Below are 240,428 nucleotides of genomic sequence, written 5' to 3'. Positions count from 1 at the left end.
AATCAGCAAATATTTAAGTATTAAAGTACTGGTTTATAAAGAAACAGAATTATACAAGAACCCTGTATTCATAGTTTTTAATCAATTTATAAAATTCAAATTTAGTATTTGGCATGTTAAAAAATTAAACTCCTTACACTCTTTGAATATGAAACTATTATATCCAAATACTGAAATCACTGTTTTTAGTACTTGGGTCCTAAATCTAGTAAATGGTAAATTATGTATTAATCAGCCTCTATAAATGCCAATGCCACAGCATCTGTCATAAGCCGTGGAGTACTTGCAGCATAGCTACAAAACAGAGAAATCAGTATGAAGAAATACAAAATAGCCACAACCCATTCTATTGCAGTAACTGCTATGATGCTGATTAAAACACAATTTCAGGATACCCAACCTATTAAACACTTTAATATTTACATGTTGCTCCTGGTAAAACATTCTTTTTCATCGTACAGTCCTTAAAAAGTCTGTTTTCCCTAGTTAGGAAGAAAAGTCCATGTGTCTGACCCAATAAACAGCCATGCCTTATAATGTTTGCTTCAATGGAACATTCAGTTAGTTTTTTGTTCTGAGCACGTTGCTCCTGTCTCCTTTGGAGCTGTAGCTGACATTTGTGTGTGTGAAGGTTCCCAGCCCACTTGCTCTGGGGCTCTTTCATTTCAGGTGTGGCTGTGTCACGCAAGCTCTCCACAAGAGCTTCCCAGAGAGCATTACTGTCACATAGCTACTTGTTAGAGAAAGCAGAGGCTTGAAATCATCATTTGGCTTACTCACTGCAGATTATTCTACTCCACAAAATGTGTTTAGACAGCACAGAGGCCTTGTAGGAAGGTCACTTGCAGTGCAAGCTGCCCACGCATTTTGAAAGATGCAGTGGTAATTAAAACTCACAAGAGACCAGCAGAAGTTTTGCCCAGGGTTGCCAGTGCAAGATATCACATGTTCTTCTGTGAAAACTCTGAGAAGCTATTTTTGGTATAATATCCAAGGCCTTTCTGCCTCTAAGAAAAAAAAAAAAAAAAAAAGAAAAGCAGCTGTAATGCCAGCCATGTACTTTCTTGGTGTGTAATTCATACAGCTGCTATGAAATCAACCAAGCTGTTTAAGCTGATGCCAAAAAACCTGTTAGGATGTAGAAATCACATCAGAAATACAAATCTGTTTTCAAGGTAAGTAAAAGAGGCCTTGGGGTTTGAACAGAAATGCAATTTTAGAAAACTTTGAGATGTACTGTAAGGATTAAGCCTATTTCTCAGGAGATTCTTCCCTCTTTCAGAATGACTCCATAAACAGAATATCAGGTGGAAATAATATAAGGAAGGAAAAAAAAAGTGATTTTTTAGATGACAGAACCATCTCAAAAAAAATTAGGAAGATACTCTGCATCATATATTATCTACTCATTGTAAATTATCCAAGGACATAGAAACATTGATTTTCCCCCCAAATGTTCCACTTTTCTACAGGTGCAGTTGCAGAAGCCTAAGTGCAGCTGTACTCAATGCAAGCGGTAACAGAAATTGAAAAGCGAAAATCTTGGTGTAACTTATGTTACACACACTGCAGATGTAGCTGGACACTTCGAACTGCTTCACTCACTGCCTACAGCAAAGCTGCCTCAGAGTCTTTGTGGTCCTGGTTGTTCTTATGCAGGCATACACAACATCCTAGCACATTCTAGAAGAGCAAAACCAGGGATTATTGAGGGAAAAATGTGTAAAAGTGCTGAAATGAAAATGTATGGACCTTTTAAAAACTCTCTTTACATTTCTGCTTGCTCTCTGCCTCTCGCCAATCTGTTTCACCCATGAAAAAAAGGATACCATGAAGTTAAAAACATATAGACTGTTTTTAAATATTGCATATTTTTATTTCCAAACACAGTGCTCTATAAAGGAAAAATATACAGGAAGAAAAGCAAAGCCGATTATCCTGACCATTCCCAGGCTCTGCATTGTCCCAGCCATTCCCTGGTTCCGAACTGCCCCAGCCATTCCCTGGCTGCGGGTTATCCCAGCCATTCCCTGGTTCCGGACCGTCCCAGCCGTTCCCTGGCTGTAGGTTATCCCAGCCATTCCCTGGCTGTGGGTTATCCCAGCCGTTCCCGTGTCCGGACCGTCCCAGCCGTTCCCTGGCTGTGGGTTATCCCAGCCATTCCCTGGCTGTGGGTTATCCCAGCCATTCCCGTGTCCGGACCGTCCCAGCCATTCCCTGGCTGTGGGTTATCCCAGCCATTCCCTGGCTGTGGGTTATCCCAGCCATTCCCTGGCTGTGGGTTATCCCAGCCATTCCCGTGTCCGGACCGTCCCAGCCATTCCCTGGCTGTGGGTTATCCCAGCCATTCCCTGGCTGTGGGTTATCCCAGCCATTCCCGTGTCCGGACCGTCCCAGCCATTCCCTGGCTGTCCTGAGGCGCGGTGACAGAGGCCCTGCCCCGGGGCTCCCTCTGGCGGCCGAACCGCCCCGTAGCGCCCTGAGCACGGGCTCGTGCGGAACATCCGACACGGATCCCACCGGGACACCCACACGAGAGCAGCTCGCTGAGAAAGCGTCGGGAAAACACACGCAGTGCTCACACGGTGGGGTCCACGTTATGACTTCTGTTCGTTGTTTCTTTTGACGTAGAGCTCCTTTTACAGGAAGCAAGAATAGCACCTAGTGAACAATTTAAAGTCATCTGAAATGCACATTGAAAGCGTCTGGATCTCTTGGAGAGCAGGATTTATGCTCAGAACCTCAGTCAGAGAAATGCCATGCTTGGGGTAACAATACAGATACCTGCTGAGCTCAGCCTACAATGATGCACAGCACGGGATGGACGCACAGAGCTCCCACACTCCACTTTCCAGTCCTGAGTGGAGAGACTGTTCTATGTCCTCTGTTCGGAAATCTGAATATGCTACTCTATAATTCCCCAGAAAACAGCATTCCCGATTATGCATAAATTAGTCTGGAAATAAAAACTCATATTATTTAGGCCAATTTTTAATTCCCTAAATATACTGCTGAAAGGAGAGAAAGGGAGCATAGCTTTACTTGTTCTGATATACCAAAATAGTATTTTTATTATTAAGCAACTTAAGTCTTTCTAGGATTTCTTTAATTCCAAAATATCCAAGGCTTTGTGTTAAACTAATGAAAAGTTTACTGCCCTCCACAACACCTTATCCTACTCCACTCACACTCCTCAAATGACAGATGAATTCCAAATATACTGACAAATAATTTCCTGGTCTCTCTTCAATCCATTCTCTTCCTCTCCTTTAGCTATTTTTACTCCCTTATTCTCCATTCAGTTGTTCCCCAGTCACAATATCAACTGATTTATCTTCAAACTGAAATAAAGCCCAGAACTTCAGCAAACTTATCTACTCCCATCTGGCCTTCATCTCTAAATTAATGACATGCTCTATTTTCCTATCTTGCTATTTCCTCCTGTGCTTTCTTTGCCCCGTCCCCTTTTCTTGTGCTCACTTGAATTCACTCTGTAAAGCATCTGTAGTGCCTTGGCAGCCACACAATAGGAACAGCAGCACAGCCACGTCCTCTGGAACTGCCAGTCTGACACAGAACTTTCCTTGAAATCTCGTCCCACATAGCCTCAAAATAATACAAACCCTATGAGCAATCTCATTCTGATTGGGATGTACTCTGTACATGTCCCACTGTCCATACTACAAGTTTGATCTCTGAAGTCTTTCACAGCATATCCAGTTGTCATGGCAGAATCAAGAGAACTAAACCTGTTTTTAACTGCCTTATGAGGTCTCACTGTTGCTTATGTTCTCGGTAATTGCTCCACCCAGAAACTGATAGGCTTCATTCTAGGCCTACACAGCACCCTTGGGGATAAGAATAAAATAAGAATAATTTTTTTTTTCTCTTTAAAATCTTTCTCTTCCTATTTTCCATAAGCTAAAATCTTTTTCTCTACAACCCGAATTACTGCAGCAGCCTTTTTTCAGGCTCTGACAGGGATAGAAAATACAATTTTGAGGTACTCAGACCCACAAAAATAAGCTTTCTACATGATAGCTTTGAATGTTTTAGCTTTCCATCCCAATTTCCTGACCCTGCACAGACCAGGAAGCTGGAATAACTGACCTCCCAAAGGTCTTTCCAATACATCTCTCTTTTGCACCAACAGATTCATTCTCCTGCAACTTCCAGAGTATCCTTCCAATCCCTTACCCCTCATCTGGCATGGAGAGGTTACCCTTAACTCCAGTTACTCAATAATGGCAACTTCTGTTATTCACTCTTTGAAGTTTCAATTCAATATATAAACACTATTTCCCATATTTTCCTGAGAGCTGGGGAGAGCTTCCTAGCAAGTGTGCAAAAGTTACCTCTTTCTCTTCCTGTGTTTCTAACAGTTCTTTGCTGCAAAGTCTACAAAAAATACTGGGAAAAAATCTCGTTCCTTGTGCTCATGTCTTTTGTCAAAGACATAAAGTACAAGGAATTTTTGTTTGGTGATGAGTCCAGCATAAGGGGATCCCAGCCTGTGGGTGAAGTTTCTAGATACTAAATAATACAAATCATAGCACAAAGCAAAGGTTTCGTATTTCCAATATTAATCCTGGAAGTAGTGTGCAACACCCAGCCATGGGTTACAATGGAATTACCTGGATCACTGTGTTTATTATAAAACAAAAGCTTACAGGATAAATACAGCCTTCCTAAGATCTGGCTTTTACTGCAGCCATTCAGTTTGATTCATTTATTTTCTCAAAAAAGGACAATCCTTATTTACTTGTTGTCTTAAGTAAAGCAGACAGATTGATGATTATGTTAAACCAATGAGATGAATCAAAGCCAACAGGCTGCTCAGCAAAGCTAACCATTTCAATTTGAGTTTTTGGGGTTTTAAATTTTTACTGTTTCAAATCTGTGTGAAACTTGAGAAAGTCTGGCAATATTTTCAAGCTCCAGAAAGGAAATGATGTACAGCAGCAATGGGACAGGAAGTTGTTCCAGGAAGTCATAGTTACCTCGGCACAGATTGAGGACGTTCCAGAACTCTGGCACCAAACATTACAGCAATCTGAACTGGGAAAAATGAAACCAAATCCAAGAGACAACAGATTTGTGAAAACCTGAAATTTCTTTCCAATAATCTCAAGTTAGGCAGGTACATCTTTAAAAAAGCCCCAAAACCAACAACAAACCAAAAACAATCCGACAAAAAGTCAGCTTATTTTTACTATGTTTTTCTAGAGAAAATGTTATTTAACATGAATGTTCAGATACATTTTTGGATCAACTTTTCCACATACATAGAGATTTTTACGTAAAGATGGTGCTATTTACTTAGAGGGAGGTTAGTAAAACAACTGAAAAAAGTGCTCCAGTCTTACGCTTTGGGGAAAATAATGATGGCTCTGACATCACAAGGCCCTGCAGTTTTGCTTCTTATCTTACATAGGTACAGTTAAACCAATATGAAATTGAAGGCAGTTCCTTTCTATAGGGATGTGGCATTTTTTTGAGTCTTTCTTCAGATCACTTATCTACTTTATCAAATTTCTGTAATAAAATTACTGATTCACTATAAAAGAGAATCCTGAATTTAGGATTTGCTACACTTTTAATGAACAATCAGTGGTACATTTTGAAGCTGCATGTTCTTTCCTAATGAAATGAATGCAGCCATCCAGATTTGTACAGGATTTTTTTTCCCTTATTTTTTATGGAAGTTGAAACTCTACTGACTATAGGCCTATTTTGATGAAGCAGTTTTCCTTCCAAAGTATTCTGCAAGATTAATTACAGAAATCAAGCTTATGTAAATACCTTTGAAAGAGCTTTAAAAATAACACTATTTTTAAGATTTTTTTTCTTCTTTTTTTTCCCCCCAAATATTTCTGAGGTAACTATATGGGAGGAGGCTATCACCTTAACTTCCTTCATGTCTTTGGGTAGGTGGCCCAATATTCTTCAGCTTTCTTTTCCATGCTGTATCACACTGCAAAATCAGTTTACTGTCAGTTCTCCTTTGCCTTTTTGCATTCCAAGCATCTCAGTTCTATATGGTTGGTAATTTCCCTCAAATTCCTTATGCAAGTACAAAATGATCTACACAGTCAACTAAAAATGGTCAGGCTGATCTAATTTCAGCTGATACGAAAGAATGCTCCAAATCTTCTTATCCTGGGAATGATGAAGATAAACAATATTTTCACAGTGCATCTATTTAATGTTGAATGATCAAGCAGGCTACCATACAAATATTTATTTTTCTTTATTAGAAATGATTTATTTCTAGAAAGATAGATTTGATAAATAATGTGATTGGTTTTGCTATTATAAAATATATTTAGTTGTTTGTTTTTTTTTTAATTTATGTGTGTGAAGCTATCAATGAACTAACTGTGGCAATCTATTGAATTGTAACTTTTTAAAAACATTTTCATTTTGAGAGTGCTGGACAATATTTGATGACTTGCACTAATTTTTCACTTGTCCAGAAATACAAGTAGACCTCTCTCCTCTCACTTGACACTAACATCCATTAATTTGTCATCACTGCAAATCAAATACAAAACCTTGCTCTATAATCTTGGCTTCATGAAATTATGAAAAGAAACAATGATACATTTTTTCACTCCCCCAAAAGAACAAAAAACATCTCAAAACCAACATGGATGTTTATACCTGTATGGTAGCTCTCATAACACTTAACATGAAAACATTTTAGTGGCAGAAGTCTACCAGATATTTAGCAGCAAATAAATCAGTACAAATAACCAGAATATTATTCCAAAATATATACAGTAGTTTCACGAATACAAGCCGCACGGAGTATAAGCTGCACTTCCGGTGCCTCGACAATGTTGCTGTCTTTGTCAATAGATAAGCCGCACCCCGAATATTAGCCGCACTTTCGTTCGTCGCGAGAATCCGTGCGCAGCTTTCACAAATTGGCCAATTAGTAACAGGATCGCGGCATAGCGGGCTTTACTGGCTCGGGGCGGGGCCAGGCAGGCTCGGCCCGCTCATGGTTGCCGACAGGGGTGGATGGCCCGGCTCAGCGCTACGGCTTGGCTGGGCCGGCCAGGCGGTGCTGCTACCGCCGCCGCCGCCAGGCTCCCTGCTCCCGTCTGCACTGCCGCTGCCGCGTTTGCTCGCCCTGCGGGCGGTGCTGCTGCCGCCGCCGCCGCCAGGCTCCCTGGCTCCCCGCTCCCGTCTGCACCGCCGCTGCCGCGTTTGCTCGCCCTGGCCGGCACTGCTGGCCGCCGCACTGCCGGGCTCCCCCACGCTGCTAGCCCCGGTTCTCCTGGGCTCCCGTGCACTGCCAGCCCTGCTTCTACGGGGCTTTTCCCTGCCGCCGGGCAGCCCCGCGCCGCCGGGCTTCCTGCTTCTACTATCCTATCCTATGCAGTTTGGCTCCCGTGCACTGCCAGCCCCGCTTCTGCCGGGCTCCCCCGCCCTGCTGGCCCGGGCTCTGCCGCCCCCCCCTGCCCCGCCCTGCTGGCCCAGGCTCAGCCGCCCGCCCCCCGCACTGCTGGCCCCGCCTCTGCCAGGCTTTCCCACCTCTGCCGGGGCTGGCCGGGCTCCAGCTTGGCTTGGGGCTGCCGCGGGCTCTCACTTCCGTGTTGGCAGCTTTTAGAATATTGTTCATGTATTAGCCGCCCCGGAATATTGGCCGCACTTCTGGGTTTCCACCAAAATTTTTATCAAATTGTTGCGGCTTGTATTCGTGAAATTACTGTATATATATATATATATATACATATATATATATATATATATTTGTGGAGAATTAATAGAAAAATAATAGTGTGTGAATACTTAAGAGCAGCAAAGCTCTTAACAGGAGGTGAGGAGGTGTAAAGACATCTGATTGTGTGGAACAGCAAGAACTATGGGCAGAAATAACATCAGTATGACAATACAACTCACAAACATAGTAATTTATACTTGTAATACTTCTATTTACGTTAGCATTTTTTAAAAAAACACTTTTATTTTATATTACAGTTTTAATAAAAAATAGAAGGGAAACCCCCGAATTTTAGAGATACTTTTAGAAGGAGGAAGAAATGACTATATTTTAGAAAAGAATGGCAATTGTGGCTTTCAATACTTCCTATAGGGTAGGAAACCTCCGAACCACCAATATGACTTTTCAAGAAAAAACAGGCAGATCTTATTTATAACCTACTGAATTATTTGTAACCTACTAAAACCACAGAATAACAGTAGAAAACTGCTTGCTAACAAAAATTTAATTATCTAAATCATTGCACCCACATAACATAAAACAGATGTTTCATTGTGACATCATATTAATATCAAATGCTGCAGGAAAACCTTACATTGCAAGCAATGAGTAAAAACCAAAAAGCTAGAATTCTTCTCACCAGCATATATTCACATCTCTAATCTATTTTTACAAGGTAAATAAAAATAAGAAGTCAATTAAAAAAGGATAGTAGACTACTTCTTTGAAAGCTCAAATTTATAAATATGATGAACAATTTTGCCATTAATTAAAATATGGTACAACTTTTTTCTTCAACTAATGGAGCAATTAGGAACATCTGCAAAACCCCAGTATATTTAAAGAGTCTCTGAGACTGAGCCAAGTTCAACAGGCAGTCCATTTTCTGTTGGTTCAGTACATATTCATTCCCCTTCTAGTCAAAACAAGCAGTAATAACTGGAATTAAAGATCGGTTTTGTCAGGGACTGCGAGTGCTGATCGAAACTTTTTCCACAGTTTGTGCATATATCCAGTCCCTTGAGCTCAGAACGTGCAGCCTTTCCATCCAAAGAACACTAACAGGGCTCACTTGCAGCCCTCCCCAACAGCCTAAGGTGGTGGTATTATTTCTATCAAGTTCACTTGAAACTGATCACTTGCAAAAGTTATAACAGGGAATCAGACACACCAACATAACAAACACAAACGTAAACATAGAAGTGCAGGCCACATGAAGTCAGCAGGACTAAAAATCTCTCAGTTGTGCTGCAGGAAGTGTTAGATTTTAATAAGCAAAGCATAGACAATGTGTTGATCTTATCTGAGACTCTGAGTGAAGATACACTCAAGGTTATTCTAGAAAAGAGATAAATAGTTGTACCCTCCCCCTACCACCATACCTCTTTCCCAAGATTCACATAATTCTTGGGAAAGCAGATCTCTTCCGCCTCAGTGTAAATAGTAACAGAATCACAGAATCACCAAGGCTGGATGAGACCTTCAAGATCATCCAGTCCAACATCAACCCAGCACCACCATAATCATCCCTAAATCGTTCTCCAAGTGTAACATCCAGACACCTCTGGAACACTTCCAGAGACAGTGACTCCAGCACCTCCCTGGAGAACTTACTCAAGTAAGATGATGATTAGATAAGATGATGATTCAATAAAATGATGTCTACAAAAGCTGTTGATGAGAAAAACAAAACTTCATGTGACAATTACACTTTTCAAGTTCATAATAAAACCAGGATAATTATGAAGTCACATCTGTAAATAGTTTTTTTTAATGTCTGTACAGAATCAGAATACAAAAGATCTCACCAATCCAACATGGTTTCGTTCTATCAGGTCTCGGGCTACAAAAAAGACTGCAGGTGCAATTATGAACTTCTCCATTTCCAGACTAGGCCATAGCTCACCTCACCTATCCTCAGCAGTTACTGAATTAAGGTGTCTTTGGCTTAGTATTTTCAGAAGACTATTTCCTCTGTGAACCATGATCAACCGTATCTTGTGACATGACCACCCCTTAAGTTAATTCATCACTGGGAACTAAAATGGTAAGAAGATTCAGAGCAATAACTACCTGGGACACATAGTTCCATGGAACTTTGGAAAATGCATAATTTTTTCAGATCTTCTCAGTGGCCAGGCTATCTCTGAGGTTAATTTAATGGTGTCCCCACTGCCTTTCTTTTCCTGGATGTCTGCTCCTGAAGTAATCTGAGATTTGTATAGTACCAATCACCTGTTGCATTAGCAGTTGATTGTGTCAAATTAGATTGGGAATCCAAATCTGGGCAGCTCACAACATGGCCATCGAAACAAATGTGCTGGCACAGACCATTATGAGTTACTAGCCATAAGAATGTTGTTTCCTGGCCTATACTTGTTGCTAAAATCTCTGTCATTGTCTTATAATGAAACTATCAATATTGCTAGGCTTTATCATATATTTAGGTTTACTGTCACATCTTTTAGTTTTTTCCATTATTCATACATTAATTTATACTAACTAATTCATAGGGAAAAGTATGTTAGCTAAAGCAATCCCATCTTCCATGGAATTTATTGCAGATCAGTATTGCTAGATTATTCCACTATATGCCACCCAACATTTGTAGTAATTATTATCCTCTTGGTATGCTATAATTTCTCTAGGTCTTAAATGATGCGAAATTTTCCATCACCTGAAAATTACCTACAACGTGAAAGAAAAAAACAGAAAAAAGGTAGAAGAAATTAATATCAAGTACATGAGATAAATATATTACAAGATTCAGGGTTTGGGTTATGCAAATATTACTACAGTCCCAAAAGAAAGTTTTCCTAAAAGATCAGACCACAGTTACATTACCTGTGGCTTCAAGGGACAATAAACATCCTATAATGCACCTGTAACAAGTGTAAAATGTTTTAACAGCCCCTGCATGCAAATTGTTCATAGAAATAAACACATACTTGAAGATACCTCAACGGGCAAGACTAATAAGATTCTGGTTTTGTTTTTCACTTATTCATAGAATCACAATGTATCAGGTGTCAAATTATGTGGTTAAGTAGAAATACCCATCCAACTGCTCAGGCATTCAAATGTGGCAGCTTAGAAGTTAAACTGGGATCTTAACATTGTGTAAAAATCAAAACTAGTAGGACAATTCAAAGCTCAGCACTTAAGACTGTCTGAAAACTCTGGCAAAAGCTCTCCAGAAATACATGTTCAACTCACATTTTCAGAGACAGAAAAAGAAAAGAAAATCTGCATTACAAAACATGCAACTGAGACAAAAAAATTAATGTGAACAGTAAACGAGATAGCTAAGAAATGACGGAGTATAAGTGGTCCTAACAACCAGCAATTTTCCCTGAGTTCTCTTAAAACATTACATGTACTTGAACAGAGTGTCAGCTTTTAATATTGACTTTCTTTTTGTTGCTGTCACAGCTGGGCCGACATGAGAGGAAAGTCATCATCATTCACACAAGTTGCTTGTAAAGATCATGCTCCAAGCCACAAGTAAAATTCACTTGCTGTTGTAGACAAGTTCCAGTGTAGACATATTCCAGTGTTGCTAATATTAATCTGGTTTGTTTCCTTCCATTTTACTGAGAAAAGTCAGGACTCTACAATGTCATATCTATAGGTGGGTTCCTGACATGAGTGATTAAACTGACAAATGAGAATATTAGTGAGGTGAACCTCTATAAACACACCCACACACACATATATATTAAAAAGACATACTCCATAGATGTCTGTTTTTCTACTGGTATGCCAAAAACGAAAATTAAAAGCAAGCCTTGAGTTACCTGTCAATACTTCCATATACTGACCGAAAAACTCATTACTTTTACAAATCTTAGCTCTGATAACATTGGTTTACATCTCTCAACATCAAATTTAACTTCAGATCTCTTCAGTATTTCAGTGCTAAAATGTAGGTTTTAAAGTTGAGCATTAAGTATTTGTAACTCCCAGTGAGTTGCATTCAGTTTAATCACAAATTTTCAAATTACAGCTCAGATTCCAGACAATCTGATAAGGCAGGCCTACACCAAGCATGTCCATATTTTTCAAGTTCTTCTTTTATCCTGTTGATATCTCATATAAAGCAACAGCAAATAAGTTTGAATAAATGCTTAACGTCTTTATCTGGTATCAAATATGGCCAAGTAAAATTGATCATTTTGATGTTATTGTAGCTAATATATCATTATATGGGGTAATCATAATGGCTAAACCATATATCTGACTGTATGCGTGTAAAATAGCTTTGATTAACACTCAGAGACACCCTCAGTACTCTAAAACAACCTTATTGTGTGAATAAAAGGAAAACGTCCTACTCAGTTACATAAGTTAATTTTATTTTACAATACACAATCTCTAGTCCTTTGCAGTGAAGCAGTTGCATCTTTGAAGGCAAAAAAGCCCGTATTCATCCACATTGCATTGTAGAATTTAATATATGAAAAAAAAATTATACCACTGAAACATTTGATACAGTGGAATTAACATTTCCGCGATATAGACTATGTTGTTAAAATAACACCATTTCATACATGAGTGGTAATGAGGATTCAATGCAAAAGGGATTATAAAGCCCTTGTCATTCTGTTTCATAGATGATGTTACTACCTGGGAAGGCTTTAGAATTTGAATGTTTGCAGCCCAGAACAGGAATAATAGGACAGTGAATGCTGTGCTGTACTTCTTATAGCTCTTTTTATCTCTAGCAGTGTAGAGAGAAGCAGCACACAAGGCTACTTCCATTCTTATTTGTGGAAAACATGAGGTGAGGATAAGGTCAAAACAAAACTGATACAGAAATAGAGAAAGAAAAGACATCTCTAACGTGTTCCTCAGCTGGCATACCCTTCAACATGTGAGTCCCCAAGAATACAGTACATATGAGAAAAATCCCATTGTGAAAGGAGAAAAGAAACATGGTTAATAGGCTTTCTCCTGGTCTTTTCATGTTACTGTTGAAAGTGACATTTCCTTAAAAAAACCCCAACCAAACAAACCCATTTCTCAGCATGAAAATGCCAAGTGTAACTTAAAAAGAAAATAGCTACCTGCCCCCAAAACCACTTACCAAAACCCATTAATAACTGGGCTTTTAAACTTTTGAACTTGCATACCTAACAATGTTCTAGAGATTAAATCTGTAAGTCTACACAGAAAAGTAACTATACACAATTTTAGAAGTCTGATTCTGAAAAAAAGCAGAGCTATGCTGCACCACAGATTACATTTGGATCTGTTATAAAATACATTAACCAGTACTTTTCAGCCTGGGATATACAGTACAATAAAACTAAGTGTATACAGACAGCAGATACTGAAAGTCTGCACTGCTGTAAGCAAGACAAACTTTTCACAGTAAGTATTCTATATACTTTCTGTTTATTTCTTTGTGTGTATAAGTGAATTTATCTATAATGTGAGCTTAAATATATACGAGTATCCAAGAACATATTTATTCCCAACACTAGAGTGGGAATATGTGTGTTTACACTCTTGAAAAAGATTATCTTTACAGAATCTAACAAACTTTAAAATGGAATATAAGTCAATACTCTGCCTAATTAAATACCCTTGTCCATTACAATAGGTGTTTTAATGTGGGTATAAAAAATTACTTTCTTGCAGTACTGTAATACAATTCCAAATTATCGTTGTATAAATTCCAAGGCATTTTAATAGGAATTAAAAAAACCTACAGAAATACATAATTTCATAACATTGCCTCCTCTTAATTGCTGTACCGGGAAGAACACTGCCACAGAACTTGTGCCAGAATGGAAAGATCAGGCCAACATGCAGAGGCACAAGAAAAGTAAAATATTCAAGTAATTTTATTGAACACCACTGGGATTTTTTGAAACATTATTCTTTGATTTACAGTGGAATAAACTGTCAATAGCACCACCATTTAAAAACTTCTTTAAGTACAAATACCCAGGACAAACTGCAGTTACCTTGGTAATTTGTTAGCATGTGGTTATTTCAAATAAAAAAATTGCATAGATTTCATACTACTATACTATTTGCATAGATTAAAAGATGAAGAATGGAAAGTGTTATGAGTGCATCCTGGTTACCATGGACACATTCCATTCTCGATGTTATTTGGAGGTGCAAGTGGTAAAGGAATTCACTACCACACTGCTTATTCCATTACCATTTTCTTCATTAAAAAAGAGAGAAGAGGAAAGGACCCAAAAGAGCAAACCCAAATCTAAACAGCAGCAACCAAACAAGGCTTCAGGTAAAAAGTCATTGCAATTTTTAAAACAAATAGAACAAAATATTTAAGTGAAAATTAGAAAAAAATAAACTATTTAGGAAGTATCTATTGTCAAAATGAATCTGAACTGTAGATTACCAGAAGCATAGAACTCTTTACATTGTATGAGAAAATAATATTTGAAATTTGTCATATGGTGAGCTAGCTTTTAAGGATGTGGATCTCACTCTCCCTTTAATCTCATTTGGAAGCTATAGAAGTAAAGACAAGTCTCACACGTCAGACTCATACTGTATAATAAGAAACCTCTGGGGGAAGCTGAGACAGACGGTGTGAATTGTGAAACCCTGTACAAAGGCAAATATGAGCAACTTTCTCCTTCCCCAGTACATTTTTAGGATTTCAAACCTCTTCAGATTCACCTTTTTGCTTTGCCTAAAACTAGTAACTGGAATAAAATTTCTCAGATTACAGGCTATATGGAGGTTAATTTTTTGCTTAAATTATTCTCCTTTAAATAGTTAAACATTCATTGGAGAAGGAAGGTGATACAGAATCTAGAAAATAACATTGTTGAGATTCAGGAGATCTAGATTCAACCATTTTCCTCTGTCCCAGGTGAATGGCCTAAATTCCCAGTCTTTGTTTTTAGCCTTGAATTTGTTACTACAGTGCAGGATCTCATTCCACTGTGCAGTGAAGGAGCCATTGTGTCTTCTACAGAGAAAATATCATATTCTCTGTTAGTCTTAGAGCCTTTATCTCTACTAAATCCCTTTCCCCTGACTATTTTATCCTGTATTATGTTACTTCTCCATAGTTTTTTTTTTTTTTTAAAAAAACAACCTGTGCTTTTGGTTGGGTTTTGTGGATTGGAGAAGACCATAAAAATTTGACTTCAAAATCAGATTATTCAAATGCTTCTGTCATTCATTTTATAATTTTATCTTATTTTCTCTTGCACAGTGTTGCTGCATTTTGACTACAATTTCAAATGAATCTATTGGTTTTAAAACAACTTGCTTCCATGTATTGCCCATTTCACCCTCACTTATTTCTTTAGAAACTAAAAGTGGAATAAATTACTGAAATATCTTAAGGACATAACTATAAATTAGATATTACTAAAATTTTTACTTGTGAAAAGGCACTCTCTCATCATAGTTTTTTCTACTCTTACTCTAACATCTAGTTGATACCATAGGAGAGGGGTTTTTTACTTTATAGTAAAGTTTTTCACACAGTTGCATTTACATCCACACTACAGCTTTGACTGCATAAGAAATAAAGGAAAATTTGTGTTGGATAACAGAAATCTTTAGCCTTAGACAAAGCTATGCTCATTCTGCAAGTGAATGAAACTCAGGCTTCTAGTTCACAATTATAAGCAGCACTGAGCATAAGCCGCACTTCCGGGTGCCTGCAACTTTTCATTCTTTGTCCATACATAAGCCGCACCTGATTATAAGCTGCACATTACAATACAGAGTGTGATAAAAGGTATCTGTTCTATCACCATCTGTTGAGGGTGGGGGCAGTGATCCTTATCTCAATGGCAGATATTCTGCTAATGGGCCATCCATTGAAACCAGGCAGGGCATTGTTCTTTATCTTTTCACAACCCATCCTTCCTCCAGAGAGTCATTTTCTGCTGATGGCTATTGAGTCCCACTGTGTGACTGATAAAATTACTGCATCCCATTGGGAGTTGCTCCAGCCAGGGGGAAGAGCCCAACATTTCTTACCAAGATAAAAACAGAGGTTTTGGGACACTAAGGGAGCCCCTTTCTCCACTGGACTCCAGAGGAAAACCGTATTTCTCCACATCACCACTGGACCTCTGGAGGGAAACTGCACCTTGTACAGGAGCACTGCTCCAACTGAGCCACATCTGTCACTGCAGGAGGATGCAGCCACCATTTAATGGGACTGCTACCAACACCCTGCCTGACGGGGTGTCAGGCTGTACTCTGACTTTGTCAGGGTTTGCAGTTTGTTTCTTTGTAGTACTGTATTTCTATTTTAATTTCCCTAGAAAAGAGCTGTTATTCCTAATTCCCATATTTTTGCCTGAAAACCCCTTGATTTCAAAATTATAATAATTTGGAGGGAGGGGGTTTACATTCTCCATCTCAAAGAGAAGCTCCTGCCTTTCTCAGCAGACACCTGTCCTCCCAACTAAAACAGCAACTTTTTGTTCTTTGTCCATATATAAGCCGCACCAGATTATAAGCGGCACTTTGGGTTCGGACCAAAATTTTAGTAAAAATGGTGCAGCTTATAATCGTGAAATTACACCTTAAAATTTTACTTGATTTTCACCCAAGAAGAGGAAACCATGTCTTGTGTCTAAATTATGGAAGCAGCTAGCACTGACAATGGACAGGTATTTGCAAAGGAACTAAAATAAAATGTTTCATAACTTTACAAAGAGCTGGAGTGAGGCTATCCTTAGGCATGGACACTGACCCAGCTCAAGCCAATGCTATTTTGATTCCGGTGGGATAAGCTGCTGTGGAACGATAACACACATGGGCAATTGTTTCATGAGAGGCTACAATGGTATATTGTGATTAACTTAAAAGCAAGAATGCAGATCTTGTGGAACTGAAGATCTGTTACGTCTCCATTTTTCTTCCTGCCTACAAAACCAGTTAGACTCTTGGTAAAGAAAATACATGACTGGCGAAAGCAGATTATTTTGAGAGTCCTGATTTGGTTAATATGCAAGAATGTGAACACTAGCAAATGCAGCCTGGAAGAAGGGACTACACTGTTTTCAGGACTGGTGCTGGTATGTAGCTCAAAATTACTGGCAGGGTTTGACCTGAAAAAGAAAGTAAAATGGACTATCAAGACATTGCAGTTAATGAAGTCCTAATTTATCTGGGGTTCTCAGAAGTCTTTGAAGGACAACTTTTTAGGAGTAAACACAAAAAATTAAACACATCTGAGTGCAATAGTGCAAGAGGCCACCAAACTGAAATTAAACTAAAGCCATGCACTGGTGGCATTCCACATTTCAGGGATGAACAATATGAAATCAAACAGGTACCAGTTGCTTCCTGTCTGTGAAATTGTATGGCTTTTTGTTCTTTTGGCAATTTATTGACTTTCTTCTCAAATTTAAGGTATGGCTTGCCAGGTCCCTGCTTCATTTCACAACTGATATGAAACCTCAACATCTGCATTTGCTATTGTATAGGAAGTTACACAAATTAGTATTTTGTCTACACTGACAGGATTACATCTCTAGAAAATAATAGTTTCCTTCTGATGCGCACCCATGAGAAGAAAAAGTAGGTTTATTTGGCATTTACTAGACATAGTCCAGTCCATTTTTCAGTCCTTCTAAGAGATGTTTACTTCATATATGCCAAAGAATCTAAATTGTAAAACCTTATATCCAGATATGCTAAAGTACAGTAATTTCATGGCTATAAGGCGCATTGGATTATAAGGCACGCCTCCGGGTGTCGGCAAATTTCCGAACTTTTGCCCATATATAAGGCGCACCAGACTGTAAGGTGCACTTTTTTTTTGCAGTGAGGATCCGCTGCTGGCTCCCCCCTTGCAATTGTTGGCTGCGGCTCCGCCTCGACCCAATAGCCGCGGTGCCACAGCATTGCGGCCCCGCCCCCACCTGGTTGCCGCAGCACCGCAACCCCGCCTTCACCCGGTTGCCGCGGTACTGCGGCCCCGCCCCCACCCACTTGCAGCAGCCCTGCCAGCACCTCCCACAGTTCGCGGCTCACACTTCTGCATTAGCAAATTTCCAAACTTTATCCATATATAAGGCACACCGGACTATAAGGCGCACTTCCGGGCTCAGGCCAAAATTTTAGTCAAAAGGGCGCGCCTTATAGTCATGAAATTACTGTAACTGTTCTACAAGAAAATCCCATACACATCATTAAGCTGAAATTCTGGACAACAGTGTGTACTTAAAAGTTTGTACAGATTCTTCCAGGACCACATTAGTCATCATGGAAACCCACATACTTCCCTTCCCTATGTCTGCCTTGGTTTTGGAGAAAAAGAAGTTTTACTATTAATAGCCAGGAAAGCTAAAACAATTTTGTTAGCAAAAAAATATATATATAACAGTGACTGTAGCAGAGTTCAGAGGTAAAGACAATGACACATGGAAAGAAGATAACTTCTGGTGTCAAGGCAAATTGTTCTGTGCTGTGCTTTTAACGAATATTTCAAGTACATGAGGAGAAAAGTAATGTCTCAATTCCAAAATTTCACATGTAACAACTATGAAGCTGATAATTTTTCCCTCATTTCACTCACACTTGGAAACACCAACCCACTTAAACCAAGGGATTAGCTTTGCGTGTGTGTGTGCATGACTACCAAAGGCTCCCACTTAAAGCATCTGAAAAGCATTTTATTAAAATACAGGAGGAAGATAGAATAAAAAGCTTGGAAATAATAATTGTCTTTTCCTTTGGGGAATGCAGTAGTTATATTTGAGCACAAAATCTGCTGTCTTGCCACGGTCTCTTCCATTTCTCTCAGTTACATACCTGCTTTATTCCTGTTTTAGTATTTCTCCACCTTGGTTTTCCCAGAGTTTGTGGGTGGGAGAGAGAATAAATAAAAAGTGAAGAAAGTAAGAAAATAAAAAATGTAGGTAAAGCTGTTTATTACAGCTGCCTACAGCACAGGTGCTTTGGAAGCTAAGGTCTACCTTTGTACAGATGTGCACACAGATCAGAGAAACAATGCAAGAGCGAGAGACAAAGCAGAAGGGAGGGGATGTGCTGAAGGGAAAGCAAAACTATCAGAGGGAATAAAATATTACTCTAGAGGATCAGAGTCTTCAATTATGAGCATGATACTTGCCATTTATTAATGTGATTGAACAGGCAGACCTAGATCAGACTGCCACAAAGAGATTTTTCCACTTCTTAACAGAACAAAGCATGCAAACTAAGTGCAAAACATAACATTCCTTTCTAGATGGATAAGACACTGACAGGCTTAATTTAAAACCATTTCTTTTAGTTTTGTCCTCCTTAATTCAGTTTCAAGGTCTCCCTATTAAAATTTCAGGTCTAGTCAATGCTTTGAATTTTTTTTTTTTTTTGCGTTTGAGTTTGTTTCCTCTTTATTAGAGTAAAAACTCCAAACAACAGAACAAAGCAGTCAGACTTTTGCTATATGTATAAAGTGTCCTGAAGTAGAGCAGTGTTACAGTGCAAAGTAATTTTTAGTGAATCTGCATCTCTTTTAGCAGGGTCTGTACATATAACTGGCAGTCCTTTTCATTATAGATGAAGTCTTAGTTGAATCATCCCACTATTCCCTTCTTGGATACTTCTTATCTTCCCGATTTGCTATATCTGCCACAAGTTTACTCTAATATCTGCTGAAAACTATTTTCCTATATTCTTATGTGGGCAGTTCACTTTCCGCACTGACATCTCCTAGTCCAAATTATGAGGAACATCTATTGCAGTGGTCCCTAAAATCTCATCAATTTTTTTAAGAATAAACTAACACTATCAGTGTGTTTTTCAAAAAGTTCCCTGGCTATTTACAGCTTTAATTCCACCTCACATCAGAAGACAGGAACACTAAAGAATATATCACATGATGCAGGCATTCCGATTTACTCGACTCCTACGCATATCTCGAGTTTTTATAAAAAGCTGTGTTAACAAGTGTGCCCTCTCTCTCTATGAGTTATCAGCCCAGTACTACAGGTAGCATGTGCTACCTGCTGGTTGATTTTTTTCCCTATTTCTTCAAACACTAGGATTTTTTCAGTCCAGTTTTAATTATTCATTTTACATGAAACTTAACATGTTTCCTTTAGGTTCCGGTCTCATTGTAAACTGCATAGGAAGAAACAACTGCACAACTCAGCTGTAGCACCAACTTAGCAAAAGCTGAAATCTCTCATTTGTCATGATAATATGATGTTCACATGTACTAAAACATACATTGCATTTTCTGTCACAAGTATCTGCTTGCTCTTTTTGATGCTTTCCAATACACAGCTTCTCTTGCCTGCAATCCCCATCTGCTGTCATTCCTTTCACTCTATTGTTCACTATCATCCTATTATGTTATTTAGAACTCTGGCTTCAGACACTCTCCCAGGCTTCTGCTCCTAGAGTATTATTTTGAGTTTTTCAACAAATTATTTCTATCATTTTACTGCACACTAGTCTTCATTCTTCTAGTTCCCACCCTTCTTCAGATTATTTGTGTAATTCAGGTCTCAGCCAACAAATGACATTTACACTGGTTGTAATTTTAATCTCATTTTGTGAAGTCCATCCAAAAGCTGCAAGCACTTTTACTTTGGTTTTATTTAGGCTTATTTCAGTTTAACACAAACTGATTTAGTTTATACCTAATCAAAATCAAGCAAATCTTTAGAATAAAAATCCATAGAGCAGTTTAGACCAGCAACTTAATTTAAAGAGTATCTTTAGGTAAGACCTTTCATAGCCTATCTCACTTTGAGATAAAAATTCTGGGCCTTTTCTAGCTTTGCCTTCTACACCTCTTGCCTTCTTCTTTCCCTTCAATACTTTGCTGAGTGCATTTAATTACTTTTGATAAATGAAAAAGTGTATAAACATATGGTATGCCTAGTCAAGTAAATATATCTGACAGTTCTTTATCACGAATGCTACTGTGCATATGGAAAACAAAATAATGTAAACTGCTCCTGGTTAACAAAGTGAAAGAAAAAAGAAGTAATTATTTTTCTAACTTGAAGCAGAAAAAAGGAAAACAAGAGAACAGGAAAGAACACAAACTTACCTCTGGTAAACGAAAGTAGAATTACTCCTGAGGTTTCCCGAGAGAGAACAAGGTTGATAGGGATTTACTACCTAAATAATGTAAGTGAAAAATATCACTAAATCTTTCTTTGTTTCTAAATAACAAGCACTGTCAATAAGGAACATGTGAACATGACTTTGTTACAGAAAGAAATGTTTATATTATTAAGCAGAAAGTAGTTGTGATTGCTTACCTTGAGAAACTATAACACCTTCATGACCTCAAAATCATCCTTGTCAGGTAGGACTAGATCAAGTATGCTACTTTTAAAGAAAGCCACAAATATTAAAACTATGCATAAAATTTAAAATGGGAGCTTCAACATCGCAATTCTGTGAGATCCTGCTGTCTGTATATTAAAGACTAGTTGTAAGTAGACAAAGCCCAGCTGAGACAAAAGTGAAAAATACATCTCTACACTACCAGTGATATAGTAAAACCAGATTAATAGCGAATTAACTAAGACTACTTTATCATGTTTAACATACCTTAATTGAAACTGATATGAGAATATTCCAATGCATCTTTAAATAACAGCTCAACCACTACTGGAAAAGAATTTTATAAGCCCACATGACAGCACTATCATAGGCTCACTAAGAACTCAACTTCACAAGTAATAATCAGTCCATACCAGTTATATACCTAATGTCAAATCAATAAATTAATGTTTCACAGGGTTAAGCATTTGGTAATGTTTGTGGGGAAAACACTCCAAAACAATCACCTCCAAAAAAGAGAATTGATTCTCCTGGGAAGGTAAAAGCCCACCACTTACACTGTTGTATGTAATGCTTTCTGTAGAGAAATCTTGCTCCACTAACAACGAAAGCCCTGAAATTCCAGCATCGCCAGTGCAACACATCAAAAACTTCATTTTGGTTGTTAAAAGCCCAAATTTTCCTATGTCAGTTTTTGTGCTGTATTACATCTTCAATATTGAAGCATGACCAAAACCTTATGGAGCAGACCTAGCAACTGCATACACCCAGAGGTGGCACATCATGGAAGAAGAGAGAGGTACCATCAGGCATCCAAACCATAACACATCACAACACTGCTACACCAACTTATTTTGGCTTTGGACAGAAACACCTGAAAACAAGATTCATGTTTTTCCAGTGCAGCATTATTTCCCCAGAGAAACCATCTCCATTTTCTCCAAGCAGCTCTACTGTTTACTTTGATGTCTGAATTAGAGACAGCAAAAAGCAAAGATGATTTTCCTATGTATTTTAGGCTTAACAAACATTCTCCTGATAATAACTGCTTAATACTGTGTGATACCATTACCATGAAAATATTTGATTATTTTGGAAATACACCTTTTCAGCTTAGCAGAGCATTTCCTGAGATGGGATAAAATGGCTGCCCTCTCCTGGTCTCAACAAACTATACTCGAAATATTTCTACTTTATGACAACAACAAGAAGTTCCTACTTTATGCAGTTGAAGTCCTCTGTACAAATAGCTCATAATAAAAATATAACTTCTTAAACTCCCTCTTGAGAAATTTCTGTGCTCATTTGTTTGCTAAGGACACCACATCTCTGTTTGAAAAGTCAAAGAGATGAGTAGAATCCGCCTAGGTAGTAACTGGTATGGCATCCCTCAGGTTTAAAATGTAAATAAAATAGTAGAATTTTAAAAAAGGTTCATCTCCCACAGATCTTTACTTAAAATAAGACTTATCTTTCCAAAAATTGTTTTGTCTAATATGAAATTAATTTCAGCTCAATTACTACTAGAACATCTGTTAATTTCTACCCCCCCAATCCATCTGGCTTAAGCACTTCAAATGGCATCTGCTGTCAATCAAATAGGTTACATATCAAATGTCATCATAAAGACTTAAAAACAAGCCCAAGATATAACAGTTAACTGTGTAGTACCTTTTTCATAAATGGTGGAGCTATCCTTGCAGGTTTAATAAATCATGAAGGTTCTCACAACTGAAAATCAGCCAGCTCACCATGATAAGGATCATTTATTAATGCCTCCTAAAATGGAAATTTTATTGAAAATGATAAGTTGTTTGGGTGTTTTGTTTAATTTTTGTTTGGGTTATGTTGCTGGTGGTGTGGTGGTGGTTTTTTGTTTGTTTGGGTTTTGTAGTGCACGACTTACAGAGATCAGTTACACAATTGGGTCGTTTATTGAAAAAGGATTTAAAAAAAAAATGGTTGTTAAAGATTTAAGTGCTGTAGGTTCAGAATTTTTGCTTACAATTAAAAAAGCTAGAAAAAAACCTGTATTTTAAAAATTGAAATACCTAATTATAGGGTCTTTTAAACAAATACTGTAGTACTCAGTATCCATAATAATGTGCTGTGCTCAGAATGTATTGATTTAATCAGAAACTGATTGAAGACATAGAGGCAAACACTAAACAATAGGAGCAATGAGGGGTAAAGAACAAGAACATTAATCAGAACTGTTTGCCCAGTTACTTACACTGTTTGCTCATCTCCATGTCCTGTGTATATCTTTTAGAAAACCCAATTGCTGTCTCTGGCCAAACACACAATTCTGCAGTAGCATATTTGAGGCAGTTCAGTTATCCTGGTTGTTACATGAGCAGGTCATGTGTGGAATATTGCACAGAACCACGGCAGCCTTGTGGATGCACCACGCTGGTCTTTTGTGAGTAAGTAGCTGAACATTTCACTAACATGACAAAATCTTCTGATTAGTGTAGCATTCATTAAATGGTGACAGATGCTAGTATTAATTACATGTTGAGCAGATCATTTTCCCATTACATTTCTTTTGTTACCAGCCTCATCATTCCAGTTATCAGCCTGCCCTCTAAGCAGATTAAGCACCAGACTTTTTTTTTGAGGGTGGGGGATGTGTGTCTATATTCCTTGTTTGACCAAAAATGAGTGACTGATCTTTCCTACACTACCCCACCATCTGGGTTCCTCTCTTGCACTTTTCAAAACCTGTACTTATCATCTGTTAGACAATTTATAAGAAACGCTATTTTGTAAGGTTATTTGTGTGGCTCTCTCAAGCCATCTTACATTTAATGTTGGAAGCCATAGGATTAATCACTTGCCTTGTACAAACAGATAACCTCTATTGTTTTTTGTGATAAATCTTGCCAAATTATAACTGGCATATCAAATGTTAATTTGGCATTTCAAGATTGAAAAACATGTATAGTGAAAGGTATATGCAAAACAAGTTGTCATCCCTCATGTCAGCCTCTAACAAAAAGATTCCCATTCTATGTAATAGTACATGCACTCAAACAAAATGAAAACTATTCACCATTCCCATGAATACTAGCAGGATTCCTAGAATACATTTTATGGCTAAGAATAATTTCTTTATTTATTATGTTTATTCTGACATGTACACCAACTTCTCCTTTATAAAAACTCAGAGCAGTCCCGGAGAGGAAAAAAGAAAACAAATTAAAAAAAAAAAATTTAAAAGTACAAATGGCAGTCATTCATTTGGAAATAACTTCTGCCATAAACCAAAAGGTTATAAATTGAAAGCTGACAGAGGAGAAAGATATTGGAATAATAACTAATTGAAGGATGATCCAGAGTCATTAATGTGATTTTGGCTGAGAAAGTTAAATACAATCCTAAAATTCAAATCACCCAGGGTTTTCCAGAAGACATGGGGAAGTAACAATGCTATTGCACATGGTACTTGTTAGGCTTATTATTATTAAGAATGAAAGTATTAATGGGAATAAGTGCAATGAAAAGATGACAGCGACCAAGAATCAGAGAGCACTTGTTTCACAAGTGGAGACTGAAAAAACAAAACAAACCCTATCCAGAGTGTGTATTTATTAAATACATACAATATATCATACATATATATATATATATATATATATATATATATATATATATACACACAGTATTGTCACCTACACACAATATATCCAAACAAAATAAATGTAAATTAATCTGCACAACTGCACTTCTAACCATCAGAGAAGTGATAATCTGGAGCAGTTGTTCTGTGTGAAGCAGCAGAGTAAAAAAATATTTGCTACCTTTGAAACACATCAAATCCTATTTATGCTATGAAGATCTACTATATAGCTGGATGAAACAGCAGGCACTGGGACTGGATGACCTGAAGTTGTCTTTTTCAGTCTTATACTTCTGCAGTGGAACTGGCAAATGCTCACACAGGGGAAATACGTGGAATAGTTTCTGTGCATTTGTAAAATTATGATTGCTGACTTAAAAAAGCTACTTGAAAAAAAATATTTTCACTGATGGCTCAGAATATCTCTCATTCCACACAACCCAGCTGGATGAACTGTATTCTGTGAATGCTCATTTATGCAACTAAGTTTCTTGCTCTAACACATTCTTAAGATCTTCTGTATTTGTCCAGGATTTCTGTGATAGTTTGACTTTACAGTCAGCTGATACCTGGAAATCCTGGCCATGACCACAGCCTTGGAGCTTTACAAGACATGCCCAGTAAATTGATAACTGAATGAGCTGAATTTACTGTTCATGTAAAGCCCAAGTAGACCATTCAAAGAAGGGCAACACTGGACAGAATTATGGGAGCTTTCATACAAATCCAGCCACAAACTCCCCTTTCTGCTTTTAAAGAAAAACAACAGACAGTTCTGAAACCACTCACTTCCAAGAATGGGGCTATTCAAAGTAGCAGGTTTCAGCATTCATGTAACCCTGTGCCAGGTTGGAGGCTTAGACTGTGAGGCCTTTCAGGCAAAGACTGTTATTTATTAGGAGACTGCAAAACAGCACACTGGGAACGCGAACCAACAACGAGGCCTCCTCCATGCTAACCCGGAATGCCTAAATATATGTTACATGAGACACAACTTGGAACATCAGTGATGCACATACTTTCAACTGCTATTTTTGACACAGGTCTCTTCTCAGAAGATTCCATAGCCTGTAGAAAGGTTAACTAGCATCCAGAAGTTTTGCATGTATAGAAATTAAAACTGGAGACACTACTTAATGTGAAGGTGTTTTGAGGAGTAAGGAAGTAAAATTTGAGTGAATTGGGAAGTTTTGCTGGAATCAGATACATTAGCTTCAGAAAATACACTGATATATTCAAATACATCCATTCACTGCACAATACTCAATCTTATTGCCATAAAATCAAAGCTGATTTTTCCAAATAGTACAAACTGGTTATTTTTCAATGACGCCAACTTCCTGGCTTTGTACAATGAACAGTTCCAGAACAATTTGAACTTATACTGACAGTTATGAAGCTTTTTTTGCATGGTTAATGTTAACTGACTTTTGGTTCATTTTCAGGATATATTTGGGCAGCTGAAAACAAACCCAAGAATAGATACCTGAAGTGTGTGGCAGGAAACAGAAATGAGAACCAAAAACCTGAAGACAGTAATAATAATAAGAACCATCTTATTTTTATTATCTGAGTGCAAAAATGAATAGCAAAGACCCCACAACACTCAGTCACATTCCACAGACAAGCAGAGCACTGGTAGGATTCCTTTGGGGTCAGTGAGACAGGCCCACTACAAGACTTCATCTACTCAAAAGCACATATTTCCCAGTTATTGTGCAGCAGTTCTTCCCTGAAAGAACTTATGTTCATGATTTTGGTTTACTTTATGAAAATAAACTGAAAATTCCTCCTGGTTTAAAAACACGTTGTGTTTCTTTTTGGTTCTGGTGAGACATTTAAAAAACTTTTTCAGAAAAGTTTCTGAAACTTTACATCTTCTAAATCAGTATGTCTAGCTTGAGACAAGCATTTGTGTTTGCCTCTGTAATAAAGTAAGTAAACTAAGTAAAATATGGGTCAAAATGAAACAAAGATTATAGTATATTTGCATTTTTATTTCATAATGTGGTAAACCCATAATCAGATTTGTTAAATTTCTTTTGTTTACTGTCCAACATTTCTCATTGATGATTCTACTAGATTACTCTGAAAAACACTCATATTGCACGTTTTGCAGGATATTTTAAAACAAAGCTCAAAAAGCTCTTCCAGGATATTTAGCATTGCTTATTTCCCTGTTTGAAAAACCAGTTGTCTGCAGTGGTGAAAGGCAGGACACATAACACCTCCAGGTACAATGTGAAAAATATATACAGCCTCCCGATTCCCAGATGTTAATTTTATATTTTTGGAGTGAAATATTAGGTTATTGCTTACCCCTCTGTCTTAAGTCTGATTATCCCAAAAGTGCAGCTAAACGTATCTCTCTTTAAGGATTTGTTGTTTATTTGTGTTAAATGTCACACCATATTTATTTGTGAGGCATTTCTGAGAGTAGACTTATGTCTGTTTTAAGGGTACAAAATCCTCATGTGTATATACTACTTCGCAAGGCTACTAACTCACCATTGGAAACATTTATATTTTCTCCTTTCCTCTGGTTCCTCACCCAGAGCCCCATCCCACGGGCTCGGGGAATTCCAGGTAGAAGGAATCTCCCACATACTGAAGCTCCTCGTTTAGATGCACTTTCGGGCATGCCTGGAAATACCCTTTTGGTAGCCAGCCCTCAGGCGGCCAGGCGTTCCCGGCCCTCAGGAGGCCAGGCCAGAGGCCTTACTGGTGGCGCCTGCCGGGTCGCTTCCTCGCGGCGTTAACGGGGCCCCTCGTCCTGGCCCGGCACGGAGGGGTTCCTTCTCCAAAGACAAGCCCTCGCTAAAGCCGCTGCCGCCTCAGGCTGCCGGTCTGCCTTCCTTCCTGCCCGGGCGGCGGAGAGAGCGGCGGGCCCGCGCGGCTCCGCCGCCGCCATTTTGGGACGCTGGCGGGCGGTCTCTATGGCAACCAGGAAGGGGCGGACATCGCGCGGGGTCACCGCTAGCCCGGCCCCCTTCTTAAAGGAGCAGCCGCGGCGGCCCCGCGGTGCCGGGCAGGGTCTGACCCCCGCTACCGGTGCCACCAGCGACCCGCACCCCGGCCACCCCCCGGCCGTCCCGAGTGGGGGACATTCCCGCGGACCCGAGGTGACGACCCCGGCGGAGGGATACCGACCGCCGCCAGCGGCTCCGCCGAGCGCAGCGAGCGGGCCGTGCTGCGGGCCGCGGCGGGGGCTGCGCGGGGGGCGGCAGCCGGGGCAGGGGCCGCCCGCCGGCCCGGGGCGCGCGCGGGCCCCGGCGGGGCCCCGGCGCCAGGAGAAAGTAGTCCCGCGGCCTCCCCCTCGCGCCGCTGGAAAGGGTTCGGCGGCGGAGGCGGCGGACGAGGCGTCGCTCGGTGCTGCGGCTTCAGCTGATAATTGAAGGGAAGCGAGGCGGCTGCTGCCGGGAGGAGGGAGGCACGGAGCGTCTGCGGAGGCCGCACCGGGACAAACTAGGTACCCGGGGCCCCTCCGCTCGGTCGGGGGGCGCCGGGGGGGCGGGCGCGGGGCGGCGGGGCGCTCGCTGGGCCCCTCGGCTACTCCGGGCCAGGCCTGTTGTGTCATCCTGGCATTAGCCGAGCTGCCCTTCCTGGCGGCCCGGGGCAGGGGGAGGGGAGCGGCGCCATCCCGGAGCATTGTTGCAGATGGGGGTGGGGGGGCGAAGGGGAGCCGGGAACGACACGGCGCCTCGCTGGTGAGTGTGTGGGGCGGCCCGGAGGGGTGGAATGGGCCCCTCGCCGTGGAGGGAAGGGGTGGAAATGGAGCTGACAAAATGGCCAGGCGCTCCCTCGAGCCCGCTTCAGGGACATCCCTCGCCGCCCCCACCCCGGGCAGGGGTGCCGGGCACCACCTCGGCTCTCCCGGGCCGCCCGGCGGGGAGGGGGGCGGCAGCGCGGCCGCCCCTCCGCGGGCCCTGTGTGGTTGCTGATACAAAAGGGCAGTGTCAGTGTTGACACTGCCGTGCCGATTTCGATGCCCTTCCCCGTCTTCCCTCCCCCATTCCGCTTGGCCCCCTTTTCCTGAGTGGTCTTTTCTTTCCCACCCCCCCTTTTATTTTTTTTTTTTCCCTCTAAAGAAGCTTGGAAATATCTTAAAGGGAAAAATAGAATTTCCTCTTTCTTTCCCTCCTGCCCAGCTCGGTAAAAATGCTAAACAATCGGCCGACGTCCATATTTCACCAGCTTTTTTGGGGGGAGGAAGAAGGTGGGCAGAAAACGGAGGCGCCCATGGGGTCGGAGTCACAAAGCCGGCTACCCACGAAAGGGATTATTTTCGCAGCTAAATGTTTTCGTGCTGATGTTTTTCTTGTTTTCAGTCAAGAAGCAAGTTGCCTGGTCCTTGCGTTTGCTTGCATAATGCGTCGTACTTGGAGGCTGATCAAACGCTGGGTTCTGCCTTTCCTGCCTGGCTCTTCCTCCTTCCCTTTTCCCGGGGGGCTGGGTAGTGGGACAAGTTTGGGGGGGGCTGGTGGCACTGGGGCTCCCGCCTGCTGCTCCCGTGATCCGGGGAGGGGAAGGAACCGAGGCCGGGGCTCTCGCCAGACCTGCAGGCCCGTCTTCCTGTGTCCAACTTTTTTATTGTTCCCCCTTCCCCCTTCCGAGTGCACGGGCTCTCCGGCAGGCGGGGGTTTGCACGGCTCGGGAGTCCCAAAGTCTAGACGAGGAACCGGAAAATAATAGGGGAAAGAATGGAAAGTTATGTCAAGGGCTTTGGGGGAAAAACATCGACGTATCGAACAAAGGTCCTGCCTGTGTTGGAGAGAGAGGCCTGCATGTGAGGCCTGATTGTGTCGCATTTACACACGGGGAAGAAATGAGTGCTTGGTACTGGCCTAAATTTATTCTGTAAGTCTGGCGTGGAACTTAGGAACGCTTTCAGAAAGTGTGTAGTTTGTTTTGGGAGTGTTTTTATTATGTATAGCAATTCAGTAATAATTTTTATTTTAAATATTTTTTTTTCACTAAAAAGACTGTTCAGGTTGTTTTTTGTTTTTCTTCCTGCCTTGTTCAGCAGAAATAACATTGATTCAGAGCTTCTAACACTGTATTGCAAAACTTTACTCAAACAGAGTAACTTCCACAGTTTGTGTTGTATGTAATACGGATTTTGAGCTTCCTGGTGCTTTAAAGGCTGCCATAAAAAGGACCTGAGTAGTTACCAGCTGATAAATTTGAAGTACATGCATCATAATGAGAAAGAGGAATTCTGAGCACTTAAACTATTTTTTCAAGATTTTCTTGTGGGAGCTGACTCTGTGGATATACTTTTGTAAAACTTTAAAGCTAGAAAGCATTGCTGTGATTATTTCTGTTTATCTCTGGTGTTGTCTCTTTTCAGTTTTAGCTTTTCCACTTGCAAAACTAGAGTTCTAATTGGATGTGGTAGGGGTGGGGTTTTTTTGTTGTTTTTTTGGTTTTTTTTCCTTAGTATTTGATTTTTGAGGTTTCTGAGATTTGTTAAGATTTTCATTAAGCTCTAAGTTTTTAAACAAGTTTTATTTTATGAATGTAAAAGTGTATGTAGTGGACATGAAAGCACTGGAATAATAACTATAGCTTTCTATTGTTTGGTAGCCTACTTAATAAATATCAATAGGCGTTAAATGCATTTATGAAAATATTAGTATTTCAGTTTTTGCAGCTGATGTTTTAACAAATTTGTTGTATTTGAACTAAGAAGTTTAAAAACAGTGGTCTGGTGAATAAATTCTGTAAATAATGCTTAAAGATTTTGGCAATATACATTTTTTAACTTGTAGTAGTTTCTGTATTTGTAAAATGCAGCTGAATGTGAGTAGCTCACTTCTTTTGATCTTAAATGCAAAGGTATTTTTAATTTTTGGTTGGTCTATCATATTATTGTGTTAGAAATATAGATAATCAGATTTTTTTCCCTCATTCTTAGGGTCCTTCTAAGAAAAATGAGTAGTAAACTTGAATTAACAATCTTTAAGTCTTCAGTCTCCAGATGGTTTCATAGGTAGGAACCTAAACATGTCTTAGCTGTTAGTAGAAAGATTGTAGGTCATCTACAGTGTGACATTACTGCTTATTAATATAGCAGATCTACTTCAGTAGGAGTGCCAACCTGTTGAGTAAGAGCTTATGAAAATGGAGTCTTTTGATGTCTTGCAAAGTTTTTCAGGTCAAAGTGACCATTAGGGGAAATATTTTTCATCTTCCCAGTAAATGAATAATCAAAGCTGTCATTCCTAATCAGGAATCATGTTCAAGTTGTTTCTTTTTTCTTTTTTTTTTGTTTTGGCTTTTTTTTTCTTTTGTTTTTGTTTTCCTTTGTATATTGTACTTCAACTGCTTTCAACAAACCCAGAGTGTAAATATTACAGGAAAAAAAACTAATGGAAATTTGTTCTTCTGAAATCATTCCTAAATTTGAGGCCTAAAGCTATAGATGACTACAACACTATTCCTTCTGCAGCAGTGTAGTAAAAATAAAATGCATTTCTCTTCAATGCCATCAGTGGACACATGATCAATTTCCATGTGGATCCTTACATCACTGATAAGTACAGTTACTTACTCTGCAGCAGTCCAGAAACATAACCTGACTAAATTCCTTTTGTTTCCAAAAGATGAAACTGAAGCAGAAGTAGAAAAGTTAGTAAGTAAAACTACATGTTTGTACCTAATTCGCAGCTAAATGACTCTCACAGCTATCTCTGTTAATCTTGTATTTACAGGCCATGCTGTATTTTCTAACAAACTAATTGGTAAGCATCATGTAGAACACTTTTGATCATGGACCTGTCTTTTGTCACACTGAGGCTAAATTATTGTGACAAAGTATAATCAAACACCGAAGTTGTACAACCTGGTGAACTATGGCATTGGCAAAAACTTAAACCAGAATGTTTCTGGGATCTCCCATTGGCCAACTGGATGATCAGTGTCCTGTTCATCACCTGTCAAATTAGTAACTAAAATTAGCTCCCTAAAAGTTGACTCTATTATGCTCTTTTCATCGAGGTGTCACTGCCTCATTCAGTACTGACTCTGAAGGTAGTAGTGCCTTGGATTTTATTTTTTTTTAATAGAGTAACATATTAGCTTTGGATGAGTATGCTTAGTTTTCTGAAGAAGTAATGTTTTAAATGTGCTCTGAATATTTTATCACTACATAGTGTCACAACAGATTTTTGTCAGTATATGAAGCAACCTCTTGCTGAGAGTTTCCACAGCTCAGTTTCAACTTGGGACATGATGTTGGTAACTGCAAAACAAAGTCATATTAATGTTTTTCCTACTGATAATTTTTTTCAATTTATATGAATAAAGTGTCTCTTAAGCAGCAAAACTACTTTCAGAGCTATTAGTGGTGAGCAATAATGAAAAAAAGGATTGTATTTAGCCACTTTTCTCAGGATTGCTTTTTAAAACAAAACAGTTCTGAATTCATGCTTTAAAACTATCTTCTGTAAATAAAGAAACTTTAGCTACTTATCAAATGTACAATGTCTGTGGAGGACAGGCCTAAGTCAACTGGCTTCTCCTGCCTGCTTTTGGATACCAGAAATGGTTGCTTTAGTACGAAGTTCAGTTTGAGGAGCAATTGTTCTCCTAATCCTACCATCAAGTTGGTAGAGTCCAACTGTGCAAATATGCAGTCATATTTCCCTTCAATTCTGTCTAGCAGCCAGGGTTCAAGCAGACAGAACCAATCTATTTGCTCTCCTTGTGTATGATGAGGTTTGTCTTGCAAGGTACTGACTGTTCCCAGTCTAACTTGACTCATGAAGGTACTTGGTACAAATGTGGCAGCAAACTGCCCTGAGAGCAGTAGGTGGTCAACTCTGAAAGGAAGAATGGAACTATTATTTTCATATAGGATAAACTGAAAACTTAGATGTATTATCAAAAAAGTTAATCATGATAGTTTAATACTGGACTTGAATATTGAAGATGCATGAGAAATGCTAGCAGTGGTGTTCAAGCCTCAGTTGCTCCAGAAAAAGCCTCTCTGTTAGGATTCATGCAGTAAGCCTTTGGAAGGGACCTCAGGAGGTTACTTGGTCCTCCTCACATTTGACGACTTCTGCCCTGGAATAATTTTTCATTGATAAAAAGAGCTCCCATTTTCTTGAGTGATAAGAAAGAAGAAAAAAACCCCAAACCTTAGGAACATACAAAGATGTATGGAGAAGAAACTGAAATGATTCTGTCAGTTTGTAGTAATGCTGTGTTGGCTCATGGACTGGGAGCAAAATCTCATTTTCTCAAGTGTTTTCTGAATGATTTGCTTTGATAGTGTCCACAAAAAACTGCACATGCTGAACTGCAAAGATCTCATCTTCATAAAAGGTATGAAAGGGTCTGAGTCATCTTCTGGAATGTGAACCTTGAGTTGTAGGGAGCAATTTGGTGTTTCAAAATGGAAGCTGAGGTCCCTAGTAGTTTTTGAATAAGATTGCTTTTTTTTTAAGATCTGAAAGGCAAAATATATTTCACATGTATTCTGCTTTCAGAGCAACTTGTTGCTGACAACTTGTGTTGCATTGCATGAAGTCCAAATAACTAAACTTAGTGTAAAGAAGGGCAAATAGTTGCTAGATGTCTGTAAAGCCGGTACTAAGAATACAGACGTGTTCTTTATTTTCTAATATGTGTATGTTTTTTGGGGACAGAAGTGATAAACTTTCAGGAGGCTGTCAAGCCTGAGATGGGCATTAGACTTAATACTAGCAGTATGCACGCACCTCCTTTTTGTGGCTGGCTGTTTGAAGCATTGTTAATACCAATTTTTATTAATGCAGAGCAGTAACTAATTTTTACCTGTATTTTCAGATGTAACTTTTAATAGTAAAACTATTAGGAAAAACAGGTCTGTGACAAACTCATGCCCCAAGGTCACTGGGTGTAGATTTAGCTATGTTTGCTTTTAGAAAGCATGTATGCTGTTTTGTTCTCCCTCATTTTTCTCTATATCTGTCTTCTGTCTTACTTGCCTTACTTTGAGCTTATGATAGTTTGTCTTACTAGCTCTGGGTAGGAGAAATGATCTTCCTCTACACGTGCTATGTGCTTGAAGTCTGCTCTTTACCTCTGCTCTAGCCCAAGGCTGCTTAGATGTAAAAGTACAGGTAAATAAGTGTGGAAATAAAAAATTCACTCTTGTATAGTATCTTCTGAGTTGAAAACCTTGAGTTTTTTAGGATAAGTAGCAACATAAATGAGTTGAGGCACCAAAAAAGGAAAGATGGAAACGAGGCATAGTAACACTAGTCAGGGTGGACTCTGATATCCCCCATGGTTGCCCTCCTCCCCCTTTCCTTCAGCCCTAAAGAGAAGGAAAAATACACACCTGCATCCCACCCACTCATCAAGGGACTTGAATTACATGTCCTTGATACTGGTATAATGATTAGTTGCTTACCTTAACTCATGCAGTTAGTGAGGAGAAGCTCTCTTTGCATTATATGTGCCTTTGTGGAATATGTGGTAGATGTTTTTTTGGACAAGGTAATAGTGTAAGATGTGGTTAATGTCAGGGCTAGAGGATGGCATCTTATCCAAGTTAATAATGTTCTGTGTCTTCTAATGTCAAATCCCTTATGTAATTAGCTTATTCAGTGTAGGGAGTGTCCTGTCCTGGAAGGTGTGGGCAGTGTAACTGAATCTTCTGATCACAGGTGAGATGTGGCTGTGCATTTAAAGAGAACAAATGAAGAAAGTAACTGAGGGCGCATATTAATAGGCTGTATGCTGAATTTAAACTTGAAACTCTGCCTTCCTTAGTGAGTGTTTTCTTCCTCTTTGAGTATACACTTTATTTATAATCAACTTACTGACTGCAAACTGTAATATGTTTCTTAAAACTTCACTTGTCTTGAGCTTTGCAGTTGTTTCAGGTGTGATGGCTTGATGAGCTTGCCCATTGTACAAGGGTGAGGGGAAGGTAGGAAGTAGCTCGGCTGAGCAAGGACAGAAGCTGTGTCAATAAGCCCAAGTGAACAGCACCTGAGAAGCAGATACATAGCTATGTAGGTACATATGAGATATTTAAGTTAAACAGCTGGAGAAAACACAATTTCAACTGAATCTCATACAATGAAGGGAGTGGAAGCTGCATAACTTCAGCAAACTTTAAGCCACAATTCCAAGTGTTACAGCTTGTGCTTTAAAGATCTTCTGCAGTCTTTTCCACAGTGCTTTTCAAGTTTATGCAATGACAGTGGATGCTGCTGTATCTTACTCTGGTAGTACTCTGCCTGTTGTATTTAGCAGATAATACTCTACAATAAAAGACTGGTAATAAAAATTAAGACTCACATTATACCATAAGATAGTGGATTAGAGAAGTTAGAAGTTAGTTTCACTCCCTTACTCAGTTACAAGAAACTTCGCAGAAGGACAGATACATTCCTTTGCCAAAAGTAAGATAGGAAATACGCATTTTTCAGATTTCCTCTGTAGCAACTCTTAAGTTGATATAGTTCTGTTGTATATTTGTAGACTTGCAAATGAACATAGCCTTGCTGGATACCTGACAACCCCTCAGAACTTTCACCAGCACCTTGCAACTAGAATTGGAAGAAGCATGTCAAGGGAAATGCCATTGCACACCTCAGTCTGCACATTTAAATCTCTTGGAGTGGGTGAAAACTGAGCTCTCTTCATATTAGCTGTGAAGAGGAAAGATGAATTCAGTGAAATTTACATTGTTAAGGAATGGTACCACTTTAATGCCTTCTGTTAATGTTCACATATTTGAGCACTATGACTTAGAATAGTTTAGAGGTTCTTGACATACTGTCCAAATCAAACTAGAGTTGAAACAGAACGGGCACTGAAAATTCCAACTTTGTTGTGCTTTTTGGAGAAAAACTCAAGTAAGCTAGAATGTGACAACTTTATATTTAAAAACTTGAGGTAAATAGAAATGCAGTGATGAGTTAGTTTTAGGGAATACACTTAAACTAAATGTAAAGTTGCCTGAGACTCCACTGAAGTGACAGGCAAAGTAATCTCATCTGTCACTTTCAAAATAGAATGCAGTGACCATATTGTTGCTGTGCTTCATGGCTTCCAGAGGTTGCCTGGAGTAAAGTATATTCCCTTTGTGCTTTTCCTCCGTCACAGACTTAGCCAAAATCTGTTAAAACTATTATTTAAATAAAGTAGTTTTAAATTTAATTAATGTAAATTAATTCTTATTAAATAACAAGCCAATGGATAAACAATTGTAACATCATAAGAAGTTTTTAAAAACTTCTTAATTTGTGTATTTTATTCAGATGAAATCTTAGGTTTATATCAGATCAAGATTCCACACTTGAATGCTAGCTGTGATTCTTGCTGGTAGTACCTGTAATGTTACTAGGAATGCTGTCAACTCCCTCAACCTGTTCTCAGCAATCTGCCTGTGCTAAACTAGTGTTGCCTCTGTTTGTGGCATCTGTTGCAGTTTCACATCTACCTTGCAATTACTGGAAACCTGTTAGGACTCAACTGTACTACTATTTTAATTAATTTTAATTGAATTAATTTTAATCCTATTTTAGTGGTGTTGGAGCATCTTAAAAACTTTTATCAGAAGTAAGCCATGTGGATCACTCTGCATCACCAAATTATACAGTGTATTTTAAATTAAAAACTGTTCACCTTCAGCTAAGAAATGGTTTCTTTGTTAGACTCACAGATTTGCAATACTGTTTTCCTTCACCAAAATGACGTCAAGCTGTTTGGAAAGTAAGCTCAGCAAGATGGCAAATCAAAACCAGATAGCAGGTGATAGTGCTGATTGATATAACAGCAGAGTTCAAGTAGTATTTTGACTTTCTTCTGTAATCCCTTCTGAAACATCAGTTGAGTTGAATGTTAGCAACTCAATTATAAAATTTCTCTGTTGCACTTTCATGGGACTCCTATGTTTTTGTCTGCTAGTTCTACATGGAGCTCTTTCCACAAATGGAATAACTGGTTTGGTTTTTGGAATATATTAACTTTGGCAAGTTTCCTCCCCCCGCCCTCTCCTCCCCCACAGCCCCCCCCACCATGTGGCAGATATCAAACGTGAACATATGGGCACAGAGTGACACAGCAATAGAAGGATCAAGCTGGATAAACAACCTCTGCACAGACTAACCCTATCCAAAAGTGTGGTATATGGTTTGTGGTTTTTTATTTTTAAATCCTAGAACTTGCTGCTTACTGCAATAACTTGCTTTATGGAGGGCTGTCTTCTGCCTCTCCTCCTCTTTCCCAGGAGAAGACATGAGGACAAGTTTTCTCTCTTCAGTTGTAACAGCTTCAGTGGTAGGTACCATGGGACAAGAATGACAGGAAAAAGCTTCACGAATTGTAGATTATAGAGGTGTTGGCTTCTTTGCAGTGTCTTCTCTGACTTACGCCTTTTGAGAGAGAATGGCTGTTAGGATAGCAAGAATGGTGTGGTAGTTACTTCCTTAGCCAAAAGACCCAAAGGAGGAGGACTAGCTTTTTCTAGAAGACTTCAAAGAGATTTTTGTACCTGAGCAACATGAGCATCTCCTCTCTCTGGTGGGCATAGTAGGACAACAGAATGTGTTAGTTGTCTGGAAAGGACAATGAAGACTCTGGGAGTAGGTTTAGTAAGAAATCTCACTTGACTTTCTAATTCTTTTGTCTTCCTGGGATATTCTTTCAGCATGTCATGTCTCAAAATTTAGGATCATCTAATTTCCAGCCTGAAAGTTTCTCTTAACTGTTTGCCTGCTAACTGTATCAATACTATCCTCTCTTTATTTTCTTCTGTTGATGTTTTACTCTTAGTCCTTACTGAAAGTATTTATGACCTTGTTGCCAGGCTAAATAATACAGGTTTTATTAGTTAACTAATTTAAGATCACCCTTCTAGTTTTCAGCTGGGATTCATGTCTCTTGACAAAAGGCCCACTGTGATGGGATTGCGTATTCGAGATAAACGCTGTTTATACAAAAGCATTGAGAATTCTCAGTTACTCTGTAGTGGTGTATACACCTAAGCATTGGTTCCTCTTTGACACCTCCTCTCCCATTACCCTTCTGCATCACTCTGTGAGGAATTGGAACATGCAGGCACTACTGCTTAGGTCAATTGCCAGGGTTTGGCTTACACTAATGCTTTTTGGGTTCACTACTGAAGTACAGCACCTCCATATTGAGTGGTAATATTGTACTTCACAGCATTGCAAGTGTCTCTTTAAAACAATTTACTATTCTGTATTTGATATATCCTTACTACTTTGGGAGAGGGACAGAGGAGAGGAAAGGGACTTGAAAGTTTTGATAATTTTGGAAAAAGGGGAGTTTTGAGGGAGCAGCTCTATGTATGGATAACCATATCACCTGTGTAATTACTTGGAAATTAGCAAGGGTGTAATAATAATAAAGCTTTCATCTTAGTTCATAGTTTTCTTCTACAGGTAATAGTTTTCCATCGTTGCACTTTCTGTTAAATTATGCAATGATGCAATCTGTTTGGATGCACTTAACAGCAATTTAAATAATCTTGGGTTTAACGAAACAGAAATAAAATAATGAATGACCTCTCTTCTGTGAGCCAGGAGATAGTAACAAGTGTCCAAAGTTCTGCTGTCAAAAACCAAAATCATCTGCTTCTGGAGTCTGTTGATGTCCTGTCATTACTGAAGTATGATTTAGAGATTTAATACTATTACAAGTTAAATATTATTGCCTGCCTTCAAGTGTTAAAAATGTTTAACATTTTCAACAGCTCCCCACAGCTTACAGAGATACTGTTTTTCATTTGCTTTTTAAAGCCTTGGGCCTTTGACTGTGCGTTCAGATGAGTTGTGAACATTTTAAGTCCAGTTATGTCTGAAAGGTGGAATATTCTTACTTCAGTGTGTTTACTGGAACACAGCTTTGAAGTCCACCAGGTGGAAGCTGTAGTCCTATCAAAGAGTACTTTTTTGCTGAACTTTGAAATTTTGCTTCAATGACAATGTTTAGCTACATAAGTTGGTAGAGTATACAAATATAACGTCATGGCACTACTGACATAGGGAGGGAAGGTAGGCTGTCTTGTGAAAAGTACTTGCAAAAATAGACTTTGTTTCTCAGGAAAGGTGAAGGCCTATTCCTGGAAATACAGTCAGCACTAAGGGAATCTCTTTAAACAGTAATTTGTTTTTTAAAGCAAAGAGATGATTCTTCCTTACTGTACTTTTTGTACTGCTTTAGGTTGGAGGACTTTAAATGCCTGAATTTTGTGTAAAATACCTCGTTGCCAACTAAAGGCCAACTTAAGGAGGAGAAAAAGTGAAGTGCTAAAGTTTGTAGAAGTGTTCAGTTTTTAACTGTGTTGTCATAAATATTACAGCTACACCAGGAAAGATAGTTGCTCCTGTGGGAATCTGTGTGCTGCTGTCCCTTAAGGGAAGGCATTCTAAAGATGTTAACCTGCCATACCTAAGCTTTGAACAACTGAGTCAAGGAATTCAAGAACCCAGAGTTTTGTGCCTGTGGATTCAGGAATGCTGCTCAGAGGTCAGAGTGTGACAAGTAGAGATGCAAGCTCTTGTATTTCCTCAAATTTTAATCTAAATGTAAGACCTGTTGGAGTTGGGGCTTGTGAGCCCTTATCCTTGCTTTGTGTATATGCTCTGCCTGGTTAAAAAGCCTACTTCATAAAGGTTTGGGCTTTCTGTTGACAACATCAGATGCAGGATGTGACTACTACAAGCCCAGACCTGTGGCAGCAAGAAGCAGCAGCTCAACCTGTGGCAGAATTAGTGATTTAAATGTCTAAGTTTAGCTTAGATGCATCCAAAAGCAAGGTAGTTTGTTACTACTCAATAGTGTTCCAGCTTATGACAACAAACTAGAATTGCATTTACTCTTGGGATGTGTTTGCTCTACTGTTGAGAAGGTTGGTGGCCCGGCTTTGAAGTAGGAATAATTTGAAAATACAAATCTGTGACAGACTATCATTTAAATAGTTTTGTTCTTTGTACTTGAATAGACTGGAACAGTGTTTGTGGTGGGAGAGTGGAGGAGAAGCTGATACAATTTCAAGTTGCTTCATCAGAATTTGAAATTTGACTTGTGACAGTTGGTGATAGATCAAAGTGTCAGGTTCTAAATTGTCTATGTCAACTTGTACAGGTGCAGTCTGTTTTTGACCAACTCCCTAAGTTTCATGTGCTGAATTTTAACATGAAAATGGTCTGCACTGGCATAATAGTGAAGCTAATGATTGTACTCTATCCTCATACCCTCTGATGTGTGTGGAACTTTGGATAAATAAATAAATAGTTGGAAAATACCTTCAGTGTAGTACACAAGACTTCCATGTATGTTTGGATTAGAGTTTTTTATCTAGGTGACCATACTCACTAGGATGTCTCATAAGAAATGTAGTTGGGATTTTTACCTTCCATGAGTACTTGGTATGCTTTGGGAGATACAGTAGAGCTCAGCTGAACAACTGCATAATGCAGACTCATGGCTCTGATGCCCTAAAGTCTGGCCCGTTTGTTTCTCTCCTTAGTCTGTGCTGTAACTTCAGTAATGAGTTAAATATTGTATGAAGAGTATAAGGAAGTGTAATCACCACTAAGCTTAGAATTAAGGGAGTTACAAAAAAACCCCAAAAAACAAATAGGTGTTTGGCTCAGAATGTCTGTCATACTTGAATATGTACAGAATGTTTATGCTGTCAATTTAAAAAGTATCCATTATAAAACACAGGCTATGATGCCACATTGGAAATGTTTTTCTTGAAAATGAAAAAGTACTTCTGAAACTCTCAGGTTCTTATCATGCAACTGTTTTATATAATAGATACTACCTTCTTAGTAATATGCTAGTGGCATTTTATGCCATTGATATAAGAAAAAACAACTCTAGACTTCTGTTTTGAAAATTCAATGTCAGATGCTTTATCTCCTCTACTTTCTAACAAAATAGACATTTAATAGGAAATAGTTTCAATTAGTTTTTCATAGATAGCTGCATGTTTGCAGAGCAGTATTTTCATCAGCTTTCAGTTCTGGGGAAGAAGTTTGGGTTGGACAGATCAGGTTGTTTTCAAATAGCAGTACATGATGTCTGTGTCCCAAAACTGGTCTGTCAAGGGAGCCTTTAAATTCCAAGTAAACATACAGGTAAATTTTGAAAAGCATAAAAAAAAATTCCAAAGTCAGTGGAATTAATTTGGCATCTTTGGTAACTAGTGGGGCTTGAGTACTAGCACCTCATCCCAGTAGCTGATGGGAGAAAAAGTGTATTTCTAAGACTTGACATGGGAAATGGAGGCGTAAAGATACTGGGATTACTAGACTGTTTTGTTTGCTCGTTAGTCATATGTGGGATGGGGATGTACATGCTTCCAGCTGAGTGTCTTTGTTTTGCAAAAGAGAAGAGTAAGAGGCTGCAACCTTTACAAAATACATACATTTTACATTTGATATGTAGGATACTGTGCAGAAGAGAGGGAAGAAACTGGGCTCACTTCTGGGCCTTTTCTGGTATTTTCTGCCTTTCTTTACAAGCCTGTCTACTTCATATTATTTCTTTTCCTGACGCCACTCCATTCTCAGTAGTTTTTTTTACTGAAGTGTTCTAAAGGGTTATTTTATCTTGCATCATGGTGAGGCTGCCCTCTCTAGTTAAATACCTTTTTGTTTGTCTTCCTTACTAGTGCATTTTATTAAATGGCTTATAAGAGGATGAGAGTAAAGAGGATGATGTGGAGTAGTTCTGGAGTGTCTTATGGGTATTCTTTAGAGAGAAAAACCCCAAACCATGAAAACAAACCAGGAAGACAAGAAATCTTGCATGGGAATTGAGAGAACTTTGCTTCCAGTTCAGTGTCATATTAACAGTATAGGGTTATTTTCATGTTTGCGTGTATTTTAGGAGTGTAGCACGATGGATGCATTGCTTTGCTTCAAGGTATTATATAATTGATGTATACATAAAACACTTAAAAGAAACACCCTCTTTTTCCTCTCTTCCTCACCGTGTTCTTTTTCAGCCCTAGACAAGGCCAAAAGTAATGTATTGTTTTGGGGGTAGTAGGTTGTAGGTTTGCTCATAAAGCATAGTTAATCATTAGTGTTGGATGAAAGGTCACCAGTATAGGAGACAACTCTTTAAACATTCTGATTGGATCACAGAGCAAATTGTAAGACCAAAGGCTTATCAAACCAGCTATTGTAATATCTCCTCCTTAAGTAATCATTTTGATTAAGCTATAGAAAACTTACAGCTCTGCTTGTTCTTTTGTGAGTGTCTCATGGTGGTGAAGAGATTGTGTTCTTCTGATATGTGTTCTGTATTCATCAGAGAGCAGCAGTTTAGCTGGAAGATGACAAAAAGCCTTGAACAGACTTAGGCAGTACCTGTTGAAACATTTTGTTGGCAGAAAGTAAGGAGCCTTTCTTCCAGCTCTGAAGTGATTGACTATTGACAAGAAATTCAGACTTTGACAACCCTGGCCTTGCTAGGACCCTAGGAAAAACACCTCGTTAGTGTTAACTTGTTAGTTTTGTGAGCTGTAACATATGGGCATAGTTACAGTTGTTCTTGTTCAGGGAAAGTGTGTGGGTAGCCTGGGAAAGATGAGGTAAAAATCAATGGTGAGGTAAAGCAGAAAAATGTCCTAGTGGCACTTGCACATAAGGGAAGGAGGAGAGGAATTTGTAGCAGACTTTTTTTTGTATGTATTCGGTGATGTTTAAGCTTATCTAGCTTGAAACTAAGACTAAATCTGGTATCCTGGTAAAGAGCACTTCAAGGAGCTCTAATATTTAGTTTTGCTCAAGTTCAGCATCATGTACAATGCCTTGTTCCTTCAACATTCCCATGTTTTATTTATGGAGCACTAAGAATGTGTAAAAGTAGAGTAGACACTTGTCAAAAAAGTGTGCCATAAAGTTGTTTAATTCCTTCATAAAGCTCTGACTTCTGACAACTTCTTCCATGACTGTAAAAGTTTGAACCTTCCTTAATTGCAGTTGTGGGAACTAATATTGTATTTTGTTCAGTGTATTTAACATGAAAGAATAGCTCTGAGCACTGTAAAGCCATGATTTTACAATTCATAGGATCAGTTTAAAGTCAGCTTAATCCTTAGTGTTTAACAGGTGTTTCTTGGGTTGTAACTTTGTTTTGCTCAGCTTTACACAGAAATTCTTCTGTTTATACAGATATTTGGTAGGCAATTTGGTTCATGATTTCATACAAGGTAAATGTCTTTAATTGTGCCTGTGTCAGTAACTTGGTATGTGTATTGGAGCTTGCTCCTAATTACATCACTCTAAGATATAGTGTCCATAGAAAAATTTATACATTTACAAGAGAATGTGTCTGTGGAATATAACTGCAAGATGCTGCTGGGTTGAGCATTTCCCAGTTTAGAAAACTTCCCTGTGTTTTAATCCCTTATTTGTTGTTAATGTTCTTGTGATAGCAGAAGATCCATATGTAGATCCAGTGCTGAGGAAGCCGGAAACTTAACCTGTTTTAATTGGATTTCTTCCTCAATGACTGCAATTAAACCATTTCCCAGATTGTGTCATGTGGCGTAGGACTCTTGCTATGCATTGGGCCTATGACCTTTTCTGTGTAGCATTTGGATGAAGTCTCTGTTCAGAACAGCAGAGCCTGCTTGAGCTAGTGTGGGGAAGGAAGCTCAACAGGCTTTAGTCTGAATCAGTGATTAAAAAAACAACACAAAAACTCCTGAATTCTTCCTGATTTGTCCCAAACTTGTCTGAATTACATTTTGAAGTTGCAAAAATCTGAGGACCCATTCTAGGGTGAGTAGAAAAAAGATGTGTACCTTTTATCTGGCCTTGGAAGCATGTTATTTTTTTGAAGTTTGTTTTTATCTTTGTAGTTTTTCTCTTTAAGACATGCTGCTATTACCAAATAAATACTGGTTTAGAGTTGAAGCTATTATCAAAATGAAGACCCCATCTTCTGCTTCTTTACCTTGTTTTTATAATACCCTTAGTAGTCTTGAGTTCACCTGTGGCACTTTTCTAATCTACATTTACAAGTCAACTGGGTTTTGTTTCTTTTTCCAGCAGTAACTTCTATAACATGTAGTCTCTGAATTTCTTCAGTCTAGTGGTTGATTAAAGTTCTTTGCTTTCTGGTTTTTTTTTTTGTTTGTTTTTGCGTGTACCCTTTTAGTTGTGTAGGAGATTGCATAGATAGTCTTGCATTAATTTAGACTTTGGGTGACCACATTTTACTAGCCACTGAGCTCAATAGGTATCCCAGTAATTTAAGACAACTTGGCAAAAGTTGATTAGGAATTTGGCAGCGCTCAGAAAACCTTCCATACTGGAACCTGGGGCATGTATTGTCTAACAGGCTTTGCAGGTAGGATGTGGCTGTGTACCACATCACTCTTTGTCTTGTGCTGTTGCACTTGGTTTTGCTTAAGGGCTGTATGTGCCAGATGCAGGTGAATGGCAGACTGCAAATAAGGCACCATCTGGTGCAACTCAAAGGCAGCTGGGCATTGGCCAGGGCAGATGTAGAGTGGGTGATGATTTTGAATATCTCTTGGTTCACTTGCATGAAAGTACTGAAATGAGCTACTAAATTGAGATTTGTACAAATCACTCAGCTGTTTTTTTCTTTCTGGTAATAAATGCCTCCTTTTCCAACTTTGCCACACCTGTTTTACTTGGTCTTAGTTTGACCATCTGCTTTTAGCTTGCCTTCTTTTCTGCCAGTGTTATTGATATGTACTTCATGAAGGATTCTGTGCCTCACAGAAGATAAAGCTCCTCATTCAAATGAATTCCTATCTTCTGAGTAGAGTCTTCTCCTTCATTCTTGCCAGACAATGTGGTTTTGTGTTTGTTTTGGGTTTTAAATTTTATTATACTGTTAGTGAAAGCTTAAACCACTGTTCAGATAGTGGCTTTTGGCCCCTACTAAACAAGGGTTTCTAGAGAATCTGAAAATGAAGATCAGGTAAGATTTTACTTCTATTGCATATGGTGGTTTTTTTTAGTTAAAAGTCTGCAAGAAATAATTCTTCACATCAGTTCACTTTATGTACAAACAGCATGGTTTTGGTCAGAATTTGGCTGTTGGAGAATGCATTCTTTTCTGTTAGAGAGAGCTGCTTTTGTTGGATTTTTTAAAAAGGAAAATAACTTACTTTCATTGTTATTACAAGTTGAAACTATACTTCTATTAACATGTGGTATCAGAATTACATCCTGAGGCTCTCCTGGTGTAGGTTTTGTCAGTAAGTAACAGTAGTTTTGAATGTCCTGTACAGGTGAAGTCAGGCTCTTGGTGTAGGACTGATTTGGCAGAAGAATTATTCTCTGTGACAGAAGTGTACAGAAGATGAAACTTTGAGTGCATTTTATTTCTCACTTTTCCTTTGTTTCTCATTGCTGTGCTAAAAGAGAAACAGATCTGTCAACAAAGATATGAAACCTGGTTCAGTATTTTGCAGCAAACATTTCCTATGTTTGTGTTTGCCTGTTCTCTGTGTGGTCTAAGAAATCTTGTGTTACTGACATGGCTTAAATACCTCTGGGCTGCTTCTTAAGCTGAGCTGTCACTGGCTGGCTTGCAGCTATCCAGATCAGACTCTTCCTTGATACAGATTGACTCAGGAGTTCTTTTGGTTCTTGTGATTTTGATAATCTTTTTATCTGTAGTAAAAAACTTAACTGCTGCAGAGTTGACCTGAGAACTTAACGTCTAGCTGGTTAAGAAGTCACAATAATATAGATCACTGAATTTAGACTGAGAAACTACAGGTGCTGTAAATGTGAAAATATTTTCTTGAAGCTTTGAGTCCTGGCTGTCTGCCGCAGTGACAGCAGTCCCTTCCTTTTGTTAATAATTTCAAGTTAAACCATGTACTAGAGGAAGACTTGTCACTGAACTGGTTTGGACATGTTGCAAACAGTGACATGGAGAGGTATCAAATTTGGTGTATTTGTATTTCAGTATTTGAATTTTTTCTTACAATGGCAAATTCTTTGAATGAAGTAGTGAGTAAATGTTCTAGGAGATTATTTTTATAGTTAACTCTTTATTACTCCTGCACTCAAAAACAAGAGGAATAGTTGCTGTTGACAGCACTTTCAGTACATAATGTAAAACTACAGAGAAAAAAAAAAGCTTTCTGTTTTTCCTAGTTTCTCCTTTGGATGAGGCTCAAAGATCTGACTGACGTGTGTATTGTTTTGGGAACCCAAGTATGATGCAAAGAGTGACACAAATTGTCATATTTCAGTCCTTGCTGAGCATAAGAGATAGAAAGCAGGGATGTGGCAGAGCTGTAGAGGGATGTCCTCAAGAGACCATTGTATTTGCTTCATGCAGCTTCCTTAAATTTTCTCCTCAGACTGCATTTGTTTTTCCAGAGGAAAAAAGGACTTTAGGAGTGAATCTTTTAATCTTGTGATGTTATGTAGCCCTCTCAACCACCTTGCAAGATTTCAGTTAAGATTTAGACCTGGTTTTGATTTCTCAGTGTACAAATGCAGTGGGTTTTTTTCCTTCAGTTAATGAAATGAAGCTCTGGATTCTTGTGTACCATGAACTGGGAACATCAGTTGTACAGTCAGACCTTATACACCTCCACTTGCCCTTGTATCCTGTACAAGTTTTATTTTTTGTTTGTTTAAGCTATACAGATGAGTGGGAATGTTTTGCTGTCTTAACTTCTGCAAGTGCTTAATTAAGTCTTTTTAGCTAACTTGTGACCCTCCCCTCCATCTATAGGTTTCTTTTGGTTCTTCATCTGACAAGTTAGTTGTATTGTTGTCTGCCAGTGGTACCCGTACTTCTTGGTAATTTTGAGTATTTGTATTGCCCCATTTGTATTAGTATTGCCCCATTTGCTATTCCAATTTGACTTTTCCACAACCCAGGAGGACTTATTTAAGTTCAGGCTGTGGCATAAAGGCCAATCTGTTGTTTTATTTCTAAAGGAATGGTGATTGTCAGTTCTGTCATTTTATAGAACAAATTTTTGTTTCTTCCAGGTCCCTGAAGAAGTCTTTAGTTTTCTTTTCCTGTACCAGGTTCAATGAAAGGTCTCTGCGGTCTGACTTCAAATTCAATTGACTTGCTTGAAGCAGGGGAGACTATTCAGCTTCTGCAACTCAGTCACTGTCATAGAACTGTTCTTATCAGCACTGAAACATGTGATATGTGTATTTACATTTTTTTCTTAAACAATACTTGACTTCTTGTATCTTCCAGTCCTCTCAGGAGGACAGCAGCCAGAAGTCAGTAGGTAAATGTGCTAATTTGCTTGCTTGGGGTCATGGCATGGATGACCTTTTGGATCACATAATCCTGACAGTCTGGGCATTCCTCTAGGGAGTAGTGCTGTTTATCTTTTCAGAGGTGTTTTCAGTGTTCTTACCACCTGTGGGAACTTCTAAATCTTCTGGTTGCAGAAAATGAGTATTTAAACTTCCAGTTAACAGTAGGAGATCACAAATGTAGACTTTTTGCTCTTCTCCCTTCCTCTGTCGCATGAAGACTTTCTCTTCTCAGTTGTCTCTGTCATTAGACAGTATATACATAAATGCAGTCTGGAAACTTACCTAGTGGTTGCATCCTTTCAGGCACTTAGCCGCTCATTTTGCTTTTCTGCCAAGGCAGCCTTCAGCACTGCCACGGTCTTGGCTGGAAGGGCAGGCAAGGGCTGAGCTCTTGGAAGCCTAGGAAAGGGAAAGCTGACCTCCTAATGTAGCAAGGCCCAAAGTTTGCCTTAATTTTCTGATGGCTCTTTGTTGTAAAGACAGAGGAACAGGGAATAACTTCTGTTCCTTGACTGATTTATTTTACTTTTTTTTCTTTATTGTTGAAATCATTCCAGTGATTCCAGAGAAGCTAAATTAAAAAACTCTTCCACTGTAAATGAATGTAGGAAGAATTATTTTACTGAGGTTTTTCTCTTTTTTGTTGGCCACTTGGAAAATTATTCTCTGGCTAAGAGTTTATATGTTGTCTAAAGTTACTCAGTGTAAAAATGGGCATATGAGCTAGTCCTAATCTATAATCTCTTCGGAGACTGGACTCCTTTGAAGTTTGTTTTTTACATGCCTGTTTTTGTTAGTTCTTCCTTTTAGCCCAGGTTGCTGGATTGTGCTTTTGAGGAGCTAAAGGGGAGGGAGGTTGTTCTGAGCTCTGTGTGAATGCAGTGAGGAGCTGGGCCATAGTTAGTTCTTTTCTCAGAGCAGTTGTCCTTGGAAGGGATGGAAGTGTGTCATTGGGTATGTGTACAGGTTAGATCTGAGCTCTCAGGTTACTTGAACTGACATCTATGGCATGAATTTTTAAAGTTTCTGATATTCTGGTAGTGTCATCTTTGCATGCTTTTATATATGGTGAGGTTTTGATACCTTAATTTGTGTTTTTTGGTTTCTTTTTGTTTCCCTTTCCCCTCTATGCAGGGTAGCTCCTGTGATTCACCTCTTGCTCAGGACTCAGTGTATTTTGTCAATATAGTTTAGCAATTGTCATTTCTCAGAATGAGAGCTGTGTAGTGTAATTTGAGGTCCTGCTTTCAGCAGATGGTTGGACCATGTCAATCATCTCAAGAGATTCTTTCCAGCCAAGGTTTTTTTCAATAATTCTGATTTAACTCTTGTACTTAGTTGAACTCTGCATCAAAAAGACATCTGGTCTGAAGACGAGTTCGCCTCTGAGTGCTGTTAAACTCTGCTTGTCTTCCCATTGATGCTTTATTAATGTCTTCAAAGAGAAGTGACAAAAATGATACAGCTGTAGAAATTCTGTGCCAGAGTTGTAGAAATCTATTTACTTACAACTGTACGTTCTTGTTTCCAGAAGAAACTTCCTTGGTACCTGCTTGTCTGTCTTCTTGGCAGTGAGGTAATGTTACATTATTAGAAGGCTGTAGAAGTAGTTTATCCTGGAGATTTTCATGTGTGTACTGAATTTGCTGTAGTTTGGGTGTGTGTGCATGCAGTTGTGTGTGTAGTTCTCTAGTTCTTCTCTAGCTTTGGAGAAGGAAAATACTGAAAGAATACAGTCCAGCCTAATACATGATTCAGTATGATTGTGTGGTTTTTGTATCACAGGAAGTTATTCTGATAAAAGTCGCCATGTGAGTTCTACATCATTAGATGCAGTGTAGCATGGAAACCTCTGCACCCTGGCATCTTTGAATCATGAAGACAACTTATGACTCTTCATGTGGGGATAAGGTGGAAATGGGAACAGATGAGGAAATTAAGTGTTAGCTTGGTCTTCTTATGTTGAAAGAAGAAAAGTTTGTAATTTTCTTGAGGCTCAGTGGTTCCATGCAGATGAATAACTCAGGATTTGCATGAATGCAGATAAAATGCATACACCTTACTGTGCCTTACAGCACCTTGCAGCTCATGGGAGAATGTATTTTCCCCTTGTTCGTGTATAGAAATTTACTGTTAGGGAGAAAGGAGGGATGATGAGAATTCAGGACATGTGGCAGAATTTTTCTAGGAAATTTTCAGTGTGTTATTGTATCCACTCCCTAAAATTCTTCCATGAGCCACATCTATAAGCAGAAGGGACAAGAGGCTGCTAAACAGAAAATACAAACTTCTACCTTCATGGAGCTTTAAAATCTGTTTAAGGTGAGGACCTCAGTGGGAAAAGAATGAGTGGATAACTCTTGAATTTGTAGAGTTTCAGGAGGGAGAATATTGTGTCAAAATCAGCTGCAAAAGACTTAAGTTTAAAGCAACTCCCTGGACTAAAAAGTCGTCTTAATTTAAGTCAGCTGTTGAAGTAGAAGTAATAATTGAGTACTTGCAAGTACTTGCTTGTAAGGCAAGTAAAGAGGTGTGTATGTCTGCAGGTAAATGAGAACCTTGTGAACAGTGAGCAAAAATGAGGTGCAGCTGAGATTAGTTGAAAATGATGTAAATCTGAAACAATTCAGCAGTTACTAAACTGTAGGCAGTAATTTCTTCAGTTTAGTCACAATTAAAGTCTGAGCTTTTAAATGTTGTATGTTTATATATTTAGAGTGTCTCTATCTTAAAATGACAAGATTTATCACAGAAACAGCTGATCGAGTAAATTAATGTTGTCTTCATTGAAGTAAAGGAATACAAATCCGAAGTCTTAGGCTTAATATTTCCTGATATGTATGCTGAACTCTGGGTTCTGGCTGGCAAGATGTGCAACTTGCTGGAAGAAAATGTTCTGAACTTGCAAGGTGTGTATATAATAAACATCCTCCTGTCTTGTCCTTCTTTCCCCACCCCCCCCTTTTTCTCATGCTGACTTCAGGGCAGTAAGTTTGTAGAGTTTTGAGGAGCTGAATTGCTACAACAGCATTAAATAAGGCACCAGGTTTTTTGGGCTAAACTGTGAGAGAGGAAGGGTGCTGACCAGTGTACTTAGCTCAACCCCAAGCAGGTAACAGGTATTATAATGGAGCGTTATAGGCAAAAGTGCTAAACATATCCTGAAATATTCAGGGGAGTGCAAGAGTCTGGGGGAAAAAAACCAAACCTCTTGCATTACCAAGATTCTTGCAAAGAACTTAAAACCCAAAACAACAGAACAAATCCAAACAGAGCAAGGACCCCAAATACATTTCAGACCTCATGCAAGTAGATTAAGAAGGCCCTTGTGGAAGAATTCAGCCTTGTTACCCTGTTAGTCACCCTAGAGTATGTTGGAGTTCTTCAGTTTACTCATTGTTTTTTCTCTCAGTAGCTTATGTCAGGGTAGCTACATTAGTTCCTCCTGTCCTACACGGAATGATTTGGATGCTAAGCAAAGGCTGATACAGGCTTGCTATGTTGTTCTTTGTTTTCCCAGTTTACTTCAGAAACAGGGAGGCATGTTAGTTATTTACTGTTGGCTTTTCCACAACATGAAAGGTAAAGGCTTCACTGCAAGCTAACAGGTAGTTTTTTGTCTTGTGTTGCTGTAGAACCTCTCCAAGCAATATGCTGACCATACATTAGCTGTAGTGTTTGCTATGGGTATGTTAGGTCTACAGAAATTAATTCTAATTGCTTTCCTGTACTATAACAAAGATGATTCTTAATCAAACATTGTTTGCATTGTCTATTGTGGAAGCATGGAGGTCTGATGGATGGTTATAGCTTTTTGTTATTGTGGATGTGAGGAAGAAGCAGTGTAGTTGAGGAAGTTGTCTTAAAATCTGGCAGGATTGCACCGGCACGTTCAACTGGTCACTGTTGAGTTGCACTTTTTCTTTGGAATGTAGGTGTCTGATGATGGGAAAGAAACTGGATGCCTGGAGTGAGCTAAGATCGAGGGACGAGTCTGAATGAGAACAGTTGAGATTTAGGAACCTCTGGGCTCTTGCTGTTTTAGGATGTGGAAGGCACAGTTGTGAATATATCTCTTTGTTCCTGGACTAACTGGGCACATGGTACTGTGTGGCTGACTTAAGTTGGCTTTTCAATGTTAAAGGTCACAGCTGAATCATGAAGCTGCATTAAATTTAAAAGCAAACTGGAAGTCATATGGCAACAAGTACACAATAAGAATTGCAGTTAAGTCAAGAGGTATCAATATAGAAAATAATTCTGGACATCATCTTGTCTTGACAGATGCCTTACAGAATAAAACAGTTGTCATTTCATTCTTCTACGCAGCTGAAAATACCGTGTGTATGACAACACGTTGTGCTACATAACTTCTGAGCACAGACTGCTTAAAGTGTCTGGCTGACCCTGTGTCATGGCTTAATCCCAGCCAGCTATCAAGCATCAGGCAACTGCTCGCTCACTCCCCCACCAGTGAGATTGGAAAGGGAATTGGAAGGGTAAAAACCAGAAAACTTGTACGTTAAGATAAAGACAATCTAATAGGAAAACCAAAAGCTAATAGTAAAACAAAAAGCCATGCATACAAGCAAAGTAAAGAATTAACTACTTCCCCGTGGTTGGGCATGTGTTCAGCCTTCTCCAGGAGAGACAAACACCATCATTCTGTCTTCCCCTTCCTCCTTCTTCTTCCCACTTTATCTACTGAGCATGAAGTCATGTGGTCTGGAATATCTCTTTGGTCAGTTTGGGTCACCTGTCCTTGCTGGGTCTTCTCCCAGCCTCCCAGGCACCTCAAACCTCCTCACCAGCATGACTAACCGTACAAAAAGCAGAGAAGGCCTTGGCTCTAAGCACTTTTCATCAATAACAAAAACATCTGTATTACCGACACTGTGCTCTATTATCAAAGTTATGTTCAGCAGAAATCCAAAACACAACCCTGTACCAGCCACTTTGAGTAAATTCAAGTCTGTCAGAGACAAAACCAGCACACCCAGTGTTAAACTAAAGTTTCTGTAGGGAGGGTCAGGATTGCCTGTGTGATGTTTTCTTCAGCTGGCTCTGGTGGTGGTGTGTGGAGCCCATGCTCTGGCCCTAGGTGGGAAAGTGCATGGCTAAAGTGTGTAGCAGAGGTCTAAGTGAGCATGCTCCTTGCAGGATGAAACCTGCTGGAAGGCAGTTCCACATACTACAACCATTTTGTAGTATGACTGAAAGTTTGGCATTAGTATGGTTTCAGTGCCAGCTGACCTTTGTGCAAGGAGGGGACACAACTCCTTCCTTTTAGAAAATGCACAAAATATGCTTCATTTCTGATACTAGAGATTTTTTTTTTTTCATTTGGTGTTTGAATACAAGGAAATAAAAAGAGAATGCACAGCAGCGTTTGACAGTGACTGACTTCAGCTGGACCCCTGGATAGTGCTGGGCCCTTGCTCGGCTTTCAGTCTGGTTAATGCTAGGCTTTGTTTCTTGCATTGCTATTCTGAAGAGAATGCTACTACTTAAGATCTCCTCAACTTGGCTGATCTGGCTACACCAGCATGCTGGCATGATTTCCAGCAGTTGCAAGCTTTTTCTGTTTCATTTTAAATCTTTTTGTATTCTAAAGTATGAGAAGTTGTGGATTGACGGTGTTGCATCTTACTGAAAAGCTTTAAAACTTTGTTAGTGAGAATACTGGATTGAGGAGTTTGAACAAGAAGAAACAATTGTGAGGAGGGAAGGTTCACCTTTTGTGTAGTAGTGTTTAGAACTTTCTCAACTTAGTCATCAGGACCTCTATCTAAGAGGTTCATCAAACAACTGTACTTTGTGGAATTGTGTATTTGTGCTTTACTTAGATTCTTTCAAGTTTCTAAGCATAAGGTAAAAAAAAACCAAACAACCAGAACAAATGAAGGTAAAAGTGATTTGTTAATTAAATCTACTTTCTGTGTTTGCTGCCATGTTGGAGGTCTTAGTAGAAAGAACACGAAAAACTTTCAAAAGATGCTTTTGACTCCCGTGATTTGGGAATTAGCATGGAGAGCAATTCTTCTGCCTAACTTGTATTCTTACTCAATTCCTGGAAATATTTAGAGTATTTCTGGCATGCTAAGTGTGACCCTTCAATATTAGGTTGTATTATTATAGTGTAACAAGACTGGATCTGAGATAGCAGAAATCTGATCAATAATTTCCTGTGCTGTGCAGGTATATGGATGATATACATGTTCCTTTTAACATCATGTGTGAGGTAAAGATTTGTATAATACGGGCTTATCTGCCTGGTTTCTTATGCCCTACAGTAAAACTGCATCATTTAGGATTCTTTCACTGTCCCCCCCTTCCCCTCCTGTCACCTTTGTTCACTTCTGTAGGCCCTTTTGAGAAGAATAGACAATTATGTTCAGCTATTCACTGTTTTTACTGACAATGCCAGATCTTGAAAATTATTTTGTTGGAGACATTTGAATTTGAACCTGAAGCTGCAATGTTTTAAATTTTTTTGTGACAGACTTCTTGCTTACAGTGCTCTGGATATAATAGGTACCAAATCAGCATATAGACTGAGTTCTTAAACTTGGGTTATTTCCTTCTTACATCTTCTTTTTTTTTCACCTGAAAATACCTTTTTTTTAACCAGATTTCACAAAATTAGAAACAGTAAAACTGGATTTGCTGGTTGTGGTCCTGTTGCTATGCTCTACATGGAAATACCAATTTAGCACAGGATACAGAAGTCACCTCTCTTCACTGAGGAATTAACCAAGGCTTGTTCTTGAAATGTCTCTGCTTCTGAGGACTGTGGCTGGGGGTTATGGTAGTCTTCTATAAATAACTACCAAAATAATATCTGTAGACCTCTATCAGTCACAAAGCAATACCAAAAGTAGTACTACAAAGCCATCATAGATTATTTTTTAAAAATAATTGTGTGCACTCATTAATCCTTCTGTCTCAAACACATTTTCCCTTTAATTTAGCTCTCATGAGCAGAACTTCCTTATTATAAAGCTGACTCTTTTTTCCTGAATGACTGTATATCTTGCTTTATGCAAATGAAAGTTGCATAAATCAGACTAGAGAAAGCTCTTTGGAAAGCACTGTAGTTATTTTGTGAGTACTGCTGCTTATTCCTGAAATGGGCTTTGTAATCTCCTACAATTAAAGTTTAAATACTTGAATACTGTTGCTATCAAGCACTGAGCTTTTCCTTAACATGGGTAAACACAGATTCTCCTAAATTGCATTTGTCCTGTCTCCTTATAATTAGAGAAACCTGCTAGAAAAGAAGTGTGTCATCACAAAATCATAGAAGAGTTTGTAGTTTGGGTTGGAAGGAATCTTTAAAGGTCACTTAGTTCAGTATATCATCTGCATGCTATATATACCAAAACCTGATTGCTCTGTATTAAGGTTCTGAATGTTCTTGAGAAGAACCTTGTCCTTGTGTCTTTTAACTAAAAATTGTTGGAAAGTTTTTGTCTTTGGTTTTTACTTAAACAATAGCATTTTGGGTTTGCCTCTGAGAGGCATGACGGTGAGTCCTCATGCCACATATCTTATGGCTCTTCCTCTCTTGTCTTTCAGTGAATGATAGTGTCTAGAAAGGGTATGTCCCTTCAGGAGAGAGGTGCCAATGTCCAACCGGCCTAATAGCAATCCAGGGGGGTCACTGCGACGTTCACAGAGGAGCACTGCCGGGGCCCAGCCACAAGACAACGCAGTAGGAGGAAGGTATGACTGCTCTCTGAGTGTTCAAATGTGTAACAGTGTCATGGATGTGATTTGGAGAATCATTTTTTTCATCCTGCAATCCAAACGTTGAAACTTGCATAAAATCTTTTTGCCCCTGAAATGCTACCTGTACTGTTACTGCATGGGGTAAACCCATGGATAACTCACTACCATACAAGTTCAGCTAGAATAGCATTAGTAAAGCTATAGGGGGAAAAAGCTGTTTTCCATAAATTATAGGTAGTAACAATTCTTTCCTTCTCTTTTTCCCTTAAAAATATGGGAGGGGGATAGCAGGGTGAGTCTGTTACTGGGAATCTGGGAAAATGTATTCCTCTTGGAGAAGATTTAATAACTGGTACTCTGTTAGCTTTGTGCTGCATATAAATCCTGTGCAGCTGTTGAATAATTCAAGCAAAAAAAGGTTTGTCATCATTTAATATGCCTGATACAGTATAGTGAGCAAGTGGACCAGACTGAGTTTTCTCTGTGATTGCCTCTGCAGTGCAGAACAAAGAAGATCCATTCAACTTTTCCATTGATGACTATATAGTTACTGCCATGAATGAAGCCTGTAGGGGATATAAGTATTTCTTTAACTTTGTTTAAAAGATCAGTTTAATGAAGAAAGGTTATAGCATGATGGTAGGCAAATCTGTCTATAATCTACTCCCTCAGATACATTACTGGTGCAGTTGTTGAATATATTATGTGTATCTTGGGCTTGATTATTTTGGGATGAGTATTAAAATATTACAGGTCAGTGGCACAGAAGTTTTTTGCTATGAAGGAACTGGGCTATGAAGTTTAATGAAGATGAGGTGTACTAGTGTAAGTAGTAGTAGACTTACTAGTGTAAAGTCTAACTGAGAACAAGTTGAACAACTTAGAATGGATGAAGAAGACCAACTTCTAAGGAGCTTTGGGAAGAAGTAATTCAATCTGAAGAATGCAGCTTCACTTTCTCTAAACTAGTCTACTGTACCAAGTGGAAGAGCCAATGACAACCACGAGGTTTCTCCCCTCAAATAATGTGGCATAAGGAAGGGGAAGTTGCTCCTTATGTAGCTTGTTATTTTGTAAACTAGAATTGGTTTTGGAGAATAGCTTTTAACTGAGGCACAGTGAACCCTTCATTCCCTTGTGCCCATTCTGTTTTGTCTCTGCATCTCAGTGGATGTTTAAATTAGGTATTGCCCTACCAACTCTTTCCTTTTATGCTGAACCTAGGGCAAATAAAACTCTTCTAGAATAAAGAATTTGGGGCAAGTTCTTTGGAGATGAGATGGGGGATTATTCAGATATCTACTGTTCAGATTTTACAGCAAAATGCCAGGGAGAAGCTCCACAGTGAGTGAGTCAGCCAAACTGAAGAATTTTAAGGGTAGTACTGTTTCCTTTTAAGAAAGTAACTCATCCGTTGTTTTGGTGTATTGTGATCTGTTACGCTATCATACAATGATTGAAGATTCACTTGTCTGAAATGACTGGACTTCTCCCACCCCTCACCAGATCTGTGCCAGAATTCCATGAACAAGAGTGTATTGCACTCTTGAACTGTGTTAGATGTTTATCAGAGCCAGAGCTCCTTGCTAAAGTCAAGAGGATGGAATAAGCTTACAGTCCTATTTGAATCTGGGTTTCTTTGGAGTAGGACATCCCCTGCCTTTGCATTTCTGAGCAAGCATTTTTGAGCTAGCAAAGCCTATAAAAAGACCTGGTTAAAGCATGCTGGTTAATATAAAATTTAGAATTCATTCATCTTCTTTTACTGTCATCAGCATCTCCTTTTTAGTAGAGTGCTGGGTAAAAATGGCTATTCTATCTGACCAATGAGACAGATCTGGCAGGTCCTTAAAAAACTTGTAGATGACATGGAAAGTCAGGCTCTCAGGTTTTTAGCTAGTGCCTGTCTTTGGACACAAAGCTCACAGGACTCGCCCTTCCATGTATCTAGCATGCAGTGGTATAATATGTTTCAGTTCTGCTGCTGGGCAGAATACAGGAGAGTCTGGAGTTCACAGCTTGGTGTGTCTTGTTATGCCTTGCTGTACTCCAGTGATAAACACTACTTTAACTGCTATATTTGAAAAAAAACAGCAAAACCCCAAACAAACTCTGAGCAAAAAAACATGCACCTTTCCTTATGTTAAGGTTTTTTTTGCGATGTCTGAGACAATTTGTTTTTAGTCTTTCTTGCATTTGTCATCAGTAAAATGAAGCTCCTGAGTTTCAGCTGTAAAATCACTTAAAATAGAATAAACAAACTGTGGGAAGACTAGTTTCAATAATATGCTTATATTGTGCTAATAACTGTACTTGGGATGTATCTATGTTAGTATTTCAGTTGGAGCTGGGATTGTTCTTTTGAAGCCAATCAGTCATCCTCACCTGCTGTGCTTTGGCTAATGTGCAGTGGTCTTGGGAGCACTTGAATGGGAATGTTTTTGAATGAAACTGAAAAAGTTGTGCTCTATGAGAGCAGTTTGTGTATGCTGGTCACTTGTGGTTGTAATCTGGAATGCTTCGAATTAGAAATCATTCATATGCAGAGATGATGGACACTGATCCTTAATGGCAGCTGTCTTGCTTTATAGATTTTCTTCTGTTGGTCCTTACTACTTACTGATGTTGTATAGACAGTGTGAGATTTTAGTCAGCCACTTTATTACATCCACATATTTCTTACCCTTCCCCAATAAGCAACAAACCAATACACAAAGATTAGAAACTCCCAACACCTCCCCCTTCCCAATAAAAAAAGAGGGAGTTAGACAGTAATGTGACTCTGTAGAGGGTTGTTGCTTCATGCCTAAAATTAGCCACAAAGTTTGTAAGCAGACTTAAGGGCCACACCTTTTGAAGTGTTGGAGGTTACTTCACTTTGGTCATAGATATGCAATCATAACCCTTCGAGCAAGGACAGGTTTCGATACTGTCTGAACTTGTGTACTTGATCGCATTTCTGCTTTGTATAAATAGCTTTCTCAGTGCTGGAAATGCAACAGCTTTTTTCTTAAAGCTTTTTTGTGGCTGAGGTGCATGCATTTTCAAAATACAAATTACGTGACGAAAGCTTGGAGAGGTTATGCAGTTTGTCACTCATAATTTCAGACTTGGATTTGAAGGCCAGTAATCCAAGGTAAGTGTGTTGTATGGCCAGATGGCCTTGTAATAGCCTTAGAGTTGCCTCGATATCTTTTATTCTCTGGCTGGGTGAGTGAATGCGAGGGACTTTAGTTGATAAAGTGTTTAGAGAGGAGAATGATAGAGCTGCCAAGTTGAAGTGCTAATGTATGTCTCCTATACTCTTTGACACTTCTTCAGCTTAAAGGTCTTTCGTTAAAACACTGCCAGTTTAACTTGCTGAGCTGCTACTGTTCGCTTGTATGAAGACCTTGGAAATTCCAAACTTCTCTCTGGTCTGTTCTAAATGCAGAATCTCCCTCCTGTTGAGTATTGACAGACTGGCTTAACCGGGAAGCAGCAATGCAAACCCATTTTCCTCTAGACTGGGCTTGTTTGATGTCTCCATAACATCAGTACTTGAGTCACAGTGAGCAGGGGATGCCTGATAGGAGCTTTGAGAGTTTAATTTTGAGGTGCATTGTTTAAAGGCACAAACAATGATACCAGGCTCAAGGAAGTGTAGAAAGACAGATGCTGGTTTTTTGCAGTTTGTGCTGCACCAGTGGTGTGGGCTTTTCTCTAAAAGAAAAAAGGGGTCTGTATTTAAAAAGGGGTATATGAACTGGTGGTGGTGTGTCATTCCCTCCCCATGTATGCATGTAAGCAGATTGGTCTTGATGGACTTGGACTAATGTGATTCTTCACTTTCTGTTGTCAGTAGTGATGCTATAATATGGATGAATTTCAGCTCTTGTGGGTACTACTGTTTTAACGGTTTTATGCCATTTTGAAAAGTATTTAACCTTTGCCTCTGAATTTAAAATTGCTGTTACAATGGCACCTTTTTAATGGTACAGCATGAACCCTGTCTGAAGTGTCTCTTGGAGCACTCTCCACTGACGGGTGACTCTTTCCAGATGTTTAAGGCAGCAATAATGATGCTAAAGTTTTCCTTTGCAGCAGTAAACTGAAGCAGATGTGTTAATGAAGCTTTCTTTTGGTAGGGGTAGGAGGAGGGGGTGGAAGGTACTTACTGTCATTTTCTTAACTGTATTAATACACATTGTTACCATGTGTGTAGAAGAATTGTGCCCCCGCTGGCTTAGTTCCCAGTGATGCCATAGGATTTACTTTGAATGAGGGCAGTTTGGAAGTGGTATTATGAGGCATACAATAAGATCTTTTCTGGACATGGAGCAGTGGATTGTTCCTTTTAGCTGTGAGCAGTGTTGCACTGTGTTGGTATACAGTAATGGACGTGGGCCCATGTACTGGAACTTTTTTTAACTGGTGCTGAAAAATTACTATTTTTTTATTAATGGCATTAAATGACAGTGGTGTTTATCTTTTTGCATGCTGTTAGTCTTAAGACATTTTTAGGAGTTGTATTTAAGTAGCATATCCCTTCAACATAAATGACTGCTATGCTGTTGTTCTATATGAAAGTAGGGTACTTTATAAGCAAATTTTAATGTTTTGGAATAAAATATGTACATGTTCTCGTGTATTTGGAATTGAAGGCTAAATGATAAATGAGATCCTTGTTGGCCGTAGGACTTTGATATAAGCTGAAAGAGTACATTTGTCAGTTATCTCTTTTGTTCTAAACAGGATTTGTTTTCTGACCAACCTTGGTGTTTTGTTAGCTGGTAAGAACTTACCTGAGACCTGTAAAAAACTAAATATGATATTTGACTTGGTGAGGAAGGGATTTGGAGTATTTATGAGGAGAGAAAATAGGTGTTTTTCGAGGCTTTTTTCATCTGTGCTATCCCTTTTTTCTTAATCTAATTTTTGACAGAAATAAAAGGGTAGTTTTTGCAGACTTTGGAAGCATTTAATAGTGCACAGCTGCTGAGGAACATGACTTAGATTAAACGCTTTGTTTATTAACTAACTTCAAAAGGTATGTTTTGGGGTTTTTTTTAATATACACAGAGTAACTCTCTGAGAACAGGTTCTAGTTGGTTCTTTATTATGGTTTTGCTTAGGGCTGGCGTTTTCCACCATATTGTTTATATAACACAGCAAGCTAAATGGTGGTTAGCTTGTCAACTTCTGTATGTGTGTTACTCTAAACTTGAGTGTCTGCCTGTGAATTAAAGTGTGTATCAGCAGACAGTTTTGCCCAGTTGAATGAAGCCTTGGAGTTGTTTGTGAAACTGTCCTTAAGTTTGGGGAAGGAAGGAAAGCAAAATACCTCTACAAAACACAACTTTGGAGGTGCAGCAGGAGCTCAGTCTTTCTGGAGCTGCCCCTGAGAGTGGAAATGGATGAATGCAAGCTCATAAATACTTAGCTCATCATTTTTTTGTCATTAATGGGGAACTTAGTCTCTCAAAACACTTGTTGCTGGAATGAGGATTCTTAATGAATGATACTGTCATGGTAAAGACTGAAGACCTTGTAATGGTAAGTTACAAGTGAAAAGCTTTCGATTATAGACAAAAGTACACGTAGCTTGCAACCTTAAAATCAACCTTCCAACTGTGCCTGTATCCTCCATAGCACTTCATTGCTCTGCAAGCATTGGTCATTCTGAGCTTTACAGACTATTCTAACTACCTTTCTTTGTATGTGAGTTAACTTTTTTAAGCAGACCTTAAGTAAACTCACAACTTAAATATAAATTGGGACAGTGATACTTGTTGGTATATGGTTAAAGTTTTTACCTTAATCCTCTAATCAAATTCTCAGTGTTCTTGTTCTTGTATAAACCTGAAAGGAGAGTTCATGTCACGTTCCTGTTGACTGACATGCTATGGCATGCACAGTTCCTATTGTATTGTGGATCTTCTCTTTGCTATATAAACTCAAAATGGGAAGTGAGAGCACAGTAGGTGTTTTAAAATAATTTTTTTTTAAAAATTCTCCTCAGTTGTGACTCCCCACTTGTGATGTTTCTAGAGTAATCTTTCTGCTCAGAAGGCTGTTTTGTACTGATAGGTTGATGGGTAAAGAAAGCAAATGCTAATACTCTGCATGTATACATGATCCCTAGGATATGGCTGTAGCTTTAACAGTCCATACAAATTGGACGTTGGTATGAAAGTGTATTTGTGAAGCTTGTAAGAATGAGGTTTAAATGTGAAAGGGAAGGAGTCGGAAGCAAGTGGAAACTCTGCAGTGCATGTTTTGCATCTATTGTTTTAGTAGTATTTTAGTTGAAAAGTCCTTCAGTTATTGTGTTTTGTGAATATCTAAAGCAAAACAAAAATCTTTACCGGGAAGCAACCTTTTAAAATATACTTCAGAATAAATGAACCCTGATCAGTTTAGCTTACATAAGACTTGTGATTTCTGCCAAGTATAAATTATGTAAGAATATCTGTTATTCCCATAATAAAAATATTTTTTGGGGAAAATTAAATTTCACGCCTTAACCTTTTGTTGGAAAAAGTAAAATCCAGGCACTCAAGATTAGGTGGAACATTCCCAAGTTTACCTTGATGGAGTTTGCTATTGTGATCTTAAGATCTGACTGTTTTATTTCACTTGCTTTTGATAGTAAACAATGTTTCTTACAGTATGATAAATAAAAATTAATTACTGGAGTTTGGCGAAGATGCTGTTAATTTAATGTTTTCAGACTGACACGCTCTTAGATGGGGCACAGAAGGTGTTGAATAAGTACTGTCTATGTGCATTCATATGAGTAACTGCCTAAATGAGAATAATTTAGAAGAAAGCAGAAAGAGGAAAGTTATCAAGAAAAAAATCATGTTACTGAAGCTTTACTGTTTTGACTCTAAGCAAATTAGCATTTGGTTATCATCTAGATGGTTAGACTTGGTACTTGTTTTCTACTGAGATTCAAGTATGTGTTGAAATCCTGAAGAGGATGGGGAAGCTTTCTAGTCTAATATACTTAGCTCTGCCTTTACTACTAGACTTGTGGCATTTCATTAGAAGAAGCTATTTTAAAGCTTATAGAACTCTTACCACTTCCACTTAGTCTGTTGGCCCAAACTTTGTAATGTTTGGGGTCATGGGTTGAAGCAGGATGCTTAAATGGAAAGTCTACATTTCTCCCCAGCCTCCATGGATGTTTGCAGAGCTCAACTCAAAAGCTATCTAGGCCTGGGTTAACAGCATATGATCATGTAATCAGCAGTTCTTCAGCTTTGAAACATTGCTTCTTTCAGCATTAATACTAGACTAGTTTGAGGTTTTTCAGAGGTAGCAGATGTGCAGCGGAGTTTTCCTGGTACCGGCTGAGTCCAAAGTGTGTTTTATCCAGGCAAGTGAGATGTCTCTTGCCTTAGCAATTATTTATACTGTCCTGTTTTAAATGCTGATGAGCACTCTCTTCTGAGTCTTGCAAATGGTAATTCTGAGTGGGTTTCAAAGTAAATGTGGAATATATGAAGATGTCACTTAAGTCTTAAATTTTATCCATGGTGTATAGTGTTAGCTTTGTCCTTCAGTTAGAGCTCATACAATAAACCATGTTTTTATGCAGCTGAAAGCTGTTTATAAGACCTCTTACAGCTTATCTATGTGAAACTCATTCCTGTCTCTGACATCACAAGTTTCCTGTCTCATTTGACTGCCTCTATTGGTGGTGTATATTTCTTCATTTCTCTTACTTCTGCTGTTACCAAACAGCTCTCAATCCTTTGAACTGGTAGATCTTGCAGCCAGAAAATAACTGGTATGGTTGATTTTCCTACCAAGTGGAACTGGCTGCATTCCCATTCTGAGCACTTGAGGTTTTTATAAACTGAAGAGCAAAGATGTAAATAATCATAACTGTATGAAGTCCTAATGCCTGAAATCTGGAGGTAGATGAATATATATCTATTTTTGAGGAGAGATCTTTGACAGATGCTCTAGTCTGGTGTTTTACTGTGCTAGCTTAATGCTTAAGTGAATAATTCAGTAATCTTGCACACCAGAAAGATCTGAACTTATCTGCAAAACTCAGATGTAAGGAGATGTTTTATTCATTTAAAATGACTAAATAATTGTGTGCTTTGCAAAACAGTTACACTGATAGTGATTTGTAACTGCATCATGCTGATTTAATATTAGGAGCTGATATGGAAAAACTTGTAGCTTTAAATTAATATGTGTAAATGCTCCAAAAATAAAAATATTCCTTCAGGTCTGTATCTGTATCTTGGAATCCTGATAGCTTTCTGTTTTGACTTTCTGCTGACAGGTCACATTTAGGGCAGGCAAAACATAAGGCACATAGCCCTCCTGAGAGTAGAAAATCTATTTCAAAGACACCCAAAGTGCAGTCTAATACTACTTCTGAGCAGTCCAAGGGACACTTTTCTAAAAGGTAATTGTGCTTCATATTCATATGTTAACCATTGTTATCTGCACTTCAAAAATTCCTATAATTATTGAGTTATACGGAGTTCTAATAAAATGTATGACTAATGGATATTTAACTAATCTAGGTATTGCATTCACTGGATATATTTCAGTGTTTCCAGTTCTGTTTGTTTTTTCTTTTTCTAATTCACCAACTAAGAGCATTCCATCAGTGAGGGGGAGGAAATGATTTCTGCATAACTAGTCCTGGAATACTTGCAAGGTCTTTCTCTCCTTCATCTGCTTCATGTTGGGGGAAGATTGCCCAAGGAGTTTAGAGCAATGTCCAGTATGAATTGAAATGTGCAATAATCCAAAATAGGCATGTGCTCAGGGTAATAATCTTGGTATTACTTCTCTGCTCTTTGTATGCTTCTGCTGTATACACACTTGGAACAGTTTTCTGTCACATAGAAGAGAATTTTGCCATTTTTGTATGTGATTCACTACATCAGTTTAAAGACTGATGAGAAACTATCCTTTCTTTAAGGACCTTTCTTGAACAAGAATCCAGTTATGACTAGTTATGCATTACTGAACACTCCTTACTCTCTTGTGGAACTTATATTCTCAAACACTCAGTTAATAGCTTCATGGCTTGATTTTTTTGTTTGTTTGTTTTTAATCAGTTTGACTTTGATATAAAAGTAAAATCCATTCAAGTTAAACTTACTTTTTAAAGAAGTGGTGTATTGTGCTTTTATTTTGCAATCTGCTTAGGTTTTATGCTAGCAAATACGTGCAATATGACTGTTCTTATACAAGCATGTGGGAGTCTTTGCTTCAATGTAAACTTAAGTGTTTCTTACATGCAATATCTTTTATTATTAAAGAACTATGACATTTATCATGCAAAATTCTTACAACTGTGAGGCTTCTTGAGTTCAACTCTAATGCTATTCCTGCTTACTTCTACAGAGGCTGTAGTTCATCTGCTGTTTTAATACCACAACAAGAAGATCCAGAGGGAGTCAATACTTCAGAAAAGCAAAACACGGGGCAAGTGCCTAAGAAAGACAATTCTCGAGGAGTTAAACGCAGTGCTAGTCCAGATTACAGGAGGACCAATTCTCCTAGCTCTGCTAAAAAACCCAAAGCACTTCAACACACTGAAACTTCCTCAGAAACTAACAAGCCACATACTAAATCTAAGAGAAGACACTCAGACCAAGAGCAGCCTAAGTCTACACAATTGCCATCAACAAGCAAGGCTCACACCAGAAAGGGTGGAGCTGCTGGTAGCTCCAGAAGTCAGAAAAGGAAAAGGACAGAGAATCTGTCTTGTATAACAAGTGGGTCATCAGTTGAATCAACTGGCACTGAAGAAAAGTCAGCAAAAGTCTCCAAGCTGGCTTCAAAATCGGTGACCTCAGCCAAAGCTGGGTGTAGCACCATCACCGATTCTTCTTCTTCAGCTTCCACCTCCTCCTCCTCTTCTGCTGTTGCCTCTGCTTCTTCTACTGTTCCTCAGGGTGCCAGAGTGAAACAGGGAAAGGACCAGAGTAAGGCTAGACGTTCCCGTTCTGCATCCAGCCCCAGTCCAAGAAGGAGTAGCAGGGACAAAGAACCAAGTAAAACAGGTGGCTCTTCAAAGTTTGACTGGGCTGCTCGATTCAGCCCAAAAGTCAGTCTCCCTAAAACAAAACTGTCTCTACCAGGCTCTTCCAAGTCGGAGACATCAAAACCTGGACCTTCAGGACTACAGGCTAAGCTAGCAAGTAAGTTATTCTTTTCTGGAAGAATAAACACATATGTTTTAAAAGCGAGTCTTCTAAACAAATACTTCTGTTTTTTCAAGCTGCTTGTGATCTTTCTAGAAAAATTAACTTTTAGTATGTTCTGCTGAGTTAGGTATAGCTGTGTCTGGAACTATTTACAGCTAAACCAGATGATTTAAGTTCAGTCAGTGTTCTGTAAATTTCAGTTGCTTCTGTGTCTAACAAATTGATTTTAAAAATAAAATACATGTAAAATAATTAGATGCTGTGATGAGGGCATGTAAGTTATAAAACACTCTTGATTATATTCCTTTTGTCAGATTTTTATTCCCCCTCATTTTCTTAAGTCTTCTGTTCTGAAGTGGGAATGATAAATGTTGGAAAACGAATAGACTATATGTAGTTTTCTTCTTTCAAACGTACTTTTCTGATTCTTCCTTGTGAGAATCTGATGTTTAAGAACTGTAGTCTTGTAAACCTGGTGTACATAGTGCTGGGGTTATTAGTCACTTTATCTTCTAAGTCGTTCTAGGTATGGCTTCTTTCTGGTGCTGAGTTTGAATAGCAGCTATTGTTCCTGAACATGGTCACTGAGAAATGTAGGCTGTTTCCAAGCAGAGCACCTGCTTGCTAGTATGTAGATAGACTTGTAGCCTGTTGTCTTGAACAATTCTTTAAAATGTGTTTTGCTGCCTTTGTGTACTGAATGATTTATTTACTGCATGTATTATCTATAACTTGATGTAAAAAAACTTGCTTACTCTGTTGTTCCTTTACTTAGGCATGATCACAAGTAGCTTGCTATGGACACATCCATAGCATATATTAATCCTGGAAATAGTTGAAATAATCAAAAAGAACTGGGTATCTTTTTGTATAATCAACATGGGTCAATTAAGTTTAACGGGTATCTTTTGGCTAATGTGCATGACTGGAGTATTGATTCTGGAATTAACCTAATCTAACAGAAGAATGGCATTTGGAAAGGAGAAAGGAGTTATTTGCTTTACAGCAAAGTTGGTTTTTTTCCTACCTGCTCTGTGAATCAAGGCTACCAGGTGACAAATTCCAGAATACAAACTCTGAATTTGCATGGGGTCGAAGGAGAGGGAAGTGAGTAAAAGTCAGGGAACAATGGGAATGACCAGCATAATCTAAGCTAAGTCAGGCTATAGGCAATGAAGAAAGGCAGCAGGAAAGAGAGAATTTACCTCCAACAAATGAACAAGAAGATGAAGGCAGAGAGTAATTCGTGTGATAAGTTAAACTTCTTGAAGGATTGAGAAGGGAAGGGGAAAGGTGGAATAGCACAATGTAAAGGGCTGTGTGTTTGTGTTGTATACCTTGGAAAACAGCATTGAGAATGTGAGCCTAAACTGTTACTGCAAAGACTGAACTGAGAAAGGTGTCATAGAAGAGCTAAAGGTGTTTTGTTAGAAGATAAGATGCTCAAACATATGTGACAAAACCAAGTTGGTAGGAACTGTAGGTGTGTGTATAAAATGTCACTGCTAAGAGGCCCAAAACACGGTGAGAGATGTTTCTACGCGTGATAGGCAAGTTATATTCTATAGATGACATTTCAATTTGAGGGAGGGGAAAAGTTCTAACAGGAGTTACTAGGAAGTCTAAAATGTCTAATACCTCTTTACTGTACAAAAGATTACAGCAAAACTTATTCCAGTAAACATCATTGATCACCAAATACCACTATAAGAGCCCAACCTAGAACAGAAGTCTTATATGGTACTTTCAAACAGAGTCAGCCTTTCTAATAGTGCTTTCAGACAACAGATTGAGGTGATCTTGGAATCAATAATATCTACTGTTAGCTTAGTCTTTTAAAAAAAGAGTTTGCGTGACATACTTTCAAACTGTTCGGAGAAGTAAGTATTTTAACAAAACATGCATTTTGCATAATGCTGAGAAATGTCATGAAAATATGAAGAAAATAAACCACCAGGGTAGATTTTTGAGAAAGAATGGTTAAGTTCAAATTTATTTTTTGTAGCAGACCAGTAGTGTTAGAGGATAAGGGAGCAGAATAAAGTGATGTCTCACACAAGCATTAACACCCTGGGGCCTTCTAAAGCAGGAAGGCAGAGTGATCTGGATGTAATTGAGGTTTACACCCTTCTACCTGGAAACAAGTACTTAGGAATCATAGTAATTCTATGTAGAAACTAAAATCTTAAACTAGGTAGGCTTTTATAGGAGTGTATATGATAAACACATTTGGAGCAGTCTGAAATAGGGCTTATAGAATTACTGGGAGATAAACAAAAAAGCGAACATAACTGCAAAAACTTCAGGAAAATGATAGGTGGAAGTGGTTCTAGGAAAACAAGTGGGAGGAGAGGGGGGATTATGCAGGCTAACATAAAATAATAGAATGGTTTGGTTAAAAGGGAGCTTAAAAATCATCTCATTCCATACCCTCTGCCACAGGTAGGACCACCTTTCACACACCAAGTTCTCAAAACCCCATCTGGTCAGTCATGTCTATATAAATGCAGTGCTCTTCCCTTCTGGACATGATGCAGTCCAAAGGATTACAAGAATCATTGTTAGGGGTTGTGATCTTTTAATGAAAACTAAGAGCAGCTGATCTGACTTGCTCTACTGAAGAGAAGAATGAGGAGAAACATGGCTGCCATCTTTGCAGAAGTTTTTCACATGCTGGAGGAGAATGAGGAGAATACCCGGAGGTTTCTTATCCAGTCCTTCTCTGTAGATAAATAGGTCTTAAAGTCAGCCCAGGTGACTTTCAGAATGTTAAGCTCTACACAGCAGTCTCTGTAACAGAGCAGTGACATCACTGAATAGCAAGCAGCTAAAGAATATGCTAGAATAACAAAAACAGGCTAGACTGAAGTTCTTCACATCTACTTGATTAGTTGACTGTTTCTTCACAGGGGAAAGGGGGAAGAGAAGAAGAAAACAGGTTTCTCATTTTGTTATTGTGACTTGAGTATTTTCACATCCCTTTCAGGCTGTATCTGTTGTAGGGGCTTTTTAAATGTTGAAAATCAGGTCATGTTACTGATTATATAACAATGTAAAATCAAGCTTATGTTTCCATTATTGGGGAAATCTTTGCTGTCCTTTGTGTATTATCTTGTGGCCCTTAAGTAGGAAGAAACTGGCATCAGTGGCTGGGACAGTGCTAAGAGTGGGGGTGACTTAGGATAGCTGTCCTTGCCTGAGAAGTCTTTACTTGGAGATTTAGGGGTTTGGGGAGGTTATTGGTATATGCACTAAAAAGCCATGTGGACGTAAAGATGGAGTCTGAATGGTATATAACTCCTGGCTTTGAGGGATTTGGCAGAGGAGGGAGAAAAGAGTCAGAAAGTAGCTCTGAATTAGTTTATTTGGGATTGTAGGTACAGTACTGGCTTGGGTGATGGTAGTTAGAGACTTGGGATTGAGGCAGTTAGTTGGCTAGCTTGCAGATATTTTGTTTAGTTGTGGTGACAGGCTGTGTGGGGCTTTAATATGAGCTGGGGATGTCTGGGTTGATGCACTGAGGGAGGGTAATAGTGAAATATTAGAATGACGTGAGGCTGTCTTGCCTTCCCTTCCTACAGCTCTTTTTACCCTATCTCTCTAATTAGTGAGAAGAGCAGCTGCATTTCCTTCAGAAGGCGTTGCCTTTCTGAACTGCAGATGAAGGGGTTTCTAGGTTATGAACTGTGAAAGTTTGTTTAACTTTGTTTTGACTTGGGTAGTACATGGAGACTTAATAAGTGATTGCAGTACAGCTGCATTCAAAACTTTTTTTTGCACCACAAAATCTTCCTTAAATGCTGACAAATAAACACACTTAAATGTGAAGTTAAGATTCCTTAGTTTGATTCGTTAGGCTGTACTATTTCAGGTTTAGCCTGTTTGAATGTGTTTTCCTTCTGACTCATAAACATGAGTGCTTGGCATGCAAAATAGGATGATGTCAGGGCATAAGCAATATATGTCTGCCATAAGAAAGAAAGCCTGTGCTTCTGCTTTAATTCCGAAATTTACTTCTGAAGTTTTTGCAGGTGCAAATAAGATGCTTAAACCTGATTTTCTTTGAGGGGTTTGGATTAGAGATCATTAGGTAAACTTGACACCCACAAGTCTGTGGCCCTGATGGATGCACCTACAAGTGTTGAGGGAGCTGGCAGATGTTATTGCTAAGCCACTCTCCATCTTTGAATGGTCATGAAGAACAGCAGAGATGCCTGAGGAAAGCCAGTGTCACTTCAGAAAAGGGCAGGAAAGAGAACCTAGGGAACTGTAGACTGGTCAGTCTCCGTCCATCCCTGGAAAGATGATGGAAGAGCTTATCCTGAATTGTTATCTCTAAGCATGTGAAGGAGGTTATCAGTAATAATCAGCATGGATTCACTGTGGGGAAATAAGGCTTGTCTAGGCTGATAGTCTGCTGTGATGGAATGGCTGACTGAGTAGATGAGGGGAGAGCAGTGGATGTTGTCTGTCTTGACTTCAACAAGGCTTTTGTCTCCTGTAGCATCCTCATAGCTCAGGAAGTGTGGGTGAGGTGAATGTCAATGGACTGAGTTGAGAACTGACCGAATGGCAGAGTTCAGAGGTTGTTAGCAGCAGCACAGTGTCCAGTTTGGAGGCCTGTAGCTGACTGAGTTCCCCAGCAGTCAGTATTGGGCTCAGTCCTGTTCTACTGGTTCATCAATGACCTGGATTAGAGGGCAGAGTGCACCCTCAGCAAGTCTGATGATACAAAAGTGAGAGCTGTGGCTGATAGAGCAGAGGCTGTGTTGCCGTCCGGTTAAACCTGGAGAAGCTGTGGAGTTGGATGGAAAGGAACCTAATGAAGTTCAAAGGCAAGTGCAGGGTCCTGCACCTGGAGAGGAATAATTTCACACACTACTGCAGGTTAGGAGCTGATCTGCTGGAAAGCAGCTCTGTGGAGAAGGACCTGGGGGTCCTGGTGGAGAACAGATGGCACATGAGCCAGCAGTGAGCCCTTGTGGCTGAGTATGCCAGCAAAATCCTGGGGTGCATTAGAAAGAGCACTGCTAACAGATCAATGGAGTTGATCCTGCTCCTCTGCTCTTATGAGACCCTACCTGGAGTGCTGTGTCCAATTCTGGTCTCCCCAGTTCAAGGAAGACCAGAAACTACTGAAGAGGTCCAGTGGAGAGCTATGAAGGTAACGAGGGGACTGGAGCATCTCTCATGAGGAAAGCCTGAGACATCTGTGCCTGTTTAGCCTGGAGAAAAGACTTAGAGGTGGTTGTCAAGAGACTTGGGCCAGACTCTTTCAGTGGTGACAAGCAGCAGAGGACACAAACTGAATACAGGAAGTTCCAGTGAATAAGAAAAACCTCTTTGAAGGTGACAGAGCAGTAGAACAGGCTGTCCAGAGAGACGGTGGAGTCTGCTTTTCTGGAGATACTCAAAACGTACCTGGACGTGTCCAATGAACCTGCTGTAGCAGTGGGATTGGATGACCTCTGAAGGTCGTTTCAACCCCAACCTTACTTTGAGTCTCTGACAATTTCTTTATGTATTAGAAATAGTGCTGAATAAACAACTTCTGGAGATGAATATCAGACCAATTCCTCTGAGACCCCTTGCTGTCTGTCTGTGACAGTGTGACTGGTGCTTTCCTCCATCAGGTGTACACAGGGCATCTCTAATCTCATTTTCCTGAACACTGGCTGTGCTCTATTTACTGGTGAATGCTTGCCACTTTTAGCCTCCTGCAACTCCTAAAAACACAGGACTGACCTTCAATTTGGATGCTGTGCTGGCTATTCCAAATTTTAATGACAATGTGAGTGAAAGGAAGAAGGCTCAGTCGAAAGAAATTAGCAGTCCTGAAGTTATGGTGTTGAGAATACTTGAAGGATGTACAAAAGATGCAGGTGGTAAGATTGGCTTAAAGTTCATTGAGAAGACTTCTTAAAGCAGAGTGGCATTGACCACCCAGGAAGGGAACATGCTGTGAGGAGAGTTTCTTCACTTCATCTTTCAACCTTTAGAATTAATAGAGGGAGGTGGAAGCTTTATTGTACCCTGATAGATGCTCAGAGACAGAAAAGTAAAGACTTGAGAAAAGAAACGCAGAGAAAGATCTGACAAGTAGAATGTTCTTGAGCATCAGGAGAAAATGTGCTCAGGGTGTGATGTATTCTGCAACTCACTCACCAAGCAGTAACTGGGTAACTGTACATTCTCTACAATCCTCTGAGGTAATTCAGTTTAAAGAGATGGCTCAGCTAATTTAATGCCACTTATGGAAAAGGACACCCCATTTTATTGCACTTTGTCCTACTGCTTGATGGTGTCTCTGCTTATCTGACCCTTAAGCAAACTCAGCTAACCAAGCTGACAGAATACTGAAACAGGAAAGTGTGTGTCAGATGTGTACTTTGTACATCTTGGGATTGATTTGGGGAAAATAAGAGATGGATGAGCCATACTTCTAAACAACAGTAAGCTGTTAAACTGGCTCTGCTGCTTTGTGAAACTCTTGCCCTTAGCAGAAATCTTGTTTTGATACAAGTCAGTCTTCACTTACAGTGGATGTATGGTGTCTCATCAGTAGCCCATTGCTAAGCTAATATGAAGCTACTTAATTTAGGTTTGACTACTTGAAAATGACTACCCACAGATTGGAAGTAAAAAATGGTGTGCTGACATAAAGAATGAAAATGTGCATTTTTTTTTTCCCCAGCGAACTCTACTGTATGAAGATGATTAATTTATTCTTCGATGTAAAGCAGAAGTGCATTTCACTTAGAGTTTCACCATGGTGTTATAGGTACTGAGTAACCTAGTTTTCCGTATGTGTTACATATGAGAAAGTATCTAAACTCTATGGGACAAAGATTTTACTGGTGGAGTAATACCTAGTGCCAGTTGAAAAATGCGTTTTCTAGTGTAAAACACATCCAGCTCTGAGGGAAATGTTGATGTTTCATCATACTTCTGACTACTTGAGAAGTGTAGCTATGGCATGGGATCCTGCTGCAACCATTTCAAATGAGTACTGTCTTGTATCTGTACCTTATGACATGTTTTCTCCTGTTACACCTGTCACACACACCCCCCCCCCCCCCAGCATTACGTACACTGTATGTAAGTAGGGTTTGAGTCATTGTGTTGTTGTAACTTCAAATTAAAATTTTGGTTTCAAAGCATATGTAGTAAAAATGCCAATTTCTTGAATATTCAAAAAAGTTTCCTATGTTCTGTATGTACAGACCATGTGGAGATTCGAGTGTCAGGCCTACTTCAGTTCAGTGCTTGGTGGCTTTTAAATACAGAGCATTGTTGTTCTTAAGGTTGCCAAATTTCTTGAGTTGGTAAGCCAAGTGTGTGGTAAAAACATGAATATCAGGTTAACCTTCATCTGCATAGACCTCAGCTGCACACAACATTGTATTTCTGGGTCAAATATGCTGTGGTGTTTGAAAGGACGTCCTCTTGGTCAAATCAGTAGTAGTTTTATAGATCACTTTTCCTTTTCTGCTAAATACGCAGTCAGAAACTGCATAGTTGTCATTTCATCCCTCAGCAGCACAACTGCATTCCTGGAATGTTTTAGGATTAAGGAAATAGAAGCTAGTTTGATAACTTCTCAACTCTAATGCATTGCATGTTTAATTATGTTCTATTTCTCCTTTGTTGCCAGAAGAGGGAGCAGTGATCTAACTTACTTTTCAAAATTGTTTGCATCTGTTCTAGTAATAATCTGTCTGAATTCCATGTTATGATGTTCTCTTCTGTTAATTTATTCTGGAGGGATGTGGATGGGGTCACTGCCATGTCAAACTGGGCCTGATAAAATGGTTTGATTTTACCCTAAATTACCAGTTTTTTGCTTTAGAAGCTGCCATTGGAAATTTCAACATGATAGTAAGCTTGCTGAGAATCACCTCAGAATGTTGTATTGCATGGGATTTTTCTGTGTTTGACCTTGGTTCCGTGGTGGGATGTTACCAGAACAATGGCTTTGTCACCTAGAGCAAATTGTTACCAATTGGGTCAGTTTACAACAGTGCAAATACTTGTTATTTAAACACTGGAACTCTTTTTTTCAAAGCTGTGAGAATGTGCTTGCTTATTTGTGTGTAGGATGACCTTATGACAGTAAGAAGGGCTGAAGGGCTGTAGTTCAAATAGGAACACAAATAATACATGGGATAAATCTCGGCACTGACAGTGCTTGACTCCTGGAGGAGAACATGGTTCTGATTGAAGACAGTTACTTTTAAGCCATATTAATGTGAATAAAACTGACTGAAAGTTGAGATTGCAACCACCACTACCTTCCCTCTCAAAATGTAGTTTCTTTTTTTAAGACTAAAGCATCTTCTTTTAATTGTTTGAAATAGAAATAATACACTTGTATCCCATAATGTGATACCTGTTAAGTATGGGAAAGATCATCTGTAGCTGTAGTGCATAGTTTAGTAAAAGGTGCCTGTATAAAAACTTGGAGTTTAGTATTACTTAACTCAATGAGTAACAGTAAATGTCTGGACCTTTCTTTTACTGGTATAGCAGTTCAGTGTAAGCTGACTAAAATTGATGTGGGCTTATTGTAGTTCTTACGCAGAAACTGTTCTTTTACTTGGAGGTTTCCTGTACACCAAAGTCTAATTTCTTTGTAGAACTGCTGTGTGTTTAAAGACTGACTTACTCTCAATTCTTTACATGTTGTATAGGTCTCAGAAAATCTACAAAGAAGCGCAGTGAATCACCACCTGCTGAGCTCCCCAGTTTACGGCGGAGCACACGGCAAAAGACCACGGGCTCCTGTGCTAGCACCAGGTAAAACTTGGGGAAATGCAACCTGATCACTACAGTGAGTTGGTATTCATGTCATTTCATGCATGAAAATTGGCCTTGTCTGTCTCTGACTTGGCTGTTGTAAAAGTAGCTGTAACTTTTCAGGCATGCTGGATTACTCTGTACAGTGGTGTCATGGATAGCACATAGGATTTGTCACCATCAGACTTACAGTAAGTCCCTCAGCTGTGGAGGTGGAGGAAGATAAACAGCCAAAGCCAGCATCACAAACTGAAGTAATCCTGTCCTTAGAAAGGTGCTTAAGAAGACAGTAGTGCTGAACTACTGTCCATCATGAATAAATAGATAATTGTTTTGAAAAATAAGACTTCATGGTATCACACAGAAGTCGGTTTTAATAAGGTGCACTGTTAACCTGACTAAGCTTGTCAGCAGCTTCATCTGAATTGCATCTAAGTACTTAATGTACTTCCTGGTGCAGAGAAGTAGTCCTGATTTAGTAATTTTAAACAGTTGTTAGATTAAGTGGGAGGGGACAGTTAATGTATCCTGTGATGCAATAAACTTCTGTAGTTGCATATTTTGTGGGACTAGACGTAGGAAGCTTAACAAGGTTTATTTTTGTTCTTATGCCTAGACTGTTTAGTTCTTCTAGCACGTTCTCTTTTCCCTCTTCCACACCATTAAAAAAACCACTTTTGAAGTCTTTATTTTGTTGTCAAGTGTGTATTTGAATTTGACTGTTTACTTTGAAGGTGTATGTGTTTGTAGTGATGAAGACTGTAGTATTTAAAACTGCAAATCTAAATAGGCTCATCCTCTCTAACTTGTTCTGTCATTGAAAACCAAGATGAATGTCAGAGTCCTCCTCTTGATTTCAGTAGTACAGAATTTCCTCTAAAGATGATTAACAGTTACTTTAAGCTTGCTCATTTTTGCTGTTACATTTTATAGATTGCCTGATATTGAAATGTGTAATGTAAAGATGTGTCTGTAACGCCTTAGTGTGAACAAGTTGCTGCCATGATGCAGGGCAGAGAGTGTACAGAAGGGTTGGATAACTTTGGGAAGATTGATTCTTCCACACATCGCTCGTTTGTGCAATGTGGCAGTGATGTTGCATAAACATTATGTAGTCTTGAGTAGGCTTACATGAATCTCATATCCTAGTTCATAAGGTCTGAAATTTTGTTTTTTGAAACTTTAGTCGGCGAGGCTCTGGCCTGGGCAAAAGAGGAGCAGCTGAAGCTCGCCGACAGGAGAAGATGGCTGATCCTGACAACAACCAGGATGGAGTTAACTCTTCAGCTGCACGGACAGATGACCCTCCCCAGGGAGCTGCAGGTAAGAAGGAATTACAACTGAAGAATTTTTAGCATAGTTATTATTATAAAATTCTTGCATTTAGAAACAGCTATATCGATTAAGTTCTGAAGAGGAATTATTTAAGCTGGAAAATAATGCTGGAAGGTTTGTGAGTAAGCGGGACCCTTACATTTGATTATGATACTATGTCTATTTGGCACGTGTTTCAGTTATGCTTTTTTGTAGTATCCAAACTATATCCAGTAATCCAGATGTTAGTTTTTAAGCTTCTGCCACTTTTAAAAAAAGTAACTTCAGCTGATGCTACATAAATACCACCAACTGAGAATATAGAAGGCATGCATTACCTGTAAAAGCTCTGTTAAAGCTACTTGGAAATATTCTACGGATTTTCTGTTAAAATTGCAAGCGTGTCTTTACTGGAGAAATTTGTGGCCAAGTTGAATGCCGTTACTTACACAGATCTATTAGATGATAATTTTATCATCTGGTCCTAATTAGTGAGCTCAAAGGAGCTGTGCAGTAATTATGCTGAATGATAGAAAGTATTAAACATTCTCTACATAGAGCTGGCTACATCAGTGCAAAAAGAAATAATGGAAACTAAGTACACAATCATTCTTAATTAAGAGAAGCATACATTTATTAAGGATATAGGTAAATCTGTCTGAAACATAATTTTATAGATTTAACTGCATTTCTTTTCATATTCTTGTGTTGATAAAGCTATTCTCTTCAGCTTTTGGGAAGTACTAGTCCTGTAGACTGATCTGTTTTAAAATGCAAATTTTACAGGAGTTTACTGGTGGCAATGTTAAATGCAGAGCATACTTTTGATGGCAGAGCCATTTTTGATGTGAGTTTTGTGGCTTTAGAGACACTGTAACTTGTATTAATCTCTTATTGCTTCTTTAGCTTCTAGTTCTGTTGCTGGAGCTGTAGGTATGACAACTTCTGGAGAAAGTGAGTCAGATGATTCTGAGATGGGAAGACTACAAGGTATAAAAGTTGTTACTAATTTACCTTTTTGGTTGTTAATAGCCTATAAATCACCATACCTACACAAATTCTGTATGACATTCAACTGGGAAAACTGTATTTTGTTTCACTGTCTGTGAATGTGGCTTTGCTTACAGTGATTCTGAAGTAGGGATTTACAAACCTTAATTCACAAAAGATGATGAGAGGGTGGGATAGTGTCTTTATTCATTTAAATGATGTGTAATACCCTGCTACTGATGATTTTCCAGGATGATGTGGTGGGGAGAGAACTGAGAACTCAGTCCTATTAAGTGTGTAAGCTCAAATATGAAAATACTCTTTGCAAGCATGTTTTAAGGTTAGAGGCCAGGTTAGGCCTACTATACTCTGCCTGCTTCTGGATAACTTTTTTTTTTTGTGCTTGTCATTGATACCCATGTTGCTATAAGCTTTGACAAAAAAAAATCTGAATGTTCTTAAAATGCTTGCTTTTGTGCTTGGGCTAAAGGAGTCTGGTTTCTCAAAACCAGAGTGTACAACAGGTATAAACTCAGTTTGCATGTCCTGCAACTGGTCTAATGATTTTGCTACTACATTGCAGGGAGTCCTGAGATTATGATCTCCCTTGCAAATAACAGGTTTTTGTTAATCTGGATATTTAATTGGAAGTGAGTGCTGTCAGTATCAGTTCACTTGCTTATAGTTTTCAGTAAGTATAGGTATGCATTAGGAATATTGGGCTAAATTGGTTTTTCACTATTAATGATTTATTGATCAGCAGTAGTCACGGTTGCTACAGTAAAAGTCAGAATCATCCACTTAGTTTAGCTTAAGTAACAGGACTGTAAAGTATTGAAAATAAATCAAAAAAGAAACCTGCTAATATGTAGCAGAGTTCTTCCCTCTCCTGCTCATCAGCAAATAAAGCTGTTGAACCTGTTTTTCAGTGTCATTTTTTTCAGAGTAGTAGTGCCTGCAGGTCCTGGAAACATGAAGATAAGCTTGGCCTACCCTGTGTAGTTTGAGTTCTGATTTGAAATTGCAGCCTGATGTATCTGCTTTTCTGGCTCTAGGCTTGTAAGAGTTTAACAGATTAGATTGTTTTTATATTTTGAAATACACAGCTGTGGATACTCAGCAGGTGACTTTGTAAAGGACCTTAATGCTCTGATAGAAACAAAAATTAGTTTAGTTACTTGTTTCTTTAAGGTCATCTTTTTGATTTTTTTTTTTTTTTTTTTTTTTTCAAAATTGAGGTAGCTTCAATCATCTAATCCTAACTCTTAAAGTATCAAAATTCTGGTAGTCTTAAATGATAACATCACGGAATTTAAGCTTTTAAAAATATACGTAGAAGCTTTGACAATGGCTGTTATCCTCTGTTTGCTTTTAGCTCTATTAGAGGCTAGGGGTCTTCCTCCTCACCTGTTTGGCCCTCTTGGTCCTCGGATGTCGCAGCTCTTCCACAGGACAATTGGAAGTGGAGCTAGTAAGCAAAGTTTGTCTAATTTGACTTAATTCTTTCCACTTCCAGACTAGTAGAATTCAGCCAATAGTAAATCTAATATTTGTGTTAGTGTCATAGTTTAATATAGTATTTTACGTGTTGGAGACTTGTATGTCATGGTAGTGCTAGACTACTTGTCAACAATTTTAATTTGCTTGTCTTCCTTTAAGGAAGAAAAATTTACCGTAGCTGTATTTCTTTACTTTTCTTTTTTGGGGCATCTTAATGTTCCCTTCTAGGTGGGGAAGGGAGGGTTCTTGCCTTTTCACCCCTCCTTATCTTTTTCTTTTGCATGATGGGCTGCTTAACAAAAGAGCTCTCCAACCCCATTGGGTTTTTTTGCTAGCTTTAAACAAATGCTTAAGCTAGCTTTAAAACAATTAGCAGATGTCAGTTCTGAGTTATGTTGGTTTTAGTTTCAAAAGTGTCTTAGGTTTTGGACAGAATGAATTTCCTTTAGACACTGTGTCAGTGAGAACATGGGTCCTTAGACTTGTTGCACCAAGTCTGCGCTATGCAGCTGGAGGAGATGTGCACCTTCCAATCCAAGTCTGGCTTCCCAGGAGAGCCAGAGGCAGCCTGCTGCACTGCATGCCAAGAAGAGGATGGGGTCTCATAGGTGCTCCATGTGCTGTATTTTCTGGGGGGTATTGCAAAGTCCTTTGCTGCACAGAGGTGGGATGGTTTGGGTTCTGGCACCTGCTGTAGGTTGGCAAGATGGCTGTGCTGAGCAGTGTGGCGGACTCCCTGTGCTGACCAGTCTGCACTGGAAAGGCAGCCAAGAGTGAGATTTTTGTCTCCCTTCGCTATTCCCCCTTTTTATGACAGGGAAAGGAAGTGAAGCTACAAATACAGAGGAAAACAAACTATCTCTGGTCTTCCACTCTGGCAGAAGTATAGCACAGCAGTTCCCTTGAACACTTTCTAATACCTTTTTTTCCTAAATATTTTTCTGGATATCTAGGTTCTAAAGCTCAACAGCTTTTACAAGGTCTCCAAGCCACTGATGAAAGTCAGCAACTACAGGCAGTGATTGAGATGTGCCAGCTGTTGGTTATGGGAAATGAAGAAACATTAGGAGGATTTCCAGTCAAGAGTGTTGTACCAGCTTTGGTAAAGATTTAATCTCAGATTTCTATTGGAGGATACAATATTTCACGCAATGTCTTGCTTAAATTAAATCATCATTATTTATACTGTCTTACATCTAAGTGTATGTGTATCTGTCTTATTTGGTTTTGAGAGGATGTTTTGCTAAATTTTGATAACTCTATTAGTTTTTTAATAGCTCAAGGATAGGTAATGGTTTTTTTGGAATTCTTACTAACATTCAAAATCCCGAGTCAAAAACTACAGTAGTTATTTGTACCATTTTTATGATGATATCTAGATACATTCTTCTAAACAAACAATACTTTTTTTTTAAAACAGATAACACTGCTGCAGATGGAGCACAACTTCGACATTGTAAGTAGTTTGTAATATTTAAGAAACTTTTGAAATATAAAAATGTTATCTGAACTTAAAATCAAATGTCTGTATATTTAATAGATGAATCATGCATGTCGGGCCTTAACATACATGATGGAAGCACTTCCCAGATCATCTGCTGTAGTGGTGGATGCAATTCCTGTTTTCTTGGAAAAGGTAAAATGAAATCAAAACAGTGATAAAACAGCATGAGGGGATTTTATCTTTTGTTTTAGATTTAGGATTTACTGTTAAGATGGTGGCTTCTTCTCATGGCTTACAAGATAATATAAAATGTGTGAGAAGCTTCTAAAGCCAGGCTTAATCTTTGCTCCCACCCTTACTGAAAAGTGCTCTCTCTTTCACTGAGAACTTTTTGTTGGATTGGTGTTGCAAACATATAAAATGTGTAATTGAGCTGTCGCCTCTTGGAGTAGCTCCATGGCTGAGGTAGCCTTAAACTGGCAGACTTGGTCAGAGATGGTTTTATTAGCATGTGTCTTAGTAGAGGCTGTATGTCTGAGTGTTATTCAAAATGATTATTTTTGCAAATCAGTTTAGAAATTGATGTACAAGCTTTTTTGTTTTCTTGTAGCTGCAAGTTATCCAGTGCATTGATGTGGCAGAGCAGGCGCTTACAGCCCTGGAGATGTTGTCACGCAGGCACAGTAAAGCCATTCTGCAGGCAGTAAGTAAAACCAAAAAAAAGGCAGTTTCCTCTGCCAGCTCCACATCTTGGTGATCTGTGAAGATGAAATAAGAAAACAATTTTCTGTGACTTCAGTGCTGCGAGTGAAAATGTTCGTTTGTTTTGTTACAGGGTGGGTTGGCAGACTGTTTGCTGTATCTGGAATTCTTCAGTATAAATGCACAAAGGAATGCACTAGCTATTGCTGCCAACTGCTGCCAGAGTATAACACCTGATGAGTTTCACTTTGTGGCAGACTCTTTGCCATTGCTAACACAAAGATTAACCCATCAGGTAAGAATTTGTTAAGAAATGGAACCCTCTGATTTTGAAAGCAGTTCAAAGATGTCTCCAGATGCCTGGTTCTTTGCTATGTATTATTTGCCTTTGCAGGGTGATGATTGATTGAAGTTTTTATACTGTCAAGTTGTGATATACCAATGTACATATGGACCTTTTCTGGTTCTGTAAACATGACATTTTATAAACAAGACAAATAAGGTACTTAAAGCATGAGTAATAGTTTTGTAGTTCTTGTAAGAACAAAGATGTCAGTAAGAGGAAGTCCAGTAGCATTACTAGTTTTATTTTTTCTTAACAGACGACTGCAAGGTTCTCTTCCACTTTAAATTCGGAACGCACGCAGTTCCAATTTTTGTGGGATTTTTGTGCTTTAACTCTTTTGGGGGATTTATGGCATTTTAAAAAATTTCCTGCTTTTGTACAATAGTTTGAAGTGATGAATGTGAAATCAAGGGGCTCCTAAGGGCTGCATATCCTGCAAAGTGCTGGTGTGTTCATAAATGAGCACTTACAATGACTAGTGCACCAAAGAGATTTTTCATGATCTGCTTAGTTGGCAGATGCCTGTTAAAAAGATGAAAAAGGAGACTTACTTTGTTTATTAACAAATGCAACTAATTGGAAGCTTCCAGGTAATGGTTTTGTGCTATTCTTGTGCTATTCTTATTTTTGCCTATATCATCTTGCTGAAAGACTACTTGAATCTTTGAGGCACCTTCTAAGAAGCCAAATGACAGCTTTAGATTGTACTCTAGAAACAGGAAGCACCATTCTCACCAGTGGTAGGGACAAGTACTGATCCTGATCTCTGAAAAGAAGCTACAACCCATCAACATAAGATTTCAAGAAATTTTGAAGTGGAAATTTTCTGGAAACGAATTTTGAGTTAACTCTTAACAGAATAATTGAGGTTTGAAGAGAGCTCTCTTACCTAGTCCTAGCTCCCCTGCAAGGTGAGCTAGAGCAAATGGCCCAGGAGCATATCTAGATGGGGTTTTTTTCTGTTTTTAAGTATCTCCAAGGATGGTGAGTTAATCTCTCAGGCAAACCTCTTCCAGGGCTCAGCCACCCTTGCAGTTAGTGTTTATGTTCAGGTGAAATTTTTAGCACATTTCATTCAACTCACTCAACTAGACTGAGTTGCATTCATGCATTCATTCAACTAGAGCTGTTTTCAGGGCAGTCTTTACTTGTGTCTTTGAATTTGCTGTGTTGTCAGGTTTCGTATAGTTTGTAGAACAGTAGCCTTCACTCTTGCTTATTGTCTGTAACTCCTGTTACTTTGGCTTTGTAGCTCTTTTCCCTATTGTTTCTTCTTGCAGAATCCAAAAAAGAATATTAGAGATCAATTTATTAATCTCTAAAGGTCTGTCCTTAAAGGTATTTGTGTTGCAAGTGGGGGATGCTTCCCAGGGAATACATAGGAAGTACAACTGTATGATTAGGTCAGTTTAGTCTATCAGTGAATTTAAAAGTCAGAGCTGTGGTGCTCTGTAAAATGTGATTAGACTGGCCCTTTTGCAGAAATTTGATGAATGCCTCAAAATGACAGGATGTTCTGATGCAAGTTAAAATATTCCAGTTTAAACAAAACTTCTTTATAACAGGACAAAAAGTCTGTTGAAAGCACTTGTCTGTGTTTTGCACGGCTAGTGGACAACTTCCAGCATGAAGAGGTAAGAGTGTGGATAGAGGTGCATTTTTACTTTCTTCCCCACCCACCCTATTTCTCTTGAGGGCTCACCTTTCAAGGACTAATGTTTCCCATTTTGGTGTTCCCTTCTGAAGAACTTGCTGCAGCAGGTTGCTTCCAAGGACTTGTTAACAAATATCCAGCAGCTCTTGGTTGTGACACCTCCTATCCTGAGCTCAGGAATGTTCATCATGGTGGTGCGCATGTTCTCCCTGATGTGCTCCAACTGCCCCACACTTGCAGTCCAGCTTATGAAGCAAAGTGAGTTCTTACTCTTCTGTGTTTTAGGGGGCCTGTTGACATTAATGCCTACAGTCAGTGTGAAACTCTGCACTTGATTATATAAATATTCTGTACTTCTAATTTTTCTCTTACTCTTTTCCTCTGGGATAAAAAGTTTAAACTTGTTGAAAGCTTTTATCCAGGGGGGTTTCTATCCTTTTTCCTAGTTCTAGCTGTTGTCATTGCAGTGCGTTGCTCACCCTCATTTTATTTGTATTGGCTGCACAAACTACTCTCATTCCAACACAAGCTGAATAATTGGGTTTTTTTTTTAGTTTTTACCATGTGAGGCAACAATGTGCTTTAACTACTCCTTGCAGGGGAAAACATTAACAAAAGTAACTGCTGTAGAACTGTCGTTAGTTGTCACTTGTTTTCTTTGCTCCATCTCACAAATTTTGACTGACCGCTTCCACTGCCCTGTATTTTTCCCTGTTTTCTTTTGTGTCTTCTATGTTTAATGGTATCTCTCCCCTAGTTGTCCCTTACAGGAAAAAAACCACAATCCCAAAAAAACCACAAACCCCAGACCTGGGAACAATACATTTCTTAGTGTTGAAAGAAACACTTTTGTCCTATAGGCCACTCTCTTCTTTGCTTTGAGCAGTAACTATCTCTTCTGTGTAGTGTCCAACAGAAAATGGAATCCATATCTGATGCAGGCAATCTCATGAATAATAATTTTTATAGATATTGCAGAAACGCTTCACTTCCTCCTTTGTGGAGCCTCAAATGGGGGTTGTCAAGAACAAATTGACCTTGTTCCACGAAGTCCTCAAGAACTTTATGAACTTACTTCTCTTATCTGGTAAGTTTTGCAGTCCAAGATTTTGGGCATGATTGGTATGTTAGAATCCTTAACTTCACTAAAATAAGGCAAACAGTTTTCAGCTTAGATGGACTTGATTGTATACTTCTAGTAAAATACTGTTTTAATGTTCTTTACAGTGAACTGATGCCTTGCCTGCCAAAAGAGGGAATCTTTGCTGTTGATACTATGCTAAAGAAAGGAAATGCACAAAATACAGATGGTGCAATATGGCAATGGCGAGATGACAGGGGTCTCTGGCATCCCTATAACAGGATTGATAGTCGAATAATAGAGGTAGTAATTCCACACATTTGTGTGGTGATGCTTTTCAAATCTGCGTGCGGTTGTATAGGGAATTGAGTGCTTTTTCTGTCCTTTGAAATACCACTCTTGATCTTTCTGAGTAAGGAACACAAGTTTCCTCAAACATCCTGCTGTAATATTGCACTATTTTAGTGTTCAGCCATACCAAATCACTTAATCACTGTTCTTACTGTATTTCTGTCACTGTTTTTCCTACTCTGTTTCCCCTCTCCTCACCTGTCATTTAGTTATGTTTGTTAGGGTTTTTCTTAACTTTAAACTCTTCCTTGGTTTTAGGCAGCTCATCAGGTTGGGGAGGATGAGATAAGCCTGTCTACGCTTGGGCGTGTCTATACTATTGATTTTAACTCTATGCAGCAAATAAATGAGGATACTGGAACAGCTCGTGCCATTCAGCGAAAACCAAACCCTTTAGCCAATACAAACACTAGTAAGTACAGCTCAGGAAACACCTGGGCTCTCTAGCTGTGGCTAATTTATGCTGGGTTGTGCAGCAGTTTGCTGCTTAACTAATAAATTTCTTATGGCTTCTGTGGGACATCAAACTGTTCTGATGTCTGTGAATGAAGAAAGCTTCGTACAAAAACTTGTACTGTTGACATGTGTGCTTTTCAACATGGGAACTCCTCCTGGAACCTGAAAATGTATCAAACTGGGAGGGAGCTGAGGGTGTTCCTGGCTTGGGATTTCTGAAACAGTTCTATTCATACAGCTCTTTTATTTAAGAAAGGCTCTGTGAGGGCTTCTTGCTGTTATACAGAAATGAGTAAGAAAACTGAAGAAAAAAATTAAACTCCCTGAAAGACGAGGAGTTTATATCTACTTACTTAGATTTCTGGTTCTTGAATTTTTTTATCTTTTCAATTTGAGAGTTGAATTAAATCAGTTTTAACAAAAGTAAGTAATCATCAAAGCAGAGATGCAGAGATCTGTCCAGTGATTTGTTGTGCACTCTCACAGGTGGACATTCAGAATTGAAGAAGGATGATGCTCGAGCACAGTTAATGAAAGAGGACCCAGAACTGGCAAAATCCTTTATCAAAACACTGTTTGGTGTTCTTTATGAAGTATATAGTTCTTCAGCTGGACCTGCTGTTAGACACAAGTGCCTTAGAGCAATTCTTAGGATAATTTATTTTGCTGATGCTGAACTTCTGAAGGATGTGCTGAAAAACCATGCTGTTTCAAGGTGGGTTCATTAACTGCTGCAAATGAAATGAATTCTGAGCTTACAGCTCAAACTTGTGATTACTTTTTTTGAATTGTTTTTTTCTGGGGGAAAATGATACTTTTAAAGTCTTACTGATTTTCCAAAAGCTGAGACTGCCAGCTCTGCAGGAATTTTTTTGCATCATAGTAGTTTGCAGTAGTTGCCAGTGCTAGATAGTCTTACTAGAAATTTAGGTGGCCTTTGGCTGTGTTTACTGGGACTGTCTAATATTACCCTTTATTGGTTTTTTGATTTCTAAAACTTGCCTATGAAATTCTCTGCGGGCAAGATAACTTTTGAGGTAATATAATGTGAACAATAAGACGCTAATAGCATTCAACTGGTAAGTTTTATTCATGAAACCTCTCCTACATGTTGCACATAAAGTTGGGGATCTGAGCATGCAACTGGAAAATAAATGGAAGAGTTTTTCAAAGACAGTACTGAGTTCCAGAACACTGTGTTTATAAATGGTACTCTCCTTCATGTCCTGTTAAAATGTGGTAAAAGTAATATAGGTAGGAAGAGAGCTGTTTCAGTCCTTTTATTCATAGCTATTACAAAAGCACTACAAAATTTGTTTGCTTTCAGTCTCCAGTGCTGTGGGTGCAAGATGAACTGACTTGATTTTAAAAAACCCAACTAAAAAAACAAAGCTAATTCTGATTATCTGTTTTAGTCATATTGCCTCCATGCTGTCGAGTCAAGACCTTAAGATAGTAGTTGGAGCCCTGCAGATGGCAGAGATTTTAATGCAAAAGTTACCTGACATTTTTAGTGTTTACTTCAGAAGAGAAGGTAAATCATGGTTTCTTTTTTTCCTCTTCACCTCTTTATGTAGTATTTTAAAGATGTGCATCCACTGTTCCCAAGCTGTAAAAATTGAATATTGTTCTTGAATAATAAAGGCGGATCCGTGTGAGCTGTCCTCGTATCACTAGGGAGGAACTGACCCAGACTCTGGATGAGATGAGCTTGTTTTCAGAATCTGAAGCAAGTTTGTACAGGTTTATAGATACTAGTGAACTCACTTAGGCTGAAGATGAAATTGTGGAAAGTCTTAGTGGAGAAAGCTGATGAATCTTTGGCAGGAAATCTAGTACTAGTCTTTGTGCTTGGGGTTTCTTTAGCTTCTTTATAATTCATAGTCACCTCAAATTTTTTATTTTTAAACTTTGTAGGTTAACCTTTCAAAGAAAAGATTGAACCGCTTCTAAAGCGTAGTACTGATGGGTGGGGTGGGAAAACTCTGCCGCAGTCAAAGCAGAGGTTCAAATAACACTCAGTTCTATATTTTCAAACACCCTTGTTCCTGCCACCACACGTCTACCACCCCCTCATCTCCCCCTACCCTAGACCAGCCCTACAAACAAAGATCTCTTCTTTCTCAAAGGGGTGATGCACCAAGTGAAAAACTTGGCGGAGTCCGAGGCTTTGCTAACAAGCCCCCCAAAAGTATGCACTAATGGTTCAGGAACTCTGGGAACCACTACAACCATAAGTACTGGGACAGCCACTGCTGCCAGCAATGCTGCTGCAGATTTGGGCTCTCCCAGCTTACAGCACAGCAGGGAGGATTCCTTGGATCTGAGCCCACAGGGGTAAGTGCACTTCCTGAAAAATAATCTGTTCCTTCTGGCTTTGGTGCTTTCTTGTGGGCTTTTGGGGTTTTTTTTCTTATTTTTTGGAAAAAAGTCTAGTGGCATAGGCTGCCCACATTATCATCTGCATTTCGCTGTGGTATTTTCCTCTAAAGAACTAAATTGGAATGGTGTTGAATTTTTTAATGGGTTGTTTTGATATATTTTATATTAAATGTTTAAAGGAAGAAAAAAAGCAGTGATCTGATAGTTAGGTCATAATTATTTTAGATTTTCTATTTTGAGAGAATGTCAAGAGCAACAGCCTATAGTTTCATCTAACTGTTGAGGACAGTGATTCTTCTGCTGGAGACTGGAGAAAAAAGAAATTAAATATAAGTTTTTTGGAAGGCAGTAATTTTGAACACTTGTAGAATTCAAGTACAGTGTAGGAATAAAATACTAGTTTGCTCTTACTTTAAAGGTCAAATATTTGTCACTTTAAACAGGAATTGAAATATGGGAATTTGTGAAGTGTAGTGATTGATGAGTAGAAATGCCACAAATGGTTGAAGTGTTTTCTGGGCTTTTGTAGGGGAGGCATGTCAAATATCCAATGTTGGTTGGTGTTTATTCAGTAGAGATTTGTGGAATTTTTTTTTCCTTTTAAGTGTGTTCATATAAATGGATGAACAAATGGTTATACAAATTAAAGTATGAAAATGATGAGGAACCTCTGTTTAGTGTCACCTCTGACTGTATTTGGCTCTTTGTACTAGAAGGATGACAGCCAGAAAAACCCTTTCTTTCTGAATAGAGTTTGTCCTGTCAATTACAGAGTTGAGGCCCCTGCTCCTAGAGCAGGGAATACCCTTGTTATGGGATGGGGGCTGTTCTTTAGTTCTCAAGGAAGTAGTTGCATATGCATCTCAAACTGAGGGAGGGGTGTGTACATGAGTATGCATTCATGGGTGGAAATAAATAACTTTTTTTTTAAAAATGAACAGACGACTGAGTGATGTTCTAAAGAGAAAAAGACTGCCAAAACGAGGGCCAAGGAGACCGAAATATTCCCCTCCAAGAGATGATGACAAAGTAGACAATCAAGGTAAATAATTCTTAAAGTATGATACTTCTGTCTCCTTTTAAAGTAAGCTTATAAACTGCAGAAATAGCTAACTGTAATAAACTGTTAATTCTCTTAAATTTTGTCTTTACTTCCTCCAGCTAAAAGCCCTACAACTACTCAGTCTCCTAAATCTTCTTTCTTGGCAAGTTTAAATCCTAAAACATGGGGAAGATTAAGCACACAGTCCAACAGTAATAATATTGAACCAGCACGAACAGCAGGAGTAAGTGGTCTTGCAAGGGCTGCTTCCAAGGATACCATTTCCAATAACAGGTACACACAGAAAAAAAATCACAATACTTGTTACATATTAACAATTATCTGATGTTTGAATAGCAGCTACAAAGGAGTTGTAGCTTAACTACGATTTTAAAAATTCTGGAAAAATAATTAAGAAATTAAGGTAGAGAAAACAACATCTGAATAGTTTCAAGTTGCATGGTGGGGAAAAAACTGGAGAACTGAGAAAAACAAGGCAAGAAGTGATTTATAGAGAAAAGTACTTGTCTGTGTTGGAGTAAAAGCAAAGGGTTTTCTCTGCTGTGTAACATGGAGAGAATGATACTCGGGTTATATGTACTTGTAGTACTGATGTATGTAAATGCTAAACGCCTTTTGTCTGCTTCTTTACAGAGAAAAAATTAAGGGCTGGATTAAGGAACAAGCCCATAAATTTGTAGAACATTACTTTAGTTCTGAAAACATGGATGGAAGCAATCCTGCACTAAATGTATTACAGAGACTTTGCACTGCAACTGAACAACTCAACCTCCAGGTTAGAAGTGGCAAACTTAACTGGGGGGGTGGGGAGAGTAATTTCTTGCCTTGACTTATGAGTCATGACTTGGAGTAGTTTTTTAGAATCAGTGTGTAACCTCTGACACACACCACTTATGATAAAAGATCAGTCCTAGCAATGTGTCATTTGCATAGCATTTTATTTCACATTCAAAAGTTCTACAGTAAAGTGTCAGGGATTGACTTTATTCTTAAAGAGCAATGCCATTTGTAGTAAGAACTTTGAGACTGGAGGGAGAAGGAGAGGGAAGCAGCATTTTGTTAAAATGACAGAAGAAATACAGATAATGTGTAAATGTGTAATGAGTAAATGTGGTAGCATGTCAAGAACTTCAGTCTTGCTTTTTAGACAGTCATGGTCCTTGATAGGTCCAAATGTGTAACTTCTAAACCACTACAAGAACTGAGCTATATTGAGTGCTTTGATCTGAGCAATCATTAAAATATGAAACTTCCTCTCCTCCTCTCTCCCACGCAGACATCATGTAAAACATGCACCAATCCAAGTTGCTGGGGTTTTGTTTGGGTTTGTTTTTAAACAGAGAACACCCCTGCTTGGAGCTTATCTTTACCTTGCATAAGGCAGAAATGGGACCTTGTATTTCTCAAAGTAGAGAAAATGTAGATGGTGCCTGTAATGTTTCCGCTTGAACAGAGACATGCTTATCCTCAGAGTCTTTGCCCTGCGTTGCTGCTTGTATTGAGATACTATACATTCCAGACTTTCCTTTTTTCCCCCTCCCTTTAGAGCTGTTCCATGCACTGGAAGTAAAACTAACATTTCTTAAGCCATTAATCTCTGGGTAGTAAAACACACTCTTCCTATTTTTCAGGTGGATGGTGGAACAGAGTGCCTTGTAGAAATCCGTAGCATTGTCTCGGAATCTGACGTCTCCTCATTTGAAATCCAGCATAGTGGGTTTGTTAAACAACTGCTGCTCTATTTGACATCTAAAAGTGAAAAAGATGCTGTAAGCAGGGATATCAGATTGAAAAGATTTCTTCATGTATTTTTTTCTTCTCCAGTAAGTTTTCTTGTTTATTTTTGTGGTATTCTTAGTTGTCTTTCTCTCAAATTTTCTTTCTCAAAAAAACATCTGAGAGGTTCTGTGTTGACCTTATCTTAAAGGTGGAATACAGAAAAAAACCTTTTGTTTATGTCTAAGTTGTGTAATGCTGCAACTTTCACATTATCAATGTCTTTATCGGTCATGAACTTCTTTGAGTACCCTGTAATTACAGAAGGTTCCACACAGCAGTGGAGAAAATGCCAGAATGGCCAGTTTTCTGAGTCTTGAACAACTTAAGTTGTTTCTGTCTTTTTAGAAGTTGAAAGAGTTTGGATAGTAATATTATCACTTAGGACTAAATACTGTAAGGAACTAGTGTTCTGTTTAAAGGAGGATGTTTGAAGTGGAAGAGAATAAAGCAGATAACTAAACTTCCAAAAAGCTTGTTGCTCATGGTTAAGGGTGAATGCTTAAAATCTGTTGCACTATTCAGTTGAAACCAGGACAGAAAAGTACATTTTTGAAACAGGTCTTTCATAAATTTGTCATTTAATCATCCTGATACTGCTGCTACTTTCAGTGAGAGCAGGGATTCTTAATTTATGGTATAAATTGTTCAGGATGATTTAATTAAAGCAGGCAACTAAAGACTGGCCTATATTTCAGCTTCCTGGAGAAGAACCCCTTGGAAGATTAGAGCCATTAGAAAATGCACCTTTGTTGGCATTAGTCCATAAAATGAACAACTGCCTCAGTCAGATGGAACAGTTTCCTGTTAAAGTGCATGACTTCCCTAGTGGAAATGGAACAGGGAGCAGGTAAGGATTAATGCTCAGGTAACAGTTTTGTTGGAAGCTTTTGTTTTCTAAAACTTATTTCAAGCAACACTAAAAGGACAAGTAGAAGTAGAATTGCAAGAGGAGGTAATGGAAACTTCTGACCTTGTTAAAGACAAAAGCAATGACAGTTGGTTTTTTAGTCAGTGGAAGATGGAATTTTTTACTAAATGTTTGCTTGCAGTCTTGAAACTTGTTTCACCTAAATTGGGGATGATAGATAAACTTTAAATGCAGTCTCTACCCCTTAAAAATCCAAAGGGCTTCCTTGTCCCAATGTAACAAACACTGGAAAGAAGCAATCTGTTTATTGCTTGGACACTGATATTTTTTAGCAGAGTAATTAAATTTCAGAGAGTATATTACAGTGCTCAACTTCAATATTCATATGGGTTCTGTTCTCTAGGATGGTAGTGGATTAAGTGGTTAGTCTTGGCTGTCAATAGTGTTTAAAATAGCTGTGGACCTGCCCTGAGTCTTAAGATGCAGAATGAATTTGGAATCCAGATTGGTAGTTGTTTTAAGTAACAAAATCTAAGTGACTAAAGACCCGTTTCTACAATTTCTCTTCTATACTTCAGTAAATCAACACTGTTTTTTATTTATTATATAGCAGTTAATCTGTTTCAGTACCACTTCATATAAGTTTTTAAAGTGTTTTTTTGGTGCTAACTAAAAGCTCAGCATGAGAGGAGGATTATTAAAATGGAACTTGCCAGGTAGTAAGGTAGGGAGGAGAGGTTTTTTTTTTATTAATGGTGACACAACATCCATTTAATTTGATGTATTGGAGCCTCACACTATAGTATTAAACTAACTAACATTAAAATTCAGTGCTTGTTTTTTATGAAACTTAAAATCAATGGAAATGAAGATTTCTTATTACAAGAGATTAGTGTTTCTGTACTGGCTTTTGCAAATAGTATGTGCTCTGTAATCTCAGAACACTTCCTTTAAGTATATTATTTTTGTAAATAGTGGGATACCTACCAAAACTAAAAAACTGCTAATCATAGAAGCAAAATCCTGCTGTTCCTTTTGATAGAAAATGAAACACCAGAAACCAGAGTCCTGTAGCACTGTTTGACTGCAAGTTTTACTGTGGATTATGTCAATGAGGATTTTGAGGCATTAACTTTTGGTAGTCTTTTACTAGTACCTGGAAATAGAAGCAGACCAAGATAAGAGGCTTGCTGTATAAAACCAACTAGCTTGAGTATTGATAGTTTGGAGAGGTGGAATGTATATATAAACTATTCTTAGCAAGAAAAAAATTGAGCTTTCAGGTTTTCTCTTTAGATCCTTATTGAAAAAAATCCGTTTAAATGAACACTTGGATTTTCACTTTCCATGCACATTTCTGGTCCTTGTTGCACTGTATATAAACACAACTCTAAATCTTCTGGTGCCATCAGCTGACCACTGAACTACTTCAGATTTCAAAGATGGTCAGTACAGACCATATTGTAAACAGACCTCAGACTGGGCTTTCTCTCAATTCATGTAGCTTCCAGATTTTGTTCAACTTGGGTGCCAGTGTTCTTGTAGGAGAAAACTTCTTTTTATCCAAACCATAATAGCTTGTTTTTAGAGAAATAGTCTGACAAATAATACTCTGAATAAGTAAAATTGTAAAAGCATGTCTATTTTACTGCATTTTTAATGCAATAGTGGATATGAGATTCTTTGTGTAGCAACTTTTTTCACAAATTATTTTGAGTTTTTCTCTTAACAGAGGATCCCAAGCTTTAAAATTCTTCAATACGCATCAATTAAAATGCCAACTGCAGAGACATCCAGATTGTGCTAATGTGAAACAGTGGAAAGGTGGACCTGTGAAGATTGATCCTCTGGCTTTGGTACAAGCCATTGAAAGATACCTTGTAGTTAGAGGTATTTATATATTATACAGTTACTTGTGTTTTTCCTTTTTGGAATAGTTACTGCTGTGAGTCTGTAAAAACCTGTGAAGATTGTGCTGAAGACAAATGGAAGGTACCTATGAAGATACCTTGCTCACAAGGGAGGATATTAAAGCTGTAGAGAATCTTGCTTTTCTGGGTCAAACAGTTTCCTGTGATGAACAGTTCAGTCAAAAAACTAACAGAAATATTACTGCTTTACTGTCACGCTGGCAGTAGTTTGGCAGTTTTGATGCCAGGTGTTGGTGCTAAAATTTCTTCTAATAGTTCTGAATCTTACTGGTTTTAACTGATGTATTTTGGAACTGTTTTAAAGTTTAAGAAGGTACAACAGTCAGTACCAAGGCATTTGTTACCTTTCATGAAAAAAGACCAAACAAATGAGGGTGTCTTAATTCTCTCTTGCCTCAGGCTATGGAAGAGTTAGAGAAGATGATGAAGATAGTGATGATGATGGGTCAGATGAAGAAATAGATGAATCTTTGGTAAGCTTTTGCTCTGGGAGTATAGAGAGGGTGCAGTGTGGGGAGGGACTTGAAGAAAAGCTGTGCAACAAGCTTCCTAACTTGTTTGTTTTTGTTTTTGGTTTTTTTTTTTTGTTCAGGCTGCTCAATTCTTAAATTCAGGGAATGTGAGACATAGACTGCAGTTTTACATTGGAGATCACCTGCTGCCATACAATATGACTGTGTACCAAGCAGTCAGGCAGTACAGTTTACAAGCTGAGGAAGAGAGAGAGTCTACAGATGATGAAAGCAATCCACTGGGAAGAGCGGGGATTTGGACAAAAACGCACACTATTTGGTAAGTGTCCTAGAGAAATCTAGTAATAGCTTCTGCAGTTTACTAAATGTATATACATCAAGCAATCTGGACTATAGCTCTCTGTCTGCTTTTTATCCCTATGAAAACTATGGAGCTTTGAATTTCCTGATGTGCTTGAGATACATAAAACTTGGTAAGAATTCATTGCTAGGTCCTGAGTAAAGCTGGTGAACAAGAAATAGGCAATTTTAAATGACTCCTGCTGGATGGAGAAAAAGCATTTCTTAGTGCTAGGTAGCTAACCACAAACAGACAATGTGCAGTATACAGTAATGGTCAATTTCATACTGTTTTTCCAGGTTGATTGCTGTGAAAGTGAATGTGTTCTTTGGCCATTCTTTGCAAGAAACATTGACACATGACTATGCTGAACATCTTCAAGTTCAGTAGTCTTTCTTTTTAACATTTAAATGAGCTAAAGAAAAAAACCAAGCAAATAAAAGCCCATAAAACAACAACCAAAACCCACCAAAACCTAATCTAACCCTAACTCTAAGCTCAGTCACTTTGGTCTTTTGTTTATATACATTCACCTTCTCTCCTTCCAGTTCATGGAGCCAAAAGGTCCCTGATTTTTCTCCCCTGTGAAATACTTTGCTTCAGAAGCTGAATCATATCCCAGTGCAGTGTTCTTGTCTTTCTGCTTTTAACTGTCATTCAAATAAAATTCTGGAAATCTGAGAATTAATATATTTAAAAGTGCTTTTGTTTCCCTGTAAGTAAGCATTTCAAAATGTATTTTTAACTTCTGTTTACTTTTTAGGTACAAACCTGTGCGAGAGGATGAAGATGGTAATAAGGACTGTGTTGGGGGTAAAAGAGGAAGAGCACAAACTGCTCCCACAAAAACCTCCCCTAGAAATTCTAAAAAACATGATGAATTATGGCATGGTGAGTGTGGTGCCTTTCAATATGTTCCATTTCCTCTCAGTTCTTTCAGAACTTTCACAATGTTTACTACTACTATAGTGTTTCTTTTAAAGCAGGCATAGTATAAAAATAGTAAGCATATATTTTTAACTGTATATTAAAACTAAAAAAGGTATAACTGAACTGTTGTAGATAAGTGAATGCCATGGCTAATACTGCCTAATAATTAAATCTTGGGAGAACATCTAATTGAATCGTTTTGCTAACATGTTTTTTTCCCTGCTAGATGGCGTTTGCCCTTCGGTGTTAAATCCTCTGGAAATTTACCTCATATCTACTCCACCTGAAAATATAACATTTGAAGACCCCTCATTAGATGTTATTCTTCTTTTGAGAGTTTTACATGCTATCAGTCGATACTGGTATTACTTGTATGATGTGAGTAGAGCACTTTCAAAATCAATTTGATGCTTGGTTTGGGACAGAACCATCTGCAACATCTTAAATAACCTTTTCTCCCTGTCCACTGCCCCTCAAGAAGACAGAATAATGCAAATGCTGCCATTTTCCCCTACTTTCTCTGACTTCTGAGAATATGAAGGCTGTAAATTATTAGTCATATTTTCTTTGTACAGTGTTGAACACAATATCCATGTTTTGTCCTTCCTTAAGTTCAAAGACCAGCATTATACCTGAGAAAGAAATTGGTACTAAATTTCTACTCAGTCTTTCTTTCACATCTGAGACTCTGGATGAACAAAATGACAGTGAAAATTGTTTTACTTTCCATGATAAGCAAATTAGAAGCATTAATTATCTTTTTTAACCAAGACTTACTATTTCTTTCAGCATTTCTCTAACTAGAAATACATTGATTTATTTAACAGAATGCAGTCTGCAAGGAGATAATTCCAACCTCGGAGTTCATCAACAGTAAACTGACAGCAAAAGCAAACAGGCAGCTTCAGGATCCTTTGGTAATTATGACAGGAAACATCCCGACTTGGCTGACAGAACTAGGAAAAACATGGTATGGACGATTTGCTATGTAGTGTCTCTAATTCCAGTTCAGTAGGAATTTTGACTGGGCAACACAGTGCATCATCCTTACAGGACTCTTGGGAGTGCAAAATGTAGTCACAGAAGTCTTGCCAAGTTACATAGTGACACTTGAATGCATGTTCACACCTACATTGCAAAGTTTAAATCACATTCTGAGGGCTAGACTATATGCAGAGTTTGGACTGCTTCTTACAGGAGTTGCTGAGCAATCTTCAGGTTTTCCTTTGAAATTTTGGTTATTCAGGTCAAACTGCTTAACAGCATTCTTACCATATCACTCTATTTATCTTGGCATATTCAGTATGATACAAAGGAGGATACATTTATAAACAATACTGATAAAAGAATATCAATAATTTTTATGAAGTTATAGACAAAGTACTTTGTAGTATCTTGATATAGAGTACAAGTTGTAAAGCTCTTGCACTTGAAAGAATGAGAAATCTGAGTTGACATTCTTGGATTTTTCAAGCGTATTAATTGCAGTAATGCTGGTAATGACTGTGGAAATGCATACTCTGAGAAACTTTGACTTTTCATTTAAAAAATAAGATCTCTAACTTGCTTCATAAACATTCCAAATAACAGATGATGAGCACAAATGTATATTCTTAAACATCTGTACCATTATTTGCTTAATAAAACTACCTTTTCACTTAATGCTAATGGAGGAGTACACTGTTAACATACACATGCCTTTGAGAATAGTGGAAGTGATAAATTAAAACAAGAAGTTTCTCTGGTGGTTTTTTGCAGGTTATTTAAAGTATTTTTTGCAAATGGTGGAAGGTAGAATAGTGGTGCTGCTTTAGGCAGGTTCTCATGTCTTTCTGCTGCCAAATATGGGAACTTGAACTTAAGTCTTTGATCTGTTGGGTTTATTAATTGTAGAACAGTAGTGAACAAGGAATTTTTTTTCTGATGTAAACTTTGCACAGCCAAGGCATTCAAGTATTTTGAGTTACTTTTCAAGAAGTGTCAAAAGTTTCTGGAATTTTTTGTCTCCTCCGTATATTGTAGTCTTCAAAACTCTTGCTCCTAAGCATTGTAACTGAAACTAAAGTGTGTTCTGGAGGGCTTACTTTGGAGACTGCTTTCACCACAGAGTGTAATAAAGCACTGTTCTTGGGCATACTGCATTTGTTGTGTTTTAAACCAAATGCTAGTCAGAGATGCTGCTTGGAACACAGCTGACTAATCCAATGCTCTTCACAGCCCGTTTTTCTTTCCATTTGATACTCGCCAAATGCTGTTTTATGTGACGGCCTTTGATCGCGATCGAGCCATGCAAAGGCTGCTGGATACTAATCCAGAAATCAATCAGTCGGATTCTCAGGATAGCAGAGTGGCACCACGGCTGGACAGGAAAAAAGTAAGTACATCTTGTCTAAAATGGAATGAAGGATCAATGTATTTTTGTATTGTCTTTAAGAATATCACTGTGAGCAAGGTTTATTTGTACAGCTTGGTGTTTTGGTGGTATAGCAAAGAAGGGGAGGTGGGTTTTGTTCCTGCAGTCCCCCAGCAGAAGGTGCAGTGTCTTCTCTGTGCTGGCCACATGAGGGCAGGAGGGGCACCCTGATATAATTCCTGAAACTAAACTCCAACAGTGAACACAGAGTTTTAGGCAGCATTAGTGGTATTTCCATGTACTGGCTTCTAGACCTCTATTTTGCTTAATTGTCAGAAGAATTCAAGTAATGGGATTTAGACCCTAATAAACAGAAATACTGTCCTTGTATTTGGGGAAGGTAAATCACCTGTCACATAATAAAAGCAAGCTGTGACTCTTAAATTTGAGGGAGTCTTGGATGTCTGCCTTGAATCTTGAGATGCTTTATCTTAAAATAAGATCAGCTATATATGCTATATGATCTTGAAAACCTGTGGGGAGGAGACATGAGAATCAAATTCAAAAGGAATATAGCTGCCCATATGTAGGAATCCCAGTGCTGTTGGGGTTTTTGTTTGGGTTTCAGCATCTTTACTCTGTTTTTTCTCTGCATATTAGTTTGAGGTATATAATGTCACGTGACAATACTTTGCTATATCATAGTCCTATTGCCATATTCTTGGCAAGAATAGTACTTATTAGTTACATTGATGTAAATGTAAGGCTTTGTTTTTTCAGTTTATATTGAACACATTCATTCTAAACATATAAACACATAAACATTTTCATATATCAAAGCATAAGCTTACAAATTGTTGAACTGAACTGTGGAACTATTGGCATGGGGTGGAAAAACGTGATTGACTGATTTTTACCTGTTGTAACTGCCTTGGGAGCTGGAACTTAAAGCCAAAATTTCACTACATAAAACTTTTCTGATGTGTAGCGCACTGTGAACAGAGATGAGCTGTTGAAACAGGCAGAATCTGTGATGCAGGATCTAGGCAGTTCAAGAGCCATGTTGGAAATCCAGTATGAGAATGAGGTAAGTAATACCAATGCATCGAATTTAACCCTTTTTACTGAAGATTAATGCGAAATAGCTACAGCTTTCCTAAAATGACTTGATTAGACCCTTTGTCTTTCATGTTGCTGGAGCTAAAGAATTGTATCCTTTAATTACCCCTAATCCATTTGGTAGTGATTTTTATTTGCTAGGCGAATCTTTCTTGTCTAAATTTCATAAGCAGTTTTAGTCAGCAGAGCTCATTTTTTTTTCTTAAGTGAACAGCTCTGTGTGTTTCCTCTATAATATGATCATTAGGTGGTTAATACTTTTACTCCTGTTATTTCCTCTGGTATGTGGTCTTTGCAGGCTGCCTTTGTCACGTTTTGAATGTTCCTGTAGTTAGGTTCCCTAGATGCTTTTTGCCATGCAGTCTTTTTTATAGTAAATAATATTTGTCAGAGTAAAGTAAGGATTTTTATATTCGAACTGACCTAATGGACTTACCTATCTCACTCTCCCTCTTTTCCCCTCACTCTCCATCTTCTGAAGGTTGGCACAGGCCTAGGCCCTACACTAGAGTTCTATGCACTTGTATCTCAGGAACTACAGAGAGCAGACTTAGGCCTTTGGAGGGGAGAAGAAGTGACTTTAGCCAATCCAAAAGGTAACTGCTCTACTACCTAATCTATAAAGATTGATTAATATTGAATTGATTCTAAGTTGACTTTAGTTATGTAAAGGGCATGTCAGTTTGTGGTCAGATAATGTGCCTGATATATGGATGTACAGCAGAAGAAATACTGAACTCTTTTTTTCCTTCTTCAACAGGAAGCCAGGAAGGTACCAAGTACATTCATAATCTTCAAGGCCTTTTTGCGCTTCCTTTTGGTAGAACAGCCAAGCCAGCTCACATTGCAAAAGTTAAAATGAAGTTCCGCTTTCTGGGAAAACTAATGGCCAAGGCAATCATGGACTTCAGACTGGTGAGAATGAAATAGAAAGTCTATTCTGAAAGGGCCACATAAAAATACTAATGCTGACTGTTGAGGGATAAAAGCATTAGGAGTTAAATGGTATTACTTTCAGCTCTAGAAGTAAGGGCACTGTGAGGTGGGGCAGGGAGGAGGACGAGCATGAAGCTGAACTTGTGTGGGGGAAAAGGGTAATACATGTTCAAGATCTTTTACAGTGGCTTTTGAAGACCATAGAGTAGAAAGAAAAAGCCATTATCTTCTATGTCTTGCAATCTCTTTCCAGTGTTCTTTCAAGAGTGTTTTGGGCTCATTGTTACTCCAGTTAGTGATTGTTTAATGTATATGCACTAGGCAGTTACTTGGGTTTTCTTGACTGTAAATTTCTGAGGCAAAAACACTAGGACATGGTGTTTTGGTGTTTGCCAGAACTCTGAGATAGTGTTGTAGATCTGGTCAAGAGATGAGGTAGTAAAAAATACACTTTTGGAAGACAATTCAGTATTAAACAGTTCAGTGCTTTGGTTTCCAGGTGGACCTTCCTCTTGGACTTCCTTTTTATAAGTGGATGCTACGACAGGAAACTTCTTTGACATCTCATGACTTGTTCAGTATTGATCCAGTAGTAGCCAAATCAATATATCACCTTGAAGATATTGTAAGACAAAAGAAAAGACTTGAACAGGATAAAACTCAGGTGGGAAAGTAACCCTAAGAACGGAATAGTGCATCTTTACTTGTTTGGATTTTATGAAATAGCAGTAATTCAAAACATATCATAGGGCTTAAAACTGATTGCAATAGTGATAATTACTTTGTTCTCACACAAAGTAGTTTTAATATTATTAGATCAGTGGCTGATAGTTATAAAACAGCCTTTGTGAAGAAACAAGAAATTCATTATGGGATTCTTCTGTGTGATTAAACACAGACTAGAAATGTCTAAAACTGCCAGATGTTTGCCTAACTTTTGGTTCTCTTTAAGAAGACTGACCAACTTAAATATCAGAGGAAAGAAAATCTATCTTTTCTTTCTTGGACAGTCAAAAGTTTGGCTTTTTTGCTTAGTTGGTTTGATCAAAATTTGAGATTTTCATAGAAATGCCTTTTATGTAGAATCTGTGGTTTTTTTACTGAAGAGCTGTATACAGAGCTGAGGTGAACTGTCATGATGCATGAGCATACAGTTCTTTCAGACATACAGTAATTTTTCAAGGATATCTACTCTTAGCTGAAAATACCACAGTTCATTGTGGCACTAGTGATAAAAGGTCTTTGGCACACATGCTTTTTCTAGCATCCCATGTTAATAGATGGCAGGAACTAATAACCTAATTTATACTCCTAATACATCTGCTTTGTTATGGGTGAAAGTATTGCAAGCTTGTGGTCTTTGTTCCTCCTTACCTCATTGTCTCACTCTCTCTTCTTGGTCACAGCTTTTAAGTTCGCAAGAATTTGAAAAACCTGGTGGATAAAAGCTGAAAAATGTCAGTATGCATGCCAGATATGAATGCTGTTAAGTGTTCTAAGGGAAAACCAGCCTCTGAGCTGTAGCATATTTCACATTTCCTTTTCTTGCAGTAGTATTTTCTAGATAGTTTGTCTTCTGGTATATTACGTAATTCCAAAACTGCTAGACAAAGGTGTACTGTTGTGATCTTTACAGTTTATCTATTAAGCTTCTTTATCTGCTTTCTCTTGATTTACTGTTATGTATGAAAATTCCAGAAGGAAAGCAAGAAGAGCTGTAACAGTTTTAATGGTCATACTCTTACAGAAATGTCTGATTAGTCAAAGCTGCTTTAGAAGTTATCACTTTCAGATAAGTTTATTTGAATTAATTGTTCTCATTGGTTTTCACTTCCAATTTTTTAGACCAAAGAAAGTCTACAGTATGCATTGGAGGCTCTGACTATGAATGGCTGCTCAGTGGAAGATCTAGGGCTGGACTTCACACTTCCTGGGTTTCCCAATATAGAGCTGAAAAAAGGGGGAAAAGATACACCGGTCACTATCCACAATTTAGAGGAGTATCTCAGAGTATGTAAAAGCAAACATATGACTAAAATTCTCTTTTTTTTCTCCCAGGTAGTTTGTTTCTATGTGTATTTCAGTTAATTCTCATTAACTAGGCAAGACAATTTTCCTGCTTATGACCTCTCTTCTTTACTAGTTTATTACTACAGTAAAACTGTTAGAACCTAATTGCACCTGACTTGAAAATTGTGTAGTACAATAAGTCTGGTTTATATGGAATGAACTCATCATGGCTTCTTGGAGAGAAAGTATTGTAAGTGGTTATGATAATTAATTTTTTTAGGAAGTCATTCAGTAAATAATTCAGCAATACTGATGTAGCATCTGCTACCCAGTGGCCTTTGAACTGCTGTAATAGTAGTGTAAATTTTTTTGGGCTCAGACTTAAGAAAACATCAGTCAAAATTAAAGGATTAGTTTTTTGTCCAAAAAACCAAAACCAAACCAACAAAAAATCCAAGGAAAACTAAGCCAGTCAACCGAAGGACCCCGAACCTTAAAAAGAATAAATAAGGAAAAGATAAAACATTGCCAGAATAAATTGACAGTACACCTGTATTGATTGATTCTTATATCAGAAGGGACATAGAAAACAGAAGGTTGATATTCCTGAACAGAGGTAGGAAACTGTTTCTGTCTAAGGAAGTGATAAAGGGAATTGGTTAAGGTGGTTACTACAGATATAAAACTAAAACAAACCAGAAAAATTACCCTCAAAAAAAGCCTAGATTAGTGTCTTACTGTCATTTGCATTATGGTTCTTAACCATATTCCAGTAACTTGAAATGAAGTTGCCTTTTGTTCCTATGTGTTCTTATAATATTAAGCTACTTAATATATCAAACAGGCTAGAGTTACTGTTTTTAAACTTAATATTAGAATAGGGACCCATATATTTGCATGGGGGAAATTAAGATACTGCCAGTGAAGCCCTGTGGATTGCTGCATTTTAAGTGGTGTAGTGAGAACACCTAGGTAAGGCTTCTAAAAATAACAAATGTTCAAATTTACCTTAAATTATTATTTTAAATAGGTTGTGTTTAACCAGCTATTCTGAGTTCTGTTTGTTTTGTTAAAAGCAAAGGCAAATAAGTTTAAATTCTGCAAAATGTTCATGTTAAGGGTAATCTAAATTATGAATTAAGGCAGAATGAGGCATGCTGTGGAGCAGCTCCATGAATCAGTGTGCACCTTGTGGTAACTCCAGTGAGCATATGTCTGGGCTGCTGGAGTTTGGCTTCTGCAGTTGTACTCTTTTACAGTCGTGATAGCATGTTTCCTTTGTTCAAATTGCGTTTTTCATTTTTTTTTCGTTCCCTGCAGTTGGTTATATTCTGGGCACTAAATGAAGGTGTTGCCAGACAGTTTGACTCCTTCAGAGATGGGTTTGAGTCGGTTTTCCCCCTCAGTCATCTTCAGTACTTCTACCCTGAGGAGGTTGGTGAAAGTTTTTTTGCTGCTGCTATACCTTTATGTGCATGTAGGGGCAGTCTTAACCTGGATGCAGGGCACTTGTGACAGTCTGATGACATTTCTGGTATTTCTGGTGCAAGTTAGTAAAACTGAGTGTCCCTGAAATTCCACCCTTAACTCTTAAAGATTTCTCTGTTAACTAGTCACTTATTTAATGAACTGCACTTTAATTTCTTTAAATTGTGTGTACCCAGCTTTTCTAAGAGGTGCTTTAATTTATGTGTCATACTTAATTTCTCTATGGAATATGGATACTCTTAATTCCTTGTATTCTCAAGTCCTCTGAATAGCTGTAGATAGATGTGGATGCTACCTGGATCTTCTATTAAAACAACAAAACAAGTAGTCAGCTCTTTAGCAAAGCTGAAAGACAGATTCAGATGAAGGGGCAAAGAAAAGAATAATTGGTCTTGCTTTATTCTCACCACCACCATATCAATTTCCTTATAAAATGCTCAACACTCTTAAGTGGACTGAATTGAATCACAATTATGGTTCTCTGGACTAGAAGAGAGAATGTTTATTCTTCTTCAGGAGAGTTTGTTGGAAGATTGTACTTTGAGGGGTTTGTTTACTTTCATGAACTCAAACTTTTGACTTTATGAACAAACATTAAAGTGCACTTTGAAACAGTGTGTTAGCCAAGCCTTTGTGGTGCTCCTGTGTTCCTGGTGCTTTGCAAGGCAAAGAAGAGCATTTACTCCTTGTTGTTTAATTTTACAGTTGGAGCAGCTCTTGTGTGGCAGCAAGACAGACACTTGGGATGCAAAGACTTTAATGGAATGTTGCAGGCCTGATCACGGTTATACGCATGACAGGTAATACCATGTTGGTCTTGTTAAACAGTAAAAAAACCAAAACAGTAGAAAATGCTTTCTTGAAATAATCTTCATACATTGTTGTTCAAGCTAAAACAATTAAATTACTTTTATTTGAAAGTGTTTATACTGTGCTGAATATGAATGCAGTTATTTTAACTGTAAACAAAGTAATATTCTCTTGGTTCTTTTTCCTCCTCAGTCGAGCAGTGAAGTATCTCTTTGAAATTCTCAGTAGTTTTGATAGTGAGCAGCAAAGACTGTTTCTTCAGTTTGTGACAGGCAGCCCCAGACTGCCTGTAGGAGGTAGGTTTTCCTTATTGCATATTGCTGTACATGAAACCACTGTTAGTGATACATTTCTGAATAAGATGATTACTTCAGTATAAGAAGAAATTCCTTAACTTCTGTATTTGAGGGGTTCATACTAGTTTCACATTTCTAATTTCAGAAGTGGCGGGGCAGACTTCAGGTATAATTTTCATAATCTTTGTGTTGATCTCATGACACTTCCTAAAGTTGACTCTTCAGGTTTAAATTGTTGCCAGAAAAATCTGTCAGAGGGGTAAAGGAGTTCAAAATTTAAATAAAACTGAAAGCCTCTGATACTGTATTTTTTGGCTAGGTTTCATTAAGTTACGGCAACAAAATGATGCATTGTAACCTGAAAATAATAGGCTCTTTTCTAGAAAGGAGACAATACTTAGGATAGTATTAATCTTATTTAATTTCTCCCCCTTCTGAATTTCAGCCTTTAGGTAAGAGACAGTGCAGTAAACAGAAATTTGCTGTCTTTGCTCGAGACTATTGTAGAACACACATTTTACTGTATTCTCAGCTGAGTGCTTTGCAGGTCAAAAAAGAATTTATGCATCTGTTCCAATATTTACATTCTTTGGGATTTGGGGGAAAGACTTGATTATTCCTTTTTTCTAAGCATATTTTGGGAGTTTTTCTATGGAGACATGGTGCAGACACACTTGAGTGTTAGGAGTATAGAAACAATAGCTCAAGTAAGAATAAGCGGGTCCTAGAGTCATAGATGATTCCTGAGAATTTTAACAAATGTGTGTGAAGCCAACAAACTTAAAAATATTATGCTTGGAGTAGAATTTTTCAGATAGAGAACACAATTAAAAGGAGATTCATCCAGCTTATTCCTTTACTTTAAATTCATCTGCAGGCATGGTTTCAGGTGTTTTTAGATTGTGCAGCCATGTATAAAGCCATATTCTGAACTTCTAAATGTGTCCAGGAAGTCAGCTGTCAATGTGTGCTCCTGTCACTGGGCATGTTTGCAGTCAGCTGTGGGTGTTCAGGAGGAGCAGCCTTATTCTGAGTGTCTTTTCTCATTACTAGGTTTTCGAAGTTTGAATCCTCCCTTGACGATTGTACGGAAGACATTTGAGTCCACAGAGAATCCCGATGATTTCTTACCCTCAGTAATGACTTGTGTGAACTATCTCAAATTGCCGGACTATTCAACTATTGAGATAATGCGTGAAAAACTCTTGATAGCTGCAAGAGAAGGGCAGCAGTCATTCCATCTTTCCTGATCACAATGAAAAATGCAATGTCTGCCTGTTACAGCAAAAGAGAAACTCATGATTCTTTTCTAAATATATCACCTGAGTCAAGGAAACGTGTTACGCCTTCTTGTTGTAGAAAAACGGCTTGCAGATTATAAACAAAGACACTTGGTTGATATTCATTAAAAGCCCCTATGGACTTAAAGTGATCAGGCCCTAAAAGTTGTTGTGACAAGGTTTCTTTAGCAAGTTCTTGTTTAAATTATCATTTATTTGATGAGTGAAGTTTTTAACTTGCTTTGCTGTGTGAAATTTAAAAAGGGATGTTTTTCCAGGCTGGAACAATAAATGTCGCTGTGCAGTTTAATACTGGGCTGTGTGTATCCATCTAGCTAAGTCTGAAGTTTTTTCCTCCAAAGACAACTTTTGTACATAAGTACAGAAATTAAAATACACCATGTATTTGATGAATCTAGTTTAGTAGACTAGTTCTGTGTACCCTCACCTGCCTCTAATTTTACCCATCCTCATGTATTGTCTGATGTGCAATTCACTTGGTTATTTTTTGTGTGCAACATTCAACAATTGTTATGTTTTGGTTAGCATGGGCATTTAACTGCTCCATGCCTCTTTCTCTGATTAAGATAATTTAAATTTTACTGAAATCAAATATATATTGTCAATATAATTCAGCCTTTGTAACTAGGTAGAACCTTTCTTATAGCATAGTTTTACTGTAGTGGTAGGATAAAATGGCGACAGTCGTTACCAGAGCGCTCCAGAGCTGTTTACACAGTGATTCAGGCAGCAAAAGCCTCGTACTGGAGGCAAGGAAGAATTATTTCTTTCATGTAGTTGAAGTCCAACAGCTTGGGCTGGCCAGTGTGTATTGTGGTAAGGCCCAGAGCATTTCGAATTGATGTAAAGTTTTTTAAAAGACAAAATAGTCGATTCATTCCCTGTTTGAGTAAACAGTTTTCCTGTTCTTGATCTAAGTTCCTGGCAATTTTGTAGTTTTTTCTTTTTTTTTTTTTTTTCCTTCTTTCTCCCCCAGTGCTAGCTTGGAACAAGCAGTTCAGCCTTTGTCTTTTGACACAGATAAAGCACCTGTAAGCAATGCTCTGTCCAACTGTTTTATGTGCTGATTTCTCAAATCTGCAATAATTTACTTCATCAGGTTAATGTTTTTACCTGAATATAAATAAAAAAGTTTGCTTCACCTTTTGTTCATAGTTTTGTACTGTATGCCTAAAGCTCAATTGTGTAAATTACTGTAATGCAAGTAAATCATCCTAAATCTACTTGGCTAACAACCTGCAACTTGTGGATGATTTACTACTAAAACAAGACCTTTTATGACCTCCAACTTTGAGAAATTTTTTTCCTTTCTATGCGTTCAAAAAACGGGCATTTACAAATATTCCTGAGATGTACCTGCTACATAGGTGATCTTTATAAAAATGTGATAGTTAATTACTTTTATTCAACTTTGAGAAATCAAAATGCCTTTCAGTGCTTAGAAATTGTTAAATTCTGGCTAATCAGGCTAGCTATTTCCCCTAAACTAACAAGTTTTCTTTTATTCAGCTGAAGAACTCGTACTTCCAGAACACGTAACGGACATTCTTCCGGTGAACATTCACAGAATTCCTGTGCTTGCTCAGACCAGTGCCACTGAAATGTAATAGAGACCTGTCATGAGCATGAGTAGAATGTGAAATCCTTGCACAAAGAACCTGATAACTGAACAGTTTTTTATTACCGTATTAAACCCGACCGAAGGCGCTTCACCCTGTACATACAATAATGGTAGCGCGCAGTGCGGCATAGTTTGCATCCAACTTCAAGGCAGTGTTTAAACTATGGACTGGTGTTTTAAATTGTTCTGATAACTTGATCAAACTGAGCACAAACAAGTGTTTATAGTGTGTGGATAGCAATTTGTTCATTTTTTAAGGTTCTATATTTTAAAAAAACTGACTTGTGTAAAAAAAAAAAGAAAAGCTAATATTTTGTATTAAAATATCATGTGTATTGATACTTTTTTTACCCATGTTGTCTCCCTCTAGAATCTGGCTTTCATTGACTTGGAAATTTTGAGGAGCTTTCAGATTTGATAGTGTAACTGTTCATGTAACTGTTTCAGTGGGAAAATAAGTTGGTTGCCTGTTTAAAAAGGAAGGAGAAAACAAGAAGCTGCGGTGATGTGATTTTGTTTTTTCTGGCTGTCATTTTCAGTGCAGACTAAGGTTTTAGTTTGCCTGAAAAGTGAATTAAACCCTTTTGGGTGACACTTTTTTTTTCCTACCAAGGGCAGCTTTTAGTGTATTAGAAGAGTAGTCTGGCTTAAAAGGTAAAGATAGTAAATTACAAGAATAAACTGAAAAAAAATCTCATTTTGCATGACTGCAGTACTGTCCTGCAAACAGAAATATGTATATCAGACATATGTATATCTAAGTGTAGTTCAGAAAGAATGAAGGGGTGGTGCAAGATCTTAAGGATTCCTCGTTTTCAGGAGTTTTGGATTAAGGGAAAAGTTCACTAAAATCAATCCATGGGTGTTTGTAGACATCATAGTACTGCACTGCTTTGTATACCTTTATAAGGTATAATAAAAGGTACAACCAGAAGTCTTACCTTTTAAATAGATGCTTTTTTTTTAGCATGGCAAGTTCAATGGAATTTAGGTAACACCACCAGTTACTGTTTTGGGTGAGTTTCACATCCTTCTGTATTAACAAGAGCAGCAAAAATCATGGATGAAAGGGTCATCCAGGCACTGATAGCTGCTACTGAACCTGTGGAATATTTTTTTGTTTTTGTTGTTAGATGTTGGCTTTTTACCAAAATCTCTTGTTCAGGGAACACTTTAGAATCCCATCTGACATGAATTAGTTACAGTGCTTCATGTTCTCTAGGAAGGTGCACAAGAATTAATTCTGATAATGGGTGAAATCCCCATGCCCACTGATTGTTATTAGATACTCAAATTTCCATATGCAGACTGCTTGCATAATTGAATTGTCCAGATTCTTCCTTCTTTCCCTTCAACCATGTTTTATTTTTTCTATCTCCTTTCCCTTACTGAGCTCTCTTCTGCTGAGAAGGTGGGTGCCTAAGGGCAGGGACTGGTGAAGTTCTGGGTGCCTGTGACACTTGTGCTCTCTCTTCTGGCCCCTGCTGGAGGTAGGTCTGTCCTCTGTCGGGCTTCTGGGCCCTGGCCCCCCTGTCTTCACATGAGTAGTGCCAGTTCCCATGCCCTGAGCAGCCTTTTGCAGAGGCAGCAAATGAGGGCGTACCTGACATGAGAGAGAATGCCATGGTTTCAATATGAATGTGCCTTCCCTAAGCCAGAACTTTTCTGTAGTTGAAGCTGTTGGCACAATGAAGAAAAATTAAAAGCCTTGCTGAAATGGATTCTGGAAATGCTGAAATTTGAAGGGGAGGTATGATCCGCTGATAGGTGAGCCTTTTCAGGGCTTGTCTGTCTTTTTCCTGCTTTGCTATCCTGGTCTCTTGATTGCTTGAACTGGAAAACATCTGTGCTATGTGACCTCTTCCTGTGATCCTGCAGGAACTTCCTATTCTCTGTTCCCAGTGTGCCATATCTCTCCCACTATGTTATGTTTTTAGGAGCTTTTCTCAGGGGAGTGAGTGTAGTTGCCCCAAGAACAGGAGTGGTTACCCCAGCCCAGTGCTGCAGCACAAGCTGCACAGGCAGTGCTTGATTGGGACATTGGTGCTTGTTGGTACAGCAGATGGGGAGCATTCCATCTTCTGCTGCCTGTGACTGATGCAAATGGCTCAAGAATGACTGATGCGTCCAGAGAAATACCGTGTCCTTGTCTCCTGGTACTGAAATGTGTCTGTATTGATCAGGTATGAGGCTGCTTTGTGGGCAGAGGGAGGAACAGATCCTGGGTCTCTTCCTTTCCTGTGTGCATCTGGGGACTGGTGATGTCTCAGGCTGTAAGCAGAACTAAGCAGAGGGAGAATAGTTAAGACGCATGTAGTCTTTTCAAGACACTAAATTGAAGTTTCTGATAGCTCCGGATCTAGAATGGCAGCAGCTTCTGGAAAGCTGATTCAAAGAGGAAAAAAGAGGAGAGCAAAATGCTACACAAACTCAAAACCCTAAACTACCCTAAAAGATGTAACAGCAGACATTAAAGCCCCCTTCCCACACACTCTCCACAAAGGAGGGAGGAGTTTTAAAATCCTGTGATATTTTCCCATATGGAGAGCACTGAGCAGTTCAAGCTGGAAGCAGTGTGTTGGGTAAAGCAACATGTGAACTGTGGGTTTGGTCTTGTCTGCCTCTGCTGTGTTTCCCCTCCTTTTAGAATTAGAATTGCCAAACCCCCATGAAAGACAGATGCAGATAAGCCTGGGGGAGCGTGTGGGACAGCAACCACCCTACCTTCTTGCCCAAGAACAGGAAGAGGTAGAAGAAGGCAATTTCCCTTTGTGAAAAGCAACCTTACACACTGAAAGCTGAGGCAGGTTCAGGCTGTGGAGATAGATCCACTGCAGTTTTCCCAACAGCTCTTTCCAAAATTATTTTACTTTTTAGCTGCTATCCAAGGTGTTCTAGGCTAAATATAGGTCTGGTCTGACTGCAGCTCGGCTGTTCTTGGGACTTCCTGTGTGCAGAAGCCTCTTTGGCAGGCAGGGCAGTGCAAGAACTGATCTAGGAACAGTTAGCCAATCTAAGAGGTGGCATTTTATTTCCCAGGCTTATCTTACAGCCCTTTCTACAGATTATTGCTTCAATGTATCAAAACTGTCAAGATACTGGCTAAACAGTGAAAATTTGTTTGCTGATTACTTTTTTTCCCCATAGTCCTTCCCCGTAGCCTGTGCTATGCTTCTCAGAAAAAAAAAACCCAAAAAACCAAAACAACAAATAAACTGAAAAAACGCAACAACAAAAAAACATTAAATCTTTATGTCTTTGCTTTGTAGCTTGGCATGCTTAATTTGCTGGAAGTGCTGATGTTACTAACCGTTGAGAAAGGTTTCCCAAGGTATGCAAATGTGACCAGTGCTTGTTCTGGGGCACTAAAACTACAAATTCTATTTGAAAGGGGGGGAAAAAAGTAATTTTCAAACTTATTCTATCTTTCAAAATTCAAAATTATTTCATAATTCAAAATTAATAACACTGGGTTCTGAGAGTGGTATTTGCCAATTTATGGCCGCAGATACTGGCTACTTCTGCTGCACCAGAAGTAGGAGGGAAAGGGAAGAACTGGCTGGAGAGCAGCTCTGCTGGAAAGGCTGAACCCTGCTCAGTGTTGTGCCCTGGCAGCCAGAAGGCAGCAGCACCACACCCTGCAGTGATAGGAGCACAGCTGGTGAATCCAGCAAAAGGGATTGTTTCCTTTGCTGCATATCCTCAGAGGAGAGATTGTGCAGTCCCTGTGGGTTTTCTAAGACCCAACTGGATACATGTTTGTTTTACTAAAACATACCACAATTCTAAAAGGATCTCTCTTTAGAATTTAAAGTCAGAACTCTATGACAGCATCAAAGTTAATTGATACACATCTTACCTTTGCACTTTTTGCGCTACATCAATCACATCAATTTAAATAAATTCAATGGGAGAAATTTATATGCAGAGAAACAGGTTTTTTAAATTTTCTGATAAAATACAAGGGTCTTTTCAGCTGTAGATTATGGGTAATCTCCCCAGCACTCCTTTTCAACTGGCTGAAAATTACAGGCCTTAATTACTCCTACTTTTCTAACTGGTTTAAATTCTCAAAAATTTTTCTGGCTTCCTTTTCTGTTTTTTAATATTGAATGAATTGGCACTTACCTGTGATGAGACTATGACTATGGTATGTTATGACTCCATGTTTGTTTGTCTCTGCCCCAGCAAGCACCAGGTCATTTTCAATTTCTTCTGGAGTAAGTAGTTAACATGATTTGACAGCAATTATGGAGAGAGTCATAACTGCATACAGAGGCAGTTTTCACAGGTATTCGCAAAAAATTGCATCCTGGAAATGGAGAGATAGGAATTAGGAATGTGAAATGGACAAGATGGGAAAAAGTTCTACTTCTGTTCTATATGTGGAGTTTGAAAAATAAGTACTAATAGGTGAGTGACCAGCAGTGCTGTGGATGTCCATGAAGATGCTCAGGACATTTATGGTCACGTTACATCACTCACCTCCTGCTTTACTGTGTTAGTGCAAAGGTTTAGTGATAAAGACCTGCAAAATACATTTTCTACCAAAAGCTCACAGTGCAGGTTACAGATTAACTAAACCTTGATACTAAGAAATGTATGGGCAAAGGAGCAGAGTAAGATGGTGTTTAGGATCCTATGCCCAGTGCTGAGACCCTCGTACATTCCAGCTGTCAGTAACATTTGATATTGTTGAAAGCTGTTGGCAGAATTCAACAGGAGGCCTGATTTTGAATTGTTAGAAATCCTGCATGTCTATGACAGGATAAACAGAAAAAGATACATCAAGAAACTACCAATTAGTTCAAATCAAGTAGGATTTAATTTTGTCTATCAGTTATTTGGTGAGAGGCATTTATGGATCCACCGAGCAATCTTTGTTAATGAAGTTTCATAGAAAAACATTTGTCTGAAGAGCAACAGTGAAAAAGCAGAGATGGGAGTTAAAGCTGAACAGACAGCATGTCATAGGAGGAACACAGGTGCTTTGTGCCCTCCCAAAGGTAACCCTGTAACTCAGCAGCCTCTGTTCTGCCCTAGCAGCACTGCAGCACACCTCTAACATACCTCTTCCAAAAGTAAGAGCAGAAGGGATGTACAAGTTGCATTAGGTAGGCAGTGGAAGCTTTACAGGTCCTGAATTGTGGAAGCACAGTTAGAACAGGACTGGAGGCTGTACAATACCAGCTATATATTATACAGCTATATGTCACTTTTATCTTCTCATATCCTTGTTATTTTTGCCACATACATTATATGTTACAATTACCACCTCCACTCTTGCTTTCCTCTTTTTCTTCTCTCATAGTTTATTTTGCAGTAGTCTTGCACTACTGAACACATTCAAGTGCTTTCCTTCCTACTAATAATTTAAGGCTTTTATCCTTCTGTGCTGAAGCAGACTATTTCTAACCAAATTGCATTGCAGTTCAGGTTTTTTGTGTGGTTTTTTTTTTTTTTTCGATGCACCCATCCTCCCTTGTCACCCTGGCTTCAAAAATAGATTCTTGCATCCACACTGGATCTGAATGTGCTGATGCTTTGTGCAGGTCCTCTCCTATTCACATATCCATCATTTAGTGGTTGTATCGGATCCATTATATAACTGGCATTTTTGTCTAAGTTTCCTTTTACTTTTGCCAGTAAAGACAACAGTGCTTATTCCCATTCAGACTGCAGCTTTGCCTGTGTTGTCTCTTTTCTTCATGTTTATTTCTTAGCTCCCTTTCCTCCACCACATTAAAGTTCTTATCTTCCAGTGCTCTGAGAAGGAACTGTTCTTCCCTCTCCTTTTCTTCACCTTGTACTTGAATGTATTCTCAAGCGGCCTCAGGCAATTTAAAAATCTTTAAAAAGCTTCTTTGTCATAATATTTGCCCCAAAAATGATCGTGACAAATGGCAGTTGCTGTGGATGCTTGTGGCTTGTTGTGATGGTTGATATTGTCTCATTATGCCCTTCATGATGGGTTGTTTTCCTGTAGCACCTGACTTTGCCTCCTCTTGTCCTTTAACAATAAGAAAGTGGAGAGGTCTCCTTGTCCTTGCTATGCACAGCATCAAGTAGAAGGTGGTTACGAGAAGAGTGTCTCAGAACTGTTACCCAGTCTGAAAATGAAAGCAAAAAATTACCAGCTGCTTTAGAGATTTACTTTTTAATCTTATGTGAGAAAATATCAAATTTAATCACAATAATTGTAGATTTTAAATAATTCTCAAATGGTATTAGGCAATTCCATTGTCAAAATAAGTACTTATCAAAGATGATACGGCTTTCTCTGTTACTTCTTTTAGGAGGTCTATCCATTTGATTCTTAATCATGAAAATGCATCTCTTTCACAGCTGAATTAACGTAAAGATCAGAACAATATATTATATTATATAATTATTTTACACTTCATGCTATCATCATAGAGTTTTAGAAGGTATTAAGAAATCTATACTAGATTTTCTTTGTATTACACCATATCAGCAAATTAGCTTTCCAAGGGTGAATCTGCACCTCTCATTCAATATTTTTAGTAAAATTAATCTCAGTTCAATGTAATCTTCTTACTTGGCCAGGGCCATTTATGAAATTTACTGAAAAGTTCAAGTTAAGCACTCCTCTACAGAGCTTGCCTCATTTTTCATTTGTTGAAGCTTTGTTTAAGTGCCTGCATTTCCCCTGCAGAGGCTTAGGGATTAGGTACTCTCCATTTGCTGACAGACTGCACGCAGCCTGGGGATGTGCTGTGCTGCACTGCTGCTTTTCTTGCCCTCTTCCAGAGAGACTGAGCTACAGCACCTCTGCATGGAGCTGAAGCTGTCAAATGGGTGACACAGACTATTTCTGAAATATGCTTTTTTTTTTTTTTTTTGGTAATAAGAAGTACTTAGTATCTTGCTTTTTTTGACTGTGGAGAGTAGGAAAAAACCCCGTGTGACAGTGGAAAGCCAGACACCATTTGAACTATCCCTTGCTCTGTGTGAAGTCAAAGATAGCACTTTAGTTTTCATTCATAATTTATGTGTCTTTATTTAAAAATCTTTAGTAAACTTGCAAATATCAGTAACTCAGCTCCTTTGGTTTTTATACATGTACTTTTTTTTTTCAGAATTGATGATTGCTGAGGAAAGGAGCAATTTTTAAATGATCCTGATACTGTCTTCAGCAAAACCAACCAACCATTCTCCTAAAAGCAAAACCTCATTTCTAGTGCTACCACCTAATGCAGAATTGCCTGATAGAGATCACCTGTAACTCTTGCACACACCAGATGTTGACAGAACCTGATATGTATCTTTGAGATAGCAAAGTTTCTATGACTTAGATTTCTCATTACTTGAGCAAAAATAGGGACTTCAATCTGTGTACCTCTGCTGTGGAGAATTCTGTGAGCATATTCTTTGAGGTTAACAGACACACAAACACTTTACCACTTCTTGCTTTTTTGATTTAAAGTTGAACATAGAATCCAGATGAATGATTCTGCATTTGATTATTGACTAGCTAAACTGTGTAAGAGCACCCACTTTATAGCCACTTAAAAACTAACAAAAACTTACAAACTTACAAAAATAAGCAAGAAGATATTAAGAAAAAAATAAGCAATGTGCTCTTGCTCTAGTTTTGTACTGGACAGTGGGATGGGATTTAGTTGTCACTGCTGTATAAATACAAAAATATCTGGGGTACAGCCATAGACATGAAAGTGAGCTATTTATTGTTTTTGGTATTATAGATTTATATAATTTTGTAGTAATTTCGGAAACATAAAGTATTCATATAAAGTTTATTAACCCAGAACTAAAATTAAAGGAAGTAATTCTGCCCATTAGTGTGTTATGCAATATCTGCCATCCTGAAAAACAAACCAGGTTGGCATATTAGTCATTCTCAAAGGTTTTTGATTTGAGGATTGATAAGTCCTCCATTGCTTTCTGTCTGATGATGTCAAGAGCTGAATGATATTAGTTCTAAGGCATGGATTAAGAATCTTTATGTTTTGTGTTCCCCAGTCCCAGAGACAGCCTGGGCTCAAGTCATTCAGCCATGTCTGCATAACACCACTGGTGATCCAGTGAACACCTCCCAGACAGTCCCTATGCTCTTGCCATTACCCAAAGCAGCTGAGAACCTTTATATTGAATTAGTAATACATCTTACATCAGATATTTATCTGCTTGTTTGTTTATTGTAACTTACATGCCTGTGACTTTGCACACTCTGGCATTTCTTTCTGAAGATTTTTATTGTATAAGGAAAAGCCCTTGTAATTCTTGGCCTATTCCCTATAAAATCTTTACAGGCCCATATAAGCTAAACATACAACCTGTTTCCTCAGAAACCACTAACTCTTAGTGAGAGATAACTGCAAGAAAAAATGTATGTGCAGTGGTTACACAAGGAGAAATGGTAAAGATTCAACTTTTACTGCCATGATCTGGCTGTGGGAGCTGTAGCACATTAGTCTTAATAAACAGCGACCACAAAACATTCAGCTTATCTAAAAGTATGTTAAAAAAGGCTAATCTTAATGTAGAATCACCTACAAAGTAAAAACGCTATGTTAATTATTTTATTAGCATGTAGCTCCTTAATCTGTGAGGAAAAACAGTAAAATTAGATCTGGTGACTGAAAACTAGAATAATTCAGATTAAAATTATGATTCCTGAGAAAAATATACCTCAAGTCTTCATCACTTGTGGTCTTCAGATAAAGACTGGATACTGTAATTTATGCATATTTCTAGTCTGAATATAAAATAAATGAGAGGTTCTTTATGTGGGAGGCCTCATGAAACCTGGCCCAGAACTGTCTTACAACATTACCATTTGGTTTTGAAAAGGTTTTAAGAAACAGTGGATAGAGTTTCTAACAGGCTGTCATTGACTGTGGACTGTGTGGAATGCCAGCACACATTCACTGCCTCTGCAAACACCACTGATACCTTGAATCTGTCGAGTCTACTTTTCCCTAAATTTGGGTTGATATTAAGACCATGCCATGCACAGTGACCCTCATTTTCATGCCAATGGAAGTCATACTGACTTCATTTTTTTCCCAAAAACATATAATATTTATTCTTAATTTTCACAGAAATTAGAGCATGGTTATCTCTAGCAAGGTTCAGCATTGTGTAAACCAGTAGTTCAGAGCTTTAGGATGAGTTTTGTACTTACCACAGCATCTGTGTGGCTGTTAGGCAAGAATCCAGCTTGTTGGTGAAGTCTTTAAATTGTTTAGGACCTGAAGTTTGAGCTGCAAAATTGGGGTAAACCACTTCCTTGCCTCAGGAGAGGGATGAGGAGGTGATGAGTCATGATCAGCGCTTCATTAACTGGGACCCTGAACATCCAGCCTTTAAAGGAGTCCAGATGTGTTGTGGATCCACATTTATTAAAACAGATGCATACACCATTTAATAAGAGCAAGGGCCAGATGCTGCACCTCGGCCAGAGCAAATCCCGGTATCAGTCCAGGCTCAGGGATGAAGGGATTGAGAGCAGCCCTGCTGAGAAGGACTAGGGGGTGCTGGTGTGTAACAGAGAGGGTGGACATGTGGACATGACCCAGCCATGAGCACTGGCAGCCCAGAGAGCCAAAGGTGTCCTGGGCTGCACCCAGAGCCCTGTGGGCAGCAGGGGAGGGAGGGGGGTCTGCCATGACCCTGATGGAGCAAGTCCGGAGTAGGCCACCAACTTCTTTTACAAGAAAAGGCTGAGAGAATTTGGTTTGTTCAGCCTGAAAAGAGAAAGCTTTGGTGTGACCTAATTGTGGCATTCCAGTACCTGAAGGGAGTCCAGAAGAAAGGCGGAGAGGGATTTCTTGACAAGGACACATATTGACAGGACAAGGGGCTGTAGTAGGCTGAAAGTAGGCTTGGATTAGACGCTAGGCAGAAATTCTTCTCTGAGGGTGGTGAGGCACAGGAACAGGCTGTCCAGAGAAGCTGTGGCTGCCCCATCCCTGGAAGTGTTCAAGGCTAGGCTGGATGGAGCTCTGGTCTAGTGAAAGGTGTCCCTGCCCATGGCAGGGGTTGGGACTGAATGATCTTCCCACCCAAACCATTTTGTGATTCTGTGATTTCTTTTTGAAATAAATGCTAAAGGAGAGAGTGAAACTGAAAAGACAAGCCTGGACAAAGACATAGTCTGCTAATTATAAAGACACGTAAAAGAACAGATAGCAAAAAAGTGATGTTTTGTTGTGAGTTTCAGCTCTACTGAGGTTGATATTATGGAGCAATAATAAATTTTAAAACTTTAAATGAATACCTGAAAAAGGTTTGAAAAAATAATTTCATGGAAGAAAAAAATGCAACATATAAATTCAGTTTTGTAATTTCTGTGAGATTTTGTTCTGAAATTAAAGCAATAAAAGCAGTTCTTTATTTGGGGTATTTTTTTTACAGCTGGCAGCCCCTTGAGAATCTTAGGTACTGCTCTTTTGTGTCTACCAACCAAACTAAAGCATCACCTTTTTGTTTACTGCTCAGGAAGAATAACAAAAGAAGCATTAAGCCTTAAAACTGGTCAGTAAATTATCTTATGATTTTTTTTTTTTTGAGGGGGGAGCAAAGAGGTAGGGTCAGGTGTCTATTGGCATTTTATTTTTCAATTTCCTTTGTACAGCTTGTAATGTGTAAGGTTTACAGTCAACCAGAACACTGATATCACATCCTCTGCCATACACTCCTTGAAATTCATAGAAATAAAAAGTCATTTAATTGCTGGATAGAAATATAGCTCTTCTTCAGATATCTTTCTTCCTTGAAGTTCTTATGGTCAAATACTTCTGATTGGTGCCGTATTAAGCACAATTCAATTACTTGAATAACTTGAATTACTGAAACATCTCTATAAATTCTAGGATGAAGATTTAAGGTAATTCTGACATTAATTAATTCTGATCCTGTACTTTGCACTTCCTCTGTTTCTTTAACTAAAAACTACTGTCTATATGAATGATACCTTACAATTATTTTCTTTATCTCTACTGAAATTGTAGATACATTAGATCATTATTTGAAAGTCTAAGACACAACTTAAGAACAGAGCAGAAGATTGTAAATAGCAAAGCCTACACATTCTTAATTATTTGTTGTATCTACATCATAGGATTTAAAGACCTTAAGCTGTACCTGTGTTAGTTGAAACATCTGTTTTGTGAGAGACTTGCGGAAGAAGCTAATTCAAACCTGATATAAATATGCAGAATTCTACCCGATGCAGTTTGCTTAGAGGTAGGTCCAGATCAGTTTTTTCCCATGATAAATTTCTCATTTTATGAAGTACAGTAATATTTGCTGTGGTGTCACACAAAATGATGCTGAAAAACACTCTATAACAAACATATCTTGGCTGATGAGTGCCTATGTTCAAAGGATGTGTACAGCTTTTTGGTGAGAGGTGCAATAGCCATTGAGAAAATCTGTTAACCTTTACAGAAAGATCTTTCTTAGGTATCCGAGAGTTGTTCTGTTTGTGAAATATCTATACTGTGTTTATTTTATCTCATTGCTCTAAAAATATATAAAACCCACACAGGCTGATAAAAGTTGCTGTAAACCAAACAAACAGGTGAAAATGTGGGAAATGCTGCCACTCCTCAACTGCCTGCCACTGATAAAACATGTCATGAATTTTCACAGCACGGTGGCTTTGTGCTCCCTGATAGAAGAGCTTAAGTTCTGCTCTATGGATTTTGTCTTAAAGCTCAATTTATAACTCCCAAGAATTTATGATTCCCACAATAAGTATTTGTTGTATCAACACCTCCCTACTTGTACTGCAGCTCCCCTACCCAGCAGACATTAAATAACAACACATAGAGTGGCACACAAATCAGCAGGCTTATCACCATTTCTTACTGCAAAGTTAGTAAACAAAAAGAAAAAACATGCAAGCTTCAAAGAGCTTAATAAAGGGGAGCAAGTTAAAATAAGTGTAAATGCAAGAGCTGAGTAGAAAAGCAGATAGATTCCCATCCATTGTAAGGGAGCAAGGTGTGTGCCAGTCTGTGCCAGGAGAGAAGAAAAATAGCAATTATTCAGGTACACACAGAAATAAAACAGCATTTTCCCCCTCACCCACGTACAGCAGAAAATAATGTGCTTTTAAAAAATCTGTTCAGAACCTTTAGGCCACCTTTCTCCTATGGTTAAAAAGTGCCCTCACAAACTCAGGAAGGGGAGACAAAATAGGTTCCAATGTGAAACACCTGAGCATATTCCTTCCAAGGTGAGTATTCTGTGGGCTACTTATGTGTTAAATGTGTACTCCAATATTTTGATAAATTGAAATGTGGGCCATTCAAAGTTAAATTAATAGTTTCTATTCCAGTAAAGCCTGTGTGGTTGGAAATAGAAAGTTAAAAATATGCAGCAAACATTTTAAATAAATGCATTTAAAGCTTATGAAACACAACATTAAACAGAAATAATTCCTGTGATTACAGCAATGATTTTCAAGGGGATTTTTTTTTAAATTTTGCCTACTATTCAGAATGGGATAAGGAAGACAATGGGCATTATTTTGAAATTTGAGTTCAGTTGCATGAAATTTCCCAAGTGATGTTAAGATCCCAGTCCTTGTGTAATTTGGAACTGAAACTCCTGAGATGCTGTGAAACAGGCACAAGCTGAGGGAGACACAAGGAAAATATCAGTTCATCAATTTCAGCTTGACCCAAAACAAGCAGCAAAAGAATCACAGTCCAGACACTGTTCAGAAAAAGTTCAACACAGTAACTTTCTTATCCAAATTAACTCCTATGCTAGTACAGAAAAATGCAAGCAATAGTCAGTAGTTTTAAAGGAATTCATCAATATGTAGGAAAAAGATCACTGTTGTCATAGGAGACATTTAAAGCACGTGGCTTCCTTTTAGCAAATAAGAGAGGGGTTTTTAACTAAGTATTAATCAGAACAGATAAGATCTCCGCAAAATCTCCTTCAAGCCACTAGAGGATGAGTACTTCTCCATCAAAATAAATAGTTAAGCTGTAATGTAGTTTATCTAAGCCACACTAATAAGCTATTAGACTGGTAATACAATTCAAATCCTAGTAAGTGTAAATGAGGGAGACAGCTTGAATCTTTATTGAATACTAAGATTAGTAATTTGTTTATGGAAACCTGACTATAAAATTATTTAAACTATGCACATTTGAACATTAATATGCATAAAAAGAAATAGTATTTCAAAAAATCACTAGCTAATTAGGTAGGCATAATATTTTCTGTTGTAAGGTTAAATATTTCCATATGAAAATAATGGAAAAATTGCTTTTATATTCAGTAAAAAGCTAAGAAAACTATGATTAAGGTATGTACAATCTGACCCAGAGCACTGTGTTAAGTCATGCTTGGTTGGCTGTACTGGTTGACCAGCTTGTTTTTGAAGTTGTTCTTTTCTGCAAATACCGGGCTACTCCACCAGCAGAATTCATTGTCTTGTGTAGCTGTCAATCCTGAAACCGTGTTTTCCAATGCTTATCTAAAATGTCTTACTCCTAAAAACCTCAGATACAGACCCGATACAGAATTATCAAACCTTTTGGGGGTACAGGAACAACTGGAAAACAGGGTCACTACATCAGCCATCTTCTTTGTTAGGAAGGCCGGTCAGCGGCTCAACACAATTAGTATGAGCAAGGAGCAGAGCTTGAGCAGAAAGAAAGATAGGTCAGATTGGAGGGGAGAACATTTTTTCAGATTGTCTGGTTTTGATGATTTGTTCTGTACAATTTTTAGAGAACTGGCAAAAGTTTGTTACTAACAAGTGTCTTCGACAGCCTGTGTGGAAGGGTGAAGTCCTATGAGACTGCAAAAGGACAAACCTCATTGAGGAGTAGGACAGAGAAAATTCCAGCCCTGCTGCTTTAACAGCAATTCCCAGAGCAACCTGGGATATATACAAGTTATTTCAGAGCACTTGGAAGATAACAGGGAGACAAGTAGCAGCCTCTGTGGACTTATCAAGAACAAATCCTGTCAAATGTAAACGGAGTCTGTTCGAGCAAAGCGGTCACTGCAGCGCCCAGGCCGCAGCCGGCGCGGAGGCAGCAGAGGGAGCCGGAGCGGCACCGAACGGGCTGCGAGGAGGGGATGGAGGAGCAGAGACAGCTCCTGAGGGACGGGGCTGGGGGATGGAGGAGCAGAGACAGCTCCTGAGGGACGGGGCTGGGGGATGGAGGAGCAGAGACAGCTCCTGAGGAACGGGGCTGGGGGATGGAGGAGCAGAGACAGCTCCTGAGGAACGGGGCTGGGGGATGGAGGAGCAGAGACAGCTCCTGAGGAACGGGGCTGGGGGATGGAGGAGCAGAGACAGCTCCTGAGGAACGGGGCTGGGGGATGGAGGAGCAGAGACAGCTCCTGAGGAACGGGGCTGGGGGATATGGAGCAGAGACAGCTCCTGAGGAACGGGGCTGGGGGATGGAGGAGCAGAGACAGCTCCTGAGGAACGGGGCTGGGGGATGGAGGAGCAGAGAGAGGATGCGGGGAGAGAATATCGTGGTGAACCTGCTTGAGAGCCTGACGAGTTTTCAGTTCAATTAGCATGACCACTTATTTCTGCTCGTGGTAAAGCTTTCGGCCTTACGTGAAGTATGAAAGTTTACGAAAATTGTAGCCAGGAATGCTCCTGTACCCTACGATAGGGGTGTGAGAAGTCTTTAGTTACGAGAAATTCAAATACTTCACTTTTGCAGAAGCAAATGAACAGAAGGCCAAAGAACAGGGGTTATCTTTCTGCTCTCTGTTAGCTGATTTACAGATCTCGTACCTTAGTTCCAATAAGAGATAGTAAAAAAATCCCCAGAAGACTGGCAAAATATAAATCGATTTTTAAAAACCAGCGGTAGATAACCTCACTTGAGAAAACACACAGGTTCTTTGCAGTATGAGAAATTACAGGATTAATGTTTATGCTTTTCACCTGATCCTGCCTCGGTCTCAACAGAACTTTAAAGTAACCATCAGCGAATTACACTTGTGAAACAGTAAATAAGCAGCAATCGGGGAGCTGATCTTACGGAGTGTCCCTTCCCGGCTGTGTGCCAGGGCAGCGCTCGGTCCCGCCGGGCTCCTCTGCACCGTGGCTCGCTCCGGGCTCGCGGGCGGGGGCCCGGCAGCCCCGGGCTGCCCGTGGGGCGGTGCAGCAACGCGCTGCTCCCGCTTTGCGCCAGCGGGCCGGGACACTGCGCCGGTCCCCGTGCCCTGGCAGCTCGGTACCGCCCGGCCGCCACCGCCCCGTCTGGGCAGATGGGGCTGGTGGGCAGCCCGGGCTCAGCCTGGCCCGGCGGGTCGGTTCGCACCCGGCCCAGTCCCGGCCCCGCTGTCCCGGCCTGGCCGCGCCCCTCCCGCCCCTCAGCCCGTCCCGCTGCGGTCGGCGCCCCCTGGCGGTCACGGGGCGAGGCGGCAGCGGCTCCGCTCCGCCCCGGCCCGGCCCCGCCCGCCCGTTGCCCGGGGAACGCGGGCCGGGAGCAGCAGGGCGGCCGCTGCCTCCATCCCTCCCTCCCTCCTTCCTTCCTTCCCTCCCTGCCGGCGCCAGCAGCGGAGCGGCGCCCGCACCCGCACGCCCGCCGCCATGCCCCGAGCCGCCCCGCTCCCGCTCCTGCTGCTGCTCGCCCTGGCCCAGCGCCGCGCCTGCCTTCCCGCGCCGGCCAGCGCCGCGCCCCCCGGCCGGGACCCCTGCCTCAGCCAGCCCTGCCGCAACAACGGCACCTGCTCGCCACTGCCGCCGCCCCGCCGCCTCCAGCTGATCCTGCCCGAGCCCCCGGCCGGCTACAGCTGCACCTGCCCCCCGGGGGTCACCGGCGACTCCTGCCAGGTAAGGGACGCGCCTCAGCGCCGCCCGCCCGCCGCGCGTCCTTGTGCCTGTCCCTGCCCTTGGGTGTCCCCGCGCTCTGCGGGGACAGAGCGAATGTTCTCCCCCTGCTCCCGCCTCGCCCTTGCCCCGTCCGCGGGCGGCTCTGCCCGCCCTGCCCCGCTCCGCATGCCGCCCTTCCCGCTGCCCTGCGCCGGCCCTGCCGCCCCGGCCGGTCCCGGTCCCTGGCGGGCGCTGTCGCGGCTCCCCCGCCCCGTGCGGGCACTCCCACTCCCGACCGGGCACCCGGGGCTGCGGTGGCCCCGGCGCTTCCCGGGCTTCCCGAGGGGCTGCCGGCCTTGCGGGTTGCGAGCCGAGCCGGCAGCCGCGACCCCGGGCGTGAGGCGGAGCGGCTCCGAGCTCCGGGCTCGGCCGGGGTGAGGGAGGATGGGGCTGAGCTCGGCCGGTGCCTCCCAGGTTAATGTCAGTGCTTCAGCCCCCTCGCCGCCCAGACCTCGCAGGTTATTTAACACTGACTTACTGGAAGGTGGAAAGGATGGCCCTTGGAAGCGGCTGCTCCATTGCATTGAAAGCTAATCACTAAATCGTGTCTCCAGTGGTCATTTTCACAGGCTAGGAGTGCTCTCTCCCACGTTTCGGGTGCCTTTTGGATTTTGAATTCTGAAAGATCGGAACCCTCAGAGTAGGGATAATAATCTAAAATACAGAGAAGCAGTAAGCAATATCTTTCTAATGTGCTTGGTCATATTGGGACCTAATGTAATAACCTATTTGAATTAAATTATTTTCTCGTGAAATAGTCTTTTTTTCCCTCTCTCTTCTCCAGCATTAAGGATCTTTGTTATCATGGTAAGAAATTCAGAAGCACTCAGTTTTGTCTATCTCCAGATAAGGAAAAGCAGGTGCTGGTACACGGAGGTTTGTTTCCTGCATGTGTATATGCCGGGGTACTTTCTGTGACAGTGCTGTACAAAAGGCTCTGTGGATTGACGACCATTGCTTTGTCAGTGCTCTTGCTTGTAAGTGCATTTGACACCGAAGCAAATGACTTCAAGTAATTTCAGTCAGCTTTTTAGTCGTTAATTTCTCGTTCTTTTGTCGTGTAGTATCTGAACTCTACTGCTGAATAGATGAAAAGGATAATAGGTTTACTGAAGACTTAATGTGTAGTCGAGTGTAAGAGTCATTGTAAAGTAGGAGCGCTATGCACAGAGTTCTCTGCTTGCCTTAGAATGCCTCAGCTGATTCAATGTAACAATGAAAGTGAAAATATTTACACTAATGAGATTCTGTAAAATCGGAGAGATGAAAGCGGATTAAATAGTTTTCTCTTTGGCTATTTTAGTTCTTGTCTTAGAGTTTACTATGTTTCTATCTCTACAAAGAGAGAAAGAGAGCGCTGTGTGTTTGCTTCTGCACGTTGCTGTTAGACTTAAGTGTCTGAGATCGATGACTGAAAAATTAATGACCCTTTTGAAGATCTAGTAAAATGTAACACTTGCTGCCATCACACCTCCTGTGAAGTGTTGTGCCTGGGGATCTGGGTTTAATTGTTTTCCTAATAAAAGACATAGCCAATGTTTTCATAGCAGTTGTGCATTCTATTAACTAATAACAGGAGCCTCATGGTGTTATACATTTTGTTTCTTCTTATAAAATAGTGAGTAATGACCCCTGCAAGGAATACTGATAAAGAAATGAGTGTCACTTCTAGCTATCACATCAGCAGTTAAAGTGTGAATACAAGGTAGTTCTGGAAAGTTAATATAGTTATGAAATGAAACTTTAACTGGAGACCAGCCAGGGTTTTTTAAAGGCGTAATATGAGCACAGTACATCCATGTTTGAGGCTTTGCTCACTTTATCAAAATAGGGAGTAAATAAACATTGTGCAAATGCATTACTTCTTGTGTTACTCCGTCATTCAGATACCTCAGAGCTTAACAGATGCCTAATGGCTTAAACTTCTACTACGAAAGGTCATGTTTTCTAATCCAGTGACAGTGAATAACCATAATGATTTAAAAACAACGGTAAGGATTTTTTTCATGTGCCATTACAGGTTATGAGAAAACCATTAGCTGAATCAGGGTATTACTGGGATTTATCTAGATATGGGCTTTTGTTGTAATGCTGCAGTTGTTACTGAACAGTTGGACTCATAGAGGGAAATGACAGGAAGGGAAGAAAGAATAGGAATTATTGTCTTTGAATACTCAGATTTTGCAAAGTAAGTTTGGATTTTTGGAATTTGTGGTGGAGCTGGAGTTCTTTGGGGACTCCTGCTTCCCTAAAAAGATAGAATTACTCTCATGTTGCTTCTTGTAGTGAAGGCAACATTTCAATGATTCTGCTCAGATGTGTTGAGATTTTAGAATGAAGACAAAATGTTCTCAATGTGCCTGTGAGTCAGCTGGGCATCGTGAAGTTGATAATGCAGAAAGATTGCTGAGAGTCAAACTTGGAGGTTGCACATCAATTTTACTCCTGAAGATTTTACCGTAACTGGTTGTGATGCATCTGTGGATGCTGGTACTGGCCTGGGAAAACAATAAAACTGACATCATGTACACATCAGATAATTCTAGAAGTCCAGAACTTTCCTATCACCACATGATGTATTTTACTGGGGCAAGCCAATTACATGATTTCATGTTATAATTGCTTTAGTAAATCATTATTTATTTAACAAGAGAAATTACAGGTCCTTCTAGTACATCCATCCCATTAATTATGCATTTGTATATATCTCACATTATTTATGGTTTGAAGATACTTTGCTTTGCAAACATCAAGGTTGTTTTGGGTTTTTTTTCTCTTTTTCTCATGGATTGTCTGCTCCTCCTCTGTGGGACATTGCTCTAAATTACCTCCATATATTTTCATGGTTCGGAATTTTTTTTTCACTTCTCTTTACAATACTTCTAGTCTGTAAGTGAGGCATAGAATTACTGTGTTGAAGTATCTCAAACTTTGGTCTGAGCAAAAAAATTACATGTATTCCCAAGGAAATTGTACAAAAATTATAGCAAATTCAACTGTCTTTTTCTCTGTGGGAATTTGAAATTGGCCGTTTGTCAGGTTTACACTGAGAGAATTTAATGAAATAAACTGAAATGAACATATACTGAAGTTCCATTAACTTTATAATTCCTAAATTTTTATTTGTGTTTTAGTTTTAAAAGCAATCTTTATTTCTAATTATTAAGATAATGACTACTCTTTTATTTTTAATGATATATAGGAAAATTGTATGTAAAAATTAATTAGTGTTAGTGCCTCATGAAAGAATTCTAGAGACCTAAGGTACAAAGTAAGTAGTTATGAAATGAAAAACCTTCATGGTCGACTTGGTAATTTGCTTAAAAATACAGAATTGGAACTTAGCTAATTGCATTGAATAGCATGATGTTTATTTGATCCCATGCTAGTGCTAATTTCATTAAAAGGCTATCACATGAAGAAATATTAAATTATTAATGTATTTTAAAGTACTGTCCTGTATGCTTTGTTTTAGTTGCTTGTCTTGAGTTTTTTTTAAATTTAATTTTTGCTCTCTCTTTTGGTTGAAAATTTTCTCTAATTCTTTTATTTTGTTGTTTTTTAAATATATTTCTAGTTATTTTACAGATTGTCAGTAATCGAAACTAGAAAACAAGTAGTGTCCAAGCATAGTGAGGCAGCACTCTGACTTTGCAGCAGTTCTCTTCTATTCAGTCTGACTAGTGATGACTGAATGTTCCTCTTCTGAACGTGGTGTGGTAGCCACTGGTGCAGTGCATTTTCAAGTTAGTGTTCAAGTTATTTTTTTAGTAACAAGGAGATCTCTTTGGTCTTGGGGATGATCTGTTATGTTTACTGGTTGTATTTTCACACCTAGAACAGAAAATAATTTTTAGACTTAATTGTGGACATTTTATTTAAAATGGAATTCTGGAAGGATGCAGCCTGAGTTTAAAAAAATCAAGAAAGAACTGATATTGTAAAAACTGGACAATAGATTATATTTTACTTTTCATTCTTATAATTATTAATTATTTTTATAATTTTTAAAGTGCTTTTTTTTATTCCCCCTCCTGAATTTCTACCTGATTTTTCTTCTTCATTCCCTCCCTTTTGTTTTGTACCTTTGAATGCCAGATGAATTTACTCTTGTCTTTGATCACAATATTCGAATGTTTGTAGACTTTAGTGCAGTGATTTCAGGATTTTTTGTCCTTTGACGCCTGCTTTTGCATTTTTATCTTGTGTTGGGTTTTTGCTTCTTTTTCTTTGTATTTTTAAAATCTCAATAGATTTCTAGTAATGTGTTTAGTGCTGAATGCAGAAATTCAGGCTTAGCAAACTGCTGCAGGAAGGATTGTTGTTTCTTGGCTCAGTGGTCTAATGCTTCAGCGTGAGTGGTATGAATTTCATTGGCCAGGTTATTTCAGGTTGCATGGGGCAGTGCTGTGTAAAAGGACATCTTTTAATCTAACTGCTAAATCATCTTGGTGTCAGTATCCTGATTAATTCCTCACATGATCCTGTTTTCTATTAAGCACTGACATCCCTTCTGAAAGGTCTCTAATCCTGAAATTCATAATGAATTCTCTAACATATTTAAAATGCTATTTTTCTCATTCTGTCCTCGTTAATGAAGAGTATATACTTAGATTATGTGATTATTGTGATTCCAATGTTTTGTGATGTGTTTATTCTTTTACTTTTAATAACAGTAACATGTAGAGTTAGCAGATGCCCTTGAATTTTCTTCTTTCATTTGGATGTCCTTTAACCTGAGTTTTGAGATACCATGTTGTTTCGTGCTGACTAGCTCTTCTTCCTCTTGCAGTACTTTAAGACGCAGAATTTAAATATTCGAACTTATGAATATACTATGCATGAGAAGAGGCTGTGAGAGCTTGGAGGACAAAGGGGGATCCAAGTGCCCTTCTCAGCCACCTAATGGGTGGTCATAGAGATGTGATCAGTGAAAGGAGAAGAGGGACACACATGTTATAGGAGGGAAAGTCTCATATCTAAGGAAAAAAAATCCTTGCAATGATGGTGGTCAAACACTGGAGCAGGCATTTAGAACAGTTGTAGGATCTTCATCCTTGGAGATTCTAGGCTTGAGTGGCCAAAACCCCAAGCACCTTGACCTGAGCGTGGCTTAGAGCAGACAACTCCCTCAGGCTTCTTCCAGTCTAAACCATTCTGTATATACACACCCCTTTCTCTTTTCCCCCCATTTGGTTTTCCATTTGCCTATCACTCTTGCCCTGTTCCTGCCTCCCCTTTGCTGGACACTGAATTATTTCCCTGTTGTTATTTATGTCTATTTTACATCAAGTTTAGACTGTACCTGGACGTTGACAAACTTCTGTCACGCTAGCAGGACTCCTAAGATGGCAATGATACTGTTAGATCCGAGAATGAATTTCAGGATACTTAGTTTACATCTCCTTTAGTCACGAATGACTGTATTCACATTTTACAGTCATTGTTGAGGTCTTTTTCAATTAGCAATTATGTGTCATATGGAACTTATGGGTGTAATTTGTAATTTTTCAGTGAGTTCTTGTGGTCTGCAAGTGCAGTATTGTTCAGGTACATTGTGAACTTTGATCTGCAGGGTTGCAGTGGAGCTGGTGAAGTTCTGCAATGTGGCAATGTGTGGTTTCAAATAGCACAGAATAAATGAATGTGAAAACTAGCTTCTCCACCCAATTTATTTTACCTGTTATAACATCTGGTTTCTTTAAGTGTAGTAGAATGTATCTCCAGTCAGAAATTTAAACTTTTCAAATTAGCATTGTGCCCTGAAGAATACAATATGGAAATGTGTGGGTAAAGAGACTACTCAGCAGTTTCCTAAGAAGGCAATAAAGAATTGTGCAGTGATTTTTGCCATGGCATCTAAACAAATATCTGTAGGATAAAACTGGAATAATGTAATAACCCAAACTGTCTCAGCCACATAAGAGGTTATTATTTAGGTATCATCTACACATTGACCTTTGGAATCTTTGTATCATCTTTTCCAGTACCTCAAAATGCTCTTTTAAAATTTGTTAAAAATAGTCCTTTTTAAAGGCTAGTCAGGTCATTACATATAGTGCAAACTATTTGGTTCTGAAAAATTTCATCATATAAATGGAAGTTTTATGTGTTTGCTTTCAATAATTTGTTATGACTAAAGATTACAAAAAGCTGGATCAGGTGTAAAGTAACTGAATAGTAGTAGAAGATGCTTCAGCTTTTCATATGTTGTATTTTGTCTCAGTTTATGATCTTTGATCTAAGAGAACCAGCTTGCAGTCATATCTGCTTAAAAACCATCATTGTTTTACTTTCCTTTGAAATAATCTAACGACGCTGTCACATGTATATTGTGTAGCTCTGGAACTCATCTTCAGTGGAGCAAGTTTCCAGTACAAGTGGAGTTGTACGCCTTGATTCAATGTTGCAGGAGTTAGGATTGCTCCCCTCCTTTCAAGGGCTCTCAGAATTTTGTACACATTGCCCTTCTGAGAAGTACTTGTTTGAGACCAATAATTTCAGAAGTGGCATTTAGCAGCACCTCACTTGATCACAGGGTCAGGAGTCTAGAAATCCTAGAAGATGATTAATTAAAATTAAAATTCTGTTTTAATAGGCACATATGGGTCTGTTGAAAACAGTGTCCACTTGACCACAAACATAAGTTGGTTGTCTTTTGGTTTTGCAGTTGCTTTTGGCACTCCCAGAGGACACTCTTTTCTTGTTAAATATCCAACTTCTTTGATATTTTATGTTACATTTGTTTCCAGTTAATCCCACATTTTAATTGCGTAGAAAAAAATAATTTTGCTAGTTTTTATTTTCTGTCTTTCTATTTAATTGCATTCCCCCGTTGTATTTTTTCTTTTAAAAAATGAGTTATTCCACTCTTCTCTTCATGTGCATATAGTGAATATTTTTCTTTTTGCAATGTCCTTTCTGAACCAAGTCAGTTAATGGTATTCCTGGTTTTTGTTGGTTAATCTAAAAAAGGGTTTTGTGCAATGCTAAATCCCACTTTTACATATACTGAGAGATTACCTGTTCTCTTGTAAACTGCACTAGAGGGAAAGCTTCAATAATATTATTTTTTTAAAATATGTACTTTTGGCTGATGTGGTAAGCTGAGCTCAGCTCTGCCTAGTGGTATGGTAATCCCCAAGTGAAAGGATCCAAATTTCCAATGCACCCACATCATTGAAAGCACATTTTTTGGCAAAAGTAGTGCTAATTGCACTAAAATTTCTTAGTGGCATTTAAGTCAAAATCTAAAGGTGAAAGGAGTTTATTATGCGCATTTGATACTGTGGAGCACTCTTTATTGAAAGTCTTGAGTTGGTTTTTAAAGAAAAAAGTAGTTTTATTCAGCTTTTTGTTTCTGTAGAGTTTTTCCAATTTATAAGTTACTGGAATAAAGTAACCCCCAAAATAAATGTTCTCTGGACCAAAAACTTTCATTTGTCAATATGAATTCACAAACATAAATTTTAATTGAATTATTAGAAAAAAAGATCTTAAACTGTGATGCAATTGTAATTCTCCAACAATTTCATGACAAGAGAAAGGTGCATCAAAATAAACATTAAGAAAGTAATGTTTGGTTGATCAGAAAACTCTTTAATTTTTCCATTGGCTGAGTGTAATCTCTTACACAGAAGCACTCAGGCACTCAAAAGCTGGTCTGTGTGCTGCATATGGAGCCTGAGTTCAGCAATACATATCACTGCCCTATATTATTTTTCAAGTTGACCTTGGTTTGCTTTACAATAATACAGGCTGTGAAAATTATGGTAGGTTTTGAGTATTATATTCTGGTGTAAACCCTGAAAAAGTAGCTGTAAATTCTATGGAAGTTTTGGAATTGATGCATAATGACTAGAAATGGGAATAGCAGGATTTGGTGCTTGCAATCCTCACTGCCTTGCTGAGTCACACTGGGTAAAAACTCTTAGAACCTTCTTACTTACATTTCTCCTCTATAAATTCAGTTAATCCTGGGTGTTCGAAAGGTTAATTTGTGAATACATATAAAGGCTCTAAGAATGCTGAGTGAGAAGCACTTTATAAGGAAGCATAGTATTGAAATGCCAGAGTCTGAATTACACATCAGTGATCCTATCAGGGTATATTTAAATTCTAATGAAAAAAAGCTATCTTATTAAAGAAAAAAAATCAACCACTTGGGCTATTTTTATATCTGGCAAATATTCAGTCTAGCAGTTTACAGATTAATTTAGTTTCATAATGTACTTTCCCACTGAAAGCAGGGCAATATATCAATGACCAGTATTTCAAAGACTTCTGTAGCAAAGGTGTTTGTGAACAAGGTGCTCTTGAATAAGGTAAGAACAGAATTTAAATTGACAGTGAAAGTAGGGTTGTTTTCCTGAGATAAGGTCACTGAATGTTAATGATTTTGAGAACTTTGCTGTACCTCATGTATTAGTTGCAACAGCGACTGTATTGTCAGTTTGAGAGGACTTTGGGGTAGCTGTAGGAACAATAGCTGTATAGAAGTAACAAGATATAGTTCCTTTTCTTTCCAACAAGCCTCCCTTTCAACCTAGGTAGCCCTTATCTGGTCCTTTGTGCTGGATGTAATAAAACTGAAGCTTGTTGAAGACAAGTGTACAAGAGGAGGAATAACTTCAGTCCCACGTCAACCATGCCTATTCTGAATAAATAAATGCTGATTCTTTGGGAGGAACATCCATAAGTTTTGGTGGGTGTATGTGGTATAATCTTTGCTGAGCCTGAATGTTCAACATGCAATATAAAGAAGTGCAGATAATGTCTCAAGAGAGAAGCTGCTCTAGAATGTTGCTCCCTTCTATGAACAAATAGTATAGTACTTGGTTCCCTGAAATCGTGTTGAGGTAACTTTATTTACAAGATAAGAGAAGGCAGAAATAGCTAACACCCCGAGAAAGATTTGAACAATGTGGGATGGACTATTTGTTCACTTTTGTTCAGAGACAAACAGGAAGAGTCTGAAGGTAATCTTGTGACAAGGACAATCCTTTAAAAAACCAACATCAGTGAGACAGTTGAATTCTTCTGAACTATTAATGAAATCATGTGGCTAAAGAAAATAAATGGACAAATTTTGTAATTTTCCAGACTTGGTTCGCTGCTGTGATCTCCCTTTGAAATACATATTAGTTGTGTTTGTCCATAAGGACAGTAACTATCACCAAGAACCACATGACAATTCTTAGGTTTCTTATTCAGCCTAAATGATTTGTGCATTCAGTTCAGAAAAAAAAAATTAATGCAAATTTTATTTTTATCTTTGCTTTAAGGGTGACGTATAGTTTCTTCTGCTGAAGAAGTTAAGTGAATTGTTAAATACCCGTATCAAAATCAAATTAGTGAACAAATTTTTGTAATGGCTAACCAAAACAATTTTTTTTGGTTTCATACACACCTAGCAGTCTATTAATAACTTGTGATTGACTGTATACTTGTACTTCCACTGTAATCTAATTTTCAGGCAAATTTAACTGTTTTCAGACAAACTGAACATTAAACAGAGGAAGAAGGCTGCGTAAAAGTCTAATAATAGCTTATGAGCTAAATGCCTTTTGTGTTGAGATTTCTAATTCTACCATCCAGTCTCAAGAGAGTTTTCTGGCATTTATTGTGACTATGGAACACCAAAGTTGTGCTCTTAAATGTGGGGTTGTGAGAAACTTTCTCATTTGAGAATGTCTTTGAGTTCCAGGGAGTTGGGTTACATGAGGTTTACTGACACAGGTAGGATCTGTAAGATCAGATACTTGATTAGTTCTTTTTAAGGCTACAGTGTACTGTGTGATGATGGCATATGTGACAAATGAAGAAAATGGTGTTGAGTCCCCTGGGAAATTAACATGTTTAATTGAAGGAAGGACAAATTGACTTAATTTACATAACTGTAATAGACTCTAATGTTAAAATTTGTCTAACTATTGTCTTGCAAAAGTGATGGAAAGGTACTGAACTGATGTTGTAGAAATTCTTGATAATCTTGTGGGGACCTGGCTTGTACAGAGGATTCTAAAAATGCGAGACATCTTTAGGAGGCTGCTTGGGACTTGACTGTGATATCACTTAAAGCTGATGTAAACTTATAGTCATTCCTTTGTCTGTGAAAACATAAAATGCAAGTTTAACAGTAGTTTTTTTAGTAAACCATTTGAGCTTTGCTTTTGTGGAATGTACCAAACAAATCCTCTAAGGTGAAAGAATACAGGAACAAGGTCATCTCTGCCACTTGATTCCAAAACTCCATTCTCCCCAGTTAAACATCTTCCCCTGCAATCATCAAATTTCATCATTTTCTCTTCTGCAGGTGAGTGAGAAAGAATGGATCAATAGTTACAGTGATTCTGCCTTTTCACAAAGGTTTGCTTAAGAACAGCAGGATAGATCTATCAGTTACAGTTTTCCCTCTGATTATCTAGTCCTGATGGTAGCAGTGTGTAGCAAACCAGGGTATGGCTCAAACTTCGCTGCTTTTGATTTAGGGACATGGAGGCTTTCCTGTTAATGTCAACGTGTTTGTGAGTGATTTAACCATATTTTATGTTTACATGAGATGTAATGTAAATCATACTAATCAAATGAAGGATACTCTGGAATGACAGCTGTGCTAACAAACCTTAGAATGTGACATACAGCAAATGCAAGTGTAGTATCTTCGTTATTTTTGCATGACGTATGTGCTTTTTCACTTTGTAAGGCATCTTCCAACTTGCAGATTTCTAGTTCTGAGGATATTTTTCTTTACCAAGATACATTTGCATCCAGCTCTATTCTGTATTCTCAGATTTTCTAAGCTCCTTGTGTGTGGTGTGGAAGTTCACCCCACTTGAAGGTGGGGCCCTTTCTGCCAGCAGCTATTGAGCTCTCAGAGCTGCTGGCTGGCAGAGGCTTCTTGGCACTGAGCAGGGCAGTGCTGTAAAGCTGAAGTTCTGTGAAGTCTTGAGAACTTCCTACCCTTGGCAGTCTTATGGCTTTGAAATTCTCTTCTCTGACTTTGAGAGTGGGGTTGCAGCTGAGGGCTTAAGGGGCAGCATTCCCTGATCTTGGAGCAGAGCATTAGTGCTGCAGGAGGAAGGCAAAGTGTCTGTCAGAAACACACCTGTGATTTGGCTTCCTCGGATCAGAGGTGCCAGCACAAAACTCATTTTAATCAATGAATTGTCTTTTTCTGATAACCCCTATGTTCAGCTAGAAGCTTCTATCATTTGTGGTCTCTGGAGAGAAGAGTTCCTGAGTATTTAATGGTGTATTGATTTAGATGTTAACTTTGCCATTACCTAATCTAATTTTGGAGATAACTGCAAAACTGTTGAGTAGCAGTTGTTGATCTGCACAGTTTATTTTTCTCAGTCTTTTAAAAATAACAGAGATGAGGTTTTTTGTTTTTCAAGGGGATTGTAAAGGTGTTAGGTTGATTGCTGATCAGGCTGGGCTGATGAAACTCCTATCCCTCATTTTAGAAGAATTTGCTTTCTTTCTAAAGACAATCATGTCAAACCCAGAGGGAACTAAAGTGTGCGTAGGGCTGTTTTAGCGCAGAAATTAATTTGCAGTCATTTTACTGCAGTTATGGATGAGTAGAATAATAAGTAATTCATAGTTACTTTAAACCTCATGAAGTAAGTGGGATGAAGATGAGTATGGAATACAATGTTGTGTGTTTTCATTTCTTTAGTTAAGACATGAAATACAGGCAGCACTGGGGAGAAAAAGGACAAAAGTTAAACTTTATGAATGACTTTTAAGCTTGTGTACCATATAAGCTGAAATATTTCCCATAGATATTCATCATGGAATGAGGAAATCAATACATTCAGGCTTAATCACAAAACACCTGTGTCTGTGCTCTGGAGTTTGACACTTACAGAAGCTTTGATTTCATGTGCAAAACATGTTCTGAGTAAGGGAAGTTTGCATTGCTGCGTTGGCTGGTTTGGAAAGGGAGAACTGGGCTGGGGCCCTGGTCAGACATCCACATCCACAGCAGGGTTGCTGCTGAACCACAAAGCTGCCTTTGCCTTTGACCTTCACAGGGTTTAAAATGCTTTTGAGGATACTAGCTAGATGAATATATATAAACTTCAAACGTCCATTGGAATGCAATCTATTTGAAATATTTTCTAGGTATGTTTTTCTGGTTTTCCTCTATCTTTATCAGGATAACATCTGTTCGATTCCCGGTTTGTTTGATGCTTAGGCATCTGTTCACTGCAGTTGCAAGAATGTAATTTCTGTAGCTTCTGGTGTTGTCTTTTAACTGTGAGTTGCATAAATACAGTTGGCTGCCAAAAATAGTTTTTATTTTCTTCTTAGACAAAGAGGATTTAGATGGTGAAAAAGTCTGATAGCTTGTTTTCTTGCTTGACTTGCATTTCAATGGCATTGTGGGATTTTCCTTTCGGTACTGACAGTTCTTTAGGTATAACTAAAAGGATAGTTGGTTTGAATTTTCTATGTCTCAGCTAGGTGAATTCACATAATATATCAGAGAATTTGACTGTTGGCCTTTCCTTTGGCACCTGCCTATATTCCAGGTCTGAATAAATGCATTAATGATGCTGAATAGTATTCCAGGTGTCCTTTGCACTCTCACAAGTATGAAAGGATTATGAATTTCTCTGGTCCTATTATAATGTTATATACCATTGTTCATGTGGATACAGCAACCTACATTATTTTTAGCCATCTGTATGGATTTTTGAATTTTGGTTCTTCTAAAACCAGCATTGTTCTTTAGTACAGAAACAGACGTAGTTAGACATCTGCCTTAGGATTTCACATGAATAGAAATATTAAGAACTAATTTTTGGCATTAAGGTATGAATCGGGATATACAAGAAGCAAATAATTTAGAGAAAAAATAGTCAGTTTTCACTGCTGATGAGTTTCCAAATATAATAATCATATTTGTTCTCCTTTCCTCTTTTTTTTCCACTGCAAATCTGATTTGGATTTCCACAGTGAAGGCTAGAGAACAAACTAGAGTGATTCCAGTTAGTTTTCATGTACTCCTATTAGACAAATGAAGGACTTATAGGTAAAATATTTTTGCTCAGCAGAAGTGACCTCAGCCGTGACTTACCAGCTAAAAATATTACCTGCATTTAATTCTGAAAAATTTAGTAAAACTTGCTCAATGCTTGATAGATGTAGTAGATTTCCTTGTTTTTGACTATCTTCTTAACCCTGACCTTCACTCAGGACTTTCACTTATGACAACTAAGTAATATTGGTATTTCAGAATGTATTTAGGTCTCTAGCTTTTTTAGATCTCATTTGGCCAATAACTAATGTGGAGGTCACGTGCCTTTTTGCTGAGGTAATATTGCACAGTCAACTACATCAACTTGGAAGTGTGAGCGGATTGCCTCTCTTCTTATTCCAGATCACAAAGATTCTTCTGGAAAATAAGTTTCTCTGAAATTCCTTTTTCTGAAATATGTTGAGAGCCAGTCTTTGTAATTCTTCACTGCCGATAATTTTTTTATTTATAAGATTGAATTTCTGAGGGGCTAAGTCCTTCAATGAGTTTTCCAGTTGTAATTACAATTTCATCATTGTTTTACTGTTTCTGTTTATTCTGGAAAGGCGCTCCTGGAGCAAGTAGATGGCTCCTATCACCAAGCTTGCTGAGAATGGGAATTGTATTTAAAAATCCTATGAAGCACAGAGGCATCATTCTGAACAAAATTTTTTTCAATATTTTATTATGAAATTAAAAATGCTTTGTGGAAAATCAGACGACAAAAGAATTCTTACTTGTTCTACAATTCATCTTCTTGTTTTGTTTCAACTAACTAGGCCTGATAGCAACTTTATAATTTTTCTACACTTGTGATAACTCAGTGTAGATTGACAGTGTAAGTAAAATCTAAGATTCCATTTTGTATGTGTTGTGGAATAGATTTAAAATAATCTGTTGGAGCCATGTAACAATAACTTCTTTCTAGCAACATTTAAAATAATTATCTACAATGATGCATTTGAGCTCAGCAGCTGAATTGGACTCTCATCATTTATATATATGCAGATACATCCAATGGTGTGGCAAATGTGGTTTAATTTTTTCACAGTGGATTGTGGTGCTGCTGACAGTCTTCAAGAAGTTCATTTCCCCAGGTACTCTGATATGGCTTGAACAGAGCAGCTCAGAGGCCTTGCTCTGAAACCTTGAATAATTTGCTGTCCTGTATAGATGTGGTAAGCACAGTTTGTTCCAGGAGCTCTTGGGTTTTATGCTTTTTAAAAATTGTTTTAAATGTTTTTGTTGTGTATTGCTAGAGGGTGAGGTCTATGTCAGATTCTATGTGAATATAAAAGATTTTATATGATTCAAGATGAGATGAATGAAGAAATAAATAAGAATCTGTTTTGTAGGCATATTTTAATTCCTAGTTAAAGACCATTTCCATTGCACTCAGCTGTTGGTGGATTAGAACACCCTATTCTCATCCTGCTTGTTCTCCTTGTCTCCTGCCTGATCTGTTAATGTTGTGTTTTGATCTAAAGGTTTGGAAACTTGATATTGCAAGGCTTGAGTTATAATCTCCCCCTAGAAATTTTCTCACAACTTCCTCCAACATCAAAAGTTTCTGTATCTCTATAATGTTGGAATAAGACATGCTCGCACTTCACTTTGGAACTCTCTTGATCTTATAGGAAAAATAACAGCCATCAGACCACAAAATGGACTCTGTATTTTTCATTGCAAATATTGCAAACTTTCTTGTACAATTTAACAATATGGTGACCTTTTAGACTTTTTAAGATCTTCTTTGGAACTAATAGGTACTATAGACTTTTACCTGCTGATACTAATTTACTTTCCTTATTGCCCCTATCAGATTTATTCTAGAATAATCCAGAAATCTGGTGGATTTTGATACTATGTTTATTTGTGCCAAGGTCTTAATTTTGTCTCCCTTTGTATTTAGGCCTTCGTTTTGTTCCCCTTTTATTTTTACTTTTGCTGGTTTACCTTGTCACAGGATGGGTGTTGTTCTGGTGAATTTTTTTTTTTTAAATTTGGTTTGTCTTAATTTCTGTAGAATGGTTCTGAATCCCTGAAAACATTCCCTTGTGTGGACTGTAACCTTACAGAATTATCAGTAATGGTTAAAACTCATCTCATTATGACGGAACATTTTCACTCTCTAGTAACAAGCACATCAAATGCAAATTCTATTTTTCACTTTATTGCAGGTTTTTGTTTGTGCATCTGTGACAATGCAAAGGTCTGCTTTCTTCTACTTCCTCCTTTCCTTGTACATTTTTTGGGAAGTTTTGTGTACAGAAAGGCTGAAACTGGAGCAGAACAGCTTTGGACAAAATCTTTCTCCTGCTAATAGTCACTTTCCATTATCTGTTATTGGGGAAATAGCATACTCCACATGGAAGAAAGCTCCAGGGTACTGATGAGGATCATGTGGAGTCACCTACATTTGTCTGTGTAGAGCTGAGCTTTATTTAGAATGGTTAATGCTGATCAGGAGCTAACAAAGCTCCTGACTCCCTGCCAGCTCCATGCACAATTACCCCAGTCCCTGGAGTGTGGTGCTGAGGCACTGCAGCTGACTGGTAATGCAGCATCATGCCAGAATTAACCCTGCTGAGCCAGCTCCAATGTTTTCCCCATCTGTAGTCTGCTTATTTTCCACCCTAAAAAATCTGCTAACAAATGAAAGCTGAATGTAATCATCAAATTGTCCACATGAAATTCTCTTATTTTGTACGCATAAAATGAGCCAGTTCTGATTTTGTGTCTTAGGAAGTTTCACAGAATGCTCTTTACTAATTACAGTAACCTACAGATGCAGAAATCTTTCTCTGCTCATTTTTCCCTGGATGCCAGGTCAGCTCTCTATAAAGGCTGATGCACATCCAGCTTTCTCCCAGCTGTTTGCCTACAAATTGCAAGTCAATATTTGATTGTCAGCCAATTGCCTTTTCTGAACTTGGTTGAAGTAAAGAAATTTTTCTTTTACAAATAATATGTGTATAAATAATTATTTATTTACAAATAATAAATGGAATTTTTCTTGGAAGTAAGAAATTCCATTTATTATTTGTAATAATAATAATGGCTATTTCTCCTTGCCACTCTATCTCCTGTGCCAACACAGACTTCTATAACTTGGTCTGATGCAGGGAATGAGCCTTCTCCAGGAGAACCTCCTTACACATGAGTGTGCATTGTCTAAAGAAGCCAGGCTTGGTGCGTGATGGCTACAACAGCTTTATGGTCGGTACATCAGAGACACAGTGTCTGTGGAAAAGGTAGATCTTGCTCATTTCTCCATTCCTCTGCAATTTGATTTCAGGTGTCTGGGTTGCTGAAGGAAAACATCAGATAGTTAATTTGAGAAAAAAGGAGTTATCATATAGATTCACAAAGTTTATCCTAGCATCTGTTTTTAATTAACAGTGAGAAACGCCTCATAACGTTTAAACAAAAATATGTGAAATTCAGGAACCAGAATATGTATATGTAAGATGCAACTATTTAGACAAAGAAAACTGTATAATGGGTTGGCATTTGTAACAAAAGGTTTTGAACTTAATGTAATAGCTGTAGTAATGAAAAAATATTCCAATAGTTATCAGAATGTCATCTAGATGTCATCTATTCTTTAGGAAAGCATATGAAAACTAGAAGTTAAAGCACATTTTTAAAAACAGGGTTTTGAAAACTGTAGAGTTTTGCAATGGATGTGTTTTGATTTATACACCAGTCATTGTCAGGTCCTTTAACAGGACCTCCTGCTTCGCCTTTCCTGTCAGTTCAGGTCAACTGGTAAGACCAGTAAAAGTGTTCAATGATACCAGTTTTGAGGGTGTTGCCTGAGAGTGTCTTAGGTGTTTATCCAGCAAAATTACCCTCACATTTCAGTAACTTTAAGTGTCTATGAGATTGTGCTGAAGTATGTCCTAATTCAAGGTCTTTGTCTCCTTAGAATTAGCATTAAAAGATCCTACTTCATTCTGAATGTGGATAATTCATTTTATCAGGCTTCTAAATTTTTTTTTCATATTATATATAATTTATATAATAATACTGTTGCAATACAGTGAAAAGCACTGAATGATGAGCATTGTTCTGTTTGTCTTGAACCATAATTCAACTCTGTTTTTTAGAAATTCAGAACTATCTTACTCCTGTAAAAAGCATTATGTTTTATCTATATTTGTATTTTGAGTGTATGTGTAATTCTGAAAGTATTTTTTTGGTTGTTGGAAATAGATCCATATGATGATGAAAAGTGACGAAACCAATTTGATTTCTCAAAAGAAATGCTACTTCACCAGACACATAAATGGACACTGTACATTCTTATTTAAGTTTAACTGGGGAAATTATTGGTGCTGTCTTAACGGAATGGTTGAATGCTTAATTGATTATTTAAAGAAGGAAATAAACTTTTGCAGTTGTAATCTGTCATTTGGAAGAATTGCTTATAAATGCTCTGGTTCTATAGACATCCACAAAGTAACTGTTGTTAATATGCTGTTTTAAACTATGCTTGAAAAAGCATTAATGTCATATTGATAGTCCAAAAGTATAAAAGTGATACCTATTGAACCCTAGTATCGTAGGCGTGTTTTACATGCTTTCTTTTTCAGAAGGCACATTGAATGGTTTCAGACTGCATGAGTCCAGTTGAGAATCATTACTTTGTATGACTAGATTTTCCTGGGTTCTAAAAGGATGGAAACTAAGCAACACCTCTGGCTTTTAATTGCTTGAATCATTCATGTATTAAACAATGCACATGCAAAGCAATTAAATGCTATCAGTGTGAAGTCTGTTTATACAATTTTGTTGTAAGACCTGGAGAAGAACTTAAAATAGCAATATCTAATAATAGAGAATGTATAATAGAAAGATTTAATAGTGTGGAACAATTCTTTCTGCAGAGGGTTTTGCAGAAGGCACAGGGAGTGTCTCCTAGTGCCCAAGATACTCATATTGCCAAATACCAGTACTGACGGCTGTGTTGCTTTTCCTATCCACACTTTTATTCCAAGTTTAGCCAGGCTTCCTCGTTGGCGCTGCATGGTGCAACTGGAGCACCTGTCCTGCCCCAGGTCTCTGAAGTGCAGCTGTTCCCAGCTGTGGTCCTGTACTGCTCCAACAGGGATGTGATTCCCAGGGCTGGGGCAGGTGCCAGGTGAACTCCCAGCCGCGCTGCCCTCCAGCCCAGGCAGGGCCGGGCGGCCCTCGGTGACACCAGGGTTGTTCCTGGGCTTGGCCCTCGGTGACACCAGGGCTGTCCCTGGGCTTGGCCCTCGGTGACACCAGGGTTGTTCCTGGGCTTGACCCGCTGCTGATGCTCGGCCACCTATCCCCGGGGATGAAAACACCGCGCTCAGGGGCACAGTGCAGTGATTAACAAAAGCCTTCAGTCTGGGAAATGCTTCCATCTGTAGCACAAATTCTCATTGCAGTGCCATCTGCATCCTTTCTTTCTTACTTCTGCAGAATCCTCACCTCATTGTTTGTATTTTATAGCTGTTTGACACATGCACAATCAGTAAAGCAAATTTATTATCAGCTCTTATATTAAAATTAAATGAGAAAGGTTTATAAAATTAGGATATAAGGAGTCAGGCCTGGAGGTTTTCTAACTTGTTTACAAGTTATGAGGAAACAAGTGTATTTTGTCAAGTATCTTTAATTGTAAAAATGTTAAGAGTAGGTCATTCTGATATTATGCAGGGAAAGAAGTAAGATATTATTTTCCTGTTACAAATGGGTTAAACATTGGGGTTTAAAATGTTTAACCATTTAATTTTCAATCTGCTGATTTTAACAACAGAAATTTTTGGCATATGCTTGACTCTGTGCAGAGATAGTTTATTTCAATCTTCTATTTACATGATGATCTCTTGCAGTTTAGAAAGGGAGGGGAAATGAAAAAGGAAAAAGAAGGATGGAAGTTCACTTAGAAAAAGGGTGTGCTTTGCTTACTGTGTTACTGCAATGGGTGGTAGCACTCAGGTTAGATGAGGAAGAAATTTTAGTTTAAGAAATTACATTGTCAGCTAAAACTCAATTAATTGATTAATTTCTGCAACACAGCTTGCACATGTCTACATCTGTGTTCAAAATGAGTAAAAAGTATTTATGATTCTATATTCTGGCTTACTTTTATTAGATGAAACACAGAATTTCTGCTTTCAGCTGGAATGCTGTCCAGCTTCCTTGTCACATCATCTGAATTCTGTGCTGCCACTAAGGGTGAGATTTTTTTGCTGGATTGCAGAATTTCAGGTAACAGTGGTAGTTTCTCATCAAAACCATCAACCATTTCAGATTATAGTGTCCATTACCAGGAAAATAAGCTTTCTAGCTTGCACTTCTTTCATGAATGCCTAATCTTGTCCAGATGCAGGGATGTCAGTGAACTGGTTCTTTGATGTAAAAAACCAAGCATGTATTCCTAGACACTTCTAAAAATATGAAATCTTTTGAAGCCTTGTGACAGTTGTAAGCGAAAGTTTTTGGCCTGAAAGCTGCAGTGCTTAATGACTTGTGTGCTTGAAATTAGAGTATTGTAAGGCAAAAAAAGAACTGATATTACCAGCAGCATACACAATATATTCTGAATGCAGGAATGCAATATGCATTCCTATTCCATTGCATTCCATATGAGACAGATTTTTATGTAAGAAATTAAATCTAAAGAGTTTACATCTTTTATGTTACAGGATTATGTTAAAAACAACAAACAGGATTTCTTTTTTCCTAAATTACAGGAAAGCAAATTTTCAGGCTTTGAAACCTAGTGTCAAGGTTTTTCTAATTCTGAAATGTGTTCTTTTATTTTGATGTCTTTTTTCTTTCGTGCCAGTGGGGTGGCTCAGTACAATGTCACTTCTAATTTCTCCTAATTTGAAGAATTTTTGAGATTTTTTTTCCTCCATATCAAAGATGGTGCTTGGTGGCAATTCATCATTACTTTATTTATGAATTTGCCTATCCCCTTTAACAATACTTCTCAGTCTTGCTCCATGTTATATAGAAAGTGAAATACAATAAGAAACATTATTTGCTTAGTATTAAAGAAATAATATTTCTAATAACTCTAGAAGTGTGTTATTTTACTCATGTCTTTCTGTCCCCAAAAGTATCCGACTCTTCTTTTCATATAACATGCCTCAATGTTCTTGAGGTGGTTAAATTTGCTATCACTATCACTTCCTTGATTGCTTCAGGCTTTTAGTAATAATGTGTTGGTCTTTCATTTCTCTCTTTGCTTTCTGCTTTTTAATAGGTAGACATAAGATTAAATTTTAACATTCTTTAGTAGACATGTTTGACAAGCACAGAAGTTAATGAGGTAGTAACGAATATTTTAATAACTTTTTACCAAAGTATTTACTTGGGGTTTTAGATCTTACAAGTTACATTAGACCTGACTTTAATATCATATTTTTAATTAAAAAAGGATGTTTAATGAAGGTATGTTTTTAAGCTAGGGAACTTTTTCTGCTATGCTGTTTTGGTTTGGTTTCATTAAAAAGTAAATGGACCTACACATAAGATTCAATAGATAATGAGTTCTCAATTATGGCTTGTAATTTGAATAGAAATGGGGAAGCCTGGCATTATGGAGAAATTGGATCCAAAGGTATGACAGTCAGGACTAGTCTATACTCGGTTCAGTAAAATGTAAGTAGATATCCTTAATTATTTTGTACTTAACAGGAAAATCCTCACAACCAACCAAACAGAAAATCTCTGCTTTTTCATCATAATCTACCTTTTAGATGTGAGCATTGTTTCACATTGAAATAGAATTTCAATGGCATACTTTTTTTCATACTCTTAAGAAAATAATGAACTTTTGCTTTGAATAAAATAGCAACAGCTAGATAGATAGAAGTGTATGATATAGTGAAAGGAGAAATAATTTTATTGTCAGGTGGCAAATAAGAAAATTTATATTAATGTTTTGTTCTTTGATTTGACCATCATCATACGGATGATGCATGGGTCTATTCGAGAATTTGTAAGAAAAATGCGTGACACAATTTTTATAGGTTTTTAGAATGCTTAGTGTTGAGTCTTTTTATTTCTAGGAGAAAATTATGGATGGGATGCTAATTTTAATAAAGGATTCAAAAAAACTACTTTCAAACTTGTTTGGTTTAATCAAAGACCTGTGTTTGGCAGAGAGTGTGAACAAATGAAGCATATGAAGCGATATTTCTCCAAAGTTTTTATTCTGAAAGGCTTATTCTTCCAACAAGAAAGTAACCCTACTTTTTACTCAATGATTTTTATGTTACTGTTACTGCTTTTTGCTCATAGTTCCACAATTGCTAACACAACTTTTAAAGTCAAACAGTTTTGTTACTGTCCATTACCACAACCTTTTTTGGGTTGAATATTAAATAGTGTCCTGGTCTCAATTCAAACAAATGTCACTGAAAAGACTTTTTTGGTTTGATGGATAAACCTTGTAAACCAGCAAACAGCTTATAAATAATGTACTAATATTGGCCTGCTGAAAATTTAATTGAAGAAATCAGTCTAATCAGCATTGCCCTGTCGAAAAGTGTGGAATGTTTCAATAACAATCCAGCCTAGTATTGATATTGCAGAAGATTATATGGGACAAGACTGAAGAAGTTGCCAGAAATTATTAGAAAAGCCTACAGAAGAAACTGTACCAAAATCTTGTAATGTTCTGTCATAACCAATAATATTTATTGTTTCAGGTGTATCCAAATTTTTGAAATTGAATAGGGAAGCGCCTTGTCAGTCTATTTTCTGAAAAACTAAGCTCTACCACAGGGGAAAAGTTAATGGGAAGCTCACGACCAGTGGGTGTTAAATGCAGTTTTGCCTTGTTCTTGCTCCTGGAGCATGCAGATTCTATCAGGAAAAGTGTGTCTTCAGTTACCCCTTCTATCAGACTATCAGCATTTGATTTCTCCTACATGTATGGGTTCATATATCAGAATCAATTAACTGAATGATCTAACTGGGGGAAACCCCCTCCCAAAATTCACCACCCTTGCCTAATATTGGGTAGAGCTGTGGTGGTTACCACATATTAGTTCAAAAGTAGTAAAAGAGGGATTATTTTGTGAATTTTCAGCCCACAGAATGGAGGAATATGTTTTTGTATGTAAGAATGTTATGTTACAGCAAAGCTTTTGAACTTTTTTTCCCCCCAACATGCATTAATATTCAGCTCTGTCACTTTCTGACAGCTGGCTGTTCATTGTGGATATCCACTTAACAGTGAAACAATGCTAAATGACAATGAACCTCTAACTTAATTAGGTAGACTATTGTCTGTGACAAAATGTGCTTCAAAATCCTTGTTTACTTCTGCATTTCATGTAGGCTGCAGGTTTAAAAAGAGAATTTATTTTTTGTCCCTCCTAGAGCCACTGACTTCCCCCCAATAGACTTTTTTTAATGGGTTACCTGAGGTAATTCTTGAGACATTCAAGCTCCAAATATAGAATGGCCACAATAGAATTCCAAATGAAAGCTTTGAGTGTGTTCCTACATGTTTTATTTAACAGCTTCTCAATTTAGAGTCACATGTTTTGGATTCCAACTAGTTAAATTTTTAGCAGTCTTTAAGGATGTAATATAACATACAAAGCTCTTGCATTTTGGCATTCTCATGGTAGATATTCTCAGATATGATAGCTGAAAAGCAAAATGTGTTTTTTCCTAAGCCACCTTCAGATAGAACTTCTGAGTTATAAGCCTGTTTCCCTTCGATGTGGACTCCCTTCCAGATAATGATTATCAGTGAGGTGTATCCTTCCTGGGTCAGAGTTTTAGGCAGACAATGTAAAACACAATCGAGAGCTCTTACGCTCCTGTGGAGAGCTGTTCACATTGATTTAGCTTGGGAAGGGCTGGAGTTTGCATGGCCTGTCAAATTTGGGTCATTTGAGCTGACTGCAATAATCTTCCATATAAGATTCTGACCTTGCAGTCGTGGTAATCAACCAAGACCATCATTTCCCTGTAACTTTGCATATAACAGTTCATGTATGTTTATAGTATCTATGCAATTACTAGTGAATGAGAATCCTGCTGTACTTGCATAAACAGAGGGAAGGAATTATTCCAATATGAAAGAGCTTCCAGTTTGTCACAAAGTAAATGGGTGGTGGGCCATGGAGACCTAGCAGTGTTTGTTCCATGGTTGGTTTGTCATGACAGTGAAGAAAAAGTAGTGCTAAAGGAAGTATTTGTGGCTTTCTTCGGAAGTAGATGGGAAAGTTCCTTGTCTACAGTGTAATAATCCTTGTGCCCTATCTACCCTCTCCATGTCTGCCTGCAGCAATGGAAGTGTAGGAGTTTGAAGCAAGAGTTCTCTTTAGCAGGATTATATGAAATTCTCCTAAAATGAGAACTGCACAGTTTCACAGACACAATTTAAGTTGAAAAAACTATTTGAAAACCTATTATAGAAGAGTCCCTGCACAAAGAATGTATCAGTTTAACAAAATCTATTTCAATGGCATGTCTTCAGTAACCAGATTCCATGGGACTTGCCTACATTGTACTAACCCTGTATCTGTGGTTCAAGGTTGCTGTATAAACATAATTTTCTAGCTATAGAAGATTTTATATAAATGTAATTCTTGGAATTACTATCCAGTTTTGACTAATACATGTTTTGCAAAATGCAGAGTAGCTGTCCTACTGTGAATGGGCATCCTCTTCCATTATTTACATATTCAAATCATTGCTTCCTCCAGTGTATATCCTCAAATGAAACCTCATGAAAGTATCTGATAAAAGACTTAATCTAAAATACCTGTTTTAGTTAAAAATACCCATACATTTTCTTTCTTTGCTTTTATGAAGTATACAGATGTGACTGCTTTGGTCAGTTAGGGCAATTCAGGGATATCTAAAGTCTTATGTGACACGAGATAAAGAATCTAATTACACAGCCTTGAAATATGACACGGCAGAATTTTTTCTACTGCAATAAGGTAGATTTTGAAAATAAAAATCTCCCAGAACTCAATAATGTTGTTCTTACCCAAGAGATTGTATTATTAACTGGTAATATTTTTTAAAATGTTTTTAATTTTTTACTTAGAAGTTCAATAAACAGCCTGAGCTTTCATATGGTACTGAAAAATAGCTGCTTGATAAAGAGGTCAGCTGTAGTTTGTGAGACTTTTTCCTGGTGCATGCTTTTTTAACTTGAGTGCTGTTATCTCCTCTTCCTTACTTACACACATACGTAGTGAAAATTATCCCCATTCTTGGATCATGATGGCATCTTTATTTTGGCCACTGTTCTGGACCTAATGTAAATCTTTTATGGGAAGTGTAGCCCTGCTCTCCCCATGTGAAACACACTTCTGCTGCTTTGGAGACATGACAGAGTTCAATCAAGATTGCTAATAATTTCTGTTCCAGTGCTACACGAGAGTATGTTGAAACAAAGGATCTCCAAAATGTGCCATGAATGTAAAGAAATGGGAGAAAAAAACCCCACTACAATTTCTGAAATATGATAGAGAAAATAAACTGTTTATTCAAATCCACATACATCTAAAGGAATAGAGTAACAATCAATATTCATAGTGTCAGGAAGGCTGGGAATAATGCAGAGCTGATAGTAGTGAACTGAACTTACAGCATCTGTCTTCTCATATCCATTTCCCACTGCAGTTAAAAGATGAGAAGCCCTAAAAGAACTAATTTAAAACCACAGTTTTTAATTCTGAGCTGTGGGTTTTTTTGCTTTTCATATGAGAACCTAATGAACCACAGCATGCAGATCACAGTTTTGCTCATTAAATTTTAGGAATGTTCATTTCTTATATGTATTTATAATAAGTAGTTCCTGTATATAATAAGATGCAGAATGATACTCAATATAATTTTATAAGGCAAGATGGAAATTAGTTGTTTATATCTTGAAAATACCAAAATATATTTGCATGTCTTCTAAGGATGAAACAACCTTGTTAGGAAAATGTACTTCTGCATTTTTAATTAAAAAAAACCCCGAAATGGTGATGTTGGTGGTCCATGCTTCAGTCCTAAAAAAGTCCTTTCTACATTACACTTAAGTATTATCCTCTTATGTCTGCAGATGTATTTGGAGGCATTGGCATATAAATATATTGGTAAATATCTTTCTTTCTGAAGGGATGTACTTCTGAGGATTATACAGCTGCAGGAGGGTTGCAGCTGTAACTACATTTATTTATAAAATATGTGTATTGTGACTTATAATTACCTTTGACAGTGTATAAATACACTTGTTTGAAGGAAAATATTTTTTTCCCATGTGCTTTTTTCTTTACTTGAACTTACTAGAGTTATGAAGGGTGCTTTGGTGGCGATTGGAGCAAAAGTAAGGAACAAACAGATACCTGGATCAAATTAATGGGTTAACTGAGATTAATTGCTGCAATCTAAGATGCTGAAAAAGTGGATTCTAGTAGGGCTTTTCAAAATATTTGTGGCAATTATAAATTTTAGTGTGAGATGCAGAAAGGCCACTGTCTTATTTAAGCCTTCTTTTGTACAAAGGAACTTCGAAATTGTTGTAGTCCATGTTTTTTGAGAGTTTTAATACTTCTTAGAATATTATTAGGGAAAAATTACTTCTTGGTCATAGAGAGAAATAGTTTAGTTGTTTTATTAAAATGAAAGTTTTGAAAGGTCATTTTTTTAGCCAGTGTTTTTATACCTGTTAGTTACAAGCAGTAGCCATATCTAGAACAACTCATCTATGACTTTTTCTATAACAAAATTAAATATAGAACATGTTATGAAACCTCTGCTTCTGTATGACACATGCAATTTAAACTGAATTATGTTTTTTTTAGTCCCGTTTAATAAGCAAAATAGTTTGTATGTGAAAAATATAAAATAAAGCTAATTAAATTAATCTATTTTGATATTATTTTGAGGTGCAAAAGTTTGGTTTTCAATGTTTTATGACTGCACACATGCAGATGACATTTGTATTATATGGTATAAGGCTATGAAGCAAAATCCACATTGTGCCTGTTTTGGCTGGAGTTGGATGCTTTTAGGTTGTTGCTGTCAGTACTGTTTTGTTCTGAAACAATGAACCCGTTACAATATCCTTAAAATATGTAATTTTTTATTCTTTTAACCCCAGTTATGACACTTAAGCATAGATTATAGACAGGGCTAAGAGTTCTAAGTCAATGTTAGATGACAAAAATCTTGCTATTTTACTTTATTTACTGAAAACCCCAAGTGTTTTGACATGGGTGAACTTTGTGATGGCTTCTGAAGTGCGTCTAACTGGAGATTTTATTGTCAGGTGTAGCCAAAATACATTCATGCACAAATAAGGAAGCTCATGTTTATAGACACTTAAATATTGAAGGAAATCTAAGAAATTATCACAAATTGTTTGCTGCTGTCAAAGCCCTGGAGATCCATTAGAATTGCTAGTACTGGGAGTTCATAAAAATTGAAACAGTAATACTTAATTCTAAGCCTAAAGAACAAACCTCTTATATAAAACAAAAGTATTTTTAAATCAGAACACAAAGAGTTTGGAGAGGTTTCATCTGGAGTTTCCTTCACTTAGAGGAAGTTTCTTTCACACATGGAGGCAAGTCATCTTTGGGGTGGCTGATAATAGAGCTTCTCATATTGAATTTCAGTCACGATGGAGAGAAAATGTAGGCAGCAAGACTGGATGTTTTTGGCATTGTAAACACTTGAAGATCAGCATGTTTGATGCATCTAAGAAAGTAGTTCATGCACAATGCAGCTCCCAAGAGTACTCCAGATTTCAAGAGAATTAGGTAGGATGAAGGAACTGTTGTCTTCCCATTTTACTTTCAGTTAACAAGATGAAAGTAATGTTCACAGTAATTTTATGTGCTCTCAAAGACTCTAAATGTTCTGTGGTGTGCTCTGCTTGTTCTGCTAAGCTATGCTGGCTCGCTTGTTAGAGGACAGGTGAAGTGGTAATCTAAGATAACTTATGAGCTATTTTTTGGATGATGTCTGTGTATGTCCCTGCTAGAGTTCTAGGAATTCCATGGCTTTTCCATGACTAGACTTACTCATTAATTTTTATATGGGGTATATGAAGTGTACCCTTCTGTACTCACAATGTCAACAGAAGTTATGTTTGTTTTTTTCTTCCATTGTAAGCGCATGAAATCTGTGAGGGATGGTGCTCCTTAATGGCTGCCTGGATGGGCAGAAAGAAATTAGGATGATAAAAGAGTCGACATTTTTTTTCCCCTAAATTCTCCTTATTCTTATATAATAGAACTTCACATTTTTACCAACCCCAGTTTTCAAAGCCCTGGTGAGAACAGCCCATTTCTGTCTTACTTCAAAGGAACACCTTCCTGCCTGACTTTAAATCTACAGGCTCTTGCTCCAGCTGTGGCTTCAGTTCATCAATTACAGTCAGTTCTGGGTGCTGCAGAATTCTGATAATGAGACTTTGTCATTTTATATAGGTCACCACAAGGACCCAAGGACAGAAATCAGATAAGACGAAGCAACTGGAAAGGAAATGTGAAAATTCAGTAACCATATCTTTTAATAGGGAGCTAATTGGGTAAAACTTTTAATCCAAAAGTTTGATTAGCAAAGCCTCGGTTAGCATTTAAGACATGATACTTCATGGCCTTTCCTTTCTGGATGGAAGACATTTTGTGATGTCCATGGATTCAGACTCTTTAAAATGCAGAGGCTCACTGTGCCTGCCAGGTTTTTCCAGGTAGAACAAGTGTTAGTGAATATTTAAACATTTTTCAGGTTTAACACTGTGTAGAAGACTGAATATTGGAAAGGTTCTCTCCTCCTCTCCCTCATTTTAAGCACCTTCCTGTTGGCTCAGAGATGTAGTATTTAGCAGCCAAGGATATCCTGGAGTGTAGGAAAAAATCTCTGTAGAACCAAGGAGGTTTTGCCTAGCAAGCGGATTAGCAGTATAATTAATTTGTAGGTTTTTCTTTTATGTTTGAGAGATTCCAAAATTATGATGATCCATGTAGCAGAGGATCCAAATAAAATTCAGCAGGCCATTAGTAAAATAAGTCTTGATGGTAGGACTAAAAGGCCAAGTCAGGCTTGGATTAAACTATGATTTAGTATTACATGAATAAAAAAAAAAAATGTGAACATAGTCCAGAGACTTAGTCTTTTGTAATTATAAACATCTGATACACCAAAAAAAAGAGGTGAATTCTGATATGTGTGTGCTTGTTCTACTAAATCTCACAATTAAATGTTTGTCTTCATTCATTGAAAACAAACAGATCTGAAGAAAGTGCAAGATTTCAACAAAGGAAATGATAGGGATGTGTACCAATGAATATAAGTTTTGGATGTAAATGTTGGATGCAGGGTCCACTATCATGTTTTTATTTTGCTTTGTTTTTTACACATAATTTAAGAATATGTTGTAACCTACAACACTTAGGTATGACTTGTGGCTTATCCTCAAAAGGTTACTGTATCTTCAAATAAGAGGAACAAAATATAAGTCCCCTTCTCTTTATAAAGAAGTAAATACAAAAAGTCTTCCATTATTTTCTGTGTCTTGTAAGATTCAAGGGGTCTGAATTAAAAAAAAAAAAAATTGAACATATTTTAAACTGGAATACTTTTGGGACAGATACAAAGAAGTGTACTTTTTTTTTTTCCTTTATGTGTGAAGTTCTCTTAACAAGCATGGAATTTACTATTGTTACATCTTAACTATAGGAAATACTAAGAGAAGTTAGGCTGCATTTTCTTTAAAACAAAATTGATAAATGTAAACTTTTACATTTCAATGAGCAAATTAAAATTGTGCCTAAATATTGTTATACACAATCAAAGTTTGTGGATATGTAATTGTGCAGTTATAGCGAGTGTTTAGAAAGGGAGTATTTCCGCAAAGACATACTTTAAGAGCTTGGCTTTGAGTAATAGAGAAGTGGGGGGAGGAGGGATTTTTACCTTTGGCTAGAATAGGACCAAAACTGTGACCTGCAGTGGACACAGTCTGAAATGAAAGTTTGTGAGTTCAAGAAACTCAAGAATGCGTTTGAGAGTGACACATCCCTAATAACCAAGACACACTGTAAAGTATTCTGTAGATCTGAGAGGAGTGAAAGGAGTAAATTCCTACTTAGTTCAACAAGCACCACAGTGAAATGAAATATTGTCCCATTTTATCAATGTGGGAAAGAAGGGTGAATGCAACAAGATAAGAAAGGTAAGAATGGATGGAGCTGATGCAGAAAAGGTCAACTAGAAATGTCTCATCCTGAAGGTAAGTCTCAATCACTCTTGCTGCTGGAGAAGCAGAGAGAGCGTATTTCACATGTGTGTAATTAGTTTTTTCCCTTCTCTTGCATGAAGGGAAAGCCACGTTTCTAAAACAGTTAAGCAGATTTTCACTGTAAGACTGCGAGAACCTTTATAGGATGGACTGACATTAAATAACAGAAATGTGGCCCATTTCTAACAACCTCAGGTTGAGGGGAACTTTTTTGAATGTCAAAGAGAAGAAATTTTATTTTGTATTAAATAAAAATAGATGGGCTACTGCCCCATTAATCTTACATAGGGTGTTTTTCTCTAACACCACCTCCTACCTCCCAACTTACTATGTACTGTGGTATTTTGAAAGTTATCACTGATGTAAGAAACAGCAAAACCAGGAAAATTTCTGATGCATTTTTGAAACCGCAATTTTTAAGGCAGCTGACAGTAAAACACACTGAACTAAGTTCTAAATAGGCTGTTCATATGTTTGGTATTTATGAAATAATTTATATTTTAACTTTCTTCTTAAAATTTTGCTTTTCCTCTCATATATTTTTTGACAACAACTTTAGTTGTTGTCTTTTAGTTTATTTACTCCTAGCCCTTCCATCCCTAATGCAATTTCATGATGCCAATGCACACTATCTGGTGCTTGGCTTTTGGCCTGCGGGTAAATATTGATTGTAAGAAAAATTAAGGTCAATGTCCTCTTTGGTTCAGTTTTTTGCTGCAGAGATCAGAGAATCTGTGGTATTAAGGAGTGTGCAAATATACATTTAAAAATATACATTTAAAATTCCTGTGATTTACCAGATGTTTTGACTTTTTCTTACTAATTTTGGGAGACTATATTTAAAGAATGTGAGATGTGTTTTTACCAGTATTTCTTTCCCCAGCCTCAGGAGTGCTGTTTGCATTGTTAGGTCATTTCTGTACTGCTGGCTGCTATGGGGTGTAACTTGTCATATTTTGACAAGTTATGGAGAAAAGACTTGATGCTAAATCAAGAGAATTTCTCTTATCTAGCTATGCAAGTATTTGATTATTAACAATGTAGGTGTCATGCACTGCTTCAGTTGTAGGGTTTCAGTGTTTTTTATTGAATATAAAATCTCCTGTCTTGTCACGTCACTAAGTATTTTACTACTTGCTTTGTCAATAAGTGGCTTGTTCTGTCTCAGGGATTGATTGTTTTTATAGTAACTAGCAACTTAAGCTTAGTTTTCCTTCAGTATAAAATATTTTACACTAGCTGAGTGGGGTTTGTAAATAGAACTGACACATTTTTCTACGCCAGTTTGATATTGTTGGAATATGCTGACAACCTAATAATTGTGTCTATTAGGAATTCAAAGGAAAATTGCATAGTTTGTGGATGTAGTCATATGTATATGGAGTCAGATGCATTTTTTGGTAAGAGCTCTTTATGGAGATAAAAATTACAAGGAGAAAAGGTTGAAGTATTCTCTGGGAGCAGAAAAGGAGTTAGTTAAGATTAGAGTAAAAAATGTTCAGTGTATTTTCTTGTCTCGGGTAATAAATCCGGGCCACAGAAAGGCTGATACGGGATGTGTCTACTGGGATGGAAATAAGATAGTTTTATTTTTGGAAATATTTCAATATTTCTATAATAAGCAGGTAAATAGGTGAATAGATAATAATAGGCTTTTATCTAAAAAAAAAAAAAAAGAGGAAGGGAAAAAGAAAGAATGTATGATAGTGTTTTATTTTGCAAGATCATTGCAATTTGAAATCTAATAAGGATTGGTGATGAAGAGCCAATTAAAATGCAGGCATCATTTTCTACTTAAAGAATAAATAGAGTTGCAGTAGGGTATATCCTAAATTGTGAATGTAAGTCCAATTTCAACTCTCTAGAGTACATTTTTAGTTCCAAGTTGATTATATTGTGGGACAAGAAAATATGACTAGTTACCAACATATGGAAAGTTATTGTAAAGGAAACAGAGTAATTATTGTAGGCATTTTACCAGATGGTTTGTTATCTAAAATCAGCACTGCTTTGCTTTGCTTTTGTTTTTCTGTCTTTGCAATCAAAGAGTGAGCAGAAGGAACATACCCTAAAGAAATTTAGGATGGGATGGTGCCATGCTTCAATCTGCTTGTAATACCAGCCTTTCAGATTCCAAATATTTATCTGGCAATCTCTACATGTTTGTGATGGAAAATGGCTTTATTTTTTATGTGCTAGGTACCACAGCAAGGGGTTACAAGCACACTAACAGAGCTATGTGCTGCCAATCTGCTGGCTTATGAGGGAGTGTTTTCTGTGGTTGGTTGTTCAGTTAGTATAGCCAATTTTTTAAAGTTGCATTTCAGACATAAATAATATTGACTATGTTCCACACAAGACTAAAATTGCAATGCAAGGAAGTCATAATTCAAGTTGTTCCTTTGCTTTTTATCGAGATTCAAGTTCTATTTGAGATAATAAATTAAAACGAAATTGCTCATTATTTTGTTCTTGCTTGACATTTTTGTGTCCAAGAAATGATTCCTGAATGTCTTCATCAAATATACAGTCTGTTTGAGTAATGGATAATAGAAAAGTAACAGAAGTGTGACAAACCAAGCTGGAAATATATTGGCAAAGCAATGTCACAAAACTTGTGCTTGAGCCATCTGCTTTTATCTTACCTTTCAGTCCATCTCCAAATGCAATACTAATTCACAAGACCAAGAAGACCCCTTAAAACTCTTCTGGCTTGCAGGCTTCACTTCACTCTCTTAGTCTATTGAGGACCAGAGTGTGACTGCCAGATCTGGACTGACATTTAACCTGAATGTAGCTAGTCACTAAATTACAGTAAAATTGTCTTGGAAATAGTTCATTCCTGGTAAGCTTTTTTTGAACTTAAAATATATGGAAGTGAAGCCATTGGCAAAAGAACAGCTTTGGATATAATAATGTTTATAATTAGTTTATATTTTGTCTATACTTATGTTTTAAATGCATGTGTTCTGGCTAATTATTCGTGCAGAAGTTGACACTGGGACTGAAATAGTCCATTTTACTGCATGTGTTGTGGCTTTCTAGAGGTCTGTCTCTTTGTTCCACTTGATGTGGCAAAAGCCGACAGTGGGATAGAATTCAGTCTTGCTGAAAGCCCCAGTGAGCAAAATTTTAATCTCATTATCTAATTTAAATGGGAATTTAATGTTTCATTTACTCTTCTTTCTTTTTGGTGTCACAGGAAGTCAGTGATTTGGCAGAGGAGATCAGAAGAATAGAAGTCACTTTTTATGTACTGTATCTCTCCACCCTTCAGGCTTCAAATGTAATTTCAGTAGTGTTTCACAAATCTGGACTTATTTCTCTCAGGGGTTAAGGCCATGAGGATTTAATACGTATTTGACTGTAGAAGTTTTTTTTTTCTTTTAAGACCACAAATGTATTGTGCTTTTGTCTCTTTTATTTTTTCTCCCAGTATGTATTGTGGGGAATTCAAAGAGGCATTGATAGAAGGTGCATATGAAGACTGATTATCAAAAATTGACTGGAGTTTCTCTGAATCAAATGCAGAAATGTTAGGGTAATGAGTTGTTTACTGCCAAGCAATATTGATCCTTCCACATGAGCACCAACAGATCATTTGAGCAGAGAGGGAAAATGGTATGGATTTGGTAAACTAGCAAAGCAGAGTACAAAGTAGTAAAGAAGGGTGCTATTTAAAGTGATTTTTGGAGAGGAGAGTAGATTTTGCAAGCCTGAGTGTAACCCAAGTATCCCAGTGTAGCCTGGACAATGGAAAAGGGATTTGTTCACATACTATTGATTTTCCTCCCACTGTAGTCCTTTGCTTTCCTTTTCACCCAGTAAAGTGGGTGCATGTTTGAAATCTTGGTGTCTGAGTGCCAACTGACTTCTTTGTCAGAGATAAGTGATGAGCTAATGCAGCCCCCAATGAAACCGCCTTTGAGGACACATCACGGACTCTTCTGAGTTGGTTGGGATGCACTGAAAGGGTTTCTCCTGAAGCAAGTGCACAGGTATTTGGATGATGGTGTCCTTCAAACAGGAGATGAAAGAGTTGTTGGGGTGCCTGTGAAAGGATTTGAACCCAGAGAGACAGGATTAAAACTGGAGTGAGCAAATGAAATGCTACAGAAACCCAGACTTTGTAAGAAGTTCAGTCTGTTTTGTGAGTATCCATCGGAACTCACAGAAGGTATCAAGAGCTGTTGACATCTTAATTCCTAATACTGTTAGGTAAGGTAATGGTATTTTCTAGGATATTTATTGATTCTCTAATTCTGAATTTTATCATAAATTTGCAACTTATACTGCTTTACTCAACTATGCATGAATGTCCATTGCTCATTAGAAGCTCATTTCCAACATATATTTGATCATCAAGACCAGTCTCTGAGGGTGCAATTGCAGTAGATTTCCCATGATGGTACTTCCATTATATTATATTTTAGCATTTACTGAGAACTGACAGAAAATTTGATCAAGAAGCAGTAGTATTGGGATGAAGAATTTTTCAAGAATGTTTTTTTCAAAGGTGAGCAGCAGCCTGATTTTTCCTGAAGAACAGAAAAATGGGACTATATTGTTTTCAGAGTGTTTCTGTTCCAAAATGTAGGTCTCTGTAGTTCTAAAAATTCTTTCTGCTGTGCCTTGCAGTAGATGGATTGTTGTATTTCTCCTACTTATTTACTTAGTAAGTAAAAGCAATAATGGAAAGCAGATATGATATATGTGAATAAATAACATTTTTGTCTTTAACACTTCAAAATTTATTTTTCATATCTCCTTAGACCATCATTTCAGAAAATTGTGCTTTAGTAGTCTAAGTATTTTGCAGCTGAATGCTTCAAGAATGCATCTGCAGGGGGAGATTTCAGCTTAAAAATACAGAACCAAATCTAGCAAGTATAACCGACTTATTTTTTAAATGTTTGCATATTCATGTGTAAAATACTTGTATTCTTCTGTCCTTGCAATACAAATGTATTTTTGGGTGCAAAAAACTGTAGCACTAGCCATATCTCTCCCTTTATTTTTCATCTTTAACTCAGTATCTTCTTACAATTGAGAAAACGATGTTAAGCCTATGATTCATCATCTTAAACTATTAGAAAATCAAGCTGATTCTGTGACTTGGCTTTTTGATTAAGTACTACTTCTTTCTCTTGTATTGGCAAAATAAGTTTATGTCTGTCCTGGTCAACTTCTCTTAGCTTTTTTGCTCTTGCTCTAGACTCTCTGCCAGTATTTATTTCCTAATGTATTTCAGAGTTGGCTCCTTTCTATATTAAACAAGAAATTACTCAATAAAAGAACTTTTTATTTTGATTTAGAAAACACACTCTTGTTTCCCAGAAAAACGTTTTTATTAGGTCTTTAATTAAAAAATATTTTTTGTAATACAAAAGGCAAGTCAGTGGGAAGAGGTTTGCCAGATTTGATACATAATCACGTCATGGTTTGTCTCCTGTCTATAAAGAAGCAAACCAGAAACAAGACAAACAAAGAGAAAATAACTTTTTTTTTTTTTCACTTTTCTTTTTGTTCTCTATACTTTTGTTACCCTTGTAACTACTTAGGTAAAACAATTTTTGAATCAACTAACAATGAAAGAACAAGGACTAATGACAAATTTTTTTCCTCAGTGAGGTTGTGTTCTTCCATTGTGAAATTACAGCATTAAGAATCTACTCCATTGCACTTTCTGTCCTCAGAGGGAAAGGCAGTGGTGTAGTGCCTTAAAATTTCATGTAACCTGACAGAATAAGATGTGTAGGATATGGTGCAGCAGGGATTTAGTGAGCCATTTTTTTGTCCATCACCAGGAGCTTCCTGCAAGGCATGCTTATAGGAGTGGTTTAAAATTGCTACTTTTTTTTTTTCCTATTTTTTGCTATCATTTAAAAGAAGCTTGTTGTAGTATAAATGTGTTTGCTGAAGGTCAAGAACTAAATGCTGATGTGTGTGTGTAATTTTCTATAATTTATAAAAAGCCTGGCATTTGTCAAAAGACGTCATCTCATCCCATGACGTAAATACATGGAATGGACAAATTGAATTCTGTGTTGAGCTGGGTGGACCCCCAATGATAGAGATATTGTGGAAAAGGTATTTGACTGTTTTGCTATTTGTAGACTTGCTGTTTGGCTGCCTGTTCAAATGTTTCCTGAATCACCATCTTTCAGTATAGTTACAATAGGAGAAGTGGCATTTTTAATATTGTGACTAACACTTGTATCAGAGCTAAGAATTCTGGGTGACAGTGTCCAAGTTCTCACTAATGCATGATGTGGAGGCAATATGCTGGGTGATAACCTCAGAAATAGCCTAGAATTATTTTACAGTGCCAGGAAATACTCACTTGAATTCTTATAGCTGTTTCAAAAAGAGGTAAGTGCTTCGACCCCTAAACCCCTGATAATCTGGGGGAAAATAATATCAATAAACACTTCTTGCCTCTGGAGTGCTCTCAGACACTCTTATGTGTCTTGCTATCTATTATATAATGAATCGATATAGGAGAGTGCGTTTCAAAAGCCCTGGTATTTGCCACCAAAAAGGAATGTTTTGTTATAGGAACTAATGGAAACTTGAAAAAAAAATACACAGAAAACTATTAATAATGTAAGCACACATGTAGGACTCTAACTGATGAAAGGCTGCTGGAGTGATCTGCAGGAAACACAATTCTGCTGCTGTTGCCTTTGTGTTCCATCCAAAGCTTGCCATGGTTGGGATCAGAGCTGAAGTCCTTGCCCTTAAGATTTTTTAGATGCTATGAAGTATTGCATTGGAAAATTACAAGTAATTCATAGCATCAAATAATGAAGGGATAAATTAATTTGGTATTACTAGCTAAAACAGCAGATTTGAAGTCATTCAAATAGAGTAATAAGGGATTTGGAGAAGTAAGTAATATGGGGAATGACCTGAGTCGTAGGCTTCAACTTGTCTGGATACAGACTAATTCATGAAGGTAAACCATCAAAAGAGAAACTTAAGTGTCATAAGTTGTAGAATGGTATTGTTTAAAACCAACTCTTGTTTCTAGAGTTTCTAGTGGACAGCAAAATGCTAGCATGCACACAAGGTAGTTTGATGTGAGATATAAAGTCTTTTGATGTATGACCTCAGAACAAAATTCATAGGAGAGCTTATTTGGGTCACAACCCTGCTTTCTACAGTGCTAGAAAAATGGGCTGTACAGTATAGTGTCTGATTTCATTGATTCCAGTGTTTTCATCAACTGAAAGAGAGACTTGGGCAGAAGCAGCCCTATAAGGATTTATGCCCTGTAGGGACAGGGCCCCTTCATTTGTGCCCTTTTATCTAGAAGGGTCACAAATCCTGTCATTTCTTTCAGACAGTGTTCATTAATATTTTAATGCATTTGGTAAAAGCTGGGATCTTTAGGGTAGATTTGAAATGATAGATGATGAGTTTGTTGCTGGGCTCAATTCTTGACTCACTTTACCATTTCTGCCGCATGTCTTTCATGTTGAACAATGAGTATGCATGGCATCTTGGAGACACCAGTAAGAACATCTTATAACAAACAAGTTTCCTCTTGACATCTCTGATGTGACAGTGAACACACTGAGAGGCAGTTCCCCTATTTATAATGACAGGCTCCCTGCAACTTGCTTCAGGATACCTGAGATTGTATACAGCTACCCCAGACAGGGAGGCTATGGACCTCGTTTTTATTTCCTTAGACCTGGAGATTTTTTTGAATAGTTCTATCAGGAAGCACATTCCTCTGCACTAAAGAAAAGAAAAGTCTGTGTATATAACCAGAAGGTCTGAGAGTGATTGAGTGTCTGAAATTAAAAGAAAATAATCAAAACCTAGCATGAGAAGAATTGTACTGGCATGGACTAGCAAGACAAAACCCTGAGCAACTGTTACTGGATGGCACGGGAAGAATGATAATCAATTTTATTTTAATACAATTTTAGAAGGTCTTTTGTACCTCAAGATAAATTCATTTTTTAAAAAATAACCCCAGAAAGGATATTCTACTGACTGGGCAAAACTGCTATTTCAGATGAGGCTAAAAGAAGCACTGCCTCTCACCACTGAATATAAAGACTTATTTTATAGATCTGCAGACTGGCTTATTCTCAAGGTCCAGGCATACGCTGCTGTTTTCATACCTTAACAAGTTACTGTGTGTTAGGTGCTAGAAGTAACTGAGTTCACCCAGGCTGCCATAAAATGTGAGATACAACAACGTTGTAGTTGAAAGTGCTTTCACAGAGAGGGATGGCGACAATGGCAGTGAGTGCCAACATGAGTGAGTGAAGGTGTTTAGTAAGTAGGAGCAGAGAAATTTTGGGTTTCTATCTCCATCCCAACATTGTTCAAATATTTAATCCAATTCCTTTTTGCAGTAAAATGGTAAGTTCTTCAGGGAAAAAGAAGTGGATGTTGATTTGAAACTCTTTGGACATCGCTTTATGTGTGGGCAGGTGCTTTGTTATGAGATAAAGATGCCTCCAGTCCTGTCCTAAAATTAAAAATCACTTCTGACCAGAAAACTCCTAGGTTCCTACTCCAGAAAGGAAGGCTTTGAATCCTTGTGTAACAACGACAGAGCTGAACTCAGCTTCTTCACACTGGGATCTCTTTTCACCTGCTCTCTGTTGATATCAGATCTGACATCCCTGCAAATTTCAGATGCACAGTGGTGTTCGGTGTATTAAGTGTATTAATTGAGTGTATTTAGTAGCTGATTTAACCCCCAATAACCATATAAAATGGAGCTGGGTCATGAAATTCTAATCATGAATCCAGAGGATTCAAATTGAGTATATATTATATAAAGGAAAGAGTATTTAACATAGAAATCATGGGGAATAATATAATCCAGCACAGAAATCCAGAAGTGTGTACTGAGAGAATGCGTTCGTGGGTTTGCAATCTTTTTCATCTTTCTTTCAGTATTTCTCCAACTAGACAATATTTTAACTTTGGATATGACAGGATGCTTAAGTATGAGAAATAAGCAAAAAAGTCAGCGGACCACATAGCTGTGACTTACTGTGCTGTCAGTAGTTCTGGATGCAGTGCAGGAATGTTGGTTGTTTGAAAGTGCTGGAATCTCATGCTCATCTATTTGACTCAGTGCATAAGCATTTGCTGTTTTATTGATTGCCAATGCCTCAGCTGCCAAAATATCTTCTTTTTGATGTGTTGTGGCTTGTAACAATAACAACTGCTTCTTTTCAAACTCCCCAAATTTTAATTGTCTTTCTCGTACTTGATTTGCAAAAGGTGACATCAATGGACCTCTGGTTATGTCACATCTCCTAGGTAACTTATGGATGTGTTTATGATCTCTTCCTGTTTTGACAGGCTCTTGTGGGCAAAAAGCTATGAGAGTAGCCAATTGTCACATCTGCTGAGTTTTTCAGGATGGTTCAACAGCAGTTTTATGCACAATTCACTGTGTTATTTAGTCCTTCTCTTGTACTTACAAGAGCTGCATGTCTATTTTGCTGTATCTCACCTAGACAAGTGTGAAGCCTCAGACTTGGAAATTGAGAAATACCCTGAGTACTTGAACTAATGAAGTCTGTTTTGTATAAATTTGTGTCTTGAGGTTGATTGATGTTGATGCTAAAGAAAATGAGAATGTGGTTGCTGTTCTGTTGCTGAACTCCAGAAGGGTGCTGTGTCTTGTAGATAATTAAGCGTGAGCTTACACTGTGCACCTTTTGTCACTTAGAGCACTTATATAGGCTTCATGCTTTTCCTGGGTGCTTGTTCAGGTAATGAAAGTGAAATTTTAAGCTATTTTTTACATTTCTAGAAAACTCTCACATCTGTTTTCTTCAATATTTTTAAGGGTGGACAAACATGTAAAACTCAACATTCCTGTAGAGAGATTATAGCAACCTACTGTTTTTAAAACAGCTAAAATTTTAGGAATTTAAGATCATCTTTTTTTGAATAGCGTAATTAATTTTTTTTAGGTGGTTTTGAAAATTCAAGTAGCAGATAGTTTGGCATTTTTAAATAAAGATAGGTGGACTGTGTTTCTACCTGTGCTAGTCCTGACCTCATAACTCAGAATATTCATGGCAGAACTTTAGGATTTTGAAATTATATTAGTAACCTTTAATTACCTGTGATCCATATGGTTAATCTCAAACTTTTATTTATTGGAATTAATAAATTTTTTGTTCAAAAATTTTTAAAAAATTCTTTTGCATGTAAGCTGGAAACTTGCTTGGGTGGTTATTTATAGAATTCTACTCATCATTGTTTTAGGTCATTTAATGTATTCTAGAATAATATTATATGGCAACATATTTAATTAATTTCAGCTTTGCACTAGTCCAGTGTAGAAATAAAAAATGCTATGAATTCTCATATCACTGCATATTTTAATGTCCTATCATAAAAATATTTTGTGCACTCTACTGTTGCTTAAGAAAAATTCCTTCTAAAAAGGGAAAACAATATTGAGAATAAAGATACTATTGATAATTCTTTTAATGTGAGATCTTCTAATAATGAACCAATATAATACGATCTAAGCAAACAAGGGTATTGTGCCACTGTGACAAATGTAATGCTTTGCCTTCACAGTTGACCCCTGGTTTGCCACCAGTAATGAGAGAACCACTGGGGTCCCAACTAACAATTAGAGCAGGGTGTCAGCCCTTACTGAGTGTAAAATGAGATGATTCTGTTATAAAAAACACCAATGCTGATCTTCAGAGGTCTATTGGTACTTCTTAGATGTTTTGTCTTAAGTAGTTGACCCATCTTTGGGATAGATGTCCTGACTTCACTTTGGTTTTTTTTTAAAAAGTGTCTGTTGAGTGTGGGCATTTCTGAAAAAAGCAGTAAACTTGATTAGCTTGTCTACTTGGAATGTAACATTAAATCTGCTGTATTTATAAAAATCTCAACTTGAATGTCCTTTCACTACAGGAGAAAGGCAAATATATATTTTTAAAAAATTGAAAATAATCTGATGAGAAAAGCAGAAAAAAGTAAGGTGCTTGTCAATAATTGTTTATGTACATGGTGACATCCCACAGTTCTCAGTGGTTAGTGTGAAGCAGATATTTTCCTTTCACTGAGGGAGAGGGAAAGTGATCTCAATTTACTTTGCAGTTATTTCAGGATACCTTGAGGTAAGAATGTGCCTGAGGATAGGTAGAGCAAAGCAGTTGGTGTCTGGTAACTTATTACACAAGGGTAAACAAGCCATTTGCTGGAGCTCTGTTTTTAAAATCTATAATGCTATTCAAATTCTGCCATGTTATGTTTGCTGGTTTTTCAAATAGATTTGGGCAGCCATGCTTTGGTTTGCAATTAAACAGACAATTTCTTTAGGCATTTTTTTTTCTGCTTCACTGAAGTAAAAAAAAAAGTTTTATATCCATTTATTACATTTACTGGCAGTTTCATTACTCTGAATATTCAAAACTCATGGCATGAGAATTGCAGCTTGGAAGAAATCCAAAGTTCTCATTGTTAATGGTGTTTCAAAGAGTCGTACTCTGAATTATCTGATAAAGGTTACACTTTATTAGATTTATTGATAGCTTTACATATGGATTGGGCATAGAGTTGGATTGCTAAATGAAAAGAGTAAATGTTTACTTCTAGAAAGAAGTTGCTTATTTTCTGTTTTCAGTATGATACAGCTTTTGGCTTCGACCTTCTAAACCTTGATTAATCCCAATTTTGTCTCATAGTTTATTATTAGTTCATAATGATTGAAGCTGACATAGCTGCCAAATTCTTGTTTTATGTAATAGAGAAATGTTTTGTCATGCTTACACTTTTTAAGGGATGGGAAAGAAAGCCCTGATTGCTCTGGCTTCCAGGACCTCTCTATAAATCACTTTTTGTTGCTTTGTAGTTGCCCATTCTATTAAATCCCTGATACTCAGGTCTCAGGCTGGTGTAGCTCATTGCCCATGGGTGGCTCACTGTATGAAACACACCATGATGGTGCATCCTTCCCCCTGGCAGGTTGTGACATTCCAATCCCTGTAGGGACTGACTGTGATCACAGTGGTCACAGTGCCCTGTCAGGCAGTGTGTCACTGTGGCCTGGTGCATGAGGTGGGAGAATTACTTATGGAGAGCATCCTTAAATTCACACATTGCAGGCAGCTTTTAGGGAGCAGCCATTTAAGGTGATGGTACCTGTGTGATCATGGTGCTGATTGTCTTCTATTTTTACATCCTCGTGTGACAAAAAACTCTTATTCATCCTCACTCTCCTAATCAGAGTGTTTTAGCCAATTTATTTCTGTTGTGCTCGGTCACAGTTGGAAAATGAACGCGTTCTTCAGCTCATCTGTTTTGAAGCAAATCTTGTTTTGAAGAAGATGGTTTTCCTGTCTATTATGGTTAATTAGAAGGGTTAATATAACTTAGGATTTTTTCTTGACTTTAAAGTTTGCTGAATGATTCTGTAAACACTTCTGTTCATTGGAGCAAAGAAGTGTTCAGAAGAAACCAGATTTGCCACTGAAAGTGGCAAAAAAGAAAGAAAGACTAAGAAACAAACCTGAATAGCCAGAGGTTACAGATTTAACTTTGCTCTACAGGGATGTATTTCTTGGTTGTATGTATTTGTATTTCAGTGCTGCTTGAGAGTTCCTGTTGCCTCTGTCTCTGTGGTTCCCATCCTGAAAAAAATTGCCTTCTAACCATCCAGCATGGGCAGTGGGAGAAAGGAAGTGTAATCCCCATTTTATAATTGGAAAGAGGCAGAAATGGAGTCTGACTGTGCTCAGCTCACACAGGATGACTCTGGGACAGCCAGAAATTGAACTCAGATGTGTTGCTTGAGTCCTACTGAGTTTCAAGACCATCTTTTCTCAAAACAGAAGAAAATGCATTTATTTGATTTACTCATCTCAATGCTTTTCCTGTGGATTCTATTTGGAATATCTGGGGTTTTAAAAATTTAAATTAATCTTTTTTTCTTGCTTTTCATTCCATAGTTAGCACTGATATTTAATGTGAGATGGAATGGAATTTACAGCTTCACTCTGTGAAGGATTTAATTAGAATAAATTTTAATAATAGTTTGAACATAATTAAACATTTTTTTTTCAAAGAGATTAAATTTTTAGATAATCTTTATTGTCATTGCTATGTAAACGATTTAGATCTGTTTCCATCTCTTTTTCATAAATTGATGCATATGCAAAAATAGATGATATTTCAGATGTGCTTAAAAGCAAAAATATTTTTCCTGCCTACTTCATTAAAAGCAGATAGTGGTTTAGACTGTAGGTTTTAATTATTTTCTTTCTAAAGTATTCAGAAATTGATAATTTTTAATGTAGTATGCAAAACTTGAAAATGGCATGTCTGATCCTAGTGATATGTGGTGGATTGTCTCATGATCTCATCTGGGAGAGAAGTTGTTTGCTCTTGTATTGGGGAATTTCTTCAGCAATGCAGGTGCAAAACCAGTTTTATTGATTTAAACTTCTCTTAAGAGAAGGAGTTTCTCTTTTTGCCAGAACACATGAAGAAACTACCTATGTCCCAGCCACTTGAATAACTCTATCCACAACAATTTGTGTTGTAATTGGAAAAATTATTTCAGGTAGCCACGGGAAGTTGAAAACTTTGGACTATGTTAGTTTTTAATATCTGCAGGCTGTTTCAGAGGTAGTGAGTGCTCCTGGACACCAATGCAAAGTATCAGCCTTTGACATCATTGTGGCAGCTTGGTTTTGTTAGCAGGTTGACATGCACTATGGAGAATGAATTTAAACAATCTGCTGAATTCTTAATGTGAGGACTGGATTTACAGGGGAGTTTTTTCCTATGTTTTAGTGAAATTGCAAGCTGGTGTAATATTGTCTGTGGCTACAGGCAACAGTAATAAAAACTGACCCAAAAGTTAGTTTTGTACTAACACATCTAAGAGGAGAGTTGCAGGTGGAAGACAGGCTTGGCACAGTGTTTAGGAGCTCGTCTGTAGCCTTGGCTTTAGACTTAACCGTTCTATTTTTTGAAGCTCTCTGGAGGATCTACCTGGACTGTCTCCAGGTGGAACAAGTAGAACCACTTTGAAGAGAAGGTAAATGAGCATCAACTGACAAATTGGTGTCATCACAAGTAGTACTGGCAGAAAGATCTTGCAGATTTGCATCCTGCAGTGTTTTATCTTGGACTGAAACCTTAGGAAACAATTGGACTGGCTGGCAAACCATCCCTGTTTGTGAGTGTGATTCTTAAACAAGCCCAGTTTATATTATACCGTAGTCAGTCTGCCTTTGGAAAATTAACTGTGATATGAAGGGCACCTTGGAATGCATCTGTCTTAGGATTCTATTCGAAAAATGTTTCCGAGATTACAATTGTTCAGGCATATGGAATAGTAATTGCTTGCAAATACATTTTATGCTATTTAGCTTGGCTCCGTCAGCTGCAGTGGCTGGCTGTGCCTGTTTGGTCAAGGGATGTATAATAGAAACATACATACTATTAAATGAAAAAATTGGGATGAAAAGAAGAGGCCTAAATACAAAATACACTTTTAAAATATTGACTATGGAAATTCTGTACGTAAAACCACCCTGGATTTTTTAGTAGTGATCATACTGATTCAGTATTTGTTAATGTGCTGTGTGGATTTGTGTTAGTTCCTGCCTTCTTTTCTTTGTGCAACAGTCTCTGAATTTACTGTGAACTGCATGAGGAGTGGCTAAAAAGGGAGCTTGTAATTGGGTACTTGCAGTATACTTATGTTCAGCTCCTAGTGATGAGACCAAGGTTTTATTTTTTTCTTTTGTTTTGGTTTTGTTTTGTTTTGTTGTTGTTTTATGTTTTGTGAGCTTCAATAGTTCATTGAAGGTTAAGCCTTGAAATTTTGCTAGGTTTAATTCTGATGTAGCCAAGCTGTTCACTGTGTCAAATCACAGATCACTTGGCTAACCATTGCTGCCACCTTGGTGAGGACCGGAGAAACCACAGAAACATCACAGCCAACACAAATTAATCAATTTTATTTGCTTATCTCTTTTTATCTGATAAATAAAATGGACTCTTTAGTTCAACAGAAAAGCCATGCACAAAAGATATTGATTTGTTTTGATAGGCTTATTGAAAAATAAATGAGCTTTTGAATTACTAGTGACTAAGGAGTGAGAATTATGATAAAATATTGTGAAGTGCTTCATAAAACTACGTTCTGAGGAAGTCCATGGCTGAAGTTCAACATCTATTCATATTTTTAATTTTTTTCATCTGATCTAAACCGTTTTAATTATTTTCACTTCCACTATACCTGAAAGGGTAGGAGTGGTTCTCAAAGCACAAGGTGTTCTTCAGTGCATGGCATGGGCAGCACTGAATGGCACTTAATAATTAATTAAACACATCTGTTTCCAGTCAGACAAGCTCAAATCAGTTTGCATCAAATAGGATGGATCACACAGCATTTTTTATTATTGTACTTGCAAAGTGGATGGATACATCCAATAATGTGGGAAGTACCCTTTGTGATTGAAAATGTGATTTTTTTTTTTTCTTGTTACTAGGTTTGCAGATAATAACCTTAACCTTTTAGGTGTGACAAGAACAATTGAATTACTAACACAAATTAGGCTTATTTTGAGTTTGGATTTATTGTGAAAGCACGAGTAAAGAGCTTATCCAACAATAGGAAATCTGCAGTTCTTTGAAACTCAGATCGACTCCAAGAAACTGGAATATGAAAAAACTGTTGCAAACAATTTTTGAACTGGGCTTTGTTCACATGTCAACACATTTTATCTTCAACAGTCTTAGAGGAAAAGAAAATTTCTGTGAATATCTCTGGCACTTGGCAGTGGAGCAGGTTTAAAATGTAACTGACAAACCATAGAACAGAACTAGTTCCTTCCTGAAAATTGTTCTTCTCTGTCACTTAAATATTATCTTGTGGAGAAGAAATTTAGAAATTGTTCTTTGAGAACTTGGGTGATATTTTGATTTGCAGGGGAAAGGAGATAAGCCCTTCTGAACATAAAAATCCATACTTCCTTGGTGTGTCAAGTATATATATAAACTTGCCATATAGTTGAGTATTAAAAATGAAGAAGAGTCAGAGCTTGACCCTGATATCTAATGTGTCACCTTATGTGTCCCCAAGCAAAGTAAATAACATCCTGAACTGTGACCAAACTAGGAGATAAATTAATAGACCATATATCTTGGACTGTCCTCTATGGCCTCTAAGCCTTCTAGGACAAAATCTGACATTGATCATTGACTGACGTCAAAATTATCTTTTCTAGCAATCTTTCCTCTGTTTTCTGTCCAAAAATGCTACAGAGCCTGGGGTATACAAAATTTGAGCCAAAGAAAGAATTCCAGCTGAGGTCAAGAGTAGTATTGTTTTGCACAAGGAGCTTTCATATTAGAATTTGACCTATGGATTGATGGGAAGGTAGAATGCTTCAATTAGACCCAATACTTGTTTTTTACATTAATGATATTTAAGGTTTTTGTAATTCTTGAGGTAATTATAACAAATATTTAATAATAAATAACTGTGCTGCTTTACTGAGAAATATAACACAAAGCATTGCTTATACAGGGACGAGCAGGAATATTGTATGGGAAAGAATGGAGAACTGGAGCACTTGGTGAAATATGCATTTAAAGATGAGGGAATGTCTGATTCCAGTGATGTGTTTTCCCTTTGATGTGAAGACAAGTGAAGGGAGCTGCCTGATGGTCTTGGTCAATGACAGTGAGCCAGCAGCGTGATTTAGCTCTTGTTAAGGCAAGCACTTCTTCTGTATTACCTAGGAAGCTGTTTCCAGGACAAGCAAGAGTACTGATGCTCTTGCTAAACTTTGGAGTCCTAGGTGCAAAAATGAACATGTGTCTGGAGGGAAGGGCTTTTCCTCCCCAAGGAAATGAGGCAAGTATAGCTAATTTTTCCAGGAGATGAAACTTGAAGAGTTTGTAGCTGTGCTCTATAAATGCATTGTGGATGTAAAATTCAACACAGAAAAGGGGACACATTTAACCTGAAAGTTAGTGATAACATAAGAAACTATAAAATAGCTGTAGGTAAATTCAAGATAGAAATTAAAGGCGTGGAAGCCTCAGACAGCATTTTTCCTACATTGTTGAGCTTAGTCTTATCCTATGCTATTACAAATTCTTCTTTGAAAACAGGCACAGTTTTGACCCTACTTTCTAACTCCTATCAGAAAGTTTTCAGCACCCAAATGAATTGGACTCTGCTATACACAAAATGAAATGTAGATAAAATGCCCAGGTCTTTTACAAAGGGAGTTGTGTCCACAAACAGGATTGTGTGATGTGGTTAGCTCAGACCACACAGAGCTGCTTTGTAACCTGCTGCTCTGTATGAGTGCTATGCCCTTTCCTATTTCTGTTACTCCCTTAAATTCCAACATATCTGATGCTTTCCCTGAATAGGTTACTCTTTTAAGTCTGTTTTTGAAAATTACTGATAATGAGTGGTGGCCACATTCCTTTTTTGTGTTTCCCTCTTTGCTCGAGTGTGACAATGTGAATTAGCATAAATGGTCTGAGGAAAGCAGTCAATATTGATTAATTTGTATTCCTCTTTAATCCTTCGAATTTACCTCCTTCAAAATACATCAAAGATGATTTTGATTCATAAATATGTTCAGAAGATAAATACAGTAGGGAGGGAAAGAATCCTGTTTTATGGTATTTTTAAAACCAGAAAGAAATCCTTTATAATCAGTAATTGACCTATATGATATGTTTTTTCCAGTTTGTTTCAGATCCTTGTGCCAGCAACCCCTGTCACCATGGTAACTGCAGCACCAGCGGGGATGGTTACCTCTGTGTGTGCAGTGAAGGCTTCGAGGGAACAAACTGTGAGCACTCCCTCCCCAGCCCTGCAGCCTCCCGAGGGACGGAGGCCACCGCAGCCCGGCACAGCAGCCCAGCCTCGTCCACCCTGCAGCCTGACATCGCTCTGCCCCGCTCCAGAGCCACTGTGACATTACCCACGTGGCAGCCAAAGGCGGGACAGAGAGTTGTGGATCTCAAATGGGATGAAATAGAGGTGAGAGTATTTGGCCAAAGTGAAAATTCACCGACAAAAACAACTTTGCAGTGTTATTTTTGGGTTGTCATTTTTGCATGATGTCCCCGTGAGAAGGCTGAAGATGTGATCTCTACCCTGAGTTAATGTGCTGGTAAAATTCAAACAAAAACCCATTTGATCCATGTTATGAGTAATGGACTTAAACTGGCTAGTGTGTTGTATTAGATGCTTATTTGAAATTGGATAGTATTGTTTCTTCCAGTCAATTGTGTGACACCATATCTCCAAAAATCAAAGAAATTTAGGAAATTCTAAAAGTTAAATCAATACTTTTAATATATTTTCGGTATTTTCCATTATAATCACATTTTGCTACATTTTCCTCCATTATTAAGAAAACACAGTTAGTTGAGGATTAAAAGTGGCAGTTAATACATTACACAGGGCATAACTCTAGGGATGAAATGACAGTGCTGGAAACTTTTGCATGTTTAAATTTCAAACATTTGTTATAAATCTTACGAACAAAACTGTCAAAACACTATCTGGTAAAACTACAGCTGGAAAGCACACAACATACAATCCTTAAGAAATGTGAACTTTGCTTTCCACTGCATTGTACTCTACACTATTTGTCATGCTTAAATCTTTTGGATGGACTCAAATATCTGCAAAAAAAACCCAAAAAAACCCTATCAAACTTAACCAAGTTTTTATTAAAATAATAATCAGCTTAGGACCGAGCGCTAGAATAATGAAACTTGTTGCTGAGAAATATTTTAATTTATAACCTTAGGATAAGAATTAGAGTTTTTGTGGCATCTTTTTCTTATTGAGAAAGGCCTTGTAATGGAATTTTATTTCAGTTTATTCAAGAATAAATAGGTAAAATGCCAGTTGTATCTTTTTTTGAAATGTTTCAATGAGTTTGAGTCTCCTGAGGTGTTTTAACATACTAAATAATGAGAAAGTGAGCAGGCAGGAATTTAATCCTGGAACAAGTGTATTTTTAATCACTCTTTGCTAGCCCAAACAAATTTGTTGCTGTTTCCACTGTAAAATTTATTTAATCAATTTTCTGAAAGTAGATTCAGCCTATGTAAAATTTATGTTTGGTGTGTTACGACTCTCCAATTTTAGCTGAGGTGTAAGTATTTATAGGGCTGTATTTCATTTCAGAGGGAGTGCTGGTGGGCAATGCCTAGAGCATAAAGCTTTATTTCCTGGAATTCCACCTCCCATATCTATTGTTTTAGAGTAGAACATATGTTAGGCACCAAGGATGGAATTTGGAGAAAGCACCGAAGCAGAAACAAACAATGATCTGCTCTTATTACTTAGTTTAAATGCAGTCTCATCTCTGCATGGGTGGTCCATATGTCCTGATCAATTTAGGGTATACTCTTCCCTGTACCAGATTTCCCTGGTGTGTCTTCAATCTGTGGTACGGTGTTGTATAAGGAACATTCCTACCTGGTTTGCATTTTAGGGAGATTCAGTAAGAATTTCAGTCAAACAGATAATTCACAAGTGGGTATTTCAATAGCTGAAGTTCACCCTTCTGCATGTCATCTTTTACCTGAGAAATAGAGATAGGTTATCAGCTGCTATTGCATGACTAACACTGGCATGGATTACAAAATTGCTTGTGTTGATATGTTTTTAATATACTCTGATGGGTCTTGGATTTTTGACAAGCTCTCCAGTGTGGCATAATGACCTTCTACCTTGTTCTTTGGAAGTCACAGTGTGAGAGATGATTATCTGAAACAAAGAGATTTCAGTTGCTGATTCAAGAATTGTATCTGACCTATATTAACTGAGGAGAGTTCATTTGCCTGAAGGTCTGTGCTCCAAAGCCTCTTTGGTGGAGGTTTCAAAAGTAAAATGTGTTAATAACCAAAACACTGCCTTTCCTTATAGCTGTTAGACCTTCACAAAACTTGATCCTTCTTCACTGTCTTAAAAGGAAGAGAATAAAGTAGCTGTAGGTTTTATATTGCAAAAATGTACTGTTTTGATCTTTGATGAGATTCAGAGAACAACAAATACTGGTATTATGTTGTTGTTTGTTTTTCTATAAATCTTCCAAGACAGTCTGTTTTCCAAATTATTCGATACTGATACTGGAAGTGATTTAAGGTACTTCAGACCCTTTTGTCTCAGAGAGAAATTTTGCCAGACTCTTTCCAAGTAAAAGCCTTCACTGTCTTGCAAGGATGAAGTTTCCATGAAAGCTTTTCTGAGAAGTTTTGGGAACACAAAGAATGAATGCCTGAGAGAAGTAAGCTGTCTAGGAGAGGCCTGATGTGTATTTACAGCCGGACAGGTTGTTGTATTTCTTGGGTACCAGGGATACATTTAGCGCTGCTTGCTGGAATGAACCGTGTCAGTAGTGTCTGGACCAGTAGGTAACATACGGATGTCTTTGGATGCAGTTTAATTTCTTAGAGTGGTCTTCATATAAGAATTTAATCTTTTATTGATATGCACATTAAGGAATAAAATAATCAACTATAAACAAGAATATTTTCTCTCAGTTGATTTTCTCTAGTATAATACAAATTTATCTTTGTGCTTGTCCATTGAAAGATAATTCTTTTTCCTACTTGGGGCAACCGATTCCCCTTGCAAGAGAGATCCAACTAACAAACCATGTTTCCCCACTTCAATCATCTTTTGTGTTACAGGGTATAAGAGATATTGATTAGACGGTAATGGAGGGAAAAAGAAACTATCTCATTACTCTTTATTAATGAATTTAACAAAGGTTTCAGTGTACGAAATCAACTGTAAGAATTGCAATACCATGCTCTTACATACAGCTTTTAATAATAGACCTGAAATTCTTTTCAAAGGAAATTAGCTGTATTATTCCCATTTTACAGACTGAGATGCTGAAGCACAGAGCAGTGAGGTGATTTGCCAGGTGCGCAGCCAGGAATTAGAATGCTGAGCATGTGAGTCCTAGTCTAACCTTCTATTTATACTGCAATTTTGTGCTCAGATTCAAGGGTTTGGAACTAATGATTAGAGGCTACAATAAACTTCTAATTCCCCTTGCAGTGGGGACAGCATTTATTTTATGTGTCCTTAGTCAGTAAATTGCAAACCTTTATAAGGAGTGTGGCTGAATCAGGTGTAAAATCCTAGAAGAGGGTGTTTTTGTCTAAGTATGGAATGGGTGCAGAGGAACAGAACAGTATCTGAACAAAAGCAGAGGAAAGATCTACTTGAGAGTGGTAAATACAGAATAGAAACTTGATCCTTAGGAAAATCTTTGACGTGGAAATGGGTGAAGGTTAGAGTATATATGCTTGCTTTTTTCTTACCCTATTTTCTTGGCATTTCCTCTTAGGACTGCTGTCAAAGTGCTGGAATGTGTGTAATTTTGGTTTGAATTATGATAGCTCTTCTAACTGTATACAAGATTTGTTTTGGAAATATCTATAATTTTTATCTTGCTCTGACAAAAAGATATTCTAGTAACACATAAGGAGAATGAAGGAAACACTGATTTTGGCATAATATTAGAATAATATTTAGAATAATACTAGCTTTCTTCTAGGCTAAATCTGTAACTTCACCAACTCTCTCCTCTACAATATTAGTTTATGGAACTTTTTGTTTGTATACAAACATCATTTTCACAGACAGCTTGATGTAAGTATCTCTGGATAGGTGCTACTCTTTATTATATTTATTTTCTAAATAAAACCCTAAATGTCTATAAAAGCTCAATATGCTTAAACAAAACTTATGTGAAGTTCATACAAACCTCAGTTTATTATGTTCCATTATTAAATCATGTTTAATAGACAGTCATAAATACTAGGTTCCTAAAACAAAAGCTCTTTAACACAGAAATTCTAGTGAGTACAATTGCATCAAGATATTGAAGGTCTTCTCTTCTGAAGCTATATTGGTGAGTAGACTCAGGATTTTTGGTTATCCAGAGCTGTTTTTGAGAAGTATCTGGATTCATTTAACTACTTCAGGAATCATCCTGTTTTTAAATCTTAGAGAGTATGAAAAAGAGAGGAAAAGAAGCCTGATGTGTTTACTGCCTTTCAGTGTTTTGGTGTAGAAGTATCTATAGCTGACTTGACAGTGCTAGGTTGAAGTTTATGTCTCAGCTTATCCTCCAGTGACCTGAGTTCATACACTGCAAATATTGGACTATGTGGAATTTTTGCTCAATGAACTTGTTTACGTAGTGTTTACCTTTCTTGTCAGAACAGCTCCATACACTCTAGAATATAAATGACTATTAATTGTTCACGGAAGTAATCTTTATTGAATGACTGGCTGTGATCTAAGCAGAGGATAGGCAGCTAAGCCTCACACAGCCACTTGCTCACTGCCCCATCCAGTGAGATGGGGGAGAGAATTTGAAGGGTAAAAGTGGGAAAGCTCGTGGGGAGATGAAGACAGTTCAATAATTTAAAAACGGAGTAGTAGAAAACAACAAAGGAAAAACCTGAACAAAACAGGTAATGCAAAAGCCCCAGTTACTCACCACCAAGTAACTATGCTCAGCCAGTCTCTGAGCAACAGCAGCTCTGGCCAACTTCCACCCTCCCAGCCCCAGTTTTATTGCTGAGCATGAGCTCCTGTGGTGTGGGATGTATCAGCTGTCTCACTGTGCTCCCTCAGCACCCCCAGCCTCCTTGCTGGTGAGGCACTCTGAAAAGAGAAAAGGCCTCAATGCTATGTGAACACTTCAGTGATAACAAATATCCCTGTTATCAATCCTGTGTTCATCACAAGTCCAAAACACAGCACCACGCAAGCTATTGTGAAGAAAATTAACTCCATCCCAACCAAAACCAGTACAGACTAACTGAATGTCAGATTTTATGAAGCTGATAGTGAATTTGGTGGATGGCTTGAGACAAGAAGGCAGCTTGCTAATATGATAATCTAGGTAATCTATCTGTCATTGTATAAGAGAGCCTCCTGTGCCTGCTGATGCATCTGTCTCTTGGTGTGATGTTGGAATTGATAGTCTGTGACAGAAAAACAAAAGTTTTATTAATGTTATCTGGAGGATTGCTGTGTTGGAATGTGCTGGATCCTCTTGGTGCTGTGATTGCTGACTGTACAAAGTGACTCTTGCTCAGATGAGCAAAGAAACAAAGACTGCCAGCAAGAGAATTCGCTGGGTGGATGTGAAGCCTTCCTTACACCAGGTTTTAGTGCTACAATAACTGGTAAGCCTTCTTCACCTGATACTGTTTTTGGATGCAGTCTGTCAGTCTTCCCCTGGTGTTCTGCAGAGGGGCAATACTCCTACTCTAAGGACTTCTGCTTTCTCCTCCCGTTAGAAGTAAACCTTGATTTTCTTTCTGTTTCTGGTTTTCTTTCAAGCATTGTCCCATCTGAAAAGAAATAAATGCAGTGATGTGGAGGTTAAGCTAAATGACACTAGATTTTTCAAAAGCAGTAGTTTTTCTGTGCTGCAGGGCAAGGGCAAGGGTACTGGAACTGGTTTTTTTTTTTTTATTTTTAGATTTTCTTTTAGAATTTTGTTCTGAGTTCAATTTCTGTGCTAGAAATGATCCTGCTTTGTTGGTTGACATCTGGACAATAAGTAGATAGTACTAGATCCCTCTCTTATGGTTCTATGCTGTTGCCTTCATTTTCTTACTTCTCTTTTCATTTTTAATTTGCCAAAAGCTGTTCAGGATCTATTGTTAGAATCTAACATGTTTATTTCTTTCATATATTATTTTCCCTTGCATAACGAAGACTGCCAAACCTGTTATATTTATTAGAAAATAAGGAATACCTCCTGTGACACTTACAGGGTGAGAAGAGAATAAATCCTGCAGCCCCTATTCTGACAGAAAAGTAGTTTTATGTTCAGAAAAAATAAAAATTTCGCATTATTATATTTGCTTTATTGAACTGAAATTTAATATGATATCCCATGGAAAAAAATTGAAAGAACTAGCATTTACAAGACCATCCCTCATACTGCATTTGTCATGACAGTTTCTGTCCTATTGAAGAACTGAAAGGTTTTCTTTCTTAGTGACCATGCCAGTTTTCCTCGAGCACCACCCCAGAACGCTGCCCAACGTTTCTCAAAAAACCGATTTTCTCAATCCTTCCATAACATAATGTCTTTTCAAATACGTTTAAAATTTTAGTTCGAGGTTTTTTTTATTTTTTGAGCACTGATCTTTGCTGTAGGATTGCTGATTGGTTGGTGAGTTTGTATCCATCTATTTATTTAGTTCAAAAATTATGTGTGCGTTCATATATTTTGTTTAATTCCAGACTAATTTGCCCCAGTTTGCTCTGTCTGCAAGACCATGCAGAACTCTCTGTTGCCCCACTAGGAGGTAAAAACAAGAGAACCGCTTTTTGAGGTGGAAAAACAAGAGATTAACCAAAGAGAACATTCTCAGAACAGGAGGAAAGTACCTGAGTGACAGGTATCTGTGTGTGCCTGAGTGTGCACACCCACTTGTGTTACATTTGCAGATATTTTCAAAAGAAGCACTTTCACTGTATGCTGGAGTGGGGTATAGTGAAAGATGTGGTGTCACTGAAGTTACAATGGCAATTAACAGGAAAGACTTAAAAGGCAACTGGCTTATGGGGTGAGTTTTCACTGACATCATCACAGTGTAGGTGAGGTTCAAGGCATCTCTGGATTTTTTCTGGTCCAAACCTTTGGTCCACGCAGGGTCAGCTAGACCAGGTTGCTCAGGACTTTATTCAGCTGAGACTTAAATAACTGCAAGGATGGAAAGTCCACAAGGTACCTCGGCAACCTCCTCCACTGTTTGGAACTGAAAACTGTTTGTTTTCAGAAATATTCATTAACACCTTGTTAATAGGGTAGTGAGGCTTTTCTATGGCTTGTAGGAATTTGGCCATTCCACTTAAAGACCTCTTTTAAATTTGAGGAAAGTGTGGCATGTTTTGCAAGAAGTAAAATCCTTCTGCTATTCTTTGAACTTGGGATTGAGATACAAAAGAAATGCAAACATATCACGGCAGTAGAATGGCTGGATTTTGCACTGTCAGGATTAGTCTGCCCATGTTGATAATGCCTTGAAGAATTACAAATTCAAATTACAAAAGTCTGCTCAACTTTTCAAGAAATCTACAATGAAATTTCATATACAATAGATATCTTCAGAGAACTAATTTCAGCACTGAGAGGCTGCATAGATGTAGACTTAGAGTCTGTATGCTTCTCTTCTTAGCCTTATTGAATTAAATAATAAAGGCACTCACTCATGTAAAAATACTGCCTTGGGATTTATGTATGTATTTCAGCACTTGCTGAATTAAGTGTATATCTCATTATTTCAGTTTTGTAAGGCAGGAGAGTGTCTAACTCATGCTATTTAATTTCTTCAGAAAAGTTGTAATATGGAAGAACAGTCTGTTGCTCTCTTAGGTACCAGCCCTGATTTTCTTTGCAATTTCTTCTATACCACTGTCATGGACAGTGGCTAAGGACATGTAACAAAATCACTGCTCTCTTGTTAAGGCCCAGGTAGAGATTGTAGGAGTAAGAGCTCAAGATTTCCCTCTTGCTTTCTCAAATGATGCTGCTCTTTTACCTATGTAAAATGCATTTGAAGCAGAAATATAATGTTTATGTATTAAGTTACATTTTAAGAAAAATGTCATGATTTAGATGCAAACATATGGAAAATAAATGTAAAGAGGAATTCTATATTTACTGTCAACAATCTGATATTAAATAATTTTAAACTCATTGAAGAACAGTCTTGGATGTGTACTCTGTTGACACAGGAGCTTATCTTTGCAATCAGCTCCTAAACATACTTTAGACTCTGGAGGGTGCATGAAGGTTTTGTTTTCTTTGGTGATTATTTTTAGAGTAGCTGCATCATTTGTGTAAATGTTTATAAGCCTGTTCCCCAAGAACCTTCTCACTGTCCTGACATTTCTGTACTATTAAATGCTTCAGGAGAAGTGTTGGATGTCATTGCAGTTATGTTATGGGTTTTTTTTATTGTCTTTAAATTGCATTAGATACCTACTCTATTTGTGTTTTTACTTCAGACTAGGAATGATATTTATTTTGTCCTCTGAAAATCATTCAAATATATTTCCCAGTGACTTCAGTTTTAAAGATCTCCTACCAGTTCTAGCAGCCATTTATTTATTTTTTTTTTGGAGAGTGAAAATTGAAGATTGTTTTCATCTTCTACGTGTCCTTTATTGTTGTAATATATCGGTTGTCTTTGCCCTCATTCTTCAGTAGTTCAGTTTTGCAGAGCACAGTTAAGACATGAAAGAGACACACTTAAAAATCTTTATAAAAATTTCTCACAGCTGTAAAAAAACTGCAATTTGTTTCTTAATTCAGGTGTCAAAGCTGTCATTTTTTGTCTCCACAGTACTTGACTGAAATAGGACACTGCTGAGACCATTTTTTTCCTTATGAGAGTTACTGCTTTTTCTAATGTTATTTGTCTAATCCAAATATCAGGGTCATTCATACATAAAAATTTCAAATTTCTGTTGTTGTAAAATCCTGGATTTAGCATCCTACTGGTTTAGATGGTTATTTTACCAGATTCTTAGAGCAGGAAGTCAGGGCCAATTACAAATAGAGTTCCTAGAGAATGTATCAAACATTACAGATCTCTTAATAGAGGAATCAAAATCATGCATTTTGCTTTCATTCTTCTAATTATCTTTGCAATTTATCTTATGTGTACTTTTTCTGGTGAGTAATCCTAAATTCTGATGTGTTTGCAAACGAAAGTATTTTTTTGTGTGGTTGGGTTTTTTCCCATTTTGTGAAGGTTAAATCTCATTGTTCTGCAGCCACTTTGTTCTGCTCTTGCTTCTGTGATTCTTTTATTCTAGTTGCAAAGACATCAATACCTTTTACTTTAAAAACTTCTAATATTAAACAGTAAGGTAAATTAAATACTTAAATTACAATTTCCCCACGTGTTCCAAGAAAATAGATGCATGAAATTTTAAAACTATAGAAATACTATAAAAGTGAGTGTATTTTAGATGTAGTATACGACTTTATGAGAAGAGAGATACTTCTTTCTTTTCTCCCTTTTTCCAGTAGGCATGCAGATTCTCAAAATAAAGTTGAAATGTTGGCAAATACAAAAGGAAGAGTGTCAGCCAAACTAATTTTGGATGCATTGTACTTTGACTGTTAGGTCCATACTTTTAACTCCTGAGATTCAAAAATTTTAATGGATATATTCTCATTTTTCAAAATTCATTTGAACAAATACAATAAAATTGTACCTCGCTTTATTTTCATGAACTATATGTATTCATATTATATACACCAGGGGACACACCAGTGAATTGAGTGATCTAGACACTGGGAAATCATTCACTTGGGAAATGTGAATACTGAATATTTGTCTTGCCAGAGTCAAGATAAGCTCTGAATGTCCTAAAAACTTATTACTTGCCTTGTATTCTGGACTTCTGTTGTTTGTGTATTTATGTGTGTTTATTTAATTCATGTAATGTTTAAAATGTGAATTAGAATTGTATTTTAAATTACAAATATTCTGCCTTTTGCTTTGATGTAAGGTTAATTCATGAAAGTGTGTCAGTTTGCATTTTTGAATTTTCAGTAAGGTTGGTGTAAAAAGTTTGCAAACATTCTCTATGGCTGAAAGAATAGCATTGCAAACTGCCTGGAAATTTGAAGATTAAACTTGTTTGTTGGGTTTTTTTCCCAGTGTGACATTTCATAGGCAAGTTGATGAAGATACATGAAAAGTTATTTAAAGCCTCTGATATTAAGGGATAGAATCAATTATGCCACATAAAGTATTACTTATTTGAAATAAATATACCCTCTGAAACACTAATAATTTTCAAACTGTCTTTAAGAAATGACTGCTTCTGAAGATCTGAATAATTAAGTAATCTCTGTGATTCCTGTGTTGCATGACACCTTGTATGGTGTCTGGATCTAGTTAATGTAGTAAGCGATTTCTGTGCCAGTAGGCATCACTAGATTTGGCAAACGCATCCTTTCGCTCTCACTGTGATCATCATTTTTTTCCATCTGAAAGCACTGTTTGTCCAAGCATTTTTCACTTGGAAAGAGTAGTAATGGGCAAGTGGGAGAGTGTTTTTTAAAGGAAATGCATGTTCAGAAAAAACCATATTTCACTATAGTAGAAAGGCAATGTCTGTATTTGTTACTATAAATCCTTCAGTATTGCATAAATTAATGATGCACTATTTCTTGGATGTAGCAAATTTTAGAACATTATTTATTGTTCTAAAAGACCAGAAAACTATTAATCTTTTTCTAAATATGTTCACTTTTAAAGGAAAATGCCTTTTGAAGTTCATACTTTTGTGCAGGAGTTTTTTGTTAAAACAAAACCCTGAAAGGACAGTTTTGTGAATTTTCAGCACTTTTGTTGGCAGCTTAAAGGTTTCAGTAAATATTCCTGAAGACTTTTTGAAGATGACTGAGGACTATTAGTGTCATTTGTTAAAAAAAAAAATCTTTCATGTTTTATTTGGTCAGATGTTATGGTTTATTGTTAAATAAAGCTATTTTTATTTTCAGATAACCCCAGATGTGGCTTGTGGAAATGCCAGTTCCAATACTTCTGCTGGAGGCCGACTCATCTCCTTTGAAGTTCCACAGAATACATCAATAAAGTGAGAATATTCTTATATGTGATGAAATACAAAAGCATTTTTATTTTCATTTGACTGGATGTTTTAGACAACAGTTTCTCAGATAGGCAAATTTGTCAAATGACTGAAAGACTATGAGAGAATTCATACAGACTTCAAGCGTGTAGCAGAGCGATGACAGCTCTTTGCTTGGCATAATTTCTCCCACATATTTAATGTTTTAGAACATGTAAGCATGTAAGCTGTCTCTGGGCTATCATAATACATTAGAAATTAGGGCAGATGTGTTGAAGATGTCAGTTTGGAGAAGACAAAACGTTTCCTTTCTACTTTGTACAGTGAACAATTTTAGCCCCTTGAATCTCAAGATGAAATTGCTGATAGAAAGTGTTATTGTTGACTATCTAAGTGCATGTATATTGTGCATTTTTATTTGATTTCTGGGTTATTGCTTTGGGTGTCATCATCAGCTGTAAAAACTTTGTGTATGTCCTAAAAAACACGTTTCTAAAAATTTTTAACCTATTACGTTGCTCACTTTTCAAAATGCTTTTTGGATCAAATGCTTGTTTTATTACATTTAATTAACAGAACCTGATTTCCTAGAAAGATCTGATTCTGTCAGCTGGGCTGAGGCATTTTTTTATTGGAAATTTTATTTTAAAAAAATCTGCCAACGTAGTTCTCTGGCTCACAGCTTTGCTGCAATTTTAGACTTACGTTTTCCCAAAATAGCCTACTTTTCTCATACTGTCATCTTATCTTTCAGAATCCTATGTTTCTGTTAAAAAAGGCCATGCTCACAGGAAAAAACAAAGTGATGTGAGCAGACAAGCTGCAGACAGTTCAGAGCAGTAACTGTTAAACGTGGGGGCCATCCCACCCTTCCCACGGGGCTTGAATTGTGCTCATTCATGAGCCTTTAGCCTAAGTCAGGAAGAGATCTGGGAGTGTGGATGCCCTGGCTGGCTGGAATCTGAAAGCACACAAGTGTCTTTTCTTGGAATCAGGAAAAAACCGGCATTTGTTGGACCCTAAACTTCTATTTAAGAGCCTTGATGGAGAAGCCCCGTTTCAGAGGTTGCGGAGTACCCAGTCACTTTGGATCATTTTTACACTGTATATATTTAATAGAGTTTTATACCTGGTAGATAAGTGCAAGTCAAGATTGATTTTAATTTCATTTAATTTAGTATCTTAAATGCCCAGGTAACTTACCTGATTTAATGGCTATCTGTGAAAGGAAAATAATTTCAGTTTAATAAATTGATATTTTTTTTGATTGTCATATGTCACCTAAACGATGAAACTAGTTGCTATCCTGTTCTAAAAGTGAGACAGTCAGTTTTTGGAGTAGCAATTGGGGTTGCTCTTAAAGAGGGTGCAAATACTGTAAAAAATTTGCTTCTTATGATGCCTAGTTGCAACCTTTTTTCAACTTCTGTCCCGCTCAATTACAAAACATCGCTTCTCTTGTTTTGAAATCAAATAACAAGTGACCAGGGATAAACTGCCTTGTGTTTTTAGCAGGACTGAAACTATTTCAGTATAGGAAATTGTGGAGCAGAGCTTCATCTCTCGGTATTTGGAGGTTTGTTTTCAGCAGGAGAGAATTATCAGTATTTAGCTGTTGGATGCAGTAGTGTTTGTATTTTTGGAGGGTTGTTCAAACTCATTTGAGATTCCTTCATAGGAAATTAATGCAAATACTTGGGAACTTACCAGAAATGTGACAGATTTTTATTATTTCTTTATGGAGGTGAGTAGGAAAAAAGTGCCCTGTGAGTACAAAGACTGGCATAATGTCACTCCCTAATGGAGCTGACAGTGGGTGCAGTAGTAGACTTTATCCAATCTGTCAATATTCAGGAAAGCACCATGGGCTCAGTGACCTTGGGAGCATTAAGTGACTCATTTGATTTACAAGAATAAACTGTCCTGAATCTTCGATCTGGTGTGTCAAACAAATGAGGATTTCTACCAGGATCTGTCTCCTGGTATTGAGTGAACATTGAACTTCAGAAAACAACAGAGCTGGATGTACTTCAGCTGCAGAAATGATGGCACTGTAGGATGGAGGTAATACTCAAAAAGGCATAAATACAAAGACTATATAAGGATCATTTATAAGGATATACTTTACTATGATGTGGTATTTATCTAAAACTCTTCTTGGGCATTAAGGTGGTGGCCTTCAAGTATTGGAAATTGGAATTCTGTATGATTTAGCTTGCTATTACATAAACTGTTATGCAAATCTTACAACTGAAGCAATTTTAAGTTTTTGCAGATATGCTGAAGACATTCAAGATTTTTCCTAATTCCATACTAGCTAGATTTAAGTTTCCCATCTTTGTTAAGGTTCAGTTCTACAGTGATGTACTTCCTAATTACACTGATTTCCCTCAGTGTAAATATTCTCACAATTTCTTTTCTTAGAATAAGGCAAGATGCTACTGCTTCTCTCATCCTGCTATGGAAGGTCACAAGCACTGGATTTAAACAGTGTTCACTTATTGATGGCAGAAGTGTCACTCTTCTCCAGGCACTGGGTGGACTTGTGCTTTCTGAAGAAATGCTTGCATTAGGAAACAACTACTTTATTGGTGAGTAACATGGTGACTTTCTGTCCGTCACCTCTAGGTGACAGCTGATGCTTTACTCAGCATTTAGAGGAACAAAGGACTAATTCCTTTAAGTGCTGAAAGATCCTGATGGGATATTGGGACCATGTTTCAGACACTGGTTCATTCCAACCAGACAAGAGCTACACTAAATTCTTACACAGTTGGCACCATTCACTTTAGAATCCAGTCATTTTTGTCTGATACCTTGAGATGATGCAAGTTATTTTATATGCTCTCTTTTAATAAGCTTTTTGCAAATGCTGTAGTATATAATTAAATGCTTGAGGTGTTTCTTTGTCAGATATTGTGTCATGGGATGCTTTGTGAAGAAGCTTAAGCCTGTAGACAGGAAAATTGAAAAAATATATTTCAAGATCAGATTTCCCATTATATTTTGACAGTGTTTAATTGCACTGCTTTTTTTATCTTCTAGTGTTGTTTCTGTGAATATGGAACCTTAGAAATATACTGTTTGTTTCACTTGGCAATTAAAAGTTAAGCATCTTTGTGGAAGGAGTATAATGAAAATAGCCTGATATAATTTTTTTAAGGGTATGGGAAATAACACAGATTTAATGCTATATTTATGCATAGACACAATAGACTTAATTAAATTGAGATTTCTGGGCAGATGTTGTATTATACCAATGACATGAAACCAAAGTCATTGTAATAACAGCACTTATTGTTATATGCTTGAAATGCTCTATATTTTTAAAGGCACTATAAGCTGCCACAATTGTTATTTGAAAACTTACCATGCTAATAAATGTAAAATTAAGAACCTTCTGATGTAGAAACACTGGGAAAAATTCCAAGTGTGTAGCTAATACAGAAAATCCCCAAATACAGGAGTAGTACCTTGTTCTCTCCTTTTTCAGCTATCACTTTCCAAAGATACTGCTTGAAGGTTGTTAGGAGAATAATTTAATTCTTATCATCAGTGGTTTCTTTTAGTGATGTTTATTTCCTTCAAATAATTTTCCACTTTCTTTCTTTTAATATTATTATTCCTTCTAAGATACTTAGTTTTAGACTCTTTTTTTTTCTTTTAATCTTGTTTTGCATTTAATTTGTCAGAGTTAAAGCCATCCTCTCATGTCTCTGAAATAATTTTTTACATTTGCTTTTTGTTTGTTAATGTATGATAAAAAATGTCCTGAAGACAGGATAATTTGTAGCTTTTATGCAGTGGTGAAAATGCCTAAAGGCACAGCTTGGTCTAAGCTCCTAAGCAGAGGGCCCAAGTTGCTCTATGAAGGCTCCAGTTCACTGTACAAGCCATACAACACAGACCATTAACTTAGATAACTAAAATATATATTGTGTTACTCTTTCCTAGTTTGTCTTGTCCTACTCATCTCTATAGCTGAATTTCTATCCCTGGAATTCTTACTTTAAAATTTTTATTGTGTGCTGGGTAATATAAGGTGAAAATGGACCTTTTCCTAGATGAATATAACATGAGGTTGAGTTCATAAAAATTGTTTATTTCAAGTATTCTGAGACCTCTTGCTTTATTTCCATGTGGTTTTCGATACTTTCTTTGGTCTTTCTTTTTAATTTCCTGATATTGAAATTGTAAAATTTTCCAGCTGCTGAAACTAAGGCATGATTTTTTTAGTTTAAGAAAGAGCCTCTGAATTTCCTTCTCAGCTGTATGGAAATATTCTGCTTACTTCCCATCATCAGTTTTTGTCCAATGAAGTGTAAGTCTTGGGTGTAAAACTTGAAAAGTAACTCAGTTATTTGGTGTGAAAATTAATTTTATCTTCACTCAACTGAAATCCATAATTCTACCAAGGCATATAGAAAAATAACTTGATCTTTACTTCAGATTTGATTGAGATGTGTGGAAGAGATCTGTCAATTTGACGTGTCTCGCAAGTTTTTTAATAATTTAGCTTTCAATAAGTCACCAGAATAAAGTTTTTCCTATAGACAAATTTCCATTTTTCTTGATAGGCACGAAAAGTACAATAAATTAAAGTGGGTGATTTTATATGAAAAAAGCAATAATGTTGCCACTGTTTTTATTGATGATATTTAAGATAGAATGATATGAGAAGGCCACAAGATGCTGTAGGCTTCTTCAAACAGAGTCATGCAGTAAGGCTGCGGACCATGGCAGTTGCTACATTTACTTCACATAATTCCTCCTCCTTCCCCCACTCTGTTTATTCAAATGTGATTTAAAAGGTTTCTTCTCTTAATTGGTGAATTTTGTACAAGGGCATTTTTTAATCTCATAATAAGTTTCTAATTAGAACTGTAAAAGAAAAATGAGGAAGATCTGAGTGGGGTTTTTTTGTCTTTTTTTTGTGTGTGTGTGTCTCTTTTTGATCTACATCCTTTTTGAGTCATTTCTCACTGTGTTCCTTCCAAGTTTAGTTACTCAGCATGGTACTTTATTTGCCTCTTGCAAATCTTTCAGAGTAAGTTATTTATGTAAAAGATAAAACATTTGGGGAAATATTATTTGTTTTGTGTTACCTTGTGGTGACACAAGTTTAAAGTTGTTTATACAAGATTGAAAAGACTCAGAAGTCAGCAGTAATGTGCTGATTTGCTGATCATGTGGTTCGGGGCACAGTGTCTAGAGGTTGGGAAGAATGCTGTTTCTGAGACCTAAAAATAGATCCTGTCAGCGCAGAGCTGTTCACCCCAGAGACAGTACCTGCACTGTGTGAGAATGAAGGGGAGAGTGTAGCACAACTCACCCAAAAAGAGCACTCTGTGTTCTGTGATGGGGTTTGTAAAATGGCTGCTGCATCTGCAAACAGTCTCTTGCAGTGCAGGGACAGTGATGGTGCTGTGCTTATGCAGCATGATTATGTGCTTTAATTACAGCGTTTACGCGGCTGTGGCCAGCAGAAGACTGGCTTGGACATTCTGTAACATGTTCCTTCCGTGCTTTGCTTAGAGGATTTTTAAGGAGTTTCTCTGTGAGATTTGCTACTACACATGTGCCAGTCTTCTAAATTAATTTATGTTTTTTTAGAGGGTGTACCTATTAGCTAGTGGGAAGAAACCCCAATATGGCTCAGGCTTTACAGTGAGCTGTGTGGATTAGGAGCGGGATGGAGCAGATGGCCCATGCCAAGGTGCTGGTGGCTTTCGGTGCCAGGTTACTGCTAGACAGATGTGGTTGGTCTGTAGGAGAAGCCAGGTGACCTGTTCATCTCTGCTCGTTGTTTGCAGGAAAAAATCTATCTTTTGAAATCAAGATGTTTTAAAAAGACATTTAATCAAGGGCATTTCTGAGCAGGAAATGTTTTTAGTATCTGTTCTGTGGACTGCTATGGATGGGCATCAAGGCTGGACAAAGAGATAGTGAGAAAGGGAAGGAGACATTTAATAGTACTTTTAAATAAGAGATGAAAATTAAGGGTTGAGCATTAAAAACTTAATTATTGAAATAAAAGGCAGGCTTTCCATTAATTAGACTTATAGATTCGTACTCTGTCCCAATGTTCTTTGAAGTTAATGAGTGATTCCTGCATAAACTATTTATGATATTTATAAAATCGTAAGTCTCATCAGTATTTGTTTTATTTCTGGATCTTCATATATTCCTGCTAGCAGTAATGGTACTAGAACATTTGAAAATGAGTTAACAGTAAATTTTACATTGTTAGAGTTGCATACCTATTCTTCATTGCAATATATCTTGGAAAATTGAAATCAGATGAAATACATTTTACAAGTCTGAAGAAGTGAGATAAGAGTTCCCTGATGCACCGTCAGTTGGCGGAGGAATCTTTCAGAAATTCTCATGAATGCTAATAGGTTACAGCTAAGGATCTCTGGGGTGAGTTGAAAGTGCTGCTTCTTACGTGTTTTGGGGGAAATCTAATCTACCAGCATTGTGCACTTCTCTCTTTCAGGAAATAATGTACTGGATTCTGGAATATATATATATATATATATATATATATATATATATAATTTTTTTTTAATACAAGATTGTTGCAAATGCAGATTTACTGAATTGATTAAATAATAGCTGTCTTGAGAAAAATGCTGCATTAACATTTTTCTAAAGAATAAAAAGGCCTTTAAAGGGCTTTGAAGGACACTCTCAGTTTGTATGGCATCGCTCACAAAAATAATTTATGATTTGTTGCATGCATCTCTTTTATCCACGCATGCGATCACGCTCTGACTGAGAACTGGAACATTAATTTTGAGAACATAGATTGCTGTCAAAATACTGAAAAAACCAAACCCAACGTAGAATAAAAGCATGAAAATACTTCTTTTTTTTAATGCTCACATTTTAGAAGTTTGACAGTGATTATACACCATCTGCTTCTGCACAAATCAGGTAATTCACTCTGGCGCTAAATTAGTATACCTGTTTACTAAGGCAACAGTTCTGTGCTTCAGGGGTATCCAAAGCTGCACCAGTGGCTGGCAGACTTGCAGTCAGGCAGGTCTAATTTCACACAGTTTCCAGTTTGCTTGGAAAACTGGTATATATACACTTGTGTGACTGTACAGATAGCAGATCGTATTTAACAGTCCAGTTAACAGCTAGGACACAAAAGAACCATAACTTCTTTTTAATGAATTTGGAAATTGAATAATAATTGATGGAAACATAGAATATGCTGAATTGGAAGGGACCCATCAGGATCATCCAACTTTTGGCCCTGCACAAGGCACTGCAAGAATCCCACACTGTGCCTCAGAGCGTTGTCCAAACATTTTTTGAACTCTGTCAGCCTTAGTGCTTAGAGCTTGTTCTGTGTCCAGACACCCTCTGGATGTTAAATCTTTTCCTAATATCCGACCTAAACCTCCCTGACACAGCTTCATACCATTTTCCTTTTCATAGCAATACAAAACTGCATATCACATGATTATTGTATGATTGCTACTTAGTTTTAAGAAGTGTTTATTTGGAGGTTTTGGGATAATGCAGGAGGAGGAGCTGGCAGTGCTGACTCTGTGTGCATGCAACCTATTTCCTTTCTTTCTCCTAACAACATTAAAAAATGAAATTATGTTTTCAGGTCTTTATCATGGCTGTTAGAATATTACTTCTATTGAAAAAAGATCATCTTATCAGCTTTCATGATAAAATGTTGGAAAAATTGCTTTTCAGCCCTGGTGTGCCCAAGCAGTAATGATGGAAGCACTTTCAGAAAAATAATAAAACTAATAGTTGGGCATTAGTATGCTGCCTCCATTTCCCCATAGGTAATATGATAGAAAATGTGTATATAATTGTAAAAAAATGCTGTAAATAGCTTAAAAGTACTTGCTTTTAGACTTTGTGCTTTATTTTGCACTTCCTAGGTGCTGCTTAAGCAGCTGCTTAAAAGGAAAGATGCTGCTTAAAAAGCAGCTTTCATGAGATACTACTACATTAGCTTTTTAAGCTTATTGTCTGCTTATAAAATCAAAGAAAGACATTTATAAGAAAAACTACTATTTCTCAGATAATACTTTCCAGATAATAAGGTAGAAACTTTAACATTTAATGTGAATTAATATTTTTATCTGAACAGAAAATAAATCCTCCAGCACAACCTTTAAATTATAATGCTTATTTTCATCACAGCAAACAAAAACTGATGTAGACTTGTCAGTTGACATTGCTTGGCATGTCATCTGGTTTTCTACAAGATGCTCAGCATTTTAGATCAATACAATATAATTAGCTGCTTTAAACTATAATTATCAAGTATTTTAAAAATATTTCCTTAAATAAAATTGGTAGCTGTACAAACTTATTTGAAAATAGGTGCTCTAGCATCATTGTGGTGAGATGAAGAGTACTGATGCCATTCAAATGCCAACACCTCTAAGGCAGTTTGCTTGAATTCCGTGAAACTTCTTGATATTTGGCTTAAAAAGGAAAATTAATGCTTGGCTTCTGAAGCACAAGATATCTGCTGCTTTTTAATAAGTGTGGGAGCCATATGGTTCTATGTCAGGAAGGGTAATATTTTACAATCCAAAATGCTGTCCTGCCTTTCAAATGCAGCAAAGTATTTTATTTTCTAAACCTGGCCTGAGCAGTTATTTACTCTTCTGTCGTTCTTTCATTATTCCACGAGTCTCCCTGCAAGACCTCATTATGCATTAATGAGTAGTCACCACCAATACTAGTGCAGCTATATTGAAAAGGCAAAATGAAACAGTGTAAAAAATACTATGTGGAAAAATAAATAACATAGATAGATATTTTGAAACAAGTTGTTTTTTTCTAACTCTTTTTATCTGGCAATAGAATCTCAGATGTGTTTTGTGTTGTTACAGGCCTCTAAAACATGAACACATTTCTGTCTAAAGAAAGCAGTTTACTGCATCTCAAAATTGCTTTCACTTAAGCAAAAAATTAAATAGGACAATTTTATTTTATAATAGGAGATGTGTGAATTGAATTCACTGAAGACCACGTAATCACATTACTCTAACAAGTTGCCATGTGTCAGTTGAGCGTCTGTGTGAGCTCCCAGCCTATGGCATATTGTAGTCATTTGACTCAACCCCCTTTCACTCTGGACCAAATGAAATCTCGGTGCCCTGCACATGCTGTGGTGGGAGTGCTCAGGCTGTGCTTGTGCCCAGCTGATGTGCAGAACCTCTGTCCATGTGTGTGACTGTTCTGCTCCTTTTGTGCAAGCCAGCCTCGCTGGGGGGAGTTGGTGACAACTGCTCCAGTTAGTGGGGTTCTCATTTTAAAGCGTGTAATTTGCCTGGAAGGGCCCTATTGTCTGCAGATTTCAGCATTGTGCTCAACTGAACATTTCCCTGGGGTTCTGGGCACAAGAGCTAACCTTGCAGAAAATGGCCTTTTGGTAAACAATAGCAGCAGCAGCAAAGTGTGAACAGCAAGAAAAGCGCAGTGAAGTATTAATTTAAATGATTTCTTTTAAAAAATGGCCTTGTAAGGCAAAGAAATGAAGCATTCAGCTGAAATCTAAACCACTCTGAAGAATGCTGTTGGCCTATATAAGAAAGAGTATCTTTATAAGTATTATAAAATAAAAATCCTATCCTTTATGATCAAGTTGCATGTACCTTGTCTCACATGTAAGTAGATGTAAATATCAGACCAGTTACTATTTTCATACATTTTATTATGTTTTAAGTTAGCATTTAAATAATTTTTATTCTTTAATTTTTAATTAATCAGCAAATTATTCATAATTAATTTTTATTCACTACTATTTCTAGCAAGTAACAATAGGAAATTATTTTTCTAGTCTTTGGAGGTTTACCTACTCAAATTTACCATGTTTAGTGAATACTTTTTGTTTGTTTCTTTAATTTTAAGATTCTTTGTTCTTCAAATAGGACTTCTGTGACCAATTCACAATCACGATATTTATTTTAAGTCAATCACGCGGTTGTTTGCATGATAAGATCTTGGACAGACTGCTTAACCTGATCTGTGGAATACAGACACCAGTGCATAACTGGTAGCATGTGCAGTGTACCTGTGTGAGACACATTTTAACAATGCTTGTAAAATGCTTTGAGATGTTCAGCTAGTAGTGTAATATACTGTAATGTGTATTTAAAAGTAGGGTAGCCACTCATAGAGCCTCTCAGTCGAAGCAGTAACTAGAGATATATCCTAGCCAACCCTGCCATCCCATCTTCTGCAGCTCCCCTTAGTGCAGTCCCAGCTATGCCACTTGTATTCCAGCACAATTACCTGTGCTTGCCAAGTGTGGAATCAAGAGATTCTAGTGGTCTGCATTTGAGCCCAAAATAGTTCTCTGCCAGCTTGGCTGAAATGCTGACAAATAAAGATATGTTGGGAAATTATGATACATGAAATCTTTTAGAAGAAAATCTTGTCGCCCTTTGCTGGGCTTTCACCATCACTTTGGATCATAAGCAGAATCCTTGAAGCTGTGGGAGGAGGTCACACATCAAGCTACTGCCACAGCTCTTTAAAAAGGTGAATGCAAGTGGCTTTGTAAGAGTCTAGCTGAGTGTTTCATAATTCTGTCACAGGGCTTGGCCCAGTCAAGCTATTAAGTTGGCTAATTGTATAAGTAACAGTGAAATTCAGAAAGTGACATTTGTTACAGAGGAAATGTAGTGGAATGTGGGACTTTGCCATGCTAAGTGAACTCAACTGGTTTGCTCAGTTCATAAATATATTTTTACTACCAGTCGTGCAAAACTGAGCTCCAACTTGAAAGGCAAGTTGTGTGCTGTTTCTTCCCAAAGTTTTGGTAATAATTTTCTCACAACCCAGTTTTGCTTTCTCTTACGCCAGTGTAACACTATCATTGTCAATGTGTAATATTGTTCCTGAGGATGTAACTTGAGCAGCAGCACTCTTACCTTTTAATGGTTATACCTGAGAAGAAAGTGTATGCTTTTAGGAGCTCAGGCTGTTTTCATTGTTGGTAGCAAAGGAACAAAGCATATCCATCTAAAAACTGACTTTGATTATGAATGCAACTTGGAGAAGACAATGAATGTGATGAGAAGATTTTCAGTCACCTCCCAGGAAAAATCCTTAAAATTCCTGATTCATGTGAGCTTGTTAAAAAAAAAAAAAAAAAAAAAAAAAAAAAAAAAAAAAAAAATTGAAACAGTTCTTGAGCTGATTCTCATTAGAATCTAGATATACTTTCAAAAGCAGTATCTGACCAAAGCTTCTCTGAATAAAGCACAGCAAGCATGTTGATCTACATAGAATTTTGGAGACTTGTGGCACCTATAAATAGTGCTATTTGTGGACAAAATAGCAATTTTGCTATTGCAGCTGTATTTTTGTGTCCCCAGATGCTATGTTGCCTAGCAGCATCGTTAGAGAGTGATCTCAGATGTTCTGTACAGTGCTGATGGCACTGATGTACTGCATCAAAGATTGCAAATGGCACTGATTACCTGTTTCTCACTTCTCGTTTTCTTATGTATGATAATCATCCTGAGGCAAACCAGGAAAGGATTCCTGACCCATTTTTCATATTCTGTAGAGCAGTATTGGTGTCAGGGTCCTGAGGGAATTGCTAGGCCTTAAAGACCCTGAGTATTAGTGTCATGGAAAGGGGGGGTAAATGTTTGTACATTTGTAAATCAAAAGCAGGCCTCTACTACTTCAACATGTAAAGGCAAATTTTCAGAATTACGTGCATCATGAGAGCATCTTGCTATGCCTTTTCATTTCTTAGGTCTCTAAAATGAGTTGGATATGACTTGTATGAACAAGAGAAGGATTGAGCTTGCTTAGATTTGCTAGATGGAAAACTATTTGAGATTGTGATATGCAGTGACGTAACTGAGGGAAATTGGTTCACATACTTACAGTAAATTTCAAACTTCATGCTTAGATCCAAAAAGGCACTGAAGCATGGTGGTGATTAGTATAGACCTCTGTTTTCGTAGTAATTTTCATAGTATTGAATGTTAGCTATATCACATGATATATGGACATGAAAAAATCTTTGGATAAAATTTAGATATCAAATATTTTAGGAGGAAGAACTAAAATTCAGGTATTTCTTTTTCTTTTTCTTTTTTTCCTTTTTTTAATAAATTCTGATGACTACTGTAATAAAAGTAGAATTCTCTTTCTTTCCTAGCTTCCTTTCTTTGAAGTGTTCTTATGCCTGCAATGTTCAATGGCTATAAAAGAAGAGATGGAGCACTTTGACCACTCTTGTTTAGCTTGCTGAATAAGGTTTTCTCTTGTGGTAGGAGATGTGATCAAACAGAAAATTCCTCTGGACTCTTTTGCACTTTAGGTTAATTCTATGACTTTCCATCATCTGTGCATGAACTATCACATGTACTTACATAGCTTCTACCCTGGACCAGTAAGGTTTATAGAGGATGCTCAGTATGCTCTGATAACAGCAGTGGTTTTTTTTTAGAAGCTGAAATCTGATCTGGAAGTATCATAGCTCCACTATGTAACTGCATGACAAGAACTGAAGGTACAGTGCAGGCACATCAAGTACTGCTGCTTTGATCCTGAAGGAATGAATGTTTTTCTTCCATTTAACTATATCTCAGTTACCCATTTTCCAAATAATGAATAGCTGACTGTACTGTACATGGGGAATGGGGTGAAGAATTTACATCACCTTATTCTGGGGCCCTTTTAAGTTTTCCTACCATCTTGACTTACCAATGCCCTTGGTGCCAGGGCTGCTTACTGTGCAGGGAAGCTGTAGGCACTTAGTGTCTTTGAGAACTTCACTGTTTTGCAAAATGTTGAAGTTGGCTACTGACCCCAAAAGCTTTTTGGTGTGGGAAAGTGTTGAGAGAGAAAAAGAGAACAGATGGAAACTGATAGACATCCCACTGCTGTCTCATTTTCTTGGGAAACCAGGCTAAAAATAAGTTGAAAACTTGAGGACTGGTACTTTGTTTTGAGTGCCCGATCCCCTTGGCAGTCATTCTCACTCTTCCAAGAAACCTTTAGGTGAACTCAAAGTTCTACACTTCTGTGAACTGGAACTAAAAGGATAATCTATTGTTTCAACCTAAGGTGAATATCTTTGTATCACATGTATGCACTGTGTAGAATATAGAGAAATACAGTTGAGCCAAACGCAAAAGGTGTTGATGTGTGTCAGAGCATGTTGGGTGCATACCAAGAGTTAGTGAATGAATTCTAGTGAAGTGTTTTGCCTTTCACTGATATTACGTACAGTATAATAACTTTCTTGGTGGTCTGTTAGCTGCAGTCTTCCCTATTTTGTCTGTCCACTGTGGACCACTGGCTGACCTCAGACTGCTGTGCTTAGAAGGAAGGTATTGCTCAGAAATGGGGCTTGTGAGGGAAGCAAATCAGTTTGTGTAGTCTAGAAAGCATATACTCAATTGATGTTTGAGTACTGGTAATCTGAATGGCATGATATGATCTTCTGAAAGTATTTGGACATATTGATGACACCTGTCATTTTTAGTTTAACTTTATTCCTTATTCTTCATTCTTAACTTTCTTAATGTGGGTGAAACAGGAGCACCTGTACTTTGTGCTCCTAGGTATATGTGTGTGGAACTGCTGGGGGGAGCAAGCTGTAGTGTATTTTACCATGAATTCTGCCAGGGAAACTGTGAAGGCATTTCCAAGATTATAAAATGTGTGTGCAAAAAGCTTGAAAATGCCTCCTCTGCAATCTAAATGGCTATTCACATCACATAATAATTTATTAGGCTTGAGAATTGTTTCTGTAATATTACTGTAAATAACTCAACCCTGAATTCTGCAACTAAAAATGCTTTGATACCATTATGTTTTAACTGGCTTTAGAAAACCAGCAAAGTTGAACTGAACAAAATTACTTTTTGATATGAACTGCTGCAATATTTTTCTCCAGACCTGAGATGAAAGTACCTGTAAATATGGTTCTGAAATTATTCTCCCATCTAGAAGTTAAAAATAGAACTTAAAACTCACTCTAGTTCATTTGCTGTTATGGGAATTGGGGAAGGAATTAATTGAAGTGCTATGACCTGAGTTAGGCAGGGTGTTATATTTAGATGGTCAGACAAGCTTCTTTTAGCCTTAAAACCTAGAGATCTCAGAAAGTTATGTGCAACTTCTATACAGTGAAAATAAATACCCATGTTTGTATTTTTCTAGTATTTACAAATTGGATGAGACAATTAGAAATTGCAAGAAAATGTGTGGCATTCCAGAGAGAATAATTATTTTTTCAGTGGTTTGCCTAAGGGCTTTTGATACCAAAATAGTAACAAGATTCAAACTGCAAAGAAGGTTGATTTAATATTTCTTTAGGGAACTGTCCTGAAGAATATGTAACAATCTGCTTCAGAAAGGAAATGTGAACCCAAAGACATTTTCTAAATGCCACATTCCAAGCATTCACATATAATTGCATGACTGCCAGTGACAATTGCATTCAATTGTTAAAGAAAAATTCTGGCTGCATCTTTGAACAGATGGGTAAAAATGGGGTATGTATTGAGGCCAGAATAAATTGGCTTGCTTTGAAGAGGTCATCAGATTACAATAATCTTCACTAGCCAAAACAGACCATTAGGCATTTGGAACTATACCCAATGCATGTGTTTTTTGTTGTTTTTGTGCGGTTTATTTTTTTTTTTAATCTGATCCTTTAGAATATTCGGCTAACTTGTAGAAGCTGTACTCAAGCCAATGATGTCTATGTAGGACATGAGATTTTCCTGTTTGAAGATAGGGTTTAGGGATCATAGACTGCTAATAGCTGAAGGAATGCAGCATTTTAAAAAGCGAAATCTAAAAATGAAGAACAAAGAATGGAAGTCTTCCACATGATTTTGTGGGGAATTTGTAGCGTTAGTCATGCTTGACACTTCCATATGCAAAATGTAAGTAATGCTTAGCAGCTGTTCTAAAAGAAAGCTCCCTTGAAGTTCTGTCTCATGAAACTTTTATTTGTTCCTGTTCATTAAAAATATTTTGTTTTACTGTTTTTTTCTCTTGACTAAATGTTGTGCTTTCTACAGTCTATAATGCAAGAAGCTGAACTGCATCTTTGAAGCTCCCTAGAGGTTTAGGCTGTAAATGGATTTTGCTATTTGAAGTGGAAAATCTAAGAAAAAACATACAAATTCATACGCTGCATCTATTTAGTATTGTTCTTTTTAAAATTACTGGTATTTGCTTAAAAAAAAAAACCCAATTTTTGCTTAAATTTGTTTAAATTCTCTCTATATTTTCTAAAAAAAAGGAGAATGGTTCTGTGCCTCAACATTCTGGTACTACAGTGTTACACCCTTTAGAGTCTACCTACATGGAGGATAGTGACGCCAAGTTTTGACAGTCTATGGAAGGATCTCTGGTGGTTTTTTTATGCATAAATTCTGCATACAGTATACACACTATACCAAACCCACATTTTTGTGTCAGTGCACATTTATTCTCCCCCAACAAAGCAATTAATTGATGCCACACATGGAAGGGCTGTGGTCCAGAAGTCTAATCAATGTGCTGGAACAAGGCAGTTCAACCATGAGGGAAGTACAGGAGCAGGGGCTGTGTATTTTATGAGCTCTGACTTTATCCCATGTGTCATGGGCTGTGTGTGCCGCATTTTATCTTTCCTATCGTCCTTTTATTTTTCAGATAAATCTGTTAGGAATATGTGTGATAGTGATGTTGTTATGCTCCAGTATGTTTTAATAGCTACCAACCACATTTTTTTTTTCATTGTATGCAATTACAGGTGCTAGCCAGAGATTAATGACTCTTCCTGTTCGTTGTCCAGTGTTCCTATTTCCATGTTTACCTGCTATATCAGTTTTTAGTGAGACCAGATCAAACATTCACTAATACTTGTATTGCAAATACACAAAGAAATGATGTCAAGTGGTATAAGTACGTATATTCTTGCAAACTTCATTAAAAAACAGAGCCAAAGTGATTCTTTGTCTTTTACCGATGTAATGAATCTGAGTGCTTTTTAGCTCTGAAAGTAACTCTTATGAATTCATTTAAACATATTTCTTCACAAAATTGGATTTTAATGTTCCTCATCATTAAAGAAATTAAATAAATATATTTCTTTACTTTTCAAAAAGTAGCAGGGAAAAGCATTTAATTTTGAAACCTAAAAAATATAGGTTTGAGTTCTGGATGGTGTTTCACCATCCTGCCTTCTTTTTTTTAATCAATATAATGAGGTTTGTCTCAAAACTCTATTTTAATTTGTATTTACATGCTTTGCATTCAGAGAGGTGTGTATGAGTAATTTTGTTCTTAGTTGACAGTTTATTTCGAATCATTTTTATTTGTCTGTCTAGCTGGAGAGCATTAACAGCATCAGCCTATTTTGTCATATAACAAGAATTTATTTTTTTTTAAAGGCTTTTTGAATGATTCAGTTACCAAGTGTATTGTGGCTCTACGCTTGACTGTGGTGGTGAAAGTGAGTACCTGCATGCCTGTGGGAAGCCATTCAGACAACGTCCCATGTTCAGGGAAAGGGAAATGCATCACCAAGCCAGATGAGGTAAGGTCAACTTACGAAGACATTCCTGCAATGTGACAATTCCATGATCATTTAAACAGAGGGCAAATTGCCCTTGGTCTTTACACCTTGCAGCTGTGTAACAGCTTTGAAAGCTCACCGATTTTACTAAATAACAACAATATTTATCTGCTGTACCAGAAAATCAAGCCCTTGCAGTAAGAAAATAACAGAAATGAGATGAGATTCACACTCTGCCCTGGCAATGAAAACAATTGTTCAAATCAGGTATAAGGGAATTTGTACAGCACCTTATGGTCACTGTAGAAGGAAGTGTCTCTAAAGGAGGACCACGGTGTGGGCACTTGGGATCTCCAATCTCCAGACCAACGTGCTCATATTTGTTAAGTTCTCAGCCTTGTCAAAGGTTTTAGGTCAGCTTTAATCTAGTGCTTCTCTCTCCATGTCTTAATAATTGCTTACTCAGAATAGACTGACCAGTGCAATGAAATTACCTGACCATAATTATGAGAAGAAACAGAATGGAGTGATTTGGTAGTGGTTGCAAGGTTTCCGGTACAGCTTTGTCCTTTACGTAATACTGCATTGGGAGATTATGATGGCAATTGCACCGGACACTGGGGATTTTGTGTGATCTAGCAAAGTAAGAAAATAAGAACCAAATCTCTCAAATTTGCAATCTATATTCTGCTTTTACAAAACCAGATTGGGCTTTTGTGATTTAGACACTGTTACCTTCTATACATGTTATTTTTTATTTCATGGATTAAAAGTCATTTACAGCGCAAATATGCACAGTTAATCTTTGATTTTATTAATATTCATTTGGGAGATAAAAGCAGTAGTAACTGTTGAGTAAATATTAACAGCTGTGAGCCTGCTGTGAGCACAAAAAATTTGGCATATTGAGTGAATTCACTTTTAGTTCATCTGCTACCATTTTCTGATTTAAATTCTCAATGAGCATGTTTGATAGAAAATGGTGTTTTGAATTGTAACAACAATAATTAAATTGCCACAGTAATCTATACATACATGGCAGTACTAACATCTGGAATAATTATCTGTTTTATTTCTCAAAAATGAATTTTGTAAAATGCTTGAGGTAATGTGTGAATACAATCATTGCAACATGAATTTAGAGATAAATGCTACTTTACTATACCAGCTGGCTAGTATCCTAATAAATTATTCATTCAGATACAGTGTTCTATTTAATAGTCCAGTTTAGTTTTTGTGCTTTACTGTATTTATCATTTTTATTTTATAAATTCAGTATTTTGAATTCGACTTACATAAATAATGGTGTTCCTCAGAGGTCTGTGCTGGGGCCAGTTCTGTTCAATGTATTTATTGATGACATGGATGAGGGTCTTGAGTCTTTAGTAAATTTGCAGATGACACAAATCTCGGAGCATGTGTTGATCTGTCGGAAGGTAGGAGGGCTCTGCAGAGAGACCTGGAATGGTTGGATGGATGGGCAGAGTCCAATGGGATGAAGTTTAATAAGTCCAAGTGCTGAGTCCTGCATTTTGGCCACAATAATCCCCTGCTATAGGCTGGGGATGGTGTGGCTGGACAGTGCCCAGGCAGAAAGGTACCTGGGGGTACTGGACAGCAGACTGGACACGAGCCAGCAGTGTGCCCTGGTGGCCAAGAAGGCCAATGGCATCCTGGCCTGTGTCAGGAATAGCGTGGCCAGCAGGAACAGGGAGCTCATTCTTCCCCTCTACTCAGCACTGGTGAGGCCACACCTTGAGTACTGTGTCCGGTTTTATCCCCTCAGTTCAGGGAGGACGTGGAGATGCTTGAGCGCATCCAGAGGAGGCACCAAGGCTGGGGAGGGGCTGGGAATACAAACTCTGTGAGGAACGGCTGAGGGAGCTGGGGTTGCTCAACCTGGAGAAAAGGAGACTCAGGGATGACCTCATCACTCTCTACAACTCCCTGAAAGGTGACTGTGCTCAGGTGAGGGTTGGGCTCTTTCTCCAGACAGCACTGACAGAACCAGAGGACAGTCTCAAGCTGCACCAAGGGAGATACAGGTTGGATATCAGGAAAATTTTTTTTTACAGAAAGAATAATGAAGTACCGGAATGGTCTGCCCAGGGAGGTGGTGGAGTCACCATCCCTGGATGTGTTTAAAAAAAGACTAGATGTGGTACTTGGTCCCATGGTTTAGCTAGATGTTAGGGCATGGGTCGGACTTGATGATCTTGAAGATCTCTTCCAACCTAGTGATTCTGTGATTCTGTAATATGTTCAAGTTTACTATGCAAAACAGCATATCAAAATATTGTCTTTTTCCATTTTTTGTCAATTTGAGAGTTAAATCTTTTGATAGATTGCCTCATTTAGTGTATTTTTATGTTGTTTGTCTAATTTTATGACTCTAATTTCTTTATCTTGTTGCATGTCATGTTGCAAAATAAAAATAAATTGCTTCCTATATCTATGCAGAAGAATTAATGCTTTTCAGTATTAAGGGAAAAGCATATATGGCGTCTAATAATTATCCACATCTTATTAATCTATTAAGATGCAGTGAATAAAGTAAAATTTTCTTTACAAAAACCCAGAGAGTTTGACTTCACAACAAGAAAGAGAAGCAATTATTTAACTCAAAAAAAGATACACCAGTATCTGTATGTTCCTACCTGTAATCTTGACATTGGAAATTTTATATGTTAAAGCCAGAACAGTGAGTGATGAGAGAGCCCCACCTTGTGCACATGCAGGCTGGTTTTTTTACCCAGCAAGTGAATACAAAAAATTAGGATTGTTCATATCTTTCCACTGTTCTTTACCTGAACATAATCAGAGGAAAATTTATCAAGGCAGTGTTTTTGTTATAGCATGCACTAGGCTGTAGTTGACCAAAACCCTGTGGCTGAAGCTGTGGGACACAGAAACCATGTCGAAATCCACTTCTGAAGAGTATCTATCAATTAATGGCAGTCAGAGATCAAGAATTAGCAGGGTTGTCAATATGTCTAAATTAAAAAAAAAAAAGTATATTTATATGACCATAAAAGATATTTAGCTATCCTCAAATAAAATTGTAGCTTCAGAAATGTGATTGCTTCTATTTTTGCTGTCGCATACAGCTTCTGAGTTTTCTGGAACTTGAACAAATGAGGAAAGCATCCAGTGATCCTCTCAAATGCCTCTAACCTGTGCCAGGTGCCTGCTGGGCTGGGGTAGATTGCTAGTACATCAAATACAGTGACCAAAATGAAGTTAATTTATATCCAGCCTTCTACTCCAGGGGGAAATCAAAATGCCATGTTGTCTTTTTGTCCATACTGTACTTCTAAATCCGTGATCTTTCCCTGCTCTTTAGCCTATTAGGTGCATCAGAGAACTTCAGAAGGAAACTGCTTCATGCCCAACATAAGATAAAAATAGGAGGTGCATATTTCATTAAGTGGATTTTTTTTTTTGCCATTGTTAACTCAAATTATGTGAGATGTACTCTAAAATATCTTGATGATTTCCCCAATGATGGAGCAAGCGGCTGCCAAGATTACATACTTGACATGACAACCGTTGCGTTTTCCTCAACGCACTTCATTTTGCAGAACACAAACTTTAATTTTCTTTAAATTTAAAATGTGCCCTTTGTGATTTGCTGTTTGTTTTTATCCATAATTCATTCTGTTTTGCACAATCTAGTCTTGCAGGATACAAAGCAACTTCTTAGAAGAATGCATAAAAGGCCCAATGCTCTAAGCAAGCTCAGAGCTCTGCTGGCTATAGCTATTCCTTCCAGTGCCAAGAAGATTAATGGTTGTCTTTGGGGTTTTATGTACTTCACAGTTTTATTTCAAATCTAGTAGAATGTAGGAACACATCTGCTTATTGGGAAATTTAAAGGTAGCTGACAGTCTGCAGTGATATAAGCACAGGAGGTTACTGTTATGTGTAGAGTGCATATAACTATAAACAAAAATGAATTCTGATCTAACCTGGGAGTCTTGGCCAGTTTTTACTCATTCTTTACTGGTCTATAACTTGACTTCTACTCATCTAGATGCTTTTTATAGAGTGTGGTTATGAAAAGCAAAGTCCTAATGCAAAGTTTTGCTTCCAATTGTTGTTGCTTTTGAATGGAACATAAAATTCATCGCTTTGAGTGTATTTTTGTGAAGTGAGGTGGTGCTGAGCTCAAGTGATGCCTTTTCCTTCCTTTGTATAATCTTTGTACCTGTTTTGCTACCATGTTTGCCACGTGTCCACAAGGGAAACAGGAATGTGTCAGAAGTATAGCACTGCTCTTGGCATCATCACAACATAAATACCTCTCTCAATTCTTACACTTGGCTTTACAGCAAGATGAGTTAACAGTTAGCAGTTCATGGAAGAGAAAAGTTTTGATGTTAACCCAAAGGGGAGCGATTTGTCTGGTGTGAATTTCAATTTCATGTAAGATTTTGAAGTGAGCTTGGGCCATCCATAGATTGTGAGTGCTACAATTATGTAACTGTGTGTTTCTCTCACAGATTGCTCAATAACTTTGGCTCTCCCATATAAAATATATATGGGCTGACTGTATAAATACGAACTTTTATTGCTAGATTTTGAACCCATGATATTTACACAAAAGTATCTGGCCTCTGCTTGCTCTGAGAAATAATATATTGAATTGAATAGCGATGGTTTCCATGCCTTCTATGCAGGCTTGAAGCTTTGGGATAGATCCATTTGATAATAATCTGTAAAAAGGTAGATTATAAAACCCCTCATGTATACCTGAAGGTATGCTGTCTTGCATATGGACTTAATTTCCTAAGTACAGTATACTCTGAACTATGTAATTTTCATACAATATTTCTCAAATATTATAGTGACTCACTATGAGTTGAACTAAATACTAAAAGTAAGAGAGAGTAGAAATTAGTTTTGTTCTGGTCATCTTAACAACTTCTTTGCTATAGCAAAAAAAAAGATTTTTTTACTCTCCTAATTAGAACAGCAAACAAGTACTACATTCCAACTATATTTATAATGTGGTAAAAGTTGGATAATAGCAATTTATTAAAAAAAAATTGCAATCCAAAATTAAACAATAGATTTCCACTTAATCAAGTAAAATACACAGATGATTTCTTGATTGATAGAGGATAATTTTGGAGTTCTTAGTGACATAAATTCTAGCATAGTGGTGGTGTGGAGCTGCTTCTTGACTCAGTTTTCCTCAAATATATTAGTACATCTTATGTATTCAGGAAAAAAAAATAGTATCAATTGACGTAAGTGATGATAACCTAATCTTCTCCACAGAATACCTTGTCAACGTCTTAGAACTGTTACCTGTCATTAGATATTACAGATTGAAGTGTTACAATGCTTTTCTTTTGCAACTTTCAAACCCCATTTTGTTAACCACTCTTTATGGTAAATTGATCCCTACATCAAAGTCTTGGAGAGATATATTATCTGAGTCTTTTTTAACTTCCTGTTTCACCATCATTGTTGAAGCAATGACTGATGGTTGCATTGTTTAAGTGTATTAATGTCTACATTGTAATGATGAGCTTTTAGTGCAGGCAGAGCCATGCTGCTTGTGTCTCTGTAGACAGCTCACATGAATTATCTTTAAAGATAGTTACTGTGCTATGTGAGTATAATAATTTTGTCTCTGTTTGGGTAACCTGCTTTTCTGAGCCTTGTTTGGAAACCTGTCATTGATGATGTGTGAGATATTCAGAGCTGTTTTGTGAAGAGGTTGGGGTAAATTCCAGAACATGTATAGACTGACGATTAAGAAGTGCTTCTGGCACTCCTGATAAATAACATACTCATGGTTTTGAGTTTTGAAGCTGTATTATATTTATTCTTATATAACTCTACCAGTGTGATATTTGTAAAGAAGAGAGAAATCTAGAGTTCACCAAGTGAAGTTTTCTATTTATGTGAAGATGATTATTTTCTACTTAAGTCACAGCTGTTTATTCATATGAAGCAAAACCAAGCAAAAATAGAAGCCCCCATCTCTTTGTTTCTAGTTCCATGCATGTTCTGCACTTTGCATTCCAATGTTTGTTCATGGGACAGCTGCATTCCAGCCCTTAAGATCCGGCTTTGAAACAGAGAGTGAGTGATGTTGCCATCTAGTGTTTAACGAACAAAGATTCAAATGCCACCTAAATGCATACAGAGGAGAGAGCTTTCCTTGCTTCTTTTCTTGGAGATTTCCTTGACCTTAATCTTAGTCACCTGAACAGTTTTTAAATCTGATTTTAATATTTTAGTGCCAACAAAAATGTACCATATCAAGTCTCCTGTAGGTACTTTAAACCTCTAAGAGGTGTAGTAGTCTTGATTTTTATTAAGCAGCAAAGTTTGGAAAAGGTAATGAATACACTCAGAAGAAGACATATTTTACAGAACTGAAAGGGGCTGAAGTACCATTCTGGGAGCCTGTCATGTTAAGAGTGCATATCTGTAGTAGGATTTTGTTGCAGTAAATCTGCACGTTATTCATTCTGACAGTTATTTCAGCCTATATCTAATTTCTGAAATGGCAGAAAAAATGTACAATTACTTAGATATTATGGATATGATCCCAGACTCCTTGTCTAGATGAAATTATTAAAAATTTGAGCTGTAGAATTGGTGCAGGTTTAGTATTTCAAGGAGTAACTTTGCTCAATTTGTGTATTTATGGCAATTACTGCTGTCATGAACAGGAAAACCAAACCATCTTTGTTCAGAGGTGTATTAAATGAAAACATAACTTATTGTGAAGTAGAAATACATACCCTCTTTGTTTTTAGGCAACATTTTTTTGTGAATGTGAAGATGCATATACGGGTTCCCTGTGTGAAGAATTTGATGCCTGTCAGAGCCAACCTTGCCAGAACAATGCAACCTGCACTGATGTAGCACAGAAACATGACAGGAACAATTTCACCTGCAGCTGCCTGCCTGGTAGGTTTTGAATTCTTGAATAATGCAGCTTTGCTTGACATTTGGTGCATATAGTTTTGCAGAGCAGTGAACCGTGCAACTTCTGATACCAGAACAGACAGAAAATGCAACAACAACATAAGGGCAGTGGGAAGTTCTTCACTGGTGAAAAATGCCATTGAAAGCACATGTATGTACCTTAACCCTATGAGGGAATTAATCATAACTACTGGAACTTTACCTACTAAAAACACATGAGCAAAATTCAGTTTATATCAGCTTTTTCTTTATCATCTCTTTTCCCAGAAGGGTTCTGTGACCACCACACATAATCTTAGGTTTAACTTTTTGGTTTTTTAAAATAATTCTTCTTGATTTTTTGACATATCAGATGTCTAATGTCATTCAAATGGCTCAATCATTGTCACCTTCAGTGTTTTGTGTTTCTACCCATCATCATTTTATCCACCAAAATTTGTGTCCACACACTGAAAAAGAGTCTGGAAAACTAACTGTTTTCATTTAACTTTGAATTTAAAAAAAAATAAAATTAATTTCATATGAAAAATATTAAAGAAAATTGTGGGTAAGAGTTTAATTATCTCATCTATCTGCTTATGCAAGTTTCAGAAACATTTATATGTGACATGATCATGTTTCCCAAATTCTGAAAGAAGAAAATAATATGAAGTTAAATATCAGCACAAAATGCAGAGGTGTAACAATTCCTAGTGTGTATCTCACCAAAAAGCTGGCTTTTCCCCCCCTTCTCTGGTGATTGTTTAGTACCTCTGCATTTCTAGTCCTGCAATGTATTTAGGATGCTATTCCTGAGTCATATTCTCTTTCAGATGGACAAAAACTGCACTATAGGTGGTAATAAGATGGGACATACTTATTTTTATAAATGTTTCATAAAATATTATCTCTAATGAGTTTTCCTGCAAGCTGTATTGACAATTGCAGGAAGTCCAATTCTTGTAGCAAGATTCAGAGCAGCACAATCGTTTTGGCCTTTGTGCCACGTTCTTTTGGATTCATGTTGAATTCCAGGGTAATTTTGAACCTTCACAAACTTGGTAACATTTCAGAGATGGAAGAATGTTTAAACTACTTAAGCACATTCACTACTGTGTTACAATTCATAAAAATAATCAGCTGAATGTGCAAACTATAAAGCTTGAAGCCTATAGATGAAAGAAGTCAGTGAATGCAATCTTCTATAATACTTCATTGTTGCTTTTGTAGAATTTATGTGAATTTGAGGTCAGTTAGAACTACAGAAGATCACTAGTTTTCCAGAGTGAAGCTGAGACCCCTCCCTGCAAATGCTTCAACCCAGTCAAGAGAATCTGCCATATGTCCTGGCTTTCAAGTTCAATTTTTTCCTCCAGTTTAGGTGATTTAATAGGATCATTTTACAATATATAGCAGTTTCTTTTTTCAGGTTTTGCATTGCAGATTGCAGAGAATAGTTTCATAACTTAGCTCTCTATAGCATGTAAAAATGCAAGGTATACAGAAAGTCTTACAGATGTTTTCCTGTAGTGGTGCTGTAGCAACTCTAATAAGTTGTCTGTGTTGACAACTATTTTATGGTGACATCATAAATTTAAACAGGTATAGGTCTTACTTCATACAAAAACCATACCAATTTTGATTTTGATTGCATTAAAAATAATTAGTTAATAAAACTGTGAGTGTTTCCCCCATTGGAGGGATTTTCCCCTTCTTTTTACTTTTTCTCCTCTGAATCAGCTAAATCTTATCCATGTATGTCCTCTGTCTCACCTTGGGGTCTTTCTCTTCTATATCTGTTCATAGTAGTGTTCATCTGGTCATAGCTTCCTAGTCTTTAACACCAGCCATTTAGTTAAATTTGCTCATTATGGAAGATATTCATTATTTTTTGTAAGGTTCCCTGTGTCTGTGTGTAGTATGTAGTTTTTTTTCTTCAGTCATGCATCTAAGATATTTTCTTGGAGGTAATTCAAAATTATAAAAGGGGAATGTGTGGTTGGTATTTGGTATGAAATTTAGGTATGGAGTGCAGAATGATTTAGATTGTATTCTAAGTTTGTTCATTTTTTGGGGATGTGTTACAGACATCAGACATATGGAACAAAGCAAACTTATGGTCCAATAGTATAATACACACAATCTGTAGCTTGTGAACTTATAGAAGCTTATTTGGAAGAGTTTGCAACTGTGCTGAGCAGTTCTTCACAGCTCCCACTTAAAATAAACACTCTTTTTGAAGCCCAGAAGTAGGAGCAAATGACAGTCATTCAGCATATGCACAAATAATTCATAGTGTTAATTTCTGTTTAAAGCCTTGCTAACTTGAGATTCAAGTTGCATTTGAAAATAATTCCAAAATGACTCTATTTTTTTGGTTATGTATATGAGTACCAACGAGGACCCAGTATCTATTGCCAATTCACCAGTGATGTCAGAATATTGTGGTTGGTAAAATACAATGGATGCAGTCTCTAGAATTCTGCTGGTTTTTTATGCTTCTCCTGTGAAGTATATGTTGTAATTAGAAACCTCATTTTATAAGAAATAAGAGACTGTCCTGGATTTTTTTGCTTATATTGGTTAATTTGATTCAAGAGAAGCAATGGTACTATTTGGATGGCCAAGCAATATGTTTAGTGGTTGACCCTTGTTTTTGCTCCATCTTCTGAATATTGTGAGCTGTTTTGTAGGTTACACTGGAGACCTGTGCCAGTCAGAGATTGATCATTGCATCCAGCAGCCATGCCAGAATGGAGGGACCTGCTCATCCCACCTCAATGGATTCAGCTGTCAGTGCCCAGAAGGTAACCAGCAAACACCTCTCTAGTACCTTGAGCAAAGTGCTTTTTCTTGGGGTGTACTTAATCTAAATTTTCAGCTATATTGACATGTAGATATGTATATTTAAATGTCTTAAAAATTGTGCCTTAGCTTGTAATTGTTCACAGAAAAGAAAACCAGATGAGAAATCTTGGTATAATCAGCAGCAGGCTATGAAGTGTTGTAGATGAGTGTCTTGGTGTATATGTGGTGCAGAAATGTTCTTTCATTTCACAGTAGAAATCAGGCTCCAGCACTGATGATAAAGGTGAATTTGAGGAGACTCTTTTATGGTGTCCAGTAAATGTGTGAGAAAAAGATGCCTCCCTTGTAGTATTTGCACATTTCTGCACATGGGCCAGTTGGCTAAAATACGTGTAAAACTAACAGCTAAAGGAATTATTTGAATCTCCAAAGTTTTCATTAATTCTCCTTTCCATTTAGACATATTCCTTTCTTGACATGAAAGCTTCTCACTGATTCTCACTGGTAAACCTTTCAAATGTGAAACAAGGACACCCCAATGCCAGAGTGTGCTTTCATAACTCCGTGCTGACTGCAATGACAGATCCCTAAATTGCGCATGAAAAAATTATCATGAGTGGAAGCTTTCAATTATGAAGCTTCCTATTAGTTATTTATAATTAAGATTAGAACTTTGAACTAATTATACTTCTGTCCTTCCTTGATCTGTGGATGTTGGTTTTGTTCTGCCAGCACTTTAATGCTTGCTCATAGGGCGCTGGTAATATCTACTTGCTTAATAATGAAGATCATTTGTAGTTTCTTCAGAGTGCTATGCTTTAAGACTTAACTGCTGTGTCGAAACATAGGCTGATATATTGTCAGCTGTGCAGATCCTGGATGTGGAAAATTTTTGGAAATGGTCTCCCTTATAAATAGTAGTGAAATTCAGGAGAAAAACATTAGATATTAGACTTGGTCAATATTTTACTTGTGATTTTATTAAGAAATCTGTTCAAGAATCTTTAAGGATGCAGTGGAGGAAATTATCTTTCCAATGATGTTGGCAAGAGCAGCTACTGGGAGTTTTAGTTGTTTTCTCTCTGCCAGACATAAAATGGTGTTTTAAAAAGTGTTTCTGTGTGTGGCTCGCTAATTGCTCGCTCCTGAGGCCTGTTAATGAATATGCTGATCATGCCTCAGCTTCTCTCTGCTGCTCAGGGGACAGGGTCCTGGTGTGCTGAGGGCCTGGAGGGCTGTGCCAGGCGCTGTGGCTGTGCTGCGGTGCCAGCAGCAGCTCTCAGTGCCCTGCTGAGGCTGCCCTGCCCTGGGCACTGTGGGACTGTGGCTGCTGTCCCCTGGGTGCCGTGCCGGTGGCAATCAGCCGTGAGGGGAGCCTGGCCAGCCCGGCCTAGCCCGGGGCCTTGCAGCAGCGCTGCTCCCACCATGGCACCTACAGTCTGTGCCAGGGCCCCACACTGTGTCTGTGGGGAGAGCAGAGAGAGAAACTGCCCCTGCACCTCCCTGCAGAGCTCGCTTCCCTTGGAGACTGACACAGAGGTTTCTGCTGTGCCACTGCTTGGGGCGCGCAATTCCCACCGGCAGCAGCTTTTTCTGCTGCAGGACAACCAAGTCACTGGTGTTTCTTCTTGGCTTGCTCATATTTGGATATCTCTGTGTTGAGATACTTGATTCCTCAGTCTTGTTGCCTGCTTTGTTCCCTGAATATTTATATTCTGCTCCTTTCTTTTCCATCAATCCATATTTGTGTTTGAAGTTTCCAATTGTTTGTTTCAAGTTTAGTTTTGGCAGTGTTATTGGACTATCTTAGTGTTTAGGCCGTATACATTGCTCTTTTTCCTTCTGGGCACATTGGGGTACCATCTTCTTAGTATTCTGGTCTTTTTGTTTTTTGGCACTTCTGTTTTTGCTGTTTGTTACAAGCTTGTGCTCCTTTGCTTGGAGACTTGAGGTTTTCTATGGTTTCTGAACTTGCCTTAAAGACACAATGTGATGTTTGACCCTCCCAGAGGAAGGAAAAAAACAAACCAGTTTCTTAGTGCCTTCCAGAAGAACCTTTCTGCTCCTAGGCTTTGTTGATAGGCAAACATGCTTTTTGGGTTATCTATCTGAAACTTTCTGTGCAGAGTTACCAGTTCTAGTCTCCAGTATTACTTCTATATTTCTGACAACAGCTGTGTTGTAGAGAAAAGATGGAATTGGGGGAAAAGCTGTTACTCTGTTTTTTCATTTCTATGTCTGACACACTCACATGGTATAAATGTTTTCAAAAGCACTGGGGCAACAAAAGAAAAAAGGCTTTTCTGAAATACACTTACAACTCCTGTTAAAATCAGGTGTTATACCTTGACCTGCATTATTTCCAATGTAGAAAAAGCCTTTGGAGGGGATAGAATATTTCAGAAATCACTTTCTGGACTGGCCAGAATTATTTCTCTCAGAAAGACTAGTTTTATATTAGTTCCTTGGATGTAAGGAAATAATTCTTAGGTTTGTAGGAACAAATGGCATTGAGTGTGCATGGCTGCTCTTCTTGCTCTTCTTTTATGATAACTCAAGAGCAATCCTAAAGCTTCTTCCTGACTCCCTAATAGTTGCTGGTGGTTCAAAGAGTGTTTCCCACGAAGTTACACAGCTGTACCTGTGATGAGGGTGAGTGCTGGCACAGAAGTGGCACAGCAGGTCTGCAGGGGCCCATCCATTGCTCTGGAGTAGCCTCAGGGGTATGCTATGTAATAAGGTGTTGCTTCTTCGTTTTGTTCTGGAAGGTCTAATGCCAATGAGCTGAAGAATTCAGATATCTTGTGGAAGGAAAGAGAGAGCTGATTTAACAAAATGTATTGTCTAAGTTTACTAATGACTACATCTTTTGAGGTGTTATCCTTTCACGGAGGCATAATTTGGGAGCTTTTGTTTGGTTTTAATCTCCAATGAGATTCAGTAGTTTTTGTAAATACAACAAAGAGTAGTTAATTGAAAACTGCAGATGCAGTAACTTGCGAATTTGCCTACCAACCCCCAATTTTCTAATTTAAGTGAGGTCTCTTGTTCTGCTGCTGTTCTGCTGTGCTTAATAGTAATCACTTGTTGAGAAAAGGTTTTTCTTTCTGTAGTGCTAATTCAGCACAGTGGGGAAAGGTAACCAAGGAGCTCATGTTTGTGTAGGAACTACAAACTACAGATATAATGTGGCTTGGAAGAGAATAAGAAAATGTGGCAAGTATTACATGAGGAAAAGAAAAAGATGGCAGGTAAAGGAATGAGATAGAAAAAATGAAGAATGATCTTGAGATTGTGGATTTCTTTTACAAACAATATCTGTGGTTCATGAAAAAGCGCATGATAACTGACAGGAGGCCAGATCTGAGGCAGTGAAAAAGCAGCCAATCTCAGATGTGAACAATTCATGATGATTCTTTAGACAATTTTACTGTCTTAAGAGTCCTTTAGTAAAGAAAATTTCATTGTGCTTGCACATTCCATTTTCTGTGGGATGCACTACAGGTTTTAATATCCAAAATACGTCAGAAAATAAACTCTTATCTGAAATTGTTGAATCACATATACTAAAGAGAAAATTGGATTTTATACTTGAATTTCTTGTGAAAAAGTATAAGCAATACTAAAGACTAAAGAATTTGTTTAAAATTTTGAAACTGTTACTGTGAAAATAATGTTTGGAGCTTGTACTTGCTTACAATTGGGTAGGGATCTTTGATTGTTTTATTAATTTTATGTCAATAAACTTACATTAATAAACATTACCTTCAAATGATTGTGTAAAGGAACTTCTAGACATTCTAAAACCCTACACATAGTAAACAGGCCAACCTGAAAATGGATATTTGAAATTTATATTCAGAATAATTTCCTCCTTATAATTTTTAAATATCTCCTGTCATTTTCTTCCACTTCTTGTAGTATATAACAGATTATTCTATTGACAGTAACGTTAATGGATTTTATTTGAACCGATTGGGGCGCTACTCATCAATTTGCAAACTTGGTTACTCCATTTTCTTTAAGCTTCTAAGAAGTTATGTGTATTTCCAAAATACCCTGAAGTGGAATTAAATATAGAAATACAGTAGTTTCACGAATACAAGCCGCACGGAGTATAAGCCGCACTTCCGGTGCCTCGACAATGTTGCTGTCTTTGTCAATAGATAAGCCGCACCCCGAATATTAGCCGCACTTTCGTTCGTAGCGAGAATCCGTGCGCAGCTTTCACAAATTGGCCAATTAGTAACAGGATCGCGGCATAGCGGGCTTTACTGGCTCGGGGCGGGGCCAGGAAGGCTCGGCCCGCTCATGGTTGCCGACGGGGCCAGCCGGGGGGTGCTGCAGCCGCCGCCAGGCTCACTGGCCCCCCCCTCTCCTGTCAGCACCGCCTCGCTGCCGCGTTTGCTCGCCCTGCCGGCGGGCCGGCCGCCCCGCTGCTGCATTTGCTCGCCCGGCTGGAGGGCTGCTGCCGCCGCCAGGCTCGCTGGCCCCCCTCTCCCGTCAGCACCGCCCCGCTGCCTCGTTTGCTCGTCCTGCCAGTGGGCCAGCTGCCGCCGCCGCTGGCAGGCACGCCGGCCGCCCCGCTGCTGCATTTACTCGCCCTGCCGGCGGGCCAGCTGCCGCCGCCGCTGCCAGGCTCGCCGGCCGCCCCCTCCCGTCTGCACCACCGCCACGTTTCCTCGCCCTGGCCGGCACTGCAGGCCCCCGCACCGCCGGGCTCCCCCACGCTGCTGGCCCCGATTCTGCTGGGCTTCCCTCGCTGCCAGGCAGCCCCACCCGCCGGCCTTCCTGCTTCTGCCATGCTCCCCTGCACTGCTAGCCCCAGTTCTCCTGGGCTTCCCCGCCCTGCTGGCCCGGGCTCTGCCGCCCCCCCTGCCCCGCCCTGCTGGCTCAGGCTCTGCCACCCGCCCCGCCTCTGCCAGGCTTTCCCACCTCAGCCGGGGCCGGCCAGGCTCCAGCTTGGCTTGGGGCTGCAGCGGGCTCTCACTTCCGTATTGCCAGCTTTTAGAATATTGTTCATGTATTAGCCGCCCTCGAATATTAGCCGCACTTCCGGGTTTCCACCAAACTTTTGGTCAAATTGGTGCGGCTTGTATTCGTGAAATTACTGTAATACTTGGAAACATAACAAACCCCTGGTTGGAATAAATAAATGTCATTACATTAAATTAATAAACAGATATTATTAAATAAGTCAACATAAGTTTTAGAGACGTTGAAGCTACTTATCCTTATTTATGTAGGTATCAAATTCACTGAAATCTTTGTTAACAGTTAAAAAAACCCAACTGTATGGAAATTGCCTGATTGTGCGGTAAGGAAATGTGTTCCTTCTGGACACAAATTTTGTAAAATTAGATAGAATGAAAGACATTGTATTTGTGCGTATATTTGTTTTACACATTTTGAAGATTTGGAGACCTTTTGTTAATTTTGTTCATACGATAATATTAAAATAATTTAATAGTAGACTATGATTCAGAACAAAGCCAGACAATAATGAGCAAAGTGCAGATCAGTTATAATAAAGAAATAAACTTCTTGCGAGATGTTTCTGAAGTTCTGTTCCATGCAAGTTTAATGTCCTGATGATAAGTACAGATTAACTGCCTTCAGTGTTATAGGAAAACATTAATCTTTGATAAAAATAGCTTTCATTCAGCTGGCCAACCCCATTAAACTGGCCTGGGTCTTGAGCTATTCCTACATACCATATGTAGAGGTCACCAGCTTGGACAGAAGGAGCAGAAATATTTTAATTTGGGTTAATATATTTTTGGAAAATGGTCATCTGCAAAAATGGATGTCAGCCATCTTCTAGAATGAAAGAAGACACAGAGAAAACAATGCTATGATAATGAGTTCAACATATATAGATTACTTGAAATTCACATTTTAGCATTGATTTTATTTTACTTTTGGCAGTTTGATTTGAGTAGCTGCAGGTAACTACTGCTGGCAACACATTGAGCAAAGGTGTCCTGAAATATTTGCAGGTGTTTCTGAAAATACTGGAAAGCAATAAATTTATGAATGCTCTTATTATGGTTTCTGTGGTTTAGAAAATAGAGTTTGACAGCTATAGAAGATGCTAAGTTGTGATTCATATGTGTTGATTTGCAATAGCAGCTAGAAAATGCACGCTGTCACCATGAATCTTAATTGGCTGGGAGAACAGAAGTTATTTGCCGAGACTCAGAATAGTTTAAGTTTCAAGGTTTTCACTATTTTCTCTCCTTCATTGTTCATGTAAAAGCCTTTTTTTCTAGTACATCTTTCAGATGTCATTCTAGTTTCTTTAGATTTACATAGAACAAACTTATTTACGATCTTGATCATAGGAAACTGGGTCACACAGCTGTTGCATATGGAAGATTTCCCAAGGTTACTGGTGATCAGAATGCAGAATTCTTTGTATTACCATAAGAGAGTTTAATTTACCTGAAGAACATTTTGTTGTTAATTAAGTTTTTTTATGGCTGTTTAGTTTCTGGTACTTTCCACTAATCTAATGTTTTTACCTGGCACCTTCCCAAATTGATCTTATTTTAAACAGACTTCTTCTTAATGCTTGAATGGGTTTAGCCTCTATTCATCTTTATCCAGAAAGACTTAGCTGGAGTGAATTTCAATCAAAATCCTAAAGCATTTTAATGATATCTTGATCCTTCTGATTAGTAACTTTTTTCTTTACATAATTCTGAAGAAATGTCATTTATTTCTATTTCCTCACAAGGCAAATTTATATAGGGAAAATAATAAATTGCTTGTATTTGTTCTAGTACTTATCCCTGCATTTCAAAGTTAAAGATTTTGTAATCCTGAGCCCTAACAAATCACAGACTTAATTTTTCACATACTTGTAATTGTTGGAATTGGGTCTAATGTAACATTCAGACAAGTTAGTTGTTCTACAAACTGTATAAAAGGCAGTTCACGGTGTCTTCAGAAAATATTTGACTTCTTGACTTGCATATGGCTCTTTTGCTTTCAGTAGCCAAGTAATTAAAATCTCACTATGATGAGAAATTTGGCTTTTATTCTGAGCTTTTCTGTCTCTGAAAACATATTTCTGATCTAGTTTCTATCACTGCCCTGGAGGTCTGTAGCAATTTATAAAGCATATCACCTAACTTAAGACTGTTATTCTTCTTGAAAACTAGCCAAATGACCTGATCCATGTAAGCTCAGACATTGTGCTGTGGGTTTTACCAGAATAAATATTTTGTATTATTGCCTTTCCTCTTTACTTTCTGTGTTATTCCTTGGTAAATTTCGTGGTCAGATCTTTCAAATTGCCACTAGACTTTGCATTTCAGCCATGTCCCTTTTACACCAGCAGTGACCTGCCTGCAGGGTTGGGACCATGTTAGCTGGTTGAAGAGCAGTTCAGGGGATATTTTTCTGCAGATAAACAATGATGATTCTTTTTCATCTGGAATTTTATTCTGTCGTCAGTCAATACACCTCTGAATTTGGTTTTTATAGTTATTACTTGCATTATTTATTTTCAGCAATTGGATGGGTATGGATTTAAAATGTTCATTCAGAAATGCCAGAATAATAGATTTTCATATTTTCTGCTTTGAGTATTCTCAGATATTTGACTCATGCTTGAGATTTGAACTTCCAGAATCACCTAAACGCATTTCACAGTGCAGTCAAAGATAGCACAAGGGCAACATGTTTTGGTGTATTTTAAACCTGCATATGTTCTTGAAGTGCTTTGTCACTTGAAACATTAGCCATCTGCCAGTAACCCCCTCTTTGGAGGCAAGATTACTGCAAAGGTTGTAGTGAAGTGGCATTAGTGTTGTTGTGTGACCTCAGATCTCCTTTTTAATCTGGTTTCAGAGTTACTTGAGAGATTTCACTGGACTCATTACCTGATCTCCTGCTGCTAATAGTTAAAAGTCCTTGCAGATTCTTTTAAGTCTGATAAGTTTTTATTACAACAGTACAGACTTTCTTAATTTGTCAGTGAACCATTGCTGGAATTACATCCTTGCTTTTGGAGTTCCTGTTCTGTGCAGTTTCTGATAGTTATCATCTACAAGAGGGACTTCTAGTATAGGATTCCACAGTACTTGTTTTTAGGCTCTGTTCAGCATTGGTGAGCAGGTGGTCCTGACAAAGCCTATGAAGCAATTGAAACCATAGGATAGCAAAATGGGGAGAACAGAAGGCTTCTGCCTGTTCTTCATCTGCGCCCTGCCAGACCTGATTTTCTCTCCTGGTCTATTGCAGAGTTTGTATGACAAAATTTAAAAGTCCAATCTGTAGATTATTTCTTTTCTTTCCATCTTTCTAGTTACCTTTTTTTTTTTTTTTTTTTTTTTTAAAGAGATTATTTTTCCATATTTTTCATGGAAAATTCTGATGCAAGACTTATGGTTATCTAAGCGAGATGTGGTGTTGAAAGTCATTTGTCCAGCACCTAATATTTTGAAGATTCACCTAATATTTTGAAGATGCCCCTAAAATCCTGCTGCCAATTGTGACCAAAAAAATCCTACTTTGTCTGGAATTCACAGAGCTGTTGTGGCCTCCCCATATTTTCTTAGTTCCATTAATATATTTTGTTAATTCTGTGAGTAAATCTCTGTAGTATGCTCTGTGTGGGTTACTCACCTTTGTTTATTATTATAGTGTAATATCAACAGCTTTTTTACAATGTAAGATATTCCAGGGAATTTTATGCCTGACAAGTGATGGTCTGGAGCAAATACTGTTTAAAAATACATATATATAATTGAGTGAAAAGGACAGTTGGCTCTTTTATTTGGAAGGATTCTAGAATTTGAATATACTTTTCTGACTTGCTTTAGAGTACAATAACCATGCATTGTGTTACTACATACATGATGTATGTGTATGTATACATACAAGCTGTAGTTACAGCAATTTATTAAAACTTTATTCTTCCCTGTGTCTGATGAAAAGTTCCCTTGCAAGAATATCCTTTTCCTTATGTCTATTTTTGGCATGGTGTTGCTTCAATAAGTCATTGTCTTTCCTGCTAATGAGAAGTCTGTTCTTGTAAAAGATATTCTTTGAATTACTGAAACTCAATAAACCTATGTTCTGTTTAAAAGGTTGTTATATTTGACATACATGTTAACAGTTAGGAAAAATAGGTCAGTTTGGGCTTTCTTCTTTTTTTATAGGCTAACCATAGCCTAATCTTCAGAAAATCTCTTCTGCTTCTCAAGCCAGATTCACTCAGAAAGCAGATAAGCACTGACAGTTTCAGCAAATATTTTTGAAATTCACTGCCTTAATCATTTATGGTATGATTTTAGCTGAAGCATCTCTTTTTATAGAATGTTAACGGGCAAAATTAGTTTTTTATTATGTAAGAAGTCTGTATTTTTATAATACTCATAGAAAAAAGAAAGGAATATAGATCTCTCAATGGCTTACTTTAACGTGCTTTAGTTATTAAAATTGTATGCATATCAGGATGTTTACTTATCAAACCCATTTATTTCTTTTAGGGTTTTTAGGAAACACTTGCGAGGACAAAATAGACCCTTGTGCGTCATCTCCCTGCCAGAACAACGGAACCTGTTATGCAGACAGACTTGCCTTCTCCTGCAGCTGTAGTCCTGGATTTACAGGACCTACATGTGCTCAGCTGATTGACTTCTGTGCTCTGAATCCGTGTGCACATGGCATTTGTCGCAGCGTTGGAACCAGCTACAGATGCCTCTGTATCCCTGGTTTGTACCAACAGTTACATGCTCTGTAAATCTTCTAATATTTTATATGTAGGTTCCATACATAGCTTAAAATTACTTCCTTTTCTTCTTTTCAGTCTGTAAAACAGATTGAGCAGATGTTCTATCTGTTTAGAGTAATGATAGGAATCTACACATTGCACTTGGAAAACCAAAAATTGCAGAGTGAGCACTGAAATACCCACTGAGATCCATATGGTTTGAGTGAACTCTACAGCTGTATTACAAAACTGCAGTCTGCAGGATAAATCTTTTTAAGGCAAGGCATCAGTACTGCAAGAATTGCAAAATTTGATAGAGAGAATGGAAAATGTGACACTGATCATTAGGGAAAGAGAAAAAAAGACAAGGTGACTGCACAAAGGTGGGAAAAATATTGGTTACTCCAAAGGGTTTAGTTCTGCTATCCATGTTTACATAAATTGTCTCTCTAGAGAAGATCCAGCAGGGCTGCTCAGGTGAATTGAGTGAGGAGACTCAGCTGGGAAGTGCTTGACAGCACAGCCTGACAGTCATGGGCTCTGTGTAGCAACTGGTTTAGCTCCAGATGTTTCTCATCCTTGTACTGATATAACAGAATAGTGGGGTGCTTTATCCATTTTAGCAATGATAATTAGTAGGTGAAGAAGCAGCTGAAATGTCTGATAACCAGTGCTACTGGTCCACTGCTGCTTAAGCACTTAGAGTGAGCACCAACCTTTGTTTTCACTTGAATAATTTTGTCACCTTTCTTTTTAGTCTGTTCCTGTAAAGCTACAAATTTGAAAACAAAATGAAATTAAGGATAAAACAAATTTCCATATACAAGGGATGAGCTAAGGAGCGATATTTGATCGTTATTAGCTCTGCTGTGACATTCACATTGTTCTACATTCCCTTCAGAGGAATACCTTCTCTCTGCTGCTTTTCCTTATTTTGTGAGAAACCAGTCACAATTCTTCATCTCTTCCATCTCAGTTTGCAGGATGTGCATCTATCCTACCAATCTATTTGTGGATATTTATGAATATGGGGATTTACTAATACAGCATTTTTTGGTGGTGTCAGAATTTATCTACTGTTTAGAGACATGAAAGGGATCATCAGAAATTTTTTGGGAGGTACTCAAAATAACCAGAAGCTATGGAAATTTGTTGTTGGAGTTGACAGATTTATAGTTAAATTACATACTCTTTTATAAAGGAGAAAAATATGATAGCGAAATGCAGATAATACTATAGTAATGTTACTTTATAATGCATTTGTTGACAGCACTTGTCATTAACAGTAGGAAAAAACCAGACATTTCTCTTTCCAAGTAATCCAGGGAAGTTTTAATCTTTGGCATATTCTTTGCCTGTAGTTCAAACAAAGAAAAGTTAGTAAAATATTCTAGATCAAATAATAGCTTTTTCCAGAACTTTGCCACCTAAACTTAATTAGAATTCCATGGTTTGGTTTTCTCAAAATTACTCTGTCTCTCTCAGGATTTAAAAGTCGTCTTAGATCTCCCATGTTATGGAAACTTATTTTTATTTGGACAATATTTATGCTTTTAAAAGTTAGGGATGAGGAGCTTAGAGGTTGCATCCAGGACCATATGTGGCACTTATTTAGTTGAACTCTTCTGTGTTGCTCCATGTATGACATTTAAAAAGTTATTTATTTTTTCCAAACATTTTTTTTGGCTGCGATAAACTTCACTTTTAAAAATAATATTACTTCCTTCACATAGAGGGAGAACTAGAGGCCAAATTAAGTGAACTCATCATTAATCTGTCAATAGTTTTATACTTGGCTAACTTATTTCAGAAGGTCATTTAAGCACTGCACCTAAGTGGCAGTAGGGTAGGAATAGACAGAGTGTTTCCTTCTTTTGTACTTTTTATGCCTTTTCATTGTTATGAACATATCATTATGGGCTTTTATTAAGTCATAGCAGCAGAACTTGAATCAATTATCTTCAGATATATTCCACATGAGTTGAAAGAATAACAGATAAATGGCAGTCAACTTCTGTGTATATCAACATGTAGAAGGCATTGTACATACACTTGGTTTGGGTAATTATTGAGTGTAAGGCAGATAAGAGCAATTAAACTTGAGGATTCCTAGGTTGCAATTCCTAAAAAAACCCCAAACTAAAGTAATGAATACAAGTCATAGCCTAATACATTTTTGGTATCTCTATCAGAAAGCAGTTTGCTACAGTGGGTGAGTAATGTAGTTATGTCTCTGGGATATTAAGAAGCTGGATTCTATTTACAATTTTGCCTGAAGAGACCTTGACTGTATCTGTTACATTACTTGCAAAGTGAATGGATAAAATTTATGTACAGTTTTACTAGCATTATCAAGGGTTAATAATGAAGATATTACCAGGAAAGAAAAAGTCTCTGCCTTGTGACCTTGAGGCTTTCTGAATTGCAGACACTCAGCATCAGTGTGGCAGTTCCTAGACCAGTAACTTCTTGTACAGGAGGCTTCCAGACATATCCCTGAATTCCTATACATAATTTTTTTTTAGGTATTTTAATGGAAAGGTTGTTAAATGACATTTTAGAATTTTCTTCTGTATTGATTATCTGACATGTCTGAAAAATGGTTTTAAAAACTTTGGAATCTGTCACTTAAATTTTGTCTTCAGCTCTAGGAAGTCTTTTTTTTTTTAAAGTATTTTGCAGAGGGTATAATTTTCTAATAGAGAAACAAAGTGCCTAAGAATTTTGCTTAGATGTGTGACCTCTCCCTCCTTTATGCACTGTTTAACGGTGTCAGTTGGATTTTGGATTTTCATCTGTGTTACTCAAAAATTAAACAAGAGAGGAATTTTAAATTGTTCCAATTAGTCCAAGGTCTGTGCAAGACTCCTTGCTTGGTAGGCAGTTTGGCTTCCTTGTTTTTTTGGCCACTCCACAGATTTGAAGAATGATAAATGATAGTGGTTATACTTGCATAGCTGCACAATTTGCAGAACATGAACAACCAGACATTTGCTACCAATTTTTTGTGTGCATGTTGGCTTTCTTCTAATAGCTTGTAGAGAAAAGCTAATTTGTATAAACTAACTTGGAAAGCAGTCTAATACTTTTGAATGTTCCTATTTGCAGAGTGGAAGGAAAAGTGTGTACATTATTTCCAAGTTGAACATACTTCAGCTGTCTGCTGAGGGGCTCTGTGGAATTCCCAAGCCTATGCAACCATATTTGCTTTGTACTCTGTGCGTGATTTTTCAGTTGCACATGAAACCTTACCTTGAATCTTTACTTACACGCTTACACACCCTAATTATTAATACTTATCACCTCGCCCTTTACAGGTAACAAAAAAATTCTTAGTGTTTGGACATTAGATTCAGAGTTTTCATCAAGTTTTAGTTCTTACCTCATATTAAAGAGCTAAGTCTAATAAAAGTTCTTGTGCTCATTTCTTGGATTTCTCATCTAGAGTCGGTTTGTGAAACTAGTGGGACCACTTTGTGTGTGTTTGTAGAATGTTTATTTAGTCCCTGGATCCCAAAAGGATCCAGAGGAGTTTCTTCCTCCTCTAAACCTTTTTACCCTTTAAACACAATTGTTTCAATACAGCTACCATCATAAATTTCAAATGCGAATATTTAATATAGTATTTTAATTTTGTCTGATCTGAACTGGAGAAATGTAGACAGAAATTGCATGCACAGCAAAGTCTTGGATTTGGTTTTTCTAAAGATATAGATTTTGAAACTGAAAAGCACATGTTCAGACATTAACACCTGCCCTCTATATAAGTATATATGATGGCATATATAGAACATTTGGGAAAAAAAAGAAAAGAGGAGTTTCAGAAAAAGTGCCACAGGGTACAAAAAGTGTCTGTAACTTTAGAAGTAGCACCATGGAGTATGTTCTCTTGATTTTACTGCTCATGCAGCTTAATAGATAGTTCTAGGAGCATAGGTTTATTTTAGTGCCTTAGTAGAGGCCAGAGCAACATTTGTCTGCAGCAGTTACAATTTTTCTTTTCTCTGTCTTTTCCCTTCCCACATATTGTAACTGGGGCAGGATATGTGAGCTCTGGAAGAAGTAACTTTAGGTTAATTCCAGCTCCTGACTGTCTCTGAGCCTGTTATTGCTTCTGTTTCCTCATCTTGTTTCCACTTCTACGTTAAGACAACCTTCCATGCAATCTGGCCATGGCTGGTGAGCATGGCTTCCTACCTTCCTGCCATCTGGAACATTCTTCTCTCTTTCTCTTATTTAACTGCTGTATAAGCTCAGACTTTAACTGAACACATTTATTTCCCGTCTATATAACATGCAGCTCTGTGTTATTGAACAACCATATATATGAACTGCTGCTGTTCCCTGCAAAATAGAGCTGTTTTGCATTGTTCCCCATTAGGCCTTCCCATAAAGATGGGATTTATGTTCTGCTGCCTTGATTGGATGAAGTGTTAAGTATGGATAAGCCCAGAGAATCACTATTGAGGAGTTAGTGTCTAAAAAGGCTAAAAAGATTTCAGCTTTATTTTTTATTGATTTCTAAAAGGAGAGTAAGCTTTTGCCTCTTTCCTTTGTTAACCTGATAGTGCAGATATCCTTGAGAGATTATTCTGATGTATCTTTTGCTCTTGAAGGCTTTGACAAAGCCCATGTCTTCTCCTCATCAGCCCGTGTGACACAGATTGTGGGCTCCCTTTCCCATTTTCTCCTACTGCAGTTTTTAGCAGCATGTGCAAAGACAGTGTGGTTCAGCATGTAACTGAAGACCATGCCAGAAAGCATCAGGAAAATAACCTACTCTCTTCCAGGCATCCTTCCTGTTGCTTAAGAAAGAGGAAGAAGAATTTGAGGATCAAGAGGCAACAGATCTGTTTCTGCTTTTGTAAGGACCAGTAGCAGAGGGATGGTCACGTAGGGGGAAAAGGGGTTACATAAGGACATCTCGATTTTAGCAGGTTTTTAAGTTTCCTGTCCATTCCTCAGCCTCTGAAGAGAGCACATCAAAATTGAACCTTCATTTTCAGGTTCTGCTTGAGTTCATGAAGATTCTGTTACTGAAGACATTTCCAATTTCATGTGACCTGGAAAAACTGCCCTTTTTTGAAGCCTCCTGTGGCTTTTTTTTTTATCCTGTTCAGGACACAGTAGCCGGAGAAGTGTTGTTAATGTAGGTATTTTTTCTCTCCTGAATATGTCCACAGAAATGTTGCACACCACAAAAGATGCAAAGAGTTGCATTTGACATTGGCTGTAAACATAAAAGCAGAAGAATCGTAGCATCACTAGGAAGAGAGGAAGCAACTACACTAGAATCCATTACTCTGAAGTTATTTATGAAAAATGCTCCTGTTTTAATCTAAATTCTTCAACAAAAATGCAGAAATTATTTATGTATCTTTTTGAAGATATACGTATGAATTCAGTGTATTACAGGGTTTATATAGCCGTATAATTTAAAAGCAGTAATACAAGGAGAAATGCTCATTAGGAAAGACAAGGTGCCTCTTATCTCCCTGAGGGGAAGCATGCCATTTCCACAGCAGGACGTTCTCCATCCCAGCAGTTCCAGCAGAAGGAAGCTGCTGGCCCCAGGGTGAGGAGATGAGGGTGAATTGTGTGTGGGTGAGACCTGCCCTCTCGTGGAGAGAGGAAACATCTTTCCCTGCCTGTGTGCAGTGTCTGGCAGCGTGGGCTGGCTGCAGCCTGAGGAGGTGATACCATAGTTCATATTGATTTTGGAAACTGGATAACTATTTAGTCACAAATTCCCTTCATTCTCTTGGAAGGGTGAGAAATGGAAAACATTTTTTCTGAGACTATCTAATTACATCGGTGTTAAACACTGGGAATTCCCATCTGTTTTACTTTCTGATTCTCCCATCTGATTCTGGTGGTTTGTATGTTGCCTATAGATCTCACTACATAAGGATATTTCATATACTCATAAGCTAGATGTGAAAAATATGTTTTACTGTTTTGGTAAAATTTAAAAGGTTTAATAAAAAGATAATAGGAGACACATAAAACAAAGGGTTAAAATTGCTTGGGTGCTTGGCAAATTGCTAAGAGCACATGGTTGTTTTGGGAATGCTTTTTAAAATATACTTTATAATACATTCACTTGTTGTATATTTATAGGTTTTTTTGCATAGTAAAAAAATTTGGGGAATTATTTAGTATGACTACTTTTTGGGTTTGTTTTTTAAAAGCATGTGTGTTTTTTGGCTTGTGGTTTTAATTTTTTGAAAATATTTTTTAAATTGGGTGGTGGTCCTGGCCTTTTGCAGTTGGTGAGTGTTTATAATTGTTGTGTTAGCTGTAAGGTCCCCATCACACATTTATGGGCTGTTATTTTAACTAGGCAGGTAGTTTAAGCATATTATTTTTAAAAAACTTATGTTTAACTTTTGCTATTAGAAGAAAAGAAAAAAACCTTATATTTATACAGAAAAGCTATTTTAACATTATACATATAGCATTTATTTTAATAGTTGCGAAAAGCCAACAATATGTTATGTACTTATAACACTAGATAAACTTCATTGTAGGCTAGCAAGAAAACCCATAACATTTAGCATTATTAATTCCCTCCTGCCTGTTTGACAGCTTTGGAGAAAGTAGTTCCTAAATGCTTCTTAATACCTTACTAGTCCAACTATTTCCTATGAAAGGACAATTTTTTGAGAATCTTAATGGATGGTATTGTCTATATATCTTGAGTAGTACTAACAGTTGTGTCTTCATAAAATTTTGTTTTCAGTTATCCATAATAGGGAGGGAGAGGGTGAATGCAAATGTGTCTGAAGGCAGCATTTGTCTGATTTTCTATTATTCTATGAGAATTTTGGGGAAAATTTAGACCAGGATACTGAATATAGATTGATTACCACTTACTGAGACGAGAATATGCCCCTCTCTTTGGTTCTCTGCTCATGAAAGATACCCTCCTTTCATATCTGTGAGTGTTGCTACTAACTAGAGATCACTTTGAGAAGTAAAATGGCACTGTAGAACCTACACTTTGTATTTTATACCTTTTTCCTGGCATCTGTATTCATGCCCATTGCATATTTAGTCATTGTATGTTCAGTCATCTAATTATTTTTATGTAATGAGGAACTTTTATAAGCACATGAAGGCTGTTCCAGTGCATGGTAATATATCATAGACTACACTATGTCTGTAATTTCCACTACTGTTAACACTAATGATTGTGTGGCACACTATGTAATGACAAAGGTGCTACTTTGAAGTGGTTTAACTCCTTTCCTATCTCATAATACCAATGTCTCAGTGGCTGTTAACAGACCATGTAGCTTTTCTCTACTTCTACTTTCTTTACCTAGCCAGTCCATAGTATTTGCCTATGGCTTGGGAAGGCTGTAAAGATGGAAGTACCTTAATGCTTCTAGAGTGTTTTGTACAGCATTAATGCTAAAACAAGTACAGTAATTTCATGACTATAAGGCGCACCATTTTGACTAAAATTTTCCGCCGAACCCGGAAGTGCACCTTATAGTCCGGTGTGCCTTATATAATGTACAAAGTTGCGACATTTGCCAACCCAGAAGTGTGAGCCCGCAACAGCCCAATCTGAGCAGAGCCCACCCGGTGGTGGCATCGGGGTTGCGCCGGCGCGGGGGAAAAGCCCAGGGGTGCACGGGGCTCCTGGAGCTGCACGGGGCTGCCGGAGCAGCGTGGGGAGGGAGGGAGCGGACTGCCGCAGAAGCCGCCAGTCCTGGCCACTCCGAGCTGCGCCCACTCCGAGCCGTTGCCGCTCTGAGCCGCTCCGAGCCGCTGCCGCTCTGTGCCACTGCGAGCTGCGCCTGCTACGTGCTGCCGCGTGCCACGCTTGCTCCGTGCCGCCGCTAGCCCTGGCTGCTTCGAGCCGTGCCTGCTCTGAGCCGCTCCTAGCCGCGCCCACTCTGTACCGTGGCGCACCGCGTCTGCTCCTTGCCGCAGCGAGCCACGACCGCTCCGAGCCGCCCCGAACCACCCCCGCCCCGAGCCCCGCCTCGGCAGCCGGCTCCTGGGGCAGGTGGAAGTGCCGGGCCCTGCACACGGGGAGGGCACTTGGGACTGAGTTTAAAGGCTACACCAATCTGTTAAAATGTTTCCAATTTGAGCACATGCCAGTAAACTCCTTGATTGTGGGATTCCTTTACAAATTAGTTACTTTGTTGCATGCGGCACGGATCTTCGCGGCAAAAAAAAAGTGCACCTTATAGTCCGGTGCGCCTTATCTGATCTACAAAGATGCGAAATTTGCTGGCTCCCGGGGGGTGCGCCTTATAGTCAGGTGTGCCTTATGGTCGTGAAATTACTGTAATAATTTTAACTACTATGATACAGTTATCAGCTCTTTGGCTTTGATGCAAGGAGCCAAAGGACCTGGGAGATAGTCAATATTCCTGTATTTCTTTTGACAATCAGAGTATGGGTATTCACATTGCTGCTTCTGGCCTGTGCCACCAGCCTTCATCCTTGCACCTCATTGTGGTTTATCACAAGAGCTGGAAATTCTGTCAGAACACCATGCCTCCAGTATTTTCTTGGTAATTTTCACCTGGGGAACAGATACCTTTAAAATCAGTGTCTTAACATATATCAGTTTGCACAGTATATTTAAATTAGCAAGCATCTGCCCATGGTCTATAGTTGCCTAATTGCTAATTTTTACTGCAAAGTGTTTCATAACTATTTTTGTTTCCTCTTCATGTGATTTAGGTTACCATGGCCTTTACTGTGAGGAGGAATATAATGAATGCCTCTCAGCACCCTGCCAGAATGGAGCCACCTGCAGAGACCTTGTCAACAGCTATGAGTGTGTGTGCCTTGCTGAATACGAAGGTAGGCTGGGGTTTGCAATTGTTCTCTTCATTTTTGATGGTAGGTTCTGTTACAAACGGAGAGATGCTGTGTCCTGAGGAGAAATATATCCCTCATTAGCAGAGAAAAACTTCAGTATTGATCTTGATCCCTTAATGTTTATTGGAATTAATAGTTAAGATTTAGCTCCTCTGTGAGGAATGCATGTCCTGGTCTGGGCACAAATGGATTTTCTCTGTTCTTCTCAGGTGTAGTTTTTTCTGCCATTTTAAAGATTTGTTAGAAAGTGATAAGATTTCCAAAAAACCGTAACTGTTAAATAGAGCTTTTAATCAGTTGTTGTTGGAGCCTTTACACAGAGAGCTTTCAAGTTATTTTTTTATTTTCTCCAGTGAAGTGAGATAAAAACATAATAATAAAAGATTAGTATTTGAAATAGATTAGTACAAAGGAGTAGAAATAAAAGTTTTATCTTGATTGTTCATTTAGAAGACTGAAAACCTAGAGAGAGTAGTAGGTCTGTGACTGCTTTTCCATGTTAACTGCAGTTATTCTTAGATCTGTGTTCAAATGGAATCCATCTTTTTCATTTCTTAAATAATTTATAAAGCAAATGAGAAGACTGTTTGGCTATACAAAATCTTTTCTCTCACAGTAGATTTCAGCTGTAAACAAATTAACACGTATCAGTGGTCTGTGACAAGTCCTTCTGGGGAAGGCTAAAGTGACTTTTTTAGTGTATTCTGTGTTGAATCGTGCTGGGAGAACACTTTGAATGTAATTTTATATGCTATTAGGATTACAAATAAATAAATAAATATTCTACATAGAATGACTATGACTATGTTTTAAGGAACATTGCTCCAGCATTTTCTCATTAAGCATATCAATCCTTATCTCTGCTGATAACTAATGCTCACTTAACGGCTGCTAGAGGCTAAATACGTGTTTCATGCTGGTGATTGCACTGCTCTTTGACTATAGATACAGAATTCATCATTTTGGAGGCCTGGTGAGGAAATGACCCTCAGCTTTTCATGACAGTTTAAGCAGCACTTAACCATAATGTTCACCATAATGTTCATCTTCTGAGCCGACCTGTGGGTGCAGCTGGAAGCACTGTGTGCACAGCAAATGCACTGCAAATGGCAGCAGGACACCAGGTTCTGTCAGCAGCTTTTGCTGGTCACTGAGCTCCCACCATTCCAGTACGTGAGGTGTTGAGTGGCAGCAGTGAGCAGCCCCGAGGTACCCAGCTCAAGACACAGTGTGGGCCATCAGAGGCCTCAGTCTTGGCACTGCCACCCCAGCCCTGCCCATCTGCAGTGCCCCTTCTGCCTGCAGAAGCTGGCAGACAGACAAGAGCTCTCAGGGCTGGAGCTTGTGCAGCAGGTACCTGTGGACTGCTGCCTCTGCTGCTCCTTACCCACAGGATGCTCAGCTAGAGTGCTCTGCCTTTTTGCTGCGAACTGCAAAATTATTTTGGCAGGTCTATAGTAAGTATGTGTATGTATATAAAAATATATATAAAAATAAATTTTATCTGAACTGTAGAAGCCAAGAAAATAATGCTTGTAGCAGTGGCATTGGAGTCTCTCTCCTGGACCCTAGGTGGGAATATGCTGTGTTATGTTTTGTATGCCAGGTGCCGCTTGCACTGTCTTCTGCAAGGCAAACCCACTGGATTCACAAGGCCTACACTGGGCATGAAAGAGTGAAGGTAGTGGCATGAAGCAGAGCCATCCAGTTGTTTATTTTTAACTATACATTTCAATATTTTTTTTATTACCTTAGTAATAGTCCTCATTTCCAGCAACAGGTAATAAGAGGCATCAGAATGCTTATGTAGGTTATTAAATAATTTATTACATAAAATTCTTAGTTAAGACAATTATTGACATGTTACTGAAGAATTTTAGGTAACTGATCCATTTATGCTTCATTACATGTTTCTTCACAGACATTTATTAGTTCTAAGCAGAAATTGCCCTGCCTCTCCTAGCCCACAGCATATGGGAAGAGCAGAGAGGAGGCACAAGTTAAAAAGTTTAGCCAGCACGAACCACATGGCTTTAGTGTTATGGCATAATTAGCCCAGGACAGTTTTGGAGTCTGCACACTCATCCAGGTGAAGTCAAGTTTTCACATGTACTGATTCCATGCTGCCAGTATCAGTCACGTCAATGGCAATTACTGATTTTTCCATTTCAGGAAGGCACTGTGAATTATACAAAGATCCTTGTGTTAACATCAACTGCCAGAATGGTGGCACTTGTGACAGCGAAGGTCTGAATGCTACATGTATTTGTGCACCTGGATATGCAGGCAAGTGATTTATGTGTTACACAGAACATTTAGTTATCATTGTTCACCCTGTCTAGGGGAAGGCAAATACCAAGACTGTGTTTCTTCAAGAAAGGAATTAATTTGGGCTCTGCTGTACTGTGAGCAGTCTAGTGAGAATGAAAATTTTTTATATTACTTACATCTGCTTTGAACTTTGTATCAAAGAAAAGCCTGTTACTAAAGTGACTTCACAAAGCTAATAGCTATTTAGCACAGCTTATGACCTTACTACTTGAGACTAGATTGCATTTTAAAAATGGTATTTTGAAGATTTCTAGGTAACCCAATATACTAATTGGACACTGTTGAAACTGGAAAATGTTTTAATGCTGACCTTAGTTACTGTGGGCTCAAGAAACAGCTTATTCCATTATCTTAATATGCAATTGCTAAAAGCCCTAAAGTACTAGTTATGAATCAATTTACACGTTCAGAGTACTGGTAAGAAACTCATTTAATCTTTTGGCCTTGTACTTACACTGATATGATTGGTGTAATCCAAATATCTGTTGTCAAGATAATTTACAATCTGATGTTCTGTTAGTCATGTAAGGTAATATCCAATGTGAGAATAATAGATAAACCCATTCATAGCTGGTTTATAGATCACATTGTGCTTTTTGACCTGTTCTAATTAAAGGGCATTTTTTGGGAATAGAATTAAATTTCCATGGTACAGTGTCAGTTTCTCAGGCACCAATTATATAGCACATCAAAATATCCATGATCATATGTTATACTACATTATCTTGGGTTGGAAATTATATTTAGAGAAATGAGACACAATTTGTGCAATATTAGTCAAGTCCCTTAGTCCTCAGGCTTTATTTTCACCTGGTTGAATAAGGATAATACTTCCTTCTTGGAATCCTTTTGATGTTCTGAGAATAAAGATGTATCACATTGTAAGCTGTTTTGCATCAAGAGAGAAGTTAAATGACTGAAGATGTACTTGCTGCATCAGGCACTTGCCATACATAATTTTAGTTTTGTTTTTGGTTTTCTTTCCCTATGTAAGGTGAAGAATGTGAACTTGATGTAAATGACTGTGACAGTAACCCATGTCACCATGCTGGAACTTGCATAGATCAGCCTGGTGGTTATACCTGCCATTGTCCTCATGGATGGGTTGGTGCAAACTGTGAAATACGTAAGTTTTGTAGTTCTCTAAACATTTCTAAAAAAATTGAGTTATATTAAAGAAGTTTTTATTTATCCCTAAATGCCTATCTGCACAAATACTCTGAATTATATGTAAATGAACAAAATCATGGTAAGTTCTTTTTTTTTTCTTTGGTCATTGCATTTCAAAAGTGGTTGTGAAAGTTAAAAACTTCTGTTTCTGGGCCCCCTACTCTGAGATGTGTTGGACTAGATTGTCAGAGATGCTGTCTCAGAGCTGGGCACTCAGTTTGCCTTTTAATTGTGTTTCACAGCGTCCCTGCATACTTTGGGTCAAGTGTGTTCCATAGCAGTATAAGCACGGTCCTAACAGGCTTGTATTGACTTCTGAGCAACTGCAGCTCTAGTGATGTTTCAGCAAAACAACTTGGAACTTGCTTACCTAAGGAAACTGGTTCTCGTGTGTATAGGCATTTATCAACTTTATCAGCAATAACTTTCCCAGTCATAGGCTAATTTCCACCAAATTTGTTAGAATTTGTTAGAGAGAAGCTTCACTGTAAGGGCACCTTTATGGCACAGTGGAGAGTCCAGGAGAGGCAGAAACTATGAAGTCCAACTGTGGAAGAGTGAAAATGGAAATTAGGCTTCATTAGTTTTACTGTTCAGACTTGCTTTGTATTTCCCTGATGTTTTGTTCTTGGGCTAGGGATGTTGTCTTTACTAGAGAATTCAGCTATGTTTTTAACTGCTTGTATACTTGGGTACTGTGGTCATAGATCCCTTTGAGTCATTGTACAGATACATGTTTGTTAGCACAGTTAAGGTTCCAGGGATAGGTGATAGATTAATAAAACAAACACAAAGAATGGATTAAAATGTTTTCTATATTTCATTTACACAAGGAACATGTGAATCTTCTATTTTTTACTCCCTTTTACTTAAACTTCACTTAAACATATCGAGTTTTTTTTTCAAATTGATTCTACTCTTGATGTTCTTGATGTTAGTCCTTACTTTAACTCAGTACATTCAGTTTCAGAGCTTTCTGGTGTAAGCAAAGACTGCAGAAGACCATTGCCATCTAGCCCAGAGATGGTGACAGCCCTGCCTTTTTTGCTGTCTCTGTGGATGTCTCATACTTCCCTGGGTGGTGCAGAGCCAGCAGACATTGGGAGCACAACACTGTGTGCTGTCTGGGTGCCAGATTGCTGATGCTAAAATATGCTCAGATGAGCTTTTCCTGACAAGGCTGATGTTGGTGACACCTGCAACATGCATGTCCAAGTTGATTAGCAAGGCAATATAATTTTGCCTGCCTTTGCTATTAAGTAGTTGGCTGACAGGCTGATAGGTTTAGTTCTTGGAGAAAGCAACAATTATCCTGGAAACGCATTTCCTGGAGTCCCTTGATGAAGTAACAGATTACAATTCTGTTATGTTTTGGAATGCCAAAGGGATGCAAAGGCTTGCATGCTTTTGAGTCTGCAGATGTGCTGCAGGGATTCTTTGGTGCATGTTCTGGAGTGCTCTGGCTGCCATGCTCTAGTCACTCAGGGTCTGGCTGTTTGCACCACAGATACACAGTGAAGTGCATGCAAACATATGGGAAAAGGAGAGAAGAGAGGGTGAAAGGAGCCTCTCCTGCTGTCCAGCTACTCAATTATTTCTTCTTTCTCTGTTAGAGGGAAGGCAAGGTCGTCTTCTATCTTGTGACTGCTATGAGAAAAAGCAGGGAATTACCTGAATGTTAACTGGCATTGGTAACAACTGCAAGGCTGATTCTCAACCAGAAATATTCAACCTTCCCTTGTTCATGGCAATTGTTTTCAGCTGAAGAGGCTGAAATTACTGAGTTTTTAATCCAACACATTACAGTAGCTAATAGAGTGTATGTAGAAAATAATAATAATAATAATAATAGAGGAGATATAAAAATACAGTGTAAAAAATTCTGGTTTGGACTGGTCTTGAATGAAAACAGGAAAAAAAAATCTTATAGCCACAAAAAAATACATTTTAAAGAACAAATATGTTTAAAATTTGAGGGTTACCAGTCTTTTTTTCAATAAGCTTCATTTCAGCAAATGTCTGATTTTCCCTTGCTATTAAAGTCACTTTGCCACAGCATCAAAGTAAAAGCATGTGTTATGGGACACCATAACAGATAATGCTACCCCAAAACAGATAACCATGGACATGCAGCCTCTCTAACCTGTGCAGTGCCTTATGTGCAAAACTGGGGAAGCTTTCCTAAAAAGCTCAGATTTTAACATGTATGTAAAGGATTATGCAAACAAGAGGGATTGAGTTTTGAAGAAATCTCTTTGCAGAAAGAATTTTGAAGTATTCTGATCTGCAGATTTTTGTTCTACAAGTCCATGTAGCCATGTGAAGATCGTTGTAGTCACTGCTTTTCCCTGAGCTGTGAATTAGCAAGCTGAAGGGAACTTAATTCTTGTCATATCTAGGAAGGCCATATCGTGCTGTTTTATAAACAGGTGCAGCATGTCTGAAATCACTGGAGTTGAGACAATGGTGCAGTGGACTTCTTTGAGCTCTGAAATACGAATCTATTAGTGAATGTTCATCTTTCCAGTTCTCTTTGCCATATTTATTATATTATTTTAGCAGTCTGTACCTAATGGTTAATAATGTGATGAAAATTAAATTTAGACACTGCATGCTGACTTTGGACCATCCCTCTAAATGTTAGGAAAAGACACAAAGCCAGGCTTATCAAGAAACTGGTGTTTGGGTGTCATTTGACTAAATAGATCACATTTTATCCTTTCTGATTTTCTGTTACTGGCCATGAAGGAGGTTATTGGTACTTAATCTTTTTTGTAAAACCACCCTATTTATAGTTTCCCACTTTACACCAGCTGGTTTAGCTTCTTGAAGTGACTACCTTAACAGGATTTCAGGGTTATGTTCTTGTCAGACTGTTATTTTTAATTTCCAAGTGCTGTATATACAACAAACTAGAGAAGATGTATGTTGCCTGGATGAATTGTGATATTTTTAAATATCATCTTATGGTCCTTACCAGTATTAGTGATTCCAATTAAATAGAATGAAATTTGTCTTAATTATAAAGAGGATTCTTCCTTTCAAAATGAAATACATTTGCCTAAAAACTTAATAGAGCATTGATTGTAAAAATGCTTGCAAATGTCTCATATGCATTCTCTAATGCCTGCTGGTTATTTGTTAATATCATTACCTTTGCCATTTTTGTAATTATTAATGTACAGTAATTTCACGAATACAAGCCGCACCAATTTGACTAAGATTTTGCTCCTAAACCGGAAATGCGGCTAATAATCAGGAGCGGCTAATACAACCTCAGAAGTGCCTGCCAGAGTGCTGAGCCGAGCAGCTGCAAAGTCGGCATTTTGCGATTGTTACAAATCGCTACTTTGTTGCACCGCGGGTGGAGCCTGGCTCCCTGCAGGCAGCACGGGGGGCGGGGAGAGAGGCGGGAGAGCTCTCTTTCCTCCTCTGCCACAGCCCAGGGGAGAGACGGGGGGGGGGGCCCGGCGCCGCCATTGCCGCAGCCCGGGGAGGAGAGGGGGGACCCGGGCCGGCCCTACCGCGGCCGGGGGAGGGGGGGGGGGACCCGGGCCGCCCCTACCGCGGCCCGGGGAGGGGGGGGAAGCCGGCGCCGCCATTGCTGCGGCCCGGGGAGGGGGGGGGGAAGCCGGCGCCGCCATTGCTGCGGCCCGGGGAGGGGGGGGGAAGCCGGCGCCGCCATTGCTGCGGCCCGGGGAGGGGGGGGGGAAGCCGGCGCCGCCATTGCTGCGGCCCGGGGAGGGGGGGGGAAGCGCGCGCCGCCATTGCTGTGGCCCGGGGAGCCGACGGGAGCCCCGCGCAGCCATTGCCGCGGCTCGGGGAGCCGACGGGGTGCTTTGTCCCCGCCCGCCGCCGCCGCGGCAGGAGCGGGGAAACTCCGTCCCTGCCCGCCGCCGGCGCCACGGGCGCGGGAAAGCTCCGTCCCCGCCCGCCGCCGCTGCCGTAGGAGCAGGGGAAGCTCCGTCCCTGCCTCCCACTGCGGGGCAGCGCCGACCCGGGGTGGCCGAGCCCAGGGGCAGCGCCGGCCGGCCCCGAGCTGCAGCACCGTGCTGGACCACCTGGCCCCGTCAGCGGCCCCTAGCGGGCGGAGCCTGCACAGCCTTAGCTCAGCCAGTAAACCCCGCCCTCCCACCGTTCTGTTAATAATTGCACGCGGGTCCTCGCTGCGAACGACAGAGCGGCTTATATTCGTGTGCGGCTTATCTATGGACAAAAACCAAAATATTTGCCAACACCCAGAGATGCGGCTTATAGTCAGTGCGGCTTGTATTCGTGAATTTACTGTAGTTACTGAGATATGCCAAACCATGTGGTTACTTGAAAACTAATATTATGAAGAATTTCTAGTACGGGCCATGGTGTGCATTGAAATCTTATACTAAATTAATTTTATGAACATTAATATAACAACTGAAAATACTGTGATTTTGAGCTGTCATATGCTGTTTCTAATCTCTGGAGTATAAGCTGTTAATTTTTATATTTTGATATGGTGAGGAAAAAGGGAAGAAATTTTTCTCATCTTTGTCATCCAGAGATGGAAGACGTGGAATCTAAATCAGAAGTGTCTTGCCATATATCTGCACACATTAGATCTGAATTCAGCCTAGTCTGACAGCCTGACAGAAACCACTGTGTGTGATAAATGTGCTGCAGAACAGACATAGAAGCCCATCCCAAACTGCACAGAGCACAGCTCTATTCCCTCCCTCGTATCCTGACTGGGCAAACTGCAGTAACAGTGCTTTGGAAACATTAAATCTCTGAATGATTCAGGCTGATCAAAACTTTACTGACCTCTGAAGAAGATAAGAGAAACAACCAGCCAGTCCTTAAGCTCAGCTCACATTTGTGGACAAAGTCTGAGAGCCCCTAAGCTGGGAGGTGCTCCAGGACAACCTTCCTGTGACAAAGAGCAGCCATCCCTCCAAACTCTGCCCAGCTGAATCCCACGTGTTACAGCTTCAGGCCTTCTCACCACCTCCCTCTAAAATGAATTTCTTTTTTTCACCATCCTTGTACATTCCCTGCATTTCTACTATAGATTGAGATTTTATCCACAGATGCCACTAAACTGGAGATTTCAACTCAGGTGCTTGAATTATCTGCCATCATCAGCATCCTTGAGAGGTGGCTTCTCAGAATATCTTAACCTCCCAAAGCATATGCTTGGAAGCCCTCTTCCCAGACTGTTTGTGATTGAGTAAAGAGAGTTTCTAAATCAGTGCAAAGCAGAAGTACATTTGAAAAAGGAACAGGCACCTACTAGAAATAACTTTTGCAGAGTGCTACATTTCTGCAGTCAGGATGATTCAAGTCTGTTCCTGTTTTGAAATAATATGAGATCGTAGGCTTAGAAGACTGCCAGAAATGAGCCCTGGAGGGAAGTACAGGTTAGTTAGAAATATTCTGACCCATGCTAGAGAGAAACAGATCTGAGGACATAGGCAATGGATAGAAATTCTGTTTGGCATAGATATACTTTGAGGATCAAGAATATTTACACAGAAGATCTGGAATACATAAACACAAGAAGTCTGTCCCAGATTGGCTTTACTTTAAGGTCTGCTTTGAGAATCTCAGGGAAATTACGCTTAGGAAAAGACTCCAGTGGGCTCCCTACTGTAGGACCTTATGAGGTGTCCTTTTCATCCTTGAAATGCTGAAGTCTCTGCAGATAGGCATAAGAAAGTCTGTGTCTCAAATTAAAGGCCAAGCGTGTTTAGTACATGTTAAATGACAAATTTTAGTGGAAGGCTTCACTATTAGAACAAACTGCACAAGAGGACTGGTTGGCTCCTAGAAGCTCTTGCATAAAACCTGTCTGCCTTTAGAGAGCCTGTAGTATAAAATAATATAATGCAAGAATAACTCGATGATTTTCTGTTACTTGAGTTATGCAGGAGATCAAAGTACATAGGTATTCCTATACGACCTTAAAATCAGTAGAAAAAGGTGGGTGAAGGTTCAACATAGTGCTACTGAAATGTGTAGCATGTTAGGCCTGGTGGTGTATTGGTAACAGAGCTTGGGAAAGTTCAAATTACCTATCTCCATAACGTCAAAAGAGAGAAATATTGAAAATTAAGATCATAAAGTAGTTTATTCAGCAGGACAGATATAAATTATTAATTAATGATAACCTTTTATTTCTTATTGACAGATCTGCAGTGGAAGTCTGGTCATATGGCAGAGAGTCTCACAAATATGCCTCGTCACTCCCTCTACATCATCATCGGGGCCCTGTGCGTGGCCTTTGTCCTGATGCTGATCATCCTCATCGTGGGCATCTGCCGCATCAGCCGCATCGAGTACCAGGGCTCCTCCAGGCCAGCCTACGAGGAGTTTTACAACTGCAGGAGCATTGACAGTGAATTCAGCAGTGCAATCGCTTCCATCCGACATGCCAGGTTTGTGCTGGGTTTGGTGATGTCCCAGGAGTCTCTTCTGATGTGTCATTTCAGTCCTTGCACAGCACACCCAAGTGCCATTGGCAGAGTGAATGGGCTGCTCTGCTGGGGAAACACCAGCACTGCTCACTGTTCTCATCTGAAGTGTGACAATACAGCACAACTCCTTGAAAACAGATGGAGTTTTTTACTTTATTTGGTGTAACTGGTGAAGTGGGACAGATGCAAAGTTCTTAGCCTGTCAGATCTTCTGTTAGGGATGTAAAGATTCTTTAGCTATATACAAGTGGTATGATCAGATAGGAAAGGCACATTGCTTTTTGTGACTAATTTACCATATTATTCAGTGAGAATCTCATCACTCATTTTTGTGCTCTTATTTGCCTTTCTTACTTGCTTTCCTAGAGACAGTATTTTTTTTTTTTACTTTGAAATTTAATGGAGCATTTGCAAGGCAGGGCATTGAATATCAGAATAATACAGCAATATAGTGAGAGCTCAAGTGTAAGCCATGGCACTAATATGGCATTAAATACACCTAGCTCCCTGCCAACACTTGTATTAAAAAACTTCCAAAGGAGTTGAGTAGATTTGAAAGGGCTTTGCTAGAATCTAGCCTGGATTTTCTTTGCTATTAACCTGGCTGCTTCCTTCTTACAGCTCTTCAGGCTGTTATGCAGGACAATTTATCACTGCTCATATCACTTGTAAATCAGGTGCTGATCCCTCCACCCCTTCTCTTTTATGAATAAAAACAAAGCAAAGCAACTTTTTTCTTTCCTAGGTTTAACTAATCCATTTTTTCAGTATCTCCTCTCAGATCATGTCAGTTACTTTATTGTCTTCCTGGGACTCACTCCAGATTATCTTTCTCTTGTTTTTTTTTTGTTTGGGTTTTTTTGGGGGGTTTTTTTGGGTGATTTTTTGTTTTCTGTTTGAAGGGGGGGGTCCCTAAAGCTGGAAGTAGTGCTCTGTCTGAAGATTTATGTGCACCAAATAAACTGAGTAATCACCTTCAGCATCTTATTTATGGCATTCCTGTTCATATATCTGAAAAACAAACTGGCTTGCTTTTTTTCTTTTCCCTTCTTTCTAGTGACAAATGACATGCTTTTGTGACCTGTTAGACCTTTTCTTCATCCCAAGATCCTCTGTGTCATTTTGCTTCCTAGTCAGTATTGTTTCTTCTTGTTTGACTTCTCTCTTAATAGGGTAGAACTTTCATTTTTGGTGTTTCTTTTTCCCATTTCTTCAATTTGTCCAGATCACTTCAAATTCCAACAGAGTATTTATGTGTTTTACCATTAAAATGCTCTTAAAACAGCGGAGGGAGACATGTTCCTGTGCCCTGACATGGAGAAATGTGTGCATATTGGTTGGTGATTGCTGATAATTAATTTTCTGAATGCTCCAGTTCTGTTTTAGTGAAGAAATAGGTTAAATAGGTTAAATGAAATAGGTTAAATTGTACCACTGCTGAAGTCATCAAACTTATCTGAAATGGATGAGGCATTTCCCCAGGCTCAGTTAATCACATCACAGCTTTGGGTAGTAGCCTTCAAAGTGTTCCAACTTCAAAAAAGTTCTTAGACTGGGATAGATTAATGATGATTTTTCAAGTCCATATTATGTAGTTAGAAAATATTGTCCATTGAGGGTTTCCCTATCTTGGAAAAGATATTTCTACTTAATGCAAATGCAATTTTCAGTGCCTCCAAGAATATGATACCTTATAAAAATCCAGGTAATTAATGGAGGTTTATTGTGGAGATTTTTGTGTATAATTTGGGTTCAGAAAGATATAAACCACTGTTTTGGTCATTTCAATCCAGGAAAAGTAGCAAAACTTTTATAGTTATTTTTGCATAAATTCTTAAACCTGCATATATAAAAGTCTGAATTTTTAGAATTGCTGAATCTAAGAAATCTACTTTCAAATAGCAGAAAGTTCAGCATTTTCTGAAAATAATTCCCTTTCACAGTTAGATACCAAAACTTGCTAGTAATTTTGGAAAATGGAGGCCAAGGGAAAAGTTAGTGGATTATTTTCCTAAAGGAAGGTTTCTGGTAAAGTCAGCAGGTGTCTGGGGGTGTGGATGCCTGTTGCATATTCAGTAAGTTATTTTAAAATTACTTGTTCATATATCTTAGCATTTTTTTCCTAGATAATTTTTTAAATAATTTGATCTTTACTAATCAAGGTACTTGCTGTCAGACAAAACCAATGTACTCAAGGATCATTACTAATCAATGTCTACTTCTGCTGAATGTTCCTAGGATTAGCAGATCAGAACTAGGTAGTTTTCTGAGCAGATGAAGCACGGTTGTCTTTAGCATTCATTATGCAGACAGTAAAGAAATATTCCTTCTATGTTAAAATCTATACATTTTAAAGCTGGGAGAGAGCACTATGAAATAGTTGACCACTGACTATGGCAGCCGTAAGTTCTACTCATTGAAACGGAACCAAGATGTTACTGAAAAAGAACTGTTCACTTTAGAAAAGCATTCAGACTGAGTTCATTAATTACCTGGTGACAGACTATGCTGCGGTTAGTTCTGTGTGTGCCCAAATATCAGTAGCCTTCATGCATCCTTTACAGTGCAGTTCATTTAATTTTTATTTTCATGTGCTGATCTGTCCTGTCTCTGTGTCAGCTGAAGAGTCTGGTTCATCAGACTCTGATTAAGTTCTCCTGTCACAGCAGGGTCAGCTTCTCTCTGCTGCATGTTCACCCCATTCCTGTGGAGTTGCCTGTGTCAGACTGTGGTGCCCTAAGCTTTCTGAATCAGACGAGCATCAGCACACGTTCATTTCTTAACATTTCCTGGCAAAGATCTCTGTCAGCTCCCTTTTGGTAAAAGTGTGACCACGTGTTCATGTACTCTGGTCTCCACATCATCTGCCAATTGCTTAATATATGTCCTCTGCCAGGATTAATTTCTGAGAACTCTAGGATTATAGCTCAATTATTCTAAACAAGGCACAGTACCACTTGCACACCTGACCTTTTCTCTGAATAATGCAGAGGAAATAAATCTTCTCATTCTTCTCCTATGGAAGCCAAAATAATCCCTTCCTCCTCTTAACATGCTTTACCCTTCTTTAAACTTCTGGTCTCTCTCTTTTACTTCTCTTGTTTAAATTTTATTTGTGGACTCCTTTTGCCAGTTGCTGGTTTTGAGCAGAGTAGCAACATGTGGTTGGTTTCTTTCTTCTGTTTCTGGGTGAACTCTGAACTTCTGCTTATCCCACAGAAGTCAGGAGACACCATTTCCTCAGGTTTCAGCTGTTCAATGTTCTCAAAAATCTGCTTGCTGGAGTTGTTGAGGTTAATAGCTCTCCATAGTTAGCCATCTCTTGAAATGTTGTTCTGAAGAAGTGGAGGAGCAGGACTATTCCAAAAGTGCAGCTGATTTGCAGTGTCTGTCACACACACATAATTGCCAAGAATTGCTGCAACGAACGTGTACTGTCCTCAGAATTGTCACAGAACCCGCAGTTTCTCTCAAGCTACACAGGTCTCTCTTGTTCAGTACTTCATTGCAGAACATATTTTCTGATTGTTATTTCGTGTACTTTCCTTTGTGATTATCTTTGTGATGTGTATTATTGTTATACACTGGTTAGCATGTCTGATGTGCACATTGGAACATCACCATCATCACCCATGACTGGACATGCCAAAGCTAAATTTTGAGCCTGAAGAACTTCCCCAGTGCTACTGCTACACTGTTTACCCACCCAAGCACATAATTGCTCACAGTATGGCATTGAAGCTAGCGTTAAAATGATTATCCAGCATGTCCCTCCAGTCTTTTTCCACACTCAGTGCTTCCCAGGATGGAGATTTCCCCACGTAGTGTATACTCTTTGTTAGATGAATAATCTTGTTTGGTTGCCCTGGAAAAAAAGTTTATTCACTTGTTTGTATATGCTTATGTTGTAAGCAGGCAGTTAATTGATCCAGCACACTCTGTAGCAGGAATATGCATATTTTCACTATTGATTTAGCCCTTGAATCATTGCCTCTTGCACATTGCGTTGATAATTGCTTTGCAAGTTCCTATGCACACTCATTGAACAGAATTCCCATTTAACACTTCTGTCTTTAACATAAACCTCTGAGGTTGGTGATAACTCTGCTGCTTTGGGCAGTGGCTGACTTCTGAACCACCTGATCAAAGCAATGTGGTTGAGCAGCTCCGTGGCTCAACCAGACCATTAACAGCTTGCACGTGTGCTGTGCTAATTTCTCAGCCTTTTCTAATTAGGGGCACATGTCAACCCTGACCTAAAGGAGAAAACAGATTTTGTCCTGCTTCGCTGTGTGCAACAAGCCATGTGCTCTCTATGGTCAGAAAGGGCAGGTGGACTTTGACTGAAATCTCTAGAGAATGTTCACCATAATTTGTATCTCTTCAAAGCTCTATTTCCTTTAAACCCTTGAGAGTGATGGTGGAAAAGGGTGATTCAGAATTCAATTCTGCCTCTGATTTAGTAAAATGCCACAACTTGAGTCCTTCATTCAGTTCTTGAAATTTTATCTCATTTGTAGAAAATCAGGTTTATCCATCATGATGGGGATGAGCAAATGTGATCTGCCTACATTTATTAAAATAACCTATAGAAGTAGGCTGACATTCATGCATGGGAATGAATCTAGTGTAGCCTTATGGACAGCTGAAGTACTTTGAAAAATGAAATTTTCACCATATATATCATAACACTTTCAGCCATTTCACTTTTGTCTGCAATTCTAAATCTCTGAAAACAGGCAAGAATGAAATTGGAAATCATGAATCTGCATAAAAGTCTTAGAGGAAAATCAAGTTAATTTTGGTTCGAGCTAAATATTATCCTCAAAATCTGAATTTTCTGGCTTTCATTTTCCAGTGTGTACAATGTAAATTAATATAGGCTTAATATAGTACATAAGTGCATAAAAATCCTTAGTGTGTATGCCTACATAAATAATTCTTTTTCTGTCTTTCCTTTTTTCTCTGCATCAGGTTAATAAGAAAAAATACTTGACCATTTTTTGCCTAATTTTCCTGTGTTTTCTTTTGTTATTTAAAGTTTATCTAAGTTCTTAGATTTTGTTTCTGATCACAGACTATAACTCACTGCATTGTTGCTTTGAACTCATTAATATTTCTGTTTGTCACCAAAAGTTTTCTTTTATTTCCAGGTTTGGCAAGAAATCCCGACCTGCAATGTATGATGCAACCCCCATTGCTTATGAAGATTACAGCCCAGATGACAAACCTTTGGTTACACTGATTAAGACAAAAGATTTGTAATCTAGTGTATCTTTTTTGGATTATTTTTCAAAAGGATGGGCTACTAACCTAATTTAAATATTTTTAAGAAGAAAGCATAAGTAATTTAAACCATTAGATGCTTCAGATTTTCTGTAGAATATTTAAGAACCAATTTTCTGCAGCTTTTAGTTTGGAAAAATATTTTAAAACAGAATTTGTGAACTTCATGATTTACATTTTAATGTACCTTGAGCTCTATAAACTATAAGCTTACGATAGTGTGTGCTTTTTTCTTGGTAGACACTATTACTAAACCCAGATGAGTTTCTTGTGGTTGTTACAGAAAAGAAAACAATAATTAATGAGGAGTTCTTTATGAAATGTCAGTGCCAGCTTTCTCAGTAGAGGTAGGAAAAATGTGAAGCATAATATGATATATAATATATCCATTAATTAAAAAAGTCTAAAATGTTTGTGTTGTGAAAAAGAAACTAGTAAAAATTATTATTCCTAATCTGAATGAATTAGCTTTTGCCTTATTCCATGCATGAATAGATAACCTATTCCTCCATTATTTCCTGAAAGTTGCTAAAACATACTCTTGAGTTGATGTTTGACATTTTTGTAATAGTTCTTCAGGCTAGGCCTTGTATAATAATTAAAGTGCCTCTTGAGGCAAAGTAAGGGCATGATCCTTTAAACATTGAAATCAATGAGAGAACTTCCATTGACTTCACTGGGTATGGGATTGGATCCTACAATTGGACTGAATCTATATTTTTCTTTAAAGGTTAAAGTTTTTTATATTGTGAGTAAACTAAGCATATGGTTTGAGTTGTTTGTTTCCTAAAGGTTGTTGATGTACAGTATTGTTTCATGAAATATTGTGTATTTCTCATAGTGCTTCTTATTTAGGATCAGTATGGGGTTTTTGTGGCTGTATTTGATCGCTTATGGGCGTCTTAAATTCTTGCTTATTTCGGAAAATACTGAATAAAAGTTAACCAGTGAAGATTGCAGCTGTTTCTTTGTTTTTCTTCATTTCAAACTGAAGTGTTGTCTATAAATTTGAAAGGATGTGAGCATATGATGCACTATAAATAATGCCAAAATATGATATTCCAGATGTTAATCTGAAAAGGGAAAAAATATTTGTATTATCGAGGTCATCTCTCAAAAGTGAGATAAATGCAGCTCCAGAGTAAAGGCAGTCCTGGATGGTGGATGTGCAGGTTAGTAACACCATTCTGTGTCTGAACTGCAGAAATGCCAAATGCTCTTCAAAAATCCAGAGCATCTTTCTTGACATCCTGTATCTGCTGCCATGGGCTTTCAACAGTGATGATCCAAGAGAGTAATTATTAAAAAGAGGACTGAGGAGCTCAGGTCCAGATTTAAACTAGATCCATTCTTGAGGTATGGT

The 240,428-nt window shown here is 38.0% G+C and overlaps 2 protein-coding genes and 1 long non-coding RNA gene across 8 annotated transcripts; 2 read left to right on the top strand and 1 right to left on the bottom strand.

The window, feature by feature from the left end:
- The first annotated feature begins 27,945 nt into the window (after positions 1 to 27,945).
- Positions 27,946 to 104,663, top strand: TRIP12 (thyroid hormone receptor interactor 12). Of its 6 annotated transcripts, none has more exons than XM_033068267.2 (42): positions 27,946 to 28,095; positions 54,485 to 54,631; positions 62,925 to 63,050; positions 64,004 to 64,803; positions 73,500 to 73,605; positions 74,792 to 74,928; positions 75,826 to 75,909; positions 77,285 to 77,380; positions 78,363 to 78,511; positions 78,830 to 78,865; positions 78,950 to 79,045; positions 79,464 to 79,556; positions 79,689 to 79,850; positions 81,467 to 81,535; positions 81,648 to 81,813; positions 82,525 to 82,642; positions 82,783 to 82,939; positions 83,246 to 83,399; positions 83,930 to 84,158; positions 84,859 to 84,977; positions 85,573 to 85,780; positions 86,767 to 86,867; positions 86,987 to 87,161; positions 87,522 to 87,663; positions 88,520 to 88,711; positions 89,363 to 89,514; positions 91,268 to 91,425; positions 91,866 to 91,939; positions 92,059 to 92,258; positions 93,043 to 93,170; positions 93,436 to 93,587; positions 94,037 to 94,179; positions 95,427 to 95,583; positions 96,551 to 96,649; positions 97,163 to 97,277; positions 97,442 to 97,596; positions 98,117 to 98,281; positions 99,463 to 99,627; positions 100,948 to 101,061; positions 101,821 to 101,915; positions 102,118 to 102,221; positions 103,275 to 104,663. In XM_033068267.2, exons 2-42 carry the CDS (start codon positions 54,534 to 54,536, stop codon positions 103,469 to 103,471), a joined length of 6,186 nt encoding a protein of 2,061 aa, XP_032924158.1. In that variant the 5' UTR covers positions 27,946 to 28,095; positions 54,485 to 54,533; the 3' UTR covers positions 103,472 to 104,663. The 6 variants fall into 6 exon arrangements, with proteins under 6 accessions (XP_032924158.1, XP_032924156.1, XP_032924161.1 ...); XM_033068265.2 differs by having other exon boundaries at positions 91,253 to 91,425; XM_033068266.2 differs by lacking the exon at positions 27,946 to 28,095 and adding an exon at positions 36,893 to 36,911 and having other exon boundaries at positions 91,253 to 91,425.
- Positions 104,431 to 115,087, bottom strand: LOC117000570. The gene is made up of 4 exons (XR_004418816.2): positions 114,313 to 115,087; positions 110,214 to 111,253; positions 109,272 to 109,455; positions 104,431 to 107,426 (listed from the first exon to the last, which is right to left on the bottom strand). It is a non-coding gene; the product is annotated as an uncharacterized LOC117000570 (long non-coding RNA).
- A 5,618-nt stretch (positions 115,088 to 120,705) lies between these two features.
- Positions 120,706 to 240,024, top strand: DNER (delta/notch like EGF repeat containing). The gene is made up of 13 exons (XM_033068974.1): positions 120,706 to 120,963; positions 168,037 to 168,333; positions 178,886 to 178,980; positions 181,399 to 181,565; positions 195,390 to 195,535; positions 202,294 to 202,447; positions 205,138 to 205,251; positions 214,753 to 214,977; positions 223,686 to 223,808; positions 225,999 to 226,112; positions 227,152 to 227,283; positions 233,494 to 233,740; positions 238,933 to 240,024. The coding sequence occupies exons 1-13, from the start codon at positions 120,721 to 120,723 to the stop codon at positions 239,042 to 239,044; spliced, it is 2,169 nt and encodes a 722-aa protein (XP_032924865.1). The 5' UTR covers positions 120,706 to 120,720; the 3' UTR covers positions 239,045 to 240,024.
- Positions 240,025 to 240,428: the final 404 nt, after the last annotated feature.

Source organism: Catharus ustulatus, chromosome 10 (genome assembly GCF_009819885.2).
Source record: "Catharus ustulatus isolate bCatUst1 chromosome 10, bCatUst1.pri.v2, whole genome shotgun sequence".
NCBI lineage: Eukaryota > Metazoa > Chordata > Aves > Passeriformes > Turdidae > Catharus > Catharus ustulatus.
Note: the sequence above shows the minus strand (reverse complement) of the source record. Positions and strands in the feature narration are given on the sequence as shown.

Bases quoted from the DNA above. Each gene is read 5' to 3' on its own strand.
- TRIP12 (XM_033068265.2), top strand. From the start codon at position 54,534: ATGTCCAACCGGCCTAATAGCAATCCAGGGGGGTCACTGCGACGTTCA. The intron at 82,940-83,245 runs GTAGTAATTCCA...CCTTGGTTTTAG, and splicing joins TTGATAGTCGAATAATAGAG to GCAGCTCATCAGGTTGGGGA. The intron at 93,588-94,036 runs GTGAGTAGAGCA...TTTATTTAACAG, and splicing joins ACTGGTATTACTTGTATGAT to AATGCAGTCTGCAAGGAGAT.
- DNER (XM_033068974.1), top strand. From the start codon at position 120,721: ATGCCCCGAGCCGCCCCGCTCCCGCTCCTGCTGCTGCTCGCCCTGGCC. The intron at 168,334-178,885 runs GTGAGAGTATTT...TTTTATTTTCAG, and splicing joins TCAAATGGGATGAAATAGAG to ATAACCCCAGATGTGGCTTG. The intron at 195,536-202,293 runs GTAAGGTCAACT...CTTTGTTTTTAG, and splicing joins GCATCACCAAGCCAGATGAG to GCAACATTTTTTTGTGAATG.